Source organism: Theropithecus gelada, chromosome 16 (assembly GCF_003255815.1).
Source record: "Theropithecus gelada isolate Dixy chromosome 16, Tgel_1.0, whole genome shotgun sequence".
In the NCBI taxonomy this organism is placed as follows: Eukaryota; Metazoa; Chordata; class Mammalia; order Primates; family Cercopithecidae; genus Theropithecus; species Theropithecus gelada.
The window spans coordinates 70,332,401-70,620,758 of NC_037684.1; the positions used below are offsets into that span (position 1 = coordinate 70,332,401).

Below are 288,358 nucleotides of genomic sequence, written 5' to 3' on the forward strand. Positions count from 1 at the left end.
AACAATACAAAAGATGTTGTCAACCAACTAGGTGTCAGAGGAGGATCTCATTTTATGAGAAGATTGGTCATTCGCTTTGAAATGAACTCAGTGTTTACAACTGCTTCTAGGAGCTGGTTCAGAGCTAGAAGATTTGTTTTGTCTGCCAAGAAAAGGTTTCTGTTCATCTGAGATTTTAGAGAAGTACAAGAGAAGAAACAAAAAATCAGGAATGTGGTGAGACTAAAAAGGAACTCTGGTCTTGATCTCTCTATACAGTAAGAGACTTGTCATCAGCTTAAGGGGTGGGTGTGGCACTTAAATCAGAGGAGAAATCTGAAAAAACTGCCATGGGAAAATGACTTGGGGAAATTCATGAATGATGAGCAATAGGACTGCCAAGGAGAGGCCATATCCAAGCTAGGAGAGTAGATGAAACCAGGCCAGGTGTACCTGGATCTGGGACTCTCTTTATTCCTTCTCTGCCACATGGAAAAACATGACAAGCCCAGGGCTGATATCAGACAGGGCCATTGCAGAGGAAAAAGGGGAAGTTTATATCAGACGGCAAGAGGCCTGAATGAAGCTGGGCATGGTGGCTCACACCTGTAATCCCAGCACTTTGGGAGACCGAAGCAGGCAGATCACAAGGTCACGAGTTCGAGACCAGCCTGGCCAACATGGTGAAACCCCGTCTCTACTAAAAATACAAAAAATATCCGGGTGTGGTAGTGCGCACCTGTAATCCCAGTTACTCGGGAGGCTGAGGCAGGTGAATCACTTGAACCTGGGAGGCAGGGGTTGCAGTGAGCTAGATCATACCATTGCACTCCAGCCTGGGCAATAGAGTGAGACTACATCTCAAAAAAAAAAAAAGGAAAGACCTGAATGAAGTAGCTGACTGTGCAGTTTAGCATGAAAAGAACCATGAGGTTTTCTCTGCATCTGATCATCTGAGTGAAGTCACAAAGTCATCAACTGAAAGCCAATGATTAAAGAGCTGATTAAAGGTGTATGAAATTAAGTGAATGAGAGTCAACTCCACACTTATTTATTGATCACTCGCTGAGTGTTGACATTTTGCCAGATGGTGATGACGTGTGCTCCTTGATCTTGGGAAGTATAACATCTTCTTGAGGCACGTCCAGTGAGGACAAGGAAGCAAACAATGAACTAATCCACCAGGGAAAATAAAATAAAGACGAAAAACAGGGATCCCAGCTAACGTATTCTTCAAGAACAGAGGAAAGAGGAACTAAGTGTCGGGGAGAAGAATTTTGGAAGAGAAGCCTTCCAACCTGAGGAAATAGCCTGAGAGTACAGGCCTTGGGCAGGAAACATCAAACTGAGTGCAGGTAGCTCACTGCTGGTTTGCACCCGGGTGTTGGGAGAAGGGGTAATAAGAAGACTTGTTTGTTCCACCCAGTGCCTTTTTCTTAAAAACTTAAAACATGTGAATGCCTTTAAAATAGGATCTTACTCTCTAATTTTTCATTGGCCCCACTGATCTCTGTAATATTAAAGCTCATCAGCCGTCCTTGTGCATGTCATTTGTTTGACCATCGAAGTCATCTGAGTGTGTGGCCTCTACAGCAGGCCACTGGTTCTGAGTTTAGAGTCCATGGAGGTTTGAGGTCAGAGTGACCCAAATGCTATGCCAAAAAAACAAAAACAAAAACGAAAAAAGCTCATGTTTTATTTAGCGTGAGGAGTGGCCACATGGGGTGTACAGTTAGTTGGGCTGCATTTTATGAAGACAAGTCATAGTGATCTAAAAAAGTAAGGAAGTCTACAGGCAGGGAAACACCACAAAGCCATTGTTTCCATTGAGGCAAGCCACAGGGAGGGCCAGGAATGGGGAATAAGCAGAGAATGAAAACACAGGAAGGAACATGGAATTCCTTGCAGTTGTAGAATTAGCAACTGTGGGTAAATACTTGCAAGGAGAGAAAGAGGAACTGAAGTGGGGATCACTTGGAGGTTTCATCTGAAGCCTTGGAAATGGTATCATCACAAACTCAAATGGAATGTGGCACATTTAGGCAGGATTGTCTGGTAAGGAAGCATCACGTGTGTGTCCTAGAGTCTACCGCCATGTTCGTCAGTTAATCATCCTATGTAACACTGATTTCATCTTCACATTTCCCACTCCCCCAGTCTTCCTTATTTCTGCTGAGGATGCTATTCTTTCTATTCTCTAGAATTGTAACTCCAGAATCCTGTTAACACTTTCTTTTTGTTATCTTTTTACAACGTCAGTTATCAAATTTTCTTGAATTCCTTTTTTTCTTGGTGTTTGGTATTATTCCTTCCTTCCTTCCTTCCTTCCTTCCTTCCTTCCTTCCTCCCTCCCTCCCTCCCTCCCTCCCTCCCTCCCTCCTTCCTTCCTTCCTTCCTTCCTTCCTTCCTTCCTTCCTTCCTTCCTTCCTTCCTTCCTTCCTTCCTTCCTTTCTTTCTTTCTTTCTTTCTTTCTTTCTTTCTTTCTTTCTTTCTTTCTTTCTTTCTTTCTTTCTTTCTTTCTTTCTTTCCTTCCTTCCTTCTTTCTTTCTTTTGAGACACAGTCTTGCTCTGTCACCCAGGCTGGAGTGTAGTGGTGCTATCTTGGCTCACTGCAACCTCCACCTCCCAGGTTCAAGCAATTCTCGTGCCTCAGCCTCCTGAGTAGCTGGGACTACAGGTGTGCACCACCACACCCGGCTAATGTTTGTATTTTTAGTAGAGATGGGGTTTCACTATGTTGGCCAGGATGGTCTCAATCTCCTGACCTCGTGATCTGCCCACCTCGGCCTCCCAAACTGCTAGGATTATAGGCGTGAGCCACCGCGCCCGGCCTGTGCATTTCTTTTTAATCATTCTCTCTACTACCTGATGATTCTAGATCCTCAGTGTGTCATCCTCAGTTTACCACAATAGCCACCCAGCTAGTTTCCCTGCAACAAGTCCCTTACTCCCTTCAGTATTTCCTCCAGATTCATCTTCCAAACTCTCATATTTATCTCATTATTATTCTCTCCAATAAATGTTTCATGACAACACAGCAACTCCACATCACCCAAGGAAATTTTCTAAACTCGCTCTAGGTTCTCTCCAATCCAGCTCTACATTTCCAGTTTCATCTTTTACTACTACTTCCACTTGAATCAGATTAATTTCCTAATTTTTTTTGCTCAGTCTGTAAATTTGCTTATGTGTCTCCTCTCTATGCAAAGCCCTTTTTTTCCATTTCAACCCAAACTTTCAGACCCAGGTAAATCTCTGTTTTATTGAAAAGGCTGCCGTTCAGTAAAATTATCTCTTCCATCTTGAATTTCAGCTTTTTGACCCCACCATTTAAACAGGCATTTATAGATTCCCTGCAGGATTGATTGATTGATTGATTGATTGATTTGAGACAGGGTCTCACTTTGTCCCCAGTCTGGAGTGTGGTGGTACAATCACAGCACACTGCAACCTCCACCTCTCAAGTGATCTTCCTGGCTCAGTCTCCCGAGTAGCTGGGACCACAGGCACACACTACCACACCTGGCTAATTTTTGTATTTTTTTGTAAAGATAGGACTTTGCCATGTTGCCCAGGCCAACCTGGAATTCCTGGACTCCTCCCACCTCGGCCTCCCAAGTGCTGAGATTACAGGTATGAATCACCGTGCCCAGCTTAGTACTTCATATATTGTTGCCTTTATTTGATATTAATTCATATTAGTCTTATTTCCTCAACTGGATTATTTGTTCACTCAGATTTTATGTTACATTCCTTTAAATTTCTCAAAGAACTCAAAGTGATTATAAAATCAATGTTAGACACTCAATGTATATTTATAGAATGAATAAATGGTATTATGTTTAGAACACTCTTAGAGGTGCCATTCATTCTTGCCTGAATGGAGATCAGGCAAAACAAGTAGAGAATTACAAGGGTAGGTTGCATGATGAATTATTAATATGGATGTGGCCTTGTCGATGTAGAGTGGTTTATGATTCAAGATAGGACAGGTTATACTGTGGTAACACACAATTCTAAAATCCCAGCGGCTCATCTTAACAAAGGCTATTTTCCCACTCACTTTATATGCCCAATCTGTGCAAAGGGAGGAGAAGCAGAGAGTTTCGCTCATGAGAATCCCTCAGGGATTGAGGCTGATGGAGGCTCTTATTACATTTATCCATAGCCACCATGCCAGGAGCAAGAGAAGGAGATCTACCTTGCACTGCCTCTTAAAACTCCTGCCTGAAAGTGACACTTCCACCCAGTTTTCATGAGCCACACCAATCTTGAAAGATGGCAGGAAGGTACCTTTTGACCACATGCTCAGGTGGAGTGGAGGACCAGATTACTTTTGATTACCACAGGGGCTAGTGTTGGCTAAGAAAAGTATGCTACTCCATGTTCTTTAGTTTCAGCCAACAAAACTCAACTCTGGTTAATGTTAACAAAAAAGGAATTAATTGGGAGGGTATAGAGTAGCTTACAGAATTAAAGGAGATCTAGCTTGAAGAGAACAAGACCAAAGTCAACCCTGGGCATACAGATAAAGAACCAGATTGACGGGCTCTTCAGACCACTTCCAGTTGTGTGAATCAGCCACAACCATATATTCTGTCTTTGTATTATTTGTTTAGCTTTCAAATTCCTAGGTGAGAGCATCTAGTTGGCTGAGCTCGGACTATGTGCTAACCTTTCCCAGAAATGGAAGGCACCTGGAACTATAGCTCCACTAAGACTGTCTGCAACTGAAGGAGGATCATAACACAAAGGAAAAACAGGACACTGTTAGAAAAAGAAGGAATAATGGAAGACAGAAAAACACTACTCATGTTTAGTGTGCATAGATAATTTCATAGTAATTTAAAAGGCTAATGGAATCATGACATGCCTATGCAGCAAGAAATTATACAAAGGCTGAATTTCTTTATGTCTTATCTAGAAGCCTGTAAGGTTGTACCTTTCTTTTGGTTCATTTCTTCCAAAAATAAGTCTAACTCCCACTTCCTCCTCAAGTGCAAATCCTGTCTTAGGGCATTAGCAGCAGCGTGATATGATTGTGGAGATAATTTCTAGAATGTAAAGACAAAAGGCCTCCCTTTAGTGAGCAAAGCCAAATGTCTGCTCTTTTAAAATTGCTTACAACAAATCTACAGCTGATTTCCTCCTGTTTTTCCCAGTGGAAACTGACGCTAAACTGAAATGCCTAGATGTGTGGCACTTTGGAGGACAAAAGAATAACTAGGGGACAGATTAGTCATCCCTAAAAGCTCTTTCCAAATTTCCAAACTACAAAGCCATATGCAGCAGTTTCAGAACTGGTGACTCAGGCTCATTTGCCAGCAACAAGAATGTTCTAGGATGCTGTAGACTGAGCCAGAGAAAGACTCCCCCTACCACCAATACCCCCAAAACACTCCATTCAAACAACAACTTAAATGAAAGAGTAAATAAATCAGAGATGCTCTATGTGAAAACAAATTTGGAACTTTCTCCTTTAGTTCTTTTCTTCCTAAAGGTGCTTTCTTGCCTTTTCTGCCTGAAGTTTTTGCTACATAACACCAATGCTTCAAACTATTGACTTAAGACAATAGCCATTTGTTTAGTTTATAATTCTGGGAGTCAGCAATTTGGGCTGGGCTCAGCTAGCCAGTTCTTCTGCAGATCTCAGGGGTAATTCCTGCATCTGCCGTCAGTCCATCACCTACTTACAGGGTGTGGCTGGCTGAGATGATAGGGACACCTGGGCCCCTGTCTCTCATCATTCTGTAGATGAGCCTGGGATTCTTTCATGAGGGGTAGGCAGGGGTTTCTAAGAACATCCAAAGGGCAATGCACAAATGCTTTTTAAGCTTTTGCTTTCCTTGTGATTGTTCATGTCCCACTGGCCAAGGCAAGTCACATGCCCAGGAAAGATTCAGAGAGTAGAGAAACAATTTCACCCACCAATGAGGGGAGCTGCAACAGCACAATGCAAGATTGTGAACAAAAGAGTGGGTAGAATCTGTGGCTACTCTTCAATCTTTACAGATGGTAAACCCTGACAGGACTCCATGGATCAGAATTTAGAAGCCATGGGCTAAGCTAACCTGATTTATCCATCCTTAGTCCGGAGGGAAGACTTCTTGCCCACCCGATATGTGGAGAGCCAGTCGTGTCTAAATATCTTATTTTCTGCAGACTGCTAGGTGAATAGGTTAGCAAAAGCGACTCTATTGCTCAACTAAATAGACATTTATCTTGCCTCCCCAGCCTTGGCCATCTGCCCTCACACTGCCTGTTCCTTTAACATGTAGCATTAACAGATAGAGACCACCGTGCCATCCACAGACCTTGGAAAGGCAGGCTGCATTTCAGTGTAGCACATTCTGCTGATGGTTGAAGCAGTTCAAAGTGGGATAATTTAAAGCTTTTATTTAACTCAGAGTTCATTTGTCTTTTGATCCACCTTCCACTCTGACAAATGCTCCCTTCCCTATCACATTCAAACACACACCCCTTTCAGAAGGCAGTAAACTCATCCCCTGCCAAGGAATGGATTTTCCCCATATTGCTCTATCTGAGTGATAAAAGGGTTTAATGTCCCAAGTTCATTTTTCAGTAGCTAACTCAGAGATACCCGACACAGCGAAGCGCCTAAGCTCTTTCTAGAGTTATTAAACTGTTATCCCTAATTCCTTTGGAGCCTTCACCTAGCAGCAGTGATTCTGAGGGCACTTCCTATTAAATCTGCATTTTGTACAGAGAGATAAAGCAGGCCAGTGCGACCCTGTTTACAGGGATGACAGAGGAGCCCCTGCAGGCTCTGGTGCTGTCAGAAGTTTTGCTCTATCAAGAAGCCTATGTGAGAAGGTGTCTCGCAGCTCTCGGCCTGGGCACATTTGCCAACTTTGCACACTTTTCTGAAATGCAGCCACTTTCAGGTTGGGAGCTCCAAGTCACCTGGCAGCTCTGTGGGGCAGCTTTTTAGCAGGCAGAATGTGAGCATGTAACAAGCCCAGCCAACCTGCCAGGCATAAGAGACATTTCCAGGCACATCTCCATGAAGCCAAAAAGCAGTCTGGAAGAAAACAAACCTGCGTGGTTTAACATGTAAAAGGAGTCTTCAAATTGTGTGTACATCTCCCAAGAGGGATATAAGGCAATGCACCGACATACAGGGATAACATGTTAGAATTACTTTTATTTTTGTTTTTAAAAAAAGAGGAAATGAAACTCTTCTAATTCTCAATATACAGCTTTACACAAGCATCCTCACTCTGTCCCTGTGTCAGGTGGCACATGTCACGTGCAATACACACATCCACAACATGAAGTTGGAGGGGCAGATTAAAGAGGTATCCTCCCTTGTCTAATAACTTTAAGCAGACTGTGATGTGTCACAGTTTATGTGGGACCAATACAATTAATTTAATGACTGCAAAATCTATTCCAACCTAAATCAACCCCTACCAAATACACCAGTGGCTTAAAAGGCTTCTTGCAAAGATACTAAAGATCGAAGATCAGACTCTTAGTGTAGACAAAAAGCAACAATAGCTCATCTGTCCATTCTCCCATTGCCATTTGATCTTGCTGTCAGCCACATTATGAAAGGGATAAAAAGAGAAAGGAAAAGAATGGGACTAACTAAATTTGACCAAAAAAAAGTCCAAAGCTTCATATTTTTTGCTGTTTTTTTTTTTTTTTAGCAATTCTTATTCCAACACTGAATTATATTTGCAATATGAATGTATACCCACCATTGTCAATGACATACTTCATCAAAAGTACCTTGAAATATGAGCTAATGATAGTTTGAAGCCTTCAGGGTTAGAAAGACACCAAAATGTTGCTTCTTTCTTATTTATCTCAACCTTTCGCCATTTCTACTCTGCACATGTTTAATAATATAAAGACGTACACATTGAAAGTACATGATGAGACATTTTTAACCAATGAGGTGTGTAATCAAAAATAAAAGTGACAGCCAACATTTGTTGTCTGTCTATAAATTCATAGCCCCTCAAACTCTAAACCCTGTGCATTTATCAGTCACCATGCAATCCCTAACTGAGAGAAAATAAAATTAAGTAAAAACTGTTATTGGAATTATTTCATTTGTTAGCTATTGCAGGTATTTGCTTAAATTCAAGCTTATGATCCCAGGTCCCCTAAAGACTGGTAGAAAACTTATCAAGACCAAGTCTACCTTAGGATCATGTTCTCCGGATGGTAATAATAACACCATCTCCACTGCAACTAACAGTTACTGTGCTTCCTGAGTGAAAGTCTTCTGCTGAGAGCTCTAAAGATATTAACTCATTTGCTCCTCACAATAGCCCTATAAGGAAGGGGTCCTCAAGCCCTGGGCCACAAACCAGTACCAGTTTGTGGCCTGTGGGGAACCAGGCAACACAGAAGGAGGGGAACATTACAATCTGAGCTCTACCTCCTGTCAGATCGGTGGTGGCATTAGATTCTGATAAGAGTGCAAATCTTACTGTGAACTGCGCATGTCAGAGATCTAGGTTGTACATTCCACATGAGAATCCAATGCCTGATGATCTGAGGTAGAACAGTTTCATCCCAAAACCACCTCCTCCACTGCCTCCCATAAAAATCGTCTTCCGGGCCAGGCACGGTGGTTCACACCTATAATCCCAACACTCTGGGAGGCTGAGGTGGGCGGATCACGAGGTCAGCAGATCGAGACCATCCTGGCTAACATGGTGAAACCCTGTCTCTACTAAAAATACAAAAATTTAGCCAGGCATGGTGGTGGGTGCCTGTAGTCCCAGCTACTAGGGAGGCTGAGGCAGGAGAATGGCGTGAACCTGGGAGGTGGAACTTGCAGTGAGCCGAGATCATGCCACTGCACTCCAGCCTGGGCGACAGAGCAAGACTCCGTCTCAAAAAAATAAAATAATAAAATAATATAATATAAAATAAAATAATATAAAATAAAATAAAATACATTTCTTCCAGCCCAGACGGGCACAGTAGCTCACCCCTGTAATCCCAGCACTTTGGGAGGCCGAGGTGAGCAGATCACCTAGAGTCAGGAGTTCGAGACCAGCCTGACCAACATGGCAAAATCCTGTTTCTACTAAAAATACAAAAAATTAGTTGGGCATGGTGGTAGGCACCTATATAATCCCAGCTACTTGGGAGGCTGAGGCAGGAGAATCACTTGAACCTAGGAGGCGGAGGTTGCAGTGAGCCGAGATGGTGCCACTGCACTACAGCCTAGGCGACAACAGCGAAACTCCGTCTCAAAAAAAAAAAAGAAAAAATTGTCTTCCATGAAATGGGTCCCTGGTGCCAAAAAGGTTGGGGACCACTGCTATAAGGCATTTTGGTGGACAGACATTCAAGGCAGTTCCCATGATCCCAACTCCTGGTATCCATACCTTTGTATTAATAATTGCACCCCCCTCCAAGTGTGGGCAGAACCTGTGATTTGCTTCTAATAAACAGAAACATTAAAGGTGACATAATTATATGTGAGTGATTATGTGATTACGTTACGTAAGATTCTGGTGTCCAACTTGCTGGAGTTTCTCTCTCCCTGGCTGGTTTTGAGTAAGCAAGCAGCCACATTGGGGACCCACGTGGCAAAAAACTGAGGTTGGCTTTCAGCCAATAGTCAACAAGGAAATGAAGCCCTCCAGAAATACATTCAACTAACAACCTGAGTGAACTTGAAAGGGGATCTTTCGCCAGTCAAGGCTCAGATGAGACCCCAACCCTGGCAGACACCTTGACTTCAGCCTTGCAGAAGACCCAGCTGAGCCATGCCAGCCTCCTGACCCACAGAAACTGTGAGATAATGAATATGCATTGTTTTAAGTCTCCGTGTTTGTAGTAATATTGTTACAAAGCAATAGATAACCAATATAGGTATGTATATTTTTATGTCTGCTTCACGGAGGAAAAGTTAAATAAATTGACCAGTTCACACAGCTAGTCCAAGGTAGGGCTGGAATAGAAAATCTGGGTAACCTGCTTCTGGAGAGTTCGCCTTAACCACTACACTTCCCGGCCTCTGCAGACAATTTCCCTTCTAGCTCACCAGTCACTGCTATTGTCTCACTACTTCTCCTTAGGGCGGGACTTCTATCCCGAGACCCTGGCCCCCTTTAGGGTACCAAACCCAATCCCGTGCAATCCCAGTGCCAAGGCTGTGGCATGGCATTTGTGCTGGCACAAAGGAAAGAGTGGAGACGAATGAGTCACGGGCGTTTCTTCCACAGTCCAGGCGTCTGGGAAGGAGCAACGCTTCATAGCCGACCAAAGGCTCCGGCTGTCCGTGACTCTGAATAAGCTCTGCCAATAACTCAAGTTTCCCCACAAATAAAGGAGAAAAATAAGTCTGTGGGTGTCACCGAGAGAGTCTTGGCATGAAAGTCAGGAGACTTAGGCTCTAACCTTGGGTCTGCCAACCAGGAGGCCATGGGAACCTGGAGAAGTCACTTCGTTCTTCTAGCCCTTTGCTTTCTCGTCTCTGAAAAGAGGGCTTTGGATTGGATGACTTTTAACGTCTCCAAAAAATTTACATCATTCTAAGGTACTGTCATGGTTTGAATATATTTAATGCCTTCCTCTTCCCCTAACTCCAGAATTGAAACAGCCTTCATTTCAGCTGCCTAATTTTGAAACCCAGGGGACACATTTCTAATGGAGAGTGAGCTAGGGAAAATAAAGAAGAGGAAACCTCATGGGGTCGGAGACACAAGGAAGGGTAAAATTAATAGCCGAAAAGAAGACATTCTCATCCAGAGCCATTGAAACCCTGAGCCTCCAGCCCGGGCATTTTCTGCCCATGGCCCATGCTCAGCTGCCAGCATTCCTCTGTCCCTACTTTCCCTTGTAGATTGAGTTCCAGCCGGCATGACAGTCTCATTTTTCACTGAATGCTTGCGGTGAATGCTAAACTGTAATCTCTTTTTGCATGCTTCGGTTCCAAATTCATAACTGGAGGAGCAGACCCCGTTGTCTGCAAGCATTTGCTGTTAGCCGCTCTGCCGAGCAGAGCCAAACGGTCCTGCAATCCGGCGGCTTTTTCCCTGCTTCACACTTTGTCAAAATGCATCACGGGTGACACAAAGAAATGGCCACTGGAAACTCCCCATTTTCCAATCCTTTTACTATCTAATTGTTCCTCTTCTTCATGGCTTGGCCATCCTCAAAATAGACCAGGGTCCCTGCTTGGGTTGTTTTCATTTTAAAGCAGAACGCACTACAAAAGAAAGGCTCTTCCCACAGCTCTAAGCTTGGCGCTGTCTGTTGTCATTGTTTCAGACTCTGCTTTCTACGCCCTGCGCTGTCCCTGAGATGCCACCCCCAACTCACCGTTACTCCAAATGGCCATTTCCTTCCTGCAACTCTAAATACATGATCCAACGAAGTGATCCAGTGAAAAGTAGAGCAGGTCTACCCCCGAAGAATCTCCTGTCTCCCATTGCACATACAATGGGGTCAACTCCTTGCAAAGGGCTGCAAATCCTGCCTGCTTCACCCACTTCACCCAGCGGGTCTTGCAGGATTGGTGCCCTCCAGCCACATGGGCCTTCATGTCCTTTCTCAGGTACCCCAAAGGGCCTTGGCACATGCTGTTCCCTTTGCTGCAAATGCTCTTTCTAGATCTCTCCATGGCTACCTCCTGCTCACCCTTAGTCTCAGGTCTGAGGAATTGGGGTGCCCAGCGACGTTGTGCTTGGTAGGACGAGCACTGCTGTTTCCGCCACATCCAGTCGGCACCAGCCATGCAATCTCCTGACTCTGGACATCAACCTCTGTGACTCCACCTGAGGCTTTCTCTGACCACTTTCCCACGCCTCTGCTGGTATTTTCATCATCACCTCTTCTCTAAATGGCTTGCGCTCAAATCTTTGTCTCAGAGCCTGGTTCGGCCATTTGTCTAAGCTAGTCTGTGCTACCAATTTTCTCTCCCTGGTGCCTTTTTCTATTTTTTTTTTTTTTTTTTTTTTTTGTGGCTCCTTTGAAAAATTTCTGACTATTTTCTCCTGTTTATGTATTTACTTGTTCTTTTTTATTTACTGTCTTCTTCTCTGCCTAGAGAGTGTAAGCTCCAGAAGAGGAGAGAGTATTTTATCTATCCGCTCCATTCAGCCTGAGCCTGGCACATAGTAGGTGCTCAATAAATGTTTTCCAAAAAATGAATGAGCTCCTCCTCATTTAGAGCATCCTATGATTTTAAGTGACTGTTTTGTCTTTCAATGGTATTTCCAATTTGAGGCTCAAGGCATCCTGCAAAGCTTCCCCATACCTCTGGCACTCCCCCAACCCCACTAAAGGAATCTCAAGCCCCTGGAGACGGGGAAGAAAGGAAAATTGTTTCCAGTGCCTCTGATATCATACTGCAGTCAAGGAGGCACCCAGAGTCTACCAGCCCTGGTCACCCAGTCTTGCAGGTGAGACCTAAACAGAAAGGGCCCTTAGACTTTATGATAAGGATAGAATTTTGGATAAATGTAACTATTGGAACTTTGGACTCTTGACCAAAATGTAGCATGTTCATTTCTTCAAAAAAAAAAAAAAAAAAAGTTTGTCTCGGGGGCCATCTTTTGCCCTGCAGGATTTTCTCTGGGTTAATTAGATCTGGGGTCTCATTTCTCAGTCAAAGAATGAAGGTGTTGATTAGGTGACTGCCAGCAGACATTTGAAGAAAGCCAGTGTTCCCAGGCAGCCTTCTGCTCTAAATGCAGGGATCTCACCATACATGCACTTGTATGTGCGTGTGCATTGCCCATGGGTTTGGAGTGCATGTGCAGTGTTGTGTGCCACCCGCTCTCACTCCTTGTCAACACTCCCTATGCTTGGTCCATCTCTCTATTCTCCCTGGATCCAGGGCACCAGAAACTATGCCTGTTCATCATGGTGCCTGCAGTGTTTGTCATAGTTAACTGTACACATTGGACACCATAAATACACAATGGGGGGAATACATGTATGCATGAATTTCACTTCTTCCAGGGGAAGAGCCATGAAAACTCTTTAAAAGGGTCCTGAAGCTCATTAGGACTCAGCAGAGTCTTCAGGAGCCCTCTATGAAGAAACAGCGACAATGAATAGCCAACTAAGAAAAAATTATAGTGTCAAAGGCCAAAGGACCAACGGCATTTAAAGAGAAACATGGGATGGCTCCTGGGTGATTTCTGCAGAGGCACCCATGGCTTAGCTATAAACGGATGGACTAATTTCAAGAAAACTCCAAAATCAGTACATTATTGCCAGAGCTGTGTTCTCCGCCAAAGATGTCCAAACCACTTTGTGATCACGAGGCACACCCAGGCTCCTCTCATAGCATGCCAAACCACCAATGGGGGCCAGTCCTAGGAGACGGCTCGGAACAGGCATCCACCAAAGAGACTGGAGGCTGCAGGAACTGCCTCAAGAATTGAGTGAGATGATGTATGTGGAGGCATTTTGTAACCTGTAAATCTTTTTACCCGCACTGTGTGTTTTTATGATGATGATAAATATTATTGCTAAGTGTGTTCAGTGGATAATTAGTCCCAGATGATGCCACACTGGGAAAAAAAAATCTGTGTGGTCAGAAAGCCAGAGTGAAATCCTTTGAAAACCTAAGTCAGATCCTGCTATGCCCCTGCTCAAAACCCTCTGGGGGTTGCCGTCTCACCCAGAATCAAACTCAAGCTCCTTACCGTGGCCCAAAAGTCCAACGCGACCACTCTGGCTTCCTCCTCAGCCCTTACCCTGCCACTCTCACTACACTCTGTTGCCACGCAGCTGGTTTTCCTGCTGAGTGGGCCACGTCAATCTTACAGTTCCTTCTTAGAACATCCTTCATGTGAAATCCAGATGAGCCGCACCAAAAATCATGCTCAACCTCACCAACCATGAAGGAAATGCAGATCGAAACTGCAATAAGGTACACACATCAGGGTGTATCACACCCATTAGGATGGCTAAAGCCCAAGCAAATAGAAAATAACCAGTGTATCAAGGATGTGGAGAAATTGAGAGCCTCATGCACCATTGGTGAGAATGTAAAATTGTGCAGCTGCTGTGGAAGACAGTATGGTGGTTCCTCGAAAAATGAAACACAGAACTACCTTATATCTGGCAATTCGGCTTCTGAGTATATATCCAAAAAGAGTTGAAAGCAGACCCTTGAACAGATATTTGTACATCCATGTTTACAGCAGCATTATTCATAGTAACCAGTGGGTGAAAGCAACCCAAGACTCCATTGGCAGAAGAATGGATAAACAAAATGGGGCATGTCCATACAATGGAATATTATTCAGCCTTAAATAGAAGGAGATTCTGACACACATGCTACAACATGATTTAACCTTGAAGACATTATCCTAAGTGAAATAAGCCAGTCAAGGCCTGAGGATGGTGGTTCATGGCTGTCATTTCAGCACTTTGTGAGGATGAGGCCGGCAGATCACAAGGTCAGGAGTTCGAGACCAGCCTGACCAACACAGTGAAATGCCGTCTCTACTAAAACTACAAAAATTAGTCAGGCATGGTGGTGCACGCCTGTAATCCCAGCTACTCGGGAGGCTGAGGCAGGAGAATTGTTTGAGCCCAGGAGACAGAGGTTGCAGTGAACCAAGATCCTTCTTGGAAAAAAAAAAAAAAAAAAAGCCACTCAAGAAAAGGACAAATACTCTGATTTCACTTATATGAGGTATTTAGAGGAGTCAATTAATAGAGACAAAAAGTAGAATGGTGGGTGCCAGGGGCTAAGGGGTGGGAGGAATGGGGAGTTAGCGTTTAATGGGCATAGGGTTTAAGTTTTGCACAATGAAAAGAGTTCTACAGATGGAGGGTGGCGATAGTGGCACAACACTGTGAATACACTTAATGCACTTAAAATGGTTAAAACGGTAAATTTTATGTTGCATTTATTTTCTACAATTAAAAAAAAGAAAGCATGGTGGGAGTCAAGGATCCGGTCCAGTCTTCTGGCTCGTGGGCAGTAAAAGAGAGCAGTGTTCTTGGTGGGTCTGAGCCACCGATGACAGCTGTGTGGAGGTGCTGCCACTGCTGTGACCACAGTCACCAGACTGCCCTGTCCCGACAGACACCAGTTCTAACAACCTCTCATCTAACTTTCAGGTAATGTGACTGAATGAACTCCACTGGCAGATAGTTTGCTGGTGTTTAGACGAAGCTAACACTGCTAGAAATAACAACAGTGGCCTGGCAGGAAGTGTCAGATCATGAATCACTAAAGTCCAAGTTCTCTTCAGTCTGTGACCAAAAACACTGCCCACTGGATTAAAGGGAAGAAACTATTGATGAAAGCAGCAACATGGATGAGTCTTAGAAGGGCTGTGTTGTGTGAAAGACACTGGAGTACTGGACTCAATGACCCCATTCATATGACACGCTGGAAGAGCCGTGGAAAAAAAATGAGAACAATGGCTGCTAGAAATGAGGGAACGGGCCGGGCACGGTGGCTCACGCCTGTAATCCCAGCACTTTGGGAGGCCGAGGCAGGTGGATCATGAGGTCAGAAGATCGAGACCATCCTGGTTAACACGGTGAAACCCCGTCTCTACTAAAAATACAAAAAAAATTATCTGGGCGTGGTGGTGGGCGCCTGCAGTCCCAGCTACTCGGGAGGCTGAGGCAGGAGAATGGCGTGAACCTGGGAGGCGGAGCTTGCAGTGAGCCGAGATCGCACCACTGCACTCCAGCCTGGGCGACAGAGCCAGACTCCGTCTCAAAAAAAAAAAAAAGAAAAGAAATGAGGGAACGGACGGACCATGGGTGTGGGCCTGGCGGGAAGGGCCGTAAGAGAAAAATTCAGAGGTAATGGAAATATTTTGCATTTTGATGAGGGCTTGGGCTACATGACTGTATTTTTAAAACTCATCAAATTGTACGGGAGTTCTATTCTGGTGGGCTTCACTGTATGTAAATTTGACCTCTAAAATAGAGCTATAGACAAATATTGAGCTCTAGCTAATGCTTGACGTGCATGCTGAAGTATTGGGGATGAAATCTACTGATATCTGCAGCTTACTTTGCAAAGCATCCAAAAATAAGGTGAACTGATGCATATGGAGAGATATGTGATGAGGAAAACACTGGCAATTGTGGAATCTAGTGGGTACGCATCTAGCGGGTATGTATCTGGATGTTAACAATTCTTTCAACTTTTCTGTGTGTTTAAAAACTTCCCTATAAAATGTTGAGAGGAATGAAATTATAGAAATCACAGTTTAAGAAAAATTGAACAGGCTGGGTGCAGTGGCTCACGCCTGTAATCCCAGCACTTTGGGAGGCCAAGGTGGGTGGATCATGAAATCAGGAGATCGAGACCTTCCTGGCTAACATGGTGAAACTATCTCTACTAAAAATACAAAAAAATTAGCTGAGTGTGGTGGCATGGGCCTGTAATCCAAGCTACTCCGGAAGCTGAGGTAGGAGAATCGCTTGAACTTGGGAGGTGGAGGTTGCAGTGAGCCAAGGTCATGCTACTGCGCTCTAGCCTGGGCAACAGAGTGAGACTCCATATCAAAAAAAAAAAAAAGACAGAAAGAAAAAGAAAAAGAAAAGATAAACTACTTAGTCCTTATAACATAGTAGAACCAGATAGAATATTAAAGGTCTACGGCCATTTGGTATCAGCTAAAATAGTGGTTCTCAAACTATGTAACCTAGAAGTATTTCAGGGACCTCCTCTCCATCAGGCAAAGTAACTCTTCTTTCACGAGTTTTATATATTGGGGTCCTGTGTAAGATTTTTGTTTCAAAAAAAGTGTCCATTATTTGAAAAAGTCAGTGCTTCTCAATACCGTGTTATATGAGCATTTGAAACAGGTAATTCGAGTAAGACTGTCCCTCGAACCCTCGAACTGCTGTGCCTCTGGCATTGTTGGTCTTCAGGCACCAAAAATCAGTGGCATCTCTCCCATCATCGGAACAATTCTGAACGCCCCCATGCATTTCCCCACCCCCACTGATCTGCCGGTAGTCACTTTGGAGTTAATACCAAATCTAACAAATCCAGGTCAACAGGTCTGCATTTAAGTGGAGAAAGTTTTCCCACGACAGTACATTGCCTGAAATTGTTCTTGAGTGTTAAAAATGGTAAAAGAAACACTTAGAGGGTGTTTTTTATTTTTTATTTTTATTTTTTGCCATCGGAGTACAATTCTCTTTAAAAGAAACAATCATTATGGGGGACCTTCCCTCTTTCTTGCTGGAGAAGATGCTCTCTCCTGGTAAATGAATAGCTTCTGGATATTTCTTGGATACTCGTACAACTTACCTCCAGGAAGAGAAAGGCTGCCGCGATTATGCCAACATTTGTGCATCTCATCTACTTGACAATTCCACTTACCTTTGTAAAGGAATAAGTTGGCGTCCTGGTATCTCAAAAATAAAAGCGTAAAAAGATCACAGTGCTTAAAATCCTTGATGAAGCCCAAACAGACTGCCACATGGTAAGGGACATCATTGGCTTATACCTTTGGGATTTACCACCCTCTACTGGGGCAATCGCTTGAGAAAAGGCAGGGGTCAGGTGGCACCCCCACTTCCCACAGAAAAACTGGTATCACATGGTTTTCTTATAAGAATGTGCAAGTGGAAAATGAGTGGAAAGCAAGGCGGAACAGATGTCTAATATCATTAAAGCTGGTTCCAAAAGAATCCAGATCTCAGTTTGGTATATTAATGCTCTATTTATCTTTAAGCACAGATGGATATTTTTATTGGTATTACTTTGTTTATCTGGTTTTAAGAAAGGTTAGTCCAGGGGGCAGATGCCTCTGTTATGAGAGTGCATTCCTGTGAGGGAGTCAGAGGCGAGGGGGCAACTTTTTTCAGTAGAACTTTAATTAGCAAAGCCAAAGTTGTATATGTTGGCAGCTCTTGCCCGATTTAATGAGGCCAGTTGCAACAACAAACAGAAAGACAAATAGGACATTGGCAAGCCCAGGGTTTCCCACCTCTTCTCCTCACCAGCTGAAGAGAAAAACAACACACCACCACGTCCCCAAGTGCAAAATAGACCATGACGGAATCTAAATTCTCCAGAAAGAGATGCTTCACAAACAGCTATCACCTAAGATAATCAAGAGCAACAGGTCTGTTACCAGCGTCCTAGTTATGAACACGTGGACCTTCCAGAAGCTTCTGAGTAAAGCGATTTCCATGTGGCTTACGGACTGGTATGGCTTTTATTAGATGATAGCCTGGGACCCCAGCAGGGGGGATACCCAGGCTCTGTTTGCAATCGTTACCTCTAAGTTTGCTTTTTACTGGAGTTGATCTCTAATTTAGTCTCTCTTTCTGGAGGAGTTAAACAGGATTATGGACCCACATGTCCAGGAAATTCCTTCCTGAATTGGATTAGGAGATTTCATTTGCCTGATGGCTCTCCCAGAAATAATTGCTAACATGAATGCAATGTGTGTGCTTTCTTCATCAACAGCATAACTCCTTATTCCTCATCTTTTTCTTTAATCTTCCTTCTGCCGTCCTCTTCAGGCATGTACATATGCAAGTGTGTGTGTATCAAGAGAAGAGAAAATGTTTTAACATCCAAAAATTGGGGTTTGAGAGTCACGTCTGCCACACGCCCTGTGACCATGGATACACACTTGCCTGCTCCCTGTAATAACTCTCCTGCCTTTAAAATAAGAATGAGGCTGAGCATGGTGGCTCACACCTGTAATCTCAGCACTTTGGGAGACTGAGGCATGTGGATCACTTGAGGTCAGGAGTTCAAGACCAGCCTGGCCAACATAGTGAAACCCCATCTCTAATAAAAATATAAAAAAATTAGCTGGTGTTACGTGCCTGTAATCCCAGCCACTCGGGAGGCTGAGGCAGGAGAATCGCTTGAACCCGTGAAGCAGAGGTTGCAATGAGCCAAGATCGTGCCACTGCACTCCAGCCTGGGCGATGGAGCAAGACTCCATCTCAAAGAAAAAAAATAAAAATGAATAAATAAATAATTTTTAAAAAAATAAGAACAACGTTCCTATCCCACTCACCTTACAAAGTTGTTTTGAATGTGTGAACTCATTCTGTTCCCTCCAAAAATTCACTCTGCCTCTTGGACATCGTATTTCTCCTTCCTCATGTGGGGTTCTTCTTAGTTTCCTATTTTCCCTCACTCCAGGTATCCATCTGTCTCTCTCTCCAAAGCTCATCATCTTTCTACTCTGAATTTCTTCTGTCTCAATCTTAGTACCCATGTCCTCTGTTTCAACCTTAGTACCCATGTCTTCTGTCTCAATCTTAGCACCCATGTCTTCTGTCTCAGTCTTAGCACCCATGTCTTCTGCTGTTGCAGAGACCTCCCCGCTGATCTGCCTGCCAAGATCTCTTCTTCTGTTCATCTGACACACACTGATGTAGGTGCACCTACCTGATCCAGGTGAACGTGACTGATTCAGAAACACACTCCTCTGTGCAATGGCTTTTAATGGCTCTAAATAGTATATTATCTTAGTTCGACATATTTTGCTACATAAAAAATAAGATATAGGCCAGGCATGGTGGCTCACAACTATAATGCCAGCACTTTGGCAGGTCAAGGAGGGTGAATCATGAGGTCAGGAGATCGAGACCATCCTGGTCAACATGGCGAAAGCCCGTCTCTACTAAAAATACAGAAATTAGCTGGGCGTTGTGGCGCGTGCCTGTAGTCCCAGCTACTCAGGAAGCTGAGGCAGAAGAATAGCTTGAGCCAGGGAGTTGGAGGTTGCAGTGAGCTGAGAGTACGCCACTGCACTCCAGCCTAGCGACAGAACGAGACACCATCTAAATAATAATAATAATAATAATAATAATAATAATAATAATAATAATCATCTCAGCCAGGTCAAACATCCCCTGGAGGTCTCACTCTCCATTTCTACTATGATTTCTCCAACCGTTCCCCTTCAAACAAGGTATGCTTTAGCCAATTTGAAACCCTGTTAATCCACTCATACTGCTGGTAACACTCACCCTTTGCTTCTGCTCCTAACACTCGTTCTTGCTGAAATACCTTTTGGATTCCGCTCCTCTACATGTTCACGTCCTCTCAAGGCTCAGCTCTAATGTGTCCTCCATGAAGCCATTCCATTTTCAAGGCTACAGGAAGTAGCTCTCTTCTTTCCTACATTATCTATACATCTCTTGTTGCACTTATTTTTATTTTTACTTTCCCAACCATTTATGTAGTTATAATGGTTATTTACTGCATGACTGTTAGTATAATAAAGTCGTGGAGGATGGGTCCTGTGTCTGATTCATGTTTCAGCACCTGGAGCAGCTAGCACACTGTGGACCCTGCGTAAGTACACCGTGGTTATCAAGATGTGCCATTTTGAGCCTGAACAAGTGTCCACTACTGTGAAGCTGGCATGTCTGGACGTGTCTGGCCTTTCCAATGCCAATTTGCATTTTTTAAATGAGGTGCCTTCTGGAAAATAACCCATTGTAAAAGAGAGAAGGTGAGGCAGAAAAGCTTGGCTCCATAACAAAGCCTTAGTCATGGCAGTCATGGCAGCAAATGCTTGGATTTTTGAGTAGAGTATTATAATGTTTGCCTTTCAGCTTTGTCTGCTCGCCCAAAAGCTGTTTACTAAAAAAATCTAGAAGGCACTGGAACATAGCTGCGCAATTTTAAAGTCCCTATGAAAACGCTGGGAGTGGAGAGAAAGCATTCTTATGACTGTACAGAATGTGAAAAGCTCTTGACCCTCAGAGGTCTCCAGAGGACAGGGGGCTGTCGCTTTGGTGCCCTGAGGATGTAGCTCATCAAAACTCTGACGGGAGCAGGAGAAAGGAAGAAAAATAATGCAGATGCTACATGAGACCTAACAATTTATTCGTGAACCCATCTGAGATACCTCTGGAGACTCCCCAGAAATTTGTGGAGAGCAGGAAATTTGAGAGCCTAGAAACCCTGCACTAGCAGGTAGAGATGAGAGCAAAGGAAACACAGATAACATACTGCAGGAATGAGGAGATAAGAGAATTAAGTGATGTATACAAAGGAATTTGTCAAGGCACATACAGTCTGCAGGTTTAGGTTGTTATGATGAATTGGTTCTGTGGGTTTCTCTTGGTTATATAAACACAGTCTCACAATCTTGGATCTTGTCACTCTAGAATTAACTTGTCTCCCAGGACCTCCGTTCCCTCTTACATTAAATTTTCCACTTTTTTTTCTGTCTTTTTCTCTTTACGTGTTACATCTATTTGCATCATCTCCTCTAAGGTGGCTATAAATATGTCTGCTGAGCCATGGGGACCCGTGTCACCAGTCACAAGGACCTTTTGTTTGTCATTGCAAATATTGCCTATCAGATATGAGCAAAGAGAGAAAAAAAAAAAAACGTGATGTATGTCCCTGGAGTTTGGGAACTGGTTGAAATGGTGGTAGGGGAGAAGGAGAGGAATTGGAAAGATAGACTATCCTGCTTAACTGCTCCTCGTTTCTCATGCCTGATGATTATTAATTACATTTGTGCATTGATACAATTTGCTAGTTTTCTGAGCAGGCGAATTGCGCTTAGTCATCTTGGCATTTTTAAATGTAAGTGAAAAATCACCCGGTGCTCTGAGCCAGAAGTGAGAAAGATAAATAACACCAGGAAGCTGGTCGTTGCCCGTCTGTCATAAAATTTCATTAGTTTTGACAGCCTGTACAACATAAGCAATGAATGAATGCTAACTACACTTCCTCGTCTGTCCGCTCCCATAAGTCACTGGTGCTTCACAGGCCAAAGGAGGTGGCCCTGATGGGGTGTTGGGATGAAAAGACACTGAAGCATTAGCAACTACAGAACCCGGAATGCACAGAAGAATTCCACCGAGGCTGAGAATCTGAGCAGGTTGGATTGAGTTGAGTACGGTTTAGTGAAACCACGTCTTCCATATTCATTACTGTGCCCAGAGCCTCCCTGGCCACGTGGGACAGCCTCACTCATCTGCATTCTCTTCTAGGACTCCATCATTAAGGAAATATTTCTTGGTACTTCCATGTGCCAGGCACAGCACTGACTGCTGGAAATGGAGGAATTCATGCAACAAATAGGTCAGAGGATGATAAGTGCCAGGGAGGAAAACACATCACAGAAAGGGGAGATGGGTCCCCGGCCAGGACTGACTAAAGGAAGCGGCAATTGCTTCCTTGACTCTGCAGCCAGGTGGGCATTCGAGTCCCAGAAATCAAGGACAGCTTCAGGTCCAGAGTCTCTTGTGATGATAGACACAAATGAAGATAGAAGGTGCTTCTGCTTCCTCTTCCCTTCTCCTCTCTTCCTGAGCAACTCAGCCTCGAAGCTATTCATTGGGACAGCACAAGGTCACATCTATGCAGGAAAGGGAGGAAAACATGGTGGCCTACGAGTATCAGAGTCCGAGCAGGGTGAAAAGGGCATCCCCGTGTTGGAGTGGCCTCACCTGTGTTGTCTGAGCCTGAGGTTGGGTGTTAAGAACCTAGCAGGATGAGGAGGCACTTGTGCATGCCTGTGGGTGACAAGTCGTGGGGACTCAGAGTGTGAGCAGGAAAGGAGAGAGTCCCCTAGAGAGACAGTGAGGCACGGGGTGTCAGCCCCAGCCGGGTGAGGAGAGCACTCAGAGTGGCTTAGCATGGGGGTGGTCAGAGCCCCAGAGGCAAGAAGAGAACTTCTACAAAGGCATGCCCTGGCCTGTGGTGTCAGAGCCCAAGTAGGGTAAGAAGGCGTCGCACATGGGAGGGTATGGTGCAGAGTGCCCAGACCTGAGCAGGAATGAAGAGGATGCCTCTACACAGGAACAGACTGAGTTAGCTGCCTGTGACCAAGCAGTGTGAGAAGGGTGTCCATCTAGGGAAGGGTCAGCAGCAAAGATGGGTGTGGGGATTGATCACATAAGGAAGGATCAATCAGGTCAGTAAATAAGGAGTGGGGACCTAGTTTTTCACTGTCAGAGAAGGGAGATATTCACAGGAGAAAGAAAGAAATAAATAAAAAAATAAAACCTGTATGGTTGAATTGCAATGGGAGGAATCAGAGTGAACACACAGCTTTCAATTTTAGACATAGACATAAATACGGATGTGTGCACACTCCCTTATTGTGCCCTTTGAGAGAGACCCAGAGCAAGGACAACCAATAGAGATAAGTGTACCTTTCTTTCTCATGGAGTGAGTGAGCTGGTCACACATAAGCTTAGAGATGCCTGCAGCATTTTTACCATCACAAAGGGAGAGGCTGCCTGAGAATGAGGGGATGACACAGAAGAAGGAGAGTAAGCAGACTGGATCCCAAAGACATCATTTGACCCCCTGGATTCAGCCACGCCTGAAACCCATTCTGTAAGTGAACAAATTTCTTTTCTTTTCTTTTCTTTTCATTTGAGACAGAGTCTCCCTCTGTCACCAGGCTGGAGTGCAGTGGTGCGATCACAGCTCACTGCAATCTCCGCCTCCTGGGTTCAAGTGATTCTCTGGCCTCAGTCTCCCAAGTAGCTGGGACTACAGGCACACACCACCACACCCAGATAATTTTTTTTTTGTATTTTAGTAGAGACGGGGTTTCACCACGTTGACCAGGATGGTCTCTATCTCCTGACTTTGTGATCTGCCTGCCTCAGCCTCCCAAAGTGCTGGGATTACAGTCCTGAGCCATCACGCCTGGTCAACAAATTTTTTTTGGTTTGTTTTCTTTTCTGGTTAAGCCAAGGTGAACTGAATCTTTGTCACTTGCATTGGAAGGAGATTCCGTTATTAATACCCTCAATTCCTCATGATTGATTTTAATTAGTAACAACCTCATATACTAGGGATGATTCCAAGTCACCCTAGTGTTTCTTCAGGCATTCCACCCAGCCATTCATTTAACAAATATTTATTATATGTCTACAACATGCTTGACACTGTTCTAAGTTCTTGTGTTATGTAGAGAAAAATTGCTGACAAGAATTCTTGACCTGTGGGATTTACTCTAGGGGAGCCAGACAAGAGTCAAGAGACATAAATGAAATAAGTAGGAGGGTTTCCATGTCTGATGGGGGTGAGAAAGAATTATTTTTTAAAGTATAGAATGGTAAGGGGGTGACAAGCATTCTGGTGTGGGAGGTGGGACTTGCACTTTTAAGTAGAGTTGTCAGAGTAGAATGCAGTGAGAAGCTTCCTATCTGAACAAATACTGAAAATAATGGGGTTTGAATATATAAGGGGGAAGAGCATTCCAGATGGCAGGACGAGCTTGGGTAAAGGCCCCGAGGCAGAAGCATGTCTAGTGTGCCCAGAGGACAGTAAGAAGCCCACTGTGGCTGGAGCAGTGTGGGGGCGGGGCAGGGAGCCACGGGCTTATAGAGAGACAGGTTGAGATGGAGCAGGTAAGGTCTTAAGGGCGTTTTAAGATGTCAACTTTGACTGGTTGAAAGGAGTTTTGAGCAGAGAAGTGCATGGTCTTAGGCATTGAAAGGATCATTCTGGCTGTTAACCAAAAATGGATAATAGGGGATTTGGTCAGGGAGGGTAGGAGCGGAGAGAACAGGCAAGAGTAACCCAGGTGAGAATGACGGTTTCCAACCATCGTTCTCAGCAAACTATCGCAAGGACCAAAAAACCAAACACCGCATGTTCTCACTCATAGGTGGGAATTGAACAATGAGAACACTTAGACACAGGAAGGGGAACATCATACACTGGGGCCTGTTGTGAGGTGGGGGGAGGGGAGAGGGATAGCATTAGGAGATATACCTAATGTAAGCGACGAGTTACTGGGTGCAGCACACCAACAAGGCACATGTATACATACGTAACAAACCTGCACATTGTGCACATGTACCCTAGAACTTAAAGTATAATAAAAAATAAACAAATAAATAAATAAACAAAAACAAAGAGTAACCCAGGTGAGAGATGCTGGTGGCTCAGACCAGAATGATTCCAGGGAGGGGTCAACAATAATTTTAGGGTGTTGTGTCTGAGAAACTATAATGATGAAATCGCCATTAACTAAGTGGGTGATGCCACAGCAGAAGAAACTTAAGGGTAGAAGGTCAGGAGATGAGTTCTGAACAAGTTGAATTTGAAATGTCTATTAGACATCCAAATAGAGATGTTGGGTAGCAGTTATATGTAGGAATTTGGAGTTCTGAAAATAAATCAGAATGATTTTATTAAACTTGTGTAAATGTTTACAAAATTAGCTGATATTTAACAGTTCGTTGGAGATCAGTTTCTAAGAACAAAATTAGAAAGATCAAGCTGTTTACTTGTTCACAAAACAATGAAGTCGTAATTCCCAGGGTTCCAGCCTCCACTACACCTTCCTCCACCGATGGTTCTCAGAGTATGGTCTCAGCACCCCTGAGGGAACCTGAAACTTTTTCAGGAGATCTATAATATCAACATTATTTTCATGATAATATGAAGGCATTATTTCTCTTGTTTTCATTCACATTCTCTCATGGGTCCATGGTGAAGTGCTCCAGTGGCCACATGACGTGTAATATCCATAGATGGAATACAGGAGCAAACATGAGAATATTGCTGTGTTTTACTAGACAGGCATTTCCTAAGATTTGCAAAATGAAAAAACAATGCCCCTCTTGCTAACAATGTTTATTTTGGTAAACATGGTATTTTTAAAGTAATTCATGTTAATATGCAGTAGGTTTATTATTGTTACTTTAATTTTTTTTTTTTTTTTTTTGAGATGGAGTGTCACTCTGTCACCCAGGCAGGACTGCAGTGGTGTGACTTTGGCTCACTGCAACCTCCACCTCCCAGGTCCCAGGTTCAAGTGATTCTCCTGCCTCAGCTTCCCGAGTAGCTGGGATTACAGGAGCCTGCCACCACACTCAGCTAATTTTTTTGTGTGTGTTTTTAGTAGAGATGGGGTTTCACCATGTTGGCCAGGCTGGTTTTGAGCTCCTGACCTCAGGTGATCCACCAGCCTCGGTCTCCCAAAGTGCTGGGATTACAGGCGTGAGCCACCACGCCCTTGTTACTTTTAAACAAATCTTTCAAAATTTTAATATCTAATATAATCAGTCCCAATAGATTTAAGGCACCTAGACAAAAGGTTTTTGAGGTCCTCAGTAATTTTTAAGAGTATAAGTGGATCCTGAGACCAAGACATTTGAGAACCATACTATTCTGTACCCTGCCTGCGGGATTCTCAATGAGACAGCAGCCTTCGGTCGCTGGTGGTGACCACAATCCCCGCAACCCCTCCTTAGGCTGTCTCTGCTCCAGTAAATTCATATTTGTGTACATGCATGATTGTCTACAAGCTAAAAGAGGTTTAAAAATACAACTGATATCCTTACTGTGTAATGAGCTTCAGGTTTGGGTGAAATGGAAAATTAGTCTTCACAAAAAACTTTCCTTCAGAAAAGGAAATGGAGAAAAATTAGCCCAGTTTACTCACAGCTGGCCTCCCAGATGATCTAGAGCAAACTGCCCCACTTCCCCTCAAAGCCTCCTCTGTAAAAATTAGTAACGGGATGGAAATGATCGTCTCGCAAACATCAACATCCAAAACATAAGGATTAGTTATAATTTTGGCAAGGAAAATCCCAAAATGAATCAAGCATGTTAATTTTTAAGCTATGTATAAAATAATAACGACTTAAGACAAATACAAATTTTTACCATGAGCAATTCTTCAGTACCAGGCAGCATCTTTAGTCTTTTCCTGTTGGTTTGGGAATATGTATCTGTGGCTCTTTTTAACTACATCTTGTATTCTTACAACTTTCTAACACATTATGACTTTAATAACCCCAGAATGACATGGAACAGGATCTACAGCCTACATAAATAGTTCTCTCCAAAATAAAGTTTTCACATTTCTTTCCAAGAAACTAGTAAAGTGATGAAATGATTTAAAAATCCCCTACCTCCCCACAATAAAATACATACAAGCATATTAGTTTATTTCTTGAAGTGATATGTCTTATAAATAACATTAAGTTTACTTTCAATACAAGGGATTTCTGATTCAAAAAATCACATTCCGGCCAGGCATGGGGGTTCATACCTGTAATCCTAGCACTTTGGGAGGCTGAGATGGGCGTATCACTTGAGGTCAGGAGTTCAAGACCAGATTGGCCAACATGGTGAAACCCCGTCTCTACTAAAAATGCAAAACTTAGTTGGACATGGTGGTGAATGCCTGTAGTTCCAGCTACTTGGGAGGCTGAGGCAGGGGAATTTCTTTTTTTTTTTTTTTTTTTTTTTTGAGACGGAGTCTCGCTGTGTTGCCCAGGCTGGAGTGCAGTGGCGTGATCTCGGCTCACTGCAAGCTCCACCTCCCGGGTCCACGCCATTCTCCTGCCTCAGCCTCTGAGTAGCTGGGACTACAGGCGCCCAGGAGGTGGAGGTTGTAGTGAGCTGAGATACTGCTGCTGCACTCCAGCCTGAGGGACAAAGCAAGACTCTGTCAAAAAAAAAAAAAAAATCACATTCCATTAACAGCATACAATGCAGACTCTTGCCATTTTTAGCTAAAATAGAAACAAGGAAAGAAATCATCAAAAGGAATATCCACACATTCCTGAGTAAGAGAGATGGGCACACAGCCTAATGTCAGAATCTGGTAGGAGTCACCACTTGCTGCAAAATAGACCGACAAGAGCAAGGATTTTGCCTCACACTTTGCCTCCTGAGGCAGAGTATAAACTACAAGGTAAGATATAAGTTAAAACTTTAAATATAAATTGGCTTAAAATATGAAATCCAATTATATATTGCTTGAAAGAAATACAAATAGGCCAGGTGCGGTGGCTCACCCCTGTAATCCCAGCACTTTGGGAAGCCGAGATGGGAGGATCACCTGAGGTCAGGAGTTCAAGACCAGCCTGGCCAACATGGTGAAACCCCATCTTTACTAAAAATACAAAAATTAGCTGGGCATGGTCATGGGCGCCTGTAATCCCAGCTACTCTGGAGGCTGAGGCAAGAGAATCGCTTGAACCTGGGAAGCGGAGGTTGCAGTGTGCCAACACCGTGCCATTGTACTCCAGCCTGGGCAATAAGAGTGAAACTCCATCTCAAAAACAGAAAAACAAACAAACAAACAAACAAACAAAATATATAATAGTAGCACACAGAAGAAGTAAAGGATAAGTAGAGGAAAAAAAGAAAAGTTGTCCCGATACAAATATTGATCAAAGAATTCTAGACTAAATATATACCACTTCTAGAGCCATAAGTTGATATAGTCTTTTGGGTGCTCAATTTAGCAATATGCATTAGTATTTAGCTTTAAAATTGGATATACATACTGACCCAGCAATTTCATTTTAGGATGTTTTTCTATTTTCATAATTTATAACAAAGTGTCTACATTTATAAGATAAATGTGGGAAAAGACTGCCCTGTGTGGGATTGTCCATCATAGTCTTCTCTCAAAAGACCTGTCTGGAGGTCAGCGATGTGGCCCACTAAGTTGATGGGGTTCCCCTAAGGAGCTCCACAGGCTGGCACCTGAGTCCCAGTACCCCGTTCAGACCAGCCCAGCCCTGACACAAAGAACGTCTTCTTTACTCTCCACTTATTCATGGTGAGATGATCTGGACCTTCTACATTAACCCCCAAACACTTTCCCATACCAGAGGGGCCTGTCACTATTAAAGCATTGTCTTGCTTCCCTTCTAGAACTTTCCACTTGTACAGTGATCATTGTGTAAATTATCAAGTATATCCAACACACAGACATGCACATCTGTACACATGTATGCAATCACACACAGAGTAAAAAGCTGGAAATAAAAGAGATCCAAAAGATAATGGCAAAGAATGTATGAAATATAGCAATGCTACATTTGAATTTGAAATATCAATATGAGGCCGGGCGCGGTGGCTCAAGCCTGTAATCCCAGCTCTTTGGGAGGCCGAGACGGGCGGATCACGAGGTCCGGAGATCGAGACCATCCTGGCCTACACGGTGAAACCCCGTCTCTACTGAAAATACAAAAAAATTATCCAGGCATGGTGGCCGGCGCCTGTAGTTCCAGCTACTCGGGAGGCTGAGGCAGGAGAATGGCGGGAACCCGAGAGGCGGAGCTTGCAGTGAGCTGAGATCCGGCCACTGCACTCCAGCCTGGGCGAGAGAGTAAGACTCCGTCTCAAAAAAAAAAACAAAAAGAAAAAAAGAAAGAAATATCAAAAATATGTATGTGTGTTTATTTCCTAGTTCTGTCCTCTGAAGGAACCAGAAACACTGACAGCTCGATAGCAAGGTGCGTGGAGCTCCCAGATCTCCATTCCTAAATGACCCCTAACAGAAACCAGGAGTCATTAGAGAAAGAGTCAGGGCAGGAAGCTCACCATGTGAGCCTGAAAAGTCTTGCTGGATTAGAAAGCAAAGGAGTGTTTCGGCTGGTGGGCTTGTGCCAGAACATCCCAGGAACTGGTTGATGAAGCTCCCACTGGCCATATTTTAAAGACAATTAGAGTGTTAGAAAGAATAATAATTACACTTAGATAAATAAAAATCCATGATCTCATAGCGATCATAGTAGAGAAGAAAAGGAAAATTACTTTTGACTTAGACGATAAAACTATGAAGAAAAACAACAGCAACAACAATAAAACCCTGAGTACTATAAAAATCAAGGTAGTTGGTTTCCTATAAGGAAAGGAAGAAAGAGCTGACTAAAGGTTAATGCAATTCACTCTACTTGTTTGATGGAAGTTCCTGTTTGTATCTATTTTTTTAAATAGACAAACAAGAACACTAATGAATTAAACCTGCCACAAAATAATCTATTAAAAAAGACTAGAAAGATGAAAGATCAAAATTCCATAGTTGATAGAGTTACAGATGATTTTAAATTCTCTTCCTTTTGTTTCTCTTTTTTCTAATTTTCTACAGTAAGTATGTACTACTTTAGTAACCCGAAAGTAGTAAAACTATGATGTAACCTACACACATCATGTACACAAGGCTGGCAGAGGCTACACAGAGTAGAATACCCCACATATCCATCACTCTTTCATGATTTAATTATACCCACTTCTATTTTTTCTCAATCTGTCTTTTCACTTTCTTTCTTTTTTCAGAGATACTATAGAGACAGAAATTTAGTTATAGATGGCTGGATTAAGCACAACTCTTTGGTTAATGTGCTTGAAATACTTTATACAGATCTGAGTTTCCTCTTCAAAGCAATATAAAAGAAGAAGATATGAAAATGTATGAGATTGCAAAATAATGAGACGTAAATTTTTTTCAATACCAAAATATATCTGGAACTCCTCTTCAGTTCTTCAGAGTTGCAATAGCATAAATCTTTAAGTTTTCAGGTTGAATTTCATTTCTGGAAACAACCAAAAATCATCCAGATGAATAAGGTGGTTGATGAAGCAGGAAATGATTTTTTGGTTAAAAATGAGATGCAATTGCAGAGTCACGAAATAGAAAATATAAACTAGTTGGGAAGTAATTCCAAAGTGGAATTCTTTAAGCATTTTGAGGCACTTTAGTGAGGAAAAAAAAAATGGAGAGCCTCCCTTAGTGAGTACTTGGAAAGAAGACTCATTCTTCATTATTATCCCCTATCCATTTCTCTCGTCCAATGTGAATATAACAGCCTCTGGCCCCATACATCCTGAGGCCACCACCAATCTTGCCTGGGGAAATCTCCTCACTTGGTACAATTGTGTGCCTTCACTTGTTCTAGGAAATAGTTTGAAATTCTCTGTCTTCTTCTCAAGGAATTGAGACCATTCATTCATGATGGTCAGTTCCTCTACATTAAATTTTAATAGGGGATGGGCTTCCTAATTTCCCTGGCCAGAATTGTTAGCAATTGTTCCAACATCTTCCATGTTCCCGTTAACTAAAATCAACCAAATGATGTGTAAGAAGTCTCTGGTTGGGTGATCTCTTCCTAAGATGAAGTCATCTTTTACCCATAATCTTCTCTGTGGATCTGCAATCTGGGGGCCAGAAGAGCCAGTATCATTCATGACAGAACGTGTCTCTTGCAGCTTTTGCCTCTGAGCAGTTTTTTCTAGATCAGAGATCCAGTCCACCAACGTGTCAGGGTAGCCTTTCCAGCAGGGTGCTCAGAGGCAGAGATGGGAGAACACCAGCAGACCAGTCCCACAGTCTTTGGACTCTCTCAGGAATAAGAGACCAGGGCCCTGCAGTGTGGCTGGCCTGGATAGGAAAACAAATCACACTAGGTCTTGAAATCCATCTCCTCCAGTCTGTAAACTTTTAAAAGCAGAATATCACAACAATAACAAATGAACACTAAATAGGTAAATTTCAGCCTAAAGATCCAGTCGTGCAGGAAAAACATTAAGTAAAGTTTCAAAAACAATATACAAAGGAGTGGGTGAGGAGCATAAGATCGTAAAAGTCACATGGGCTGGAAATTCACTTACCTGGGCTCAGTATGCACTATTGCTTGAACTTGGTGCTAGTTTCAGCAAACAGAATTAATTTCAAAGGCTCCCTTTTTTGACAAACTAAATTTATAAACATAGCTATTTGCTAATAAATGTGACCTTTAAATCACATTACTCTAAATACAGACTTACTCTGTGTATAGGCTAGGGGCAGAGAGCCTGGAGAAAATTCTCGAAGGAACCAAATAAGCTCTCCTCAACCACTCAGACCTTTAACAGACCTCAAATGGCCCATTTCTGCTCAAGACTTCACCCATGTTTCCATTTATTCAAAAAACTTGCTTTTAATCTCCTAGTATGCATCAGGTGCTAAGTGAATGCTGTAGATACAGAAATTGATAGAACACATTGTCTTCAAAGAGTTTGCATTTGTAGCCACAAACAGCCACGCTTACACAAATCGCATCAGTTCTGTAACATTTGAGACACACAGTGTATACATTTTCTGGATAAAGTCATACTTTGAGGGGGAAGAGGGTCATCTCACCTGTGACAAGACAGACAGGAAGGCTTTGAAGAGTTGACTTCTGATTTGGTCCTGCAAGGATGGTTATTATTTTGGCAAGCAAAGAAAAGTTGGAGATCATTCCCAAAACAGCAAGAAACATGAGTACAGCCAACGAACGAGAGAGTGGATTAATATTTATTAAGCACCTACTGTGTACAAGGTACTCTGCTATCTCTAAAGGCAAAAAGAAAAAAAGTAAAGCAAGTTTAATCAGAGTGTGTTATTAGATTGTCTGGAAAGGAAAATGTTTATAACCTCAAATAGCTGTGGTATTGAAACCGCATAAAGCAGAAAGTAGTAAAACAGTAGATTATACTACAACCAAACAACCTTTAAAAGACTGTCAGGCCATTCAAAAGCTTTCTGTGATCTGTGACCCAAAATGTAGGAGGTGGGTGAAAACTAAGGGTGAAAAGGTAGTTAAAAGTAATTTTATAAGTATCTTTAATGCCCAAATTAGACATGTATAGTTTGGGTTGAAGGCATGGGAAGTTGTTAAGTTTTTGAGGGTGGCCATAACTGTTACCGGATGTTTGAGAAATTAATATGGCAGCAAGGTAAATATACTGATAGACCGAAATGAGAGAAGATTGGAGAAAGGGAAACCAAGTATGTTTGGACATGGGCTTTCGTTTAACGTTTATGTACTAAGTAGTGTTTTCTTTGCTGTTTCTGATTCCATTGCAGATTATATTATGGCATTCCCTGTTTCCTTTCCTTGTTCCGTTGACACTGCCAACAGCCTGTTCATTTCTGTCTATTGTACTTTTCATCCTCTTTCCTATCTAAAATTTATTTCTGCGTCTCATGACGATAGTAGCGTTCTCAGGTCTTTACATTTATGGATTAATTTAGTAACAGCCCTCTAAGGAAAGAAACTGCTAGCTAGTGCCTAGGGCAATGCCTGAGTACCTAAGACCGAGTGTGGTACATTATAGGTGCCCAGAAATTATCCGTTAAGTGAGCCTTCATTCCACAGATAAGGCAGTGAAAGCACGCAGAGGTTTAATAAGTTGCTCAAGGTCATATTATAGTTAATTTCTGGAGCTGAGCTTCCACCTCAAACAGGAACGTCTTAATCACAATTCTGCATCAATTGTTTATCTGTTTCAAAGATGTTCTTGTTCTCCTTCTGTGGTGCTACCACTCTTTCCCTTCTTATTTATTGAGCCTTTTTATTGACCTAGCTTGGCGTTGACCAATCCTTATCTATGAGCCACATAATCCAAACATTCCTTAAATGTTTCCAGAGCTCAGTGATGTGAAGTATCTTCTCTGATTGGGAGCATTCAATGTTTTTGCATTTTCTGTGTGCTTAAAAACGTTTGGGGTTGGGTATCTTCTTTTTTCTGAACCTTTATCTCCTAACTGGTTTCTGGGTTATTAAACCTGAAGTTATGAGAACTAGAAAATTACTCACTGAGATACAAATAACAGATGGATTAGATCATTAAAAGGTGAGTGAGAGGAAACTGGCTAGAATTCCAGCTCCAGTGTGTCTGACATACATCAGAACACACACACACACACACACACACATACACACACACACCCCCCCCCACACCAATCTCTGTCTACAAGTAGTCTTCTGCCACTGCCTGTATGGGAAGCCATCTGTTTCTTTATTCCTAGCTGTATACTTAGCACTCTTGGGCCCTTAAGTATAAGACTGATTACATTATTGCATATGTTATTTAAGTTTCTAGAGGTTCCTAGCAATTTCCTGAGTTCTAGGTACTCAGCATTTATCTGTCTTCAATAGAGTATATGATTTTTGAAGATGATAACCATATTTTTTCATATAATAATTTCCCTTCCATTGACACTTCCCAGCATATACCAAAGCACCTATGGGACACTAAATAAACACTCCATGCACATACACACACACACACACACATAAACACACACTTGCACAGAAATGGTAGTAACCTGCTCCCTTTCAAACACTAGTTATTGAAATTGTACTTTGGGCCTAGACTTTTTCTTCTGTTGATTCACTTTCTTGTAAAGGTTTCATCAAGAAGAAAGTAAATGCCTTAGCTTTTTAATTTAATTTCATGTTCTGTAATAAACAGCTTCCCTTTTTTCTAGCCTATTTGAACCAAAGACCTCATATGCCATGGCTCTTTCCCAAGCTTTCAAAGACAAACCTACAGCAAGCACCCAAGATTATAATTTTATATATTACTCAGAAATATAACTATGAGCATCTAATATACATCAGATAAGTTTGTCTTCACTAATAAATATAAGATATAGTACTTTAACTCTAAGAAATTCTTAGACTCATTTGAGAAAGACAATACAGGTTGAGTATGTTTTATCCAAAATACTTGGTACCAGAAGTGTTTTAAATTTCAGATTTTTTTTGGATGTTGGAATCTTTACATATACATAGTGAAATATCTTGGGGTTGGGCCCAAGTCTAAACACAAGATTCATTTATGTTTTATATACACCTTATATACATGGCCTGAAGGTAATTTCATATGATAGTTTTAATAATTTTGTGCATGAAATAAAGTTTGTATACATTAAACCTTTAGAAAGCAAAGGTGTCAGGTGTGAAATTTTCTACTTGTGATGTCATGTCAGTATTCAAAAAGTTTCAGATTTTGGAGCATTTTGCTTTTTGGAGTTTTGGATTTGGGATGCTGAACCTGTATAATAAACCTAAGATGAATTATTATATGAGTCTATAAATTTTAAATGCCAGATAAGTAGTTCAGACAATGAAAATTATATGACATTAAAACAGTGTTTGCTGTTGATGCAGGATTTTTTACTCCTTAGCTCAGCTAGATCCAGGTTCTTGTCTCATGACCAGGAAAACTTAGGCATGCGTACACGGAAGAGTAAGTGGAGTAGAATTTATTAAGCGAAAAGGAAAGCTCTCAGCAAAAAGAAGGGTCCTGAAAGCAGGTTGCCAGTTGCCCCCCTGCACTGTTGAATATGAGGGCTTCCATATCTGCTGATGGGCTGGGTTCCCTATTTGTACAAGGCACGAATTCCTGCCAGTTCCATCCCACCCTTCCAGGGCCTATGTGGGCCCTTACTCTGAGCCACTCCACATTGGATTTATTTCCCTTACTGCATATGTGTTAAGCGATGGAGGTTTTTACCACATGTTCAGACAAGTCATCTGTGCACAATGACCTTGGCAGGTGAGAGATTCTCCGGGGACCCTCCCCTATCTGCCCAGGAGAGTTCTCTGCCTCCTGCCTCTATTCCTGTGGGCCAAAAGGGTTCAAAAAAGCTTCATAGGACTGGGAATTTACCTTTAAAAAGTTATATTTCAAATTGGCAGGAGATGGAGCTTTATGTACACTCTTTCTTCCTCCTGGAATGCTGTACTAGATAGCTGTCTTCCTTGTGTCACTAAGATCTAGAGCATCCTAGAGTGTCACCTGCTCAGAGACCTCTTCCTCAACTGCTCAATCTAAAGGATTTGCCTTACCATTCCCTAGCATGGTACCTAGTGTTAAGCCTCTCTGCAACACTTACAATCTGATATTTTTGTTTTTGCTTACTTGTTTATGATGTCTCCTTTTTCTGAAATGTAAGTTCCATAACAGCGATGACATCGTCTTGTCTATAGTGTTCACAATTCCTTGAAAACTGTAATAGGTGCTCAATAAATACTAGATAGACGTGTGAACAGATGAATGGTTAAGCAAATTATGAAAACAGCATGGGAAAAGAGACAAAGAACTAGAACACAAAAAATAGGTCTGGCAAAGCAATGATTACAAACTAAAATGGAGAGGTTTTATTAAGAAGCAGCAGGGAATAAAATGAATGAGGGATATAAACAGGCAATTCACAAAATTTAGAGCCAAAATATCAAATCAGCTTACAAAAACATACACAATCTCATGAGTTATTAAATAAATGGTAATTAAAATAATTAGCTTTAAGACTGACTAAATGTTTAAGATGACAAAGCCCAGAATTGGCAATATTTCTCAAATTCAACACTATTGCTGGAGGAAGGTCTGTGTCAAATCCTGAATAATCTACATATCATTTGACCTAGCAATTCAATGCTTAGAATTTATCTTAGGAAATAATTAGGCAAAACTGAGCCTTCAGGAGTCTGAGACTCAGGGTCGTTTATAAAAGTGAAAAATTGAACACTGTGTAAATGTGTCACAATGGACAATTAGTTTAATGGATTATGGTATGCTCAGGCAAGAGAATACTATGCATCCGTTAAATAGGTTGTTTTAAGCATGAAAGATGTTCATGATGCGTTGCTTGGTGAAAAATTCACTTACAATACAGTGCAAGTGTATATAGTAGAATCCCAATTTCATAAAAACAAAACAAAAAATTAGATTTATGCATTGAAAATAAACTGGACTTCCAGGACCAAGATGGTCAAGAAAGAATTAACTGCTGTACTTGTCAATAATGAAGCTGTACTGTCCGGTTAGAAAGTTTGGGTCTGAATTATTGATAGGTGAAAAAAGACTAAGCAAACAACACAAAATCATTATTAACCCTAGGGAAAACAGAATTCTATGATAAGAGAACAATTGCTTTAGTGCACAACATAGTTCAGCTGTGAATAACATTTGCAAGCCCTCAGAAGTGCAAACACTGAACACTGACATCAATTAAAAGGTTTTGTGATACAACTATTCTATGAGAAAATGAGAGGGGAAGTGTGTGGGGGTGATTTAAGAAAGCTGAATTCCCTTTGCCCATAGAAAAAGCCAAATGAAGAGGCTGAGATGAGAAGATCGCTTGAGTCCAGGAGTTCAAAACCAGCCTTGGCAACATGGCAAAACCCTGTCTTGACGAAAAATAAAAGCCTGGTATGGTGGCATGTGGTTGCGGTCCCAGCTACTCAGGAGGCTGAGGGGAGAGGATCACTTGAGCCCAATTGGCTGAGGCTGCAATGAGCCATGATTATGCCACTGTACTCCAGCCTGGACAATAGAGCCAGACTCTGTCTAAGGAAAACACACACACACACACACACACTAGATAACATCTAAAATAAAAGTTAAGAAATAACACTATAAAGATACTATTTAGAGATATATACCAGAAGAAATACAGTGATTAAAGGGTTAAATACAAGTAGTGGGACTTAGAGATGTAAAGTGGCAGTTTTCATCATAAGTGCTACTAAAATTTTGAATAAACATATGCCCATATTGATTTGATAAAAAATTAAACTTGAGGCTAGGCACAGTGGTTCATGCCTGGAATCCCAGCACTTTAGGAGGCTGAGGCAGGAGGATCACTTGAGCCCAGGAGTTTTAGACTAATCCGGGCAGCATAGTGAGACCTTATCCCTACAAAAAAAAAAAAAAAAAAAAAAAAAACAAAAAAAAAAAACTTTAAAAATTAGCAGGGCATGGCAGCACGCTTGTAGTCTCAGCTACTCAAGAGGCTGAGTTGGGAGAATCAATGGAGCCCAGGAGGTCAAGGCTACAGTGAACAGTAATTGCACACTGCACTCTAGCCTGGGTGACAGAGCAAGACCCTGTCTCAAATCAATCAATAAATAAATAAATTCAAATTGAAACAAAAATTAGGATTTTGACAAAAATTATTTTGATTTTCTACTTTATCTGGATTCTATAACACATCAAGGTCACTTTACATTATTAGAAAAAAAAACCCAGCAGATTCCAAATGAATAGCACTCAGTTAAACAAAGGCTGAGTGAGGTCTTTCTTGTTCATTCTACTGTCTATTCATTTTTGAATTGATGTTCTATGGCAGTGTTGATGAAGACATAATGCCTTCAGAAGCAAAGTACTTCCCCACTCTTGGGAATCCAAATGAGTCCTGATGAATCAGACCAGAATCAAATGGCACTTGCCTCAACAGCAGATTTGAATCTGGACATTTTCTAACTGCCCCTAATTCCCAACTTGACACTACCATTCCTCATCAAGTTCATGTGCTTCTCAGCTTCTCCAGCTGTGGGACTTACGGAGGCCACCAGTGGTGATAAAAGAGTAAATAGATAGCAACAGAAAAAAAAAGTTCAACAAACATTTCTTTTTTTTTTTTTTTTTTTGAGACGGAGTCTTACTCTGTCACCCAGGCCGGAGTGCAGTGGTGTGATCTCGGCTCACTGCAACCTCTGCCTCCCAGGTTCAAGCGATTCTCCTGCCTCAGCCTACCAAGTAGCTGGGACTACAGGTGCGTGCCACCATGCCCCGCTAATGTTCTGTATTTTTGGTAGAGACAGGGTTTCATCGTGTTAGCCAGGATGGTCTTGATCTCCTGACCTTGTGATCCACCCGCCTCAGCCTCCCAAAGTGCTGGGATTACAGGTGTGAGCCACCATGCCCGACCTTAAACATTTCTAATGTATACCAGGCACTGTGCTGGGTCCTGGAGGTACAGAGGTTGGATCTGATTAAAACATCGTTAAACAATTTCATACATTGTGGCATGTACTAAGATAAAAATATTACAGGACATGGTAGAAGCCCAAAAAGAGACTAGAAATGTCTAGTTTAAAGGAAGTAAGATTTAGGAGTAAGAGATGAAAAGTAAGAATAAGCATTTAAGGCAGGTTTGGAACACGAGGGCCTAAGCCAGACAGACTTTGACCCTGATCTCAGCTCTATCTTCTATGGAACCATAGTAAATCACTTATTTTTTTCCAAGCTTTAGTTTTCCCCTCTGTCAAATGGGGATGGTAACGATAGCTCTGAAGGTTAAAAGTAATGTATGCCACCTGTCTAGTGATTAATAGGCACCCAAAAATGCTTCCCATAGCTGGGTGTGATGACATGCACCTGTAGTCTCAGCTACTTAGGAGGCTGAGGTGGGGAATTGGCATCACTGACTCCAGCCTGGGCAACTGTGAGACGCTGCCTCCAAAAAAAAAAAAAACACAATGCTTTTCATTCTGCTCATTATTTTCGTATTTGAATATTCCTGTCAGGTAGAAAGGGTGGAAGTCGTCTTGTTCTTCCAGAGGGAAAAGACGGGTGGGCTTCAGAGAAAAGGATGTTAATTTTCCTCTGGAGACAAAGTCCTAGGGAGAGAGGAAAAGATAAAAAAAAATAAATAAATAATTTGTAGAATCTTTTGCTAGAAAAGGATATACACCTTATTTTTTGGATGGAGTGTGGGGTATGGTACGTCCACGAAGAGCTTTAGACCTTTCCACAGCATGTCTGTCTGTTTCTTCATGAACCAACATATCATACAGCAGTGAATGAATTTCTTGACCCTGAAGAAGGGCAATGAAGCAGTGGAGGGATTATTAGGTGAATAGAGGTTGTGGAAACAGAAATGAGCAAAATATTTTTAGTTATCCAGGACAACCAGTAACCAAAAAGAAAGTGGGGGTGATGGGTTTCCGTGAGGATCAACAGTGTTGGAATAAGAGGCCCCTGCCCTTGATAGGCTTCCTCAGTCCATCAGAACGTATAAATAGAAAAGTCTTTGGGAAAAAGGGTTTTGACTGAAGTAAAGCACTCATTAAAAAGAATATAATAATTTTAGGCCAGGTGCTGTGGCTCATGCCTGTAATCCCAGCACTTCGGGAGGCCAAGGCAGGTGGATCACGAGGTCAGGAGTTCAAGACCAGCCTTGCCAAGATGGTGAAACCCTGTCTCTACTAAAAATACAAAAATGAGCTGGACGTGGTAGTGGGTGCCTGTAATTCCAGCTGCTCGGGATGGTGAGGCAGAGAACTGCTTGAACCTAGGAGGCAGAGGCACCACTGCACTCCAGCCTGGGCAAAAAGAGCAAGACTCCATCTCAAAAAATATAAGTATTTTTTTTAGGCCGGGCGCGGTGGCTCAAGCCTGCAATCCCAGCACTTTGGGAGGCCGAGACGGGCGGATCACGAGGTCAGGAGATCGAGACCATCCTGGCTAACATGGTGAAACCCCGTCTCTACTAAAAATACAAAAAACTAGCCGGGCGAGGTGGCGGGCGCCTGTAGTCCCAGCTACTCCGGAGGCTGAGGCAGGAGAATGGCGTAAACCAGGGAGGCGGAGCTTGCAGTGAGCTGAGATCCGGCCACTGCACTCCAGCCCGGGCTACAGAGCAAGACTCCGTCTCAAAAAAAAAAAAAAAAAAAAAATATATATATATATATATATATATATATATAAAATATGTACTTTTTATTTTCTTCAATAACTAGAAATTGAATAAACGAATACTGTCTTTAAAGTTTTTTTTTTAAATTAGCTTAAAATGACTTTCTCCACCTCTTGCTCACCCTTTTCTGTAGAAAATAAAGAAGTTTTAAAGCAAGGTAGTAGTAAGTTCAGGGAAAAAATGGAGAGCAAAGGAACTTATAAAAGAATTTAGCATGTTCAGAGAAACTTAGCGAAGTTTAAAAACCTCTGGAAAAAGAACTGGAATGTCATTTCACTTAAGTCATTAAATATCACCCCATATTAAAGCCTGGTTATTTTTTAATAAAGAAGGCTTAACAAACTCGTGGCTATGAAATACACTTGGAATGGACACATAATTTAAGTGGAAAAATCATCCCAGAGTTTTGTCATCAAATATTTTCTTACATGGTGAGAACCCAATGACCTTAAAGTGAGAGTAAGCCCATTCATAGCAGTGAATTCCCTCTAAGAGCTCTATTTTTCAACCTTACAAAAGAGTACCCCGGTTTCATCCAGTCCCACCTGCCACACCCATTCTTTGGAACTCATGGAGAAAGGAGTAAGACAGCAAAGGTATATACATGTTGGATGGAACCTGTGGTCGCTTAGCTCTTTTGGAATGGCGACCCAGGAGCTGGAATAGCCACAGAAAGACCTTGAGTAAGAAAAAGGAAGGGGCAGTATTAACACAATTCCCATCTGCTAAAGGAGGCAGGACTTCTAGTTCTGCAAGACAGCAGAGTAGGCTACGACGCAGAGCCACCCACTAATAACATTTAGAAATGCAGGATAAGACACTACCGCTTTAAAAAATCTGTGGCTGTGCTCAAGTAAAGAACATCTATGGCGTGCCCAGGGCAGAAGCTAGGAGAAAGCTGAGGGCCACTGAGGGAGTTACATGAGAGAACGCTCGCCATTAGGAGGAGTTATCCAACCCGGTTACCTAGAATTTGACCCTTGGTGAGTTGCTAACTCACTTACTAAAACCTGGGACTACTAAACTGCCCAATAGTTCAGAGAGACCAAAAGGAAGTTGTCTCAGCCATGATGCTAGCTGGAAAAATAGACGAAACCAGTAAATGATTCTCCCATGAGAGCTCAGCATCCCAGGCCTGGGCATCTGGAGTTTGTTTTCTACCACATTCATGGTGTGGGAAAGCTTTGAGCTGAAAAGGTAATGTAAAGTTGGTCTTAGGCTGATAGTGGCTCTGGGATACTCAAACGAAGCTAAGCAAAAACGCACTGGAGGGATTCCTTAATTCTTCAGGGTTCCCAGATTCTTAAATAAAAAGAGAGTTTCTGTTATACTTCCAAATTATAAAATGCACAAGGAAATTACTCTTGTGAATGAAAATCAACAGAAATAGCAAACATAAAAACTACAGCTCAGAATACAAAATAATTGAAAAATAACCTGAAAGGGAATACGATGTGCATATTTAGGACAATTAAAGGTATTAGAGATACACAAACAATAAGGTGAACAAAGAATTAATCAATGGAAGCTAACCCTGAGTACATGACCCAGTACATGAATGAAAGATACTAGAAATGAGAAATGTTAAAGAGATGCTAAAAGACAGAGTATGGATTGAGAAAATCTGACAAGCATCTAGTAAGAATTTCAGAAAGACAAAATAAAGATAATGGGAAAGTAACGCTCTTCAAAGTGATAACAGTTGAGAATTATCCAGATTTCATTTTTACAACCATGAATTTTTAGATTGAAGAAGCACAGTAAGTCTAAACAAGATAAATAAAAACAGACTGACACTTGGATTAGTTGCAGTGAAGTCATATGAAATCTAAGGAAATCAAAATATCCAGGAAGAAAAACTAGATTACTTAAAATAGGACAATAACTCGAACAGCAACAGAATTTCTAATAGCAACATTAGAGGGTAGAAGATACTGGAAAAATATCTTCAAAGTACTGAGGGAAAATGACCAGCAACTTAGAATGCTATTATCAACTAAACCATAACTAAAAACTGAGAGTAAAATGAAGACATTTTCATAAAAAGCTATTACAGTTTGCCACTAGCAGAAAATATTGTTTTTTAATGCTCACCGTTAGGCAAACAATATAGCTGGTAAGTCTACAGGTAAATCTAGACAGGCATTGACTCAAACTATCAAAAAAAGAGATAACTAATAGTTTAAAGGATGTTTTAAATAAAACACTAGAAAGCTATTATAAGCCGAATAAATGATGAGATTGGAATAAAAGCACTTGAAGTTTCTTGTCCTGGGTCAAGTCACGGATGCATGTTTAAAAGCTAATGGCTACCACTAAAACAAACAGGGGCAGAATCTGTGATTTCCAAACACAGGATGAAAAATAATTTGATAAAGCTGTGTTCTGCGTATGTGGAGTTCATTTTACCTATACTGGTCTCAATTCTTATCTTCATGAATGGAATATTTCATATAAATAAGCACACAAAAACTTCATAATCAAGACAGTACAAGGCAGGAAGTTAAAGAGAATGACTATTTTTAAAAGCTGATCAAGCACAATAAATGTGAAGAGATTGTCTTAATTAAAAAGTGAAAACGTATAATAGGAGAAGTTTTAGCTATATGCTGTTTATAAGAGGCATATCTAAAATAGAAAAGTGAATGATAAAGGATAGAAAGATATACCAGGCAAATATTAACCAAAAAAAAAAGGCACTGGTGAAAAAAAAGTATCAGATGAAAGAATAATTAAGACAAAAGACATGTTAAGAATAAGAAGGACATTACATATTCATTAAATAAAAAATTTATCAGAAACATGGAATAATCACATATGTACCTAATGTGAACATACATCTGAAAGAGCCAGTCTTTCAACATGGATCCCAAGTGGCTAACCAGTCCTAAATTTAAAATAGAGTCAAGTGACCATTGGCTGACTACAGGTCACACACCTACTCTGAATTCTGCCAAAACCAATACCTCTGTTCCACCTTGATACTTCCAGAGCTCACCTGAACCAACCAATGTTGATGCAAGCTCAGTTGTATCAACAAACAGGGCTCGGCTGTATCAACCAATCAGAGCTCAGCTCTGTTAACCAGTCAGAACTAAGCAAATTTGACTCTTTCATTTGCAGAAACAGACCTTATTAGGAACCTGGACAGGAGCTTTCACTGTGAAACCCAAAGCCTCCCTTTGTTCTCTGGAATGCATCTTCATTTTACACTGAAGGCTGTGTCCCCCCAGTTTGTAAACTGTTCACTGCAATAAAGTCTCTTTATTTCAGATTCCTTTTCAGATAACTTTTGTTCACACTAACAGTGTAGCCTCAAAATCTATAGAAAACTGATACAAAAGGAAAAGAAATTTAGATAGCAACATAGTGGAGATTTTGAGATTCCTTTCACAGATTTGATAGATCCATAGTTGATAGATTAAGCAGGAATCAGTAGTTATATAGACAAAAAATCGTAATTACATAGACAATTGAGACAACATAATTAACAAGCTTGAACAAAGAGACATATATAGAATGCTGAGAATTAAAGAATACACATGTTCTCAAGCATAAATAGATTTTTAAAAAGAAATAATGAGATGCAGTTGTCATGCACCTGTAGTTCTAGCTACTTGGAAAGCTGAAGCAGGAGGACTGCTTGAGCCCAGGAGTTAAAGGGCCATCGTGTGCTATGCTTTTGCCTCTGAATAGTGACTGCACTCCAGCCTGGGAAACATAGCGAGATCCTGTCTCTAAAAACTTTCTTAATTAAAAAATTACAAATTAATAAATTGACCACATAGTGTGCTCCCAACCATGTCCTAACAAATGCCAAAGAATTAACATTCTATAGACCACATCACAGTAAAATTAAAAGCCAGAAGCAACAACAACAACACATTTAATATATCTGGAAATTTTAACAAATACTTCTAAACAACCGAAGAGTAAAGAAGAAATAAGATTTTAGAACAAAATCATAATGCAAACACTAAATACCAAATCTGGGAGTCAACCAATGATGTGTTGGTAAATGTATTCCAATAGGTTCCTCAGGCTGGTGTGTATATTTGGAGGGAAAGGAGGATGGGAAAGAACTATTGTAATTGCAGCCTTTGTCAATATCCAGTGTAAATATCCCACATAGTCTATTTCAAGCTACCAATGTGAAGTGTGGAGTTGGGAAGGCTACACACAATAGATTCCCACAAGCCAATATGAACTGCAGTTGGCTCCAGCACACCACTGCAAATAATTAAAATATATCTTTAAATGCAAACATTAGACAAAGAAGGAAAGTTGAAAATGACAATACTCAGTATCTAAATCAAAGGTTAACAAAAGAATAGCAGAGTAAACCCTAAGGAATTAGAAGAAATGAAATAATAAAGATAAGAGCAAAAATTAATAGCATTAAACCAAAGACTCAGTCATGAAAATAAACAAAAGAAAAATGGTTCTTTTAGAAGACAAATTTGATGGACCAATATCTGCTCACTTGAACAAAACAAGAGTAATTTAAATAAAAATAAATAATATTCTTAATAGAAAGGACAAGACATACTAGGAATGTAGTAGAAAATTAACAGATAAATGTCATAAACAATTTAATGCCAATAAATTTAAAAGCTTACATTATAAAGGTAATTTTCTGGAAAAATATAACACAACTGGCTCAAAAAGAAATATAAAATGTGAACATACATATTACCATCAAAGAAAATAATCCAGGCCACCTCCCCGCTGCTGCTGTGTTTTCTAAATACACACACAAAAACAATCTCCAAGCCTGGTTGGTTTTACAGGTAACTTCTGCCTTCAAGAAATGGATCATTTCAATATTGTAAAATTGCTTCAGGAAAATAGAAAAAGGAAGAAAGCTATCCAGCTCATTTTATGAGGCCATTAACTCTTGAAACAAAATGAAAAAGAAAGTCTGTAGGCTAATTTCATACCTGAACAAAGTGACAAACATACAAATATTTTATTTTATTTATTTTTAATTTTAACTTTTAACATGCAGGGGTACACGTGCAGATTTGTTACATGGGTATATTGTGTGGTGCTGAGACTTGGGTACAACTGAGCCCATCACCCAGGTGGTGAGCATAGTACTCAATAGGGAGTTTTTCAAGCCTTGCCCTCCTCCTTTCTTCTCCCCTCTTGTAGTACCATTGTGTATTGTTTCCATTTTTATACCCATAAGTAACATATTTTTAAAATCTAGCTATATAATTTCTTAAACCATTACTAATTAAGATTTATCCAAGAATGTAAAACTGCCTTGGAAGATCTATCAATATAAATTATTGCTTTACCAGATTAAAGGAGAAAAACTGGCTTCTTTAGAAAATGCAGAAAAGGTATTTAATGGAATTTAACAAACACTCTTCATGAAACCAAAATATCCCCCCAAATAAACAAAGTATTTTAAACAAACTAGGAATAAATGGGAACTTCCTTAACTTAATAAAGGATTATTTCAAAAACCTATTGCAGATGAGGTGTGATGGCTCACGCCTGTAATCCCAGTACTTTAAGGGGGCCAAGGCGGGAGGATTACTTGAAGCCAGGAGTTTGAGACCAGCCTGGACAACATAAAGAGAGACACCTCGTCTCTTAAAAAAAATTAAATAAATAAATACAAATAAATATTTTAAAACTATTACAAATATCAAACTAATTATGTCAAAAACATAAGAACACCCCTCATTCTACTTTCAACGTTATACTGTGGGTTCTAATCATCATAACACAAAAATAAAAGAAAAAGTTAAAATAGTTAAATGTTTATAGCAGCCTTATTCATAATAGCTCAAAACCTCTAAACAACCCAAATGTGTATCAACAAGCGAATCAGTAAACACACAGAGTTATTCCACACCATGGAATACTATTAAGTCATAAAAGAAAGAATGGGTCTACTCAGGAGGCTGAGGCAGGAGAATTGTGTGAACCTGGAAAGCAAAGGTTACAGTGAGCCGAGATCGCGCCACTGCACTCCAGCCTGGGCGACAGAACAAGACTCCGTCTCAAAAAAAAAAAAAAAAAAAAAAAGAATGGGTTGCTAATACAGGCAACAATATAAATGAATCTTAAAAGGGCATTACGGCATGCAAAAGCAACCAGTCTCAAAATAATATATACTTTATTATTCTATTTATATAAAGAGCAAGGACAGGAAAAACCAGTTGATCGGTAACAAAAAAATGTTGTTGGTTGCTTAGAGTTGGGAGATGGGAAGGGATGGCAAGGAAGCACAAGGTGACTGAAGTATACTATATTTTGATTGTGGGTGTTAATTACATAAGGGTATATAATTATCAAAGCTAACTAAAATAAATAATTAACATCTGTGTATTTTATTGTATGGCAATTATATTGAATCTTTAGAAAGCACAATAGACACAAAAGGCAAAAGATTAAGAAAAAGCGGAAACATAATTAATAGATTACATGTGTATACATAGAATATGCAAGAGAATTAATGATTAAATACTAATACTAATAAATTTCAGTAGGCTTGCTAGAAATCAATATGCAAAAATCAAATTATTTTTTAAATGTATTTTTAAAGGACATCATTAACCACAGCATTAAAAGCTCTAAGATACCCATAAATAAATCTAACACGTGATATGTAAGATTGTTATTGAGAAAGCAACAAAACTTTATTGAAGAAAGAGAGAAAGAATTTACTATATTCATGGATGGGGGGGTTCAGTACTTTAAAGATGACAATTTTGGGCTGGGCGCGGTGGCTCACGCCTGTAATCAGAGCACTTTGGGATGCCGAGGCGGGCGGATCACGAGGTCAGGAGACTGAGACCATCCTGGCTAACATGGTGAAACCCCGTCTCTACTAAAAATACAGAAAATTAGCCGGGCGTGGTGGTGGGCGCCTGTAGTCCCAGCTATTCGGGGTGCTGAGGCAGGAGAACGGCGTGAATCAGGGAGGCGGAGTTTGGGGTGAGCCAAGATTGCACCACTGCACTCCAGCCTGGGCGACAGAGAGAGGCTCCGTCTAAAAAAAACCAAAAAAATAATTTTTCCCAAATTTACCTATAAATCCAATAAAATTTCAATAAAAATTTCAGTAGGGTTTTTCAAAGAACTTGACAAGATGATTCTTAAATGCATATGAAAGAATAAAAATTCAAGAATAGGCTAGACAATTGTGGAGGAGAAGGAGGCAGAGAAGTAGGAAAAGAAAAAAAGCGAGGTGGTTATCCTTTTGAATATCGATACTACATTATCATGTAAAACTACACTAAACAATGTGATATTGCCACAGGGAATAGACAGCGTAGGAATAAAACCACTTAGATATTTAAATTTGGAATATGACAGAGATAACATCACAAATCACTGGGCAAAGAATGAGACTATTTATTAAATGATGCTGAGACATCACCTTATAGAAAAAGATAGGTCCAACTATTTATATGAAAGAGGGTAAAACTGGGTACTACTTCATAGCATACACAAAGTCGCCTAAATGTGAAAAGCTAAATTAAAAAAAAAATGTATAGAAGAATACCTTGATGACATCTGAGTACTGCCATATTACTTATAATGCTAAAAGCATAAACCATATTGAGAAAAGAAACTATTGAGAATGTAACTACATTAAACTAAATACTTCCATGTATCAAGATGACAACAAAAAGAAGGTCAATAGCTACCCTGGGAAGGTGTTTACAACCTATGTAACTGACTATATTGGCAGAATGTCATAGAATTCTTTTAAAATCGGACAACATGAAAATCCAAGAAAAAAATAAGCATAGATAATAAACATATTAAAAGATGCTCTTACCTCTCTAGTAATCAAAGAAAAGTCCAAATGAGAATAATAATGAAATACCACCTCATACCAAGAAGATTGGCAAAAATCAGTGAACCCAATGATATGAAGAATGGATGGAGTTAGTGAGAAATGGAAAACCTTATACAGTGCTGGCAGGACTGCAAGTTGGTACAATTACTTTAAAGAGCAATTTTGGAATAACTAAAAACAAAATGTTAATATGAGTAACCTATCAAGCAGAAATTGGACTTCTAGATGTTTACCAGAGAGTAAGTGCACAAGGAGGTACATTCAAGACGATTCATTGAAACATTGTTCATAATAGCAAAATAACTGGAAAAAGACCCCACAAATGTTATAAAATTATGTACTTTTTAAAAAAAAGACAAATCCTTTTTATGGATGCATACACGTTTTGAGAAAGTATATAATGATACACAGCAATATCCATACAGCAGTGGGATATGGCAAAGGGCTCCAGGGCCAGATTGCCTGGCACACCAGCTGTGTGGCCTTGGACAGGCTGCTTAACCAATTTTTTCTCAACCTCTCATCTATAAAATGAGGGATAATAATAGTATCTATGTCATATGTCTGCAGTGGGCATTTAAGGAGTTAATGTATGTAAAGTGCTTAGAATACTGCCTGGCATATAGTAAATTTGCGGTTTTTATTACCATCATTATCATCATCATTGCTGCTGTCATCAACATCATCATCAAGACAATGGTTACCTCTGGGAAGTAAGGGGGAAGGATAGAGAGACATCTACAGCTTTATGTATAAGTAAATATGCCTACATATTAACATATATTAAATTCGACTTTAATATGAATACATTGTCGGGTGTATTTTAGTATATGGCTGTTGATGTCATATAACTTGGTTTTTGCTGTGTGTTTCAGATTGTTCATATATTGAAAGTGTTTTTTATGTAAAAACATGACTATTCTGTGAAATATTACGGGAAAATGTTTAAACTCTATTGTGGATTGAGTGACCATAAGATGAAGGTATTCTAGGAACATGTTTTTGGGCAAATGCTTGACAGCTAGCTAGCAACAAGCACGTTACAATTGCAAGTTACAAGTTAATATTTGAAAAAAGAAAAACCAGAGAAGTTAAAAGTATTTCTTTTTAGGCACATCTGAGATCCAAAGTAGCAGGAAAAAAGGAGAGAAATACAGTTTCTAGGGAGGACTTAAACACACAGGACCTGGAGATGCCACAGAAATACTGTTGGTTGATGTAAGTATTAGAAAAATATATTCACTGAGAAAACTATTATAGTATCCTGTAGAACATTTGTTCATTTTTAAATGAATATTTATTGTTCTTGAATTATATATACATTTATGTTTTCTGTTTGTCTTTTTGCCTGAGGCAGACTTCAGCTATATTTTAAAGAGGAACATAAAGAAAACTTTTATATTCTTTATGTGCATATACCATAATAAAGGCTTTTATGGCTATATTCCTAGAAAGACGATTCTCTGTCTTGGTGCTTCCAGTGGCAAGTGACAATAACCATCGACACCTCTCTTAAACAATAGAGCTTCATTATTTGCAAACCTAAGGAGTCTGGGGGGAAGCCGTGCTAGGGTTGGTTCGGCTGCTCAACAACACCCACAAGACTCAGGCTTTTTCTGGCTGCTTATTTTGCCCTCCTCTGTGTTGGGATGTTTTGCCCAAGGTCATGAGATCGCTGCAGCAACGCTAAGCATCATGTCTTTCCACAGCCAAGTTCAAAGGCAGAAAGCAAATGGGGTAGCAGAACCCTTGCTCACCTCCTGTTTTCTCAGGCAGGAAAATCTTTCCCAGATGCCCCTCGAGAGAATTTCTCTTCCACCACCTTGGTGACCAGAACTGAGTCACAAGGACATCCCTAAATTGTTCACTGGCAAATGGAATTGGGATTGTCATGACTGTGTGAGGCTCATCATGAATTTGTCTCCTAGGACTGGAATCATACCCTTCTGGCCTATTGCCACCTGTATCTGAACAAAACCAGGGTTGTATTACCAAGGAGGAAGAGCCACAAAGAGCAACATGGGCGAGTCTTACGGAATGGAAAAGGCAAAGGCGGAAAACAGAGAAAACTCAGAATCGTGTAGTACCTACTCAGTTTTCTCTAATGAGATATTTCACTTGTGGCAGACACTGTTGGCTGTTGGGAATTACCCAGCTCTTTCTTGACAGGAGTACCAGATTTGTTTATATACTGGGGGGCCAAGTGTTTTCCAAAGGACTCACCTAGTGGTGAATCTTAATTGCTCTGTACCCATTGTGGTAAGCCCATCCCTGTTGCCAGAAACTGCGTTTACGAATGAGAAACAGAATGTGAAGGGAATTGGTGGAGCCTCTAGAAAGGGGCAGGAGAGAGGAGACCCTCTCCGTGGTCATGGAGCATTGTGGTACAAGGGTGTCTTTACTGTCACTGCTGCTGCCATGGTGCAAGCCTGAGGGGTGCAGGGCTTTAGCCACCATAGTGAAAATAGGCCCTGGATGATACTGTTGAGCTCTAGATTAATTAACCATTTAACCACTCAACTCCCAAACTTCTTGAAGAAATAACCATTTCTCTTCTTGGCTTAGGCCATTTTTGTTTGATTTTTCTGTTGCTTGCAGTCGAATCATCCTGATACCATACTCACACTGAAATGTATAAAGCAAGTAATTTAGTGAGAGATTTTGAAAATCTAGGTAGATAAGGAGCTAACAGAAACACATCTGGCTGCTTTAAACTGGTTTGAATCCACATGTTCAGAATAATCAAGTCCCACAATATTTAAAGGAAACCTTTTATTAAAGGTTTCCTATGTATAGTACTTTTCTGGATCCCACGATGAGGCAGAGACTGAGAGGGCATAGGGATACAAAAAAGTACAAAATGCATGATCCTTAAATACAAGAAGTTTATAATGCAGTTGAGGAGAACATTGACAGTAAAAATCCTAAATCAGATATCAGTTTTAAGGTGGTCCCATTATTTTCAAGGACGGCACCTATTATCAATCAAGCAATAAATTGTACTATCATATCATAATGTATCAAATATTAGAATCCCTCACCACACAAAAATCACTGGGTCCTAAAGTATATAAGACAAATCTTTAAATTCATAAGATCGGTCCTTCTTTTGAAATAGCTGCTGACATCTGAACAGATTTACTTTACCCCTAAGCAAACTGAAAATTCATAAAGACACAAGTCCAATTTTTCACCGAAGCATTTTACCATTTATGAACCATCATAGACTCATTAATTTAGTAGAGTCTAAATTAATGAGACTTCACTGTATTTGCATTTGAGTATGGTGATTTCCAGTTGGATGGTTTATCTTTAAATTTGTGGATGAAAATAAAGCTAACAGAGATGGCAGAGAGCAGGTTGACCTGCTCACACTTGATGTATACATTTTGGTATTTGTGGAGAAAGTGCCCAAGGCAAGAAAGACTCTAAGTAGTGATGGGTGCATTCTGCCTTCCTGGATACCCTGAGGTAGATGAAGAGTGCTGAGCCTTGGCAGGAAGGCAGCAACCCAGATATGAAATACTTTGGTTCTGAATGTGTCTACCAGAGCATATATTTATTAAAATTCCATTCTAGACCATAAAGCAAATGAATCGATAAATAAAGCAGTAGCTCCCACTAGCTAAGTCAGGTTTGTTTTGTATTTTGTTGTAGTGACTTCTAAATAGACTTTTGTTGTAATGTGAGTGATTTAGCAGCCCTGGCTTTATTTTTATTTTACAATATTTAATTGCCAAGATATCGTATATATTCAAGGTGTACAATGTGATGATTTGATATGCATATACATTGTGTGCTGACTACCACAAATTAATTAACACATCCAGTACCACTGATAGTTACGTGTGTGTGTATGAGACAGAGAAAGAGACAGAGATGAGGACACTTAAAATCTGCTCACTTATCAATCTTCATGTAAACAATACAGTATTATTAACTATAATCACCATGCTATACATTAGATCCCCAGAGCTTACTCATCTTATAACTGAAAGTTTGTATTCTTTGAGCATCTCCCCATTTCTCCTACTCTCCAGCATCAAGGGATGAGTGGGTGTTTCAATTTCTAAAACATTCTCTTCATCAGAATGATTGCTGTCTGTATTAGTCCATTCTTGCATTGCTATATGGAAATACATGAGACTGGGCTGGGCGCGGTGGCTCATGCCTATAATCCCAGCACTTTGGGAGGTCAAGGTGGGCAGATCACGAGGTCAAGAGATCGAGATCTTCCTGGCCAACATGGTGAAATCCCATCTCTACTAAAAATACAAAAATTAGCTGGGCGTGGTGGCATGTGCCCGTAGTCCCAGCTGCTCAGAAGGCTGAGGCAGGAGAATCGTTTGAACTTGAGAGGTGGAGGTTGCAGTGAGCCAAGATGGCACCATTGCACTCCAGCCAAAAAAAGAGAAATACCTGAGACTGGGTAATTTATAAAGAAAAGAGGTTTCGCTGGCTCACGGTTCTTCAAGTTGTACAGGAAGCATAGCAGCTTCTGCTTCTGGGGAGGGGGCGCTCAGGAAGTTTCTAATCATGGCAGAAGGCAAAGTGGGAGCGAGGCACTTCACAGGGCTGGAGAGGGAGGAAGAGAAAGAGTGGGAAGATGCCACACACTTTTCAACAACCAGATCTCAGGATAACTCACTCACTCACTGTCAGTGAGAACTGTACCGAGCAGCCAGTGCTAAACCATTCATGAGAAACTGCCCCCATGATCCAGCCACCTCCCATCAGGCTCCACCTCCAACGCTGAGCTTACAATTGAACATGAGATTTGGGTGGGGACAGGGATCCAAACCATATCACTGTAAGGGGTATCTGCCCTCCACTTCTCATGGAATCCTGCAATCTTGGAGGAGAGCATTACTCCGTTGATTGTTAAAGGAGCCTGTTTTAGCGTCAAGGTCATGAAAGACAAGAAAGGAAGCTCTCCCATACTGGAGGTGACTGAAGAGGTGTGACAACTTAGTACAATGTGGTGTATCCTGGATTGAATCCTAGAGTAGAAAAAGGACAGTAATGGAAAAACTGAGAAACCCCAAATAAACTCTACAGTTCAGTTCATAGTATTACACCATGTTAATTTCTTAGTTTGGATTAATGTATCAAGGCTACATAATACGCAACCGTAGGATGCAGAGCCTACAAAAACACTCTGAATAGCTTTACAGTACATTTTTATTTTTTCTGGGCGTTTAAATTTACCGCATCAGCCTAAATTAAACTTTTTAAAAGTAAAACACTTTTAATAAATTATCTTCTGTGTGACAGAAGAGACAACATGTTTTTCTCCAGAGAAACTGATGATGTTTGCAGAGTGATTATTGGGTATAGAACCTACTTTGAGGAAATTCAGGCAAGTTGCTTGACTTTATTTCAAGGTAAATATAATGACCACTATATAGGCTATATGGACATAGCTCATTTTCTCAGGTGAAATTTATGGAAGTGAGGAAAAAGTTAAAGTATACACTGGCAAGGCTGCTACTCATTACCTGCTCGTCAGTTTGTTTACCAGCTGTGTTCTGAGAAAGAACTAGGGTTCTGGGAAGTTAAGAGGCAGGCCAAGGAGGTTATTGGGAAGTGAGAGTGTGGACCTTGGGTTTCCAGCCTTGCGTGTATAACAGCTGTCCTTCAACCTGTACTTTGGAGATATTTTCTGCGTAAGATTTCATTTGGTCAAAATGTTGCATTGCATGGATTTGTCCATGGAGGGGTTCAGAGGTTCTCTTTTGTATTTTTAAACTATTCTTCTGGAAAATGTCAAATATCAACAAAAAATAGAGAAATTAGTTGAGTGAATCCTCATGTACTGATCAACCAGCTTCAACAACGATCAACTCGTGGCCATTCTAGTTTCGTCTATACCATAATCACTCCCCCAGCAACAGCTCTCATGTAATTATTTTGCAGTAAATCCCAGACATTACATCATTTTATCTGTAAATATTTCTTTATGTATCTTTAAGTGATATCATTTTTGTAAAAAACATAACCACAATATCCTTATCATACCTTAAAAAATGAAAAATAGTGCCTCATCAAATTTAAATTTCCTTAGTTACTCATAAGATTTTTTTTTATAGTTTGTTTAAACAAGATCCATGCCTTGCTTTTGGTTTTTATGTCTCTTAATTGTCATATAATCTAAAGATCCTGCCTTTTGCAATGGTTTGTTCATTCTGCAGAGCTTTCCAGTTTCTGGGTTTTGCTGATTAGGTCCTTGTGGTATCATTTAACACATTCTTCTGTCTCTAGGCTTTTCTTCTGCTGACTGTTCTGTAAACATTCTTTTCCATGCTGGTCTCTGTTCTGGCACCAGTGGTGATCTCATTCACTGCCACGGCTTTATTCCAGCCCACTTGAGATATGAACACCCAACTGCTGGGTAGAAACCACCACTTAAGTAGCCCACGGTCACCTCCAATTTCAAAAAGTCTGTCTAAAACAGACGGCAGTCTTCTCTCCCTTCATCTACCAGACTTCATCCCTGCAGTGTTCCTTCTCCTCAGTGAATGGAACCACATTCTGCACCAAGGCCATGCCAGGAACATGGGCTCCTTCTACGACTCCTTTCTCTTCTGCACCCCCTACATCCAATCCATTCCAGTCCCTGTTAATTCTCCCAGAACCATCTAACCCGTCCACTTCTCTCCATGTCCAAGGCCAGCAATCTTGTTGATGCCACTAGTATCTCTAATCCTGGATTGTTTTAGCAGCATCCTAACTAGTTTTCCTGTCACAATTCCTGCCTTATTTTAAATTATTTTTCCATTCTGCATGTAGAATGGTCTCTTGAAAATAAACCTGATTGGGTTGGGCATGGTGCTTCATGCCTGTAATCCCAGCACTTTGGGAGGGCAAGGCGAGTGGGTCACCTGAGGTCAGGAGTTCGAGACCAGTCTGGCCAACATGGTGAAACCCCATGTCTACTAAAAATACCAAAACTAGCCAGGAGTGGTGGTGGGCACTGGTAATCCAGCTACTCGCGAGGCTGAGGCAGGAGAATCGCTTGAACCTGGGAGGTGGAGGTTGCAGTGAGCCGAGATTCTGCCATTGCACTCCAGCCAGGGCAACAAAGTGAGACTCCCATCTCAAAAAAAAAAAAAAAAAAAAAAAAAAAAAGAAATCTGATCATGTTGCTCTCCTATTTAGAACCCTTCAATGGCTCTCTATTGCTCTGAGAATAAAAGCTAAATTGTTAAACACAGAAAGCCCTTTAGAATCTGAACCCTGCTTACTTTTCCAAATTTATTTCTCCCCTCCTTTTCCCCTACCTTCTATCCTGCACTCCAGTCATGAGAGACTCCTCCTGTATCTCCAGATGTGCCTCCAAGCTCTCATGCCTTTCTCCATTACCCTCATTCCTTTCCCCCCTCACTTGCTTACACCCTACTTGAGTGTGGACTTCTTCTGTTATGTGCCTTCGGATCCCCTCAGTGTAACCACCCAAGGACTGTTTTAGTTATTCCTCCAGTATGTTCTCACACACCTGGATTTAGCCCTAATCATAGCACTGCTGGTATCCCACTGCTTGTATGTGTATGTGGCAGTGCTTACTATGTGCCAGGTTTTGGTTAGGACCTGGGTATAGGCAAAGAACATAACATGCTTCCAACCCTTAAGGAGATTACTGTGTAGCATTTAATTAATGAATTGGCTGAATTGATGAAGAAATGTGATGGTTGATTTTACGTGTCAACTTGACTGGGTTAGGGATACCTAGATAACTAGTAAAAATATTATTCTTGGGTGTGTCTGTGAGGTTGCTTCTAGAAGACATGAGCATTTGAATCCTCGGAGTGAGTAAAGAAGACTGCCCTCACCAATGTGGGTGGGCATCATTCAATCCATTGAGGGGCTGGATAGAACAATACAGTGGAGGAGTAAAGCATTCGCTTTCTCCTGTAGAGAAAAGCGATGTCTTTCGTAGAGCTGGGACGTCTATCTTCTCCTGCCCGTGGACATCAGAGCTCCAAGTTCTTGGAACTTTGAACTCTGGAACTTACACCAGTGCCCCTCACCTCCTTCTCAGGCCTTTGATCTCAGACTGAAAATTACAGAATTGGCTTCCCTGGTTCTCTGGGCTTTGAACTCAAGACTAATTTACATAATTGGCTTTCCTGGTTCTCCAACTTGCAGATGATATACCATGGGACTTCGTGGCTTCCATAATCTTATGAGCCAATTTCCCTAATAAAGCTATTCTTATATATCTCTCTACATAGGTATCCTATTGGTTCTGTTTCTCTGGAGAAACCAGACTAATACAAAGAGTAAATGAATAAATGAATGGTTCAATCAATCAACAAGTGAAAATGCTCATGTAAATGCAACCTAGGTCTGAATAGATTAAAGGTAAACAAGATAATCCTGATTTTCAAAAACTTCTATCAGGACAGGCATAGTGGTTCAGCCTGTAATGCCAGCACTTTGGCAGGCCGAGGTGGGCAGATCACCTGAGATCAGGAGTTCAAGACCAGCCTGGCCAACATGGTAAATCCCGTCTCTACTAAAAATACAAAAATTAGCTGGGTGTGGTGGTGTGTGCCTGTAATTCCAGCTACTCGGGAGGCTGAGGCAGGAGAATTGCTTGAACCTGGGACGCAGAAGTTGCAGTGAGCCAAGATCACACCATTGCAGTCCAGCCTGGGGGACAAAGGTGAAACTCTATCTCAAAAAAAAATAAAAAAAGCTTTTATCAGCAGAAGTCCTTTTGTCTTTTAATTGAAATTACTCAGGTTCATTCAATAACAAATCCATTATTCACTTAATTTTGCTTGACAGGCTTTCTTAAATGTGGCAAAACAAATTTATATTTGAAGCATTTCCCACATAAAAGTAAAGTTATAATACAGCACATAAAACTTTGTGATAAAGCTATTGGTTAACAGGCTTCTAATGTTTAATACCTCCTTTGTAAGTACAGGAGATAAAGATTTTTGAAGACATTCTGGAAACAATTTCAGTAAAAAGTTAGATACAATATTATATATTTTTTCTTTCAAAATACTAAAGTGTATAATAGTCCCCCTTCTTTGTAAGATATACTATTAATATGAAGCTTCCATGACTATTTATGACATATATCTCTGTATCAAAGAAAGCCTGCTGTGACTCTTTTTGAAACTATTAGTTGGTACACATTTAAAAAAATATAGGCCAGGCATGATGGCTCAAACCTGTAATCCCAGCACTTTGGGAGGCCAGGGTGGGCAGGCCTCTTTCTTTTTTTTTTTTAAATGGAGTTTCGCTCTTGTTGCCCAGACAGGACTGCAATCGCACAATCTCGGCTCACTGTAACCTCCACCTCCTGGTTGAAGTGATCCTCCTGCCTCAGCCTCCTGAGTAGCTGGGATTACAGGCGCATGCCACCACGCCCAGCTAATTTTGTATTTTTAGTAGAGCTGGAGTTTCTCCATGTTGGTTAGGCTGGTCTCGAACTCCTTGCCTCAGGTGATCCACCCACCTCGGCCCCTCAAAGTGCTGGGATTACAGGCATAAACCACCGCACCCGGCCGGGCAGAATTCTTGAGTCCTGGAGTTCCAGACCAAATTGGTCAACATGGCAAAACTCCGTCTCTACAAAAAAATTCCCTAATAAATCTCTTCCTGTATCTCTCTCTGTATATATATCCTATTGGCTCTGTTTCTCTGGAGAACCCAGACTAATACAAGGAGTAAATGAATAAAAGAAAAAATAAATGAATCAATCAATGTAAATGCAACCTAAGTTTGAATAGACTAGGTTGCATTTAACCAGGCATGGTGGCACACACCTGTCATCCCAACTTCTTGGGAGGCTGAGATGGGAGGATCAGTTGAGCATGAGAGGTCAAGGTTGCAGTGAGCTATGATCATGCCGTTGCACTCCAGCCTGGGTGACACTGCAAGATCCTGTCTCAAAAAAAAAAAACAAAAAAGAAAATTTAGTTCCTAAAACAAGTCCATACTGCTAATATTTATACTGTTCTCTTTTAACAGATGGGCTTGGGTCCTCTTTTGATTTGTCAATAATGCAATAAAGAAATTCTGGTTGCCTTTATTGACATCCCTAAAGTAAGAGTCATCCCACCAGCCCCTACCACGACCCCTCCCCTGCATTGTGGCCTCTCTGTGGCTCAATGTAATATAAGGGAGAGACCAGCATGGGCTGCAGACCTTAGAAAACAGCATTACATCATCATGATACAAGAAAGTGAGATGATGGTGTGATTTTTCAAACTCAGTTCCAAGGAATAAACATCAAAGAATTATGTAGGTTATTAAGTCTCATCAAGAAAAAGCATCCTTCGCTAGCTCCCTCCCAGGTCATCCCCGTTTCCTTACCTAAAATGCATATTCCATAAAATTACTATCGGGAGAACTAGGAGAAGCAAAGCTGCAAACTCTCCACGAAGCCCCACTTTCTGATGGCGTATCCATAAGAAATTCGATTAAGGATGTCAGAGGCCCTCAATGTGTACTGGCGGGTCAGCACTTGAAAATCAACATCTAAGCAAAGTTCTTCCAGATTCTCAGCTTGAGCAATAACAAGAATAGCTATAAGCAACCAAGCAAAGTTTAGCATCACTGGGAAAAACCTACACAACAAATAAGAAAAGGTAAAGCAAGCTTGTTCTCATTAATTAGTCATAGCCAAATAAAGAGTAGAGGATTCTAAAATATGAGTTGGGTTGAAATCTTAATTCAGTGATTCTCATTGTACCTGAGGTAATAAATTTACCTTGGAGTACAGCTTAATCCACATCCTATTAATTATGATATGTAATTTTGAAATTGCCATTACTTTCTAATCCTTGCCCTGGGTTATTTAGGAAAATTTTGAATTGCCAAGTACTCTTAATTTTTATATTTGCATACTTGTGTCAAAACTTTCAAGTTTTATTGCATCTTTTGCTGGCATAATTTCTTAGTTTAGAATTTTATTGAAATTTTTGTAAATTCTAATATGAATATGTGTAAATGTTTTATTATATGTAGTCTCTTACAAGAATTAGTTTATGTTGTTTCTTGACCATGGTAACAATGACTATTTAAATCTTAGGTATTTTTTCCTGCTTACAAGATCCTTCACCATTTCTTTTATGCAGTGTTTTTATATTCTTGAATTCTTAGCTGTATTTCTAGTGAGCAGGAAGTTTTCAGATAATTTTTTTTTTTTTCAGAACTGACATATATGGGCATATTTTCTGAATCCCAGAGTGAATCTATGAATGTCTCTGGTTACATTTTTACATAAAACAATACTGGCATAATATAAAATACTTGGGTCATATTCTTTCCAGCAAAATTATATTGAAATTGTTTCCTTTTTCAGGCATTTATTTTTGTGGTGGAAAAAAAAGCCTATCTATTTTTTTCATTATCTTCAAATTCAGTTATTTTTATTAAGTTTTTTAATGCTAATTTTTCTTTTATTTAAATATGTAAGTCCTTCTCCTGTTAAAAGAAAATTATGTGTTAAGTTCTTCCATTATTGCTTCTCTTTGCCCTCTTGGTTTTTCCACCTGGAAATGCTTTTTTTGTGTATATGAAGTCTCCTGATTTTCTCTTCAGGCAATCCCTTTTCCATATATACATACGTGTGTGTGTGTGTGTACATGTATATACACATATATATACACAAATATGTATACATGTATTTAAACTAATAGACTTTTCTTTTCATTTTTAGCCATTTTAGATATACAAGAAAAAAAGGAGTGAAAAGTGCAGAGAGTTCTCATATGTCCCCCTTTTTCTCCTTTCAATTTTCCCTAATATTAACATCTGGTGTTAGTATGGCACATTTGTTACAATCAATAAACCAATATCAATACATTAATATTATCAACTACAGTTTATAGTTTACCTTAGGGTTCACTCTGTGTTATATTTTCTGTGAGTCTTAAATGTATAAGGACATATCCATCATTACAGTAACCTACAGAATAAGAGTTTCAATGTCTTAAAGATTCTCTATGCTCTACTTCTTCATTCCTCTCTTCTACCTCAAACCCCAAGCAACCACTGATCTTGCTGTCTCCATAATTTTACTTTTTCTAGAATGTCATATACTTGGATTCATGTTGGTGACTTTGTCAGGCTCACTTCTTTCACTTAGCAATATGGATTTATTTCCTCTATGCCTTTTCATAGCTCTATTAATTATGTCTTTTTGTTGCTAATTCCATTTTATGCATATATCACAGTTTGTTTATCCATTCATCTATTTAAGGACATCTTGGTTGCTCCCAGATTATGGCAATTGTGGATAAAGTCGCTATAAACATTTGTGTGCAGGTTTTTGTGTGGACGTAAGTTTTTAACTCATTTGGGTAACTATTAAGGAGCGTGATTGCTGGATCATATGGTAAAAAGTATGGTTAGTTTTGTTGGAAACTGTCCAATTTTCTTCCAAAGTGATTGTACCATTTTGGCTTTCCCACCAGCAATGAATGAGAGTTCCTGTTGCTCCACATTCTTGCCAGCATTTGGTGGCGTCAGTGTTTTGGATTTGGTCATTCTAATAGGCGTGTAGTGGTGTTGCATTGTTGTTTTAATTTGCAATTCCACAGTGACATATAATGTAGAACTTTTTATATGCTCTTTTGCCATCTGTATATTTTCTTTGGTGAGGTGTTTGTTCAGACCTTTTGTCCACTTTTTAAATTGGATTATTTGTTTTCTGATTGTTGAGCTTGAAGAGTTCTTTATATATATCCAATACCAGTCTTTCTATGATTTGTGTTTTGCAAAGATTTTCTCCTGTTGTGTGGCTTATCTTTCCATCCTTTTAACTGTCTTTTGCAGAGAAGAAGTCTTTAATTTTAATGAGGTCCAACTTACCTTTGTTTTCTTTTATGAATCATGTTTCTGGTGTTGTATCTAAAAAGTCATTCTCAAACTTAAGGTCACCTGCTTTTTCTCCTGTATTTTATTCTCAGAGTTTTGTAATTTTGTATTTTACACTCAAGTCTATGATCCTTTTTGAGTCAATTTTGTGAAAAGTGTAAGATCTGTGTCTAGGTTCACTTTTTTGCATGTTGATGTCCAGCTGTTCTAGCACCATTTCTTATATTTTTAGAATAATTTTCTCCAGTTATCCTGTCTCTGAGATCTGAAAGAACTTGTTGAACTTTTCCTCCCGCTCACTGATTTGACTTTCTGTATTCTCTAGTCCTATGTTCCCTAATTCCATTGACATTTTATTGATAGTTTCTAATTCACTATTAGCTTTACCTGATTGTTTCCTTAGCTCAGATTGTTTTGATGAATAAGCAATGACCTCTCCAATATGTTTTGAAAAAATGAACCAAAGCGTTTTGAATTTAAACATTTATATATAAATTCAATGGACATTCATTCTGGTGAAAGAATCTGTTTACCTCTGTTGTTCTGCCACACATGTTAATAGCAAAATATATGATATTTACTGTTCAAAGGTATTCCAGTTTGGAGAAGAAATTATATAATTAATCTCTATAAAATGATAAAACTGAATTATTTTTCTGTATGGTTCAGCTGGGCCTTGTTCATATATGTGTCCCTACAGAGTTTTTATAGAGAAAAGAAAGTGATAATTATTCTTTATTGTTGTACTCTGTGCCCTACACACACAGCTCAATTCATTACAAACATGCTGTTTATTTAACCCTCCCAACAACTCTACGAGTGATAATTATCATTATCCGCATTTCACTGATGCAAACACTGATGCCCAGAGTTTGAGAATGGGGTTGGGGAGAGTTCTGTGCTTTTCCTCTTTCTTTACTCTGCGTGAGCCTGGAGGTAGGAAATCGTTGTTTCTTTCTCTTTGCTTCTTTGTTTTATTGGGTGGGTGGGATGTGGGGAGGTCAAAGGGAAAGTCCTTTGGCCCAGGCTGGCATCTGGCTCCCCATCCGTGGAATATCTGGGGTGGCAGTGGGGATAGAAAATGAGTGAGAGCAGAGGCAGATTCCCCTTTTTAAGAGGCTGAGGGCCAGGTACAGTGGTTCACGCGTGTAATCCCAGCACTTTGGGAGGCCAAGGCGGGTGGATTGCTTGAGCCCAGGGGTTTGAGACTAGCCTGGGCACATGGCGAAACCCTGTCTCTACAAAAAATTAAAAAAAAAAAAAAAAAAAGGCAGGCATGATGGCGCACACCTGTGGTCTCAGCTACCTGGGAGGCTGAGGTGGGAGGATCACTTAACCTGGGAGGTCAAGTCTGCAGTGAGCCATGATTGTGCCATAGCACTCCAGTCTGGGGAACAGAGAGAGAGACCTCTCTCTCTCTCTCCGCCCCCACCCCACCCCCCACACACACACGAGGCTGAGGGTGACTCCTTCTATAGACAGAGTAGCCAGGCTAGAGACCTACCAGCCTAGTAAAGCTACCAGCAAGCATACCTATTGGCTGAAATCCTGACTTTTTGAGAGCTGCCGACATTTTTAGGATTATGACATGGTGCAGGAAAAATGCAAAGCCCAAAACCTCGACCAAGCTGGAGAGATGGAACACACTGGACACATTGATCGCCTGGACTTGTTAAACACTCAGTAGACTGAGAGACTGGATACAATGGCCACACCCCAGATACATGAACTTAACCAGAGACTGGCCCAGCCTGTACATATTTTAGACCCAGTGTTGAGCAAAATTAAGCCCTGAACACAGAGTCTCCCAGACACACAACAGGCCTGACACAGGATCAGAGCAGTGTTGACACACCACCATCCCAGACCTGCTAGCCATTTAGTTCATGTCGACAACCCCAGACCCAGACTGCTTCCTGGCACCATAAGAGATCTTGCTCACTGGAACTAGAGTGGGGGAGATTGGAAAGGAGGCCAATTTGAGATTAGCTGGAGTCTCCAGCACAGTACCTTTGTCCCTTTTCCAGCCATATAAAACCCTGCTACTACAAATGTGGTCCATGGACCAAGAGACTTGGCATCACCCAGAAGTTTGTTAGAAATACAAAAACTTAGGCCCCACCTCTGACCTACAGAGTTAAAATTTGCATTTAATACGTTCCCCAAGGACTCGTACACACTTTAAAGAATGAGAAACACTAATACAAATTCTTAAATATGTTACCGGAAGTTTGAGCTGGGCATGATTTTTACAGGATCATGCAGGATTGTAGCCAAATAACAGGCAAGCATCCATTGTCTGTGTAAAAACATGCTTGTTAACACATAAATGTCATGATGAACAGGTACTGTAACAAGTAGGGAGTGATAATTTATAGGTAGTGGTTTGAAAGCTTTATTTTCTTAATCTTCTAAACTACAAAACATTATATTATATATAAAAGATAAGGATATCTACATACTCCTTTGAACCTAATCCAGTGCCAACCAGAATTTATAAAAAGCCATATATGCTACTGAGTTAGTTACAGGGATAAACGTTTGGCAGAATCTGCCTAGTCTCCCTCAAAATCTGGTATAATCACAGCCAGGTACTCACTCCTCACTCACTGGAGCTAATTGTAATTCCTGAGAAGATCGAGATTGTTAATTATGTTTACAATAAAATATATGAAAAACAAACGAAATACGCTACAACTTTATATACAATTCCTAGAAGCTGCTAGAATGGTTAAGGTTTCCAGGTGTGTCTCATTTCTCGCAGCTACCCATCTCCATGAGGACCCTTCTATGCCAATTGCTTAATCTGGTCCCCTCATTTTGAACTATTGACTGCATGAGTGCTGATTTGTCTTGTTTGCTCCTCCTGTCACAGGGAGAATCTGTGTTTGTCCGGCATTGAAAGTTGAGATGGGTTCTGCCAAGATTGTTTGCATTCCCTTTCAAACTGTTCAGACCCAGATGAAGAGAAAAGGGAAAAGTTTATATTTGTGTACTTTTTCTTTGCCAGATTAGAATTCCAACTGCCTCTAAGGCCTAGGATGTGAGCAGTGATCACCCCTTCCCCCTACAACACACACACATTAAGGCAACAGCCAGGTGACTCTGGGCTGTTGGCCTCAGAGAAGTGACGTATTAGCAAAAAAGAAAGAAAAAAAGGCCTCTCTTTCTAGGTATTGGGCTTCTAATGCCTATCTTCCCCAAACATAGATTTTGGAAAAAATGTTCTTCCTTGTGATTAGACAAGCAATGAGATTTTTAGGTGAGGGATGGCAATTCCCACCCCCGAGGCTCCAACTCTCAACTTTCCAGCAACCACCACCACCAGCAAAAAAAGGAAGCCTTTCTCTAGGCACAAGGTCCCTCTGCTCACCAAGCAGCCTGCATCGCCATATGCATCCACAGGGGGCATTATTTTCTGCTGGGACCATCCAGCTCTAGTGTCCTTTTCTTTCTTTCTTTCCTTTCTCTTTCTTTTTTTTTTCTTTTCTTTTTCTTTTGAGACGGAGTCTTGCTCTGTCACCAGGCTGGAGTGCAGTGATGTGATCTTGGCTCACTGCAGCTTCCGCCTCCTGGGTTCAAGCGATTCTCCTGCCTCAGCCTCCCAAGTAGCTGGGATTACAGGTATGCACCACCATGCCCAGCTAATTTCTGTATTTTTAGTAGAGATGGCCAGGATGGTCTCGATCTCTTGACCTCGTGATCCGCCTGCCTTGGCCTCCCAAAGTGCTGGGATTACAGGCATGAGTCAATGTACCCAGCCCTGGTGCTTTTTCTAATTGCCACAAAGGCACCATATGTGTTTGCGGAGATCTATGCAGGATTCCTAAGAAAGGGCTCTGTTTCTTGACCTCAATTTAGGCCAAGGGAAGTTAGGAGAGGAGGTAGATTTATATGACATGATCTGCATTCCCCACACAGAGTTCTGGGAAGCCATGAAGATCTTTCAGAAGCAACTCTACGGGGCACTTCTAGGCAAAAGGAGCCTCTGCCTCATGCAGTTTCCTGTGCTCAAGAAGGAAGCAGGAGTAGCAGAGAAACCACTGCATCTGAGGGGCCTTACAGAAGGACAGAGGAACAACTCAGCAGGGACCTTTAGGGTCATGGAGGAAACATGAAGAGAATAGCTAGGGGTGGGGTGGGGCAGGGGGGAAGAGAATCATAACCCACATCCAAACAATCAACACTATTGCCCCTTGACCTGACTTCCATTCCTCTCTCCTGACAAATGCACATCTTCCTAGCATATAAGCGCACCCGGACTGACAGGGGCAAAGACCAATGGAAAGAGTGGTGGACCTGGAGTTGATGAAGTTTGTTTCCTCCAATATGGTAGATTGGAAGCTTGGAACAGAATATAAGCTGCCACAGCGGGGAAATAAGACACTTTTCTTGCTTCCTTGCATTTCCAGCCTGAGAATCGTAACCAATTAACACTTCCTTCTTCTGCCCTGGTTGTACCACTGTTTATTTTTGAGAAAGAGATTTCTAATACCACTTAACATCGCACCGTTAATCAGCACTATGTTTTTTTTTTTTTTCCTTTGTTTAACTTGGCAAATGGTGTGTTCATTTGAAAAAAGGTTGTTTTCTTTTTGTTTATTTCTTGTTTATTTCTTTACTTTTAGTGGCATGATTCTCAAAATCGGCCTTTAAGGAATTCATAAGCAAATTCAAATTTTTCTGATAATAATGGAGATACCACTAAGGCTTACATTTTGGGCAAAGAAAGTTTTCTAATGGGACAAATATTCTATAACTCGTTGGTAAAATAATCATCAGTATTTAGTGCTGATTATTCTTTGAGTGTTTAAAATACCTTAAGTTATCTAAACTTGATGTGTTTGCTTTCCCATTTTTAAGGAACACATTATTTTGGGGTTCAAATGAGAAGATAAGGTGAAATTGTATGAAAAAATGTTAAAACAAAATAAGATATCTTGACCCACCCATTTTAAAAGCATCAGCCCAGTAAATAAATACAGGCACAGTAAATAAAGATCTCTGGTTATCTTCTCTATGAAGCAATGGCCAGGAGATGTGAATGAAAAAAAAATGAGGCAGTAATTTTCCTATTTGATTCCCTTTCTAGACTCTCTTTGGCTCACCAGTATTTACTCCAAATTTTCCCTGGTTATTACTTGAAGAGGATGGTGATGAAGACATGCTGGGACATGTTATAAAGTTTATTTTCTAATTAAGGTGTACTTTTGGCCAGGTGCGGTGGCTCACACCTGTAATCCTAGCACTTTAGGAGGCTGAGGCGGAAGGATCACTTGATGTCAGGAGTTCAAGACCAGCCTGGCCAACAAGGTGAAATTCCGTCTCTACTAAAAATACAAAAAATTAGCTGGGCGTGGTGGTGGGCGCCTGTAATCCCAGCTATTCAGGAGGCTGAGGCGGGAGAATCAGTGCAACCCAGGAGGCAGAGGTTGCAGTGAGCGGAGATAGCGCCATTGCACTGTAGCCTGGGTGACAGAGCAAGACTCCATTTGTTCCTAATATAGACTTACATAGAAAGCTTTCAGACCATGATGCTGATCTGACACTCATGAAAAAAGGGAGGGAAAGAAGCAGGATTTAGCGGGGAGAGCCTCTGATTTTGATGCTGGGCTGTCAAAGTTCAGGCTAGTCTGATCGGGAGCCTTAGACCAAAGAGGATCCATTAGAGGAGGCTCATGCTGGGCAGAAACGGCCAGGCCCTAGAATTCGTGTCATGCTCAGTCACTGACTGGTGCCTTTCTTCAAAGAGCATGGCCTCAGCTCAAAAGCTGAATTGGATCCCAAGGTGCAGGAGCTGGAGGCTGTTAGCTAACTGCTCTCCTTGCAGATGAGACAGAGGCAGGTTCTCCCGTGAAGAACTGAGCAGCACACTTCACTGTGCTTTAGTGACTGAGGCAAGCACAGTTACTAAGGGGTATAACCGTTTAGAAATTAATTAGAAAGGCTCATTGAGAAAGTAATTGGCGGTGGGGGGGATTGGGAAGATGCTGGCCAAAGGATACAACATTTCAGTTACACGGGAGGAATAAGTTTGAAGATCTACTATACAACATGGTGACTACAATGAATAACAATGCATTGTGTACTTGAAAATTGCTAAAAGAGTAGATTTTAAATGTTCTCACCACAAATATAAATATGTGAGCTAATGCCTATGTTGTTAGCTTGGTTTAGCCATTCCACAATGTATGTATATTTCAAAACATCATGCCGTAGTGTACATCATCAATATATACAATTTTATTCATCAACTTAAAAAATAAGAAATAAAGGCTGGGCACAGTGGCTCATGCCTGTAATCCCAGCAGTTTGGGAGGCTCAGGCGGACAGATCACTTGAGATTAGTAGTTCGAGACCAGCCTGGCCAACATGGTGAAACTCTGTCTCTAGTAAAAATACAAAAAATTAGCCTAGCATGGTGGTGGGTACCTGTAATCCCAGCTACTCAGGAAGCTGAGGCAGGAGAATCACTTGAACCCGGGAGATAGAGGTTGTAGTAAGCTGAGATCGCACCACTGCACTCCAGCCTGGGTGACAAAGCGAGACTCCATCTCAATAAAATAAAATAAAATAAAATAAGAAAAAAAGAAATTAATTAACCTCTTTAAAAATATATAACTCTTTTGTTTCTGAGCTGGAAGGTATCTCTGAGTTCACACAGACCCCGAACCAGACAGGATCACATGTTGACATTTATCCACAGTGTTCCTTGATCTCAGGCTCTGTGACATTTTCTATTCCGCACACACCATCCAGGAGAATCACATTTCCAAATGGCTACCCAGAGCCTCGCCCTCTTGGCACCCCTACCGCACCTCATGCACTCTGTAGGTCAAAGCACCCTGAGAAGCAGCTGCTCAGTCTCCCTATCTTTCCTAGCATCCTTGCTTCCCATCTGTTTTCTATTTCTTTGATAGATGGATGACTACTTAGGCTGAAACGCTAAATGACACCCACTGATAAGAGCTAAATGATCACCTGATTTGTGTCTACAGAATTTAACCCAAATAAATGGCTGGTTAGTAGGGGAATTAAAAAAAAAAAAAACACATCTGTACAGGCCAAGGTTGGCGAAATTTGGGGCAGAGAGGTATGTTCACCCTTTATACTGAGAAAACAATCACTTCACACTAAAAATAATGACCAGGTGCAGCTTTTACTCTCAAAAGGCACTCATTTGCTGACTATTGACCTCAGCCAATAGGTAACTCATATTTATCAGCTGATCAGGAAATTTTAATATTCTGGTTGACTTTGTCTTTCTATACTTTGATTTTCTACTCTAGACAAAGAAGCAGTAACAGTAATAAAATAACAGTGACCAACTACCTACTAGATTCAAAGAGTGGTATTTGTTTGTACTTTATACCATAGGTTTAACTTAGTTGTTCTATAAATTACATTCTATAATTCTATTTTACAGATGAAGCTCAGAAAAGTTAAGTGGCCTAAAATCAATGAACTAGAAAATAGTAATTGTAGAGCCTGATTTAGTTTAGGTCTACCTGACTCCCTAATCTTTTGCTTAATTCTTTCTCATTCCACAATTTACAATAAGATGTCAGGGTCTAAGGCTTTCAACTTGAACTCAACATCTGCTGCCATTAGTACTATCTAATAGTTGCCATTGGAGAGCGTAGGGATTATAAAGAAAATAAGATTGGTCATGAGTTGGTCATTGCTGAGGCAATTATGCCTGTCCATTGCACCTACTCAAATTAGGACAGTGAGGGGGGAGTCATTTTATACTAATCTCTCTGCCTCTGTATTTGAAATTTTCCATAATAAACAGAGGCTGGTAGAAACTTTTATATGTTCCATAAAGACATTCAATAGTTACAAATGGCTCAGCACCTAGCCAGGACATTAGGAATGTCCCGCCTCAACCCAACTGGCCACAAACACAAACACACACATAGAGTTACACAGTTTGAGACACCTTGTAACATAAACAATGCAGATATCAATTTGTCATGAAGACGCAAAACAGAACTCTACAGATTTCAGCATTTCCAACATGTCAGCATGTGTGAATCACAGCATTCAGCTCCATTCACTGTCTTATGTTCCTTTTCATTTGCTCAAGCCCAGCCAAGCCAAACCAGGGATCACCAGTGGGGAGAACTGCAAATGTTTGCAAACGGTGAGCAAATGAGGAGAAAATCCTAGATTTACAGAGACATGAATTATTTTGTGCAGATATAAATAAACATTGTTCTCAGCTTAGGTTCTGTCAACACCTCAGTGCTCCGTGCAAATTCATCCAAAGATAAATGAGTTAGTGTTACTCATACCTGATGAGCTCCAAAAACCACCTGAAGGGGCACACGCTGTACTTTGCTCAGTTTGTTTGCAAAACTCAGCCCTTGGAATACAAAGCTACCACAAAATATGCGGCCAACTCTGAAATATGTGTGTGTTTTCAGGCAGCCATAAGGGCAAAACAGCCATTTGCTTTTGTTGATCCATGCCTTAGATCTTGGCAGTGGTTATTCCGGGAATCCCACACGTTTTTCCTCTACCCGCTCCAGTTTTTAATCAAGTAAGACACGCTGATGGTGTAACATTTGTAAAAATACAATTAAAAAGATTCAAAATTGTCTTATTTCTACTATGTAGAGGTAACTACTGTGAATTTTAAATAGATGCTTCTAGAATTTTTCATGCATATATAAACTCTTCAAAATCAAAATAGAATCATACTGTATGTAACTTGCTTTGTTTATTCAAATATAGCCCATGTACATTTTAATGCCTATAAACTACATCTACAACAATATTTACAATGTTTCCACATATGGATATAAAACAATTTATTCAATCAAAACATACGATGTTATTGAATATTTACTAAGAATGATTGTTGAACATTTAGTTTTTCAAATTTTTGCTTCTGAAACTGAGCTTGGATGAGTATTTCTACAGATAATTATTTCTACAAATCTATTATTATTTCCTTAGGATAAATTTCACAAGTAGAATGCATGGAGATGAACATTTTGAGATCTCTAATACAAACGACCTTTCAGAAAGAGTATACAGATTTACACGCCTCATCATCCTGCACCCTAACAGTGCTGAGTGATTATTTCTTTTTTATCTTTGCCAATTCAGCAGGTAGAAGACTGTATCATTTTATTGGAATTTGTACTACTTTTATTACTAACGATATTTAAGTTTTTATTGTGTTTATTGAAAGTATAACCACATTTCTGTTCATGTAATGTTATGAGTTTATTATTTATCTCTAAGACTGTTTACATTTTGATGGTGGTATCCACTTGTTTGTCATACAGGATACAATTTCTTTCCTCAATTTTTTTTTTTTTTAAGAGATAGGGTCTCAATATTTTGCCCAGGCTTTCTCAAACCCCTGGGCTCAAGCGATCCTGCCTCCTCAGCCTTTTCTGTAGCTGGGACTACAGGCACACACCACCATGCCCAGCTCTTTCCTCATTTTTTATTGCTTTTTAATTTGATTTGCTATTTGGGACATGGAATTTTTAGGTTAAAAAATGCATGTATTCTTATCTTCATGGATTCTCTGATTTAAATCACACTTAGACTGTCTTTCCAAAACCTATATTTTTTTCCTATTAACTCATTTAAAAATTTTAATCGACCTGAAATAAATTTTGGAGTAGGGCATAAGGTATGGATGTAACATTTTTCCTCGTAAGCAATGGTTCTGAGGTCCCTCCGTTGTTTTTCATGTAAGCACTCTTTTCCATACTGATTTAACATGCCAGTATTATATGCACCATACTTATATATTTGTTGGTCTGTTCTTACACTTTTCATTCTGTTCCAATGATCTTGTTATCCATTCTTGGGCAAGTACTACCAAGTTATTTTAGCTACTGAAGCATTGCAGTAAATTCAATATATTAGTGGAGAACCTTGCCTTATCCCATTTTATTTCCTAACTTTTCTTGACTATACTCGTTCATTTATTCTTCCTAGAAAACTCTGGAATCATTTTATTATGTACTGTTTCTCGGATTATGTCACAGCCATAGATTATATTGGAGATAATGGACATCATTACAATATTACCTCTCCCAATAAACATAGTATACACTTCATTTTATTCAAATATGTTATGTTCCTGGAGCAGAGGTGCACTCACTGTATATTCCATGGCTCACCTACATATATGCCCTTGCATTGTGGTTACATTGGGGCTACGTGATTAGTTCTAACCAATGGGCTGTGATAATAAAGGGCATTTGCCACTTATGGTCAGAAGGAATCGAGAGTGAGTCCCTCACACTATTCTCCAAGGGTGGTAACCACCAAGACCACATATTAAGAATGGTGAAGCTGCAAACTGAAAGCCTCTTGGATCTTCGAGTTTCCACTTGAAGGATGGCAATCTTGAAGAGTCACTCAGCCTGCATCAGGCTTGAAGTGAGTGGGAAATAAACCTTTAATTTGTGTTAAGACATTGAGATTTGGAGACTTATTTGTTACCATAGAATAGTTCCTTAGTAAAGGTTGCAAATTGCTTATTCAGTTTATTTCCAAATATGCATATTTCTGTTGTTATTGTGACAGGGAAATTTTTCAATAGTTCTAAGTAACTATTGCTAATATGAGAAGAGCACTTTTGGATATAGAAATGATATATCTCCGCACTTACTTCCTTCCATTTATGGTAGAAATTCTGTGACAAATAAAGAATATGTCGATTCCTCAGATTGGTCCTCTTCTTTTGAACTATTGAATTTTTTGTTTTTGCCTATCTTGCCTGCATGGAGAAAAGGGGGAGGATCTATGTTTATCACACCGGGAGTGTTGGGACAAGTTCTTTCAAAGATTAAGTCTTATCTTTCTAGCTCAGATGGAGGGATAGGGAGATTTAAATAATATAGTGGCATGGCTTTGTGGTAGACAGAATAATGGCCCCTCAAAGATGTCCACATCCTAATCCCAGGAGCCAGTGAATGTGTTAGGCTAAATGGCAAAGGGTAATTAAGCTTGCAGATGGAACTAATATTGCTAATCATCTGACCTTAAAATAGAGAGATTATCCTGGATTATCCAGCTGGGCCCAGTGTAATCAGAAGGGTCCTTAAATGTAAAAGAAGAAGACAGAAGATGAGTCAGTGTCAGGGTGATGCAGAAGGAGATGGATTTGATCAGCCATTACTGGCTTTGAAGAGGGAAGGGGCTGCAAACCAAGGAATGCACGTGACAGCCTTCAAAACTGGAAAAGACAAGCAAATGAGTCCTTAGAGCCTCCAGAAGGAAAAAAGCCCTGCCACTGCCTTGATTTTTAGCTCAGTGAGACTCATTTAGGACTTCTGACCTCCAGAACTGTAAGATAATATTTGTGTTGTTTCAAGCACCAAGTTTATGGTGCTTGTTATAGCAGCAATAGGAACCAAATACTAGCCTTGAGTCAGATCTAGATTCAATGCTCAAACCCATCAATCATTAATTATTTGAAATCAAACACCTTTTGAAAAACCATTCTAAACCTTTGTTTCAATGCATATAAAGTGTGTATAATAATATCTACTTCAGAGTAGATATTGGTGATGCTGATAATAATAATAGTGGTAATATCATCAATAATAGTGGCTGCATTTGCTGAATGCTAAATTCTGGTTACAGAGCCAAGTAATCTACATACTGGGGATAACATTCTTAGCTCATAACTTTTCCATTAACTCACCAACACTCAAAAAGAAACCCTTGATCTAGGTACTATTATTGTCTCCATTTAAAGATGAGTTGAGGCACAGAAGTTAAATATCTTGCCAATAGTTAAAGACCTAGTACATAGAGGAGCTTGTATTTAAATGTAGGCAGAGTTCAGAGCCCATGCTCTTAAATGGAGGCTACCATGCTTTGATTTACCATAGTGTTATCCTATACCAGATAGGAGGCCCATTTGCCTAGGAGGTCAGGGAGGGAGCAGATACATGGGGTAGGAATGTCACTCCTCTGCCTGGGATCTTCTATTCCTGTTTGTAGTTCTAGCTCAGTTAGCGAAGCTCTAGGGCAATGTTTCAGAGCAATTCTCCCCAACAACCACCCCCTTCCTTAGTTTTAAGGCAGTTTTGCCCTGCTTTATTCAGCCTGGGAATTCATTCCAAGTGTAAACTGCAATTGAATGCTTCAAGGAGCTTCTGTGTTGGTTCCAGATGCCCTCACTCCCAGATTCTAACTGTCCTCTTGTTCCAAGTTTGGGGAGGGAGGTATTGGTTAAATTTTGCTTATTGGCTCTTCTTTCTCCCTAGATGAATCTCACCTTATATATGTCATGAATCACCAATCGATGGGCCATTTTCCCAATCTAACCTCATCTATACTCTAATTTGCAGAAATTCTTAGAAATTATAGCCAAGTGGACACTACCTGGTTTCAAATGTAGAGGTTTTTTGTTTTGTTTTGTTTTTTTGTTTGTTTTTAAATATAGAGACTTTGGGAGGGAGAACTAATTAAATGTGTGGGTTCAAACCATTATTTTAAATGAGTGGTCCTCTCATAGATATTTCCAAGATAATTTGGAAAACACTAAGTGGAAACCCAGATGTCTGTTGAGGGAAAGGGTTATCTTCTCTGGACCTTCCACTTCCCTCTGTATGTGGAAGGGTATAGTACTGCAAGGATTGATTTTCCCACTGAAACTTTCCTTAGAAAATGGAAATGATTACAGTCTGTTTCAAATAACATTTTTCCCTCAGTTGCATAAATCAGAGTGCTAGCCAGAGCTCATTTTCAGATCATGTTCTTTTTGTGTTCCTGTCAGTTCCTGGTTTTCAAACACCCATTCATGGAAGAGATCTTATCTATGGAAAAAGTTATTCACTGCTCTGGGGCAAAATATTAAAGGATTTTTTTCATAAAGCTAAATTATTCTATTTAAATAGCCATCAGTTTATGTACCTTTTAAATTTTTTGGCATTAAAATAATCTGTCTTTTATGAAATGATTCTAACACTAGATGGTAGTTTGACATGTTTTAAACACCCTTACAATGTTAAAAGTTGGCAATACTATGTTGGTTTCAAAATTATTTTTGACTTTTTTCTGGTCTATATAATTCCAAACCCTGCGAACCACTGGAATGTATCTTTGAATAGTTTTTCAACAAGTGGCATATTTTCTGAGCCCTTGCATTTTTGAGAATGCCTGCCTGTCCTACTGAAAGACAAATTGCTGGTTATAACATTCTTAGCTCATAACTGTTCCCTCCTCAAAAACGGTGGAGCCATTTGGCATCTAACTGTTGCAGAGGAAACATCTGAAACCAACCCAAAGTTTTGTTCTCCTGTAAATACATTTTTACTGAATAGTTGAAAGATTTCTTTCATTTATTACACTTTCTCCCTTTCTCAAGGCATTGTACACATTTTCACCAACTACATGCCACCGAGATGGAATATGTGGTGGCTGACGGCCAAGTGGCTAGATTCTAGCATCTCCTAAGTTCAGATCTAGTTTCCATACTTTACTAGCCACTGTATCCTTGCGCAAAGTTATCGGTTGAGTTGTATCTACCCAAAAGATATGTTGATATTCTAATCCCCCATATCTGTCTTTTTTTTTTTTTTTTTTTCCGAGACAGGGTCTCACTCTGTCACCTAGGCTGGAGCACAGTGATGGGATCATGGCTCACTGCAGCCTCTATCTCCTTGGCTCAAGGGATGCTCCAGCCCCAACCTCCCAAGTAGCAGGGACTACAGGCACTCACAATCATGCCCAGCTAATTAAAAAAATTTTTTGTAGAGATAAGAGTCTCACTATGTTACCCATGCTGGTCTCAAACCCCTGAGCTCAGGGAATCCTCCCACCTTGGCCTCTCAAAGTGCTGAGATTACAGGTGTAAGCCACCCCATACCCGGCCTGAATGTGATCTTAGTTGGAAATAAGGTGTAGTCAAATTAAGGTGAGGTTATTAGGGTGGACCCTAATCTAATAAGACTGGTGTCCTTTTAAGAAAAGAGAAATCTGGACACAGACACCTAGGGAGGAGAATGCCATGGGAAGAGACACAAGGAAAGACAGCCATGTGAAGATGGAGTCAGAGACTTGAGTTTTGCTGCCACAAGTCAAAGAATGCCAGGGGCTACCAGAAGCTGGAATAGGTAAGAAAGGATCCTTGTTGGAGGTTTCTGAGGAAGCATGGCCCCTCGGATATGTCTAGCCTGGTAACAGTGAGACAATAGGCATCTGTTGTTTACAGTTACCCAGTACATTACAGCAGCCCAGGAAACTAAGGCAACTGATTCCTCAAACACTTTGGGCTTCAATGACTTCATGAAATGTGGATGATAATTTGTTTAAAGTTGTAAGATTATAAGATTGTTGAGATTAAATGTGATTAAATGAGACAAGATACACAAATTCTGGCACATTCTAGCTAATAAATAAAATGGGTTGTTTGTTGTCGTCATCCTCAACACCAACACTACCATCACCACCACCCACTTCCTTGGATAGTCCTCTCTCCTGGAAACACTTTTTTTTCTATACTCTTGAAATTTTTATACAAAGCTTGTATGATTTTTATAACTCAATAAAGTCATTTTTTTTTAAACTGTGGATTCTCAGGCCTACCACCAAAAATCTTTGATTCAGTGGGTCTTGGTGGAATGGGTATTGTTTGAAGGTATCCAGATATGAACTCTCATTAAGTATCAAAAGTGCAATGTCATTTAAGTGTAGGCCTCGCATTAGTATTCCTGTTCTATAAATATGGAAGCTGAAATAAAAGAAAATTGAACCAAGTCAGAAAATGTAAACTTGAGTAACTTTTTCAAGGTTGAACTTCAATAACTACATCAGTTTGATGAAGTGAATCTAGACCCAAAACTTCCAGATAATGAGGCATTGTAATACCTCAACAATACCTCCATGATACAAAAAATATGGGAGATGGTACAATAGGAGGATTAAGAACATGTTTTGGAATCAGAAAGGTTTAAATTCTAGCTGCAGCACTTACTTTCTAGCTATGGGAATGTGGGAAAGTTATTTAACCTTTAAGGTCTTAGCTTTTCTTTTCTTTTATTTTTTTTTCTTTTTTTGAGACAGAGTCTTGCCTTGTCACCCAGGCTGGAGTGCAGTGGCACTATCTCAGCTCACTGCAAGCTCCGCTTCCCAGGTTCACACCATTCTCCTGCCTCAGCCTCCTGAGTAGCTGGGACTACAGATGCCAGTCACCACGCCCGGCTAATTTTCTGTATTTTTAGTAGAGACAGGGTTTCACCATGTTAACCAGGATGGTCTCGATCTCCTGACCTCGTGATCCACCTGCCTTGGCCTCCCAAAGTGCTGGGATTACAGGTGTGAGCCAGTGCACCCAGACCAGGTCTTAGCTTTTCATCTGAACATGGGAATACCATGTATCTGGGTTCTTGTGAAAAAGTGAATGAGATGTCACGATAAAGCATTATTAGTATTATCGTTAGCACAGTAAGTGCTAATAGTGTATTTTTGCAACATATATTGACATTTATTTCGAAAAAAGAAATCAGCATTTTCATCTGCTATTGATTGTCGTAAAGGTACAATGCCTTTGGGAGGCTAAGCTGGGCAGATCATGAGGTCAGGAGATCGAGACCATCCTGGCTAAGACAGTGAAAGCCCGTCTCTACTAAAAATACAAAAAATTAAACAGGCATGGTGGCGGGTGCCTGTAGTCACAGCTACTCGAGAGGATGAGGCAGGAGAATGGCGTGAACCTGGGAGGTGGAGATTGTAGTGAACTGAAATGAAACCACTGCACTTAAGCCTGGGCGACAGAGCGAGACTCAGTCTCAAGAAAAAAAAAAAAAAAGGTATAAATGCAGGGAGAAAGAAGGACCACAGATTAGAAATAGTGGCTGATTTTAGAAAAGAATGCTCTCCATGGTTTCCCTTCCTAGTGGCTTGTTAATGATTATTGTTCTGATAAATAACTTACCTGGGATTCTACTTATTAATATGCCCTTAGTGATTCTCCTTATACCATGTTATTCTCTATTTTTATAATATTGATTATACAAATTGACAGGTCATTTGATTGACAGGTCATATTGATTGACAAGTCATCTACCATAATACATAAGACTCATTTTTAAGAAGACCTCATAGCTAAGAGAAAATATATCTGTGAGAATGTTCTGACTGGTTATGATTTCTTCAATCAGTAGTGCCCAATAAGGTTAGTTTCCTGCTATACTTAGAACACTTCAGTGTATTCTTCACGAAGCTCTAAGATGTCAAGAAGGGAACAAGGCAAGAAATGCTTTCCTTGGTGTGGGAAATCAGACATTCTGACCTCATCAGAGGAGTTGCACGCACAGCAAATGGCAAGAAACAAGGTAGGAAACAAATCTGCACAAAATTTCTTTTATTTTTGCATTATTTAAACTATTGTGGATTTAAGTCATATTATAAACAGCCACTAATCTGTATATTAGAAACAGATATAACAAATCTGTTTTTTGTTAAATGTGATATATTTTTTGGATAGCTGACATGATTCCAGTTGTCTCTCCATGTCACCTGTCCTCAGCAAGCTTTGATGTCAGGTTGCTCACTCCTTGTGTCACTGATTGAATGCATCATCCAGGATGCAATGAACAGAAAACTAAACAGTAGCTTAAGCATCATAATATGCCCGTAGCCATCAGTCTGCAGACAGATATTCCTGACTTGGTGTAGCAGCTCAACAATTTCCTCAAGAAACTGGGGGCTATTTTTTTCTGCTTTGCCTTCCTTGGCATGTCTACTTGTCCTCATGCTTGTCACCTCATCATTGCAAGATGGCTGCCTCAGTTCCAGCAATTCCATCCACAGTCTTACATCCTGAGTATAAAAGAAAAAAGGCAGAAGGAGCCCCTCCCTTCGCATGCCCAGCTCTTTCAATGGTAAACAAAATTATCCACCAAAACCTTACCAGCCAGTCTCGCCTTATCTCTTTAGTCAGAACTGAGAAACATAGCCATCACTGGCTGTAAGAAACTGTGGAAATGTGACTGACAGTACTCTGATAAACTTAAAGCAATGATGATTCATCTCCTGGCATATTGCTTCCCTTAACAAAACCAAGGTCTGTTTATTAAAAAGGCAGAACACCATGGCAGTTAATAGAACTTGTTTATAGTGCATTTCCCTGCTGCTTTTTCCTTTTTCTGTGTCCAGTACTGCACTTTTCAGTTTTGGTATCCCAAAACTCATGTGTGGAATAAAGCCCTAGGGAGTAAAGATGGAAAAGGTTGGCTGGCAGGTTACAGCTGAGGTGTTAATGACTGATTGGAGTGATCTTGGACTAGCATCGTAGCCTGATGTTATCAGTCACTTCAGAGGAACTATTAAGAGATCTTAGGAACTGATTTAAGTTACTCAATCTCAGAGGAGACTGACTGGAAACTCTAATCTGTACACTTAGAGTAGAACATCCACTCAGAAAATTCCCATCAGTTATCTGCCCTGGCTCCAAAGCTACCCTTCCATATCATGCCTAGAGCTGGCAGAGTGCAAGCCACATTCCTGCAAACCACAATCTCTGCCAATGAGGCCTTAGTAATGCTACAAGACTGGGCCAAGGAGGACTTGCTCCTCCTATTGCTTCCCATCTGCCTGCAATTCCTATGAGCACTACTCCAAAGCTTCTAGAATCCCCAGCAACAGTTGAGCACCATTTGCAGCTTTCCCAACACATAAAGAACCAGCTCAATCAGCTCCTGCTCAGTGACAAGAGCATCAGGGGTGCAGTGCCCCTCCTTAACAGCCTGAGTTTCCACTCCTCTAAGTTTCTAAGTTGTAATAATTCCAACTTCTTCCTTTTGTTTCCCCAGTCATAGAGATGGTAGCTGCTTCTTAGTTACCCACACCTAGTTAACAACTTTATACCACATTAACCTTTCCTTAGGTTAAATTCTTTCAAATAATTGGTGTGATTTCTGTCTCCTGACTGGACCCTAGCTAATTCAGTAGTGTTACGTCATGAAGAGACAGTCAAATGAAGAAATCTTAAAATACCCTATGCTTCCCCACACTGGGGTTACTTACTGTAGTTGCAGGACCTTCACAAAGCCTCCAATGGAAGATAAGACCAGAGGGAGGCCACTGTTTATTACTACATTAAGGTTCTGGCCCCATATGCTTATGTGGAAGCCCTAACTTTGGTGAGCAGGGACAGATCTGGTGGGTCTGACAAGGAGGGGCCTGAGCACCCTCCTTTTCCCTGGGTCTCTTTCAAAGCAGAAGACCCTTTTCAAGCAAGAGACATATTCAGACTCATCTTGTCATCACCTTCCCAACATCATGGGACCAGGGGAAGAACCATCAAGGATGATGGGTAGGGGTGGGGGTTTATTTTGAGAAAGAAGAACTGAAAGGCCAGGAAAATCAAGAGACTGACTCCAAAGAGAGGATGTCAAGTGAAAACCCAGATGTTCATCCCTTTTCATCACCTCTCCAAAAGCCTGACTCTCAGCAGCATGCTCATTAATATCCTTGTTCTTAACCCATCCATATTAGCATTCCTTTCTGGGGACGAGTGGCACCCTTATCCTAGAGAACCCTAAGTAGAGTCTGGTGAACAAATTTTGAGATGCTAGTGTGGTGAATGAGAACAGGTGAGTTGGATGGTCTTTAGGAATATTTCTATGAAGTAAGTAAGTTCCCATTTTCCACCTCACAGATCTTGTGTCTGACAAACTGGGACCAATTGTCTAAGCTCATGGTGCCCTCATTCCTAAATAGCGTAAATTTTGCTTTCTCTAGATTCGTCATATTGCTTCATTTTGATGAATAAACTTCATCAAATTGCTGTATTACAATAAATTTTTGAACACTACGACTCTTAAATTTTCCTTTTGAAAACACATATTTTATTTTATTTTATTTTATTTTATTTTTTTTTTTTTGAGACAGAGTCTCGCTTAGTCGCCCAGGCTGGAGTGCAGTGGCGCGATCTCGGCTCACTGCAAGCTCCGCCTCCCGGGTTCACGCCATTCTCCTGCCTCAGCCTCCCGAGTAGCTGGGACTACAGGCGCCCGCCGCCTCGCCCGGCTAATTTTTTGCATTTTTAGTAGAGACGGAGTTTCACCGTGTTAGCCAGGATGGTCTCGATCTCCTGACCTCGGGATCCGCCCGCCTCGGCCTCCCAAAGTGCTGGGATTACAGGCGTGAGCCACCGCGCCCGGCCTGAAAACACATATTTTAAAAACTATTAACATTTTCTCATCATTGCTTATTAAAGCATATGGTGAGTCATTTAATAGCAACAGCTATCGCTTTTGACTTGACTATGAGCTAGGGACATGAGCTCACTAACTTTACTATTAATCACATTAATGGTATATTGTTTGGATTAAGCAGTACCAGAGGGGGCAGAAAACCCAAACACCGTGTTAAACAAGTTAGAAGTTTATTTGTCCCTCAGGAAACCAGTCCAGGACTGATACAGCAGTTTCACAAGCAGTAGAGACCCAAGCTCTGCCTATTTTATTGACTCACTGTCTTCAATATGTGGCTGGTATCTCATTATTAAGGACGCTTGGAACTTAAACACATTACCTATGCTTGCATCCCACTGTTGAGAATTACTTGCAAAGTCATATCAAGCTGCAAGAGAGGCTGGGAAATGCGTCTATTCTGGACAGTTACATCTTCCACTCTACATGAGGAGGGAAGAGCTATTGGTAGATGTCTGTCCAACACCAGGACCTTTGATCTCCTTGAGTAGCTCTTCCTGTCTAATTTAAAAACAGGTTTATTGGTAGATAATCCATATTCTATACAATGTGCCTATTTAAAGTGTACAATTCAATGATTTTTAACATATTCAGAGTTTTTCAACTATCACTAAAATCAATTTTAGAACATTTTCATCCTCCTCCATCCTAAATAAACCTTGTACCCATTAGCAGCCACTTCTCTTTTACCTCTACCCACCTTCCCAGCCATAGGCAACCACTAACCTACTTTCTGTCTCTATGGATTTAACTACTTTGGACATTTCATATAAATGAAACCATCCAATATGTGGTCTTTGGTGACACTTCTTATACTTGGTATGTTTTTTGGTTCATACATATCATGGCATGTATTGGTACTCCATTTTCATTTTATGGCCAAACATTCCACTGTATGGATATACAACATTTATACATTAATCAGTTGATGGACACTTGGGTTGTAGCCACTTTTTGGCAATTATGAATAATACTGCTATAAATATTCATATATACATTTTTGTGTGGATGTATGTTTCTATTTGTCTTGAGTCTATGCCTGGGACAGGAACTGCTGGGTCATACAGTTCCATGTTTAACTTATTAAGGAACAGCTAAACTGTTTTCTAAAGTGACTACATAATTTTATGTCCCCGTCAGCAATCTTTGAGGGTTCCAGTTTCTCCATATCCTTGTCAACACTTGTTATTATTTGACTTTCTGATTACAGCCATCCAAGTGGATGTGAAATGATATCTCATTGTAGGTTTGCTTTGCATTTCCCTAATGACTACTGATGCTAAGGTTTTTTTTTCCCTCGTGCTTCTTGGCATTTGTAAGTCTGCTTGGAAGAAAATCTACTCAAATCATTTGCCTCCCCTTAGGTTTTGAAATCTATTTTGTTTTCAAATACATAGTTCTGTGTCAACTGGTTACATCCTGCATACTAGGTTGGGAATTTTTTCTCCCTTCAGCTCCTAGGGAAAGCTGGGTCTTTATCTATTGTGGGAAATTCAGCGAGGCTCTGAAAAAGTTAGGATTTACTTTCAAGTCATGTGATATTGTATAAACTGCAGATTTTATTCAGTACATGTAGACTTTCTGAGAAGAAATCTTATTTGAAAGCAAAGGAGCAGCCAACCTACAGGACAAAATGGGACGAGAGTATAGGTTAGTTTCCATTTTCTAGGTTCTCAGGCTTTTGAAATATTAATTTTAAGAGACAAGTTACAAAGCTTTACGAATACTACTTAAAAATATATAAGCAGGCTGAGCACAGTGGCTCACGCCTATAATCACAGCACTTTGAAAGGCTGAGGCAGAAGAATTGCTTAAGCCCAGGAGTTCAAGATCAGCCTGGGCAACACAGTGAGACCCCTGTCTCTGCAAAAAATTTAAAACTTAGCCAGGCATGCTGGCATGTGCCTGTAGTCCCAGTTACTTCAGAGGCTGAAACAGGAGGGTTAATTGAGACTGGAAGGTTGAGACTGCAGTGAGCTATGATCACACCACTGCACTCCCACATGGGTGACAGAGTGAGACCCTGTCTCAAAAAAAAAAAAAAAAAAAAAGGAAAAAACATAAGTGGTAATGATCATATTAACACACAATTGAATGATATAACTCAACTTTCTGTAATTATGCAATAATATATATAATGCTGTTAGCTAAAAATAATGCTTTCAATTATTTACATCTATTTAATATTTTGGTTAAAAAATAATGCTTTTGATTACTTATATCTCTTTCCACAAGTGATACTGAACATAGCCTATGAAACATATTTTGCTTGAAATGTGAAATGCAAAGTCAAATAAATACTATATCTAATTGTGGAGTCCTACACTATTTCATTAACGAAGATGCTACAGGGAGACTGAGGGACAAAAAAAAAAGACAATATAATGAAATGGAAAAAATGCTGACTTGGATGTCTAGAGTCAATGTTCTGTTACAGAGTAAATCACTTAACCGCTCTGGACCTGGGTTTACAAATCTAGAAATGAAAAGGTAGGGAGCTATATAGATTTCTGAGGCCTATCTCTGAAAGTACTATTTCCTGTTTTAATGGTATTTTATAAAATGGGTTGTGTTCAAAATGTTTGGAAAACTGTGGGTCAAATAGTTGTGATACTCTTTCAGTTACTTATCCAAAATCTATTCCCCACTTCTTCCTTGGTTTAATGTTAATTTGATTTGAGATAGCAATATGGCTAGGTCCACAGTGATGAATTGTGACTGGCCTAAGGTAATCATTGCAACTCTATTTTCAGCTTTCCTTGCTTTCCTTGCCACTACTCACGGCCAAGTCAATGTATATGGTCATGGAACCCTCTTCATTCCAGAAGTATCTCCACAGGATTACTTTTTTGGAGAGTACGATGGCCTAGGCTAACTATATCACAAATAGTAGATAGGTAAGTGCATTTCTTGGCCAGTAAAGCCAGAATGTATTATCTCTCAGACATTTCTCTATAAAACATTTACTCTAATTTCTTTTTTTTTTTTTTTGAGACGGAGTCTTGCTTTGTCTCCCAGGCTGGAGTGCAGGGGCGCAATCTCAGCTCACTGCAACCTCTGCCTCCCAGGTTCAAGCAATTCTCAGCCTCTAGAATAGCTGGGATTACAGGGACCCACCACCACAGCCGGCTAAGTTTTGTATTTTTAGTAGACACGGGGTTTCACCATGTTGGCCAGGATGGTCTCGAACCCTTGATCTCAGGTGATCCGCCCACCTTGGCCTCCCAAAGTGCTGGGATTACAGGCATAAGCCACCGCACCCAGCCTCTAATTTCTACAAATAAATAAAAACCTAAGCATTCATTTGTGTACTTGGTCTTACCTTGCCCCCATTTTTGGAAAAAAATTTAAAACAAAGGAAAAATCTGTTGGTCAAGAAGGTGCATGTCTATTAAACCCCTTGTCTATCATAAGCCTAGAGGACTTGAGAGTTAGTGAAATATAACATTTATGTTAATCAACTTTTTAGACATGGTTGTGTTGTGAAGTAAAAGCTGGAATCCAGTATTCTCAGTTCTGTGTATCACTATCACCAGCGGTGCTTTAAAGAGAAAATTACAGGTCTCTCTACATCTATCATACACCTCTTCAGATTCAATAGGTCTAGAGGTGGCTTAGACATCTATAATTTTTTAAAGTCCTACATTTGATTCTGATAGGCAGCCAAGGTGAAAACACTGTTTTATAAATCACAGAAGCTATGACTCTTCCAGATGCTTAGGTGAGTAAGGCCTTATGGCATGGTGAAAATATAACATTCTCACAGGTTTCAGGGACTCAGGTCTTTGTTCCGGCACTCGACAGCTAGGTGACTTTGAGCAGATTACTTAAAACTCTTGGGCCTTAATGTGCCAGACTTAGGATAACTTTTGCTCTAGGTTTAAACAACAAGTGTTTATAAAAGCACATGGAAAATTATAAAGAGTTCAAAAACTGTTAACACAGTACTTAATGCTATTTTCCTCTTTACGGAGTGTCCTTTCCCTTCTTGTACGCTGTAAAAATCTTACCGTTCATTCCAGAGCACCAAGTTTAAATCTCTGAAGCCTTCCTTAAACCAACCCCACAGAAATGTTACCTCATCAGTGTTTCTGCAGCACTTTGTATACTACCCCTATCACACTGGTAGTAACAATCGACAACGTCTTGTCCCCTCATTGGTCTAGTGTAAGCTCCTACAGAATCGGGGAGGGGTCGGGGGGTGTCTTAATCTCTTCAGCGTTCCCTGTGCCTAGCAATGTTAGTTGAGGTGAACCAAAACCGCTATCCTCTCATTATTGAAAACACAGAAAGAAATTGCCTTTTTAGAACCCAATTACCTATTTTTCTCTTCTTTTTCAAAAGTGGAATCTTTTCTTCAATCTACCTGTACTTGTGGAACCCCAATCTGAAAAGAAGATTGAGGGGTTGGGGGATGCTGAGATCTGCCCCGGCAATCACAACACTTATGATAACACAGGTAATAATCTATTAGTGCCTGTACCTAGTAGGTGCCTGACTACCCATGACACACATTTATCTAATTATCTCAACTGTTTATAAAAGATGTGCTATTATTACCCCATCGTATTGCTAGATAACTGAGGTCCAGAGGACTTGGGTAACTCGCTCAAGCAAGGTCACAAGGGCAGAACTGAAATACGGATTTCACTCCAGAGCACCAAATATGAACCTCTACATGCACCTTCTTCATCTGGAAACATCTGGATGATTCAGTTCCTTTAGTGTGGCTCAGAAACAAGTAATCCGGAGTTCATCTGGGCTCCCATTTGATAGACTATGGTAAAGTGTAACTGATCAGACGTGGAGGTGGAAGCATCGCCACGAGAACCATTTCCTCATGATGCTCCTGTCACCTGGAAGTGTCCTAACTGTAACTTTATTTTTGTTTTAAAATTTATTGTTAGAGACAGGGTCTCACTGTGTCGCCGAGGCTGCAGTGCAGTGGCGCAATCACTGCAGCCTCGACATTCCTGGCTCAAGCGATCCTCCCGCCTCAGCCTCCTGAGTAGCTGAGACCACAGGCTCGCGCCACCACACTCGGCTAATTTTTACATTTTTTCTAGAGGTGGGGTCTCGCTTTGTTGCCCAGGCTGGTCTCGAGGTCCCAGGCTCAAGTGATCCTCCCGCCTCGGCCTCCCTAAGCACTGGGATTGCAGGCGTAAGCCACAGCGCTCGGCCGCTGTAACTTTAAATTGCCCGCAAGGACTCTGCAGCCCAGCCCTGCCCACCTCACCCGGTCACCCGAGGATGCCTGTCAACGTCTGGGAGCTGCGAGCGCGGGCCGGCCAGTCGTCTGCGCGCGGCTTTTTCTTCAGGACAACGGAGGCACACCGTGCTTTGCGGTTCCCGGGTCCTTCAGGTCTCAGACCTGTCAGCCCGCCACACTCCAGCGTGTACGTTGCGATCACCTACAGCCACCACGCCCTCCTCCCGGAGCCCGCCGGCCGGAAGTGACGGCCCGGAACTACTCCCACAGGGGGGCGGGGAAGGAAGATGGCGGCGCCCGGCAGCCCGTGAGGAGAGAGGACACGGGCATCCCGGGGAGCGGCCAGACTCGTGAATTATGGCCGCATCTCCTCACACTCTCTCCTCACGCCTCCTGGCAGGTACTGTACCTGCCTTGGGCACGACCTTGGGGGAAATTCTTCTCTTATTGCCACGTGCGAGGCCGTGGTTCCGGCTGGCTGCAACCTTGGGGAGCCCTTGGCGAGGTTGGCCGGCCACCGGTGTGGTGGGGGAACTGACCTCTGGAGTAGCTTGGAGCGAAGAGGCTACGGAACTAGGGTCCAGTCTTGCACTGTGACTTTGGTGGTCCACACCGCCTCTTCCATCCGGCTTCTGCGGAAGAGCGGCGTCTTAGTGCTGCTTTCGGTTTTCAGATAGCGGAAGCTGGAGGAGAGGGCAGAGTAGAACCTTGGGGTTCTCCTCCTTATCAGATCCTCAGCTTCTAGCCACTGGCTTGCAATGACAAGGAAGTACTTTGCTTTCCACTCAGAAGCCTTGTTCCAATATAAAGGGTCATGATGACAACGGTGATGATAATGACAGTTGCAGACAGCGGGCTGTAGTCCCCCTGAGACTTTTGTCTTTGTACCCCCAGAGTGGTCTTGAATATCCTTTCACTCGAAGGAACTAGTGACAAATGTATATTGGAGCTGGAATGTTCTTCCTTGACTCTTGGTAATGTCTCATCTCAAATGTCACCTTTTCAGAGAGGCCTTTATAGGGACCACCCTATATAAACTAGGGCCCCCTACCTCTTTCTGTTCACATCATTCCATTTATTTCTTTCATTTTGGTTAGCACAGTCTATACTTGTTTATTTATATACTAGTTTATTATTTGTTTTTCCTAACTAGAATATAAACCTTGTGATGGCAGGGACAGTGTCCATCTCTGGTTTACCTCTGTTTCCAGTGCCCAGAACATTACTTAATGTACATTGTTTGCTCCTAATAGTTATTTGTGGATGGATGCAATTTGTCCCCATGGAGATATGAAAGAGGACGTTGGGAATTATCTTGCCCCCAGTATCTTGGATGATTAACTAATGGTTGTGTGAGGAATGCGATGCTGGTAGTGCATATTAGAGGCCAGATAAGAGAAGCCAGGGACTGCCTTTTGATCACATCCTGGAAACTTTTTTCAGTTGTCACCAACCACACACAAACTCTCTGTACCATCTGGTGATGTTGACACTGTGACTCCATGAAATTGCATTCTTCTTTTTCATAATGTTATTTTATGGCTCTCTTCTGGTCTGTGTGATCCCAGGGCAATTCATTTGACTTTTCTGGAATTGAGTTTACTCATCTGTAAAATGATGTAATTGAAGTAGGTGATCTCAAAGGTCCTGATTGGTTTGTAAAGTGGAGAGGTAGAATAGATGAAACGAGATTGGCTAGGGTTTGGTAATTGATGAAGCTTAGGGATAAGTAATGGGGGCTCATGGTACTCTTCTGCTTTTACACATGGCTGTGATTTTCTATAATGAAAAGTTGTTGTTTCTTAAAGTCCCGTGATTCTTTTTTGAATCACTTCTTTGTTACCTTCTACCATCCCTGACTGTGAATGTTCTTTGATCCTGATCCTGGGCACTCATTCTCAGAGAACTCATCCTTTTCTAGTGCTTGAAATATTTCCTCTGTATGTAGGTTTTTCCAGCATGCATCCTTCAGATTAGCTGTTTTTCTGCCTTTCCATTCTATATTGTCAGCTGTAGGTCAATTCTGCTTGACTACTATGAATTCCCCAGTTCCAATGGTGGGCTGTATATGGCCCACATGGTTTGTTGCTGCATCAGTCTTTGCAGTGGTGGTATGGAAGGAATTAATGAACAGCTTACTCCCTGAAGCTGTGAACGTAATTACCAAAAACTCTGCTAGTAAGTGGCCTGTATAACTTCCTATGATCCACTTGGAAGATTACTAAGAGAGCTTGATGGGGAAGCAGCATGGTGGGACGAGGTGGCAGAGAAGGTAACCTGGGACAGTGTTAGTGATCGAGTAGTATCATGCCTGATTTTGCTTCTAAAAGTTCTAAGTATTTTATAGCCATTTAAAAACTAGGCACAGTAGCTCACGCCTGTAATCCCAGAACTCTGGGAGGCCAAGGTCGGTGGACCACTTGAGGTCAGGAGTTCAAGACCAGCCTGGCCAACATGGTGAAATTCCCTCTCTACTAAAAATAAAAAAAAAAAAAAAAAAAGAGAAAAAAAGAAAAATAAAATTCGCCAAGTGCAATGGTGTGCGCCTGTAATCCCAGTTACTTGGGAGGCTGAGGCAGGGGAATAGCTTGAACCCAGGAGGCAGAGATTGTAGTGAGCCCAGATCGTGCCACTGCACTCCAGCCTGGGTGAAAGAGTAAGACTCTATCTCAAAAAATAAAAAAGTAAAAATAAAAAATGTCAGCATTTTTTAGTTACTTGTCTCCTTACCTAATTTTAAACGTCCTTAAAATCAGGAGCCAGTGTTGATGGTGAATAATAGATATGGTGTTATGCTTCCAGAATTTTAGTGTATAATCTTTGTGTATCTTCAAACTTAAATTTGTTTACACAAGGTTGAAATGTCTTTCAGTTTCTGGGCACTGATTCATAGAAATGTGACGTGTTTCAACTAAATGAAATGTCAGTTTCCTAACTGTTTTTTCTTCTTACTACCATTCTGTAAAATCTCAGTTTGACCCACTTAATCTTTTTTTTTTTTTTTTTTGAGATGGAGTTTTACTCTTGTTGTCCAGACTGGAGTGCAATGGGACAATCTTGGCTCACTGCAACCTCCGCCTCCCGGGTTCAAGCAATTCTCCTGCCTCAGCCTCCTGAATAGCTGGGATTACAGGCGCCCACCACCACGGCTGGCTAAGTTTTATATTTTTAGTAGAGATGGGGTTTCACCATGTTGGCCAGGATGGTCTCGAACTCCTGACCTCAGGTGATCCGCCCACTTTGGCCTCCCAAATAGCTGGGATTACAGGCATGCACCACCATGCCTGGCTAATTTTTTGTATTTAGTAGAGATGGGGTTTCACCAGGTTGGTCAGGCTGGTCTCAAACTCTTGACCTCAGGTAATCCACCCACTTCATCATGAAAGTTATTTTCCAAGGTGGTTCCAAGGCAAACACATTTTCATGTTTATGGAAAACAAGCATGTCAGTTAACTCAGGTTTGAGACTGTAATTTCAATGAAGAAGTGATTTATCTCCAGTCTAAGAAAATTGTGATGTATTTCTTGGGGTTGTGATAGTTCTCCTTCCCATAGTCCAGGTGTGCTGTTTGGGCTATCTAGTCATCAAACATTATTTCCTTATTATATAAAAGTGCTCTGCTAGCTGTTGTACAAAGGTGGTGAGTAAAGGGGAATTCTTGCCATCAAGGAACTAAAATATTAGATGATGGGAACAATTTGCATGAAGAAGTGTCATACAACATGGCATAAAGTGATAGAGTAGTTCAAAAAGACAGAAAATTTGACAGAGAGTGGCATGCAAACAAGGAAACAATAGAAACATGAGCAAATTGTGAAATGTGTGGTGTTTTTAGTGGAGGGTCATGGGCAATGTTGCTTTGGTGGGTTGTGTGAGTAATATGTATTCAGGGCCGCAGGAAGAAAACTGTTGCCTCTGGGAACGTGGATTAGAGAGGAAAGGAAGTATTGAAGGCAGGAGGACTGGCTTGAATGCTGCTGTCATTACCATAGTCCAAATATAAGATGGTAAATGTAAGATGATCAGTAAAAATGGAAAGAAGTGGGCAGATCTGACCTATACTTCAGAGTAGATTGGACTTGATGGTTGTTAGGTAATAACAGGAGAGTTCAAGATGTTCCTGAAGTCTTAAATAAGTAATGGTTTTATGTGCAATAGGGAACAGAGTAGAGATTGATTGAGCATAAAACGCTCTTACAGACATTTTGCAATCCATCCATGTAGAGACACCAAGAGAGGAGATGGAAATAGGCCCAATGACTCTAGAAATGGTTTGAAGATCAGAAATTATCCTATAATTACATTTGCTCAGGGACAATATTTAGTGTTCAGAAAGAGGGAACATGACTACCTTAAGGTGGCATACATAGCAAGAATAGACACCATCTGCAACTGAGAAATAGAATGCAGAGAACCAGGAACACTTAGTGTCATGGAAGCCATCGGGAGAATCTAGTGTTGTATGGCTTGTCGGAGGCTTCAGTAGGATGAGGACCAAGGCAGAGAAGCATTGAATTTGTTGATACTTGAGAGAAGTTTCAGTAGAATCTAAAAGCCAAATTTAGATACAACAAAAATAGCTTATTCCTAACTAGACTGATAGAGTCATACTTTATCGGGAACTGTTTCTTCTTCCTTTTTGTTGTCTTACCCTGCATAGTTAAAATGTTAACCTGAAATCTATCTATTTCAATTTATTGTCATTTATTAAGAAAAATTAATGCTTTTTATTTTCTACTTTTGAAAAATTGACTGAACGGATCATTTTATATTTTCTTGAAAAGATCTGTAGCGTGGTCATTTCAGCATTAAGTGTAATAAAGCATAGTGACCCTGAAATGAAAATTTTCCCTGGCCCTTCCGAAGGCTTACACTGACTTGAACAATGAGTAGGGCTGGTAAATTGCATTTATTCACAAATCTGGATTAGATTATTTCAAAGCTCAGAGCCATCACACAGTGTAGCACTGCATTAGTGGCTGGCTTTGCTTCTGGGGAGGTGTAGTCATCATTTGATAAGAAGTACGAATCATTTAACCTTTCTTCCACTTCTCTCTCTTTTATAGGTTGGGTAGGAGGCTGTGTCTGGTATCTTGAAAGAAGAACTATACAGGAATCCCCTCACAAGTTCTTACATCTTTTCAGGAATGTCAATAAGCGGTGGATTACATTTCAGCACTTTAGCTTCCTCAAACGTATGGTATGTTTAGAAGACCATTCTTACTCTGTTACTTTCTGCCTTTGTTTTTCTCTGTTGAGGGAATTTCAGAAATTCCTATTTAATAAAAGTTTTAAGAAATACTGTTTGAAAACAACTTTTATTTAGTGTCCTTAAATTTATCCAAATCTCTTGTTTTGATTATTCTTAACCGAAACCAGAATAATTCTGGTGTTTGAGGTTAAAAGTATGATCCTGAACTTACTGATTATGTTTAGAGAAAGACTGAAAACTTGTGGCATATTTCGACCTGGCCAAAATTGGGAAAAGCTGAACTGTTGTGATACATCTTTTAAAATTCTTTGGAGTTCTGTGACTACATCAGTAATAGAGAAATAATTGCTTTAAAAGTGTGACCTTCTCATTTTCTTTCTTTTTTTTGAGACAGTCTCGCTCTGTCGCCCAGGCTGTAGTGCAGTGGCGCAGTCTCGGCTTACTGCAAACTCCGCCTCCCAGGTTCATGCCATTCTCCTGCCTCAGCCTCCCGAGTAGCTGGGACTACAGGCACCAGTCACTACACCCGGTTAATTTTTTGTATTTTTATTAGAAACGGGGTTTCACCGTGTTAGCCAGGATGGTCTCGATCTCCTGACCTTGTGATCCGCCTCAGCCTCCCAAAGTGCTGGGCTTACAGGCATGAGCCACCACGCCCGGCCAACCCTCTCATTTTCTTAAATCAGCAGTACATTTAAAAGTCTTTTTTAACAATTGCACTTCTGAGTAAATTCAAACAATTCGACAGTTTTTATCATTTTCTCGGCATTTTATAATAGGTATTGATAACATACATCAATCCAGGTTGACTCTGTGAATTTGTGGGCAATATGGAACTTACTGTTAATTGCCAGCGAGGCCATTTGCATTTTCTCAGATAGAAAAAGGGTCGTAGAATGGCAGAATGGTAGCTGAAAACTCATAGTGCCAGCCTGAAAGAACAGCAAACTTATAATTTAAAGTCCTATTCTACATTTCTCTCATCTTTAACTTAAAACTTAAAATTAAATTAAAATCTTAATAAAACTCGATACGTTGATAAGAAATTTAAATTTCCAGAAATGTTCAGGCTTTTTAAGTTGGGGGGTCAAGGATAATGGTGGCTATTCAGAGGAGAAATTCAAATATGTGTAATGCCCTTTTTTATGTAAATAGAACTCTTCATTCATGAGTCTGTAATTCTTTATTAAGACTAATGTATGTAATTTCACATCTTTGCGATGTAATGGAAAAGGCTCTTAAATAGTTATCAGCATAGGTGGCTCCACTCCCAGGCCTGCCTATAGCTGGTTGTTAGCTGTTGATATGCCAATTTATTTCTGAGGCTTAGTTTCCTTATCTGTAAGTTAAAGAGAGAGAAAGAGAGAGAGATACTAATAATGATGTATCTTCTTTGACAACTGTTTAGAAGATTAAATGAGATATATATTATATAAAACTGTGAAGTACTTCACAAATAGTAGTAGTAGTTATTAATTTTGCTAGTAAGTGGTAGAGACTATCTGACTCTGCAGCCCACGTTCTGTCTTCATCCTGCCCTGCTAGAAAATCATTCAGCCCTGGATTATGCCCTACCACTGAGCCCCTCCCTATGCTGTTTGCCTGAGAACATGGAAGGTCAACAGGTTGACTTGGGCTCTTTCTTTTTTTGTGTGTGAGACAAGGTCTCACTGTGTCGTTCAGGCTGGGGTACAATGGTGCCATCACAGCTCAATCTCCTAGACTCAAACAATCCTTCTGCCTCAGCCTCCAAGTGGCTGGGACTGTGGGCATATGCCACCATGACCCACTAATTTTTTTTTTTTTTTTGTAGAGACATTCCCTGTGTTGCTCAGTCTGGTCTCATACTCCTGGGCTCAAGGATCCTCGGATTACAGTCATGAGCCACTGTGCCCGGCTGGGCTCTTAATTATTGAAAACTTTTTTATTGTATTTGGAATGTTAAGCCTCCAGGGCAAATTCTAGAGGAGATGGATAACAAGTAAATGTATTTTTCTTTCAAGGAACATATATTTCTATGCTTTTCTAAACTACAGAAATTGAAAACCATTACTGAGGCCCAAATTTTATTCTCCATATCTCTTAGTATAGTGATTTCCATAATTAACAGATATTAAAGCTGTGGGAAAAGCTTTCAAATAATGTAAAAGCTGAACTGATTAAAGAGATTGCTAAACAATCGTTTGAGAGCATTTGGGCCTTGGTTTTATAGTAACTTGTGCTTTTTTGTTTAGTATGTCACACAGCTGAACAGAAGCCACAACCAGCAAGTAAAACCCAAGCCAGAACCAGTAGCATCTCCTTTCCTTGAAAAAACATCTTCAGGTCAAGCCAAAGCAGAAATGTATGAGATGAGACCTCTTTCACCGCCCAGCCTATCTTTGTCCAGAAAGCCAAACGAAAAGGAATTGATAGAACTAGAGCCAGCCTCAGTAATTGAAGACTCAATAGATGTACGGAAAGAGACAAAAGAGGAAAAGCGGTGGAAAGAGATGAAGCTGCAAGTGTATGATTTGCCAGGAATTTTGGCTCGACTATCCAAAATCAAACTCACAGGTACTTTGTTTTTCTGATATACTTACTTATTTGAAACTTTATTTTTAGTTAAACAAAAAGCTCATTTTATTTACCACCCGAAAAGAATAATTTGGAACTGCAGGTCCTGTCTTAGTATTTTTCCTCTCTTCAATTTAACGGGGATTTGAAATTAAATTTTCTGAATTCTATTTACACAGAATTTTAAATAGTTTTGCATTGTAAGTATTGTACTAAAAATAGTCACCCTTTCCTTTGCAATTAAAGTTGAATGTTTATCCTGCTTATTTCCTTGTCGTTAGTGTTTTTACACTTACTGTAAAGATGCATAAGATAGTAAGTTTTGTCGACTTGAGTTCTGGAATGGGAAGAATTGCACTGCTGGGCTTGATATGAATCCACAGTGGCTACTGAGTCTCCCAGTTCACTTCTGTGGTTTGCTTCTTGTAGAGCCTCTGGGGTTGTCACAGGTCTGTGGGGATGTAGGGTGCATTTTTCCTGAAAGGAGATTTGAACCAGATTTTGTTTTTTAACCTAATTCTAGCATCTTATGCCAAATTGTATTACCATAATTAAGTTAAGTTATTATTACAGGTTGTTACAATCACCCTGGAAGTCAGGTAGAGCATCATTATTATCCCATCGTATAGCCAGACTTTGACTTAGCTTATTCTGGGCTAACCTTGTTTAGAAGGTATGTTCTGGGTCATGCTGCAACTTGGGGGAAACCTGGTTGATTCCTCTTAAATGAGAATAAAGAGACTGAATATAATGTGTGAATAGTAAGAGTAAGCCAGGCCTCTTTGAGGACAGAAAGTGGTAAATAATGTTGGAGTCAGATGAAAAGATGAGACAGGGAGGCTTGTGAGAGCAGAGAAGGATCAGGGAAAGAGTGATTTTTTTTTTTTTTTTTTTTTTTTTTTTTAAGAGACTTGAGCCTGAAATCCAGGGCAAAAGCAGGCAACTAGACAACTTCTCTCCTTAGCGACCAGCCTTACTTAAAGAAAGTTGTTTTTAAAGAAATGATGAATAGACACAGAGGGGTTGGTGAAGGAGCTAAAACGTCTTAGTAAGACTTACGTAATGTAACTCTAAGACGGTGAGATGAATTCTGTGTGATAACCTTGAAAACATGTCTCAGTGGTTTATGATCACTAAGCAAGGAATCAGCATGTTTCTAAAGAAATTCTCTTTTATCATTTACACAAGTGGCCTGAGTGTCATGCTGCTGACATGTTAAGAATGACTATAGATAAGTTATGCTTATAAGGATACCACCCCAAAAAAGAGGCCTCTCAGCCCGTAGGCATCAGATGTGGCCTGTCAACAGCAGGAGCTTCTTTGTGTGTGCCATCACTTAGCACGTCCACCCGGCAGATTAGCTCTTGTCTCTTATCGTCCCATTTCTGTCAGTTACAGCATTCTTCACTTCCTTCAGAGGGGAAACCTTAGAACCAGTCATCTTCACTTTTTGCTCTCTGCTCTCCCCTTCATCTTTAGTCTAATTTCTGTCACCAACAGAATCTTTCGTAAGGCCTATGAGATTTGCTTTCCCATCCTCATTTCTGAAGCTGCCATCCCAGTTTAGGTTAGAAACACGGGAGGCTGTTGGTTTTTGCAGCAGCTCCTCACTGTTCTTTTCTTTTGTCCTCTGCCCTGCTTACCCTGCAGTTCATGCAGCCCAGGGTTGCCGAACTAACTTTCCCATAATATTGCTTTCGATTTTCCTAGCTTATATGAGTCTATAGTTTCTCCGTGTTGTCTTCTGTTTCAACCCTGCTTAGTGTTAAAGGAACACTGTAACCTGGAATGATCAAACTGTTCCTCAGAATCAACCTTTTTTCCCTTTTCCCTGTCCCTCCACCCTACCATTTAGGCCAGTCCTTCCACCCCACCATACTTGTTCCCCCACCTCCGTGGGAAACTGGTCTGCCTGTCTTATATCCAGTCAGATCCTTTCAAGGCCTCTGTTAATCCTGCTCTTGGTCCCAGTCTCCCTTCTCAAAACTCGGAATTGACAAGCACACTTGAGTTCAGATCTTGGCTCTCACATTTACTAGCCGGTGAGACTTTGGGCAGTTCCTTAACTTTACTGAGATGATTTCCACGTCTGTAAAGTAGGAATAATAATAGATCATTTAAGAATTAAATCAAATAATGCATAGAAAGCATCCAACAGCATGCTCGACACATGGGAGACACTGCAAATTTCCAAATAAGTATAGGTAAACATTTGATTGTCTGCTTAATGTGTATTATATTTCCCCTAAGGTTGTTTTTGCCTATGGAGGGACTTGAGGTGAATGAATATTTACTCAGCAGGGAAGATGAGGAGGAGAATTTTAAGTAGAGGGAAGAGTCTTTGCAAAAGCAAAGAAGTCTGAGTTATCCTGGCACATTCAAAAAGCTGCAGGGTGACTATGAGTAGCATAGTATGACCTGAGTATCATATAGGAGAGGTGCTTATTAAGATTGAAGAGTTAGGCAGTGGTCATGTTGTCATATTGGTATGTATATCAGGCTAAAGAGTTAGACCATAGCCATGGAAAGTCCTGGAAGCTTCTATGGAGGGATATGATGACTTTATGTTTTGTCTTATTTACCTTTTAAATATTTTAAAATTTCTATTGAATTAGTATAGGCTTATTATAAAAAAGAATTCAAATAATACAGAAGCATATATTTTAAACTGAGAAAGTATCCTTTCCCACCATTCTAGATTAAAAACCCCTGTGTGAAATGTCGCCTTCTGTATATAGACACATATGCAGATAGAGCTATGGTTGTAAGTTTTCTTCCACAGAAATAGGATCATTTTAAATATATATATATACACACACACACACACACACAGTTTTGCAACTTGCCATTTTCTTATGACGTATAGTTTTCACTCACAGTATTCACAGCATACTATTCCATTGTATGGATCTGCCATTATTAACTAGTCTTCTGCAGGTAAACATTTGTGATATTTCCAGGTTTTTTGCTATTAAAAGCAATTCTGTGATTAACTTTTATGTATGTCTTTGTATACTCATGTGAGTCTGCCTTTAGGATCAGTATTTAGAAATGTAATAGCTAGCTTTGAACATTTAAATCTTTGGTGGAACAACAGATTTGTTTCTAAAAACATAGTATAATTTGCCCTTCCCCTCAACAGCATTTGGGAATTAGACTTTCTTTTCTTTTTTTTTTTTCTTTTGAGACGGAGTCTCCCTCTGTCGCCCAGGCTGGAGTCCAGTGGCATGATCTCGGCTCACTGCAACCTCTGCCCCCCAGGTTCAAATGATTCTCCTGCCTCAGCCTCCCGAGTAGCTGGGACCACAGGCGCCCGCCACCACACCCGGCTAATTTTTTGTATTTTTACTAGAGATGGGGTTTCACCGTGTTAGCCAGGATGGTCTCGATCTCCTGACCTTGTGATCTGCCCGCCTCGGCCTCCCAAAGTGCTGGGATTACAGGCGTGAGCCACCGCACCCGGCCAGCATTTGGGAATTAGACTTTCTCTGTAGAGTCCACTCCTGCATAAGCAGTGTTTCCCAGTTTTGCCAGTTTGATCATTGAAAAAGATTTTGTGTGAGTTTTCATTATTTCCATTTTGGTAAGGTTTAGCATCTTTTTTCTATTTTGATCATTTGTGTTTTTTCTTCTGTTATTTAGCTCTTATATCCTTGGTCATTCCTTATTGACTTTTTAGAATTCTTTGTAAATAAAGAAAATTAGCATTTTATACATCATATTCATTACAAATATTTTTTCTCATTTTGTCCTTTTCTTTTTTTGTGGTATTTTGTTGTTTTGTTTTGTTTTATTTTGCCCCATGGAGATTTTTGACTTTTATGTATCTGTTTTTCTCATGCTTAGAAGGGTTTCATCACCCTGTGGTTACAAAAGCATTCACTCATGTTTTCTTCTGATGTTTTCATATTTTTGCATATTCTCTAATGCTTTGAAACCATCTGGATTATATTTCAGTGGAAGGAATAGGCTTGATTAAGAAAACTGCTGTGGGTAGTACTATAGAGCAAGGATCACCTGTTTTTGTAGATGCAGTTTTAGTGGGACACAACCACGCCCACTTGTTCTGAGCATAGATCATGCTGCAGTGACGGAGTTAATTGCAACAGAAACCTTGTGGCCTGGGAAGCCTGAAATGTTTACTATCTGGCCTTTACAGAAAAAGTTTGCTGACCTTCTATCGGAGAGCACAGACTAGTGAGAGGCAAGAATGATGGCAGACAAATAGTGGTGGTTAACTGAGAAACAACTTGGGCCTGAACTGAGGCTGTGGTGGGGAAAGAGAACAAGGGAGAGAGAGAGAGAAAGATAGATATAGAGAGAGAAACATTAAGGGAACTGAATGAGTAGGACCTTAGCTTGATGAAGTGGATTGCTAAGGAGACATGAAATAAGAGCTGAGAGCATGGAGCTGCAGAGAGTTTGAATACCTTGAGGTGAAGCAGGTATTTTCCAGCTTCATGGGCCCTTTTGTCATTTATTATTCTAGGCTCTATCCTGCTCTCTGAGAGAGAGCAGAGTGAGCCGTCTTCTGGAGTGAAGATTCCCTGCATTCAAATCCTGGCTTTGGCTAGCTGACTGACCTTGTGCAAGTTTTAGAATCTCACCGGCCTCAGTTTACCCATCTGTAAACTAGGGATAATAATAGTACTTCCTTCATAGGGTTGTTCTGAGTAATAAGTGAGTTAACATTTGCAAATGACATGCAAGTGCCTAGTACATGTCAAGAACTATACACATATTTCTTAAAAAATAAATTTAATACCTGGCTACCCCCATTGGCCTTTGGATTTACCGCCCCTGCTCTAGACACGATTACGGGGTTTTAGGATGAAAAACTAGATGAATGGTGGTATTGAGACTTAAGAGTGTAAATATGGAAGAAAGAAAAGATTTAAAGAAAACATGATGAGTTCAATTTTGGACAAGTGGAATTTGAGTTGCTACTGGCATATCCAGTGGGGCAGGGGGCTGTGAAAGGCAGGAGCTCCGAGAGAACATGAGGCTGGAAGAACCAGGGGTCTTCAGCCTGGAGCTGGCAGTGAGGTCATAGTAGTAAATGGTGTTACCGAGGATCAGTGTGTGGAGTGACCATGCTGATGGTCACCAGAACTTTGGAGCATATCCCCTTTTAAGGATCGGATAAGGTATATAATGGACCCGGCAAGGAAATAAATGGTCAGAGGGAGGAAGACCGGAAAAGACCCTGTCACAGAAGCCGAAAGACTAGATCCAGTTCATAAAGGGCAGTGATCTGGACTGGATGTCAAATGCTGGAGGTCTCCTGAGAAGCCTGGCCGGTGAGAGTTATTTTATTTGCCAATTAGGAAGTCAGTGTTGGCTGGTTGCTAAATCAGAGAATAATGATTGCTGTGTCTTCTTAGAGTCTTAAATGAGCTGCTTTAAATAATTCATTTTAAAATAATTTTAAGTTTATTATCATAATGCTTGTTTCATTAGAAACACAGGAAAATAGGATAACTTGTTTAAGATCAACTTTTCTCTTGGCCACATCTTCCTTTCCTTCATACTGGCTATTGTATTATTTCTCCTTTTATGTAGCTTATATGGTTATAAATCTGAATTGTCATTCCAGATGCAGGGTTTGATATCTAAAACATACTATCTGAAATCTCAAGAAATTAATAAATTATCTAATAGTACATACTGTGATGTGTAGTGTACATCAACTCATTGGCTTCCAAATGTCAGCATGGTGATGTACCCTCATGGTGGGCTTCTTAAAACAGTGATTCCTGGCCACTGTTTCCACTGATTCAGATCCCCTAGGGCTGGGACAGGACCCAGAGATATGCATGTCTGACGAGGACACCAGATGATTCTGATGCAGGTGGTCCTAGACCACACTTCGAGAAAGCGAAGTAGGTGTTAGGCAGACAGCGAGTACCAGTCCCAGACCGAGTGGTCTGATTGAATGTGGAGTCAACTCACCTAGTGAGAGCCAGCAGAGCCGGTCGCTACCACTGGCAGCAGGAAAAGCCAACTGGGCAAAATCTGGACCACACAAGAGAGGCATGCAAAGCAAGACAGATGCACCACAGAAAAGGGGAGCAGCCTCACCTACACACACAGATGGAAAGGTCCCAGGGCAGTAAATTTCCCTTGTATTATTTTATATATTCCACGCCCCAGGTTTCTGGATGAACTAATTGAATTAAAGTCATTTCCTTCTGCTTGTTCCATTTAAAGAAGCAGCACCCTTTGAGTGACCCCTACCCTCTTATCTGACCTTTTACCTCTCTATTTAGTTTATTACTAGAAGTCACGTGTGTCTTAGAGTCAGCAGGATTTTTTATTTAAGAAAATACCTGATATCTGTCAATTGATTTCTTTTGGACTCTTAACATCTCGCAGAATTCATTTATAGCTAATGATAGCCGAGGCAGAAATATCTGGGAGTCAGCGATCCCTTTCCTAGAACTAGCCTTTCTTTCTTTGCCTTCTTTTGTTTATAGCTGCAATATACAGAGGATAATTAACTGTAGAATAAGTGAAGGGCCATATAGTACTCATTTCATCTGTGGGATAGAAGGTAGCAGCAGCCTGATGCCTTGGCATTTAGGCCAGGATAGGAGCCAAACATTTGCTAGTGCTAATGCCATTTAAAGATTTTTTTTTTTTTTTTAAATGAAGGGAAGTAAGACTGAGATTATAAAGAAGGAATAATATGTCTCCCTTGAGTTTCTCTTGCCAACTGAGCTATTTACAATATGTTTTTGGAGTTCATTGCATGGACCACACTGGGGTAAAGAAATTTTATTTGGATTAGGATCATAAGAGGCTTTGGTGACTCAACTGAGTTTATACTTAATATAGGTCAGTAAAAAGCAGAACTTTTTTCCAGAGGAACATCTGTGCTGAAACGCTGCAACACGTTTTTTGAGACCAGGACACTGAAATAGATTATTTATTGGAACCAATAGATGATGCTGTTGATGGAACTGATATGAAATATGGTCTATCAATTTATAAATTTTTTTCTCCTAGAGCCTAGAATGCTGTTTTTTATTAAAAGAGAAAAGCAGAAATGGAGGATACACATTCATTTTAATCACTTGTATAGTTTAAGAAGTCAACTTACTGTAATCTTCAGTTATTAAATATTTGTATTAAGGGGTTATTAGCATTCACTCAGTATGAAATGACTGAATTACTATGATTTCTTGAACTTTATTTTTTGAAATAAGTACCTTAATAATGATATACTTACTAAATGTTATAGTATTATTTTTATTTATACGACTAATAAGTATTTATTTTTAGAAAAAATAGAAAATACAGATAAGCAAAAAGAAAAGATTGAAATCCTCCTATAATTTCACTATCTCAAAATAAAACCATTTTGAATATTTTGGTATATTCTCTTCCAGAAATTTTTTCTATGCATCTCGTATGTTTTTGCTTTATAAACAAATATACGATCATAGTGTAAATGCCTTCTGTGATTGAAAAAAATTAATATTCTGCTCATGTCTTTTTGTGTATCAACATGTTTACCCTGTTTTTAGTGACTTTTAAAATTTAAAAGTAGCGTTTTCTTAAAACACAATCACATAATATACAGAAAGTCCCTTCAGGCCATGCAATAACCAGGGTTTTTATTCTTTTTGAGAAAAAGTTTCGCTCTTGTCGCCCAGTCTAAAGTGCAATGGTGTGATCTTGGCTCACTGCAACCTCCGCCTCCCGGGTTCAAGCCATTCTCTTGTCTCAGCCTCCTGAGTAGCTGGGATTATAGGTGCCTGCCACCATGCCCAGTTAATTTTTGTATTTTTAGTAGAGATGGAGTTTCGCCATGTTGGCCAGGCTGGTCTTGAACTCCTGACCTCAGGTGGTCCACCTGCCTCAGCCTCCCAAAGTGCTGGGATTACAGGCGTGAGTTACCATGTCCAGCCAATAACCAGGCTTTTTGCATGCAGTTTTTTAGCCTTTATCTGTGCATAGTGTGTGTTTTAATATTAGCAGTACAGCCTCTGGAGTCAGACTGGCTGGGTTGGAATCTCTGGTCTACAATTTATTGGCTTTGTGGTTACAGGCACATTTTTTTTCAAGTCTCTAAGCCTTGGTTTACTTGTCTGTACAATGGAGATAATCCTCCCAGAAAGGATTATTGTGATGATTATAAGCAATAATGTAAGCAAATGATTCACTGCCATATCCAGTAAATGTTCAAGAAAGGTTATTATTACATTAGTGCATAGATGGTTTCTATTTTGTTTGTTTTATAAAAATGGGGTTATATTACATGTTTTGTTTAGTTATTTGCTTTCTTCACTAATTGGTATATCTTCCTCATACTTCCTCATCAATACAATTAAATCTGCCTTCTCTTTTTAAAGATTGAGAGTATTCCATACTATAGATATATTTAGTTTATTGAACCATTTCCTTATTAATGGACATTTAAGTAGTCTCTTACTTCTTGTTATTAAAAATAAAGACTTGTAATATCATTTTACATATATCCTTTTATGTATTTTTTTCTCAAAGTTAGCTGTATGGAAGTATACCTTTATTTTTGATGGGTATATAGCATGCCATTGCATAGTTATACCATAATGTATTTATTTATTTCTCCTGTTTTAGATGTTTTTTATTTTATTATCCTTATTATTATAAATAGTACTATAATAAATAAGCTAAATCTATAATGATTTTCTTAGGACAAGTGTATATAAGTGGCCTTGTTAGGTCAAAGGGTATGCATGGTTTTAAAGCTTTCAGTTTTCATGAACAGATTCCCCTCAAGAAAAGTTGCACCAATTCATGCTAGCCACCTCACCATATCTTCACCAATGAATGCTTGACGATAATGTATTTTTCTGAATAACTCTGTCAATTCAGTGTGTGAAAGTACACTTAGGTTTTTAATTTTGTACTTAATTCTGATGAGGTTTTATATTTGTCATATGCTGAGTGGTGATTTGTATTGCTTTGTTAATGGCCTGTTTGCCTCCCAGCCTTCTCTTCTGTGCTCGTCTTTGTTTATTGTTTGTAAGGATTCTTTATATATTAAAGATTTGATCTCATTATATATATCTGTCACAAAAGTCTTATGTTGTTTGTGTCTTGTTTTCATTTATCTTTGTTATTTGATGTAACCAAAGCTATTTTCTTACAAGTTTCTGGTTTTTATACCATGCTTAGGCTTTCCCATATGAAGATTTTGTAAATACAGTATTTATCTGCATTTTTAATATATTTTTATGATTTTATATTTTATAATAAAATTGATTATTGATAAGAAATGTAGTTTGGTCAGTGGTATAAGATAGAGATATTGCCAGTTTTTAATAAATCATTAACCAGTGTTTGAATGTTCTATTCACAAAGAATTTATGAAGCTGTATACCTGGAATAATACCTCAATTCTGCTAATATTTTAATTGGGATTTCAATGTTTATTCGGGGATGAATTGAGAACTTTACCGTTACGTCAGCTTCATTTATACAAGTCTTCTTTTATGCCTCTTGAGTTTCATAGTTTTACTTAAATAGATCAGTACATGTATTGATAAATGATTTTGGAAGTATTTAAACATTTTTTTTCAGTTGATTATTTCTTGAGTTTTTCAGGAATACGGTGAAATAATGATCAAGTTATCTCCTTTTTCATGTTTATGCTAATTATTTCATTTTCTGGTAATTGCCTCTTTGTTGTACTTTCTCTGCTTGCTTTCTTCATTATAATTTTCTGCTTCATTCCGAAGGGTCTTCTGAAATGTGTTATGTAGAGTGCTGACTTGATTTTGTGCCATCTACTTTTTATTACATCTCGTGACTTTTAACATTCTGCTATGGCAGTTTTTGTTTCTTGTACTACTTTTCTTAACCTACTTTGTTTCATGAGCTTTACTTTTTTCTAGAGTGTACAAATTTACTTGTTCTGTTCATTCAGCTGATGTTTGTTGAGCATCTATTATATTCCAAATATCCGCTTCTGAGTGTTGTGGACAGAATAAGGTGCAGGTGACTGACACAGTCTCTGCCCTGATAGGTCTTACTCTTCAGGAGTTTATAGTCTAGTGGGTCTGTGGTACATCTTTTTAAAAATATGTTCAGCCTCTTCTTCCATGCTACTTTTTTTTTCTTTTATACTGTAGAATCTTTTTTAATGAGTCACACTGATTCGTTTTACCTCTCTTTATCTTTCTCTATTCTGGCAAGAAGACAACACTATCCAGACAGTAGTTACACCCCAAATGAATGTAAGCTTCATGGGGTGGGGCATTTTGTCTGTTTGCGCTGTTCTGTCTTCTGTACCTACAGCAGTGCCTGGCACATAGTAAGCGCTCATTATGTGTCGATTGAACGGATGCAGGGTTGGGTTTGTATTCATCACCTAACAGTTTCACTTGTTGTTGGAGTTCTCTCTCATTTTAAGTGAGAGGAACCAAGGCCATCAGTTTGCATTCACTGGTTTAGCAGTCCTGTGGCCTGATGGAAACGAGGAGGGCACAAGCAGTGAGGGAACTTTTTCTCCAAAAGGTTTTTTTTATTTACCATGTTTCTGAAACAACAGTGCCAATGTCCTGTTTCCCAAATCTGGGTTTTAGTGTCATCTGTTTCTCCTCTCTGCATATGGTATGTCTGTGTCCAGCCTCTTCTCTGGTGCTGTGGCCTGCTGAGTTGGAAGAATACCACAGTGTGCCAAAGTATGGTGGCAGTGGGTGGCTTGCTACACTGTGTGAAGCCATCAGAAAAGTGTTCTCCCTTGTCTCAGTGAGAATTATATCAAGGTGAGGCCCTGCTTTCATTTTTTCATGACCCTCTACTGCTTTCTAGCCCTCTAGCTATGATGTAGCTGCCTCTCAGCTCTCCTACACTGTGGTGACAAAGGGGCTTTCTGAGGAGTGGGCTCATCTGGCCATGGTTCACCCTGGCTTCTGTCCTTGCTCCTCACCAGGAAGGAATAATGAGTATGGTTAGAAGAGCCTTGATTGCCCATATTTATTTCCCATATTTATCCATTCCTTATTGGTAGCTATTTATGTAGTATATTCTTTTGCTATTTAAATAATGAATGTAGTGACTCAGCCCTCAGTAACTGTCTTCAATTTAGTCTCATCTGTCCTTTATTTAACAAATGCTTCTTGAGGTTTTTAGTATCCTGTCTTTACCTAATTTATTGCTGATGCAGATTTTTCTTCGATTTTCATTTTTATTCCATCATTTCAGTTGGTTTCTGTGGGGCTGGGGCTCTACAGATACTTTAGCCAATGTTCCAATTTAGACAAAAAAAAAAAAAAAAAAAAAATTTAGCTAGGCTACTCTGTTTTCTGATGATTTAGTTGTTAAGATGGGATTTAACTGCCTTAAGTTCAATATGATTTTAATTGAACTGGTTGTAAGTATAAGATGTTGTGGTAGATGCTAGGGGAAGGTAAAGATAAATTTTGTAAGAATAATAATCACTCTCAAAATATATTGAGAACTTTAAAGAGGAAGAAAAAAAACTAAGTTGAGAATTGATTCAACATCACATAAGTGAAAATTTGAAAATAAATGACTTAAGTAAAGGGTTTATTATTTCATGTGTCAAGGATTCTGAGGTTCCGAGTCTGGAGCTGGTGCTTAAGGATGTTGCCAACATACCTGGTACCTTCTTTGTCTGTTATCATTAGCTTGTGGTTTTTGTCCTCAGGACCACAAGATGACTTCCATACCCTCATCATCATGTTGTATTCTGAGCAGAAAGAAGAAATGAGGGGAAAATGTGGAAAGGCAGAAACCTCCTTATAAGACTTTGCCTCTTAATTTGGGAGGCAAAGTTCTTCATAGGAACTTATTATATCTTATTGGCCAGGAGTGTGCAACATGGCTACCTCCAGCTGCGAGGGAGGTTTGAAAGTAAGGCATAATTCTTACATCTATCATTTTAAAAGCCCAAATATCTTAAATTCAGCCTAGTCAACTCTGACAGTAGCCAACTTCTCTGTCTTGATAGCCCTCACTGGGCTCTCTCATTATGCAGTACATCCCCTTCTTGGAGGAGGACATGAAACTGCCTGCCTCTTCCCTACCCAGTTTTTCCAAAGAAAAATACAATACCACTCTGTAGTCTGCTCTGCGACTACCACCACACATGTGTGCTTCAAATGCAGTATATTTAAATGAAGACTGACTTGCCAGCTTGGCATTTACTTTTCCATTAGCGGTTGTGAATGTGTACTAATCTGGCAGCAGTTTCTCCCTATCATCTTGATAATCAAATACACATTTGGAGACTCCTGGTTTGGGTTGGGTTGTATGTAGTCAGTACTGGACTGTACAACAGAGGAAAGCCAGCTAGCCCAAGTGTACGTCTTCATGAAAAAGTGTTGGTGGATGATGGAATTTCAGCCAAACCAGAAAGCAAGCCAGGTGGCAAAGCTGTTAGTGAATGTTGAAGGAGTTGAAGATCACCGTAAACTTTCCTGTCTTTCACTTCTTGTTGCATTCCAGTAGTTGTTGAGGGTTTTGCCTTCTTGCTCAGTTTTCTTCTTTATCCAAGATTCTACCATCAACCTAGAAAACTTCACTATTCCTAGGAGTTCTCAAACTTCATATGCCATCTGAGATGCTTGTTATAATGCAAATGTTTAGCCGTCACCTCCATAAATTCCTTCACTCTGGGTCTGGGGTAGGGTCTAGAATTGTATGTTTTAATGGTCCCCATAACATACTTTGAGACACACTCTTCTAATCTGTAGAACTGATTCAACACTGTCTCTCCTAGCTCTTCTTTACTCTCAGCACACTGCCTTGCTTCCCATTACTCACAAGAATGTTTATTTCCCATTAAGAGAGACCTCTGCAACTTACAGCTAACGTAGTTTATCTGAATTCTTACTTTTTTTTGTTTTTTCTCTCCTCTGCCTGTTCTCCCCTTGTCCCCTTCAGTGGATGGCACTTTTAGCCTGACACCTGGGGTCCTCTAGATTCTGCACGTCCAAGCAGATCTCCCTCTATCTACTATGTGGAGAGAATGTTATCTGAATCACTCGAGGGAAGCAAATGATTGCCTCTCAACCTGCAGGTCAGACTTGCCTGGGTACTTAATCATCATTTTGGGTTTTATGAAGGGCTTGGTTTTTACTTCAAAGCAAAACATTGTAGCATCTTATTTATTAAGATTAAGGAATGAAACACTTAAGATAAATGAATTTTAGAAGAATGTTGCAAGATTGTCTCAAGTTTTTGCTCAACTGTTTATTTGTTTATTTTGGAAAATAAACAAAAAATAAACAAATAAACAAATAACAAAACAAATAAATTAAAAAACTGTTTATTTTGGAAAACCTTTCCAAAACGTATATAAAGTTTTAAATTTACTGGTAGCTTTAAAAAATATATTAAATAAGAAGGAAGAATGGTAAACTTGACAATTAAGAAAGAAAAGAAGAATGCTGCATGTCAGTGAGCTTTTACAAGGATGCAGAGATGCATTTTTGTTCATAGTTACTTTGCGATATTTTATCTGTAGATGGAGAGTGACTCTTTGGAGCACTCTCTCAGCCTGTGGATTTTGTGCTTTCTGTAGCCTCTGTCTCAAACGCGTATACCTCACCATCTTCCGTGTTTGCCAGATTAACTCCTTTTTTTCCTTCAGTCTTCAACTTTGACATCACTTTTGGGAAGCCTTCTGAGTTTGGAGGTCCTTCTATGTTCAGAGTTCCTCACCTGCTGAATCACTGTCACCTTGTGTTGTAATTCATGCCTGTTGACTTTTCTGAATCTTTATCAGGGTGAAAGCCCCAAGATGGCCGGGACCACATCTATCTTGTTGACTATTACATTCCCATTGCCCAGCACAGTGCCTTGCAAATAATAGGTGCTCAAAAAATAGTAGCTCAATGGAGAAAAGAAGTGTAGCGATCTAGCTTGCCACCATTTGTAGAATTTTGAACAGCTTAGCCTTTTAATTACAAATAATTATTTTACTGTACTGTAGTACTTTAGTGGTTAGTGATGACTGAAAAGCATTGTATCTAAACTGTTAGGCAGCTGTGCATTTATAGTTACTTGATCTGCTTTTCCCAGTGTCTCTTTCAACTGCTGTGTTTGTGTCTTGAAGTTTTTAGTCGGTTACGTGATTTTTGTATTCAGGATAATTGTGGAGGATTGGAGATAGCCCCACTGTGTTTGTCATAAAGTTCATCAAATTCGTGAAAACTACCGATGGAAGCTCAGAGGGATCCGCAGAGACTTTGCTTCATTCTGTTATCAGTGAATTGCTATTAGGTTTGACAAACTATTGATTTTCAGTTTCGTTTAAAGGAACAGCAACACCAATAAGGGAATTCTTTTAGTTGTTCATCATCTCAAAAATATTTCTAAAAGATTCTTGCTAGAAAGCTCCTTTGAATGCTTAGAATGACATAAGCATCATTCTTGCCTAAACAATTAATAAGAATAAATGAAAATTCCCAAAGAAAAAGAAAACAATGATACATTAATATATATGTATGCAGTTAGGTCCAGATGTAAATCACAAGTGAGTAATTGCACAGAAATTGCATCCTAAGTAGGTATTTCAAGGAAGTTGATTCTTCTGCAGTATTTTCGAGATTTAAATAAATGTAAAAGCATTATGGCATTTTACTGATTTGTTACATGTGTTCTGCAAAATAAGCACAGGTAGCTAAACACTAAATACCATCAAAATCAGAATGATACTCGAAATGGAGACTTAATTCTTTATTTTAAGTGTTTATCTTGTACAATATGCTCTCTGGATAATCACAATGGTAATTTTGATATGAAACTGAGATAAAGCTTTATTTTTGTGAAAACTGTCCAACTAACAATTTCTTTTCACCAAACTCAGTTTTGAAACTACATATTTCTGCTTCTTAAAAGTTTCCGTTTTATTCATCAGTTTTAGTTTACAGGCACCAGCTTTATGGAATTTTTTTTAGTTAATTAAAAAGGTTATAAATTCTTGGTTATTGAGTATATGAAGTAAATTGAGTTTATTGAGAAGAACAAACTAAAAGCAGGATGATAAGGTAAGAAAGCTCTTTGGTTCAAGGAAAAGCTATAATTGAAAGAACAAGATTAGGATGTCACTCAGTGTTGCAAAATTAGCTTAATATAAACAGCTTTTTTTATTTGTCAAGCCTGATAGATACTTCATTTTCCTTTTTCTGAATGCTAACTGTAAGTGTAAACCAAATGCTTCCTGGTGAACTGCCTTGGTGACCATACTTAAATGCTTCATTTCGGTGTCATTGTTACTTAGTAAATTTGAAGGTATGCGATTTAATTTGGTCCTAGGACTTTCAGTGTAACTTTCATCATTAATCGTATGAAAAATAAGAAAGGAAAACAGGAAGCCCTAATAAATTCTTACCTTTGCAGCTGTGATGTTAAAAACCTGTATTAAAAGTTTTATCTTTTGAACCAGAAGTGGTTATAGTTTGTAATCAGTTAGGCCCCTGATTGATATCTTTTAACGTGGCTGAGAAAAAAAAAATACCATGTCTCATGTCAATTGACTTTTCATCTGAACTTAACAATAAGCATGAGAATTACCACCTTCTGTGATATGTCTGTTGGGAAGACAACTATATTATGTGGTTCACAGAATGCTGCCTAGCTGTGAAGCCTAAAAAACTCACTTAAGTTAGAAATTCAACTATTCAAAGTTTAAGGTGCCAATAAAAAAGAGATGAAAATCATTAAGTACAGCTGTTTAGTAAAAAGTACACTCTCATTTAAAAATCAAAAAAGACTTAACTCCTTCCTCTGAATTAAGTTACACGATTTTGAACTTTGAGATCTACTAACAAAAGCTTAACTCCATTGCTTCAATGCACACATAAACAAAACCACATACAAATTCATTAACTGCCTACTCTTGGTCAGCTTTCCACGTTAAACAGCTTTAAAGAGATTACATCTCAAGTTTATGGGACTTGGATTACAATGTTCCATAGTATCTGCTATCAAGGATAATGAGATATAATAGATTACAAGGGTAATTTGAAATCTATAGAGAATCTCAGTCTCATTTAGCCAGTGGCTTTACTCTTGCTACCAAATCTTTCATCAGAATTGATAGTTATCCAAATTGACTTTTTGGACTTTTGTTTTTTCTCTTAGTTCTTTTGTGGCCAGTGCTAACAAATAGTGAGGCGTTAAGAGACAGAGAAAGAAGAAAAGGAAGATATAGCTGACCCATTTTTTAATGTAACCTTTACAGTTATTTTTAGTTGATGATTTTAGAAAATTAAGTATAGTCATTATGCTTATGCACAAAGACCAATAGTCTCAAAGTACTGAGACTTAAAAAAAAAAAAAAAATTCTTGATAAAGCTGCTTCTCCAAAAAAACCTCTTACGTGTTGGAAAAGGCAAAACATTTCAAGTGGTTTACTGCTGCCCTGCAAAGTATGCTGTGAGGTTAGAACTAGGGGCCTGGCTAAATTTGTACTGCAAGTCCTGTAAAAGCCTCCATTTATGGGTGACAGATAAAGCCCCCTCTGTTGCAGAAGTAACAGCATGCATAGCAGGGCTGCGTCTGCCCACCCCCAGTATGGGGCTCCCTCTGTGACTCCTTCCAATTCCCCCTTAAAATCTGTAGACGAAGAAGTGTTATCATGGATCCTATGCTAAGGATACAGTGTTAAAGCCTGTCTTGCCTGCTTTGTGATTTTGTGATCAACTAGGTGATTGTGTGTTTGTATGTGCTTCATTCCTTTAGTTAGTGGAATTTTCTTTTTCTGAAAATGAGTCTCTGTAGTACTTCACTAAAGAATATTCTGGCTGGGCATGGTGGCCCATGCCTGTAATCCCAGTGCTTTGGGAAGCCGAGTCAGAGGTGGAGGAATCACTTGAGGCCAGGAGTTGAAGGCTGCTGTGAGCTCTGATTGTGCCACTGCACTGCAGTCTGGGTGACAGAGCAAAACCCTGCCTCTGAAAAAAAGAGAAAGCCAAATATTACACATAAACCATATGATTCTCTTGATTAGACCTTGGTAGATTTTACTACCAGTAATTTGCATATGGTCCTGCATATAGAAAATCAGACTTTGTACCTACAATTGCTTGCTTTGCTTTTTTTTTTAGAGCCAGGTCCTCCAGTTTGTTAGTCCTGTACTTTATCAGTAAAAAGAACTTTAAGTGTATTTAGGTATAATATTTATGCTATATATAAATATATATAATATAAATGAATATATATAAATAAAATTCATGTATTCTTACTCTGATATATTCATTTTAAGATATGCAAACTGTGGGTTTAAAAAGAAAGGGTTAAAAAATTAAACATAAGTGAAAGTTCTCCTGTTTTCTTACCGTGTCCCTGAGGTATCCACACCTTTCTTTGAAGTGCAGTATTTTTGAGATTTAAATAAACGTAAAAGCATTTTGGCACACTAAAGTGCTTTGCAAATGTAAATTTTGTTTTTATCATTATTATTTGTAATGGTTAAGGGTTACTATCTGCTCACTCCCCTGAAGGAGACAGAGAGATAACTTAGATTATAATACAGTAGCATAAGGAGTATGGTGTGAAGTGTTTTGTTGTTTCTCTAAATTCTTTTAGGCATTACTTTGAAATATAGAGTCCAAGTGTAGTGGCCAGAGAAATATTTGATCTAGAATTTTATGAACCACATTTTAATAATTTCCAAGAGCACTGCTTATTAAGCCCTTATTATTTACCAGACACTGTACTCAGTGCATTTGATATAGTCACAAACTGTTGTGTCTGTAGAAGATGCCCTCGGCATGGACAGGAGCCTGGAAGTCAAGCATGGTTGGTTACTAGCGACATTTAGCTTGGAGGGACAGAAACTGTAGGAATAGTTGGGTTTGCATGATTGAAGGGTTGTGCTAAGAAAGAAAAAGTTAATTCACTGCTGCTCCAGAACACAGAAATTGCATCTTAAGTAGGTATTTCAAGGAAGTTGATTCTGACTTGATTGGAGAGGGAACTGTTGAGCAACTAGAGCTCTTCTGTAGCAGAAGGGGTTGCCCAGGGAGAAATAATTTCCTGTCACCAGATTTGGAGAGAATATACACTGAGATGTTGGAGAAGGGATTTACATTAGGAGAGAAATTAGACTAGTTGACCCTAAATCCTCTTTGACCTTTTTGGATTTGATTACTTGAAGTACTGGATTTTGTTTAGCTCCTTCTACAACTGCTTAAATTTATTCAGTAACGAAGCCCTTTGTCACCACTTTTAAAATACTTACAGCGAACTGTTTGCGCTGTTGCCATCCTACCCAGGCCCTCATCGCCTCCCACCTAGCGCCCTGCAGTAACCTTTAAGTGGTTCCCTGGGTAAATTTTCCTCCACTCCAATCAGTCCTCTGTGTTGCTGGTAGACTAGTCCTTCTTAAGTGCTACCCTCATTACAGTACATATTAATTTTCTATTGCAGTGAAGCATATTACCACAAATTTAGCAGCTTAAAGCAACACAAAGTTATTGTTGCACTATTTCAACAGGTAGAAGTCCAGGCATGATGTGGCTAGACACCCTGCTCAGGGTCTAACCGGGCTGAATTCAAGGTGTTGGTTGAGACTGTTCTCATCTGGGGCTTAGAGTCTTCTTCCAGGCTCACTGGTTGTTGGCAGAATTCATTTCTTTGCAACTCTAGGACTGAAGTGCCTGTTTTCCTTCTAGCTGCTGGCATGGCCGGCTCTTAGCTCTTGGAAGCAGCCTGTAGTGCTTGCTTTGCCCTTAAGTACATGGCCCTCATAAGCAGTTCTCATTGTGTATGTTTGCTTTCTTCCCGCCCAGTCAAGGATGTTTTAGTCTGTTTTCTGTTGCTTATGGAACTAGGTAATTTATAAAGAAAAGGCGTTTATTTCTTACAGTTATGGAGGCTGAGAAGTCCAGGGTCCAGGGACGCCTCTGGTGAGGGTCTTCTTGACGGTGAGGACTCTGTAGAGTCCCCGGCAGCACAAGGCATGGCATGTTGAGAGGGTTGAGTGTGCTAGCCCAGGTCTCTCTTCCTCTTCTTATAAAGCCACCAGTCGCACTCCTATGATAGTCTATTAACCCATTAATACATTAATCCATTCATGAGGGCTGGGCCCTCCCTTCCCAATCACCGCCTATAGGCCCAACTTCTCAGTCCTGCCACACTGGGGATTAAGTTTCAACATGAATTTCAGAGGGGACCAACTTTCAGACTGGGGCATATCTCACTGCGATTGTTTCAGAATTTTAAAATGCAGGCTTTTTTTTTTTTTGAGACGTCCTTGTTCTGTTGCCCAGGCTGGAGTGCAGTGGCATCATCATAGCTCACTGCAGCCTTGAACTCGCAGGCTCAAGTCATCCTCCCACCTCAGTCTCAAGTAGCTATGACTAAAGGCACATGCCACTGAGCTGGGATAGTTTATTTTTTTGTAGAACAGGGTCTCACTTTGTTGTCCAGGCTGGTCTTGAACTCCTGACTTCAACGGATCCTCCCACCTCAGCCTCCCAAAGTGTTAGGATTACCGGCATGCGCCATGGCATCTGGCAAAAAATGTGCTTTTGTTTTTTGTTTTTTTTTTAATTTTGGGAAACATGGTAGGAACTTATTCCTGGAGAAGGCAGAGGCAGATAAGAGAGCATCTGGAGCAAATGAATCCTGGACAACAGATGGGACCTAGTAGGCAGGACTGTCTTTAGTGAGGGCTGCTACTGGATCTCTTCATGGAGAAGCTTGAGGTTCTCTACCTGGCCTTCTACCCAGGAGTGGGGATGAGTCAAGCTCTGTTGGTTTGGGAATATTACTCTCCCATGGGCTCCCAGAGCTATTTCTGGGCCTGCAGTGCAGTGCCTCTGGGCCTGTGTTAGATGGGCCATGCTTCATTGACAACATTGATTTTATATTTATTTGTGAAAGGGCAGAATATGAGATTACCAAATAAAATATAATTTCAGGTGTTATTAATGAGGGAGTATATTGCATTCACTTTTAATGAGATTCTGGTGTTACAAAATGATTCCGTGTAATGAACCCCAGGAAATCAATGAAAAGTTTAATTACAGTTATGGCAGTGTTGTATGAGAAAATCGCTTCGGTCAATTTTACTTGTACAATTTATCAGTCCTCCCTGCCTTTCTTTTTCAAATTAATTGCTTTGATGAAATAAGTATAAATACATTCTTTGTTAGCTTTTGGATTTTTTTTAGAAATGTGTTACAAAATTCAAATTTCCTTCTCTCTAGTAATAGTTGTTATTCTTTTTACATGTATTACCATTTACAATTCGTACATTTTAAAATTAGGTAGTATTTCCATTTTGTAAATTTCATCATTGTTATGTCTTACTAAAACACTGTTCTTTTCCCTTTGTTAGCTTTTTATAAATCACTTTTTGTCTCCTCAATTTATCAGTAGATGCAGTCAAACATTTGATGTACTTTCTCGATGCTTTATCACCCCATCAAGCTCTGGGGTGAATAAAAAGAATAACAAGATACTTCCTCCTCTGATTAGCAGTTTTCCTTTCATTTAACTACATACCCTTTTCAATTTTAGACAAAATGAACTTTCTTTTTAGAACATTTCTATTGTTGACAGTTCAATGATTATGAGGCTTTCTTGTCCACTATAATGGTAATTGACTTAAAAAAATTTGTTAAGCGCAATACAAAATGATGATCTGGATATTTAGAGATCTCTAAGGTATAATACATCATCCTTTGGAGTATCCCTGGGGGCTTGGCTCCAGTATCCCATCTCTAGTTTACTTATAATACCTAATACAATGTAAATGCTACATAAATAATTGTCATACTGTATTGTTTACAGAATAATGACAGGAAAAAAAAGCCTGTACATGCTCATTACAGACGTAACTATTTTCTTTCCGAATATTTTTGATGCAAGGTTGATTGAATCCACAGATGTGGGACCCATGGATACAGAAGGTTGACTATAGTCTTCTATTTTTGTGACTGTGGATTTTACTAACTATATATTGAGAAGGTTATAGTAGATTTTCTTTTAACTATTACAGTTGTTTATGAGTAGTAAACAACTCTACTTTTGTATTCAAGGCTTTAAAATATAGTCAAATTATTTTGGCTGATTTACTCTGGAGAGAAGCAGTTTACTTAGTTTGATTTTAAGAGAGAAACCTCTGCAGTCTCTTTTTCCTCAAATTCTCCCATTGATACCATCAGCCTTTCTTCTTCATGGTATAATTCTTATACAAATGAGAGGCAGGCTGGATGTTAAGGACTTTTCTTCTAGTCCTGGTTGTCACTGATGGACTGTGCAATATGTGAAGAGTCGCCTAACCCATCTGGAGAGCTCTTGAGTCTTGCAAAACAAGATGAATCTTGTTCTTTCACACTGGCCTGTCCAGGAGGTTTTGCAATTTATGGTGTGATAGCTACAAAGAACGAAAAAGCTTCCTCAAAGATGGGTGCTATTTGAATATTCTAAATGGAGCTTTGTTGTTTGCTTTCAAAAATAGTGCCTTTCTTGATGGTCATTAAATGTGTGCAGGTAAAACTAAATGGCCTATTACAGGAGAGACTGTTTGTTCTCCGTTGGCACAAGGGTAAAATGTACCTGTGACTACTGTTTTCAGAGTCCGTAATCACCATGGCATTTTCCTTTAGGCATAAGTTGTTACAGAATTAGATAGCTAAAACTTTTTCCAGAATGTTTACTTTGAAATTGAGTATTCTACCTTTGATTGCTGCCTTCTGCTCCATGTGATTCTTTGCTACTGTTAGGTACCTTGTGTGCACTTGTTGTGTTATGACTTGTAGTACCATATAAGGGCCAGAAGAGGCTGTACCCCTAAGCGGAGGAGATGTGAGAGGGGACAGCACATGCTTTCTGGCCTAGACTCCCCACCTCAGCCATGCTACCTTTGTCCTAAATGTGTGTGTCTTCGTGACTTCTGATTAGCCTCATTTGCCTTCAGCTCCTAATCTGCTCATCTTCCTGTAATCTTTATCCAAACCCGCACCCTCATTCCTGAACCTTGCCCTCTACTTATATCTGTGCATGTCTCTCATTTCCTGGAGGTAAATCTTCCCCCAGGATATTCGGATGCACGCCATATTTGGTTGGGAACGACTGACTTGAAGGAAGGACCCCTTGCCGAAATACTTGTGCTTAGGTACTTTGAATTGAGATAGTTATACTTAAGGCACCTTACAAACTACCATTGAACCCAGCCAAAGTATTTATTTGATTTAGCAATATCAAGAAATCCCTATAGATACTAGGGAAGGGGCTTGTTCATATGGTAGAACTATAAAGGATTATTGTAAGTTGCTGATAAGACTAGATTGAAGAACATGCCAGCCAATTCATGATGATTATGAGGAACTACCAGTTTCTCCAGCATGTACCTGCTGATGCCGATAGTGGTGGCTTCCTGTCCTGCTTCCTGTAGCCCCTCACATGGCTACTGGACACCTATGCCCCCTTATCGTCTTGATGCATATCTCCAAATATTCTTTATGTCTTTCATTCTTTTCCTTCCTCACATCTGTAAAGGTCTGACTTTTTCACGTACTTCTCTGCATTGTACCTGTTGCCCCTTGATCTCATCCATTCCCTCAGGCTCAGCCATGGCCTCTGGGCGACTCCAGAGCTTCATGCCTCTCCAGTCTCTCAAGTCTCCCTCCTGAGCTTTAGTTTCATATTTCATCTGTGTTCTTTCTATTTCTACCCGGATGTCCCACAGTTTCTCAAAACAGCACATGTTCCTAAAGCCACTAGCTTCATCACCTCTTTCCCTATTTCCTTACTTCTATTAATGTTATCATTCCTTTCCATGTCACCCAAGTGCATGGCAAATGGTAAAGAGCACTTTTCCATTCATTCTTTTTTGTTGTTTTATCTTCCTACCTCTCCCAATTACCAGATCCTAACAATTCTCTAATCAAAATATCCCATTTTTACAACCCTTATTCACAATGAATTAATGGCATGGCCTCCTAAAATGTTTCTCTGTAAAACTCTCTGCCTCTCTTAAGTCATAGTGCACAGATACTTCCACTTATAGATTGCCTTCTTGCATTAGACTTTCAGTGACTCTCCACTGCCAACCAACCAAACCACAAACTCCTCAGCTTGCTATTCTGCAATCTGACAGTTGCCACCTTTTCTCCTGTTTTTCCAGTAAATACTGCTCTATGCCTAGCATAGTGATGGCCCCCCAAATACAGCAGTGAACTACACAGACCGGGGTCCTGCCTTCATGGAGCTTATATTCCAGTGAGGAGTCAGAGTGTAGTAAGTGTCGTGAAGGAAATAAAAGGAGGATGTGAGCGAGGAAGTCACAGGGGAGGCTTACGTTAGATGAGGTGATCAGGAAGGTTTCCCTTAACAAGTAGTATTTCAGATGGGATCTGAAGGATGAAAAGGAGCCAGCCATGGAAAGAGGCAGATGAAACAAAAGTACAAGAACCCAGGGACAAGAAAGAGCTTGGAATGCTCAAAGAATAGAAGAATTCTCATGATCGGAGAACAGTGAGTGAGCTAAAGAGAGGTGTGAGACGCACTGACTGGCAGAGAAAGAGTTTACATTTTATGTCAGGTATAGCATCAAAGAATTTTCAGTGTTCAAAGCAGCGATGTGATTTGATCTGTTTTCATTTTAAAAACACCACTCTGAAGAGAAGCAAGATGGAAGCAAGGAGACCAGTTGGGGGTGAGCTCTTATGGTAATTGCTTGGACTAGGTCAGGGTTTCTCAAGCTCAGCACGATTGGCATTTTAGGCTAGAAAATTATTTGTCGTTGGGGAGTATCCTATGCACCATAAGATGTTAAGAAGCATCCTCAGCCCCTGTCCACTAGAAGACAAGTAGCACCGTCCCCTCCAATCAAAAATGTTTCCAGACAATGCTAAATGTCCCCTGGGGGGCAAAACTCCCCCTGGTTAAGAACTGCTGGACTAGATGCTGGCAGTGTGATGGGTTTCTATCTCTACAGTAGGTACTATCTCTACCTCTACCTACTATAGAGATAGAGCAAACACTACTTTGTAATGAATGAGATGCAGCGAGTGACAAAGGAGGTAATCAAATATGCTTCCTAGGTTTTTGGTTGGAGAATCTAGGTAGATGGTATCACGCATACTTTAGATTCTTGACATTGGTCTTCCCTTCTCTTGTGCCTGTTCTTGGAATTATCCTTGTACCTGTAATGTTGCTCACCCCACCATTCTCTTCCTTTTCTCTGCATGCCCTCTAGAAGATCCAACTTAAATGCCATCTTCTTGAAGCTTTCCCAGATTTGCCCACCAATGGGGATCCTTTTTCCAGCGCATTTCTACAGCTCCATATCAGCACCACTCTTGGACACTTTCTGGGCCTGTCAGCTTCTATAAACCCCAGGAAAGAAGCAGCAGGGCCTACTGAAAAGGAGCAGGCTTGGTGGATGCTTGAATTGTCTGGCTTTGCTTCTGTACCTCGCCTCTTCACTTGGTTCCTGTTGATGGCTTGTAGGATTATCATCTCCCACTACACATTCTCTGACCCCTGGGACCATCATCTCTTATAGGCAAGCCCACCCCTAGGCTTGTCTGGAGTTTGTCACATAATTGGGATCCTTGTTATTTGTTATTTGCTATTTTGTGTTACAATTATTAAGGTATATCTGCCATCTCCCTTTCAAATTACCCAAGAGCAAGAATAAGACCGTATACATCTTTATCCCTGACAGTACATGCTGATTACAAATTTGGTGTTCAGTAAACGTCTGTTGAATGAATAAGTGAATGATTGAATCTGGAAGACTGACCTTATTTTTTTCTCTTGAGTATGGAATTAGAAGAAAATTAACAGTTTTAGTACATGTAGTTTTTATAATCAGGAATATGTGGATCCTTTTTAAACCAAAGATGAGCCTGTACTTTGTATTATTAATATAATCAATTAGTTTATATGAAAGATGGCTTGTTTTTTGTCTTTTTGGCCTTTACAGTTGGGACTCTGGTTGGTAACAGTGCGTCTGCTCTGTTTCTGTATCACAGGTCTAGTCGTAAGTACCACTGCAGCTGGATTTGCATTGGCTCCGGGCCCTTTTGACTGGCCCTGTTTCCTGCTTACTTCTGTTGGGACAGGCCTCGCATCCTGTGCTGCCAACTCCATCAATCAGGTCAGTTTCACACTTTCACCTTAATTATGATACTGTCACTTTTTCCTAGATGGCTGTATTGTCATATTTTTAAAAACCTTCCAAACTCATATATATTGATGAAGAAGCATTTGTAACACTATATATCCTACAGGAGCCTGTGGGTTTCATAACCAATTTGTCTTTTCTTTTGAGATGAATGGTTTTCAGATATGTTCAGGTGAGAGAGCAGTAGAGTAGATGCTTCAGATGACTAGGATTCCTCGGGTTAAAACATGTTTTTGAGCTGTCATAACTTTCTACTCTTAGCGGTATCTTTGTTTATCCGTTTCAGATACATTTCCCTGAGCTTGTCATTTTTATGCACTATTCTTTCTTGGTTTCATTTTTTTGCATTTTAAACCACCACTATAAGGAACAGAATATATTTTAAATACACATATTCAGCTATTTTTTTTAAAATCGGTAATTTAGTACTCAGTTAACTTGGTGTATGGAATAAGATTATACCCCAAAATTAGCACATTATTTTTAATACATGGCCCCCCCCGCCATTATTTTAAACATCAAAATAATTCTCCCAAATAGTTTTTTTTTCCCCATCTGGTCATTGTGGTCTGCCCTAACGTTGTGGCTTTCTCATAAGATACTATAGTGAAAAATGTTGGCTAGAACTTAAGGAAAATCGTTTTCATTACCAGAACACCCAAGAGGAGTTGGCACAGTTTTAAAACAGGAATTCAAGTTACCAGCAGGAAAACAGCTTGGCTGAGTGGATATATAAGTTGCTAGTCTGCAAAATATGTGAATTTAATGTGATAATGCCTCTAGCCATTATGGTTCTGCAATATCTTGTCAGCTATTTGGAGAAGGATCAATCTATTTCAAGTAAGTGTTTGGTCGTTGTTGTTATTGTGGATGTCAAAACAGTCTTCCAGTAAGGTTCACATAGTGCTACCACTTTACCAAAAGGATCATCCCCTTCTATAAAGCAAGACACCATCTCTTCCAAGTAGTTTCTTCCTTTTGCTACCTTCCCATGTTTTCTGGTAAAGAGAATAAACATGATTCTGCCATGAACATATTTTTAATGAAAATGCAAGTAAAAAGCAATGTAAGCCAAATTGATTTATTTGTCCACTTGGGTCTATTTTTTATTTTTTAAAGTTATTACCTCTATTTGGTTATACATCTGGGACCCGAGATTAAGCCCGGAGCACATTCTAGTTTTCAGCCTCCTTTTCTTAAATTGAAAAGCCCCATTTATCCTTGAGATACTGATTATCTCAAGGATTTAAATTATGTAGATTCAAAGAAAATGTTTAAAATAAAGTATGGACATTCGGAGAAAAAAATAACTAGAAAGCATCAAATGGTTCAGAAACTCCTAAATATTATAAAAAAGAGGAGTTGTTTGAGTTGGAGCTGCTCCTCCTCCCCTCTCATCCCACCCCTTTTCTTTTTAAAAATAGGTAGCTCAAGAATTTATCATGGAAAAAACCTCTCAGTTGTAGCAAGAAAGTATTTGGAGGAATAAAAATGGAATGATTTACATTTAGGCAGAAATTGACAGAAATTGAACATAAGCCAAGGTTTTGGAAATTTTAAAAGGATGTGTTTAGGTGGCTGCTTGATTTTTAGTCTGTAGAACTATTTTTGCTATAGGGGGCGAGTTGGATTCTGTAAATTTTAAAAATACAGAGGAAAGCCACAGAATGCATGATGGGATTCTTTCTGGTACTGAAAAAGTGCAGTGTCTGCCTCTTTCCTCCTTCGGCTGGTTTTCCAACCCTGCTCCGTATCCCACTTACACAGCGCTCTTGATCTTCCGTTGGAACTCGGTGTCATGTTCCTCCATGTGTCACTCATCCCACACAGGCCTCTGCAGTGTCCTGAGTGATGTCAGTTCTTCATCAGTGCTTGTGGTACAAATGAATTTCTCCATCTTTTTGTACCCCTCATATTGCTTCCTTCCACTTGTCTCAGGCTCTGATTTCATTTGGGAGCATCACAACACTTTAAAAATCTCAACAATTCCCGGTATAGTAGAATCCTAGTGTTATCATTGTGGTATCAGTCTGCTTCCCAAATTATAATATTTCCCATTAATGTTAGAGATATTTTAGTTCCAGTGTTAGGCAATCTTATAAATTTAAAATAAAGGAATGCAAACCATTTTGATTAGTGTTTTTAAATAGTGTAAGCCGAACAAAGAGCACTGAGCAATAAGGGTTCACCAGAGTTTTTGAGTAGCATATAAATAAAGCAGTAGTCCTTAGCAAAAAGGAAGAGTTTACGATACTTTTTTTAGAGAGCTAGTGTTCAAATTAAAAATACATATATGTGGTTGATCTGTATAAAAGTTCTTCACTTTTAATAGAATTCTATGGGAGGAAAACTTTCCTTCTGTTCCTATTTATAAAAAGATTCACATTTTATTTATATTTTTAATTTATTAATCTTTTAGCAGTTATTCATTTAGTTCTTAGCATTCTTTGTACTCTATTTCTGTGATCTCTGTGAAAGTAGAAAAAATAAAACTTTGGAAAGCAATTTTTACATTTGTTTTAAGGAGAGAAAATGAGATTCAGCTTCTGAATTATGAAGAAGTGACTAGTGCATAAAGAGATATGTATAAGAAACCACTAACATTAAAATGTTAAAGTAAATTGCATACATATTTTGTAATATATACACATGCTTCATTCGAAACTGTAGTGTGGCTTTAAAGTGCATACGCCTTCAAAGGATGGAAAAATCCATAAAATGTTTTGAATTTTGCAACTGAAAGATAAAATGTTATGGATGGTTTAACTGATCAAGTCTTGAGAAACAAGTGACAAACTGAATAGTTGAATTAACAAATTTAAAAAGATAAGAATTATCAAAAAACTATAACAATTATTTTGAGGATTTGACATAATAGTGTTATAATAAGCTGTAATTGGGATTGTTTTACCTAGATTACATATACATGATGTTTTAGAGTGGTTATATCAGTCAATGTGTATGTCAATAAATACATTTCTACAAGATAACATTTTAGTGGTGAGATGGTATTTCATTTTATGGATGTGCCTCAACTTTCTCAACCAGTTCTCCATTGTTGCAGCTTTTTGCTTCTATAAGTAACACTGCACATGTCTCTAATTGTTTTTAAAGGACAAATTATTGGAAATGAATTGCTGGGAGGAGGGCTGCCAGTGACAGCACACATGAAACCGCTTTAACTTCAGAATATATGATCTTAACAAAATAATTAATTTTCTACATTTATACAGTGCTGTAGAATTTACGGAGCATATTTACATAAATTATTCTTAAAGGCTTATAATCCTTAAAGTAGGTGGCATTCCTTTTGTTTCTATGTGTAAAACATTTTGTTTTGCTATTGAATTAGTCTTTTAGAAGGCAACATTTAAAACATGTGTTATGCAAATAATGTTTTCACTGCATATCAGTGAGAAAATATAGATAAACAAAAATAACAATAACAAATTTTATTTTACTTTTCCTTTATGCCAGACATTGTTCTGTGTTAGAGATACAGCTGGAAACAAACAAATATCTTGCTTTTGTGGTGCCTATATCTCACCACCCAAATAGATCCATTTGTTAATATTTTGGTTTATGTTATTATAGACTTCTTCACATACACACATATCTTCACATATATAACATATATGAAACATATTTAACATATGGATATCTTCACATATATATCATATATATCTGTAGTTTGGGTATATTTTTTCATTTTAATAGTATGTCATGGACATCTCTCCATGTCAATATTTGGTATAGCATGATTTTTTTTTTTTTTTTGAGATAGGGTCTCACTCTGTCGCTCAGGCTGGAGTGCAGTGGCGCAATCTTGGCTCACTGCAACCTCCTCCACCTGCTGGGTTCAAGCAGTTCTCCTGCTGCAACCTCCCAAGTAGCTGGGATTATAGGCGCCTGCCACCATGCCCAGCTAATTTTTGTAGTTTCAGTTGAGATATGGTTTCACCAAGTTGGCCATGCTGGTCTTGAATTCCTGACCTCAAGTAATCCACCCACCTCGGCCTCCTAAAATGCTGGAATTAGAGGTGTGAGCCAGTGCACCCAGCCGGCATAGCATGATTTTAAGAGTTGTATATTGATTCGTTTAATCAGTTTCTCCTTATTTGACATTTTAGGAATTTCTAGTTTTTGTCCATGTAAACAATGCTGAGCTGAAATTCTTGTAGCTAAATCTTTGCATATATCCTTATTGATTTTGATAGTTTTCTAAAAATATGTGGTCATGTCAAGAGATTCTGAGGTTTTCAAAATACAAAGTTAAAATTAAGAAAAACTACTTTAAGTAAAACTAAATGTCTTCCCAGTCTTTTGTTTGTTTGAAATCAACTTACGTTTCTGTTTATCAGTATGTTAAAGTGCTCATTACTAACGCTGTGAATTAGAAAATCTTGGCTGGCTTTATAGGTTACCCATCAGAAGTGTTCTTTTAGTTCAAGTTGTTTTGATGACTTACGAGGTGGAGTGTGTTTATTTTTTAGTGGTTATTGGCCACTGATGCGTTTTTTTGGTCAGTTGTTTGCTAGTGAGTTTTGCCTGTTTTGTTGTTGGGATGCTTGCCTTTGTCTAAGGGCTATTGCTGTGTATAGATTGCATTGACATGTAAGGTGCAAGTATTTTCTTCAGTTTTTGTCTTTAATGTTTTACAGTGCAGATGTTTCATACGTTTTTGCAGTGAGGTCTTTTTATTTTTAACACAAATGTAATACAGAAATTTTAATAATTTCTCGTCTTAGCACTATTAGCAGTTTGGACAAGATGACTGTTGTGTGGACTGTCCTGTGCATTGCAGAGTGGTTCCAGCACCCCTATCTCTACCCACTGGACACTGATGGCACTCCCCCACCCCCACTTGTGACAGCTGAAAATGTCTTCAGACATCGCCAAATAGTCCCTGGGGCCTCAAATCACTCCCAATTAGGAACCACTGCTTTAATAGTTTCTACTTTTGATTTTTTTTCTGAGATGTTTACCCAAGATCCTGGCTATAATTTTTGTCTCAGGCAAACCCTGGCCCACATTTCTTTTTGTTTAATTACTCGTGGATAGCTAGGGTGATCATATGTACTTCTTTATGCCTGTGTTCATGGCATAATTACTAAGAATGCCTCTTTTACTTTCAAGTGTCCTAGTTTGGACAAGTAATTATATGATCTTGCTATTCATAGCCCACCTCTGCCTTCAATCTTTTATCGTAAATAAGATGTAAAAATATCTTTGTATCGAAACAAATCTCATCTTGAGTTCTTTTTTTTTTTTTTTTTCCTTTTTTTCCGGCAAGTGTTCCCATGAGACAAGTAGAGAGTTCCTGACCACAGCCAAGGTCACCTGGCTGGCCTCAGCTTTCACCCTCTTTGTAGCTACATCTTGTTCTACTGTCAGCCTAATTGTAGTGTTTTACACACACACACACACCCCCCACACACGACCGTAGAAAACATTTTATATCCATTATTACTCTGCTCTTAGTAAGTTGTTCTAGAATCTTGATGACTGATCTCCTTAGTTTTTACAATATTCCTGGCAGATTGTCTTCTCATTACTATGGCTCTGTAAGTGGACAACCTTGATGACTAGAATGCTCTTTCTCATCCTGAGCCAAAGTCAGCCTCCTTATAACTTCAATCTGTTGGTCATAGTTCTGCTATGTGGAAAAACTCAGTGTTCTTTTTTCTTTCATGTGATAATACTTCCAGTGTATCACTTTCTGACTATGGTTAGTAGCCACTTGTGGTATTGCTGTATAATTATTCATTTATATCTCTTCCCTAGAGAACTCTTGACTTCTGGAAACCAATGATTATGACTTACATATTTTGTACATCCATCACTTCTGCCTACAAGCATATAGAGCAAGACAACAGAGTACAGCTTTGAAGGAATATGTATGAGGGAGGGGAAAAAGTAGCAATAAGTGTTCATGATAACAATAATTGCAGCAAACACTTGTGCTATATGCCAAATAATGTTCTAAGCATTGTACATACATTAGATCATTTGTTTGAGTCTAGGTTCATCAGGTTTCAAAAAAAGAGAGTTCTTTTGAAAGATCAAATAAATGGTGAATGAATTGATAACTTAGTCTTACCTTTAAGGAAAACCATTGATGTTCTCAGCGACTTTACTTTGGAGAAAATTAGAAGAAAGGCACAAAACATAAGTAGAGTTTCAGATCTGAGAAGCAGGTTATAATTAGAAAGGTAAGTGTGACAAGGGGATATTATCTTTGGGATCTAGTGTATCTGTGAATGTTGAATAATTTTTGTGAAAGCAAATGAAAGATCAAGAGGTGTGAGTAAAATAGGGTCAAGAAGAGACATGTTTTTTGTTTAATACTGACAATACTTGAGAGACATTCATGGCTGAAATAAGGTAAAAAAGAAGGGCTTTGGATAAAGAGCTCTGAGGTGTAGAGTAGGTAGGGCAAAAGAAAATTTACATCTTTTTAAACTCTGAAAGGAAAAACAGGTAAAGATTTTTTTGTTTTCCCAGTGAATACGAGATTAATATCTAATGCATTTTTCTCCATTTTCCTTTTCTCTGATGTTTCTTGTGTTTTGACTATACAGTCTGCCTAGAGCAATAGAAATTGACTTTCATCTTCTATGTTGAACAAAAGTGGTTATTAAATTTGGTGTTGTATTCCAGGAGAATAAGACTTACGTTAGTGAATACCAGTGATGTGATTTATTGAACATCATACATATAAGAAAAAAATCAATATGGGAAATATATTTTTCTTCTGAATGTTGTGATTTGTTTGACTTTGATGTTTTAGCTGCTGGGCAACTAGCATTCATTCAGTGGTCTCTGAAGTTCATAACTCGTGGCTTATTCAGATGATTCAAATTAGCTACTGCACTAGATCAGGTTTGCATAGAGAGTTCTTGAATACCATGTTGGAAAGAGTATCTAACTAAATATGGTTTTTATATATAAGGGAAATGATGAGCATTACTGAACAATGACAGAAAGAAAATGCATTTTGAATGCAAACTCTCTTTTCCTGAATTTAAATAACCTCAAATAATTTCTAAATTACATTTGATTCCCCTTTCCAGAATGATCCATCTCAGTGGAGTGAGTTTGGCATTGATATTTATAACCAAAATAACTCCAGGTGAGGTTTTGCCAACAAATGCAGAAATTATGATAATTCGAACATGTATTTGTAAATAGTTTTTCAATAATTTACATGCCACTGGTCATTATTCGCTTCTTACAACGACTCTGTGAGGTGGCATTATTCCAGTATTGTAGAAGAAGAAAATGAAGCTTAATGGTACGATTGATCACACATGTCTGAAAGTGGTCAAATTGGGAGCAGAACCTGTGGACCCAGTTCACTACTATTTCCTCTCAAATGAGATGTCTTATTCCAGTTGCTACCTTGGAATCAGGCTATTCTTTATTAATACGAGTCTTTCTGCCACCAGGTTAACTGCTGACATCCTTGCCACGGTGTAGTAGACGTGGAGTTAACATAGTGGGTGTGGTGATGTATCTACCTCTGATGACATCGAGAGGATCTAGAGCACTTACGTCTTAGTCAAACGAAGTGTTCCATTAATGTTAGCTATGATTATTGTTATTAACATAAAAGTTTGGTCTGGTTTTGGCCCACATCTTTCACATGTTCAGAATCTGAATATCTTGCAGTTATCTCCAGTCTTGGTTGAGTCTAGATTCCTGGGATTTCAGGAAAAAAAAAAAAAATAGCTCTTTTGTAAGATGAAATAAATGGTGAATGAATTTATAACTTAGCTTTAAGGAGAACCATTGACGTTCTTAGAGACTTTATTTTGGAGAAAATTACAAGAAAGGCACAAAACATAAGTAGTTTCAGATCTGAGAAGCAGGGTCTTAATAGAGAATGAGAAGGAGACGTGTTTATTTTTCTCAGGGCACTAAGACTTGGGTTATACTGGCAAACTTTAATATGTGTATGTTACGAATATATGTATATATTTATGTCAAGTGTGTATATACTTGTTTATGAATTCTTCATATTTGAATATGTGGCGATGACTTGGGTTCCGCAGACATCGACTTTCTACTCTTCGGTAAGCGTTGTGGAATTATGTATGAGGTTCTGGTAAATCAAAGAAATATTGGTGGAAAAGAGTGATTCAAAAGCAGATAATTAATTGAGACATAAGGGAAGTGATACAATGTGGACTTGGGGAGTTATAATTCTTGGTGTGTATCTCTGGGTAGCATGTTGTAATTAAACCTGATTTGGGTGGCTTGGGGACTTGCTTCCTTCATCTCCCCACCACCCCCACCTAGCAGAGGTCAAAGTAGCGTTCTTTTCTAATTATCTCTTTCTTTTCTTTTCTTTTTTGAATCTTCAGTTACATTTTGCCATTCCTGATGGTTTTTGTTCTTCTGAATCCCATTAGCCTCCTAGTTCTCTGCTCTGAACCACAGACTCCCCTCCCTGTTATCTGGCTTAGATTGACTCTTGGTTGACTGATGACTGATGGCACTGATGTAAAAACTGACTGTGTGGCTGATCCCTGAGAGACTGTATCATTTCTTTGTCTCATACTCTCTTTGCCTTAGTGACAAACTGCTTTTAAGATTTAATTTGTGAACATCTTGATGCCTTCATATATATTTTTTACTTTAAAATTGGAATCGTTATATGATTCTGAATTCTAAACTGAGCCCCCAGACACTGAAAGGAATAGAAATTGGGGTGTCAGAGGGTGGTGGGGATGGACAGTAGAGCAGATGTTGTTATACCTATGCTTCTTTAACCCAGACTACCTTTTGAGACTTCTTTGTCTGTTGCTGTTTCTAACTAGTAATAGAGCTCCGGACTGCTTTAGGCAAGCTATTAGACCTTTAAAATTTGTGTGTAAGTGATTAAGTAAATCCTAAAATTCACATTTTCATGACCACCCATTTCTGTCTTACCAATTTTCTAAGAAGTTTTAGAAAATATTGTTGGGCAAGAAAGGGAAATTACTTACCTGTGTGATTAATCTTAAGGAAAATTTCACTGTGGCATTTCCTTCAGATCCTATGCCAGATTTCTTCCGGAAGCAACAATCACAGGGGGAACAAAGAAATTCTAAAGGATTTGAATGATGGAATGTAGAGATAGGATGAAACAAAAGAGAAATTTTGGTAGTTAATCAGATTTATGTATACTTGTAATCTAGAATATCTTTATGCTTTAAAATATACCATGTAACCTTAAAATACTAAGTTAAAGTGCAGCTTTAGCTTTCATTCTGACTGGGCTTTCCTTAGTACTAAAAGATATTTACCTGCTAGCTTACAAGAAAGAAAACTGCCACTTACAAGAAAGAAAATTTTTATTTCAAGAAAGAACTACAAGTCTAATTTAATATTCCAACATTTTCATTGATATGTCTGAATAAAATTATGATCTGTTATTGCTTTTAGCAAAAGTATGATTGGTAATCTAGAAAATGCCATTGTGTTGTATTGCTGTCATTAGATGAAGTAAGTAAAAAGGATTAAATAGTTCTGTGTATAATTCCCTTAAACAGCTAGCTGAAGATATGTGGATAAAGGTTCTTCCCCTAATGTTACTGATGTAATCTACTAACTTAAAATAATTGGGATTAAATACAGCTTCTGACCTTAAGAACATATTGTTAAGACCACATTCTCAGTTCTTATAAACATGTTCAGGGATTTATAAATTAGGATATCAATAAAAGACAAAATTTACTGAGGCTGAATTCCTTTCATGATTTTCACTTACTCTGAGTGAGTGAGTGAGTGAGTGAGTGAAGAGTGTATTTGAGTGAGTAAGTGAAGAGTGTATTTGAGTGAGCATGCACAAAGTGTAATGTATTTTTCCACAAGAGGAAAAATAGTTTATAAGTTTTCCAGCAGAACATACTCAGCCATCCTAAGTACCTAGGACTTAAGTAAAGTCAGGTTACATCAGAAATGACCCTTTTTGTAAACACTCAGTGAACCTTCAGGCTTTAAGACTTTAATACCTTTGAAAAGCAGTTCACACTTCCACAGAATTTTGTTTATTCTACTTAGTTCAAATTCAAATTATTGAGGTTGGGGAAGGCAGTTGAAATCCTCTTGACATTCACCCACCTATTAGAAAGTAATTCTGATTTGGCCGGACCAGAAAGCAGAATGCCATTACATAGTAGAAAGTGCTGATATTCTTTGCTGTTATTTTCTTGAAAGCTGTTTTCTGGAAGGATCCGTGTATATGTATTGATTACTTTTGCTGGAGATAAAAAGATTGGTCCCTACTCTGAAGCAGCTTACAGTCTGGTACAGGAAGACAGATGAATAAATAAGTACAATAAAACAATAACATTTGTTGGCTTTGTAACAGAATATAGGCAGTGCCTTAGGCATATAAACGAAGGTGTAGGGAGTGGCCATTTCTACCTGTGAAGGTCACGAAAGCTTCTCAGAGAAGTGACCAGAGCATCAAAAGGTTAGATGGGTTTTTTACTAGGTATATGCATGTGATAGGAGAACTTTCCAGACAGAGGGAGCATCATGAGTAAAGACCCAGAGTTGTGAAATTTTATAACATGAGGGGCCATTTGGGGAACTACAAACACTGCAGTGTAGCCGAAGCACAAGGTTGGGAGGATACTGTGAGATATTTGGCTAAAGAAGCAGGAGGGCAGGCCAAGAAGGGCATCATGTGCTTTGCTAAAGCAACCAGGCTTACCCTGTAGGTGTCCAGCAGCCATTGGTAGGTTTTGGTAACATAGTTAATGGCTTTCTGTTAATGTTAGGCTAGAGAAGGAAGACCTGACTTTGACCTGTAGACTGTGCATGATCTGATTCTTCTCAAGCCCCTTCTCCTTTCACTGTCCATGTCTGAACTATAGGATCTTCTAGATTTCAGCTAAAATGTCATTCATTCAACAGACATTTCAGTTGACCTAGTCATGCTCCTCTGGCATAACTTTAATTCTGTTTGTCCAATATCTTCATTTTCTCATCACAGAAAGCACCAAAAGTCAGCCCATGCATTTCAACCTCTCTTATGTCCTCTGTTCTTGTGTACTCTGTCCCCTTGCGCCTTCCTCCCTTCACTCCCTTCATACCCAACAAAACCTGTCATTGGGTTGAACTTGTCTTGACTCCTCCACAACAATTCTTGTCTTTGAAGGAGGACATATAATTTCTATATTATCATTTACCAAAAATGGATGATGATGAAAAAGAGCTTTTTTTCTGAAAACGGAATTTTTTGCAAGTAAGTAATAGAATGTAGTTTTGTCTCCTTATTTTCATGTTGAGAAAGTGAAGCATGAAATATCTGAGCAGCTTATATAGCATCAAGCCATAGGTACTGAATTTTAACTCATAGTTTCAGCTGCTAGCCATGGACAATTGTGTCTTCTTGAATTATACCCTAAAAGAGCTCATTGTTTTTAAATTTTGAAAGAGGAGGAGTGTGTTACTGCTTTAGCATTCAAAAGGTAAAGTCACAGAGACTCAAAATTGCTTCAAGAAACACCTGGAAATTGCAAATGTGTTTACAATTATTTCTTTACTGATGGCATTATGTTTCAGAAAGTGCCATTAATTGTGATAGAGTAACACACAGCCCTTTGTGAAATTTAAGTCTATTGAATATCAGCACCTTCAAAGACAATAAAAATTCCAGCCTGCATTTATCTATTCCCATGTGAGGCGTTACTACAATGTATATTGTATCTTTCCATGTGAAATTCTTTGGCCTAATCGCCTCTCATTTATACTCAGTTGTCTGAGGTCAGTTTTCCATTTTGCAGTTGTCAAACAGCTGTCAAATTAAAACAGCAGATCATAAAGTTAATTTACTTTTTGTGTCATTCCATATTAGTATACTTTTTGACTTCAGTATTTAAAGAGTTATCCACATTTCTTAAGCATCCTTTCCCTCAGTTATCCCATTTTTTCCTGCAACTGTTCACACATACATTAACTATGATACTCTAGATACCATTATTTTCCAAGCATAGTGTTTAAAAATTCACATGAACTTTAAAAATAAACACTTGAATTAGGCATTCAGCCAATTAACTCCAGTGTTCTTTCTACAAGAAGAGAAAATCAAATCACTTTAAACATGTCATCCTTATTTTCATTGTCATGCTTATTTTCATCCTCATTTTCATCATCATTTCTATCAAGTTGAAATCTCAATAGTAATTGTACATAGAATTCATAATTGCATTCTAAATGTCAGTATAGGTTAGTATAATAGTAAAAAATTCAGCATTCATTTTTAATAATTCATTGATCAAAGAAATATTTCTGATTATGCTATTGATGTTTTACTACAAAGTACCTCAAGTTGCCAGCGGGTGACATTAACACCATAATCCTCTGTAAAAGAAGTCCAGCCCTTAGGTGTTTGATGAATACTTTAGAGTTAAATAATTTGGTGAAAGACCTATAGTCATATCCATGTAGAACTCTTAGTTGTTAGATAGAAAATACCTAAAATGAATATTCTTAAGTTATGATAATTAGGGATTACATGTAGTTGCATAAAAATGTCCGTATATTAGTTTATTTAACCTTTTCCACTAAGGTCATTTTAATCAGTAGTTGTTTGCTAATTACTTTCCATAAACTTGCAAGTTAGATAGGGTTTAATGTAATCTTTTCTAGAATTTTGACACATTCTCCTCTGAGATCTCCTAACTCCTTGTATATGGCTCTGTTACATCATTTATTAAATTGCACTTCAATATATTTTTATGCATCTGAATGTTCCACTAGCCTATGAGTCCCTCTCTTGCTATAAGGGCATATTTTATTCATCTTGATTCTTGGTACCTGACAGGCACTCAGTGAATGGCTGCTAAATAAATGAAGGAGAACATGGGTCAACAAATGAGAACATAAACTCAACAATTAAAAGGGGCTAAACACACAGTGTTACTTAGTTTCTTTATTACTCCAAATTCATCAGAGCTGTCATTTAAAAATGAAATTACATTTTAGGATGTACAGAGGAAGATAGTCCTATTGTTCGTACACATTTTCTTGGAAATGTATTAGTCAGTGAGCTTATAATAAAACAAGTTGAATTAAAATTTGGTTAACAGTCACCAGTCAGAGTGGCTATTATTAAAAAGACGAGAAATAACAGATGTTGGAGAGGATGCAGAGAAAAGGGAACTCATACCCTGTTGGTAGGAATGTAAATTAGCACAACCTTTGTGGAAAATAATATGGAGATCTCTCAAAACTAAAAATAAAACAATCATTTGATCCAGCAATCCCACTACTGGGTATCTACTTAAAGGAAAAGAAATCAATGTATCAAAAAGATACCCGCACTTATACATTTATCACTGCACTACCACCATAGGAAAGATATGCAGTCAACCTAAGTGTCCATCAATGGTTGATTACATAAGGAAAAAGTGGATAAGAAAATGGAATACTATTCACCCATTAAAAGGAATGAAATCATGTCTTGTGCAGCAACATGGAACCAGAGTACATTATCTTAAGTGAAACAAGTCAGACACAGAAAGATAAATGCTGCGTGTTTTCACTTGTAAGTGGAAGCTAAATAATGTGTACACATGGCCATAGAATATGAAATGATTGACAGTGGAGACTCAGAAGGGTGACAGGGTTTGGAAGGGGTGGATGATGAGAAACTGGTACAATGTAAGTTACTCAGTTGGTGAATACTCTAAAAGCTCTAACTTCACCACTGTGCAATCTATACATGTAATAAAATTACATTTCTACCCCATACATTTGTTTTTAAGAACATGGTATACTAAGGGAAGAGATAAAATTAAGCTAAAGTTAGTGGCAATGTAAAAGTTATTTATAACAGCAAAGCAGTTTTTTTCATATAACGCTAAATGAAATTGTGTATTTATTTCATCTTCTTTGTCATTTGAAAGCTTTTAAAAGTTACCCTTCATTAACTGGTACATCAGTCCCCCTTATCCTTTCTGGTGTTTCAGTGACCCACAGTCAACTGAGATCTGAAAATATTAAATGGAAAATTCCAGAAATAAACAGTTCCTAAGTTTAAGTTGCCAGCCATCCTGAGTAGCTATTAGTGAAAATGTATTTCAAAGATACATTTTCTCATCAGAAATTTCATTACTAGAGGAAAACACAAGCTAGGAGATACAGAAACCCAGACTCTTTCTAGATCTAACTGCCCTCTCACCAGCTCCGCGTAGACTTATGCAGGACACTACAAGTGTAACATTCCTATGGCTTCTGATCTTTCTCCTCAAACCGGCTCTGACTTCCATCTCAGCTACTGTTAATCCAATCTGTTGGTTGCTCAGGCCAGAAATGCTGGAGTCATCAGTGACTCCTGGTTTCTCTCAAACCCCACATTCATGCCATCAGGAAATTATGCTGATTGCGCACGCACGTGCGCGCGCACACACACACACATGTGTTAGCTGTGGAAGTTGTGAGGAATGATTAGAGGATGGCTGGACTTTCCAGCCAGTTCTCACAGCCTTCACGTTAGCACCACCATCATCTCTTGCCAGGGTTGTAATGACTTCTTTATTGGTATTACTACTTCTACCTTCTCCTTCTACAGCATCCTCAGTACAACATCCAGGGTGATCTTCTGGAAATATAAATGAGATCATATCCCTCTTCTCATCAGCACCTTGCAGAGGGACTCCCCTCATCCTGTGTGAACATTGTGCCACCCACGCCCAACTCCTGGTTCTTCACACACTGGTCAACACGTTCTTTTCATGTTAGTTATCTTAAATTTTGAGAAAAGTAACATGGGCTTATGTTCGTGATGCTTTAATTACAAATACTTATTCATTATTTGTATTTCCCTTTTTGTTAGTTGCCAATATTGTTGTCATATCTTTTGTCCATTTGAGCATGAAGACATTTTCTTTTTAAACAACATACAAGGGCTTTTTTTTACATTAAAAACCTTAACCCTTTGTTACAACTATTTTTCTGATCCGATCCCTTACTTAGCTCTTTATGTTTATTTTGGGTTGTACGGAGGCTTTACATTTCAAAATATCACATCTTTTTTTGTTTTGTTTTGTAGTTTCTTCCTTGGGAAAGATCATTACAAAGGCTTTACATAGTAATATGTGGGTTAAAAAAAAAAATGTGTGAGGTGGTGATTTAACTTAATTCGGTCCTAAACTGTTAGCTGGTTTTTCTGGTCTTATTTTTAAATGCCGCTCTTACAATGTGCTACATTATGCTGTATTTTGAATTTGTTACTGACTCGTTATTCTGTTTTCAAAATCACAACCTATGTCTCTGAAACGAGAGAAGTTCCCTTATCCCCCTTGCAGGGCGTGTGACAGGGGTGTGGCTCGCTCCTTCGGTGCCCCGCTGCTCAAACCCCAAGGGGGAACATGCAGACAGGCAGGTGCAGAGGTCGTGGGGAGCGTTTTTAGGCCCTGACCCAAAATCTGACCCAGCGTCTAGGGGTGAGTGTTTGCAGCTCCCAAAACCCAAGTGGGCATATATTCTTTCCACTTTGCTGTCTGCTGGCGGCTTGTGTTAATCAGCTCAATTAGACCTTCTGCCTTATCCCAAGAACAGAGGGCTCTCTGTATCCCACGTTCTTGCCCTGTATTATACCAGAAAAATCGGATCACATGTGGGCTTGGAGGATGAGTGCAATATTTTATTGGGTGGTGGACGTAGCTCTCAGCGAGATGGATGGGGAGCCAGAAGAGGAATGGAAAGGGAAGGTGGTCTTCTCCTGGAATCAGGCCACCCAGCTAGCTGGACTCTCCTCTGACCTTCCCGGCTGAATTCCCCTCGGCATCTGCGTTATTCCGCCGTTGATGGCCTGCCAGTGTCTGCTGATGTCTCTCAGTGTGTTTTTCTGCTTCTCTTGAAGTCCAGCTGCTCGTGTCTGTGCTCGCTAGGATCTCGAGTTTTTATGGGCATAGGATAGGTGGGCATTGCAGGCCAAAAGGCAACTTTCGGGGTGCGAAAATGTAAATGCTTGTCCTCATTCAGGTCCATGGACACAGACCTGGGGGTGGAGCACTCACCAGGGACCCCGCCCTTCTCTACCCAGCATTTCCCTGCCGCCCCCCACTCATGTAATCTGTTATTTACTTTAATATCTGAGAGAGCAAGTCTTCCCACAGTGCACTTCTTTTCCAAGACGTATTTAGTTCTTTTTATTAGTTTATTGTTTCAGATGAGGTTGAGAATTACTTTTTGAAGTTCTTTTTAAAAAGTAGGATATAATTAGAACTACATCGTATCTGCCTATGTATTTGTATAGAGTATACATCTTTGCACTATTTTAATCTTCCTAACCAAATGTATTTCTTAGACTAAGACCATTTACTAACACATGATGGCAGGAGGGTGGCTAACATTAGACAATATTAAATGTGCAAATCAATGTGAAGATGAATCCATTTTAGAAGTACTGGAGAAAAGACTTAAAATTTTTTTTAAATGCTACTTTTTTCCTGATTTCTCATGTTTTATATTTCATGGTAAAGTATATTTCAAAAATTTAGATCTGTATCTGTTTTTGAACGTTCCTTTCTAGGTTTTCTTTGCTCTTAGATTTTTTAGTTTCTTTAAAATAGTTCCATTTCTCACCCTTTTTCTTTTTATTTCTATAATACATGTAGTCAGGAAGCTTTTTTTTTCATACAAATATGTTGTCATATCTTCTCTTAGTTCTTTTAGGTATTGAGAGTAAAGGACAAATGCTTTTCAAAATTTGTTTTTCTCTAGTAGGATTGTTTTTTTCAAATAAACTTTCCCTCACCTCTCAGTATTGTTTTCCCTTTTTTATGTCAGGGAGTTTTGACAGTTTCAATTACTGTTATTTCCCTCTGTTTATTCATCATTGAACTCAGTGAGGTACATTCAGTTGCAGTATTTGCTCATATGCGGAGTGTGTGATAGTGTGATATTTACTGGAATCTGTAGTGTCTACAGACTTGGTGTTACAGGCCTCCTCTCTGCTCTTGTGATTGCCAATCATTGACAGGTATGTATCTCCTACCTAATGTTTATGGAGAGTTCATCTGCTCTGAGGTTACATTTCCTGGTCCTATTTCAGATATTTTGTGAAAATTTGTAATTTATGCCTTTATTAAAGCAATTTATTCATGTGTTCAACTTGTGTTCAACTGTTATTTATGTCTTCAACTGAGCGTCTGTCACTCAGCTCTGGGGATACAATGGTAGGCAAAAAAAAACCCTGCCATGATCTTTGTTGTCAGTGGACCTATTGCCTAGTGAAGAATGAGGATAAAGATAATAATTAAATAATTATACATTTTATTTTAAAATTATAAAATTGGTTTAGTGGGAGCTGCAAATTGAGTGATACCTGGTACTACTTGAATTTGTAAAAGGGATTGAAGTGATGCTTGAGCTGAAATCCTAAAGATGAATAGGAGTTTTCTGGGCAATAGGACAAGGAAGAGGGTTCTGGGCAGAGTGAATAAGATGTGCACAAGCCCATTGACAAGAGGAAGCGTGGTTTAGAAAAACTGAGAGCCTTGTGATGAGACAGAGACAGAAAGGGGAATGTCGAGTGAGATGAGGGTGGAGATCAGACCATGAATAGTCTTATAGACTATGTTAAGATTTTCTTTGATTTTAGTTTTGGAGCATTAGGAAACCATTGTCAGGCTTTAGAGAGAGAGACCTGATCAGATTTGTTATTTGAACCAGACTGGATACAGAGAGAATGTCCAAAAGGCCTTCTGCCATACTCTAGACAAAAGGTGATGATGCTTTACACTAGGGTGATGGTTGGGGGGATAAATTTAAAAGATATTTAAGAGATAAATAATATTTAGAGATTGATTAGCAGTGGTGGAAAGAGAGAAAGAAGTTTATGAGGATGACTCCTAGGGTGTAGCTTACAAAATTAGGTGGATAGTGATATCATTGACCACCCAGAGAGGACCTAGGTTTGGTGGAAGGATCATAATTTCGGTTTTGGACATGTTGACTTTGAGGTTGCCTTCAGTGTAGCCAAGAGGAGACATCAAGTGGATAGATGAATATGTAGGTCTAGAGGTCAGAATAGAGGAGCATGTTGCAGATAGAAACTTAAGAATCATCGGCACAGAGATGGTAATTGTAGCCATGGATACTAATGAGATTAAATGACCTAGGATTAGCCTTGAAGAGCTACATAATTGAACAGCATATGGAAGAGGATGATGTTGCAGAGGACATAAAGAAGAAAACCAAGGTATCACAAAAGCAGAGGGCATATTTCAAGGAGGAAGGAAGATTAATAGAATGCTGTCATAAGGTGATGTGAGCTGAAGACTAGAAGAGTCCATTGGATATAGTGATGAAGACACCAGTGATGACCTTAGGAAAAGCTGCTTTGTTGGTCTGTTGGGTGGGGAAGCCATAGACCCACAGTGAGACAGAATTCCAGAAGATGTCATTCAGATGGGATAAAAATGAATGGTAGTTCCAGGACTTATGCAGCACGGTAGCCATGAGAAGCCAAATTAGAGACAGAAATAAGTGATGAAACATAGACCGTGAGTACAGATAATTTTACACAAAAATGATGAGTGAAAACTGTATCCTCTGGAATATAATGTCCCACAATTTGTGAAAGCTTGGCCTCTCTAATCAATGGCTTTATATCCTAAAGCTTAGATCCCTAGAAATACGGGAATTATGATGTGGAGAACCTACATCTTTGTAACACTTCCCATACAGGCACTGGTTATGTTTTCCTTCTCCATTTTCTCTCCTGACATTTTCATCTCTTTGTCCTTTGCTTCTGTAACCTGGGTGAATGTGTCATGCTCACTCTGCCTGTGACTAACTGGCTTAACTTCCTTGGGGATGGATTTTGTTCTTTAGCATTTGTAGTGCTGATTTCAATTCCGAAAATGTATTTTTAAATTTATTTGTTCATAACTTCCAGTTCTCTTTTTATATCTTGTCTGCCTCAGCCAGATGTATTTCATCTCACCCTTGATATCAGGCTTTATGATCTGAATTTTGTGAGTAGGAAGTAATGATTTTTAAAATTGTGTATTTATTCCCAGGCACTTTCTAAAAACCATGGCAAGGAAAAGAGAATAATAAATTGAAAAACTTAAGTCAGAAGCAAGGTTAATGCTGAGGGATGCATATGTTAATATCCTGCACTGTTGCTATCATGGTTGCAACTTAGTCACTTGGGCTTCCAGCAACCTAATAATTAAAGTAACAATGAAAATATCGTGAGTTCTAACAGTTGCAGTATGCTGATAGGCTGCATACCACAATGGCTAGGAACACAGATGTGAGCCCTGGCTGTCACTACTTGTAGTTGTGTGACATGGGGCAAATTACTTTTCTATGTTTTGATTTCTTCATCTGCACAATGGAGATAGTAATAATAGTATCTATCTGCATCATTTGCTCTCGTTGGAGACGGGTAAGACAGACATTACTTCTACTCCCAAAACCTAGTGGGAAATATAAGATATGTACACAAATAAATGCAGTTTAATTTAGAACATAAATAAAATAAAGTGATAGAGAATATCACAGAAAAAAGATTATCTCTGGCTTGTGTGGTGGAAAGTGGTAGTGAATGCTTCCAAAGGAAGTGGTGCATTTTAGCTGGAGTACACAGGTTGTACATGATTTGCAGATGAGGAGAGGAGGATTTTAGTCAGAAGAAATAACCTGAGCCCAGAGAGAGAAGCTGCGAAGCATACTCATGTGCATGTGTGTAGTGTGGGGAGGCCTAGAATGTCAGATGGCAAAAAGGAAGTAGTTGGCCATACTGCTTGGGTCATGTTGTTGAGTATCAGAATTGCCCAGCTCTAAAGAGTTGAGATTTGATTCTGTAGGCAATAGGGAGCCATTGAAGTGGGCAAAGCCTAGAGGCATGTTGACCAGTTCAGGTATTATTGCCATCACCCCAGCAACTACAGGAAACAGGAACTTGGAAATGATGGAGATAATGCAGAAGAGGAAATGGATTTGAGGCCAAAAAGGGCCTTCATTCTGAGAAAGTTGATTTAATTTGAGCTGTAACTTTATTAGTAAACAAAGAGGCACTTGTTTGCCTGGGTGTCAGGCACCCCTTTGTGATCAGGGTCCTTATACTTATAAAACACACGAGGCTGCAAAATCTTCAGTGTGCTCTGGCAATCCCCATCAACCAACTAAATGAGTTGATACTCACCGTCTGTAATCTTACCAAATCCTTGCTTATCCACTTACAGTTTATCATCATTTGTTCAGTTAAATTTTTAAAAATAGAGGAAACCAAGAGACATTTAATATGATCATATATGATTCTGGTGAGAGAAAATTTTTTTTTCTGTGCTTTTATTTGCTATTAAATGATTTTCTGTACAGGGCTGCCTGAAGCCTTGGTTAGTGGCAGTGACTCTTGGGATTATCTGAGGGAGAAAAATGCCCTTGTCCACCTATAAGGAGTCCTGGCAGTTGGCGATTGGTGCCAGGATCTCTGAGACTTGGCCTGTTCATTGCCACAGAATACATTCATTGTACCATCTCTTAGTTATCTTAAACACAAGGTTACTGGCCAGCCCATTGGCCAAAGTACTGTTGCTTCAATAAACCACATTAAATTAATATCTTTTATAATTATACATTAGCCAGAAACCAACTAAATCCTACCTGTACCCAAAGAAACCAAGATAATATTTCTCTAGTGTTTGCCTTTGGAGGAGCTGCTTCTACATGGCATCTGCGCAGTTCAAAAATGGTTTGAGAACAGCAGCCAAGCCAGGTCAGCACTGGAAAGAGAATAGCACCAAAGCGGATATGTCAGTTGGATGTGGAGAGGGAGCTAGGAGTGACAATGATAGTATAATGCCTTAGATTTTTAGAGCACTTTACAGTGCTATTTCATGTACCCTGTCTTTGATCTTCCCACAGTTCTCTGAGGCATATGGAACAGGTTTCACCACATGAGTAAAGATTAGGAAACTGAGGCCCAGAGTTAAAATTCCTTGCCTCAGCACCAGAGCTTAAACTCCAAATTCCAATTTCTTCTATCATTAAACTTACTTTTTCTACCAGCTCATGCAGTAAACTCTTGATTTGGGGAAGTTATTGCTTCAGAATTTTAAGTTGCATATTCACAATCTATCATAGTGAATCTGAAATCCAAAATGCTAAATCTCTTCTCAGCAGCATTAATTACTCAGTAATTTTCTCAAGATCATTTGGATAGAATGGACTCACAGGCCATATTATTGATGTGTGAGCCGTGAACATTAAAACTTCTTTAAGAATTCAGAATTTTTTTCCAGTGTAGATAAAGTAGCCTAGAGCATGATGGAAACACATGAAACTAGTTTGTCTGATTAAAAAGAAAAATTTATACAAATCATAAAATTAGGAAGGCGGTTTGTAATGAAAGCCATTAAATAGAGAATGTAAATGTTATTTCTGTAGTCTATTTAGTATTACGTTTTAAGGTAAATAATGTATCCCAAAGAAACTGTGAAATCGATTAATAAATTCACTCTCCTCCAGTGTTAGGCAACGTGAGATGGAGTTAACCAGGGCTTTCTGTGGATGGAGAAGCATTCTTGTGCTCACATGGGGTGTGGAAGGGCTAACACTATGAGAACAACAGGTGCATGCAATTTCTGTTCAAGAGTAGTTTAAGTATCTTTAATCATTCCATTTTAAGTCAAACCATATGATCTTGAGACATAGACATTTTTTCCTTTCAGTATCAAGTACTTTTTTTTTCCTCAATGCTCCATATTAGTAGTACCCAGCTGTGAAACTAGGCTTGCCTTTTGTTACTTAAAAGCAGATAAAATGTTTACAACAGTTACAGTTGATTGCATGGTGGTTAGTTTCACATTTCTCACTCCTGTCAAGGTGACTGTGGGTCTCTAAAGAATAAATCAGGTTGCCTGACTCTTGTTTTCTGCTCAGTTCAGCTATAAATAGGTTAGTTGTTGCATCGAATATTGCAGGGTGACCACTCCGTTAGACTTGACAACTCTTTTTTAATGATAGAAAGAATTGCTTCGTCTCTGTAACTTGGCACAAAATTTGTGAATTGCAAGCCAAGTAGAGAGATTTGTATTTAGAGTTTATTATACTTTATTACCATTTTATCAAAATAGGGAAGTAGAATATTTTTAGGGAAGCAGAGCCATACCCTAAGCATATTACACAGTAAGTTTTTTCCTAATTTCCATTCGCATAAAGTTAAGGGGTGAAAATCAAATTCCCTAGGACAACTCAGGGTAGATTATTTTTTCTTATTCTGTTCAGAATATTAGAGTTTGGGAATGCTGTTGCCAGTCCCACTGTGCTTTTTTGGTCAATGTTTCTTCTCACAGTTCATGTTGCACGTGTAATTTGTTAATGGGCTTCTTGATAATTAAGATGGTATATTCATTTCATAACAGTAGGTTGTTAGGATTACATAAGACAGGAAAAAAGTGACTTTCCATGTTCTTGCCCTCGATGGTCCGGTGCAGATACCTCTGTGGAGTGTTTTGGGGTGAAGTTCAGCTAACTGTGCTTTCCTCTTTCGTTTCTTTATCTATCATAATGTGACATCTTCCTTCCCCTGTAGGATGGGCTTGTGCGGACTGAGTGTTTTGATGTTATGAGAATGTTCACATTTTAGATCTTACTTGTTTAATGTTGAGTCACAACCAGGTTATGAGCTATACTTGAAACAAATGTGCTCCAATTTTAGAAACCTTCCCTTTTGTGTAAAACTTACTTCAATCTCGTTATTTTTTCTGTTGCTTTACTAGTTTTCACTTTGAATTGAAATCCACTAAAAAATGGTCAGTAAAAGCAAGTGACAAATTGATTTATGAGATGCTGGTTGGGTTTCCCCCACTAAAATGTGAACAGTGAAATGTGAACTTCATCTTTAAACGTATTTACACAGGTTGTCACTGACGAATGCACACTGGTAAAATAGCTACAGGAATGTTTTTATCCTGCCACATCTAGTTGAAACGTTTCATGGAGGCTGTAGTTTTCAATATACACTGAAAATAGAAGGCTGTACTCCTACAGCTGATAGGAAGCGACAGCATGCCTGTTTTGCACAACATTGTCAGCCTATTAATAAAACTGTAAGAAAATCTTACGACTCTCTAAAATGGAATTTTAGGTTGTTATTTGTAATGTTTACAGTGTCAAATTTGTTGAATTAGCCTTGTGTTAAGGGGATTGCAATTAACAGGGAAAGAAATTGGCTATTGAAAAGTAAATTTTTACTTTAATACTGAAAAGCACATTGTAAAAATTTAAAACATATTCAGAGCCCAATATTCAGAGCCAGACGATGAAATGCAGCTCTTTTGGGAGGCAAATACATTTGAGAGAGGATTACAAAGGGAAATGCCTATGAGTTTAAAGAACTAAACCAGGGCTCCTACCAGTGTTAGTAGTTGAGGCATGTGTGTATTCATCTTTATTGTATGTTCTCAGAGAGGACTTCACGGCTAATGTTCTGGGTAGTAGATGGCATCCAATTCACTTTCGGTTTTTCAAATACATGTCAATACTTAAGTAGGGTAGACAGCAGCACTAATCATATTAAGCACAGTGTCTGAACTCACAGTGAATGCATAATTAATGTATTGTTTTAGAGGACCTAATATATTAGTCAAGGGCAAGAGCTTCATGCATAACTTGTTCTGTGGGTGAGGAGGAGAACTATTCCACGGTGCTGTTTGTACCACCGCAGCTAACTCTGCTCACTAAATCTATTTTGTTACACCTCTATTAGGAGCCAAAGCCATCAGACAACCTCCATTACAGTGTTTGCCACGGAGAACTCTCTCTGGGATAGTAAATGCTAATTCGGTGTCAATTAGAAAAATGCTTCTAACAAAACACTGCGATTAATAAGGGGTACTTGTGTTGATTCATTGCTGGGTTCTTTTTTTTCTGATTCCTTATAAGGATGCATCTTTCATTACTTTCTATTTATTATTTTAAATATGTTTAGCTTGAAGGCACTTTGCCATTTCATCTTTATTTTAAAATGTATCCAAATGTTTACTTCTCCATCAATATCCATTTAAAGTTAAGCCATTTGGGTCTCACTAATTTAAATTCCTTTAGCCAATCCATTGAATAAAAGGTTCAGTATAAACTCTTGAATTACTGCATTCAAACACACTTTTAAAAGTTTCTGATTTCTATAATCCTCTTAGTTTTGAAGATGTATAATGTATATTTTAAAAATAAATTCACTTTTAATAAACATCCTGTTACCACAGCTAATTAACAACTGAAAACCAAAACTCTTTTCTCTTTGCAGTATTCTGACTTTATATAGTAGATGTGTTCAAATTTTAGTATGTTATTCTGTGCTTTTATGCATATACATTTTTTAAGCTGCCTAATTGAACTGTGTGTGTTTTATGGTGACAGTGGTCACAGTTTTGTTGCTGTTATTATTTTGATGAAATTCATCTTTTGTTCAGCTCATCGATATTAGGGTGTTGGTGACAAGGGATGTCTGTTGGATGGGAGGATGCAATGGAGTACAGCATGAGGGGGAGAACTTGCTAAATGTTCCTTTGATAACTTGGTGTTTTATTTAATTCTTTCAAGCTCCTAAAGTATTGACGTCTCTCTTTTTTTGCTTTATATAATGTTTTATTAGTATTTAAAATTTATGGGGAGATGTTTACTTTAAATATTAATCAGTATGAGCATTACTGAAATATGCTAAATCTTATTGATTTGGTCTCTGATTTGTTTTTAACTTTAGAAAAAAATAGATTGTTAGTGACTCGAATTCATGTTTCCTTGAGTAATAAATAGAATCACGAATTTGGTGCAAATGACTGAATTTCCTAATTTTCATATTTTAATCTTTGAACTATAAACTTGAAAGAAAATAGTTTAATTTGACCAAAACTGTGTTATAACTTTTGAATTACTTTTGGCTTTTTAAAAAAGAATTAATTTTAAGGAAAGTTATAAAGAAACTTGTTTTAGCTATTTGTCATCTTCACTAAACCAAACTTTCTACTATAGATGTATATTTTTTAAAAATTGATGTTTTGAATAGATTATTGTTTGAAGAATACTTTTCCTCTGTCTCTTTTCCTGGTGTGCTACCAGTCAGTAAAGTTATAACATTGAGACATTCTGATAGAGTTCAAGACAGCTCAACTGTAAGCATATTTTAGCTGTTTATCATTCTTACCTCAGTTACCTCAGTTTTTACATATATTTATGTACTGAGTGCAGGGAAAGAGAGAGAAAGTATATTCTGTTGTAAAATCTTCTTAATGATTATAAATAAAAATAAGCCAGTCAGTTTAAATATTTTGTACCTATAGGAATTTTTTAAATCACATACAAAAATTCAAGTGCAATTAATGCATTCTATTTATAATATTCATGCAGATCAAAGCGAAGAAATAATATTGCACTAGTGATTTCTGTTAACAATTATATATGTGTGTGAATGTGCTGCACTGAGAATGTATGCATTGGCTTTGTGTTTAAAATATTAACATTGTTACTCTTTTTGTATTTAAAAATTAAAAGTAATATTTTTTGTCCACTTAGATGTCCTTTTATTAATTACATACTACTGAGAAGCTATTATTTTGCCCTCAAATACCAAAATAGTATTTGACCACATCAAAGTTAGCACCACCTTTAGAAGTGTTTTAAATTTTTTTCAAAAGTTGCATTTTTAATAGTAATTTGAATCTTTATGTGTGTGTGTGTGTGTGTGTGTGTGTGTGCGTGTGTGGTTTTTAAATTACAGCATTGAACTTAGAAGGCCTGCCTAGCCAGTACCTCAAATTTGTTGCAGATGCTGTATATAAATCTGATTTATCTTTTTTTTTTTCTTTAAGTCTAGACGTTTTCTGTTTAATTTTACTCTTTTTGGTACCTCTAATACTAATAAGAACATTTCACTGAACTGAACTCTTAGTAAAAGAAAAAGATGTGAAAAATGAACCTCCAAATGCTTATAAATGAAAGGATTATGTAATTATTTCATTTGTATCGACTTTAATGTATTATTTCATATTAATCTATTTTAATGATGCAATTTTGAGCATTTGCATTTTCAGCAGCAGTTTTCTTTTAGTTTGTCATGTATTTATGAGATTAAAATGTTAGCTGTGAACATTAGAAACAATGCTTATTTGACAAGAAAGCTCTCCCTGAAGCCATCAATTAAAAATACTAAATATCAGATATGTATTTCATTCAGTTATAACTTAATTATATTACCTGTGTTCTTTTTATTCTATTGTATATTTCCAGACAGAAAGTAACTATTCTCAAATATTCATTTAGTCATAATAAACAATTAATGTTTAGTAGCTTAGGGTGCAAATTATCCAGAATTCTCCTGATAGGGTGTTCATATAGTAGGGATTCTGTAGGTTTTTTACACACATGAATCCTCATAAAAATGCTTTCACCAAAAATATTTAGATAATTAAATAAAAAGGACATTGGAAGAAGGGAGCAGGGTGCTTCAAGAAGGAGAACTTAAGTACATTATGGATGGATTTATGATTGTACAGCTGGACTGAGTTACAGCAGGACTATAGAACCTAAACAAAAGTGGTCAACTTTAAGAAGAGCGTATCTCCAGGCACATTTCAAAAATCTGTATTTCTACATTTATTTTATTTTATTTTTTATTTCTTTTTTTTTTTTGAGACAGAGTCTCGCTCTGTTACGCCCAGGCTGGAGTGCAGTGGCGTGATCTCAGCCCAGTGCAATTTCTTCCTCCTGGGTTCAAGTGATTCTCATGCCTCAGCCACCCAAGTACCTGGTATTACAGGGAAGTGCCAGACACTGGGCTAATTTTTGTATTTTTAGTAGAGACGACGGTTTCACCATATTGGCCAGGCTGGTCTTGAACTTCCGACCTGAGGCGATTGGCCCACCTTGGCCTCCCAAATAGCTGGGATTACAGGCATGAGCCATCGTGCCTGGCCTTTTTTTTTTTTTTTTTAAACACTGGTTTTGCATTAGTTAAAAAAAAATCTTCCTTTTTAGATTTCGGGTACTGCTAGATATATTGTGTTTAAATTTTAGTTCACGGAAATGAAATTTATTCTCTTTACTGAAATAACACTTTATATTTCAAAATATATGTAAATATGTCAGTGTATAAATAATGTAACCTTTCCTCAGCCGATGAGTCCCTTGCCACTAAAAACTATTTACTCAAGTTCTCAGTTTGTCCTACCTAAATTCCCTTGTTTGATTTCTAGTTATACACATTCTGGCTGAATCAGTTAAAACTTCCTATAGTATTTATGTCTTTTGTAATCTTTACCAGGATCTGATTCTTCTGTAGCAGAGCTATTTTTATTTAGGCTTATATGGATAAATCAACTCTTTCAGCCTTCTGTATTTTTCTTTGCTTTGACTGTTTCGTTAAGGCCCCTTGAGAAAACTCCCCATAATTATTTTTTTCATTGTGCTGAAAGCATTGTAAACCATGTGTTCCTTTAGCAAAAGACATGAAGATGCAGGCTGTTTGTGCTCAACAAAAACAGACCTCTTTACCTTGAAAAACCAACTTTAGCAGAGCTATGCTAGCAAAAGGATAGGAGGACTCTGGGTAATATAGGGTTATATAGGGTTGGTGGTCTTGTTTTTACCTATTGAAGAATCAGATTGCAAGCCCATTTCTTTTCTTCAGCCTGTGTATCAGCCTGTCTGGGAAACTCTACAGTCACATACTAAGAAGTCCACATAAATTAGTTCGTGAGGCTTCTTAATCCTAGGTGGGTATACCTATGAGCCCTGTGTATATTCTTTCCTCTCTTCTCTTCCTGGGAGAATGTAGTGAAGGTGCTGAAGCCACCCAGTGCCAGCCTGGAGTTTCAACAAAAAATTGAGAAAGTAAAAATTCTTTGGACATAAGTGAGGAGTTTCTACTCCCAATTACATTACACTGGAGAAGTGATTATCTTACAGGTGATTGTATTCTGCCTCCCTCAGAATAATTCCTCCCTTTCTAGGAAAATATTCCTCCCATTTTTGTGCATATTTTTACAACCAAAGGCACTAGGTATAGTGTTGTTCTTAGGGAATTTCACCTCTTTAAGATAAAATCCGAGTAATGTCTACCAATGATTAGAAGATTTGAGACCCATCACTGCCTCTACAGTGCAGCTTCATAGGAAATTAAAAATTCCCCGGGACTTCTGATAGAGCTAATTGTAACAGGTACTACAAATAATACATATAGTAATGTATTGCTTAAGGTCAAAGTTTGAAACAGGCCTAGAATCAAATTCTAGCTCTCCTTATTAGGTGTTTGGCTTAAGTAATTCCTTCCTGTCATTTACATTCAGCTCTTTCATATGTAAACTGAGGCCTGTACCATCTACCCTTATAGGATTTTTTTCTAAGAGTTAAAGTAAATCCGTTAATTTTTAAATTTTCTTTTTTGTTATCTTCTTCACCACTGTCTTTGTTTCTTGGCTGTTTTCTTTGCCAGCCTCATTGTCTTCATCATATGCATTTCCATGGCCATCTTCTTCATTGTCATCTTCATCTTTGTTGTTTGCTGTCTCTCCTTTGCTTTCTTTTCTTTCCTCCTCATTTTTCTGTTCCCCAACTTTTTCTTCTCCTTTGCTCCTCTTCGCTAAATAGTCTCTCAATAATCTCCTATAGAGCCCTTTCAAGAACCTTCTAGGACCTGTGATTCTTCAAACACTGTTTGAAAACCCCTGATTTAGTCTGTGTGTGAAAAACCATCACAAAATAGGTCTTTGGTTGTACCTTCACTAAATATTAGCTTCCCAGGATAAAGAACCTAGTTCACCACTATTCCTGGTAGCACGTCATAGTGGCTTAGTAAAATTCTTCGCAAGTAAAAGATTGAATTTTTATTGCGAAGTGTAATTTGGGTATATTTAAGTCATTTAAATGAATGACCAGCTCATTGATTTGTAGACATCTTAAAAGGGCAGTTTATTAAAGAGGGAGTCAAAGGGCATTCCTAAGTAGTTACTGTAATTTATAAGAATAATCAGAAAGCAGGTTAAGAGAAACCAAAAGGAGATTGTTTAAATACATCTGGATGCATTCATTGAAGACAATATGCTACAACAGATGATAAGGTAGCTCTATCTGTATATAAACATATTTTTTAATACACATGATGTTTACAAAGTGAAAAAGCATGCTGGAAGGCAGTATATATGAAAATATAGATCAAAATACTGACTCTTCATATATGAGTATCAGTACTCTGGCTTATTTTTTTATTTTTCTATAAGAAATGAATTTTCTCTCATTTGTTCCGGCCCTGGCTTTTTGTAGTGAAATACTTTTAGATAACTGAATGTGACTGAATGGTCACATTATGCCATAAAATACACTGGATGAAGCAAGTAAAGCAGGTCAAGAAATAAAACATTTCATTTTAAATGCCCTGATGACAATAATTTAGAAAACAGTATTTGGAAATATTACAGGACAGATTTTCCCCTTAAAATAAATCATTCTCTTACAGCCTGTATTGTTCCCGTGTAATAATAGCAAATACAAAGGAGTTTCATGAGACTGAGACAGTCACTGTAAGAAAGAATGTTGCAATACTGACATACATCATGCCTGGAAAGTAATTATGTAGGAGATTCTGAAGCCTAAATCAGTAGCTTTGTACAAAGTCCTTTTCACTTAGATCTTCTGACGAAAAAAATTGGGAAATTAAATTATAAAGTGATGCAAAAGTAGGTTGTTTATGGGATGATTTCTTCCTTACTAGAAGTTTCTTTAGCTATTACATTGTCATCGTTTATATCTTCCTTTAAAAACACCTACGTTTGCTTTTGTTGGGTTTATTTTTCATAATATTCCTACATCCTATGTTAGAGTTTAATCATGAACCAAATGCCACCTCATTCTTCATCCAAACATCATGAAATCATTGCAGATGAGGTGAGGAGATAAAGTAATTGGATTAGAAATGGATGGTTTAAGTTTACACCATTTTATTATATCAGGAATTTTTGATATTTGAGATGTAGCTTTCCACAGCTGTGTGATCACTTGTGCCTAACATACGTATACGATACCAGGTTCTGTAATTTTGTTGTTTTAAATTCTGAAGGAGGATCTGTGTAGATGGTCAAATCTATCACTTAGAAAAGTTTTATCTGAAGTAAAACTACTGATACCTCAATTGAGACAGCACAGAGGTACGATCCTTGTATTACTAAATATTTCTTCCCTTGATTTTCTGCTTTCTGTCACTTTGCATTTATAAGCACTTTACTGAATGGTGGTGGCTGTGTGTGAGCATAATAGTTTGTATTTTAAAATTTTTTAGCCATAATATTTTCCTAATCTTAAACAATTAAATTTTATATATTTTATTCAGTCTTACAAATACATTTTCCTATCTTAGAATATTTTTATGAACTGTTAAATTTTCCAGAGGATATATTCGTAGTTTAACCTCTAACCTGTTAAATAATTTGAGAAGAAGAAAAAAGACATGTTTGTAGCATTATGAAACGTCTATATCAAAGAATACTCCTGGTTATTTTTTACTTTTCCATTGTTTATTCTGATGCAAAATTATAGCTTCAAATATTTATTTTCTATTTTAAAATGATTAAATATTAAGGAAATTAAATATTAAGGAAAAATATGCAATGTGACTATAGAAATATTAATAGTAATCTAATAATGTTGAAAGTACTGTGTAATTAGAACTTTAACCATTCTTATTTTCATTTCATTTTAGATTTATTTTCTAAAAGAAATAGTACAACTCAATCACTTTGGAAATTGTGTTGAGATTTTTAACTTAAAAGCTTATAACATGGTAACACTTACAGCTTGTTTAGAAATGTGGGGTGTTTGTGAAGTTCTTTACAAAGGAACCAGGTAAATCTTGGGTTAATGTTGATTTGATAAAATTCCCTAAAACTTCCCTCAAATGTATTAAAAATAAGCCAAGTTTATTAAAATAAGTCAACTGTGATTGTATTTTGTTTAATAATCAAATGTATTTTAGAAGTACGTATTTACATCTAAACATGAAAATTATTAGAAAATGTTTTCATGTTTTCATGAAAGCTTCCTCATAAAGGAAGCTTTGAGAGAACCTGGTTATCCGTTAATCTTTATTACACTAATTTGGACTAACCGGATTTGTGAAAAGTTCAAATTGTGAAATAGTTTTGAAGAAATATAATATTATTATTTTTAAAATTAAATTAGAATAATTAAGTCCTTGAAGAGTTTCTTATTGTTAAAAGTAATCTGAGTGGTGGGTATTTATGTCTATTTTTGCATGACCCATAGTAGCTAATAATGTTATAAGTGAATTAACGAACATGAGTTGTAATTATACTCAATGTAATATAAAACACTTAATAAATATACTTAAAGGTACTTAAACAGTTGGGTATCAGTCATTTAAAATGCCTGCCATCACTACCAACACCACATATTATTAAAACTATGAAATGGCGCTACATGGAATAAAAGAGTTTGCTAGATGTTAATTGCTTTCATCCAGATTTCAGTCTGAATGATGAAAAAAAACGGTAATATCTAAATTCATGAGATGGTATCATAATTGCAGATAAGGAATTTTCTTTAAAATAGTGTTTAATTCAGATTTTTATGAGTTTCAGTGTAGTCTTAATTAGTGAGATTTTAGTCGGCTTGACTTACTTTATAGGGCATAAGTGAGACTATATGTTTTCATATAGAAGTCTTTTCTTTTTTAAAAATGTGTTTAATATAGTAGATGATGGATGACTTTTACTAAGAGGAACCCTGGTATTCATAATGGTTGAGTCAGTGTTTCTGAACTCTTTTGGTTCTTCTTTGCTTTGGTGTTAAATAATTCCTTTTTATACTATAAATATTAGTAATACTTTTTAGTTACTTGTACTTTAAAGGCTTCATAATGTAGACTCCATGATGCCCTCAAATTCAACAAATGTTAATGCCTAAAGGAAAAACGGATGATTCTTTATAATTGATTATATATAGATCTTTACAGAATATTTTTAGGTTTTATCTAGTTGTCTTGTACTCATGACCTTTAGGAATATTATTAATCATATGCATACATGCTTGTTAAAGTATTCTTAAAGAATGTGACGAGATAAAAAATGCAAAGTTATCTTTTGTATCAGCTTTTTTTTCAACCATCAAGAACTCCAGTAAACAACATACGTATTAGAAAATGTTTTCTGGAAAAAATTAACTGAGTTCTTACAAGTATTTTAATGGTTGTTCACATTGGAAGATGAAAAGCATCCGCCTTTGTCAGATAGTGTTTCAGAGCACAGAATAACTCTGTTAGATGCCTAATTTTGCTTTGTATGTGGGACACAGATGTTTTCACCTCCAAAAAGGGACAGCAAGCACATAAAAGGAGATCAAACTCGTTCCCAAAGAATATGTGTGGTGTGACACACTCTTGGAGAGGAGTTCGAAAGTAATTAGCTGAGTAAGCTAAAAAACAGCAATGCTATTTAACTTTAATAGCAGAAAGTGTGCCTTTTAAGGTAGTAGTTTTTTGACTAGACATGGGTAAATTAAATGTCCTTGGTGTTTTTTTTGTTTTTTAAGTTAAGCTGTTTATTTAGAGATCGTCATAGATTCACATGCAGTTGTGAGAAATAATATAGAGAGATTGCATGTAGCCTTTACCTATTTTCCCACACTGGTAATGTTGCAGAACTATATAGTACAATATTACAAGCAGGATGTTGACTTTTTGTTTTAAAAATGTTTTTTGAGTCTGTCTAAATGGCCAAAGCATAACACTGTTTTATTTTATTCTGAATAAAAGGCAACAGTATATAAGATGCATATAAAAATTATCTTAAAAATTAGCCTAATAAATATATGATGAGATGTCTGTTCCAGTGTGGGCATGAAGATTCATACTATATAGAGCTGTTCATATTTGAATAGGTAAAACATTTCGAAATTGTATGTAGTATTCTCTTTGCTTCCTATGCAGTTTGTTTGTTCTAACGAAATATTTTATTTTAATCTTTTTCTTTATCTGTGTAGTATACAGATTTTATTAAGTTGAAATCTTTGAATAATTTTGGTAACCAATATTTTAATTATAAAATTTCTTTGGAACTAATGTAGCTATTTTGTTATGAATGAAAATGTGTTTATTATTAGTTTAGCAAACATATTACCAATTTTAGATATTAGGTTGGTAGTTCTCAAATTTTACCGTGTATAAGGAATCACCTGGGGACCTGACTGAAAATGCAGATACTTGTCTCCACTCCTAGATATTCTACTTTAGGTCAGAAGTGAGACCTAGGGATCTGCATTTATAATTAAGGACTGCAGAAGATTTTGATGCAGATGAACCCTGAACTGCACTTTGAGAAACACTTAATATTGAGCTTTTTACATTGTATTGTAGAAGCAATAGCGTGTTGATTTTGTACTCTAAATGTGTATAAAAAACATCATTTTGTTTTCCAAAAATAGATTTTTATTCAAATATGTAATTACTGTTTTTTCATAGTCTTACTACGTAACCTATTGGAATTTTTAGATTTCAACATTACAGTTCGGTAATACCTGTGCTCTGCAATTAAAATCTTTTTCAAACTCATGGCCAGCAACTCAGGAAAAGTAAAGGCATTTGAGTAGCAAAGAAAAGAGCTTGGAATACGGATTGAGAGCCACCAAAAAGTGCTCTGTCAATAGTTGTGTTTCATCAAATAAGTTGTTTGGATTTTGTTTTCTTCAGGCATTTTTAATTTTCTTTTTAAGTAATGACAAAAGAAATTAAAAATAGCAAGTTGGGGATTAGAGATGGAGATAGAGAGAAGAAAACATTGGCATCAAACAAAGCAAAATGTAAAGGTGATTGATTTTAAGAAGCTAAGGAGTTTGAGCAATCTGATGTGACAGCAAGTACACTGAGTCATTCATTGGGAAAGAGATGAAATGATATTCAGTAAATTGTTTTGAAGGCTCAGAAATATGAGATATTTTAGAAATACTTCCATCAAAACTGGTTTCAATTTCATTAATATTTGGATATGCATACAAGAAAATTACTTCATTAATCTAGAAAATTCATTTATATGCAACATCTTATTTCCCAGAGATGCCATAAAAACGAAGTGTGACTTACTCATTTGAGTTTTGAGTAACATCTTCCTTCTAAGAAAAAGCTAGGTAATTATACATACCTTTTTTTAGACTTTTTTCTTTCTGTTAGCAAAACAAAGCCTAGATGTGCTTTCCATTCACTTCCAGTTTGCTCAAAACTTGACATTTGGCTCGTGTGGGACATACTGATGTTTTAGGAAATGTCTTGCTATAAAGCACGGCTGAGACTTTGGCCGTTTGAATCCTGTACTTACTTGTTTCCTTGGTATGTACATTTCAAAACTTTCAGTGAATCTCTGACCTCAAAATACATTTTTATGGTAGCTTTTTAAAAATCATTATAAAGTTAGCAGAACAAGAACTTCAGCTTGTCTCCCAATGTTAGAAATTAATTATAGTGAAAGATGACAAAGATGGACATGTGTGGTTCTAGTCTGTTCATAAAGATATTTGCATGTGATAATTGCCTCATCTAAAAAATCACTTTATTAAATCTTTGGATTTTTTCATAAAGTAAAAGCTATAGTGTTTAGTATCCATTTGACATTGAAATCTTTTTGGTTATTTGTTTGTCAGTTTCTATTTTTCATTGAAACTTCAAGTTTACTTAGACTGTCCTAATGATTTTTGTGTGTGTGTTTCTGTTTGAAAATCAGTAAGAAGGCTGTCTAAGTCTGTGTGAGGTGGCGAGCAAGTAAATGAGTAAAGATGGTTTTAGGTGGTGTTTTTTTTTAAATTGTTTTACCAAGAGTTGGTGAGGATGCTAGAAGGCAGGCCTTCTCACTGTTGGTGAAACTAAATTGGTAATGCCTTTCTGAAGGGAAATTTTAGAAGTATAGTTTAAAATTCTTAAAAACATATATTTTCTTCAACCCAGTAATTCCATTACTGCAAGTTTTTTTCTAAATTATCAAAATATGTGCAAACATATTTATATATTATAAACGTATTAAATATTTCAGTATAGAAAAAGTGATCTCAGTAAATTATGTTTTATTCATGTAATGTAATACTATACAATATCATAGAAATTGCATTTCCAGATGATATTTAATGACATGGAAAGTTTCTGAGTCCTAAATGAGAAACTATTAGAATATAATAGTGTGCACAGTATGTATATGTCTGAGTGATTGGATCAGAAAATATTTATACTTTTTAACTCATTCTTCTTTTAGAAATTAATATATTCTAAGTGAAAGTAAATATTTACATCTCTTTTTAAACTGCTGAACAGAGGTAGGAGAATAAAAATAATTCTTCCCGTGTGGGTTATTATATATTTAATGCTTTCATACACAAAATTTTAAGAATAGTATTGTTAAAAGAGTGTGATTAGGGTTTCCGACTCATATATAGGCTTTAACACTATCTAATACAAATCCCTTTAAAATAGTAAACGAATAAATGAAAGAAAAATAAATAGTATTAAGGTAGACTGGAAAGGGTATCAGTTACTGAATGCATTTTCTATGTCTAGATTAATCTTCGTGTCCTTCAACAATTTGCCTGTGTTCCTGGTTTTTCTTTCCATGCAGATTAGGTCATTATTCAGACAGAGTTTTGTGATTCTGTCAGAGCTCTTAATTCCAAGATGTTCTTAAGTGGCAGACACAATTCAGTTGTTTTTTTGTTTGTTTGTTTTGTTTTGTTTTTTTTACCATATTTCTACAACCTAGCAATCTTACTACACTAAAATCAACCAGATTTCTTACTCTGATTCTGATTCTTTGAAATATTTCATAATGTGGTGGTCATTAAAGGGACACAAATGAATAAAATTTCCTTACAAAGGGAATAGCGTGACTCAGCTATAATATATTGGCTTACAGCTCTTGATCAGTTCTTTTCAATAACACACACATGCACAAATAGACATCATACTGTATATGACATGTCAAAATCTGATATTTTCTCTTAATATCAAATCATGGACTTTCCAGGTCACTAAATATTATTTGTTTTTAAGGGGCTTTTAGAATATTGCGTATTGTGCCATTTTACAGATAAGCCAAACTTTACATTAACGTAGCCCACATTGTCAGACATTGAAATTATATCTAGTACATTATAAGCAACTCCACTAAAGATAAACATGCTGATTGTCCTTGTTGAAAAGAACAAAATCATTTAAAATGTTTTCTCCATAGTATCCTCCTAATGGCAACCACTGTATTGGTAGCAAGAGTAATTTTTTTTAAGTTTACATTTTATATTGTGAAGGGTTAGCCCTACCGGTTCTTGAGTGCTAGCTATATAAGTAAACATAGATTTTTGTGGAAAGTGCTCAGGTGTTCTGTACCCCAGTGCCTGGTGGGCCACATTTTGGATGTACAGTATTGAGACTCATAATCGGTCCTTTCTCTAAACTTATTATTAGCAGTTATCATTTGCATTTCTGTAGATCTTATTGTACTGCTTCCTATTATTTTATAAACAAGTGTCTTATCTCCTAAGCTGGACCCTGAGCTGAAGCCAGGATCTTTGTCTTACACTGCCTGATTGTCTCCTCATCCCAGCATTGTCTCTTGCTCAAGTATAGTGTGCTGTGTGGTGTATTCGGTAGTAAGGAAGCAACAGAGACTCAAGACAGACTGCCTGGGATCATATCCAAGCAGTACGACCTCAATCATTTACTTTATTTGTCTGGGCCTCAGTTTCCTCATCTTTAAAATGATGATAATGATAATGCCTCCTGAATAGGGTTACAGTGAGAATTACATGAAGTAATACACAAAAGAACTTAGCCCAGACTTGGTAATAGTAAGCCCTTAGTAAATAGTCACTAATGGTAGTAAATTGTTCTTGATTTTTGTAAAAAGTAAGTTGGGGCATTGCTGTAGTCTTTTTTTATCAGTATAAAAAAAGGCACTGGTGTTCAATATTTTGCATGTCTGTTATAGTCATCCAGTTACTAAACTCGCTATAGATTTTCACCTGCTTTAATAAAATTATGAATGATTATCATGAGAGGCTAACACATTAATTAACCCTCATAATATTAGCCAGTATTGGTCTAATGAATTGTTTATAGCAAATTTGCTGGTTGACTCATAGCAAATGTACTGCCTTAATCACTAAACTAAACTCACAGCTGAGAATATATACTACTTTTCAAGTAGAAAGTTGACAAAAATAAAAGGTTTTATAATTTTATTATTGAAATTTTCATAAGAAAGTTTCACATGAAATAACCTAGCTACACCTTTCCTATACCTAAATAAGTAAATGAGATTTCTTAGCAATAAAATAAATAGGTATAAAAGTTGCATAGTGATTGCAAGCTTAGGTATTTCATTCATAACCATCACTGTTTTAAGAGGAAAAAATACAGGTGGGCACATTTGAAGCCTTATACTTGGAAGGATCCCTGTGTTGACTCCAGTATTTAGTATCCAAAACTTTTTCAGCTTGCAGTGTTTGTTGATTGCCTGTCTTGCTGTACTAGATGTCTGTAACTTCTTGGAAAAAATTAGAATGTGCTAGGCCAGGCGCAGTGGCTCACGCCTGTGATCCCAGCACTTTGGGAGGCCGAGTAGGTGGATCACCTGAAGTCAGGAGTTCGAGACCAGCCTCAACATGGAAAAACTCCATCTCTACTAAAAATACAAAATTAGCTGGGCATGGTGGTGCATGCCTGTAATCCCAGCTACTCGGGAGGCTGAGGCAGGAGAATCGCTTGAACCTGGGAGGCGGAGGTTGTGGTGAGCCTAGATCACGCCATTGCATTCCAGCCTGGGCAAGAAGAGCGAAACTCCGTCTCAGAAAAAATATACAAAAATTAGCCAGGTGTGGTGGCAGATGCCTGTAGTCCCAGCTAAACTGAGGCAGGAGAATCGCTTGAACCCGGGAGGCGGAGGTTGCAGAGAGCCGAGATAGTGCCACTGCATTCCAGCCTGCGTGACAGAGGGAGACCCTGTCTCAAAACAAAAACAAACAAAAGAAAAAGAAAAATTAGATTGTGCTATAATAGTAGTAAAAATAAAACAAAAGTTCTGAGCAATGTAGGCATGGAGAACTGCAGCTATCCATAAACAAATAAAGAAAATGTCATTCTGAAAAGCACTCAACAGTAAAGAAACCTTTTCTGATAGGGCTTCTCTTGTAAGTCTATTTGAATTGCCATCTTTTTACAAGGAACTTTCTTCCTCAAACTAACCTTCAAAAGAGTTTCTGATGAAAATTTTACATTTCCAATGTGTTTTGGAAAGCCTGAAAGATTTAATGTGGTTTGGAAAATGTAATGTAACATTCAATTTTAAAAAATATTTCCCAACCATGTGCAAATCTTTTTGAAAGCATGTAGCCACATCGATCTGTACTTATTCTTTGTTTATGATTCGTCTCCTTTTTATTTTAATAAGATTTTTTTGACAAGAGAACAAAAAACTATAGACCTACCAGTCTGAAACAAATAACAAACTGTAAATTATATTAGTATTTTAGGCATTCTTCCAGATTATTTCAGAGTAATCTTAGTTAACATTTTTAATGACTGCCTGATATTCTATCAAGTTGTTTACCATGTTTTAATCATTCTATTAGTGTTTCTTCTAATCATACCTGTTAACAACCACAGTAGACACTTTTTATGGTAGATAGATAGTTTTCTCCTCTATTTCTGTATGTATTTCCTTAATATGTAGTTTCAGAAGTGGAATTTATTAGAGATAAACTAAATTCATTAAATTTAGAGTTTCTTATGTCTTTCATGAGAACATTTTTCCTTTTCATTCATAAATGATTTTGAAACACTGTATTCTTACTTTCATATTCCTGTTTATGTTTTTGTTTTTAATGTTAAACATTTTCGGCCGGGCGCGGTGGCTCAAGCCTGTAATCCCAGCACTTTGGGAGGCCGAGACGGGCGGATCATGAGGTCAGGAGATCGAGACCATCCTGGTTAACACGGTGAAACCCCGTCTCTACTAAAAAATACAAAAAAAACCTAGCCGGGCGAGGTGGCAGGCGCCTGTAGTCCCAGCTACTCGGGAGGCTGAGGCAGGAGAATGGCGTAAACCCGGCAGGCGGAGCTTGCAGTGAGCTGAGATCCGGCCATTGCACTCCAGCCTGGGTGACAGAGCGAGACTCCGCCTCAAAAAACAAAAAACAAACAAACAAAAAAAACATTTTCTATTCCAATAGTAACCTCATCTACCTGTTAAGAGGCAATATAAAATTTGGATTATTAAATAGCATGTAATATATGTGATTAGTAATCGTCAGCTAGTAATCTTCAGTGAGCTTGTTCTTCATTTAATTGCAACATTACGTCTGATCTTTTTGTTGCAAAGCTTTCAGAATCTTGACGTGTGGTAATCTGCTTTTAAAAAAGCTTTTAACAGAATTAATAAGTTGTCACATTATGATAAATGATGCCTCTAATACATTGAATTATTAAAACTATCATTTTGAAAAATTATATTAGTACAAACTAGTTTCTACTTTACTGCTATTACTCATACATTTCAAAATTCATACATGGATATCGTCTAGGATTTTTTTTGCCTAATCATGAGTTATAGTGTTAATTTAAAGTTGTAGTGTTAATTCAATTATGTTATAGTGTTAATCTATGTGTTTTAGATCTCACTTTTTATCTGAAACCGTTCGAAAATATGTATTATTAAAGGCCAGTTAACAAAATTTCCACTCCCCCTCCCCAGTGTGACTTTCCTTATTTGTATTATACCTATAAAGACTGCCCCTTACATTGGCCGGGCACAGTGGCTCACGTCTGTAATCCCAGCACTTTGGGAGGACAAGGTGGGCAGATCGCCTGAGCTCAGGAGTTGGAGACCAGCCTGGGTAATATAGTGAGACCCTGTCTCTACAAAATATACAAAATTAGCCAGGCATGGTGGTGCATGCCTGTAGTCCCAGCTACTTGGGAGGCTGAGGTGGGAGGATGGCATAGAGCCCAGGAGGCAGAGGTTGCAGTGAGCTAAGATGGTGCCACTGCTCTCCAGCCTCAGTGACAGAGCCAGTCCCTGTCTCAAAAAAAAAAAAAAAAAAAAAAGACTACCTTTTATAAGAATTAGGAGTATTTCAGTCTATTCTCATAGTGGAATAAAAATCACTGTAAACTGGATAGGCTAAAATAAATTTAGTAAGTCTTAGATGATTTAGCATTACAGACTTTTTTTTTGTAAAGACATTTATTATCTAACATTGTTTTATGTAATTGCAGATTTTATTATATTTCAGGAGTCCACTTACCTTTTCATTTGCTATGAATTTTGTTGTTGTGGTAATGATTGTTGTTTAATGTTTCAACTTGCCACATATAATTTAGAATTTCATTGCCTCACATAAGAGTAGCAGTATATGATCTGGAAGATTTTTTAAATATAGAATTGTACTAAATAGAGAATTGTGGTCCATATGACATTTCTAAAGTAAAATCTCTGCTTGGAAATGTACTCACATAAGTTTTAAAATGTCTTTTCTGTCTTGAAGTGTTCAGAATTTCTCCTGGGATCAGGTTTTCATTATGATTTTAACATGGTCATTGTCAATATCAAGCCCATCCGTGCTGCTGTCACTCAAATAAGGGGTAACGGCCTCTGTATTAGAAAACCTGCCCTCCCACTAGCCAGAAACTAGTATTCAAGAGTCAAGTCTAGTTAGTAAAATTAAAACCTTTTCTTTTTGGAAGTATTTTACTAAGACATTAATGCTCTTCCTTTAACTCATATTTGTCAGAAAATTAGATGTTACTTTACACAGATAGTTGTGCAGACATGGAAAAATCACATATATTTCTGGATTTTAAGAATTATGTCGGAGACAGAAAACTGTGACATAGGCAGACAGCCAATAAATACATAACCTATTGTAATTCTCTTAATATTGGGATTTGATGACCAAATGTCATTTATCTAAAGCTGCATAATTATGCCAATTAAATCATAGTCACACATCAATTACTGTTATTTATGAGTATTTAAAAATATTTGCCTGCTTTCTGAGTTAAATTGGTATTTGGCAGAAGAGTTAGAAATAAATTCCCTTTATGCCATTTTTAACTAATTAAGTCTTTTTTTCCTTGAAAAACAAAGCACCATTGAAAGACTGAAAATGAACCATTGAACCCTATTGTATCTTTTCTTTATTAGAAACTCTTAATAATTTGAAATTTTTATCTACGTATTTTAGAAAAGCAAACATTTCTTCCCACTTTGCTATTAAAAAGAGAACTGAAAATATTTTGTGTGTATATCAAAAACTTTTCTTCCATAGATGGACCACGTTGTTATCTTTTTCATTCTTTATGGTGGTAAGTTCATACATTACTCTCTCAGGACATGGTGACTATGCTTGCAACACATTACAGCTTTTTGTTTGGCCTCTCAGGAAAGAAGCTATGTACTTCAGTTTTTCAGGGTTCTGGGGAATTACCCAATATTCTGTCCACTGTGCATGACAAATGTCTCACCCTGCTGTAAGAATTTTCAGCCTTTTTACATCTTTCAGCAAAGGACCTCTAGGCCCCCTCTATCATGTGGATGGTCCAATTCTACTATAAAGGCATTGCCAATAATCAGGTTGAAAGAAAAGCTAGGAACAGTTGTAAAAAGCTGTCAGGAGTATTCAAATTAACAACTATCTTATAGATGCATATTGCCCATGTTGTCTTCTTAAGACCTCTTTGAAAATGTCCCAATGTATTTCAAGTACTGATTTTATCCTTTAATGCAAATATTATTATTTACTATTTATTGTTGTTTTAATGGGATAGTCATTGTTTTTATTTATGATTCCAGTGTCTTCCACTGAAATGTATAAAGAAGCACATTTTGTAAGGTATTTGCTTGAAAACATACACTCCTTAAACGTGAAGATTTTTAAGTTATTTTAAAATACTTTTATGGAATTGGTAAGGAAGTCTTTCAGGATTGTGGAGAAAATGGGCAGTAGAGCAATTTTGCCTAAGATGAAATGCACTAGAATTGCTTGTACTCCCAACACAGCATCTCAGAGATGGAAGAAACAGAATCGTTAAAGAGAGGTTTCAAGTCACTTTGCTTAGGTAATATAGTAGAAAGCTGTTATCTCCTCTCTGACCAAATCACTTCCCTTGTCATTTGGGTAGGATCTGAAGTTCGAAAACAAACTGTAATCTTAGAGGAAATGTGTAAATCTTTCAAGGTGTTATTGAACATTTTGAACATCTTGAACACTATAAAAAGCATACGCAACTGTCTTTTAAAGATGTATTATATATTCTCTGATAGGCAAAATGGATGAGACCTACTTTTTCCCCATTCCCCCTGGCTTCCCCCTTTTTGTTTCCCTCCTTCCCCTTCTCTCTGTTGTATAGTGTCAGGCTTTTGCTGATGATGAAGGCAACAGGTGTCAGGAGTGCTAAAGCAAGCTGGCTTTGTGCCCACAAGCCTACAGTGCAGATACTGTGTCACCCTAGCTTTTGGTGAATTGTTGTGTCCTTCCAAGAGAAGGGATAACCCAGTTGAAATACTGCAACTCCTGAGGGATTAATGTGTTTCCTTTGCTTTATAGTTCAGAATTTTACAGTTTCTTTGTTTGGGAGTTCTCAGGTTGCTTAATGATTTCTCTGGCCTCCACCCCCACCGTGTTGTGACCAGATGTATATCATAACTGTATTTGGACCTCTGTAGATTTGCCAATTTTATTGATTAGTATGTGGTATAACCTTTTCTTTTTGAGTATATCATTTTTCTGCAGTAAATGTTCATGTTCTGTTTGTTTGTTTTTAAATGATGGCATTTTCAACTCTGTAGTATTTTCGAGAATGGATTCCAGGGTCATACTGTTGTCACATTATTTTCTCCTTGTTAATGTTGTCAGTAAGCATGCCTATTTTGTGTTATAATTGTGAGGGGATCTGCAAGGATTTATTAACTATGAAAGTCTTGTATTCATATACGATTGTGATGAAGTAGCACCAGTGGATGAAAAATTTTCTAATCTTTTAAGTCCTAGTTTGAAAGGTGTTTGGTTTTCTTTCAATTTTGCAACCTAAATAGTCTGTTAACATTAGAAGTTTTTAGTGAGCTTTAATACATTTATTTATTGTTCTTGAAAACTGGCCTTAAGAATGAACTGTTTTTAAAACAGTTTTTGCAAAGATGGAATTGTAGCCGTTGGCAGCTGTTAGAGTAGAAATTCCTTCGAGCTTATTTGGAGATTTTAGAAGGAGCTTAACCCCACCCTGGATACCCCTGTTAACTAAATATGCTGCCTACAATGTGAGCCCAAAGTTTTCTTTTCTTTTTTTTTTTTTTTTCCTTTTTCTGTCTCCCAAATGCTAACCTTGTGCTAAAATCAAATAATGATGCTGGGAGATTTGTGGGATTTGGGAGAGGGGTTAGGATGGGGCAAAACTGAGCATAGTTAGGTATAAATGGGAATAATACAGTTAAAAGACAACAAACTAAATGTGCTCTACAGAAAAGGATAATTGATGGAATAAATTTCCTAGAAGGTGGAAGTGGACAGGATTACCAGTCCAGGTTAGGAGAGAAGAGGTTACACAGTGGTAGCGATGATAGTAGGAAAAGGAGGGAGTGTCCTGTTTGAGGACCTCAGTGTTCAATAAAATAGAAGGCTGTGCCCTGTATTATAGGTGTGGGGTGGGGGGTGCTATGTAGAAACATCAGATTCTTGAGAATGGACCAGATATGAAACCCTGTGGAGAGAAGCAGATTGAGTTGACTAGAGAGCACATTTGAAGTTTGTGGTTGTGTACTTGTAATGAATCCTCTTGTCCTATAAGGTGTCTTTTTCCAGCATAGCTCCACTGCTTAGGCACATGCACAGAGAAGAGTCGAATATTAGGGTAAAAACTAATAAGCCCTAGGTAGTTGGATATGTGCTTTCAATGCTGTGATGGGTCTTGACAGCCAGGGGGTAGAGTGAGTGAAGACCTGAAAGCATGTCATCCTTGAGAAACCAAAAGGTAGCTCAGAATGCTTAGAGTATAGCATGAAATAGGTAGAGAGCAAGAAAGAAAAGAGCCTGGAGAGGTAAAAGGAGGCAAGAGCTGTTATGAAGAGCTTTATAAGCCGTGTTAGAGTATTTAACTTTATTCCTTGGTAGAAAGTAACATGATAAGATTTGCATCTGACAAGATCACTTTGACTATTCTGTGAAAAATTACTAGGGGAGGATCAATACTGGGCGTAGGGGAAGTAGTCAGGGGGCTGTTGTAATCTAGGCAAAATAAAATAACCTGAATTAAGGAAGTGGCACTGAGGATAGGATTAAAAAATGGGTGTATTTGAGAAATATTTCAGATCAACATTTTGCCTTCCCCTGACTTTCTGGAGAAAAAAAGGTTAATTGACTAAGGCTCCATTAATGTTGGTTTTATATTACCTCACTTTAGTAATACTGTATTAGTTTACCTAAAGAGGGTCTGTCCATATTTTATATCATTTTGGTAGAATTTTTTTATTATCTTTTTTTCCTGACTGGAAAATTCATGGTCTTATGACGTTCTTCATAGAAATGGAAAAAACTATCCTAAAATTTATATGGAACCACAAAAGACCCAGAATAGCCAAAGATGTCCTAAGCAAAAAGAACAAAACTGGAGGAATCATATTACCTGACCAAATTATACTACAGAGCTATAGTAACCAAACAGCATGGTACTGGCATAAAAACAGACACATAAACCAATGGAACAGAATAGAGAACCCAGAAACAAACTCACACACCTACAATGAACTTATTTTTCACAAAGGTGCCAAGAACATACACTGGGGAAAAGACAGTGTCTTCAATAAATGTGCAGGGAAAACTAGGTATTTATATGCAGAAGAATGAAACTAGACCCCTATCTCTTGCCTTACACAAAAATCAAATCAAAATGGATTAAAGACAAATCTAAGACCTCAAACTACTACAAGAAAACAGTGGGAAAACTCTCTAAAACATCAGCCTGGGCAATGATTTCTTGAGTAATACCCCACAAACACAGGCAACCAGAGCAAAAATGGACAAATAGGACCACATCAAGTTAAAAAGCTTCTTCACAGGAAAGGAAACAATCAACAAAGTGAAGAGACAACCCACAGAATGGGAGAAAATATTTGCAAACTACCCATCTGACAAGGGATTAATAACCAGAATGTATAGGGAGCTCAAACAACTCTCTATAGGAAAAATAATCTAATAATCTCATTTTTAAATGGGCAAAAGATTTGAATAGACATTTCTCAAAAGAAGACATACAGATGGCAGACAGGCATATGTAAAGGTGCTCAACATCATCAATTATCAGAGAAATGCAAATCAAAACTACAATGTGATATAATCTCACCCCAGTTAAAATGGCTTGTATCCAAAGGGAGACAATAACAGATGCTGGCAAGGATGTGGAGAAAAAGGAATCCTTGTACACTGTTAGTGGGAATGTGAATTATTAGTAGAACCACTATGGAGAACAGTTTGGAGGTTCCTCAGAAAACTAACAATAGAGCTACCATATGATCCAGCACTTCCACTGCTAGGTATATACCCAAAAGAAAGGAAATCAGTATATGGAAGAGATATCTGCACTCCCATGTTTGCTGCAGCAGCTCTGTTCACAATAGTCAAGATTTGGAAGCAACCTAAGTGTCTATCAGCAGATGAATGGATAAAGAAAATGTGGTCCTTATACACAGTAGAGTACTATTCTGCCATTAAAAAGGATGAGATTCCGTCATTTGCAGCAACATGGATGGAACTGGAAATCTTTATGTTAGGTGAAATAAGCCAGGCACAGAAAGACAAACATTGCATCTTCTCAGTTATGTGTAGGATCTAAAAATCAAAACAATTGAGTCTATGGAGATAGAGAGTAGAAGGATGGTTACCAGAGGCTGGGGAGGATAGTGGGATGGTGGGGATGGTTAAGGTACAAAAAAATAGGATGAATGAATAAGGCCTAATATTTGATAGTATAGCAGGGTGACTATACAATAATAATTTAATCGTACATTTTAATAACTAAAAGAGTATAATTGAATTGTTTGTAACACAAAAGATAAATGTTTGAGGGGATGGATATCCCATTTTCCATGATGTGACTATTATACATTGCATGATGGTATCAGAACATCTCATGTACCCCATAAATATATATACCTACTATGTACCTACAAAAATTAAAAATTAAAACAATTAAAAACAATTTTTAAAGAAAACATATGGTCTTTATAGACAGTTGAAAACTACAAAAAGGTAAAGAATAGTAAGTTAGCTTACCTGTCACTATCCAGAGACAAGGATTGTAAATATTTTGATGTTTTCTCCTTCCATCTTTTTTCAGAAAGCATTGCTTGCAAATTGAGATCTCTCTGAAAGGAAAAAGGGGTCAGTTCCATAGCAGTGATTCTTGGAGCTAGTAAAAACCAGTTTAACTTTCTGAGTGTTTTACTTGTAGGATGTGGCACTTTGCCTCTGATAAGTGCTAGGTGACCTTTTAGATCCTTTATTTTTTCCTTCATGGATGAAGCCTTAAAATCCAGCCTAATGAGAGACGGCCTGAGTAATCTGTTCAGAGGAGAACGTTGCCCCAATCACCACATGGAGTGAAAAGCCACTTCTGATGAATGCCAGAGCACACACATTCATTATTTCAAATGCCTCATAGGGGGAAAATCAATGGGGAGCAGTCTTACTTAGTTTGTTTATTCTAGGTAAGGCAACAGAGCATTGGTAACGAGAGAGTAATGGCTGACTGGGTGTCTTTACTGAGTTGTAAGCTGAAAGTAATGGCATGTGGAATCCTGCTGGATAAGGTGCCTCTCCCCGTGCTTTATTTTTTGTTTGTTTGTTTTTAACATCCCTTTTAACTTGGTCTGAGATTGATCGAGACATTATCTTGAACCCTGGAAGCTGTGAGCCATATTGGAATGACAAACACTTGTTGACAGTGTTGAGAAGATGGATGGAAAAACAAACTCCCACGAGGGTCACGTTTGTGTTCCTGTTGACTCTCTAGAAGAATGTTGCGTCCATTATTTAACGTAGGGGAAGAAAAAGTTATTATCAAATTCAGTATTTCTGAGCCTGTCTTACAAACATCTCTAGAATACATCTGTCTTTTGCATAGGATATAATTAATCAAAGTAGGACTATGAAGTACATCACTTAGGCTGTTCTATTTCTAGCCATTTTTGTTATCTATGTATTTTGGCTCACAGAGTTCAATAGTATCATAAGTATGTATTGTCTGTTAGAAGGATTAGTAAGTGTGTATTTTGTATCTGAGCATTAACTATTTGGATAATATATAATTATAATTAATATAATATATTTTAATGTATTACTCGTAGTTATATATACTATATTAAAATACAACATGTTATATTTTATAATATAAAAGGTATTATTAGATAGCCTATAACATATATAACAATATATTTATAATATATTAAAGTTAATATTCACCGACATAAAAATGTGTATAAGAAAGCACAAACATTAGAATAGGTGTCTAATAGATATTTATCCATTAGTATAACATGCCCTAGATTTTTATCACGTGACCATGAGGAGAAAAAAATGATCCATTTACTACTCTGTTAAATAGAACTGTTAATTGATTCCCAAACTGATTATGAGATGAAGACTAATATAAATACTTACTATGTTTATATCAATTAATGCCCTTCAGATATGTAAACTAGGAATACCGTTTCTACTACAGGCAAGTTATTTTGTAGGTACAATGTATGTGAAATGAAATGATTCGAGGTTGTTAGCTTTACAGTGTATTGTAAATAATTTAACTGCACCTGTCTACTGAGCATCTTCTCACTTTTTTGTAATAAAATTTTCCTTTGCTATGGAGAAAATAGTACATGTGGTTTTAGTGGCTATACTGTGTCTTTGTGTCTCTCTACCAACACCCTCCGCATGCTCGCAGGATAGTTACCTCATTCCTTGGCCATGATGATTCATGGCTGTGATGGTTCTGGACTTTTCTTGGAGCTAGGCGGAAATAAACTAGTTTTCAGGGTGGCTAGGAGTGTGGAAGGCAGGGACTACCATTGTCATTTTGCCTGTTTCATGGAAAAAGCCTGCATGCAGGAATAAACCAAGCCAATTTAAGAGATGGAAGGAGCCAGTATCATGATGGCATCATTTGAAATTCTGAATCTTGTCCTTCCTGAAAGCAGGTACAACCCTGTTATAAGCAATAATAAAGCCCCATTTTCCTTTGAGCTAGTTTGAGTTGTGTTTCTATCACTTGCAATCCCAAGAGCCTGAGTACTATAACAGATCCCAGGATTGCCAGAGGGCAGTAAATGTGGATAAATGTGGGGGAGGATATGACTGATTGGGAAGGGAGATGGTGAGGAAGTGAACCTGAAGAAAAAAAGGAAAAGTTTACAGCCAGACACAGTGACTCACACCTGTAATCCCAGCACTCTAGGAGGCTGAGGCAAGTGGATCATTTGTGGCGAAGAGTTCAAGACCAGCCTGGACAATGTGGTGAAACCCCATCTCTACCAAAAATACAAAAAATTAGCTGGGTGTGGTGCCGTGCATCTGTGGCCCCAGCTACTTGCGAGGCTGAGGTAGGAGGATCCCTTGAGCCCGGGAGGCAGAGGTTGCAGCCAGCGTGATTGTGCCACTGTACTTTAGCCTGGGCAATAGAGTAAAACCCTGTCTCTAAAAAAAAAAGAAAAAAGTTTACAATGAAAGGAGTTCTAAAAGATTGGTGGATTTTAATGACGAAAGACTGAGAGGAAAACCTCTTTTGAACATTTAACCTAGACAGAAAATAAGTTGATTTCTGAAGAAAAGGTGTTATTCCTTTCTGTGCAATATTAACGTTTGAAATGTTTAGTCTTTGTGTATTAGTATGTTGGAGGTTAAAGGAGTCAAACCCCGTTGTAGGTTTGATTTCAACTGGAAAGGGTGGAGGCCTTGGAGGTAACCTGACCATTAGAATCGATGTCCAGTCTTTCCCTCAATTCTCTTTTATCCCATTCTGTGGCCACAGACAACTAAGAGAAAGGAGGGCATGTTTTCTGGGGCTTTGGTTTGTATGGTTCCAGGGAAAGACGTTTCAGTTGGCCCAGTTTGAATCAGATAATACACTCAGTAATCACTGTGTCCAGCAGTAGTGTAAGGTACTGGATTCTTTAGCATTTGAGACCATGAACAAGAGCCTTCAACTAGAAGAAGGCAGGTGCAGTACAAGACTGGTCCCTGACAGAATTAGCTTGACCTGGACAGCTGCCCAAATTCTGTTTACTACAGCATATTACTTTCAGTGTTCTCTGAAGTAGTGAGGGCATATGAAAAAGGGGGCCAAACAGTATATTCTAGGGGTTGATATGACTGCATTTGTCTTTTGTTTTCAGCACAAGTTGCCAGAGTTTTTACTTCACTGCTTCAGAAGTAGTTGGAACCAACTGAAAATGATAACATTATGAAAAACTAGTTATTATAAAGCACAGGAAAAAAAATGAGTAGACTAAAGCCAGCTGTATATAGGTTCTGAAATAACTGTTGAAGTGTTTAAATTGCTCAGTGAAATATACAGTGCTTTATATTTAGGAAATGTGGTTTAAATATCTAAACCAATAGAGTAAGCCTAACTGAAAGCATTATAGTAAATGCATGAAGAACAGAATCAAGTAGCATCATGAGTTCTGATCCCTTGGTGCTAGGAAGAATTGCTGGGCCCTCGCTGAAATAAACCAGGAGTCTTGGTTAGCATGGTATTTTTGCCCAGATGTTGCTTGTCCTGCAAAATTTAAGCATTCATGGGAGTCAGATGCTGCTGCCAAGTTATGGCATCCTGGAGTTCAATTGCTATTTATTTCTATCCTTCCATGGATGATGTACCAGAAACATAGAAAAGATAGTATCTTTTTTCATTCATCCAGATGAAATGATACATTAGAATTCCTGAACTAAACACACACACACACACACACACACACACACACACACACACGAGAACTGCCAAGATAGTTACTTAACCACAAGTTTATTTGTTAAATTAGATAACACCTTACAAGCATTTAAATCACTTGATTTGTAATTGGAATCCTCTTTTATCCCATGAAATTCAATTAAAGTACATATATCAAGTCATGAGGAAATATTATTCCAAATACTTACAGAATGTGTTTGAATATTGGGGAAGGGAAAGAATGGGAACATTTCAGGCAGAACCTTTTAATTACATGTAATTTCAACTAATTCAGTACAGAAGATAGACTCTAACAAGCAAATAATTTTTCAACACTTATTATATAAATTATACATCAGTTTTAAATAATATAGTGCAGTCTGCAGATATGTTTATTTGCACTGATGGTTTATTAAATAAATTATTTCTTGAGTGCCTATTTGCATGGTACTACACCGTTTCCCCTTAACATCAAGAATTATGAATTCACATATCTCAGGAAGTCAGCCATTTAGATTGTTAGTTAAGAGGAATATATTGAAAAACTAAATACCTTTAAGCAGTGGCTCTGTTGAAAGTAAGAGAAATTTGTATCAAAGTTTGATCAGAATGTCAGAACCACTATGCAGGATATCAGGGCTGTGTATTAGTCCGTTTTCACGCTGCTGATAAACACATACCCGAGATTGGGCAATTTACAAAAGAAAGAGGTTTAATTGGACCTACAGTTCCACATGGCTGGGGAGGTCTCACAATCATGGTGGAAAGTGAAAGGCACATCTTGCATTGCAGCAGGTAAGATAGAGAATGAGAACCAAGCGAAACAGGTTTCCCCTTATCGAACCATCAGATCTTGTGAGGCATATTCACTACCACAAGAACAGTATGGAGGAAATCGCCACCATGATTCAATTCTCTCCCACCAGGTTCCTCCCACAACACGTAGAAATTATGGGAGTACAATTCAAGATGAGATTTGGGTGGGGACACACAGCCAAACCATATCAGGCTGATGTAGGGGTTAGACCTTATGCATTCCTTTGAGTTAAGCAGCCTGTGAGGCTGTTGCCCCAGTATCTAGTGCTGGGCCTGACAAAAGCAGAGCCGTCTGTAAGGGAAGTAGAAGAGAGCAAGAACAACCTGGAATCTGTGAAGACGACCTAAAAATCATCAGAATAAACTAGACCACATGACTGTCTCTTGCCCTTGCCACTTCTAAACATTGGACTTTGATAATGCACATGACCTACAGAAGAGCTTGTATGTTCCCCCAAGGAGCAGCGCACATACTTGGCCCAGGATAATGAGAAGCTGGAAAAGCTCGGGGATCAGCTGCAACCCAAGGATATCTGGCAGGAGCTACAGAAACTGCAGGCCCAGCACTGCTCCAGGCCAACAGTGTGAGCCAACAGATTCACAATTGTGTGTGCTCCACTGTAGTACCTGACCTTATGCCAATTTTCCAAGTGTAAGCATGGCTACTGCTTCATTTCCAACTTCCACATCTCATGTAAGCTTCTTTTGGCCAGCCCTAACCTAAAACTGTACAGAAAGGGAATTCTGGGTAATGTAGTTCTGGATTAACTAAATTGACACAGCACAGAGCCATCACGGTTCACTCTTGTCAACTTGGCAGTCAGATACATCTTTCAGCCATACTAAACTTCCAAATAAGGTGATAGCAGAATCATGTTTTATGCCAAACACAGTAAAACTTTCCCTCTTACAACCAAAAAATCACTAATTTACTCCCCAAAAGAGAATACAAGTCTCTGTTCATCTTTAGGTGCCATTCATTTCTCTTTAAGCTCCTTGATACTGCATAACTTAAATACTGAGGTATGAGTCTAAATACTGTTAACATATTTTACATTAAATGGTAGGAGGATAGGAGAGAGGAATAAAAAGTTTGATTCATATATACAAATACAGTTCTATCAAAATACGAAAAAAGCATTTATAACTGTTCTAGTCCTCATTTCTGCAACTGATCACAGGGTCATTGCTGGTATTTATAACCACTTTCTTCTGATAGCCAGTCCCTATTCTCTTTGTCCTTGGCAAACACTTTGTCCTTACCCCGTAACACAACCAAAACCTGGAAGTGGAGCTTTCATATACTGCTGTGGGAATGAAAAAGTGGCACAACCACTTCGTGAAATAGTTTGACAGTTTCCTAAGTAGTTTAAATACCTCATCTATATGATATATGTGTGTTTAGCTTTGAAAGTGAAAAGCATATGTCCTTACAAAGACTTGCACACAGATGTTCATAGCTGCTTTTCTGTAATAGTTAAAAACTATTAGAAATGTTCAAATATCCATTAACCAGATATCCATCCAAAAACCAAATATCCATCAGCAAGTAAAAGGATGCACAAACTGCGATACAATTGAATATTACTCAGCAATAAAAAGGAATGAACTATTGAAACCCTCCGCAAGATGGTGAATATCAAAAGTTGTTATTTGGAGTGCTAAAAATTCAGACAGAAAGAGTCCCTTTTATTTACATAAAACTCTAGAAAATGCAAGTAATGTACAGGAACACAGAACAATTCAGTGGCTGCCTGAGGACAAGAAACTTGTGAGTTGGGTGGAAGAGGGGGGCTACAGGGAAACATAACAAAACATTTTGGGTTGATTTGAATATATTCAGTACCTTGATTGGTGGGTGTTTCGTGGGTAAATACATAAGTTGAAACTTACCAAATTGAATAGTTTAAATATGTGTAGGTTATTGCATGTCGATTTTACCTTAATAAAGATATAACTGTTAAGAAAAAGAGATTGACTGTAACAATGGATAATCTGTATTTTTATTTACCAACTAGAGTGACATTGCTATGTTGTAAAATTATAAAAGATTTATTCACTTGACCTGCTACTTTTAAATTATGTAATTCTTGATGAGTGTTTGTTCTATTTGCATTATTTTGAATTCACATAAATTGCAACCACACATCTCTTCAGTGGTTCAGACAAGTGCCATGGGGATTGAAAGGAGAGAGGGATAACATTTAAGTCAGAAGTTTAGGCTTCAGTCTAGGTAGTTGAATTTGAACTTAGTGTTAAAAGATGGGTTGGGTTTGTTAAGTGAAGATTCAAGGAACATCAGTCTAATCAATGGATGCAGACATAGGCGAGAAATGAGCAGAAGTGCATGATGTGCTACAGTCCATCACTTACACTGTCTTTTCAGATCCTCATAGTAACTTCAATAGTTAGAGAAATTATTCCTATTTGCAGCTGAGGAAACTAAGGCTTCCAACATAATTTTCTCCAACTTCAGAGTCAGAAACTGGCTGACTCTCCAACTCCCTTGGGCAGTTTGCTCTGTTCCTGAGACAGTGACGAGTGTGACCAGGGGATAAAAATAAAGTAATTGAGAAGCTTGAAAGTAGTGTGAGGGCTGGATTAGGGATAGCCTTTGAATAACTTTCGAAGAATTTGGATTTTTCAGGGTCCGTTGAGAGTGAGCAGTGTGGGGAGTCCATTAAATATTTTTGAGCAAGTAATTTCATTAGGCTTCTATAGTAGTGGCAATAGCAGAGTGAACCAGGAAGGGTAGGTTTGAGACATATTATGAAGTCCAAATAATCAGGATGTGGTGATGAAATGGATATAGTTGGCCAATGCATGGAAGAAATCAGCCGATTCTAAAGATTCTGACATGGGTTATAGAGAAGTCGTATGTTTAACAAAAAAGAATCTGGAGAGGCACTTTGATTTTCATGGGAATGTATGTGTTGAATTCAATTTGAGACACATTGAGTCTGTGATGTTAAAACACCTAAATGAAAAAAAAAAAAAAAAAAAAACCAGCAATCAAGTGACTTTACAAAATTGGAGCCCAGGAGAAAGTCGGGGCTGCACACATAGTGGTTTTATTGAAAGATAGGAGAGTGAGGCCGGGCACCATGGCTCACGCCTGTAATCCCAGCACTTTGGGAGGCCGAGACGGGTGGATCCCAGGGTCAGGAGATCAAGACTATCCTGGCTAATACAGTGAAACCCTGTCTCTACTAAAATATAAAAAAATTAGCCGGGCATGGTAGTGGGTGCCTGTAGTCCCAGCTACTCCGGAGGCTGAGGCAAGAGAATGGCGTGAACCCAGGAGGCGGAGCTCGCAGTGAGCCGAGATCGCGCCACTGCATTCCAGCCTGGGCGATAGTGAGACTCCATCTCCAAAAAAAAAAAAACAAAAAACGATAGGAGAGTGAACACAGAAGGCAAGGGTCTGCACTTTGGGTAAGGCTCATTGTGTTGGGGGGAAAGGGAGATGTTGCTTCCTCTTCATCTCCACTGTCACAGCCCTTGTTCAGGCCCTCATCGTCTCATCTGGGCTTCTTTGCAATGTTTTCTGTCAAAATCATCCTCCAAGTGGCGGTCATAGGGATCAATCCAAAATACACCTCGTACACAGCAGAGTCTTGGCACATTAGCGTGGCACGTGAGACTCTCCGTGACCCTTGTCTACCTCTGGAGCTTCATCACCAGCCATGCAGCAACACTCATGGTAATAGCAAATAAACTAATCTTTAGTGAGCACATTCTGTGTGCCAGGCATCATGCGTATGTACATTATCTTAATCCTTACATCACCTGACAAGTTCTATATTATATGAAGAAATTAGATTTACCCAGGTTGCACAGCCACCATTCAATGGTAAATCTGAATTTTTTTTTTTTTTTTTTGAAACAGAGTCTCGCTCTGTCATCCAGGCTGAAGTGCAGTGGCGTGATCTCAGCTCACTGCAAGCTCTGCCTCCCGGGAAGGTTCACGCCATTCTCCTGCCTCAGCCTCCCAAGTTGCTGGGACTACAGGTGCCTGCCACCACGTCCAACTAATTTTTTGTATTTTTAGTAGAGACGGGGTTTCACCATGTATCCAGGATGGTCTCGATCTCCTGACCTCATGATTTGCCCCCCTCGGCCTCCCAAAGTTCTGGATAGACGTGAGCCACCGTGCCCGGCCTAAATCTGAAATTTAACCTAATTTCTCTAGCTACAAGACTAGGCTCTTAATCGGCCTGCTGTGTTGAACTTCTCCTAGGTACTCCAGCATTTCATCAAAATTCTGCCTCCTACGCATTTGTTCGTGCTTCCTCTGTCTGGAGTGCTTGTCCCTCTTACCCTATACCCTTAACCATCTAGCCCTGCTCAGCCTTTAAGCTTCCCTTAAAGAGTACTTGAGGAAAATCGTCCTTGCCCTTTTCTGTCTCCCTACCTGGGTTCAGAGCCCATTCTCTGTACTCCCATAATCCTTTGCACAACTCTGTCCTCCTACTGCACATGTGATTATAATTAACAGGTTCTCTTATCTCAGTCCTTCTAGTGGATTAGGGGTTGGCAGACATTTTCCACAGAGTGAGACAGTGAACATTCTATGCTTTGTGGGCTATGTGGTCTCTGTTGTAACTACCCAGCCCTGCTGTTCTGTAAAAGCAGCCATAGCAATACTTAGGCAAATGGGTGTAGCTGAATTCCAATAAAACTTTGTTTATAGACACTGAAATTTGACTTTCATATAATTTTCACATGCCACAAGTACTCTTCTTTTAACTTACTTTCCCAGTTATTAAGGAGATATAAAAAGATAGTGGCTTGTGGGTCTTAAAAACAGGTGCAGGCTGGATTTGGCCCATTAGCTATAGTTTGCCAACACCTGCATACTGCATAGAGTAAGAACTTCTTGAAAGCAGGTTCTGAATCTAACTGACTTTGTATCCCCATTGTATGGTGTGTAGTAAACACTAAGGAAATTGTATGGACTGAATAATGAGCCTAAAGAGGAGCATTGAGAGAATGTAGAATTAGGAGAACCCCTTTTAAGTAGTGTGTTCAAGTCAAGGCAGGACTGTTTTCAAAAGGAGGGGAACATTCTAGGCATTTATCCTGTAACAATAATTGCACACATATGCAGATACATGTTTAGGGATGTTTGTCATATAGAATGATGAACAATAACCTACCTGTTCATCTCTACGGGATTGGTTTTATGGTATATCCATTAAGTGGAATATGCTGCAGTTGATAAAAACTGCAGCTGCCACAGTTTCTTCCAACAGAAACCAATTCAAAAAAGCCACCTGTAGAGTGAACACTGCCATTTCCTAATCTGGGGTCTTCTCATGCAGCCATGGCCTCAGGCAATGCAGGTGAGGCAATGCAGACTCCTGACATTTAGTTTCTTACTCTGACTACAGCCACACACACAGGAACCCAGGTGCAGCAGTGCCCAGGAAGCTCTGAAAACTCAGGCTTGGTATACAGCTCCTTTTGCAATGCATGTAAAATGCTTAACATGTATAGCCCATTCTTTGTAAAGGTTAGCCATCAAGAGAAGAATATCTAGTATTCTTACAATTATAGATAATATATGCTCGCTTAATGCTGTGGGGATAGTGGTGGTTATCATTATTGGTATGCAGTTTTCTTTTAAAGGTCTGAGAATCACAGGTAGCTGACCATTGGTTAAATGAGCTGTAACTGGATGGTCAGTATGCCCCAAGTGTGAGGGACTAGGGCTAGTAGATACTTAATATGAATGACAGGGAATCCTCACTGTGCGTAACACTCAAGAGTGTTGTGAGTGAAGTGACTATAGTAATGTGAAAGGAATGAGAAAGAAAAAAGTAAATAATCATACTGGAAAATATCATTGTGTTTAGGAATATCAAGACATTGTAAAAAAATTAAAAGTGGACAGTCTGTAGTATAGGATACAGGGAAAGGAAATGTATGTCAAAGTTTTTTTGAAAATTAAAGGGAACACAACTTACCAGATGTCCCAAACTTACAGGGATAAATTCTACATTTCTCAAATAGTTCAGAATAAATTTTCTTTCATTTTTAACCTATACTTCTTAGCAAATCATACTAGATGACTTGTAAAAGTACAATAAAATACAATGTTACTTATTCGTCTTTTTAGCACTAGTGTTTACTTTTTTCTAACATTTATAGAACACATATCGAGTACAACACACTCTACAAAGAGCTATGATTCATACAGACATTAGTAAGACATGATTCCTGTCACTCAAATCTAGTCAGACCAGGAATTTCTGAAATCTGTTGTTTATGTTTCTCTTGAAAAAAAAATTTTGTGGTCAAATAAATTTGGGGAACACTGCCTAAAGTAAGGTTAATTAGGTTTCTTCACTTTGGGATTTCTCAGAGATTTTATTGTACTAATATGGTTTGACCATAGAGTCAGTCATTCTTCCTGGAGCAACTCCAGGGACAGTGAGGGAACATAGCTGGGGAAATACTGACTTCAGCCTTCCATTGAATTATTGTTTCATCTGTTGATTTGGTTCTAGCCCATTGAGTCAAAGATATTCTTAAATAATAACCTGATCAGCACATTTTTTGAGTATTCTGTTTTAGCAAAAAAGGAGACAAGTAAGAGACATTAATAATAAATTTAAGAACATACTGTACAGTTTGTCAAGGCTTTGGAAAATTAGTTTTGATAATCCCTTGGGCCTTGTCTTTTAATAGGTAAACAATTAAAACTGTACTTCATTATTAGGATGACCATACCAATCTATTGTCCAAGCTAGGATGCTTTCAGAATGAAAGAGGTTTCTGTTAATGATGCTGGCACCAAGATGTGAATTAGAACTATCCTGGGCAGAACAGGATGGTTACCTTCATCACAGTATATCCTCAATTTCATCTGAGATCTTAATTATGTCAGCCCTGGTTCTTGACATCAGTAGTCCATTCCCCAGGGTCAGTTGATTCTTGGTTGAGTCACAGGCTTTGGGTTGTGTGAAAGATTCTGAAATCATTTACAGCGCTAATGCTTCAAACCTGAAACTATACAAGTGACCCTTGAGTGACACGGGTTTGAACTGTGTGGGTCTACTTATACATGGATTTATTTCAATCAACGCAGACTGCAGGATGTGAAACTCGAATATAGAGAGGGGCCACCTTTTCTCATAGGCGGGCTTGGAGGGCCTACTGCGGGAGTTGAGTGTGTGTGGATTTGGTTATCCACACATGGGGGATCCTAGAGCCAATCGTCTGCATTGTATGTTTAACAAGTGATTTTCAAAGTGGATAAAAGTAGATATTCCTGGCACCTAGTGCAAATTATTTTCTTTTTTAATTTTTCTTCAAGAAGTGCCAGAGTATTGATTTATACTATCAAAATTAAAATGAAGTTTACTATAGAAAAAATGTTCAGTACTAAAGCAGAAGAAAGGAATTGTTTTATAGTTAATGTTGTCTGTCTTTTTACAGTTTTTTGAGGTGCCATTTGACTCAAACATGAATAGGACAAAGAACAGACCGCTGGTTCGTGGACAGATCAGGTAAAATCATGAACACAAGTGTCTTCCACATTATAAAGCATTCATTTGCTTGTTCATCTGAGTCATTTCCCACTATTTTGCTTTGAGCTGTGAAGTGAAAATAAAATACCCACAAAGGAACAAATTGATATGGAAATGCAGTACTTTCCACCTCTAACCAAAATGTTTTATAAAGCACTTGAGATGGATGTAAGAATGGCAGGGTTTTTTTTTATGGTAGTAACTTATGTGATAGATTTTTTTTGTTAATTCTACTTTGAGACATAGACTTTCATTTGTAGTGGCTGAAGATGAAAACGTTGCATTAACGCAAATGATTTGCAGACAAATCCATCTAGGGTCTCAGAAGAAGGATGTCTGAAATCTTACTTTTTCAGATAAACTGATAATGCTGTTGTATGCCAAGTAAAGCACTGCCTCCATCACTCTCCACCAATTTCAATTAAGTAGAACTAAAAGGCATATAAATATTTTAATATCACTAATGCTTAATAATTAAACATTTTACTTCCTGGAGACCTCTAAACTGGCATTTAAAAACTTTTTTTTTAACCTAATATATATTACAAGCCTAGAAGAATAAAAAGGGCTAAATGGTTTATACTGACTGTGATAAATCACTGGATTCTCTCTTCACGTTTCTAGGCAATGCCCTCATGGAGCTTAAAATTTATTGTGGTAACACTTGTGAATCAAATGATCACACATATTTAGGTAAAACAATAAAGGAAGCAAATGTATATGCAGTCAGATTAATCTATGCAAAAATGATCTTTAATATTATCTGGTTTTAGACATTTCTCAATGAATTTATTAAAAAGGGCAATAGAACCAGATGAAAAGATGTAAGAACAAAAAACTCACATCTACTGATATTTTATTTCCTTTTTCTGAAATATAAACAAAGGTATATGCTGTGTTTGAGGTTTAGAAACTGTCAAAAATACTTTTATTTGGGTAGATCTGTTTTAGAGGGGAAAATGCAAAGTCTGTAACCTATCTCAAGAGCTAAAAGCTGCTGTTGCCCCTGGTAATGCTTTGGAATTTCTGTTCAGTCGTTTTTCCTCAGTGAAATTATACCCTCCTTTAGAACCAAGGAAGTCTAGGAATAGGCCCAGCAAGTAGTCTTTAAGGATAATCAGATAAAGGCTCATCATTTTAAACAGCCCATCTTTACTTTGTCCAGCCCATCTTACTTTGTGGTGGAAGCACAACCTGTTAGTACTCAGGAGGGAGCACTGGGGCCTTAGCTGTTGTAATTGGCAACACTCTCCTTTTAAAGGGGGTTTGGATCATGATCCCAAAAGACACAGTCCCAAATATTGAAGTCCCAAAAGATCAAAATTCCTAAAGTCTTGAATCCCTAGTGTCCAAAGTCCCGCAAATTCCAATCACAGGATAGTAAAATCATGTTAGGTGGAACTATCACTTTATTTTTATCTTTATTTAAAGCTTAAGTATGGTTTAAGGAGATGCATATGGATGCCAGGTTGACAAGGGGTGAACTTGTGGACTTCATTATAGGTGTCAACTTGACTAGATTGAAGAATACCTAGAAACCAGGGAAAGCATTATTTTGGGTGTGTCTGTGAGGGTATTTCCGGAGGAGAATAGTGTGTGAATCTGAGTAGATAGGGAAGATTTGCCCTCAGTGTTGGTGGGTAACATCCAGTTGGCTGGAGGCTGGAAGAAAACATAAAGAGAGCCAATTGGTGTCTCTGTAAGAGCAGGGACAGACTTATCTTCCGCTGCCTTAGATATCAGAATGCCAGGCTTGCTGGCCTTTGGACTCTAGGACATACACCAGGAGCCCCCTGGGTCCTGAGGCTTTCAGCCTGAGCTGAAAAGCTCCTAGGGTCATTGATATCCTAGGGTCTTCAGTTTACAGATGGCCTGTCGTGGGACTTCTCAGCCACCATAATTGCATGAGCCAATTCCCCTTAACAAATCCCCTCTCATATATCTATATACACATCCTATTGGTTCTGTATCCCTGTAGAACTCTGACTAATACAGATTTGCCACTGGGGAAGCCAAAGATTATTCCTTCTTACTGTATTTCTTACAACACAGTGGAAGAGATCTGTGATATTGTTCCCTCTGAAAAAGACTGTGATAAGTTAAGTGTATGAGGCTACCTAATGGTGAAAGATAAACATTTTCAAGCTAATTATTATTGGTGCTTTGAAAGCAGAAAATTGCTTAATTGCAACAGCTAGCAATAACCAGACTTTCAAATGGATAGCATATACTTACAAAATTTGTAGACCACAACCACTTTCAGAATACAAGTGTAGTGAGTGTTTCGAAGATCATAGAAGTGAAAATACTGGCAAAAAATACAGGAAATCTTCCCTGTCAAATTATTCTGTCATGTACAACTTCTGCCCCTTCACACGTAACACCATGTTTGCCTTCAAAAAATGCCCTTCATCAGAGAATAAAAGGAATTCAACAAGCCCAGGGACCTTCTGAACCAAAGACACTTGCTGATATTGAAGTTCCTCTAGTGTCACAAAAAACCATTAAATGGTGACCTGTTCTTGATTAGTGATTTGACTGTCAAAGAAGACAGACTTCTTATATTTACCACTCAGTCTAATGTAGAAAAATCAGCACATGCTTCACGTTGGCTTATGGATGGCACTTTCAAAACTATCCCCACTTTTTTTTTTAATCAACTATATAGAATTTATGCCCCTGTTGGATCCACAAATTCTAGAAATTATTCCCTCCTTTATGTATTAATGACTGGAAAATGTGAAGCAGTTTATAAACACTTAAAATTTGGAAGACTTTGCAAAAGAAAATGGATTGTAATCGGATCCTCAAACACAGATACAGAGTTAGGTGCAATCAAGGCATCTAAAGTGAATTTCAAGATGTTACCAATAAAGTGTATTTTTTCCATTCAGCCCAATGCATTTGGCGGAAAATTCAGATGAGCGGGTTGGCTACACAATTTGGCAACACTGAAAACCGAAAACCTCACTTTAAAAATACATTATTTGCCTGCATTGGCATTCCTTCCAACTTATGACATTCCAGGAGCTTTTAATAAATTAAAGCTGCATTTGCCTGAAGAAACCAGTAAAGTTACTGACTGGTTTGAAAATAATTATGTGCATGTTAGGATAAGATGACACGAAATGGTGCTGCTCTTCGATCACCAGTATTGTTTCCACCAAATTTATGTTCTGTATATGGGTGCATGTGGAATGGATTTCCTTTTACCCAAAATAACATAGAAGCATGGCATAAGATGGGAAAATTTATTTATTTATTTATCTATTTAGAGACAGAGTCTCACTCTCTTGCCCAGGCTGGAGTGCAGTGGCGTGATCTTGGCTCACTGCAACCTCCACCTCCCAGGTTCAAGTGATTCCCCTCCCTCGGCCTCCCAAGTGGTTGGGACTACAGGTGTGTGCCACCACACCTGGCTAATTTTTTGGTATTTTTGTAGAGACGGGGTTTTGCCATGTTGGCCAGGCTGGTCTTGAACTCCTGACCTCAAGCGATCTGCCTGGCTTGGCCTCCCAAAGTGCTGGGATTACAGGCATGAGCCACTGTGCCCAGCCGGGAAAATTTAATAAGGAATGCTCATGTCAGTTTGTATCAAATCATAGAAGAGTTTCAAAAAGATCAGAACCACATTGAAAATGAATGTGAATGTATTCTCCAAGGAGAGCCGTGTCTTAAAAGAAAAAAAGCAGCTATTCATCGTGATGCAAGAAATCAAGATATGGGTAATGATTATGAAAGTCGGCCTGCTCTAATGGACTGTCTGTGTTCAATTGCTCATAATCTATCCCTGTAATACTCTTTCATTTGTCTAATTTTCTTTTTTAGTTTTTTTCTTTCTCTTCAGTTTTTTTCACCATTTTAAATTGTTGGCATTGTTTTTACAATTCACTATGCTGTGTATTTCATCTTCACATCATTTCCAATTCTGGAGGTGTAGATTGTGTAAGACCTTTTAGAGTTCTAATTCAATTTGTGCGTTTTTTGCAAACCTGACTCCACAAAGAGCATTATCACAAGTTTGACTTTGTGTATTAGCATTGTGCATGGATGTAAAAACACTGACAGTTCCTCAACAAATGGAAAGATGTCCTTTTTATCCATCTGTGTTTGTGAAAGATAGAAGTTCTCAAGATCTTGGCTCTGGGGACTGCGTATGTGGTGGTGGTGACCCATCATGGTTTTTGAGCAGTCTTGTGAAAAGACTTAGGTTGTTTGTCATGGCATTTCAGAGGAACACAGTTTTACTGCTGGCTGCACACCATCACCATTCATAGTGATACAGATTTATACATTTCCTTTGACCTCTTTTCTTTATGAATAAGGTTTGTCTGCTTTTAACTGTTATGCCCATGTGACTGTCATTAGTATACCTGAGTGTTTATGCTTGCACAAATGAATATGTTATTATTGCCTATTTTATTGTGTAAAGTGGCTTATAAAGTGTTCTATCATGTTTTTGTATGTTTCTCAAATTCCCTTTCAAAAATGTACAGAGATATCTTTTAAAGAATTTTTAAATTATTTTTTCCAGAATTATATTTTCAGGATTTTGATCTTTTGGGATTTTAGACTTTAAGGATTTTGATTTTTCAAGATTTCAACATTTGGGATTATGGCGTTCTGTTGAGGAAAATAAACAACGGGTTTCTAAGGTATCCCTTTGTTCAAGTCATAGACAAAATGGCAAAGAATAGATCCCAGTGAGAACCATTTAGAGTATGTGGCCTTGAAGCAAGTGAGGAACAAGAAGCCATTGGCCAGACATTATAGCCCAAAGATGTATCTCTAGCTATTCAGCTAGATCCAGAGATTAAATTGAGTCAGTGAAAGAAAGAAGAGAAGGTGTCATTTTTACGTGTATATCAGGTGATTAGGATCAAAGAGATCACGTAGGGAAAGTGTTCTCCCACATAGCATGATTGTAAAATGGGCTGAAGGTCAAATGGGTTTGCCCAGGACAGTCCTGGTTTGCCCCCACAGAATTATTGATAACGTCCCGTTTCCCTTTCAACAATGCCCAGTTTGGATGATAACAATAATGCCACACTGTACAGAGGGAAATATGATTCTGATGCTCACAGAATTTCCTTATTTCTGAGGCTGTTTCATGCAAATTGGCATTGCTTATTTTGCTTAGAAGAGAAAAACATATAAATGTAAAGTATAATGTCTCTAAATTATTATAGTTTCCAGGTATGCAGGCATACCTGATTTTATTGCACTTTGCTTTATTATGCTTCACAGATACTACATTTTTTACAAATTGAAGGTCTGTGGCAAGCCTGCAGCAGACAAGTCTGTTGGTGCCATTTCTCCAGCAGCACATGGTCACTTTGTGTCTCTGTGTCACACTTTCAGAATTCATACAATATTTCAAGCTTTTTGTTATTATTATATCTGGCATGGTGATCTGTGATCAGTGGTGTTTGATGTTACTATTGTAATTGTTTTGGGACACCACCAACTCTGCCTGTAGAAGACAGCAAACTTAATCGATAAGTGGTTGTGTGTGTTTTGACTGCTTCACCAACTGGCAGTTTCCCCATCTCTCCCCTGCTCCTTGGACCTCCTTCTTCCCTGAGAACCAACAATATTGAAATTAGCCCAATTAATAACCCTACAATAGCCTTGTGTGTAGAAGTGAAAGGAAAAATTGCATGTCTCTCACTTTAAGTCAAAAGCTAGAAACGATTAAGCTTAATGAGGAAGGTGGCATGTTGAAAGCTGAGATAGGCTGAAGGCTAGGCGTCTGGCCCCAAACAGCCAAGTTGTGAATGTAAAGGACAAGTTATTGGAGGAAATTAAAAGTGCTACTTCAGTGAATACACAAATGATAAGAAAGTGAAACAGTCTTATTGCTGATATGAAGAATGTTTTAGTGATCTGGCTAGCTCTAAGCAGCCACAGCATTACCTCACACGAAAGCCTAATCCAAAGCAAGGCCCTAACTCTCTTCAGTTTTATGAAGGCTAAGAGAGGTGAGGAAACTGCAGAAGAAACGTTTGAAACTGGCAGGGATTGGTTCATGAGGTTTAAGAAAATAAGCCATCTTCAAAACAAAAAGTGCAAGGTGAAGCAGCAAGTGCTAATGGAGAAGCTGCAGCAAGTTATCCAGAATATCTAGCTATAAGTTCATTGATGAACGTGGCCACACTAAACAATAGAGTTTTCATATCGACAAAACAACCCTCTGTTGGAAGAAGATGCCATCTAGGACTTCGATAGCTAGAGGGGAGAAGTTAATGCCTGGCTTCAAAACTTCAAAGGATAGGCTAACTCTCTCATTAGAGGCTAAGGCTGATGCTGTCTTTAGGTTGAAGCCAGTGCTCATTTACCATTCCAAAAATCCTAAGACTCTTAAGAGTTACACTAAATCTACTCTGCCTGTACTCTATAAATGGAAAAACAAAGCCTGGATACCAGTACATCTGTTTACAACATGGTTTACTGAATATTTTGAAACCTATTGCTCAGAGGAAAAGATTGCCTGCAAAGTATTACTGCTTATTGACAATGCACCTGGTCACCCAAGAGCTCTGATGGAGATATACAAGGAAACTAATGTTTTCATGCCTGCCAACATAACATCCATTCTGCAGCCCTGGATCAAAGAGTCATTTCGACTTTTTTTTTGTTTTTTGTTTTGTTTTTTTTTTTTGTTTTGAGACAGTCTCCCTCTGTCACTCAGGCTGGAGTACAGTGGTGCAATCTCTGCTCACTACAACCTCCACCTCCCGGGTTCAAGCGATTCTCCTGCCTCAGCCTCCTGAGTAGCTGGGATTACAGGCATGCGCCACCACCCCTGGCTAATTTGTGTGGGTGTGTCTGTATTTTTAGTAGAGATGGGGTTTCACCGTGTCGGTCAGGCTGGTCTCGAACTCTGGACCTTGTGATCTGCCCACCTTGGCCTCCCAAAGTGCTGGGATTACAACCATGATTGACTTTTTAGTTTTATTTAAGAAATACATTTTGTAAGGCTGTTCCCATAGATCGTGATTCCTCCGTTGGATCTGGGCAAAGCAAATTTAAAACTGTCTGGAAAGGATCCACCATTCTACATGCCACGAAAAACATTCATGATTCAGGGAGGAGGTTAAAATGTCAACATTAACAGGGGTTTGAAAAAAGTTGCTTCCAACTCTAATGTATGACATTGGGGAGTTTAATACTTCAGTGGAGGCAGATATGAAAGAAATAGCAAGAGAATGAGAATTAGAAGTAGACCCTAAAGGTGTGACTGGATTGCTGCAATCTCATGATAAAACTTGAACACATGAAGAATTGCTTCTTATGGATGAGTAAAGAAAGTGGTTTCTTGAGACCTAATGTATTTCTGACGAAGATGCTGTGAACATTGTTGAAATGAAAACAAAGGATTTAAAATTTTTTATTAACTTGATAGATAAAGCAGTGTCAGAGTTTGAGAGGACTAATTCCAATTTTGAAAGAAGTTCTACTGTGGGTAAATTGCTATCAAATAGCATTGCACTCTGTAGAAAAATCTTTCATGAAATGGAGAGTCAATCAGTTGGGCAGTGTATTAGTTCATTTTCACACTGATATAAAGAACTACTGAGACTGGGTCATTTATAAAGAAAAGAGATTTAATTGACTCACAATTCCACATGGCTGGGGAGGCCTCAGGAAATTTACAGTCATAGTAGAAGGTGAAGCAGAAGCAAGCACCTTCCTACATGGTAGCAGGAGACAGAAAAGCAAAGGGAGAACTGCCACAAACTTTTAAACCATCAGATCTTGTGAGAACTCCCTATCATGAGAACAGCATAGGGGAAACCACACCCATGATCCAACCACCACCTCCCAGCAGGTCCCTCCCTCGACATGTGAGAATTACAATTTCAGATGAGATTTGGCAGGGACACAGAGCCAAACCGTATCATTCCACCCCTGGCTCCTCCCAAATCTCATGTCCTTCTCACATTGCAATACACATTCATGCCTTCCCAATAGTCCCTCAAAGTCTTAACTCATTCCAGCATTAACTCAAAAGTCCAAGTCCAAAGTCCCATCTGAGACAAGGGAAATCCCTTTCACCTATGAGCCTATAAAATCAAAAACAAGTTAGTTACCCACAAGATACAATGAGGGTACAGGCATTGGCTAAACGCTCCCATTCCAAGTGGGAGAAATTGGCCAAAACAAAGGGGCTGCAGGCCCCATGCATGTCCGAAACCCAAAAGGACAATCATTAAATCTTGAAGCTCCAAAATAATTTCCTTTGACTCCATGTCTCACATCTAGGGCACACTGTTGCAAGAATTGGGCTCCCAAGGCCTTGGGCAGTTCTGCTTCTGTGGCTTTTCAGGGTACAGCCCTCATGACTGCTTTCACGGGCTACCCTTGAGTGCCTGTGGCTTTTCCAGGCACACGGTGCAAGCTGTCAGTGGATCTACCATTCTGAGGTCTGGAGGATAGTAGCTGTCTTCTCACAGCTCCACTAGGCAGTGCTCCAGTGAGGACTCTGTATGGAGGCTCTGCCCTGGCAGAGGTTCTCCATGAGGGCTCAGCCCTTGCATGCAGCAGACTTCTGCCTGGACATCCAGGCATTTCCATACTCTGAAATCTAGGCAGAGGCTCCCGAAGCCCAACTGTTGTCTTCTGTGCACCTGCAGGCCCAACACCATGTGGAAGCAACCAAGGCTTGGGGCTTGCACCTTCTGAAGGCATAGCTTGAGCTGTACCTTCGCTCTTTTTAGCCACAGCTAGAGCTGGAACGGCTGGGACACAGGGCTGTACAGAAGCTGTACAGAGCAGCAGGGCCCTGGCCTCAGCCCATGAAGCCATTTTTCACTCCTATGCCTCTGGGCCTGTGATGGGAGGGGCTGCAGCAAAGATCTCTGGAATACTCTGGAGAGATTTTTCCCATTCTCTTGGCAATTAACATTCTGCTCTTCATTCTTATGCAAATTTCTACAGGCAGCTTGAATTTCTCTGCAGAAAATGAGTTTTTCTTTTCTACCACATGGTCAGGCTGTAAATCTTTCAAACTTTTACATTCTGCCTACCTTTTAAACGTAAGTTCTAACTTCAGACCATCTATTTGTGAATGCATATGACTGTACACCTTCAGAAAAAATCAGGTCACCTCTTGAATGCTTTGCTGCTTAGAAATTTCTTCTGCCAGGTATCCTAAATCATCTCTCTCAAGTTCAAAGTTCCACAGATCTCTAGGGCAGGGGCATAATATCTCTTTGCTAAAGCATAGCAAGAGTTACCTTTACTCCAATTCCCAATAATTTCCCTGTCACCATCTGAGACCACCTTAGCCTGGACTTCATTGTCCATATCACTGTCAGCATTTTGGTTAAAACCATTCAACAAGTCTCCAGGAAGTTCCAAACATTCCTACATCTTCCTGTCTTTTTCTGAGCCCTTCAAACTTTTCCAACCTCTGCCCACTACCCAGCTCCAAAGTCGCTTCCACATTTTCAGGTATCTTCATAACAGCACCCCACTCCTGGTACCAATTTTCTGTATTAGTCCATTTTCACACTGCTATAAAGAACTACCTGAGACTGGGTCATTTATAAAGAAAAGACATTTAATTGACTCACAGTTCCACATGGCTGGGGAGGCCATATGGACAAACAAACTGACTTGTTTGAACATTTCTGGCAAATCGTTCTGGCTATAATGATTGTTGTAATGGGGGAATTAGATTTAGAGCCTCCTTTTATTCTCTGGCAAAGAACACACCTTAGAGTTCATATGTCACATATTAGGGACTCACATTGAAGGGTGAATCCTTTGGTTTGGATGTGGTTTGTTTGTCCTCACCAAAACTTGTGTTGAAAGTTGATCCCTGATGTGTTGGTGTTGGGAGGTAGGGCCTAGTGGGAGGTGTTTGGGTTATGGGATCAGATTCTTCATGAATGGCTTGGTGCTATTGTCATGGTGAATCCGTTCTTGCTCTCAGGAGACTGGATTAGTTCTCATAGGAATGGATTAGTCTCTGAGAGAGTGGGTTGCCATAAAGCAGGATGCCCTCAGGTTTTCCCATTTGTACATGTCTGCTTCCCTGTTGACCTTCTTTGCTGTATTTTGATGCTGTGTGAAAGCTCTCACCAGAAGCCAGAGCCATGCCCTTGAACTTCACAGCCTACAGAACAGTGAGCTAAGTAACTTCTTTTTTTTTATAAATTACCCAGTCTCAGGTATTGTTTTATAGCAACATGAAATGGACTAATATAGTGAGTAAACCCACTTTACAAGTTGAGTCTGCAAACTCAGTCATGCAATTAAGGAAAATGTCAGAGAAGTTTAACCTCTTAATAGAAAGATTAAATATTATCCAGTTTTAACTTGGTGACTGGAAAAAGCCAATTAGCAATTTTACAAATTTTTATGTAATAAATAACATGTGAGTCTTCGGGCATTCTTCATATGATGATCATGGTCTAATGAAAAGTGTTACTTAACTGACTCTAAGCATGACAAGTCATTTAATTAATCTCTCCACATTACTGCTTCCTCATGTGTAAAGAACAATCATAATGGCTAACCTAGGCCAGGTGCATGGTTCACTCCTGTAATTTCAACACTTTGGGAGGCAAAGGTGGGCAGACCACGTGAGGCCAGGAGTTTGAGACCAGCCTGAGCAACATAGTGGGACCCTGTTTTTACAAAAAAAAAAAAAAATTAAAATTAGCTGTGCATGGTGGCACGCTCCTGTCATCACAGCTACTTGGAGACTGAGGCGGGAGAATTGCTTGAGCTCTGGATTTGGAGGTTGCAGTGAGCTATGATTGCACCACTGCACTCCAGCCTGGGGAACAGAATGAGACCCTGTCTCAGGGAAAAGAAAAATCCTAACCTGTTCATCTCATAACATTATTATGGATATAATAATAAGATCACTAAAATCATGTAAATAAAAGTACGTTGTTAGGGAAGAGGTTTAAAGCTGTAGAGAAATGTTGAGTTGTTTACAGAATTTGAATGTCTTTTTAAAATTTGCTTTAAAATATACTTGTCAGCTAATAACATAAAAAAGAAATTCAAGTTATTTTCAAAGGATGGGGAGGAGTAAGCAAAAACACTTGCTGAATAAGTGAACTCAGAGTGAAAACTGTATGTTTCCATTATGATTAAGTTGGTAGGCAAAAACACTCAGTGGGAAGTAGAGTGGCGGGTTATTGAAACTTTCCCTCATACTATCATCATCAGAACACTTTTGTGGAGAGTGTTGTCTCTGTAGAAAAGGGTGCTAGTTCCTAAGGTTGCAGAGAGGTGAATAACATGGTCTTCATTCTCTTGGAATCACGTCGAGGAGATGGCAACACACGTGCATTAAAAGGACACTAAGTGTTGTCAAAGGTGCATTTCACTCAACAAATGTGTTTTTTTAATGCACACGCCAGCCGGGCATGGTGCTCGACCCTAGAGGCGCAGTGGTGATGAAGACACACTTCTGTGTCTTGTGGGATTCTGAGTCATGAAGCATCTCATGTGTGTAACGTGCTAAATACCACAGACAGGCCCACTGTGACGTGGGAGCACAAAGAGGAGTATCTGCCTCAAACTGAGGAGGACAAGGATTACTTCTCAGGGAATGAGTCTCGAAGCTGAGAACCAGAGGATGAGTAAGAAATAAGCCATTCTGCCTGTTCCCTGCTGAGCTCTTGTTTCTGTTCCTTCCTCCTCCACCTACTCTAGTTTGGTGGTCCTTAACCTCCTTCTCATCTCACTTCCCTGCATTTACTACACTCCACACTGTCTGCACCTCCAGCCCAGATTGCTTTTCTGAGCCTAGTTCCTTTGAAAATCTATTGGGCTGCCCTGCAGGCAGCTCACATTTTGTATGTTTTACCCCAATTCACTTTCGTTCCCAAATCTTTTTCCTTAATACCTTAATTTATGTTCCAAAGTCAGGCACCTATAAAGCCATCCTAGACACTCTTTTTGTTACCCCTTCATCTGATTACTCAACAAATTGTGTCTTTTCAACCCCCTGGTTTCCCTGGAATCTATGCCCTCTCACCTCAGTGCTTTAGCTTCAGACCATCATCAGTTTTGCGTGGGTTATTACAGCACATCCCAGCTGATATCTCCGCCTTCTTCCTAACCCTCCTTCCATCTGTCTTCCACTCAGCTGGCAGATAGGTCTCCTGTGAGTGATCACTCTCTCTTTCACCAAACATATTCAAGACAAAATACATATCTTTCCTGTGGTGAAAAGTACTGCAATAAACATGAGTACAGGTATCTTTTTGATTTATATTGATTTCTTTCCTTTTGGGTAGATAGTAGTGGGATTGCTGGATCAAATGGTAGTTCTATTTTTAGTTCTTTGGGAGATCGCCATACTATTTTCCATAGAGGCTATACTAATTTACATGCCCATCAACAGTGTGTAAGAGTTCCCTTTTCTCTGCATCCTCATCAACATCTTCATTTTTTGTCTTTTTATAATAACAATAGCTATTCTGACTGGGGTAAAATGATATCTCATTGTGGTTTTAATTTGCATTCCTCTGATGATTAGTGATGTTGAGCATTTTTTTGTGTACATTTTGGCTATTCGTATGTCTTCTTTTTTTCTTTTTCTTTTTTTTTTTTTTTTTTTTTTTTTTGAGACAGGTCCTGCTCTGTTACCCAGGCTGGAGTGCAGTGGCAGGACTATGGCTCACTGCACCCTCAACCTCCGGAACTCATGATCCTCCCACCTCAGCCTCCCAAGTAGCTGGAATTACAGGTGCCAGTCGCTGGGCCTAGGTAATTTTTTTTACTTTCTGTGGCTGGTCTCGAACTCCTGGGCTCAAACGTTTCTCCTCCCTCAGCCTCCTGAAGTGCTGGGATTACAAGTGCGAGCCAGCACACCCAGCTAATTTTTTTTAAAACTTTTTGTAGACACAGGGTCTCATTATGTCGCCCAGGCTGGTCTCAAACTCCTGGCCTCAAGTGATCTTTCCATCTTGGCCTCCCAAAGTGCTGGGATTACAGGCATGAACTACCATGTATGTCTTCTTTCGAAAAATGTCATGTCATTTGCCCACATTTCCATGGCATTATTTGTTTGTTTTTACTATTGAGCTGTCTGAATTCCTTGTACATTCTGGGTATTAACACTGTCGCATGAACACTTTTAGGCACCATTGTCAATACTGTATTACAGAGGGGAACAAAACGGACAAAATTCTCGCTGTCGTGGAGCTTGCATGCTAGCCATTATATCTGGCAGGTAGCTAATGCTTAATAACGGATGGATGGACAGGTGGATGGATGATAGAGAAAGAAATGACCTCCCAGGTGGGAGAAATACAGAAGTAAAGATACCAAAGAAGGAATACATGGCATCTGCTGTCAAGGCGATGAGAAGGTTATTAGGACAGGAGTGGAGAATGAGTAAAGAGACAAAATGAACATCAAGATAGAGAGACAGGCTGTAGACCTTGATGGACAAATACACTTTGGATAGGTAGAGAATGAAGCAAAGACCATATCAGGCAAGATGAACATGGTGAGCAAAGGTGCAAAGACGGGAGTGCAAAATATATGTGTAAGGATAAAAACAGGCAACCCGGCCAGCGGTGGAGGGAAGAATGTGTATAGGAGAATTGTGAGGAAGTTAAACTGGGAAGAGGTTAAGGAAAATGTACGGACCAGACTACACTGTGAGGGCTGTTCTGTGGGAATTGGACCTTGGTCCATGTTGTTCTGGAGCTCCTAACTAGTACATAATAAGGCAAGAGAGAGAAAGAAAAGGCACATACATGGGAAAGAAATGAAATTCTTTTCACAAAGTGATTGTTTATATGGAAAATTCAAAGGAATCTACAGAAAAGCTACCAGCAGTAATTAGTAAATCTAGCACGGGTAAAGGATACAAGGTCAGTATACCAAAATCAGCTGTGGAATTCCACTTCCAGCATGGCAACATGGGCTGCTCCCCAGTGAAACTGGGCTCGGCAAAGGACTCTTCGATAAAACACAAAAGCCACAAACCATGCAAGAAAAGTAGATAAACTGTACTTCATCAAAATTAAAAACTTCTGCTCTTCAGAAGACACTTAAAATGAAAATATAAGCCACAGAGTAGGAGATGACATTTGTAAAATACAGACATGGTAAAGAACTCATGTCCAGAATACAGAAAGAAGTCTTAAACTCATTAAGAAAACCACCTTAAAAGTAGACAAAAGGGGCTGGGCACAGTGACTCACACCTGTAATCCTAGCCCTTTAGGAGGCCGAAGCAGGAGGATTGCTTGAGCCCAGGAGTTTGAGACCAGTCTGTGCAATATAGTGAGACCTCATCTTTACAAAATTTTTTTTAAAAATTAGACAGGTATGGTGGCATGTGCCTGTAGTCCCAACTACTTGGGAGGCTGAGGAGGGAGGATCACTCAAGCCCAGGAAGCAGACATTGCAGTCAGCTAAGATCACACTGGTGCACTCTAGTCTGGGTGACAGAGCAAGACCTTGTCTCAAAAAAAAAAAAAAAAAAAAAAAGTGCGTAAAAGATTTAGATAGGCCCTACTCCAAAGATGAAATACAGATGTTAAATAAGCAAAAGATTTTCAGCGTCAGTAATCATTAGGGGAAATGCAAATTAAAAACACAATGAGATACCACTACACACCGATTAGCATAATTAACATTTATTAAAAGCAACAATACAGTGCTGACAAGGGTGTGGAATACCTGAAGCTCTCATATATTGCTAGTGTGAATGCAGAATGGTACAATCAATTCAGAGAACAGTTTGGCAGATTTCAATAAATTTAAACAAAATTTACCATACAATCCCACTCCTGTGTATGTGTGGACACATGTCCATACAAAGATCTGTACATGAATATTAGCTTAAATATCACTAAAGACAACCTAAACATCCCTCAGCTGGTGAATGGATAAACAAATTACGGCTGAAATACTACTTAGAAATAAAAAGGAACAAACCACTGGTACATGCAGTGACACGGGTGTGTTTCAAAAGCACTATGTTAAGTGAAAGAAGACAGAGACAAAAGACGACGTGCCGTATGATGCTATTTATGTGACATTTCAGAAAGCCAAAACTAGGCACAGAAGTAAGGTCAGTGGTTACCAGGAACTGGGGGGTGACAGGAGGGAACTGGCTACAGAGGGGCATAAGAAACTGTTTGAAAAGATAAATTTATATGTTCTATATCTTGATTGTGGTAGTGGTTATGCTGTGTTTACCTTTTTTTTTTTTTTTAACTCAGAACTAACGGTACACTTGAAATTGGTAAATTTGTATATGAAAAATTAGAGTCTGTTTTAGACTAGATTTTTCAGAGCACTTGGTTTTTCCTTGGGGAATAGAATGCTATAGTTTGTAGAACATAAGATTTTGGGGTCCGACTGCCTGGAATCAAAGCCTAGCTCCTCTGCCTGCTTCACCATGCAACCCTGACCATATTACTTAACTTCTCTGAGGCTCTATTTCCTCACCTATAAAATGAGGATCGTGCCTTCCACCTCACAGAGTTATGTGAGAAAACGACTGTTCTCATAAAGCCATCAGTAAATGATACTGTTGTCATCATTGTTACTACTTTTTTCAGAACTGTGTCCTGAGCATCTCTGGATGTAACGCTCTGTGCTAAATGCTGGAATATGACCAGCGTGACCTGATCCCTGCCTTCATTCCAGTCCAGTGGGGAAGGTAGAACATGAGCCAGTGAACAGATGAACTCTAAAACATCATTCTAGGTGGGCATCAATGGTACCAAGGAAAGAGACAGAATGATAATACAGAACAACTGGGAGAGAGCACTCCAGAGCAGGAAGGCACTGGGAGGGAGTGGATTGGAGTTGAGATCTGAAGGAGAGTGATGCGGAGATCTGGGGGAACACACGGTGGCTAGAGTGGGCTTGTACCTGACACTATAAATAGAAAGGCCAGTGTGGTGAGAACATAATGAACAAGGGGCAGGGTGGCACAAGATGAAGTCAGAAGGGCTGGAACGCCGTGCGCAGTGGGAGAAGCCAGAAATGAGTTGTACAAATGGGGCTGGTGTGACCAGATTTAGGTTAAAAGAACCCTTTAGCTGCCTGGGTAAAATAGACCATAGAATACCAGGAGAGAGACTTGGGACAGCTCCTGGCATGACTTGGTGATAGCTTGGACCAGGGTGGTCACAGCAGAAGTTCTGCTGTTACTCAGCTCAGAATTCAGGCTGGCTACCACTGGCTATCTTCTCTGAAATGTTCCCATCTCTATTACCTATGTGTATCTTCACCTTTATTACAGTGCTATAGCTCTGTCTACCTGTAATTCATTACAAGGGAGAGGAGCAAAGGAGACACTAGAACATAATCCCAGAGAAGGTGCCACTGCTTTGTTCAGTCAAATCCTCACAGCCATCACCAACAGAAATACATTTCTGTTTAGCCAGGCTGCCAATGCTTGTATTGTGAAGACAGAACAGAGTAAACCCCGCAGGGAAACTGAACCCCATAGAATTCTCCACCTCTCCTCTACTGAGAGTCTTCTTAAAGGCAGAATGGTTTGAATGCCCAGCCATCTAAATATAGTCTTTTCTTTGTTCCCTCTTTTAATTTAACTCAAATCCTAGTGAGCACAGTCATTATTTTCCAGAATTGCACATACATAACCTTCCGTGTACTTTATGGATGAGTTCAGGGGATTTTAAAGGATAATTTTGAATATAATATAGTTTCACCTTAGGGCTGACCTAAATAAATGGAATAAACTGCAGCTCTACTGTTTCAAGAAACTGAAAATGCATCTGGTCCTATTACAGCTTTGAGTGCCCGTCTTGGTGCTGCTTGCCTGCTTGTTACTGGGCTCCCTTTTGTCTATGTTGTTTCAAACGATGGAGAAAGTGACCTTGAATATATTTAATAAACAAGGAACAGTAAGATAATTGACTGTTTTTTGAAATAGTTACAGTAAAAACCCTTTACATTTTAAGCAATATAGAAATTTTCTATAAATTTCTTTTTTTTTTTGCAAATCAAAGGGGAAAATGTTTATAGCTAAAATACCATTAAAATACCATTTAATGAGAATAAAATCAATGCAATGACATTATCATTTGTTTCATCTTCCCAAGGAGAATAGAGGGGACAGTAGTTAAGTTTTAGTTATGTTGATTGCTTATGTAAAATGCTGATTCCTGCCAGCAGTCGCCAGGTGTCTCTCACACTGCTGGGAGAGGAATGTCTTGTCTTCTTCATCTGGTCGCCCACGTCACTGTTCCAGGGGCTTCTGGCACTGGTGCAAGGCAGAGCTGTGCTTCCTTGAGAGTGTGCCAGGCATTTACTTTGGTTGCTTCATTCTAGTCTGGGAGCAGACACAAAAGGGAAAAGAAAGGAAATACCATTTCCATATATCTGAGGTATCACTTATAATTAAAAAAAAAAAAAATGGTTGTCTTATCATGTTCGGGAAAATTCTGGTCTTCCTGTTTTCCTCCTATTTAAATTCATCCAAAAACTTCCAGGGACACAAGAAATTATGAGCTATTTTGACCATCCGTTCCAGAAAAGACTGTGGCCTTACAATAATTGCAAGTGGTTAATAGAAACATCCTTTTGCAGCTTCTATTTACCAAATGTAGTTCCTGTAGAAACACTTGACCCCGTGGCTTTCTGCTTTTTATGTCAGCTCTGGGGCCTTTATGATAGAATTATTTATCAGAGTCTTTAATGGCTCGGGGCCACTTGATGAACTTGAGTACGCCGTACATCACATCACTTAGGAAGCATCCCAGATGCTCATGGATAAATCTAGAGTCATGGTGCATTTGGCTAAAGAGCTGCACATGAGGAAGTCTGGAGAGAAGTGCTCCAGAGGGGTCACAATGGAGCTGTCTTAACCTCTGCTGTCAGCTTCTCACCACAGAGTTTATCCCTATTAACTTGGAGCCAGACAACTGCATCTGTTCCCCTTAGGCTGTGTCAGCACAGCCACCTCACAGCCTCAGGGACCCATGGCTTCCATTCTGGATACCCACACTGGTAAGTGGGACTTGGCAGAGGCAAAATCAAGTAGTTTGTTTCTGACACTTCTGAGCCCGTTTCTTCGCCACTTTTATATCGTCACTAGTAACTCCCTTCCCTGTACCTCTTACATATCACACAGGCAGCCGGTGTCCTTGAACGCCTTCCACTTAACAAAGCTCCATATCTGCTTGCAACACTGGCCCTAATAGGATAAATGGATTTAGTAGTTTTAGAGTGGCCAAGAGGAGGGGACGGCAGAAGAGACAAGTGGTTAAAAGTGAATGTTCCCAATATTTCTTCTAAAATATACCTCAGTTCTTCTCAGGAGGATATAAAACCAAGTGTTTTGCCCCAGCAGATTATATAGCTGCAGAGTCTAACACCTATTTTGGAATGTTTCTGGGGGTCCTTGGGACCCCTTTTCTATCTTATGGTCTTCCGTGCTGTGAGACCTGGAGACCAGCTGGCCTGAATGGAGGTTGTGGGGCCTGAGGGCTCTCCCAGCACCTCTGCCAGCCCTGCTGCCTCATTGGTTCCTTCTCTTCCGACTTCATATTTGACAGGTTGTCCTGTCTTAGACAAAAATCTATTAAATTCGCCGCTCCATCCAGTTACTCTTCTGTTTATCCTCTCTGTAGCCAGACTTCTGGAAAGAGCGGCCTGCTCACCACTTCACTAGTTACAGTTCAGCTTCCAGCCTTACTATTCATCTCTGCTTTTCTCTGTACTTTCACTGCATTTTTCTCTCTGCGTGTGGGCCCTTCCAATCCCGATCACTCTTCACTTAAATGGACTCATATCAAAATGGCAACCTCAGCCTTAACCCTTAGGTCCTCCAGCTGAGTTCCCTATCCCAACTCCAAATCTTTATGAGAGAAAATTTGATGGCTCCAGCTTGGGCCTGATAGTTCCTCCCTGGGCCATTTCCCTGGGACAAAAGAAAGGATTATGAGGACAATTAAGCATTAGGGATGGGAATGGGAGGACAAAAGTACCTAAGGCAAAGGGAGGGATCCAGGGCAGCTTCCACAGGACTTTATGTGGCACTTGGCCAGATGTGTATCTCAAGCTATGATTCTGCTTTGTAACTTTCTAGCTGTAATCCACCTCCCCAACTTTCAACACGCACGTTACGTCAAATTCTTTCTGTGTGTTATAATTAAAGCCAAAAAGATTCTTAGTATTTACCAAGTCTTATATTTTGCTTCAGAGATGTGTTTCCTAGTTCCATTAAAATTGGAGTTTCTGTTCACGTTCTCCTTGTTTTCAGAGAAGACAGAGAGATAGACACCTTTAATCTACCATCTCTTATCAAACCTGAGGTCCTTCAGACTTACATTTTTAAGGTATCTTACACATTTTTTTAGTGATATCCTTTTTGCTGGTCTATCCTAATTTAATCTTTCTTAAGGTTGTCAAGACCTACTGTTTCTTTTAAATATTTTGGAATCATATAATTATTTTCTTCAATTCATCAAGAATGTATTGATCACCTGTAATGTACAAGCACTGTCAGTTTTATTTTTATAATGCTCAAAGCTTTATAATCTGGGTGAAAAACCTAGCCACATGTATAAAATGCTTAACAGACAGCATAAGACAGCCCAGAAATATGTGTTGAATGGAATGAATAGAATGGTACAAACAAGAATTTCTCTGGAAAGTCAGACAAAGAAGAAGGACAGAGTGGACAGTGAAAGCTTCCTGCAGGCGGGGCCAGGACCGGGCCTTTCTTCTTGTTATTTCAGAGACATCTGTATTTTGATTATGTCTCTTTTGAATTATCTGTTTTCCAGCTTGGTGACGCTGACAGGGAAATAATACATGTCAGCATTAGTTTTTCCAACTTAATGGGTCAGATGACAGTGATCCATAACATGTAAGCTTTAGGTGTGGGCTGTAAGCAGGAGAGATTGCACGATAAGAGCAGAGCAAAGGGTTATTTAGAGAGGATAAATTAAAACACTTGGAATCGGGGTCAGTCAATACCTGGTTTTGAAATGAATGATGAAAATGGAGTTTTAGAAATGAAATGAATGGATTGTTTAGTTGGCATTATTAACTTAAAGAACAGGGTTTAGCTTAAGTATTATAGGGCTTTCCAGGAGACATTTTTCAAATTTACTGAGGGTTTTACCAGTAAGCACTTAAGCAAATGTAAACATTTTGTGGGCTGCAGGGGAGCTGTGGATATTATTCATCACCCAGGCACGCTAGTCTAGTAGACGGGTACCCAGCCAGGCTAAAGCTCTGCAGAGTTTCTAAGGATTGTTATGATTACTCTCTTGGTGTGTATATATTGCTAATGTAATAAGAACATAAACATTTTACAAGTATAGAAATTTCTTTTTTTTTTTTTTTTTTTTTAGTGTTAACCAGTAAAGTGGCAGGAAGAACAAATTTGGCCTCAACTTAATAATAGTGGTGTTAATGTAGAGAACTTACCCTTAAAATAAAACTACTCTCTATTAACCATGCTATGAAGAGTTCACAAAAATTTTTTGTACATACTGTGATGCTTAGTCGTTACAAAGGTTGAACAAGAGGAACGCTGCTGGGATTTTCTGAAAGTTACACTCCTCTCATCATGAGAAAAAAGAAAGCATTTGTGACTATTTTGAAGCATTGTGAGTTGTGGCAGTATTCCTAGGGATGAAGGATTCTTCTGTTCTCATCTCCCTTTTTATAACCAGAAAATACCCAGATATTCTAATAAATATGAATATGAAGAGTTAACTGTCATAGTAACTTAGTCTGTCACTTGTAGCCAATTAAAACATATGTTTTAGGAGCAAATATCTTTTACTAATAATCTAGGATCATTTTGCCTAATGTCCCTTGACTTTGATTCCTCTCTTCTCACATAAGATGATGTGAAAAGATGGGACACAATCAAATGCTGTTTTCATTGGTTGGTGTTACATGAGTGGAAGTCTCACGATAGTGTTCTCTCTTTTGCATGGTTTGTAAAGGTTCATTTGGGCACCATTCTTAAGTACAGAGAATATAAGGGCCGGGCGCGGTGGCTCAAGCCTGTAATCCCAGCACTTTGGGAGGCCGAGACGGGCGGATCACGAGGTCAGGAGATCGAGACCATCCTGGCGAACACAGTGAAACCCCATCTCTACTAAGAAATACAAAAAATAGCCGGGCGAGATGGCGGGCGCCTGTAGTCCCAGCTACTCGGGAGGCTGAGGCCGGAGAATGGCGTAAACCCGGGAGGCGGAGCTTGCAGTGAGCTGAGATCCGGCCACTGCACTCCAGCCTGGGCGACAGAGCGAGACTCCGTCTCAAAAAAAAAAAAAAAAAAAAAAAAAAGTACAGAGAATATAAAGATGAATAGTGCAGAGTCACTGCACTAAAAAAAATATGGCATAATGGGATGGGCAGGCACAGCAGCAGCTCATGTTAGTATAAGGACTAAGAAGTGCTGTGAGAACTCAGGGACAGACATGGAGACCAACCATGGGGAGGGGCTCAGGAAGGTGAGAACAGAGATAGAAAATGTCCTTGGAGGAGTTTTTTGATGTCTAAGCTGAGTCTTAGAGGATGAGTAAGAGATGCCCATACAAAAGATAGAGAGAAGTGTTTCGGGGGCAAGGGGGTCAATTCTAGGGCAAAGGAGCTAGATAGATGCACAGTTAATTAGATACCTTCACAGAACAGATCAGAGATGGCAAAATGATGGCCAACAGACCAAATCCCAAAGAGGCAATTTTTTGTTTGGCCTGCTGTGCCAACCTGGTCCTTGTAGATGTCTGCGTTTGTAAACACGGTCCCTGGCCAAAGGTCCTGGTCCCAAGGGGCAGGTAAGGAGATGGAGTCAGAGGTCAGCACCTATACCTTCAGGTAGCTGCACGTGCATGCCGCTCCCGGTCTCCAAAGCAGCAGAGATGGATAGTTTTATTTCCCAGCTTCATTCTTTATAAATTTCAAAGACTCTTTAAAATTTGTTGACCCTATTTTGTGCAGGTGAACAAAGGTATTTTTTTGATAGAGTCCTATAAATTAAAAATAAGGAGGCAGATCAGAGAATTCAACTATCTGGCTCAGTCAGGAGAAAAGAAAAGTATGTGTCTCTCACGTGGCAGGCATTGGATGTTTTGGAATCCAGGAGCAATGGAGGGATTCGGTAGGTGGTCCCTGCCCTCAAGGAATTGGAAAAACAAACTAAGAGATTGGACTACTATGCTGGAAACTCTGATTTTCATGGCTGGGACAGTAGGAATCACTTCTCCTTTAAAATCCCAGAGTCTTTGTACAAATTACCCTTAATTTAAGCTGAGTTGGTATAGCATAATTCAGGGGTCACCACGTGCCCCCCTGTGAATTCGAAGGCTGAATCTCAGTGGTCAGCAATGGGGAAGATTCATTTTGGTCTTTTTTTTTTCTTTTTTTTTTTTTATAGGCAATCTGTCTTCTCTTCCTTCTAGATTAATAAGATTCTTTCAGTCCACTTTCAAAACTCATACAGCGTAGATCTGGTTTGTTTTCTTCCTTGAAAAAAAATTGTTAATATAATACCACAATCTCTGAGCCAAACATCATGTTGCATGCCTATAATCGCAGCTACTCAGGAGGCTGAGGTGGGAGAATCACTTGTCGCCAAGAGTTTGAGCATTTTTTAGAAATGGGACCCCATTTCTTAAATAAATAAATAAATAAAAAGGTGTCCATGTGTGTGAAACCACAGTCTCCATGTTCTGAATCTAATTATGCCAAATGTATTTTCTTATATTCCTCGCATTTCTTTTAAACATGTTTTAAAATTTACTTTTCTCTTAAAATAGATTTTGTTTTCTCATTTTCTTCACAATTTCCTTAAGTTCTGAATTTGCATCAGTCGTCTGCCAGTCTACAGTATCTATAACTTGAGACATGTTCAGAAATAGAAAACTCCTAAATAAGATTCTGGGGAGACATTTTCAAAACAGTTTTCGGTAGAGACTTTCTCCAGAAACTCATTTCCAAGCTCCAGTGTGGGATTTATGCAGGAAATTAAAGTTAAATTGTCTTGGTTTGATTAAGGTTCTGCATTCTCTTTTGTTTTTGAAGAAAGGATATTTTATTTTGTAATTTCAAAATCATTTATTCTGGAGGAATGACCAAGAAGTATGAAATTAATTTTTGTCTAAACTAATTACCTGCAGAGCTGCTCAAAATATAAAGCTTTCTTGACTGAACATTTCATAGGCTTCCCTGAGACATTGCTTAACAGAAAGGCCGCGTTTCTCCAGGAAGTTATTTAAAAGTCAGGTAATTTAAATTACATTTATTAAGTGCAATACATAGGCACCAAATTAAAGCTTCTTTCTCTCTTATTTGTTCTTAATTTCTGTAGAAAATTATACTTTCGTAGAGCTATGTAAGGGCTGATGTTTAGTAAACAAAACAGTGTTATATTTAAATAGGAGAAAAAAATAATTCACAGAAATGTGTGGACCAATTTTCCCCCACTCTCAATCCATCGGTTTGTTTTCTACAGTAGCCTTGGGCGGGAAAGGCAGAAGTAGAAAAATCCCAAGCATTGATGTTCAGTAGAAAGACATCTTAATGTAAAATGTAATTCAGTTTTGTATATAAGTTTTGAAACAAATCATCATTCAACCCTCAGCATGAACCACGAACCTATTTGCATGCATGAGTGAATGAATATAAAAGAATTTTTTTGTTCAAGAAAATTACTCTTTTTCTGCCCACCCCCTATCAAATAGTGCTGTTTTTCTTATTCATACATTTATTCTGTGTTGTTGAACATTAAAACTTTTTTGCAATATTATCACACCCTGTTCAACTCTATTTCAGATTGTTCTTATATAAATTCAGTCCAGCAAGAATCACTCACAGAGATATTAATTCCTGTGTTCTTAATAAAAGGCCATTATAGCTACCAGTGCAGTGGTGCAAGAGCACCAACATTTAAAAAACATGTTTTGTATGTGATCGATCTAGCTTTTCAATATACCACTTTTTGTAATTTGGTATAATAAAATTAAATTCTAAATAAAATTAAAATTGAAGATAAAAATAGTGGTATATTCATAAGTCTTTATAAGTCTGACAAAATACATCGGGGAAACAATTTATGGCAAGTTTATCAGCCCCTCCCTCCAGGTCCATTTACATAGGTCCTTCCTATTTAAATTATTCTGTCTCATTTCATCTGTTCTTTCTTGTAGCTGACTTTACAATTGGAGAGTTCATAGTACTTACATGTATTTGTTTAAGGTCTGTCTTCCTTTCTAGACTAAACTCTTCTTGCTTTGTTCACTGCGGTACAGCCACACTTAGCATAGTGACTGACTCTCTAGGCAATGAGAAATTTTAATGAATGAATGAATGAATGAACAAGTCAACACTATATGCTCATTTAACAAGCACTTTTTAAGTGCTTTATTTACATCATTGTATTTAATTCTTAAGACAACTCTATAAAATACCTCCCATCTTACAGATGAAGAATCTAAGGCCAACAGATGAAATAATTTGCTCAAGATCACATGACTAAACAAGTCAAAACCCACCTTCCCTATTGTCTTTTTATTGAGCCTTTTTACCTAAGCAAGTTTGCCTTGAGTTTCAGTCTTGCCACTGAAAGAGCCCTACTACACCCTTTCAGGTGAGGAAACCAAGGACCAGAGAGGTTAAATAAGTTGCCCACTTTTAAATAACTAGCTAACATCAGAGTCAGAACTAGAATGCAGGCCACCTGATCCTACTCAGCATGCTTAGTTATGCCAACATGAGGAAACCAGAATATAACACTAATAATAAAAAGTATTAAGGTATTTTTAAAGCATGTTTCCTATGAAAAATCCCAACAGTTGGAATAGTAGAGTGAGTACAGTGGACCCTCGACATACTCATGGCCCAAAATCAACAATTATCAAGACTTTTACTACACTTGCTTCATCTTGCCCTTTAAGTACTTTTAATGATCAAAACACTTGTAGCTGTATGATTAAATTAAAACAAAGTAGATAGTGCAGGCAAGTCAGAAGTCTAAGGATATATCCAACGTTCCTCTGCTAATTGATAACAGAGCTAGTTCACAGCCCTCTGTTCTTCCACTGCAACATGCCAAGAGGCATATAATGAAAGACAACTGAAAGTGGGTGACCTAACCAGGCCTGCCACAGTCGGCACTGGAGTGGAGCGGTTTATGTTGACTCAGCATATGTAGCTTGGCCAGATGGGGACCAGCATCACATTTGTAATGGTATAGTAGTTATCAAATCTCAGAGAGCTTCCAGACCACAGGGATTCCTAACAAGTTCCCAGGTGATGCTGATGGTCCAGGAGCCACACTTAGAATCATGATGTGGAGGATCTACCTGGAAATTCCAATGAGGCCTTCTTTCCTAAGGTAACTGAGTCCAGAGATGCCAAAGGAGGCCAGCTTAGCCTTTCTCCTCCTTATCTTGCTTCTAGAAACCAGATGTCAGGGTAACACTTGAACTGGAAGCAAACTGCTAAGGAATTTAAATGATAAAAAGGAGTAAAAGGACTAATAAAAAAGAAACATATTTCACAAAAAATTTAAATATTGAATAAATTATGAAAGGAGAAAACTCAGGTGTGTGTGTGTATATGTGTGTGTCTCCAGGCTTGGGGTGCTTTCGAAAATCCGTCTAGGAATGGGAAGAGCAGATGGTTTTTGTTTGTTTGTTTTATCAAAGGCTAAATGGTATGATTAGGAGAAAACGTATATAGAGTAATTGACCTAAAATAACAAGAAATCAGTCCTTGACATAATAGTGTTTGAGATCGCTGAGATTTAGCTCTGACCACATTTTGTGAGCACTAAGGCAGAAAATCATAGTTGTGTTTAACTGAGATGAAAAATGAACACTCTTTTCTAACCCTTTTCTATCTAAAAGATAGATCTCTTGATTAAAACAGCTAAACTTCAACAACCTGAATATAACCATGATATTTAAAGATTTCATGGTAAATCAAACTTAATAACCCACATATCATTTGCTGTGTTCTCTCTTTATTCCAAACCCATTATTATTGCTTGTCCTCTTTCTACATACAGTTCCAAAGAGAATCCTTTACTCTTTTTTTACTGAGGTCTCATTATATACAAATATTCTAAAGAAAATCCTGTCGTTACCCCTTTATTTACCTTTTTTCTTCTGCCTTATTTCAAATAAGAGGTCAAGTAATTTGCAAAGATATGTAAAATGTGACAAAATAGTCCAGAAAAAGAAGACTAAGGAGAGGCAAAGTGGAGCCAAGAATAATAGAACTAAAAGTGGAAACCACGATCACCCTCGTGTCATTAGACCAAAGAGCCATTCAGTGGGAGAGGAGGGCCCGCTCTCTGCTGGTCTAATGTGCTCCACCAATGCATTTTAGGAAATCTGGAAGATAGATTAAAGATATAAGCTAGCTGAAGGCTGTTTCTCTCAACGAAGCATTTGATAAAAATTATGTGGTGGTGTGCCCATGATTCTTCTTCCTTTAAAATGCCTAACTTGAGCCTCTCTTGGGAGGTGAATTAAACAAATGCTTGTCTCTCTTTGCTGACTTTCACATGGCAGGCAGAGTAATCCTTCTAAAAAGCAGATCTGATCATTTTCTTCCCCTTTTTAAAAACTAGAAGACTTCACTGAGTCTGCATTTGCCCAGAGATCTCTGTATGTGGCCTTCCTAATTTCTGTGTTCCCTTGATACCTCCTACCCTCATTCTGCTCTCCAGATAGGTGGAACATAAACTTGCCATTCTTCTCCCCTTTGGCCCTCTCACATGCCGTTCCCACTGCCTGCAACTCCCCTCTCCACCCTTTCCGCCCATCTCCCACCCATCCATCAGGTCTCAGTTTAAACATCACTTCTTCCTAGAAACACACCCTGTCCACCACCCAGCATAAACTAGGTTAGGTGTCCCTGACTGCCCTGTGTTCCACTTGCTGTGCCACACGTGCTTGCCTTTGCCCACTAAACTGACCACCACTACAGCATCAGTCCCCCAGGACAAGGACCACACCTGTCTTGCTTACCATATTATATCCAGTTGTTTTGATTTCAGGGAATGCAGTATCAGGCTATGTGCATAATGGAGTAAACTGAAGGTGCTCTTAAGCCCACAGGAGGCTACTCCCAGGTGTTGGCATCCCAACTCAAGACTCTGGCCACCCCAGGCCCTCAGCAGACCCAGGAAAGAAGAGGCTCAGCAAGTTATATTACACCAGTGTGCCCCACATACAGTTGGGAGACTCTGGGTTACACCGAAAAGCCAACAAATGAGCCTGAGTATAGATCCTGTTTCCAAGTTATTTTACTTGCCTTGAGTCTCAGTTTCTCATTGCTGAAATGAGGTAACGCTATCTCAGTAAACTTGTCTTATTTGTTAATTTTAAGGTTTTTTTTTTTTTTTTTTTTTTTTTTTTTTAAGAAACTCAATACTGTTTTTTAATCCTATGGGCAAATTTTATTTTTTGTTTTGGTTTGTTTTTAATGCCACACCTAGTGTTGATACAGGTTCTAGGAGATGGTGCTCTCACATAGTGCTGGTGGGAGTGTCAACTTGTGTGCAGACTCCCTGGAGTACAGCCTGGCAGTACATGTCAAAATCCCTACAACATGTGCATATCATCTGACTTCGCAGTTTCACATCTAGGAATTTGTCTTCAGAATTTCTCCTAACCAGAGCTGTGAACAAAAGTCTACCCATAAGATATTTATCCCAGCATCCTTTTTGATTTTTAAAAATGGAAAAAGACTGAACATCTAAAAAAAAAAAAAGTATATTGGTTGAATTAATTGTGGTGTATCCAAAGAATAAGCCACTATGTGTTATAAATATTAATGATGATGATTAAAATATATATTTAATAGCCTGGGGAAATTATTAAGATATATTGAAATGAATCAGGGAATAAAACCGCAATTTAGCATATTCTCAATTTTTTTAAGTAGTTATATCATTGGAAAAAGGCTGGGAAGATATCAACTAGTATGTTTCTCTGAATAACTCATTAAGAATTTCTTCTTTGTGATTTTCTGGAGTTGCCAATTTTCTGAATTGGATGTATATCACTTTTGTTATAAATGTTTTAGGAAAAATGAAACATAAGAGGAAAAATAAATTTCACACAGTTTGCAATTGGAATACCTTTGCCCATAACACAAGAAAGCTCTGAAGTGCACCGATTCAGGGCTCCTCATGCCAGGAGGGGATGGGTTCCTTCAGGTACCTGGATGCTGAGAGTACTCATGGCATCCTGGGTAAAGAGCTTCATTTTCGTTTGCATGGCCTGTCAACCTACCCAGTTCTCATTCATGGCCTTGTGCACACTGATATAAATACCAAAATTGAGCCACGTCATTTTCTCTGATTTTAACAAAGGTCAGAAACTAAACTTTACACAAAATGGCCTATCTCAATAAATTAAATTCATGTGTGCTTTTCTAAAAGGGCTTTTCATAACACTAATACCTTTGAATCCAACTGGCCTCCACAGAACTTGGAGAAGGAATAAACAACCTTCTTCAATTTTTTTTTTTTAAACACAAGGGCCAATTCAGGGAAAAATAAAATGTTTATCAGCCACCACATTTTTCTCTCTCCCAAAATAAAGCTAGTTTTTTAGAGTCTCATAGGAAAAAAAAAAAAAAAATCTGTTCTTATAAGCTATAAATTACCTTATTGGAAGAACAACATTATAATATGTGTACTGCTTTTTAGCCATTTCAGTTTCCTTTCTGGGTATATGGGAGACGTAACAATACACAGGTATCTTTGTAATCTTTCATCTGGAAATTAATATTGTGTGCCATGTTGGGAAGGTAGATGATCCCAGGTAATATGATATATGAGGGAACTTCAAAAAGTTTATGGAAAAAAAATAGAATTAAAAGATTAACATTTAAAAGAAAAAAAAAAACTTATTTCTCAACCTAATCTCCATCAAGGTCAAGACACTTTCGTAAGCAATGATACCAGCCATTTAGTCTATCTGTAAAGAACTCACAGAGTCCTGGGAATTTAACCATATCAAAGCTTTCTTTTTTACGTTATTAACTGAAGAGAAATGGATTCCCTTTAAAGACTTTTTAAGATTAGGAAACAAAAAGAAGGCAGAAGGAGCCAAACCAGGATGGTGAAGTGGATGCTTAATGATTTCCCATCCAAATGCTCACAAGGTTGCCCGTGTTTGATGAGAGGAATGAGCAGGAACATTGTTGTGGTGGAGAAGGACTCTCTGGGGAAGCCTTCCCAGTCATTTTTCTGCTAAAGCCTTGCTAATTTTTTTCGAAACACTCTCATAATAAGTAGATGTTATTGCTCTTTAGCCCTCTGGAAAGGAATCAAGCAAAATGCTTTCAGCATCCCAAAACACTATGGCCATGAGCTTTGCTCTTGATCTCTCTGCTTTTTCTTTGACTGGACCACTGGCACCTCTTGGTAGCCATTGCTTTGATTGTCTTTGTGTTCATGATTGTAGTGGTAAAGCCATGTTTCACCTCCTGTTATATATTCTTTTTTTTTTTTTTTTTTGAGACAGAGTCTTGCTCAATTGCCCAGGCTGGAGTGCAGTGGTGCGATCTCGGCTCACTGCAAGCTCCGCCTCCCGGGCTCATGCCATTCTCCTGCCTCAGTCTCCCAAGTAGCTGGGACTACAGGCACCCACCGCCACGCCTGGCTAATTTTTTGTATTTTTAGTAGAGACAGGGTTTCACCGTGTTAGCCAGGATGATCTCGATCTCCTGACTTCGTGATCCGCCCGCCTCGGCCTCCCAAAATGCTGGGATTACAGGCGTGAGCCACCGCGCCCGGCTCTTCTTTTTTTTTTTTTTTTCCTGAAGAAATGCTTCAGGATCTTGATCTCATTTGTTTAAAATTTCCATTGAAAGCCCTGCTCTTGTCTGCAGCCAATCTGGGTGCAACGGTTTTGGCACCCACTGAGTGGAAAGTTAGCTCAACTTTAATTTTTCCATCAGAATTGTGTGAGCTATACCAATTGAGATGTCTATGGTATTGGTTGTTGTTTCTACTGTTAACCGTTGGTCCACTTAAATTAGGGCATGACAAAGATTCATTTTTTCCTCACAAATTAATGTGGATGGTTTGCAGCTGTGGACTTTAATCTTCAGCATCATCTGTTCTTAAACAAGTTATCCATTTGTAAACTGCTGATCTGCGGGGGCATTGTCCCCATAAACTTCTTATAAAGAATCAATGATTTCACTGTTCTTCCATCCAAACGTTAGCATAAATTTGATATTTGTTCTTGCTTCTGTTTTAGCAGAATTCATGTTGCTTTGATAAGGGCTCTTTTCAAACTGATGTCTTATCCTTCTTAGTGCCTCAAACTAGATCCTGTTCAGTCATGTTATAACAAGTTAGTATGAGTTTGTTTTGGTGCAAAAAATTTTTGAAATCCATGCATAGTCTTTTCATAATATGCATTTTCCATGAACTTTTTGAAGTCCCCTTATTTATCTCCACCTTAGAAAATGTGTTTCAGCAGTTGGTGAGGGATACAGTTGAGGAACAAATAGGAAACTGAGGGATGGAAGAGATAGAGACAAGGAATGCATGTGGTCTACTCCATCAGGATGCTTGGCTTTGAAGAGTGTTGAGGCAAGAGGGGTATTACCTTGGGGGAAATATGAAGAAAGTAATTTATTTGATGCTGGAGGTTAATAGACAGTAGATATAAAAGATAAAAGATAGATTAGGGAGGAGATTAAATAAAAACAGTTTAATCTTTAAAAGGAGTGAAGACAGCCTCTTCTGAAATGGGAGAAAGGAAGTAAATCTGAGGGCATTTGTCACTGTTGTATAAGAGGGAAGGGCATCTGTTAAGGCGTCTTGGGAGCTAGAGTGAACCTGGAGCCTTGAGAAGGCAGGAGAGGGTTAAAATTGCCACTATAAGGAACGAAAATGGAAATCAGCCCTGGCTAAGCACCCGCACTGTTAAGCCATCCCTTGAAATGGGGCCAGTTAGTATGAGTGTAGGGCTTTCCCAGCAGGAGCAGAGACAGTAGGTTATTGAGCAGATCCAGGGTAGGAATGTTGGATGGAAAAGGCAGAGTGGATTATTGAGGGTACCTGAGTGAGTGTTGTGGAAGTAACTGACCACAGGGTTCAGAAGAGATGGCCCAGGAACAGGTGGATGGAAATGCCCCCTCAGGGCAGAACATGCACTCGGAAGTCTCTCAGCTGTAATTTGTGGTTCTTCTGTCACAAGCACCTTGACAGCAACATAGCCCTTGTATTTTCTCACTTTTCCATAAAATTCCCATTCTGTTGGTTCACTCTTTGCGCACAGTGGTTGCAGGCCTGATAGGAAAGAGTCAGGCCTGGCCCCCATAGCAGAGTGGTAGAGTGGTAGCCAGAATTCTCCAGCAAGTCACTACTCGCTTTCATATTCTGTTGCCCTGACTTCATTCAGTACTGTAGTTCCAGCTGCTGGGCTCTCCCCTGACTCCCTCCCAGCTGAATTCTAACTCGTCATAATTCTACAAGTTAGTCTTTTTCCTGGAGGGGCCGTCTCATAGATACAGACCTTCTCTCCTGCCATGGGAACACTGCAGCCCTGTGCATAGAAGGGTATCATCTCACATGTGTGCACGTAGGGTAAAGACTGCCTCTTTAGGGAATTGGCTGTTTTTAAAACCAGAGCACCCTAGAAGCTGCACACTGGTGACTCTTGCTTGCCAAGAAGCGCGTTGTGGAATCTGTAATCCAGCAGGGTCACTGAACACTACACAAACATACCTTATTCAGAAGTGGAATCATGGCTTCTGCTAGGAGAAGGCAGGCTTGAGAAACCTCCTTAGGTTTCTCAAGAAAGAATAAATAAACATGCATATAAGCAGGAACTAGTAGATCCAATTTATCTAGACTCTCAAAAAGCCTTTCACAAGATTCCATACAAAGTCTACTTTTAGAAGTTGGCTCTTTTGAGCAACAGGCTTATAATAATCATTATCGTTGTAGAGTTTTAGATGATGGGTTTCATTTACATAAATAACATTGTGCGACCTCCCCTTGAAAATCCCGTGTCCATAAGTCACATTACGGCACCAGTACTACACAACGGCCACCTGGTGTTTACTGTTATTGGGAACCGGTAATGCTGAGCCTGTAATTCATTACAGACATTGTAATGATGGCAGTCAGAGGCACACCGTTGTTACTCATGATCACTAATTAAGTGATGTTATAATGAAGTATAAATACAGGGGGAGAACTGCTTCCAGAATTCAGGTTCTATTTTCTGCTCAAATCTTCCAATATTGTGTTTGAAGTGGTTTGCTCATGACTAAATATAAAATGGAACACTGTGCAGAGGAGGCATTGTCTCAGTCAGGCTTCACTTCAACCCTAGGAGGAAGAGAGGATCATTTCTCTTGTAGAGAGGAGTCAGTGAAACCTAGCTGTCTTATAGCCAGGAAGGGACACAACCTATATGCATCCAGAACTCTCTAACCCTGACTCTCTTAACCACTTTACTCTTAGCCAGCAAAATCAAGAAGAGCAGCCAGAGCTCCCACAAACATATTCTGTCTTATTGTAAGTTTGTTTCATAAAGAGGATTCCCCATATCCAGGAATAAGCCAGATCAGTACTGCCTCTACTGGATGAGTGGATTATTTGCACTTTGTCAGTGCCGATTCTAGGTAGTGTGATTGAGTTGCGTCGGAGATGATCACTCCATGTTCTCTGCTCTTTTCCAGCCCGTTGCTAGCTGTGTCCTTTGCCACTTGTTGTGCTGTTCCGGGAGTTGCCATTCTGACCTGGGGGGTGAATCCACTCACAGGAGCCCTGGGGCTCTTCAATATTTTTCTGTATACCTGCTGCTACACACCACTGAAGAGGATCAGCATTGTCAACACATGGGTCGGAGCCGTGGTTGGGGCCATCCCGCCTGTCATGGGCTGGACAGCGGCCACGGGCAGCCTCGGTGCTGGTAAGTATTCCGCGGTGTGGAGTCTCACATGAGCACACTCTGGTCAAGGAGGCATTTCCTCCCCGAGCTGTCGTACTTGGTTCGGTTCCACTTCATCCCACACTAATTCTTTTGGCAAATGTGCTGATGCCGCAGACTGAAATTCTGTGGACGCAGAGTCAAGGGAGACCATGTCATCGTGGCTGGTGGGTGGACATGACATACACTTTCCCTTGTAGGGAATGACTAGGAGAAAACAAACGAAAGAGTGCTGCCTGCCTGTGACTACAGGTGGATAAAGAAAGTACCTGAAGCCACGATGAAAATCACAAACCAAGCTAGGACTAACCAATTCATGGGGCGGGGAGAAGGTATCTGGATCCGACCTCCAGTCGCCCATCAAAGGGGTGTCATCTCACGAGCCAGCCTCTTGTGTTCTCCTCTTATGAAAGGGTAGATTATTTTCATTAGTTTCTAATTTATTTTTATATGATTTGCTTAAATTGTTCATACTGTCTACAATAAAACCATTGAAAGATTTCTACATTTTTTTTGATGGTATGTCACAACTAAATTTGTGGGGTGAAAATAGCTCATTTTTACCATCTGTAAGGGAAGTTTCACAGTCTAATTAGTCAAGTAATTAGTATTTTTGACCGACACTTAGGAAGGAAGTGGTGAGGTTTCCTGCAATATATGTAAGTACATATTTTTCACATGAGAGATCAAAAGGCAGTTGACCATAAACCGTTACCCTGTAAGCCACATTTCTGAAACTTTTCATAAAAGCTCTTACACTCCAATTTGGCAGGCTTACAAATGTGATTACACCTTTACCATGATTGTCTCTTAGAATGGTTTTAATATCCTGTAAAGGTCGGATTTTAATGAATCTACAAATATCATATTCTAAAGCGTATGTGCTTGTGTGTTCTCTGATAAACCTAAAACCAGAGCCCCACCCACGTGGGAGGCAGTGTCAGCAAAGCAGTGGTGAGCAAGGAAGCCAGCAGCGCTGCCTGGATTGGGAGCCCGACCCCACCACTCATGAGCTGTGTGCATCCTTCACGGCTGAACTCAGCCTCCTTCTGCCACTGTCTCCTCATCTCCCATGTGGGGCTAATAGTCTTCTCCCCTCCTGGAGTCACTGTGAGGATGAAACGAGTTGTTATTTGTAAAGTGCTGGACCATGGCGAGGGCTCAATTTGGGACCCGTATGCTGTTGTTATCAATCAGGAGTCCTCCTTCATACAGTGGAGGGACTGGCACAGATCAGGAACTGGAAGATTTTGTTTGGTTTGTAAACTGAGCAATGCAGCTTTGTCCTCTGGCTGTTATTTTGAAGACTGAGGCGCCTGCAGGCCTGGTGGGAAAGAGTGCTGGGGTCCTTTTGTGAGGTTTGGATTGGGAAAGAGAAGCGAGGGTTTAAAGCCCGGGCTTGGCATCCCTAGGCTAGACGACATCTGCATGTTCACCCTGGTTTATAGTTGACCTTCACAGAGCACACCTGCACACCACCAGCCCTCCCGCTCCCAGTCATGTTCCTCTTCCTTAGTTCCACCTGGAGCTCATCTGACTTGACCCCAACTCCCTCTCCCCCTTAACGCAAGTGTCCTCTTCCCTCTTATTCCCCTCAAGCCTTTGTAGTGATTGTGCAGACATTTGAGGTGGAGACCATGACAGACAGTGCGGAACTGCCTAAGCTGTGCATGGGGAGTATCCCCGTCCTCAAGGGTGTAGCCCCACTTCAGCACTTGGGTTCCTGCATCGAGTCACCTGCCTATCTGATGTAGACGCCCCATCCCTGGCAGGAGTGCCTGAACCCTATTCAACTTCCTCAAACCAGGCACAAAGCAACTAGAACCTTCTGTATCTGGGAAGACCCAGACAGGGCCAGAGTCAGAGCCAAGGATTACAGCCTTAGGGACGGGTAGCACAGGAGACTGATATGGGCAGTTCAGTCCCCGGCCATGGAGAAATTGGTCACCACTGTTGTGCAGTGTTGTCCTAGGGCCCAGGTTCTTGCCAAGGGCTAGAGGCCCTTGTCACACTTCCAGGCAGTTTTCTCTCCTGAAGAGAGCCTCAGCATGTGCAGGCTGGAGTTGCCTCCCCGGAGGCTAGAGAAAAAGAACTTTTCAAAAGTCCTCACTTAGGAGTGCACATTCAGGCAAGAGCCCTCATTTGTTTAGGGATAGTCTGGATTTGGCTAAACTGCTAATAGTCATATTTAAAATAAATGTTTTTAATGTTGATTATAGTCTTTCTATAATACAGATTGAATCATTTGTATACAAACTCATTAATGATGGACAGCTAAGGGCAGCTCATCCCTTGTTTAGGTAGCAGAATGAAAGTACATATTTGCCTTGGAAAGCTAGACCCCTTATCTACCTCAGTAGAACCTGGTATAAAACAGAGCAGCCTGAAAGACGTGTATAACTACAAAGAGAAGTTCCCTGGGCAGTTTTTGAGATTGGCGTCTATTACAGTATATCCTTTTACTTTAAATCTTAAAGATACATTGTGGGGCACACAGTAACAACATGACTTACTGCCCCCAGAATCCTAATTAATTGCAGATCAAACCATACGCTTAAAGCCTTGTCAAGATTATACAGAAAGAATACTGCTACTTTACATAATGCTTTAAGCTACTTCAAAAAAGTTTCCAAACATTAATTTGATAGAACCAACTTGAGATAAGCAGCAAATACTTAATTGAATGAACAAATCAGTGAATATAGGTACCTTCCATTTTACAGGTGACAGAATCTAAGAGAATGTATTTTTTAAAAGATTTTTATTGCTGGGATTTTAGGAACTGGGTTGAATATGGTTTTATATTGCTTAGTCATCTTCTAGAGCTGTACTGTCTTATATGGTAGCCACGAGACTCAAATGGCTATTTAAATTTAAATTTATACTAAACTTTAAAATTCAGTTACCCAGTCCCATTAGCCATATTTCAAATGCCCAAAGGCGCATGTACCTAGTAGCTACACTATCCACAGCACAGATGTAAAACATTTCCATTATTGCAGAATGCTCACTTAGACCGTACTGCCTAGGTGGAAAGATTGATGTCCTTATGAATCTATATTTCATCATCCTCACCTGAATATGTACTTCAAATAATGAGACTGTACCTGTGGTCTCACTGAAGTCTAAAACAGTGGTTCGCAAACTTCAGTGCACACGATAATTACCTGGAGAGCTTGCTAACACAGAAATTTCCGGGCCCTACCCCTGGAACTTCTGAATTCAGTGGGCTGGTATGGGGTCTGAGAATTTTTATTTCTAACAAGTTTCTAGTTGTTGCTGATGCCCGTGGTCCAGGGACCACATGTTAAGAACCACCAGTTTGCAAAGATAGAACCAGAGAGAGCTCTAGCCATTAGAATATCTTAAAAATACCTAGAGATTAGGGCATGGGCAGATAGTATTATTTGAGATGTACTAATGATATCAACAGGGGGGATATCTCTCATCTGGGTTCTTGTCTTAGGGGACATGTATAGTTATAAAGAGCCCTTCTGAGGAAAAAATGGCCAAAAAGGCTTCCCTTCTTCTGTGGTATTGCCAAGCACTTAATCTTTGAGCCCCTAAAGATGGATCACTTTGGATAGCCACCTTTATAAACTGGTCCCCATCATCGCTTCATCATGCAAGTGTCAACTGGGGGCCTACTGTTTGCCAGGCATTGAGAGACACAAACATTACTAAAATCCAGTGAGTGTCCTCAGGAAATCATTATCTCAGGGTCTTTGGGGAGAGGCAGGCAGGTAATCAAATGACTGAGTGATCTAAGAGCTTTTGCAGGGTATCTTCAGAGGGCTGTAGGCTCTCTTAACTTACTCCAAACTGGTCCCAGATGACTTTGGTGAAGAAAGACTACAGAATTAAGTCATGACCAGTTTACTTGAGGAGGAAGTATGCTTTCCAGGAAGAGGGAAGAGCCTGTACAAAGCCTTACAGGCCTGAAAGCCAGTGCACAGTGGGGTGGGGACACGCGCAAGGATGAGCCACCTATAGAGGAACTCATACTTCATTCAGTGGTGAGAAAGACCCACTGGAGCTTGAGGCAGCCTAACAGCAGGGCCATACTTTTAGGATCATTTAACAGTGTGCTGCAGGTTCTCCGAGGTATTGGAAAGTCAGTAAATTGCAGAAGCCTGCCTTTATTGTCCTTCCAAGCCTGTGTACCTCCTCTCACCTCCTACTTCCTCTCCTCCACTTCCTTCTCTCTGCACTAGAGCTCCACCTACCCTAGACCTGCCCCCCTCCCACACTCTCTTTGCCCTATCTAGTTAATTTAACATTTTGCCTCTTAAGTAGTGAAGCGTCAATCTGATCATCCTTTGAAGAAACAGCTTGTTACCACCAGTGACCCTCCAAGTGGGGAAATGGATGAAGGATACATGTTTGAAGGGAGGCAGGTTGCGCTGAACATATTCCCTTATGAGTCAGGACATCAAACACCCAGCACCAACCTTTAGTCACCCAGTCACCTTGACTGTGGATACTTTTGCAAAAGCCCTTCCTGGGGCTCAGTAGATGGTAGTCAAGATGGAGAGGAAGCAGCTGGGCCAAGATTTGAAATGGAAATCCTGCAGCCTCATGTATTGAAGGCCCAGCTAACCATCTAGTTTGGAGGGGAGATATTTACAGATTGGTAGATACAGAAAACAGTGTGCATTCGAGGCAGCCCCTGGGTCACAGTGCTCCACCAAGCAAGGAAATGCAGCATGTCGGGAAGTACCTTTTCCCCTTTGTGGTGTCTGGATCATTTTGTGGTTTTTGTGGTGGCTACGAGGTCACATTAAGAATTCCAAGGGGCCTTGAGCACCGAAGAAATTGTGATGCCTTCTCTCTTCCTGCAAAGACATAAAATATAAAATAACTAAGGATGTTCCGCGGGATTCTGATTTATTTTTTTTTCCCCACAACTACTTTGACTTTTTAAAAAATCAAACAGTGTAAAGGAACTTTGTTCTAGATGCCCGGTGAAAGGTGTGGGTCCCACACAGGTGTTTGACCTGCCTGCTTCGGGAATCCAGCATGGGGTGAGTGAGGTAAGATGGCGGGGTGAAGAAAATGACACAGATGAGAAGACAGCCGTTGTAAAAGCTAAGCAAATGTGAATTGTTCTTAATGTTTGCTATTTTATAACTGCACAATGAACTGTAAGCAGCTCAGCTTTTGTCCCCATCACAGTGCCAACAGCTTTCAGTCCAGTGCTTGCTACAGAGAGTGCTGTACTGCAAAGCGCGGGTCCAGCCCAGAGAACACTCCTTGTGGTCATTCTGTCAGGAAAGTCAGGTCTCTGCAGTCCCGCTGCTTCTGTGCACAGGAAATAACTTCATTTTACAAAGCCCTTCTGTCTATAAAGGTAATCATTACAATGGGATTTTACTTGTGTCCATTTTCCTCTGAGCCTCAGAATTAGGCCTTTTCCTCTCACCTGCCTAATTACCTTGTCTTAATTCTTTTTTAGTATTCTGCTAACAGCAGAAAACATTAAAAATGCTTCCTAGCTAAAATTCAGGAAAGGCAGAATGAGAGGGTTGCTTTCTGACCCCTGGTCTAGCCAGCTTGTTGTCATAGGAACTGCAGTACTGGGTTTGATTCTGCACACAGGGAATGGCAATGACAGAAGAGACCTGCTGGAGCCCCGGTGAAGGAGTCCACTCTGAGGAGGTAGCGGAGGGAGGGGACTGCAGATAAGTGCCCAGCCGACATTCCAGCTGCAAGCAGGCCTGGAGCCACACGCATTAGGCCTCTCAGCAGTGTTTATCTCCAGAGACTATTAGTGTATCTCAGAGGCTTTGAGTTAAATCCCCTCCCCCTCTTTCTTGCCAAGGCCCCCTCTTTTCATCACTCCCATGTCTTAGAAAGGTTCAGATTCTTTTTCCTCATTTTCCTAAATTTGAATAAATCCCATGTTTTGGGAGTGTATGGATTGGGCCTCCGTAATGACCATCTTGTAGAGTGGATTTGCAGTTGCCTGTGGCTTGTAATTCAAATGTGTGTTAAGCATTAATTATGTCACCCAACATTTAGTTACAAATGAGGACTTAGAAATGGTCTCTTATCAGGAAGTGACACTGGGCAGATGGATGGTTTTAGTAACAAAAAGAGAATGAAATTTTTACCCTCAGCTGGTAAACTACAAAATGTTCAGTGCTGTTTCACTTTATTTACCTCTCTTATTCCTGGATGAGAAAGTAGAGTCAGAGTGAATTTATTCACTCACTCATTCAACAAATATTTATGGAAGGCTTACTAAGTACCAGGTACTGTTTAACCCACGCACTTAACGATTTCCTTTATAATGCTGCCTCAGTTTGAAACCAAGCTTGTAAATGAGTATCTGTGTCTGTGTTCACTTTGTATAAGATTTTACCATAACTAGCCTTAGCACTCCAGATTAAGTTATAGTAGCCTTGGAGCTCCAGATTAAGCTAAATGATGTTTTTAAAGACGAAATAAGGAACATTTTCATGGGAATATTAGCAAACAAACAATATTTAGAACACTATATTCTCTTGAAAGACCAAAAAAAAAAAAAAAGAGCTACGAAAGAACGTGCTAGAAATTATGTTGCAAGCCCCCAGATTGGTGGTATAATTGGAGGCAAACTGGTACCAAGGGCGCTGAGATCTTGTCAGTTGTGCTGTGTTGACCATAACTGATCACAAGCTTTGAGGGAGCTGGGCCAGTGCCTTCCTGAATGAATGATAGATGATGGTGTGGTAGGCCAGCCTCTGGTAGACATGTGCCTGGAGCAGAATGCACATGTAACTAGTATTCTTCAATGAATTAATATTTAAGTGATAAGGATGGAAAGACCTTCCCATATGAGCTAAGGGAGTAGGAAGCATTTGAATTTCAGAGAGGATTCACAGGTGCTTGAAATGTCCTTCCAAGGAAATGGCAAGAAGAGAAAAAGGGGAGCACTGTTTTCAGAGTCAGAGCTTTTTGCTTCCTTTACTCCCGTCTTCCTCTCTAAGTGAAACCTCCCATGACTCTGCCTGGAGGGAGGCAGCACACAATGAGGTGAGGGAGAGGAGCGAATCCAGCTCCCTCCCGCCCCCTGAGCCTCTGCATTATTCCTAAGCTACTAGCAAAGAATTCTTCAAGGGCAAGCAGTTATTGCCCACTCTATTTCCTATTTTCAGGGGACTTTTAATCTTCCCTTTTGTCGCCTGTGCAGTTGATAAACTGGCCCCACATCCTCTTCCCTTTATCTGCAGCACCATAGAAGTCTATCGCACTGTTGAGGCTGATCTGTTTCACAAGCTCCTTTGTGTTGCCCCTCAAAAGAAAGGCTTTGAAATCTGTGACCATGAAGCTCTGGGTTTGGCTTTGCTTCCCCAGCTAGCCCCCAGTCTACATAACCACATAACCCTGAAAGCACAAATAGAGCCGGCCATGGAGCAGACGCGCTACCGTGGGCCCCATCAGAGAGGAGCCTATTGTACTGGCGAGGGAAGACCTCCCAAACCCAGCACCAAGGTTCACTGGAGCTAGGGCTCTTTATCCTTTGCAAGGCCATGCGTGGATGGTGAGTGACAATGGGTTTGGGGGGTGGGGTGGGAAGGTGCCCACTGGGCAGTCAGAGAAAGCAAGCCGAAACCGATGAACTCCATTCCACAGGGAATTTCCTGACAGAGTCAGCTCCAGCTTGAGGATTTTTGTCTCCATTCCATTCCGATACCATTTAGCTGGAATTGCCTTAGTTTTGTCAGCAAAGTGATGGAGGTGTGCCGTGGACAAGAGCATTTCTGAACAATGGACAGAGGTGGAAATAATTGCGATTCTCCTCCTGTCTGTATGTCGTAGGATATTTGATAGAAGTTTCAAGAGAATGTAAAAATACATACATTTTCAACGAGTCATCAGGAAGACGTTAATGAACCTTGCCCCACCTAATACAGCCCTCTAATCAGAGCCAGGTGCCACTGGATGAGGGTTCCCTCCAGCTGTTCTCACACACAGTACTGCACATGTGCCCTTCTCCATTTTCTGAGTAAAGAGGGAAGTAATGATGCCCTGCACACCTGGACATTCTGTGGAGTTGCCTTTGCAATGGGATTTCAGCCCCATGTTCTCAGGAAGCTGCCGTGCTCTGGAGAGCCGTGTCTACAGATATGCCACCTAGATTTTCAGAATTTTCTATGTTCATAGACTAGCAAGTAATCGATTAACAGAAAAGAAGTGGACGTTTCTTTCCAATGTGATTAAACCGAATATGTACAGAGATTGTGCAGGGTTAGGCAGGAAAATGGGAAGATACGGTTAAAAGAAGTCAAAAACACATGGTTTGTGTGAATGGATTGAAACTCAGAGACCAATTTTAGATCTCAGTTTACAAATTCTTCCAGGAGGCCTTCCCTGACCTCTCAAGGCTGAATTAAGTGTTCTCCTGCCCTGCACTAAGTAACATTCACCGTGGACTGTAATCCCTTTGTGTTGTCTTTCTCCCTGGCCAGACACCAGCAGAGGACTTTGAAAACAGACTGTCCTATATCTAGGGGCACACAGGCCAGATTTGTTGTCATAGATGACAGACCCAATAAAAATGGACTGCTTTAGGAGCTTGAGGCAGAGGAGATGAGTGGAATACTTATCTTGAAGGAAGGTGAGGTCTTTGAATTAGTCCACTGAGTGCTTTATGTTTACTCCACAAGGAAGGTGGGTTCCACCACAGCCCCGGCACTAATTCAAGTCTTCCTGTTCTAGTTCACCTTATCTTGATGAAGAGAGTAATTAGTTTTCATCTTTTATAGGAGGAGAGGCAGTTGAAGCATATCAAGTAAAGCTGTGTGTGGGTGGTGGTTTTCTGATTACAATCCATTAAGGCTAGGCTGTGATTTCCAAACCTCCTTCATTTGCGACATGAGCCAAACCCACACCCAATTTCCTCTTACAGAAAGCAGCATGCTACTCTCAGGAAAATGATTTCTTTAATTATGTTTATTTTAAGCAGAAGCATTACTGAAAAAGTGTATTGAGCAAAACAAAATACTTCGGTTGACACACACAAGAAAAGGAGGGCTTTTGAGAAAGACAAGGAAAATCCCACATTTGGAGCTGGTGTTTTAGCCATTTTCCAGCTGAGGTTGCTCCTTCTGAGCCATTTCTAGAGCAAAGCAGACACTGAGCCCTGAATGATCCAATCCCTCCCCCCATTTCTGAGTTATCACTGATGTTGTTTTTCTTGAAAGACACTTCCCCCTGTGCTTGTGGCTGTCATAACTGCAAACTCTTTGAATCTGAGACAGCTTGTGAGCTGGGGCTGGGCTTCTCTGTACATCGTGTTCAAAGTCTCAGCATGACCCTGTGCCCCAAGACAACACTTCCTCTTACCAGTCACTTTAAAATCCAGAGGTCACTTTATTTTCCATCAAAATATAAAGAAGTCTACTTGCATCACCCTGTTTACTCCATCAGTTGCACCTGAGCGTTCCAACCTTTCCTCTGTCCTTTTGAATTCCCTAGCAGTACTCACTGCCAAGTGAATGCCATCTGGTTGGTGGTTTTGTTGTTAAAACAGATCTCTCTCTTTTTTTTTTAAGGTACTAGAAAATGCTTCTGCAATTTTTTCTTTCAGCAAGCCTTCCTCTGCCCACAGCATCCAACAGTCCATTGATGTAGGAATGTCACTAATTTGAGTCTCTGTGTGGCAACAACTTTCTTTTTTTTTTTTAAGAATTGGTGTCTTGCTCTGTCACCCAGGCTGGAGTACAGTGGTGCAGTCATAGTTCACTGCAGCCTACAACTCCCAGGCTCAAGCAATCCTCCCTCTTCAGACTCCCAAGTAGGTCGGACTATAGGCATGTGGCCCCTTGCCTAATTTTTTTTTTTTTTTTTTAGAGGTGGGGTCTTGCTATGTTGCCCCAGATAACCAATCACATTCTAACAGAAGGTGCTAATATCTTGTGCCATTAGTGCTGAATATCATCAGGCAAATTAATCTTTCTCATCTATAAGATGATGATAATGGTACCTATAGGCGGAGTTGTTGTAAAGATTAGAAAGCATATGTGTAACTGCCTGGCACATGACAGCCACAGGCATTTCAACTGAGATGTCTATCATGTACCTCAAAGTTAAAATAGTCAAAAATAAAACTGGTCGTGTCTGTACCATGAGCACCCTCACCAGTGTCTGTCCTAGGGTTCCCCACCTGAATAACCCCCCTCTGCCATCCCCTCTGTGTCTCAACCCCCAGCCTGTTCTCCCCCTGCGCTGGGGGAAGATCCCACTCCTTATCTTGATTTCCAGATGCCTTCCCAGCCCCTTCTTGTAACTCTCCCTTCCTCATTCCAGCCTCCATGCTGTCCCAGAGGCCTCCTGGGACTTTTCCCAGCATCTGATAGAGTTCTGCTTGCCATTAGTTGAGTCATGGCTTAAATATCACCTATGGAAAGGCTTTCCCCGAGCACTCAGTCTCAAGTCACCCCCATTGCATTACCCTGTTTTGAGTCTAGTCTCAAAATAGCGATCAGCACTGTTACTTATGTTTATGTCCATCTCCCTCTAGACTTTAAGCAGGACTTTGTCTTGATTGCCACTGCCTTTCTAGCACCCAGAATTGTGCCTACGTGTGAGACACCTGTCAACTGTTTACCAGGTTAATGGATTCAATAAATAGTAGCTGCTCCTATTATCAGCGTTAAAATTAAATTTTTATACATATATATACACGTATGTATCTTAGTTCATGCAAACACACTCAACTATATATACACATATATATGTATGTATAAATACATAATTTAAGGTTAAAAATGAATTTGGGGGATTTGACAGTAACCCTACTGAAATAGGGACCCTAAAATCAGGTCTTTGTTGTATTTCCTCCCATACTGGAAGACTGAAAAGGGGTTGACTGACTTATGGAAGCCACAGAAAACTATTCATGGATATAAAAGGAAGCCCTCATCCCTCTTAAATCATCTGTACCCACACAAATTCCACTCGGTAAACTACAACTGCCCTGCCTGATAAACGTAACTCAGAAATGATTAAGTTTCTCTCCAGAACAATGTGCATTAAAAATCCTCCTCCTTTCTTTTAGATGACTTGCAAAGCCTGCCCCTAGTGTCACTCTGCATTCTCCGCTGTTGAGAAATACAGATCAGAGATTAAAGGAGGAGCTGGTTCCTTCTCATGCTCATTGGCATTTGCACAAACAGGGGCCCCTCAGTGGCTTATAGCCTCAGACTTATTTTCTGAAGTATTCTGCATTATGTAAAGTGCTCTGTCTCCTGGTGAGTTCTGCCTAGCAATAGCCCCCAGCTCCCTTTTTCTGAACATTCCCACAGACCAGAGGCTTAAAAGATCCTCATTACCTGAAATAGGACTGTGGTTACAAATCCTCAACCTCTTCTCCCTCTGGTCAGGATGGCGCTTTCCAGGGTAGATGACACAGTGGGTTGGTGAACTCTCAATTCTCTGCCAGGGACCCCATGGGAAGGCGGTTCCAAAGGAGGGGAAGGAGAAGGTAGACAGAATCCTACAGTTTGCCTGACTGGTTCCCAAGCCAGTGTTGGGAAACAGTGATCTTGGGGATAACTTAGAGTAAATCCACTTTTTTTCCACATTGGCTCCCATGATGAGTTTGGGCGCACTTTACCACAATATTATTACTTGCTTTCTATGTTCTAATGCCTGGAGATTCACAGGTAAGTGAACATACCCTAAGAAGTTCACCTCAGGTAGGAAATGCAGATACATAAATGTCTGCCTGGATTACTCAGGAAAAGACGCTTACAGTTGCTTATCAGAGACCATACCCACACTCTGGCTGCCAGACCCTCTTTGTGACTTTCCCCTTAGATATCCCAAAGGCATCTCAGACTGAACACACCCAAGGTCACACTTACGACCTCCTCTCCTCTTCTTCCCTGCTTGTCTCAATGAGTGGTGTCTCCATGGACCCATAAGCCCAGGACTTGCTATTGATACCTCCTCCCTGTCTCCTCCCCTCCTTACTTACACTGCATGCACATCCTGTCCCTTTGCCTCCCAAATTCCTTCCAAATTCACCTTCTTGGCATCTCTACTGTCACCATCCTGATCCTAACTACTGTCATCCTTCATCCCCTCACTCCTCATCTCCTGATTGATCCTTCCATACCTGCTTTAGGCCCCTCCAGTGTGTCCTTCACAAATAGGATCACTTAGCACTGGTGCCCCTCCCCTCACCCCCTACACACATAGGTGCACACACTCACACACGCAGGCACACATGCTCAGCACTTATACACGTTAAGATCCTTCCGTGGCTTTCTGTTGCTTTTAGAATAGCAAAGTCAAGGCCGAGTGCAGTGGCTCATGCCTGTAATCTCTGTACTTTGAGAGGCTGAGGCAGGAGGATTGCTTGGGGCCAGGAGTTCAAGGCCAGCCTGGGCAACATGGTGAGACCCCATCTCTACAAAAAATTGTTTTAAAAAGTTTTCTGAGTTTGGTGGCGTGCACCTATCGTGCCAGCTATTCACGAGGCTGAGCCCAAGAGATCAAGGCTGCAGTGAGCTGAGACCATGCCATCGCACTCCAGCCAGTCTTGTCCTGAAGAACTTTCCCTGTTATTCTCAGCACTCCAGCCAAGCCACACCACCTTCCTTTTTTTCCTCATGCGGTAAACTTGACTTTTTTCACATACATAGTTCTGTGACTCCTAACACGTGTTAATCTTTTTTTTTACACCACCCACACCTCAAACCTTCCAGCCCCAAGGCCTTTATGAATACTGTCCCCTCCACTAGCCCTGACTTGACAAGATCACCACTCTGTCCAGCTCAGCTCAGACATCCCTTCCTCAGAGAAGCCTCCTCTGGTCCCCCAGACTCAGTCAGCTCCTGTTGTGTGTCTTCACTGCACCATGCTCTTTTCCTCACTGCATTTGGAGTGGTGACTTTAGAGTGACTAGTGTGGCTCTTGATGTCTACCTCCTTGACCGAAGGGTATGCTCAGTGCAGGCAGGAGCACGTGTGGATTGTTGCTCGCCGTGGTATCCCCAGCGCCTAGCACGGTGCTTACCCCATGGTAGGCGCCCAGGGAGCATGTTTGGCGTGAGTACTCAATCACCTGCACAGGAATAGCCAAACCCTTGCCTTCCAGCCCCCACCCTGCTGCCTGTCCTTAGGTGGCTTCGTGCATGTCGTAGAAGGACGCTGGCCTAAAAATCAAGCAGCCTTGTTTTGAATTGCCCTTCCACCTCTTTTTGGAGAACTTGACATTGTCTGATTTTTTTTTTCAATGAAGATTATGAATCTACCTCAAAATCCAATGGTCAGGATTAAATGGGGCAAACTATGAGAGTAGGGTCTGTCATATAATAGGAGCTCAGTGAACAGCAGCCTTCATTCCACCCATGTGGGTGCTGGGGAGACTGTTCCAGAGAAAGGGGCAAAATGGTGCTCAGGGTATTATGTCCTTGTTGAAAACTTGCAAAGCCATGGACGAGTTATCATTGTACTCTGGGACCGTTTTGCCTTTATGACTCATTTTATTTAGCACATGTGGTTTTTCACACCTCCTGCTTGTGCCATTGTGCCAGGCTCTGGGGGATGGTGAGAGGAATGTGGCAGGCATGTGCCCTGGAAGCCCTGGTGAAACAGGTAAACAGATCAGAGCCAGGGTGTGACAAACCCGCCTGCAGGTACATCCAGCTCTGTGTCAGTGCTGAGCCGGGAGCGCTAACAGCCCTGGGAAGGGAGCCAGGGTTCACGGAACAGGCAGAGCTGACTCGCAGCATCCTCCAGGTTACAGCACTGCTTCCACCTGCCTGAAGCCATACACCCAGGTCCCAGCGGGTGGAAATGGAGCTCAGCGCTCTAGCACAGAGGTTGCACCCGGAGGTGGTACTGAAGTAGATACTGAATTCCCTACAAGTGTTTGCCCGTGTGTAGGGGCTTCTTTCCTCCCCACAATGTGGGAAGGCATGAGGAGCACCAGGTGGGCAGGAGCCACTGATGCTAACGGTTCTGCAGCACAGGCAGCGTCCCTGTGAAGCAGGGTCTGAGCCAGACCCCACAGCCTCCTGCCCCCAGGCACGCAGGCACCCCCAGGTGAGAAAGGAGGCATCTTAGCTCATCGGCTGCCCCACCAGCCTGATGTAGGCACCTGTCTCCCAGCCACCCTGTGATATAGGCAGGCAGTGATGAGAGCACAGGGTGGCAGAGCTTCTGAGCTGCCAGGCAGGCTGTCCCAGGAGAGGAAACCATTCTTTGGAAATCTCTGGTGATGACTGCCTCTGTCTCCCTCTCCTGCCCTGACCCCAACACAGGTGCATTTCTCCTGGGAGGAATCCTCTACTCCTGGCAGTTTCCTCATTTCAACGCCCTCAGCTGGGGCCTCCGTGAAGACTACTCCCGGGGCGGCTACTGCATGATGTCGGTCACCCATCCGGGCCTGTGTCGGCGCGTGGCGCTGCGCCACTGCCTGGCCCTGCTGGTGCTGTCCGCAGCAGCCCCTGTCCTGGACATCACCACGTGGACCTTCCCCTTCGTGGCCCTTCCCATCAACGCCTACATCTCCTACCTCGGCTTCCGCTTCTACATGGACGCAGACCGCAGGAGCTCGCGGAGACTGTTCTTCTGCAGCCTGTGGCACCTGCCGCTGCTGCTGCTGCTCATGCTCACCTGCAAGCGGCCGCGCGGGGACGGGGACGCGGCGCCCCCTCCCAGCTGAGCGCATGGGGACGCCCACCGCTCCTTTCCCTCCGCGGCCAGGCGAGCATGTTGTGGTAATTCTGCATCACAAGAAGAGAAAATGCTGGGTTTAGAACAAGATTATAAATGAATTTGGTGCTCAGTGATCACTTGACGGTTTTTTTTTTAAGAAGAATACCCAAAATGTTCCCCAAATAAGAAATGCATCAGCTCAGTCAGTGAACACAAAAAAGGAGTATTTTTCCCTTTGAGGGTCTTTATATATAATCTCTCCTCCATCCCCACCCTCCATTCTGTTTCTTCTTCCTCACATGGGTATACACATACACAGCTTCCTCCTGACCCCACACCACACACACACTCCACCTGCCCAGCGGAGTGGCACTTTGTGGCCAGACAGCGTGAACCTCATGATCTGCTGTCTGTAGTTCTGTGAGCTCAGGTTCCTCAAGGGCCTCGTGGCATCCCCTTCGTGGTGACTGAGCCAGGGCCTGCATTTTTTATTTTCCCCACCCCACACATTCTCAGCCATAGTCCTTCTAACAATGCCAATAGCTAGGACCCGGCTGCTGTGCGCTGGGACTGGGGATTCCACATGCTTGCCTAGGGAGTCTCAGGCTGGACTGCCAGCCCCTGTCCTCCCTTCACCCCCATTGCGTATGAGCATTTCAGAAGTCCAAGAAGTCACAGGCATCTTTATAGTTCACATTAACATACACTATTGGAAGTATTTCCTTCAGAAAGGGTAGCCCTGGACTTAATACCAACCGGATACCTCTGGTCCCCACCCCATTACTGTACCTCGGTAGTCACTACTGTGGGTCGCCGCTGCTCTGCTACACAGCACAGCTTTTTCAAGGCTGTATTGAGAAGGGAAGTTAGGAATAAGGGTGTGCTGGGCTAACCAGCCCACAGAGCTCACATTCCTGTCCCTTGGGTGAAAAATACATGTCGATCCTGATATCTCCTGAATTCAGAAGTTGGCCTCCACATGTGCAATGGCTTTAAGAGCCAGAAGACGGGTTCTGGGAATTTTGCGAGTTATCCTGTGGCCAGGTGTGGCCTCAGGTACCAAACAGGGTTACCTGTAGCTCTTTGGTCCTTTGTACTCCCACGGGTCTGCAGAGTCCCATCTGCCCAAAGGTCTTGAAGCTTGACAGGACGTTTTCATTACTCAGTCTCCCGGGGCACTGCTGGTCTGTAGGGATTCACTGGCCGGAGTGGGAGAGTTGAACAGCATTTAAACAGAGTTCTCTCGAAAATGTCTAAAGGGATTGTAGGTAGATAACATCCATCACTGTTTCCACTTATCTGAAATCTTCCCTCTTGGCTGCCCCCAGGTTGTTTACTGTGGAGAACAATGCATAGGAATGTCCGGAAAGCGCCTCTACAACTTGTTACAGCCTTCACGCTTGTACAATTCATGGATTCTCTTTTCCTTCCACAATAAAACGGTATACAAGAACAGGAGTGCGTGTGACGTCATTGGAAGTAATCATCCTGTGCCGAGTTCACACCGTTTCTGGTAGAGCTGGCAACACTTGATCACGCCTTCAAGAGCTGGCAGAGGGTGCATGGGGAGGTTGGTTTTGTTTTGTAAATTTACAAATTATAGTTGTGTATATTTATGAGGTAAAAAAGTGATGTTATGATTTATGAAGACAGTTGGAATAATGAAATCGAGCTGATGAATGTATTCATTACCTCAGACACTTATTTTTGTGGTAAGAATATTTTTAATGTACTCAGTAATTTTGAAATTATAATACATTATTTACTGCATTCATACAGCGTGTGATGTATGTCAAAGGGAGGAGACATAATCGTCCTAAACTGACTTGGTACCCTTTCACCATCTTGTCCCCGTTCCGTTCAACTCCTGGCCTCTCTAACCACCATTCTATTGTCGTCTTCAAGTCTGATTATTCTGGATTCCACATATAAGTATGAACCAATGCAATATTTGTCTTTCTGTGCCTTATTAAGTTGAGAACTTTCACCTTTTCACTTAAGAGCAGCACTTTCTGGCTCCTCTGACATCTCTGGATTGCCAGCATCACTACTCTTGCACTGTGAGGCCATGATTAAGCAAAATAAAGGTTACTGAGTACAAGCTCTGCAATGCCACCACAGTCGGATTTGATCACCGAGTTGGCTGCTAAGTAACTCATGGGTGGGACGGTATCCAGCATGGATCTGCTGGACAAAGAGAGAATTCAGGTCCCGAGCAGGTGATGCTAGATTGCATCACACTACTAAGTATAACACACAATCTCAAACTTATGGAATGTTTATTTCTGTAATTTTCTATTTACTATTTTTGGACCTTGGTTGACCATGGGTAACTGAAACAGTGGAAAGAGAAACCACGGATAAGGGAGAACTGCTGTACCTATCTGCCCGCCTGGAGAAAAATAAAGCAATATACCTGCTTCTTGTTCGTTGGAAACCCAAACATAATTGACCTGCTGGACAGATTACACTTTTTAGCATCTTTTGGCCACTATTTCCTAACTGCAAGGTGTGAAGATATGCTCTGGATCAAAGAGGCTCTCATGTTCACTTCCTAATTCAGAGTCCATCACTCAGTGGCTGGACTCCACCACGCGCGTCACAGCGCGTCTGAGAGGCAAGGTATCCAGCAGCGTGGAACAACTCTGTGCTTGCATTCTGATCATGCCTCATGCCTCACACTTCAGCTTGCATGACGCCACCAACTTGAGCCCTCTGAAAATCCCGTCTGACCACTGCTCACCTCCTCGACCACCACCAGGTTGCTTGAACCACCCATCTCTCCGAGACACATGCCTGCAAGACATGCCTGCAATTTATTTTCCTCTTTGCCCCAGCCTTGTCTGTTTTTCACACGGCAGCCAGCATGATCCCTCTAAGCTACCAGGCAGATCCTGCTATTCCCATTCTCCACCCTGTCATTGCTTCCCTACTTGGTCCCATGCCATCTGGTCCCATGCCATCTGGTCCTGCTCCCCTCTCTGATCTTGGAAATATCTTCTTGCTCCACCTACTGTGCTGCCTACAGATCTCCATGCTTTTCCTCAATACTCAAGCACACCGCTGTGGTGTATTCATATTGATAACTCCTGTTCCCTCTGCGTGGGCTCCTCTCATTTCATTGAGATGGCACCTCTTTAGGCCTTTTTTGGCCACCTTACCAAATAGCACTCCTGTCCCCACCCCCAGTGCTTATTACCTCCTTGCTGTGCTTTGCTTTTTGTTTTTTTGTTTTTTTTTTTTTTTTTTTTTGCTTTTTTTTTTTTTGAGATGGAGTCTTATTCTGTTGCCCAGGCTGGAGTGCAATGGTGCAATCTTGGCTTACTTCAACCTTCGCCTCCTGGGTTCAAGCGATTCTCCTGCCTTAGCCTTCCGAGTAGCTGGGATTACAGGCACCATCTTGCCCGGGTAATTTTGTATTTTAGTAGAGATGGGGTTTCACCATGTTGGTCAGGCTGGTCTCGAACTCCTGACCTCAGTTAACACTACTTCATGTTCTATGTCTGTTTACATATCTCATTATTTAATGACTGTCTTCCCTGGAATATAAGTTCCGTGAAGGCAAGGACTGTATCTTTGCATCACTTTATATCCAGTTTCTAGAACAATGCTTAGCACAGAGTAGGTGCTCAATAAATGCCTTTTCCTGAATAAATAAAGAATAACCCCATCTGGGTTGTATGAGGTCCCTGTGGTCAGAGGGAAACGGCCTGTTAGCCTGGGATAAAGAATGAATGGACTTGGAAAGGTATTGAAGACATGTGGTTCCATGAGAAAAGATGGCTTCCACATAGTCCTTATCTGGCTGGTGCAATCACTCTTCCCACTCCTGACCTCAGGACTCTGTCCCCAGGCTGCACCAACCAGAATGCACTCCACTGTCCCCAGGCCACCACCCCACAGCTTCTACTTGTTTCTGGAATTGCCTTTTCTAACTTCAAACTTCCACCCCACCCTGCCACGGCCATTCCTGACGTATTCATTTCCCATAGCACCTATTAATATGTGACATACACTTTTCACTTGTTACTGACTACCGACCACCACCCCTGAACTGTTAACTCAGTAAGGCAGAAATGTCTGTTTCTCACTGCTATGTCCACAGGCACCTAGAATAGAAGACAATCCATAAGTGATCATGTGATGGGTGCTTCATCAATGATGAAAGGAATGAACGAGTACCTTTTATGGCATGGTGGGAGGCGGAGGTGGTGGGAGCACTTGAAGGTGGAGGAGATTGGTACATGCCTGCCCCTTGTGACTGAATCTGGAACAGGTGCACCCTTGTGCCTGCTTTGTTAAGAAAACTGCCAAAGTCGAACCAAGGCAAGTGACTATTTCTTCCTAGTTTGACTCATTCATCAATTTTCATCATTTTCTGTATCTTCAGGGGTACTTTGACTTAACTACTGAAGGGGTGGCCTGCCTCTCCACACCTGTGGGTGTTTCTCGTTAGGTGGAACAAGAGACTTGAGAAAAGAAATGAGACAGAGACAAAGTATAGAGAAAGAAAAAGCGGGCCCAGGGGACCGGTGCTCAGCATACAGAGGACCCTCAGTATTTATTGATCATTATCTTTACCATCAAAGAAAAAGGGAAGTGGCAGGATAATAGGATCATCGTAGGGAGAAGGTCAGCAGTAAGACATATGAATAAAGATCTCTGTGACATAAGTTTAAGGAAAAGTGCTGTGCCTTGATATGCATATGTAAACATCTCCATAAACCTTTTTAGTGCATAAAGAGCAGCATTGCTAGCAAGTCCCACCTTTCGCCCTAAGGCAGTTTTCTCCTTTCTCAGTAAATAGAACATACAATCGGGTTTTACACCGAGATGTTCCATTGCCCAGGGACGGGCAGGAGACAGATGCTTTTCTCTATCTCAACTGCCAAGAGGCCTTCTTTCCTCTTATACTAGTCCTCCTCAGCACAGACCCTTCACAGCTGTCAGGCTGGGGGACCATCAGGTCTTTCCCTTCCCACGAGGCCATATTTCAGGCTATCACATGGGGAGAAACCTTGGACAATATCTAGCTTTCCTAGGCAGAGGTCCCTGTGACCTTTGGCAGTGTACATGTCCCTGGGTACTTGAGATTAAGAGAATGGTGATGACTTTTCACAAGCGTACTGCCTTCAGGCACTTGTTTAACAAAGCACACCCTGCATACCCAAAATCCGTTAAACCTTGAGTCACCACAGCACACGTCTCTTGCAAGGACAAGGTTGGGGGTAGGGTCACAGATTAACAGCATCTCAAATACAGAACAAAATGGAGTCTCTTATGTCTACTTCTTTCTATATAGACACAGTAACACTCTGATCTCTCTTTCTTTTCCCCACAACTACTTAGTAACAAAGAGTTTTCAGCCCAGTAAATTAAGTTGGATTCTTGACCAACATTTTTACTTTTTAAATGCATTAGCAGAGAATCTAGTGTCTGTCTCCATCTTCATCCCTCATCATCTGCCACTAAAGGCTTTGCTTTAACTCACTTCCACCAGATAGGAGCTCAGGCGTCACCTCCTATATAAATGAGGGGATTTATAAATTGGGGACCTGCCTGTGAAGTAGAAGCCAAGACAATGAGGACTCCCAGATGCAGAGAAGGTCAAGAGGGCAGGTGGACCCCATTCAGGGAAAGAGGGTGCGGTTCCAGGGTCGTGGGAAAAGCCTGTCTTTCCTCACCAGCCGGCAGCCAGGGGGCGCTGCAGGCTGGGGCGCTGTGAAGCTGCTGTTGGCTGAGGACACCCCACTCAGCAAAACGGGACCAGAGCCGGAGATTCAGGAGAGGGCGGGGCGAGGACCGCACAGGGCACAGTGGGCGAGGCAAAGCAAAGTTCTTGGTTGAGTAACCCCACTCCGCCCCATCCCAGACGTCCAAAGAGAGGTAAGGTGACCAAGACAATCTGAAGATGAGCCAGACACACCAAACAAGGTCCTCAGCCCTCCCCAGCTTCAACAAACACAGAAAGCAAGAAGCCAGGAATCAAAACAGAGACCCACGGAGAGGACAGCCACCTTCCGCCCACCAGCCAGCTATCCTGTGCCCACTGAGCACGAGGCTGTGAGTGAGGCCTCGTGTCGGGGAGTGAGATGCACCCGAATATTCCCAGCCCCCAGGAGCACACTCCGGAGGTTTCCGGGAGAGGCAGTGCAGCCATGAGGTGAGAGTAAAAGGAGCCTTCCCCTCCCTCCCACCCCCAACCCCCGTTCCTAACCTAGAATCCTCCAGCCTCGCCCGTGCCACTCTCAGGACCCGCCACCTGACTTAGGGCTGCCTTTGTGCAGCCTGGCTGGGGGCTTCTCAACACCCGCTTCTCCATGATCCTGACTCTTGTGTCCCTTGATCTGGCTCTCAGGGTCCTTCCTTCCGGGCTCCATCTCTGTCACAGGGCTGGTCTGGCCTTAGGCCCTGACTCTTAAGGGGACTTGAGCCAAACCGAGCACTCAGTCCAGCCCATGGCTTTTTTTTTTTTTATGGGATATTCTAGCGTCTACGCATCACCGCAGTTGTGTTTCTGTGTCTCAAAGGAAATAGTTCAGCATAGGTGATTGGTCATTAGGTCAAACACTAGTAGGGGGAGTGGGGAGGAGAGAAGGCACTTCAAGCAGAGAGCAGGGTGAGCAAAGGCCCAGGGTGAAGGGGCATCAAGTGTTTGGGGAGCGTTACCAGTTCTGCATGGCTGGAGTGTAGGGGCCAGGAGGAGCTGGAGGATGAGGTTAAAGAGAGAAGTGGAGGGACCAGATCTGGCCAACTTTATGTTTGCCCAACTAAGTTGTCTAGACTTTACCCTAAGGGCACTAGGGAGCCATTGAAGAGTAAAGCTAGAAAGTAGCATGATCATGTTTGTGCTTTAGAAAGAAAATCCAGGCCACAGAGCAGAAGGTGGGTGGGAAGAACTGGAAAGACCAGGGGAGCAATCATGGGTCTGAATCTGGGCAGACGAGGGAGAGGGAGAGCAGAGGAAACTCCACAGGGTTGATTGGGGTGAGAGAAGATCCTGGGATATTCCCGGGGTCCCAGCTTGAGGACAAGGTGGTGCCTTCGCTCAAGGGGAGTACCCCTTGCATTTCTCATGTCCCCTTTTCTCCCTTTGCCTGTGGTCACCAGTATCTCAATTGCTGGTCTCAGCTCTAGTGGAAGACCCAGGCTGCCTCAGCCTAGCCCCCAGCCCCTCACGCTCACATAATCCTGCCTCCCCTGACACTGCAGACTCCAGGCCACCCAAGCCTCTGCCTGGAATCTCCCCACTGCCTGGCACTTGGGAAATAGCTTCCCTGGCCAGTCCCAGCTGCAGTCTCCTGCTGTGGTGTGGTGTGGTGTGCTGAACGACCAGCTCATTGAAGACAAGGTGCGTTGCCTTTGCTCTAACAGAGTGGCCCCACGGTTCCCCTCAGTCAACTGCCTCTGCCTGGAAGATGCTCAAAGCAGGAACTCCTCTGATTTTTCTCTCCATCCAAGTCTCCCCAACCTGAATAACCCACCAACCTATTCAGTCAGAGGGTCTGAATTCATTTGACAAAAAGGAAGAATGGGATTGCTTGCCTTAAAACCGACCCAAACTATGGCTGATGTCCAGACCCCTCACACAGCCATTTGACACTTAGTCACGTCAAAAATAGAAATGATCTCCCCAGAACCAGACAAGCAGAAAAAACTCTTCCCTACTAAGCGCGTTGTCTATTTGTAGACAGCCATTCCCATAGGGCTGCGTCCTCATGAGCTGACCATTAACCAGCCTTCCTGTATCCATCTGGACACATAATTGCAAGTGACAGGAATTCCAACTAAAACTGAATTGACCAAAAATAGGAATGTGTTGGTTCATATAGTTGGAAGTTGAGAAGCACACTGGCTTCCGGCAAGACTTGCTCCTGGCCAGAGCTCTTGGGAAGCTCTCTCCCTTTAAGATACTGAGACCCCTTAAACAATTATTCATTCCTTTATTTCTCTATATTTAGCTACCTTGGGCCAGGTACTGTTTCAGGTACTGGGAATGCAGCAGTGAACAGAAGAGTCAAAAATCCCTGCCCTCGTGCCTATAATATATCTCTAGAAAAAATGCAAAAAACCTAGTAACTGGGGTTGCCTCTGGGGTGAGGAACTGTCGGGCTGGGAAAAGCTTCTACTCAAACCCAGTAAGAAAGAGGAAGTCTTGGAATTGAGATGCAAGTCCTAATTGGTCTGATTCAGGGTTGGTGCCCATTTTTGATTCACTGAGCCTGGCTCGAATCAATCAGAGGCTGCGTGTAGAACAGTCTTCCCTTCCCATCACTAAAGGTTTGGGAAATGTGGTAGGAAGAGGGCGGAGGAAGGGGAAATTCCTTCCAGTTTGGTCATCAGAGACTTTGGGGTCAGGAGCTCTAAGGAAGTGGGCCCCAGGGCCTTGGAAAGGAGTGCCAGTCAAGGCTGGGCCCAGCTCCTCTGCAGATTCTCAGACTCTCCCACCCACAGCCAAGAGGCAAGGCTGTCCCGAACATTTTACACCTGTGGTCTCAGTTTATTGTAAGGAAAGACCACATTTATATATAGTCCCAGATTAAGGTCAGCCTATTACAAGGCCATTAACACGAAGACAACCCAGGACATTTTATTACCTGCTCTTTAAACCAAATCCACCCCTACCGCCTGGGATTTCCCAAGACAGCGCCATGTTCAGGGAAGACAGAGCCACAGTCAGGGCTAACGCCAGATCCCGTCAAAAGCACCTGAATCAGCACCTTTAAACTTCAGCAGCTTTCTTCTCGAAATAAAATGTGGCCTGGAAGCCACTTTCACTCTCTTAGGAATCCCTTAAGGAAAACCCTTCGGGGTTGAAGAGCCAGAAATGAGCTAGCAATGTTTATTTTTCACAGTAGCCCTATGCTCTGAATTTATGTGGGGAGTGGAAAGCGAGGCCACTAAATTCTCCTTGGCCCCAAGCCTGCTGGGGGAACAGCTCATGCCCAGATACTTCAGGAAAGAGGACAGCATCTGCCTCAAGCACGGCTGCTGCTGCCCGGGAAGTGGTCCTCTTCCCCAGAATTGTCCCTGCTCCCTCATCTAGAAAGGGACACTTGGCATTCTCCACGAGGCATTTTCATGCTAATGCGTTTAGTCAAAAAGAGGAGCCCAAACAGATGTGGGCCATTTGGCAGGGATGTAGTTCATTTGTTAGCAAGTGCAAAAGGCTCGTTGGCAGGATATTAAATATTACCTTGGCTATTCACAAACACTTCATATTTCAAGAATGGAAGGGAGGCGAGGGCTGCATCCAATAAATCAGCCTTTGTCAAAGAGGCAGAAAGAGGCAAACATTTGATAAATCTATGTCATTGTGCTCAGAGATCAAAGGCCCTAACATATGTATTTGTGCAACTGGCATTCCAGCAGACAACTATAACAAACCGAGGTTGGGACAGCTGGAGAAAAAGAATTAGCCAGTTCTAATTCGTAATTAGCCTGGCCTCGGGAGAGGTGAGCGGGTGTCCTGGCTGGGCTCTCAGAGGGGTAGAGGAAAGAGACGGGGCAGGAAGGGGGCTCCTTCTAGGCCCTGGGTTGTGCCGATGGCACCATCTGGTCTCTGAACCTGCTCCAACATGAAGGCCACTTCGAGACGAACATAATTAGTGACAGCCTCACAGTCCCCAAAGTCAAAAGACAAAATGCATTGGCTGTTGGGCACAGCTGGAAACCAGAGTAGTCAACATGGTTTGTGGAAGATCCCAGGCTGGCCCAGGACCTCCTCGGTCTCTGCTGCCCCTTGCACTGGTCTGACATTTTCCTATTCTCCCATGACCTCCTCCTTTCTCTCTCCTGCCTTCACTCTGCTTTCTCTCCAGCCTATGCTGTGGATATATCTATGGTTCTAAGTTGGAACCACCTGTGTCTCTGGAAAGACCTTGACAGCCCCATCCACTAGCTCCTGTCACCGTGCCTGACGTGTCCACCAGTGCAGGCTGTGCTTCAGCGTGACCTTGCCCTCTGCAGGCAGCCTCTGGTGAAGGGCTCGTGTGCTGTTGGGCAGAGCGGTCCCTACGGTTTCAACAGGATGGCTCAGTTCACTGAGAACCAAGAGTCAGGTGATACCTGGAACCGGGCGGGTGGGAAAGACTCAGTTCCAATCCAAGCAGACTCTTCACAGTGGGTGGGTACCAGGGGTGATCTGGGATTCTTTGTTTCAAAGAAAAGGCCATGTGCTCTCTCCTTACCTGGCTCCCACTCCAGCTGCCCCCAGCCCTGTAGCCACCCCTCAGCCTGCTCCTGACATCTTGCCGCTTCATTTGGTCATGCTTACTTGGCAAAATCTTCAACCGCCAGGGAGAACCGACTTTGCCTACTCACACCTGCCCTTGACCAGCTGCTGGCATCAGGGAAACATGGACCGGCCTCATGGCCACTCAGAGCCCAGCCCTGATGCCCCAGGACCGCAGTCCTCTCACATCTTACATCCCACACACTCTTCTCTGCTCAGACCCTGCCCCTCCTCCCCATCCTTGGCTCTCTGTTCCCACGGTGATCTGTCCCTGCTCCTGTCTGAAGCCGGTCCCTCTCCTTGTGCGTTTAATTTCATCTCCTCATCCACTCAGACATTGCTCCAGAAACCCTCCTCTTCCCTCTCCTACAAAGCCAGTTTATTTTCTATTGGATCTTTCTCACAAACTTAAAAAATGCTATTTTGCCCATTTTAAGAGAAAACAAGACAGACACCCTCTTGATTCCTCTTCCCCTGCTGGCCACCACCTCATTTCTTTGCTCACATGTGCAGCAGAATTTGCAAGGATCGTCTACGCTTGCTGTGTTCAGTTACCCTCTGTGTCAGCCTGCTCAGGCTGCCATAACAAAATACCATTGATTGGGTGACCTAAGCCACAGAAATGTATTTTCTCACAGTTCCAGAGGCTTTTCAGAAAAGACTCTTCTGGATTTTCAGAAAATCTCACTGACTATATCTTCAGAGTATATCCAGTACCCACAACCACTCTTGGAAGTCCAAGATCAAGCTTTCGACCTATTCACTTTCTGCCAAGAGCCCACCTCCTGGCTTACAGACAATTAAGGCACGCTGTCCTCCCTGGCCTTTTCTCCGAGCATGCTCCTAGAGTGAGCCAGAGCAAGCCCTCTGGTGTCTCTTTCTTTTGTTTTTTGATATAGGGGCTCACTCTATTGCCCAGGCAGGAGTGCAGTGGCACGATCACAGCTCACTGCAGCCTCAAACTCCCCAGACTCAGATGATCCTCCGGCCACAGCTTCCAAGTAGCTGGGACTACAGGCACATGCACCATGCCTACCCAGCTGATTTCTTTGTATTTTTAGTAGAGACAGGGCTTCACCATGTCCCTCAGGTTGGTCTCAAACACCAGGCTCAAGCGATCCATCTGCCTCAGCCTCCCAAAGTGCTGGGAATACAGGCAGAAGCTACCACACCTGGCCTCTGCTGTCTCTTTATAAGGACGCTAATCCTCTTAGGTCAAGGCCCCACCCTCATGACCTCATTTAACCCTAATTACTTCCTCACTCCAAATGCAGCCATACTGAGGATTCGGGCTTTCATGGATGAATTTGGGGGGGACATAAACATTTAGTCCCCAACACCCTGCTCCCATGATCCCTTCAACCCACCAAACAGGCTCCTGCACCCACCAGTCAACTGTAATCGCTCTTGTCAACGTCACGCCTGGCCACCACACTGCTAAATCCACAGGGTGAGTCTTCACCCTCATCTTGCTTGACCTCTCAGCAGCACTTCACCCAGCTGAGTACTCTCTCCTCCTTGATTCACTTTCTTCTCTTGGCTTCTGGTACACCATGCTCCTTGCTTTTCTTCCTACTTCACGGTTTGCTCCTTGTCTGCCTGTTTTCCTGGTTCTTCTCTCTCAATCTCTTAATGTTGGAGCACTCCAGGGCTCAGTCCTCAATCTTCTTCTTTCTTTTTTCTGTTTTTGAAACAGAGTCTCACTCTTGCTGCCCAGGCTGGAGTGCAATGGCGTGATGTCGGCTCACTGCAACTGACAGTAAGTGGGACTCACTGAACCCTCCAGGGTTCAAGCAATTCTCCTGCCTTAGCCTCCCAGTAGCTGATATTACAGGTGCCCACCACCAAACCCGGCTAATTTTTGTATTTTTAGTAGAGATGGGGTTTCACCATGTTAGCCAGGCTGGTCTTGAACTCCTGACTTCAGGTGATTCGCCCACCTCGGCCCCTCAAAGTGCTGGGATTGCAGGCGTGAGCCACTTCACCCAGACTGGTGATGCAATCCAGTCTCAAGACTGTAAATACCACCTAGATGCTTAGCAACTCCCAAATGTGCCTTTCCAGCTTAGGTTTTTACAGCCATCTCCAGACTTATCGATCCAATTGCCCCTTCATTTCTGCTGGAATGCCTAAAAGACATTGCAAACTCGGCATGCCCCAGATGGACTCCTGATCTTCCCCCCAGATATTCACAACCTTCCACATCTTTGTTGACAGCAACTCCGTTCTTTCATTTGTTCAGCTCAATTCTTTACACCCTCCTCTCTTTCTCTCATATCCCAATTTTTCAGGAAATCCTGCTGACTGTATCTTCAGGGTGTATCCAGTATCCAGCTACTTCTCACTTCTCATTATCTGCACAACTCTCATCATCTTTTGCCTGCATTGCTCGAAAAGCTCTCTTTCCTTCCAATCTTGCCCTCTTTTTTTTTTTTTTTTGAGATGGAGTCTAGTTCTGTCGCCCAGGCTGGAGTGCAGTGGCATGATCTTGGCTCACTGCAACCTCCGCCTCCTGGATTCAATCAATTCTCCTGCCTCAGCCTCCCAAGTACTACGCCCAGCTAATTTTTGTATTTTTAGTAGAGATGGTGCCCACCACAGCTGAGGTGAGGGTTCTGCTATATCTCCCCAGCTTCTGGGACCCAGACTGATAGAGTAGCCATCATCTTAAATGTTGGTGGTCTCTGCAGTGAAGAGAAAGGCCCAGAAAGTCTCACACTGGCAGTGAAATGCTCCAGCTTACAGATGATGCCCATCGTTTCCACTTAAAATGTCCCTCCACCCCAACAAGAGGCCATGATGTGCAACCTACTATTCATAAAGATACAGGGGCTGAGACAGAACAGCACTCGACTCCCATAGGAAGCGTCTTCTCTGAGACAAGGCAAACACGGAATTTGTCAATAAAAAAGTTCAAAGGAGAAAATTACCTGGAGGAGACTTAATGTCAAGCAGATAAGAGTTTTGTGTAGCTGTAGAGAAAGTCTGTAATGGTCCGTCTCCAAGGTAAAATATTCAAAAGTAGGGAGAAGAGATGAAGTGATCAGTAATAATAAATTAGTGAAGGATGGCTAATCGCTCCTAAATGTGCTTGCTTCTTCTTTAGGGTTATTGTTTTTCATCTATGTTTGCACTTTTTTTTTTTTTTCCCCGAGATGGAGTCTAGCTCTATCACCAGTCTGAGTGCAGTGGTGCGATCTGGGCTCACTGCTACCTCCACCTCCCGAGTTCACGGGATTCTCCTACCTCAGCCTCCAGAGTAGCTGGGATTACAGGCACGTGCTGCCACGCCCGACTAATTTTTATATTTTTAGTAGAGATGGGGTTTCACCATGTTGGTCAGGATAGTCTCAATCTCCCGACCTCGTGATGCGCCCACCTTGGCCTCCCAAAGTGTTGGGATTACAGGCGTGAGCCACTGCGCCTGGCCCGCACATTTTTGCATGTACCAAATACGTTAAAACTTTTAGCTTCCAAAGATTTTGCCACCATTGTTTCATTAATGAACTCTCATTGCTCATGAAGAAGGTAGTTTGTACCTGGAATGGAATATTACAAATGACTGTCCCTAAATTGTAGACTTGTCTCACTCAGAGTGAGCCAGTGGCATTAGAGGTCCTTCCATCTATGGTTTGGAGATTTGAGGTCTTTGTCACATTGTAATGTAGTGGTTGGTTAAATGTCATCCTTGGTATCTTGGAACTTAGTCCATTGCATTATTGAGACCGAGAGCCTTGGGCTATTTTTCCAAAGACTTGCTGACAGATAAAGGCATACATCAGAGACAAAAAATAAAGTTTCTTTCAACTCTGATATTCTTCACTGTTCTAATTATGCCCATTCTTGAGGAACTGTTTCAAACATCACCACCAAGAGAAATGCCTGTTTACTCCTAGCCTTGTGAATTGCAACTTTGGTTTGCCAGGGGCCAGCATCTCCCTTCTACTAAGTGGAGAGAGTGCTCAGTATGTGAATACGTAGCACCCATTTCGTTCCAAGTGATTAGGTTCCTAACCCGACCATTATAATCCCATTTCATTTGTAATGAATTGGTTTAGGACAGGCATGTGACTCAATCCTGGCCAATGAGACATGAGGGGACTGTGCTACACAGCTTCTGGGAAAGGCCTTATTTGTAAGATACGAGGCCCCTCCTCTTGCTCTGTGTGTGTGGTACTTGGGTGGGATCCCTGTAACTATTTCAGGGAAGAACAAACCTAGGAGATCTGTAGCCAAACAAAATCAGGACCTCTGGACTTACTGTTATTTGTGATAATACATTGCCCTTCTGTGTAAAACAACTTGAGCAGGGCCTTCAGTCACTGGCAGCCAAAAGCATCCTAATTGACAACGTAAAGAAGACTTGCAAGGTTCTTCACCTACCTTCCCATGACACACATCATTTCTATAGGATACCATTGGAGGCCCCAAGGAATGTGCTACCGAGGCCCTCATCCTGGTGCTATTTTTACCAGCCAATAGGAACAAAAGTAAAATAAGTGCAGATGGGTAGGCAGCTTCCTCCAAGCCCTGCCTGGTGGAATACACGGAGCCATTTGGCTGATCTTCACGGAGGAGATCACAGGCGAGTGCCCACCATCTGTTGTATTAACTCTTGCCCATAATCTTGATTTATAAAAGGCCCTCTAGGATTTTCCCACCTAATTGCTTTGGATCTGAAACGGTCACTTCAATGATTACAATTCCTGATATATAGATGGATGGGGCTGGAAGTTTAACTCACGAGTTAAGGGAAGCAGAGAAAGATCCGAAGCCTCTTTCTCATTGTGACGGGCCAACAGGTATTTGCAAACTGCAAGGACATGAATATTCACAACATATCTGTACAGAAATCTTTTGTTATCTAATGACATGGACCACAGCATCCTTGGCAGCATTTTTGGTCATAGGCCAGGGTTTCTCATCTTCAGCACTATTGACATTTGGGGCCATGTAATTCTTTGTTGTGGGAGGCTGTCCTGTGCATCATAGGATTTTAGCAGCATTCCTGGCCTCTACCCCACAGATGCCAGTAGCATCACCCAGTTGTGAAAAACAAAGACGTTTTCATGCATAGCCAAATGTCCCCTGCCAACAAAATCTCCCCCAGTGAGAACCACTGTCTTAGAACTACACTCAAATATCTTCAGATTAAAAAAAAAAAAAATGTAGTGAGCATTCTGTTATTTTCACCACCAACCTATCCATTTATGTTTATTCTGGTAAGGGCACCCTGACTTGCCTCTGCTACTCTGTCCATGGGGTTTGGATGGGGCTGACTCTAACCAGGTACCGTAAGTGGCATGTTACACGGGCTTGATCAGTGGGAGTACAGCATCCTCTTGACCACAGTGATCTGTTCAACGACTGATGCTGGGTCCAATTCATGATCTGTACAGTCATGTTGAGGACTTTGACATGAACTCTTGGACTTGCGTTTGTGAGAATATAAGCCTGGAATTGCCAGCTGCCATCCTGCCACCCCAAAAAGAGCCTCTCTGGAAAAGCAGCCAATAGAGATGAAAGTAGAACAAAGAGAAGGGGAGAGACCAGTTCATGATGACATTATCTAAGCCTCTGAATCCAGCGATGTCTAATGCCTGGTTTCTCTCTTGGATTTTTCATAGTCATGAGCCCATCAATTTATTTTGGGCATAAGCCATTTTGTGTTAAATTTCCTCTTATATGCAAAGGATCCTTATGGTAACATTTAATTAGATTTTTAAAAATATTTTTAAATTGATGCAAAATAGATGTGTATAATTTCAGGATGCATGTGACAACTTCATAAATTTATATCAGGTGTAAAGATCTAATCAGTGTACTGTGGATAGTCATCACCTTAAATATTTGTCTTTTGTTAATGCTAGACACATTCATGTTATTCTCTTCTAGCTATTTTGGAATGTAAAATAAATTATTGTGAACTATAACCATCCTACTGATCTAACACTGGGTCTTAACTTTTTCTACCAAAACATGTATTTGCTGATCTGCTTGCAATCTATAAACTTGCTTTCCCTTTACAATATCCATAGCCTTTTCTGCACTAGAGTTACAGGTTACCTGGAAGATTACACTTTTCCTCTTTGCTGGTTTCTCTATGTTTAGGCAATTCTCAAGAATGCTTTGGGGTTGAACAATGAGGCTGAGGACAGGTAGAGAAATTCACTTTGGAAGAAGTAGGACCCTCTTCCTCTGGGCTTAGATAGCAGGGTAAACAGGTGGTGCAATGGTCAATTTTATGTGTCAATCTGACTGAACCATGGGGTACCCAGATATTGTTCTGGGTATATCTGCAAGGATGTTTCTGGATGAGATTAACATCAGAACCAGGAGTAAAGCAAATTGCCCTCCCTAATATGGGATGGCCTCATCCAATCCATTGAAGGCCTGAATAGAACAAAAAGGTCAAGTAAGGAGAAACTTTGCCTGTCTAAGTGCTTGAACTGGATATCAGTCTTCTCCTGCCTTTGGACTTGGATTTGGACTGGAAATTACACCATCGGCTCTCCTATTTCTCAGCCTTTCAGACTCAGACTGGAACTACGTCATCAGCTCTCCTGGGTCCTCATCTTGCCGAATGCAGATCTTGGAACTCCTCAGCTACTATAACCACATAAGCCAATTTCTTATAATAAATCTCTCTCTCAAAGAGAATGCTTATACACTGTTGGTGGAGATGTAAACTAGTACAATCTCTATGGAAAATGATATAGAGATTTCTCAAAGAGTTAAAAATAGAACTACCATTTGATCCAGCAATTCTATTGCTGGGTATCTACTCAAAGGAAAAGAAATCATTATATCAAAACACACCTGCACTCATGTGTTTACCACAGCACTCTTCACAATAACAAAGTCATGGAATCAACCTAAGGGCCATTAATGGACGACCAGATAAAGAAAATGTGGCACATATGCCGTGGAATACTGCTCAGCTATGAAAAAGAATAAAATCGTGTCTTTCACAGCAAAATGGATACAACTGGAGTCCATTATTCTAAATGAAATAACTCAGAAACAGAAAGTCAAATACCACATGTTCTCACAAATAAATAGGAGCTAAACAATGTGTGCCTATGGACACGTGGAGTGTAATAATAGACATTGAAGATTTCAAAAGGAGGGAAGCAGGTGAGGGATGAGAAATTACATCTTGAGTACAATGTACACTATTCAGGTGAAGGTTACACTAAATGCTCAGACTTCACCACTGCAATATACCAACATAACAAAACTGTACTTATATGCACTTATACCCCCTAAATCTATATAAATTAAAAATCTCTTTCTGTCCATATATACGTGTGTGTGTATGTGTGGCATACACACACACACACATATATATTATCCTGTTGGTTCTGTTTCTCTGAAGAACTCAGACGAACACGAATGGGTTTTGGCAGAACAAGTGTGTAAGGGGGAAATCTATGCCTTCCCTTGATTCAAGCTTTCTCGCCCCTACCTTTTTATACTTCTCCAATGTGGATGAGGCTGCCCTGTTAAATTAACCTTTGCCACTTCACTGAGAAAGGATCCCAGAGCTTTAGAAAGTTTCAGAGGAAGGAGTAGGGCATGGGGGGCACAAGGCTATAAAAAACTTTAATAAAATCTTTATGTAATTCGGAATGACTTGGTAATTTCTGAGAACTACACTCAACTGTCCACAAATTGACAAAACTTTATATAGTGGACACTTTGTTATTTTCACCATCAAGCTATCCATTCATGTTCATTCTGCTATGGGTACCCTGATTTCCATGGTAGGGGGACACCTTTATATCTTTATTTCATACCTGGTTGGGACCAGAACTGCCTGGACAGAAGTTGCCTAAACTGGAAAAAAAAAAAAAAAAAAAAAAAAAAAAGCATATTTATATGCAAATGTTATAGATTCCTCCCAAAGCACTGTTTTTATTTGTGGGCTATAGGCAGGTGGCATTAGAAAAATTGATGCTTATTCATAAAACCTGGCATGGTTTCCTATGTTTAGAGTAGGAAGATGAACACACCTTGAGACTGTGGTAAGAAGTAAGGTCTTTGTCACCCAGAAAATGAACATATGCCAATTCTGCAAACACATTTAGAGCATGTATGGCTCCCCTGATGCTTATCCATGGATTTCCTGAAGAAATCAGGCTGTGGGGAGAAATCAGGCTGTCTCTAGTATGGTGGGGTGGTTTCTTAACAGATCTTTGCCCTACTCCTTTCAGATGTCTTAGTTCCCTGACTAAGCCAGACTGCTTCTGAAGATCCAATGAGCATCTGGATTCATTCCGTCTGCATACTGCTGGAACAACCATGCATTTGAAAGTCATACAGACGCAGATTCAAATTCTGGTCTGCTATTCAGTTGTGTGATACGGGCATGCATTGCCACTCCTGCAAACTCTGGCTTGTCCCCTCATCTGTAATAATCTGGTACAATAAGCTGGGAGGAGGTATTGGAGTAAATAATCCATATTCTTTCCTCTTCTATAGGAAAAAAAAGAAAGAAAGAAAGAAAGAAAACAACTGTCTCTTCTTCTACTACCCACAAACAGAACTTCTGGATCCCAAATGTGTGATTGTTTTTCCCACACCAAGCAATTCTCTGCAGGCACCAACTGGGTGTCCTGCAATTTAATTCAATTCTGACACTGGCTACCTGGAGTTAGTGCAGACCCCTCAGGTTAAGGGCTTGGTCCCATGAGAGTGTCCCCACATCAGACACCCAGTAGCATGTCAAGGCTGTCACCTGTACTTATGACCAATGGCTACAAATCTGAGGTTTTCACAAACCCCTCCTTGGGTTAGATAATTGGCTAAAACAGCTCACTCAGGAAAATAGTTTACTTACCCCATTCCTGATTTATTATAAAAGGATACAACTTAGGAACAGCCAGATGGAAGAGATGCTAAGAGCAAGGTATGGGAGGGACATGGAGCTTCCATGCCCTCTCTGGGCGTGACAGCCTCCCAGCACCTCCATGTGTTCAATCTGGAAGCTCTCTGAGCCCTGTCTTTTTGGGTTTCTATGGTGACTTTGTTATGTAAGCATGGTTGATTAAATCATTGGCCATTGGTGATTAGAATCAATCTCCAGCCCCTCTCCCCTCCCCAGAAAATTTCCCCTGAAAATTCCAATCTTCTAATTATAGATTAGTTCCCCTGGCAGCCAACCCCCTATTCTTTGGGGCTTTCCAAAAGTTACCTCATCAACATAAACTCAAGTGTGTTTGAAAGGGCCCTGTATGAGCAATAAAAGATGCTCCTTTCACCTTTAGGGCTTTCGTCACTTAAGAAATTATGAGGGTTTCAGGAGTTCTGTCCTAGGAACTTGGATGAAGACCAAATATATATTTATTATAAATCACCATATCACACCTCTATGGCGTGCTGCCTCACTGAACTTTTAGTTTGACTAATGGTTCAATTGAATTGCCCAATTGTTTTGGCCTCATGTAGACACAGCCAGAGGCTATGAAGTAGAACAAGATTTTTTTTTTTAGTCATAATGCCTCAAAGTGTAGGGTGTAGGCGTGTGTATATGTTTGCATGTCAAAGCGTCTGGCTGAGTTTCCTTGTTTGCTTTACCCACTCATTCGAGGCAACTGGTGCTTTCTATTTCTGTTTAGGTGCTAAGCTCATGATCTCCCCACTACTCCTACCCTTAAACATCAAGGCTTCCTTTTTTTTTTTTTTTTTTTTTTTTTTTTTTGAGACGGAGTCTGGCTCTGTTGCCCGGGCTGGAGTGTAGTGGCCGGATCTCAGCTCACTGCAAGCTCCGCCTCCTGGGTTCACGCCATTCTCCTGCCTCAGCCTCCCGAGTGGCTGGGACTACAGGTGCCCGCCACCTCGCCCAGGTAGGTTTTTGTATTTTTTAGTAGAGACGGGGTTTCACCATGTTAGCCAGGATGGTCTCGATCTCCTGACCTCGTGATCCACCCGTCTCGGCCTCCCAAAGTGCTGGAATTACAGGCTTGAGCCACTGCCCCCGGCCCCATACATCAAGGCTTCCTAAAGAAGACCTAAATTTTCTACTCATGCTGTTTCCTCTTAATATCTCTATAGCAGCATTTGGTACCTCGTATTTCTGTTCTTGTGTTTCAAGGGTAAGCGTTTGCATTTCATAGGCATCGAACAGTGCCTGCTGCAGAACATGTTAATGGAATCATACCCTCCATCTCTCCAGCCTTCATTTCCTCCATGTGTACCCCTAGATTCTCTAGGAGCCATGGTTTAGGATGCCTGACCAGCCCTTCCTTCCTCCTCATATGCATTAGTTTCCTGGGGCGGCTGTAACAAGTTGCCACAAACTGAGAGGCTTAAACCAACAGAAATGTGCTTTCTCACAGTTATGAAGGACAGAGGTCCATAATCTGTATCACTGGGCAAAAATCAAGGTGTCCATAGGTGTGACTTTCCTCCGGAGGCTCTAGGGGAGAATCCTTCCTTGCTTATTTCAGCTTCTCATGGCCCCTGGCATTCCTTGGGTTCTAATGCTATCACTCCAATCTCTGCCTCCTTTGTCAGTTTGCCTTGTCGTGTGTGTGTGTGTGTGGGTATGCGTGCATGTGTGCATCAATTCTCCCTCTACCTGTCTCATATAAAGACATATATCCGGCTGGGCGCTGTGACTCCTGCCTGTAATCCCAGCACTTTGGGAGACCAAGGTGGGTGGATCATGAGATCAGGAGTTTGAGACTATCCTGGCCAATATGGAGAAAACCCCGACTCTACTGAAAATACCAAAATTAGCCAGGCATGGTGGTACACATCTGTAATCCCAGCTACTCGGGAGGCTGAGGCAGGAGAATCACTTGAACCCGGGAGGCAGAGTTTGCAGTGAGCTGAGATCACACCATTGCACTCCAGCCTGGGCAACATAGAGAGAATCTGTCCCCTAACCCCTGCCCCCCACCCACACACACAAAAGACATATATCCTCACTTAGAACCCTGGGGATAACCCAGTATAACCTACCCATGGCAAGATCCTTGATATGGCCTGGATGTTTGTCCCATCCAAATCCAATGTTGAAACATTATCCCCAGTGTTGGAGGTAGGGCCTACCGGGAGGTATTTGGGTCATGAGTATGGATCCCTCATGAATGGCTTGGTGCCCTCCCTGCAGTAATAAGCTAAGGCAAGAGCTGGCTGTTGAAAAGACATAGCATCTCACTTGCTCCTTCTCTCAATCATGTGACATGCCTGCTCCCTCTTTGCCTCCTGCCATGATTGGAAGCTTCCTGAGGCCCTCACCAGAAGCAGATGCCAGCACAATACCTACTGTAACTTACTGGTACAGTCTGCAGAACCATGAGCCAAATAAACCTCTTTTTAAAAATAAATTACCTAGGTCCGGTCCGGTATTCCTTTATATATTTAGCTAATCTTTAGATCTGGTTCTTCCCTCTTCCCAGTTCTGGAGGAGGACACAAAGAGACTAATACAGTCCTTCACTTAATCTTATCTTTTGTCACATAATATAATATCACAGTTTCTGATGGTTAGAGCCTGATATCTTCGTGGGACATTTTTCAACCTACTGCCCTATAGACAGCCCAAGGAAAGGAGCATGTGTTTGCTCCAGGCAAATGTATCTACCTGACCACAGCTGAAGGCTTTAATAATGGGCTCCTAACTCAGAAGAACCAGTCCACAGGCTGGATAGAACCAGTCAGATAGTGTATGGGGGCTAATTTCACATTGCTAAGAGAGCCCATTAGCAGTTAGAAGCCGCAGAGTAACATGATAGCTATAAGGTCAGGAGGAGGCATGGCAAGCCTTATCCACATGGGTACAAGGTAAAGGTGAGGGACAGCCCAGGAGCCCTCAGGGGCTGGTCTGCAGAAGATTGGAGAAAATAACAGAGAGGTTTTCATAGGGGACACCCTTCAGACCTCTTAGAGAGGGAAGGCTCCTTCTCAGTTATGAGATTTATGGTTCCAATTTCCCTGCTGATCAGCCCACTTTATCCTGGATATCCATTAAGTTAACTTTTGCATCCTTAAAAAAAAACAAAAAACAAAAAAACAACAAAAAAAAACCTTACTATATTTAAAGTAGTTTAAGTTAGTTGCTATCCTTTGCACCCTAAGATCCCAACCCAAACACTCCTGTCCCTCTTTTGCAAGACCTCAGTGGAGCCCTGTATTCCACTAAGGGTAGATTCTCTTTTACCTTAAAATTCCTTCTATTTCTTCTAATCTCTCACCCTAACTGAAGCATCCCCAATGGCAGCTACCTTGCACAATGGCGCTAAGACTGTCTCCCTGCACCCTCACAGGGGTCGGCAGAAGACACAGACACCACGTCTACATCCCATCTAGACCCATCCCTCTCACCAGTTTCTCATTAGTATCACCTAAAATTCAAGCCATTTGTCTGTTCAATTCTTGCCAAATAATCACTGCTTTCATTCCCTTCCTACCAGAACTCATCTCCATCTCTTAGATAATTTCAACCCTGTATTTATCCTTCTTGTTCTCTTTATATCCCCTGCCATAATCCTCATTGACAACAACATCCATTTTTAATGACCCAGTGGTTCCCTTTGATCTCATAGCTTTCAGCCTCCCAGCCTTGTTTGATTTCCAGCTCCACTTCCCATCTGCCACCCACAGGCAGGGCTGCATCTTTAGATCTGGTTCTTCCCTCCTCCCAGTTCTGGGGGAGGAGTTACACTGGACACAATGTTGCTCACCTGAAATTTCTTCTACTTCCCTTTTCTTTTTCCTCTGTAGGCAGCCCCAGCTGTGCCCAGTCATCCTTTGTTTTAGTTCTCTGGGGCGGCTATAACAAATGACCACAAACTGGTGGCTTAAAACAACAGAATGTATTCTCTTGCAGTTCTGGACACCAGACATTTGAAATCAAGGTATGGGCAGTCATGTTCCTCCTGCAGGCTCCAGACGAGAATCCGTTCCTTGCCACCTCCCGCTTCTGGTGACTTCAGGCATTCCTTGGTTTTGGATGACGTCACTCTAATCTCTGCCTCTGCCTTTACGTGGACTTCTCCTGTGTGACTCCCTTTGATCTCATAGTTTTCAGCCTCCCAGCTAAGAGAAAACCCTCCTTTTCTCTGTAAGGACACTTGTCACTAGATTGAGCGTCCACCCTGATCCAGGATGATCTCATCTCAACATCCTTCACTTAATTACATCCGTAAAGACTTCTTTACCAAATAAGGTCCGAGTCACAGATTGCTGGTGGTCATACCTTTTGAGGGGCCTTCCATTTGAACCACTGCACCTCTCTACTTTTTGAACATGAAAGTCACACCACACCACAGTGTGTGGGATTTGGCTTCCAGAGCAGCCAACAAGGAATTGATGATGCAATCTGGAAGTGTGACAAAGTAACCAGACTGATGAACACTGACCATTGAGAGGCAAGAGAAGGAGGAGACTGGGTAGATAAATGCCTCCACCCTCTCCTGTGAACCTCCTTCCACACTACCGGGGACGGCATGTGTGCTAAGAGAACAAGCCTGCTAGGCCGGGCTACCATCCAAGCTCTTAATGAAGTGAATGCCCACAAGGTAACAACCTCACTCCCTCCCTTCACTACTCATCCACACCTTGTTCTTCTCAAACTTTTGAGCCTTATCTCTTGTCTCAGGCTTTGTTTCCTAGAGGAATCTGGGCTATGGCTCATGCCCTGTGTTTCCATTGAACAGAAAGTGGTGCAAGTCATTTCCCCAGCATAAGTTGCTCAGTTCTTGTACCACTTGACTTGTTCTGCAGATCACAGATGATTGCAGGAGAGATCTGTAGGCTGCCTAGTGCCCTACAGGGGTCTTGAAACTGCAGCCCTGCCCGGCAGGGGCTTGCCAAACCAGAGACAGAATAACTGGAACAACCGGAATTGCTGTCAGAAGCTGTGTAGATGGAGCGTACCCCATGGGGAGAGGGACAGCAGAAGAAGGAGAAGCTGAAAGACAAGGAAAAGAGGCAGGTGCAGAAACAGAGAGCAACTGGGCTATAGTAAGGGGATAGACCAGAGGTGCTCCCTGCTGGAGGGTGGAAGAGAAGCAGGGTGATCGATCTCTCTGAGATCTGATTGAGCAGCTTTGGTAAGGTGTCTAGAGGGATTAGGGTGGCTGTGGAGAGTGTGTTCTGTGCTTCCTCTGCCCTAGGCATCCTTACAATGAACTCCTATCACCAATAGGTAAGAGGTCACCCTGACTCCTTGCAGCCTAAAAATGCTTAATGAACACAAGTAGAGGGTGTTGGTGCCTAACTTCCCTGGAGCTCCCACTAAACGTGCTCTTGGCATCACTAGACATTTAATCATTGCACCATTGTCCCCTCCCACAAATAGGCCACTTCCTCATTTTACCCAGTTGACCACTGAGTATGACGATTATGTCATCAATGTAATCATCCTAGGCTTTCATGTCTCAATCTTTTCCTCTGTCATGCCTCACAGATTTATAAATATCTTCTTCCCTCTACTTTTTTTATTGTAGTAAAATATATCTAAGATTTACTATTTTCACCATTTTTAAGTGTACTATTCAGTGGCATTGAGTACACTCACAATGTTGTATAATCATCACCACTATTTATTTCCAAAGCTTTTAAATCATCCCAAACAGAAAATCTGTATCCATTAAATAATAACTCTCCATTCCTTCCTACCCAATCCCTGGTAACCGCTATTCTATTTTCTGTCTCTATGAATTTGCCTATTTTAAGTACCTCATATAAAAGGAATCATACAATCTTTGTCCTTTTGGGTCTGGCTTATTGTACTTAGCATGATGTTGTCAAGGTTCATCCATGTTATAGCATGCATAAGGGTTCATATATATTTGCATACATATGCATATATACACATACATATTTATATATATATGATTGTATGTATAGACTATATTTTGTTTATTCGTCTGTTGATAGACGTTTGAGTTGTTTCCACCTTTTAGTTATTGTGAATAATGTTGCTGTAAACATTAATCTACAAGTATCTGTTTGAGTCCCTGCTTTCACTTTGAGGTATATAACTAGGTGTAGAATTACTAAATTATGTGGTAATTCTATGTTTAGCTTTGTGAACAAATGCCAAAGTGTTTTCTCCAGCAGCAGCACAATTTTAATTCCCACCAGCAATGTGTGAGGGTTCTAATTTCTCCACATCTTTGCCAACAATTGATATTTTCCATTTTTAAAAAAATTGGCTGGGCACAGTGGCTCATGCCTGTAATCCCAGCACTTTGGGAGGCCGAGGCGGGTCAATCATCTGAGGTGAGGAGTTCAAGACCAGCTTGGTCAACGTGGTGAAACCTCGTCTCTGCTAAAAATACACAAAATTAGACTGGTGTGGTGGCAGGTGCCTGTAATCCCAGCTAGTTGGGAAGCTGAGACAGGAGAATCCCTTGAACCTGGGAGGCGGAGTTTGCAGTGAGCTGAGAGCATGCCATTGCATTTCAGCCTGGTGAAAAAAGTGAAACTCTGTCTCAAAAAAAAATTTAAAAATCATAGTCATTATAATGTGTGGGAAGTGGTGTCTAATTGTGGTTCTGATTTTCATTTCCCCCAGTGGCTACTGATGTTCACATCTTTTCATAAACTTATTGGCCATATGTATACTTCTTTGGAGGATTGCCTATTCAAGTTCTTTGCCCATTTTTGAATTGGGTTGTTTGCATTTTTGTTCTTGAGCTGTAGACATTATTTACATATTCTAGATATTAATTCCTTATTAGACATATGATTTGCAAATATTTTTCCCACTCTGTGAATTGTCTTTTCATTTTCTTGATAGTATTCTTTGATACACAAAAGTTTTTAATTTTGATCATATCTATTTATCTATTTTTTCCTTTTGTTGTCTGTGCTTTTGATGTCACATTGAAGAAATCACTGCCAAATCCAATGCCATGATTTTCTGCTAAGTTTTCTTGTAAAACTTTTATAGTTTTAGCTCTTGGGTTTAGGTCTTTGATCTACTTTGAGTAAATTTTTGTATATTATGTAAGGTAAAGGTCCAATACTCTTTTGCTTAGAAATATTCAGTTTTCTCAGAACTATTTGTTGAAAAGGCTGTCTTTTCATATTGATTGATGTGGCACCCACATTGAAAATCAATTGACCATAGACAAAGTGTTTTGTTTTTTGTTTTTTTCCTCTCTGTTCTATTCCATTGGTCTATATGTCTGTCTGTATGCCAGTATCACATTGTTTTCATTACTGTAGCGTTTAGTAAGTTTTTAAATCAGAAAATGTGAGCCTCTAAGTTTGTTCTTCTTTTTCAAGATTGTTTTGGCTATTCAGGGTCTCTTGAGAGTCCATTATGAATTTTAAAATGGGTTTTTCTATTTCACAAAAATGCCAATGGGATTTTGATAAGGATTGAATCGAATCTGTAGAATATTTTGTGTAGTGTTATCATTTTAACAAAATGAATTCTTCCAAACTGTGAATAGATGCTGTCTGTTCATTTTTGTATGTATTCATTAATTACTTTTAGCAAAGTTATATAGTTTTCAGTGTACAAATCCTTCACCTTCCTGGTGAAGTTTATTCCTAAGTGTTGAATTCCTTTTTATAGTAATGTAAATGAAATTACTTTCTTGATTTCCTATTTGGGTTGCTTATTGTTACAGAATAGAAATGAAACTGCTTTTTGAAAGTTGATTTTGTATCCTGCAATGTTGCTAAATATATTTATTAGCTTTAGAAGTTTGCACATGTATATGTGGATTCTTTAAGTTTTTTTATATATAAGATGGCATCATCTGCAGATTATTTCACTTCTTCCTTTTTGTCCCAATTTTAATTTTTTAATTTATTTTTTCTTGTCTAGTTGCTCTGCCTGGAATTTTCAATACTATGTTAAATAGGAGCAGTAAAAGCTGACATTATTATCTTTTGCCTGATTATAGGGGAAAAGCTTTCAGTCTTTCACCATTGTATGTAATGATAACTGTGGGCTTTTCATAATGGCCTTTATCATGTTGAGGAAGCTCCTTTCTTTTATTCCTAGTTTACTGAGTATTTTTATAATGAAAGAGTGTTGAATTTTGTCAAATGTTTGTTCTACATCAATTAAAATGAACATTTAGGTTTTTTCTTCATTACATTAATGTGGACTATCACATTGATTGATTTTCATATATTGAACCATTCTTCCATTCCAGGAAAAATCCTACTTGATTGTGATGTATAATCTTTTTAATATACTGCTGAATTCACTTTACTATTATTTTATTGAGTAGTTCTGCATCAATATAGAATAATTTTGCTGTTTTCTATAAGTTTTAGCATGTCGTTTTTTCATTTTCATTTTTCTCAAGTTATCTTTAAATTTCTTTTCTGATTTCTCTTTGACCCATTGGTTTTTTAAGAATGTGTTTAATGTGCTAAGAATTGTTTGATTTCCACATACTTGTGAATTTTTCTGTTTTCACTCTGTAATTGATTTCTAGTTTCATTCTATTGTGATTTGAAAAGATACTTGGAATTGGCCAGGCGTGGTGGCTCATGCCTTTAATCTCAGCACTTTGGGAGGCTGAGGCGGGCAGATCACGAGGTCAGGAGATCGAGACCATCCTGGCTAACGTGGTGAAACCCTGTCTCTACTAAAAATACAAAAAATTAGCCAGGCATGGTGGTGGGCGCCTGTAGTCCCAGCTGCTTGGGAGGCTGAGGCAGGAGCAGGAGAATGATGTGAACCCGGGAGGCGGAGCTTGCAGTGAGCCGAGATCATGCCACTGCACTCCAGCCTGGGAGATAGAGCGAGACTCCATCTCAAAAAAAAAAAAAAAGAAAAGAAAAAAGAAACAATAATCTGTGGTAATGGTAAATACATGAGCAAATACAAAAGCCAGTATTATTTTAATTTTGGTTTATGGCTGCAGTTATTTTTTTCTGCATAATTTAAGACAAAGGCATAAAAATAGTTAAAATATGTTTTTGGACATACAATGTATAAAAATGTAATATCAATAACATAAAGAGGTAAAGAAAGAGTTGTATAGGAGCAAGATTTTTATATGATATTGAATGGGTATCAATTCAAATTAGATTGTTATAACTTTAGAGCATTAAATGTAGGTGTCATGGTAACCACAAAGAAAGTATATATAAGTATATGTAGAATATACAGAAAAAGAAATGAGAAGGGAATCAAAACATGTCACTAAAAAAAAATCAACTAAACACAAAAGAAGGTAGTAGTAGAGACAATGAGGGACAAGAAAAGCTATAAGACACACAGAAATCAAATAGAAAAATGGCAGATGTCCTTTCTTGTTAGTAATTACTTTAAATGTAAATGAATTAAACTCTCCAATAAAAAGGCAGTGACTGGCAAAATGAAAAGAAAGTCACCCAACTATATGCTGTCTAAAAGAGATCTAAAGTCACAAATAGATTAAAAGTGAAAGGATGGACTAAGATACATCATACAAATAGGAACCAAAAGAGAGTTATATGGGCTATACTGTTGTCAGACAAAATCAATTTTAAGTCAAAAACTGTTACTTGGAATGTTTTAATTTCTTTCTCATTCTCGAAAGATAGTTTTGCCAGATACGGAATTCTTGGTTGATATTATTTCCCAGCACTTTAAATATACCATCCCCCTGCTCTTAATTTGTGTTGATATAAGTCTCTTTGAGTTTATCCTACTTGGAGCTTGTTGAGATTCTTGGATTTATAGGTTCATGTATTTCATCAAATGTAGGCCGTTTTTGGCCATTATTTCTTCAACCTTATCGTCCCTTTATCTCTCTATTCTCATTGTTGGGAGCCCCTAACGTAACGTTGGTCTACTTTATTATGTCCCACAGGTCCCTTAGGCTCTATTCGCATCTTTTTATTCTTTTTTATATCTGCTTCATACTCAGTAATTTCAATTGTCCTATCTTTAAGTTTGGCAGTTCTTTCTTCTGCCTGTTTGAATCTGCTTTGGAACCCCTCTTCTGAATTTTTTTTAAATTTAAGTTATTGTGCTTTTCTTCTCCAGATTTTCTGTTTCCTCTTTATAATTTCTTTCTCTTTAATGATACTCTCATTTTTTTCATATATTGTTTTCCTGATTTCATTTTCTGTATTCTCCTTTAGCCCTTTGGACATACTTAATGCAGTTGTCTTAAAGTCTTTGTCAAAAGAGTCTAAATGTCTGGGATTCCTTAGGACAGCTTTTGTCAGTTTATTTTGTTCCTCTGAAAAGTGGGTCATGTTTTCCTGTTTCTTTTTATGCTTTGTGATTTTTTTGTTTAAAACTGGATATTTGACTATTATTATGTTGTAACCGAAGATCAGATTTTCTTCCCAGTTTTCTGAAGGTTTCTACTTGATTAGTTTTGTTTGGGTTTTCTGTTTGTTTTGATTGTTGAAGGCTACAATAGTCCAATTATTTTGAGACTTTTCCAAACCATTTTTGTGACAACAATTGCTTGTCATTCGTGGTCATTTAAGTCTTAAATTTTTTTTGGCTTGTGTTCAGCTAGAGATTGAGAGAGATTTCCTTGAATGCTGGGAGGTAAAACAAACAAGCAAACAAAAAATATGCACACAAAACATACTCATAGATAAAAGAGGAAAAAACACCTCTCCAGTGTTTACATATTGGCTTTGTGCTAAGGCACTCCAACACTCAGCTAGGCTTTCACTAAGCCTATGGCAAAATCTTAAGGTCTTTTTAGGTCTTTTCCAAGCATGCATCTTGACCTGGGCGTGTGCATGGCTCTCTCAATTCCTCCATATATATGGAGCAGTTTTTTTGTTTGTTCGTTTGTTTGTTTTTGAGACAGAGTCTCACTCTGTTGCCCAGGCTGGAGCGCAGAGGCGCCATCTCTGCTCACTGCAAGCTCCGCCCCCCAGGTTCATGCCATTCTCCCACCTCAGCCTCGCGAGTAGCTGGGACTACAGGCGCCCACCACCACACCCGGCTAATTTTTTGTATTTTTAGTAGAGACGGGATTTCACCATGTTAGCCAAGATGGTCTTGATCTTCTGACCTGGTGATCCGCCTGCCTCGGCCTCCTAAAGCGCTGGGATTACAGGCGTGAGCCACCATGCCCGGCAATATGGGGCAGTTTTTAAAGCCCAATTTCCCAAAGAATCTCACCCCAGGCACCTGTGGGTCTTTAGTCCACCTTGCAGCTTTATGAGCAGTGCCTACTGTTCTTCTCATCTGAGTTCCAAGTTAGGTGAAGCAGAGGTGAGTGCCTGGCATGTGTCCTTCAAGTATCCCACAGACAGGTTAAAACAGACACACAATAATTTGTAAATGAGGTCTACTCTGTTTCCTCTGGTTTGTAGAACCAGGGTCCCAATATCGGAACATGAGCTGCTACCACCTACTTCAAGGCCAAGACAACCACTGTGCCAGGAAAGAGCTGGGGTGAGGGTAAGAGAAAATGCCAGAGATTTGTCCCACTATTTTGAATCTGATGTGTGTATTCATTTTAATTTGTCATTCTCAGGAGTTGTGTAAACTCTTGACATTTTCTCAGAGTTCTCACAAGGTTGATTCTGTCTGTTTCTACTTGTTTTTTCAACATTTCTGTAAAGGGGTGAGAGCTTCTAGCTTCCTAGTCTGCCATTTTTCTCTGCTCTTTCCTCCAGTTTTGCCACCACTTTATGTGAAAAAGACAAATAGCATTTTCTAAGTATCTTCTATGTGACTATAAGCACTAGGCATATTGCAGCAAATGAAATATATGCAATTCCTTTCCTCATACAGCTTCTCTTCTAGTGGGAGAGACCGATAAATAACAGAGATAATCGTAAGTTCTAATGTGTGATATGAAGGGGCGGGGGGAAAGACTAATGTAGTATCTAATATAATATCAGGAATGACTGGATTGGTGGGGGCTGAGGGTGGGATTTTTCTGGGATTCCAGGGAAAGTCCCTCTGAACCGGGGATATCTGAGTGAGATCTGAAGACTGGAAAGCAGAAAACCATGTAAAGAGTGTGGACAAAGAACACCAGGCAAATGGATGGCATTGGCAATCCCATGCGGTATGAACCTGCTTGCAGGACTGAAGGGCAACTGCTGAATCTGCAGGGCTGTGAGTAGGAGAGAACCCATGAGGAGGCAGGGACTGGACAGCGGTTGAAGGTCACTTGAAGTTCAGTGGGAAGCTGTATGTTAAGCAGGAGAGTGACATGCTCAGATTGATCTTTTTTTTTTTTTTTTTTTTTTTTTTTGAGATGGAGTCTCACTCTGTCACCCAGGCTGGAGTGCAGTGGCGCGATCTCGGCTCACTGCAAGCTCCACCTCCCAGGTTCACGCCTTTCTCCTGCCTCAGCCTCCCGAGTAGCTGGGACTAGAGGCACCCACCACCACGCCTAGCTAAATTTTTTGTATTTTTAGTATTTCACCATGTTAGCCAGGATGATCTCGAACTCCTGACCTCATGATCCACCTGCCTCGGCCTCCCAGAGTGCTGGGATTACAGGTGTGAGCCACTGTTCCCAGCCTCTGATTGATCTTTTAACCTTACTTGTTGCTGAGTGGAGAACTGATTGGAGGGTGGTATTATGGGAGTAGGGAGGCTACCTGGAAGGATGTTTGTAATAGTGCAGAGAGATGGAGTGGTAGTTCGGACTAAGGTAGAGATAGAAATGCAGAGAAGGGGGATATGTGGCTATATCATGGTGGAGGATGTGGCAGGGCTTTCTGATAGAATGGACAGGATAGATGAGAGGAAGAGCAAGAAACTTAAGAATAACTCCTGGTTTTGTATACATGATGAATAGATGATGATGCACTTTACTGTACTGGGGGAAATTTGAAGGAAGAAAGATTTCTCTTGATTTATCTTGAAATATCTATAAAAGCTCTAGTGGAAATGTTGGTTAGGGAGAACATATGAGGCTGTGGTTTAGACATGAGAAGACCAGGCTGGAGATGTCAGTGTGGAAGCCCTCAAAACATAGAATTTATCAAAACAGAAGAATGGATGAGATCACCTAGGGAGAGTGTATATGAAGAAAAGAAGAGGAAAACCTAGAAACCACCATTCAGAGGCCAAGTGGATGCCGGGGGGAAGCAGCAAAAGAATGGCCTAACATTAGCTAGGCCCTAAAACATATCCAGATCAGACCGCCTGAGTGCCAGGATTTACTGAAATAAACTTTCTCCAGAATTACTCAATGGAGTCTAATGGCTGAAATCATGACTTAGATAGTATCTGTGTTTATACTCAGCAGTCACTGACGCCAAAGGCAGATGGAAGGTCATGGAATGCTGCTCTAAAAGGTTGGTAAATGCTTTCTGTAGGGGCAAATAGATCCCCCAAGCCTCTTCCAGAACTATGCTCCTATGATGCCAACTTGCTGTGCAGGAATTAGTGAGGCTTCCTCAGTTGCTTGAGGAAATATTTATTTGTTTCTGAGCCACCGAAAGGATATAGGACAGATGGAGGGAGAGAGAGTCCTTGTATACAGCTGCCTCAGTTTCTACCTGCATTCACTTTTTATGTTCATGAATGAAATCGGTATGTCTTTTTCCATTTTGTAATGAATGTATATCTTTCTAATATCTATACTTAATTATATCAAGAGTGTTCTATAGACTGTGTATGAAAGCGTGCCCTCGGGCATTCTCATTTCCAACCGTGTCTCTGTTGCCAGCACAGTACCCAGACCAAGGAGTAAATAAAGGCCAAATGGGCGAGTAAACGAATAAGTGAATGGAGGCTTTGAGCTAGTGGAGGATCCAGAAACTCATTTCCTTTAGCATCTCAGGGGTCTGAAGCAGACCATAGACTGATATTATCCATATAAGTCTTTAAATGGACATTCAAAGTTCTTACTGTAATGAAATAATCCAAGGCACTTAATTGCTTCTGTGACTTTCAGAAACAACAATACGTTGGTCGTTTACTGTAGGTCTAGGATTGTACCAGGCACTGGGCCGGGGGGCAGGATTGGAGGAGGGTTTACAAAGAAGTGGAAGAAAACTGATCTTCAGCTTGCAAACTAAGACATAGGGAAGAAAATGAACAGCGCAGGAGAGGAAAGGAATGGCTGTGTCAGTGGTGGTCTGCGGTCTACACATCTCCCTACAAGGAGACTTAAGGAGCAAGAGGCTCTCGTGTGGAGGAATAGTGACAGTGTTACAGTCTAGATGACCTGCAGCAGGAGGTCACTTCACTTTGTGGAAAGTTGGTGTTCTCTTTTATAAAAAGGGATGTTTTGGCCAGGTGCGGTGGCTCACACCTGTAATTCCAGCACTTAGGGAAGCTGAGGCAGGCAGATCACGAGGTCAGGAGATCGAGAACATCCTGGCCAACATGGTGAAACCCCATCTCTACTAAAAATACAAAAATTAGCTGAGCATGGTGGCGGGCGCCTGTAATCCCAGCTACTCGGGAGGCTGAGGCGGGAGAATCGCTTGAACCAGGGAGTCAGAGGTTGCAGTGAGCGGAGATCGCACCACTGCACTCCAGCCTGGTGACAGAGCAAGACTCCGTCTAAAAAAAAGGAGGGGAGGGAATGTTTAGATTCTGTGCACACAGAAGTCCTTTCCACTCTAACACTGTCATTCCTCTTTGTCTTCAGTAACTATCTAAAGGAGGGAACAGGGGCCAGAGGTTACAAGCTGGAGTTCTACCATCTGAATCGATGGTGCAGGCTTGTGTTTGGCTCATCAATGAATGGCTCCACAGCTCTTTTCAAATTTTATTTCAAATTTGTAACCCTTAAAATCAACTCATGTTTAAAATTCAGGTGATTTCAGTAACTCCAGTTTTCCAGCTTTGCCGGAAAGATCAGATCTGACAACACCAGGCAAATACCAGTCTGGAGGTGGCCACGCTGCTTTCCTGTTGACCTTGGGCCTCATCTTTGTTTCTTACCCGGCCTATCTGTGTCTGTAGACCAAGTTTCAAAGCAGGTGTAAGGATCAGAAGGAATTCAAAATGTAACCCGCAGGCAAGTGATTCTCGGGGAGCATGTGGATGTTGGTGTAGGTGGGAGAGGGCTCCCCAGTGGGATAGGAACCTAGCAAGGTTTTCCAAGCCTGGAGATTCTGACGGTACCCTCCCTTCATATCCTTAGCTGAGAATCACAGGGTGTCATAAGCAACAGCAAGGAGCATCCCGTCAGGGCAGGTGAGGGGCGTGCACTGATCATTTCAGTGATGATAGCAAGATCCAGTGTTCACTGAATGCCTGCTTGGGCCTGTCACTGCTCTAAGCCCCTTACGAGCATGATTGACCCCATTTTACAGAGGAAAGGAGGGCATGAAGAGATTAGTAGCTTTCCAAAGAGCTCCAGGTGGCAAGAACAGAGCTAGACAGTCTTACTTCACATGAAACCAAGGTGAAGCAAGGTAACACAAGAACAAAGCTAGGGCCGGGTGCGGTGGCTCATGCCTGTAATCCCAACACTTTGGGAGACCAAGGCGGGTGAATCACCTGCGGTCAGGAGTTCGAGATGAGCCGGGCCAACAGGGCGAAACCCCGTCTCTACTAAAAATACAAAAATTAGCTGGGCGCGGTGGAGTTCTCCTGCAATCCTAGCTACTCGGGAGGCTGAGGCAGGAGACTTGATTAAACACGGGAGATGGAGGTTTCAGTGAGCTGAGATCGTGCCACTGCACTCCAGCCTGGGCAACAGAGCGAGACACCGTCTCAAAAAAAAAAAAAAAAAAAAAAGAACAGAGCTAGATAGTCTCTCTGAAACCAAGGTTGAGGGCCACAGATGTGCACAACCAAGGAGCCCCACAGGTCTTTGAGTGGGACGGTGACAGGCAGAAATTGGTGTTGGTGAGGATTGATCTGGATGGCCGGAACAGAGCCTGGGTACTACATACTAATTGAATTGTTGATAATGGCTGGAAAAGCAATTTCCTGCCAAGCACTTTTACCATTAACCTCCTCAGGATGAATTGTGAAGGAAACCAAATAAGAGGCAACTCTGGGTTTTGTAAGTCAGCCTCTTTTTTCGATAGATTCACATTTGTGCTTTTGTGCCTCCCAGATAGAAACAAGGGTTAAAAGTGTGATTGTGGGCCGGGCGCGGTGGCTGAAGCCTGTAATCCCAGCACTTTGGGAGACCAAGATGGGAGGATCACGAGGTCAGGAGATCGAGACCATCCTGGCTAACACGGTGAAACCCCGTTTCTACTAAAAAAAAATACAAAAAACTAGCCGGGTGAGGTGGCGGGCGCCTGTAGTCCCAGCTACTCGGGAAGCTAAGGCAGGAGAATGGTATGAACCCGGGAGGCGGAGCTTGCAGTGAGCTGAGATCCGGCCACTGCACTCCAGACTGGGCGGCAGAGCGAGACTCCGTCTCAAAAAAAACCAAAAAACCTGTGATTATGGCCTCCGGAAGTTTAAAAACTGGGCAGAGCACTGTGGAGACAAAGCCTGCCATTCAGTTACATAACTGATTTTCATGGATGGCTTATGAAAGTCAACATCATTGTTTTATACTCACACGCTTACCTCACGAAAAGTACCAGGCGTTCCTATTTCAAGCGGGTTTCCCAAAAGCTCAAAGTTTGGGGAATCATAAACTGCTAATGGAAGTCAATGGGAAAATCATATTCCTTGCGTGGCCAATTTTTCCATAATGCACTTAGCAAAGTGAAGGAGACGAGTCTAGCATTTATGACGACAGGAGACTCACTTATCTATTGCTTCAGCCTGTTTGGAGACTGCTGGGAATTGAAAATGAGGAATAGGTTACAAAGGTGATTTCCAGAGGGAGAGAGAGTGGAAAATGGAAAAGAATGGTCAGAAATGAAAGGAGAGAATGCATCAGCAGTGAGGTGAGTGTGGATGACGTTTCCAGTGGAAATAAAGGGACAGTGACACTCAGCATGGAAACCTCTGGAATCAGCAGCCCTTCAGATGAGAAATGGAGCAAGGGGTAGTGAGCGTTTGCATTTATTCAAACCAGGTTGGCAAATCTGGTAACTATTCACAAAACAGGGTAGCAAACATCTACCTGGCTGCAGGGAACATTCCAGGGTGAACAAATCTCAAGATTTAGAAGGAATCCCACATTATATTTCCACGGGTTTGGTTTGGGAAAACTCCCTGTATGACTTCGGCAAGTCTATGGCTGTTGGTGGATCAAATACAAGGGCCAATAACTTCTTGCCACTTTAAGAGGAATCGGATTGAAATGTATGCAGGCCTTTGGGAGGTAGGTTATCAGAATCACTGATGCCTCCACATACCTCTGAGGATTTTCTCTTCGATTAAAATGACAAGATTCCGTTTTAGCCAATATGTAAGTAGAATCTGGTTCAAAGGCTCTCAAACTGCCACCTGCTACTTCAAAAGCTCTTTCAATTCCCTGAGCAATTTACTTCAGGGCAATTGAACTCCTGGGTGTGGTTCATACCATTTTCTAACCAGGCCGTCTCTATGTGAGGGAAGAGTCAGTTTCTGCAGGCAGATTTTCAGCACAGACCTGTTCATGTAAGTGTGTGTTAGCCTTTCTAGCTGTGATGGTGGAGGTGGAAAAAAGGTCACATTTCGATGGCTGAAAAATACACATAGGCCAAAATTTTAAGAGCCTTGATAGGGAATTTGGATTTTCATCCAATTTAAAAAATTAAATGTTGCAGTGATTGAAAATTCCCCATCCCCAGCAGTACTATAAGTTTGTTATCCTATAAACTGGGCTCAAGTATTAGTAAAAACACGTTAAAGCACACTTATTAGGAAAACACAAATCAAAAATACAATGAGATACCACCCCACTTCCATTAGCATCATTACTAGTAAAAAAAAAAAAAAAACACAAAAAAAATCACAGGTGTCAGTGAGGCTATAGAGAAAGTGGAATGTTGGTGCTCTGTGGGTAGGAGTGGAAAATGGTGTAGCCACTGTAGAAGACAGCATGTTAGTTTTTCAAAAAATTAAACATAGAATTACCATATGATACAGTAATTCCAGCTCTGGGCATCTGCTCCAAAAAAGTAAAAGCAGGGTCCCAAAGAGATATTTGTACGTCTGTGTTTGTAGCAGCGTTCTTAACAATAGCTAAAAGGTGGAAACAATCTAGTGTCCATCAATGGACGAATAGTTAAGAAAAATGTGGTATATACACAAAATGGAATATTATTCAGCCTTGAAAAGGAAGGAAGTTCGGACAACGTGGATAAATCTTGAGGACATTACGCTAAGTGAAATAAGCCAGTTACGAAAAGACAGGTATGGTGTGATTTCTACTTGCATGAGGTACCCAGAGTCGTCAGATTCCTAGAGACAGAGAGTAGAATGGGGGTTGCCAGTGGTTAGGGGAGGGAGGAATGGAGAGTTGTTGCTTAACGAGTTTTGCAAGATGAAAAGAGTCTGGAGACCGTGAGTGTGAACAATGTCAATGTACTTAACACTATGAACTGTAAACTTAAAGAGGGCTACCACAACTGAAAATAAAAAGTAAAAATAAAAAAATAAGAAAGAAAGAAAAGCAAAATGCTAAGGGAGTAATTCTCAAACTTGAGCACACAGCAGAAGCCACCTGGAGGTCTTGTTACAGTAACACAGAGTTCTATAACACTGCTTCTGAACCAGTTCCCAGGTGATGCTAATACTGCTGGTCCAAGGAGCACACTTTGAGAACCACTGCTCCTAGGGTTCCACAAAGGACATCTTTTCTCTTTCAAAAACAAAGGGAACCTGCTGGATTGTTTGCAAACAACCCATGGTACCTTTGTAGAAATAGCCACATTCTACAAAGTGAAATTTAAATATTGCTGAACTCGTACAATGTGTCAGGTATATTATTAGGCACCTTACACATACACTTTAATTTAATCCGCCCAAACTAATCTATTTATTCAACGAATATACATGGAAAGCCTGTAAGCAGGTATTTTCCTAGTGGAGGAGAAAGATGATCCAATGAGTGGGCAAACAAATTACCAATAGTACTGGGAAGGAAAAAAATGGAGTTGAGCTGGAGAAGACCTACCTTTAATAAAATGATCAGAAAAGGACTCTGAAGAGTGGCATTTAAACTGAAACTAAAGGTTGAGAAGGAGGCAATCAGTCAAGATTGAGGTAAAGGGCAGTTACAAGGAGAGGAACTAGCAGTGCAAAGTTCCAGTGAGGAGGAAAACACTTGGAATATTTAAGGGGTTGAAATAAGGCCAGTGTAACTGGATTGCAGTGATCAACTAGAGTGTTGACGGGATGAGTTGAGAAGGTTGGCAGGAGCTGGGGCATGCAGAGGCTTACAACCTGTGACACAGTGTGAGGACCTGAAGTATTTGGGGAAGATACTGGTAACTTACGAGCAGCAAAGGGGATATGGTGAGTGTTTTAAAGCTCCTACTGGCTGTAATTGGAAAGTGGGATTGGAGGTGGGCCAAGGATGGAAAGAGGGAGGTGGGTTAGAAGACTGTTGCGCAAGACCGGGGAAGAGAAGACGGACACTTGGATCAGACCAGTAGCAATGATGGTGAAGAGAAGAGTGGAGACTCAAGCTTTGCGTCTCAGTGGAACTGACAAGACATGCTGATAGATTGGATATGGAAGGTGGAGGGAAGAAGGAAATCAAGGATTCATCTCAGGTTTCTAGCTTGAAAAATCATGAGAGAGAAGGATGAGGGGAGCAAAACTGGGGTGAAATCAAGATTCCTATCCTAAGTAAAATTTGATGTTCCTGGGAGACATCCAAGTGGAACTGTTAATAAATCATTGGGTGTTATGAGTCTAGACCTCAGAAAAAAATCTGGGCTGGGCGTGTACTTTTGGAGTCATCGTAAAATGGAAAATATTTTAAGCCGTTGGACTCGGCAAAATCATCTAGGACAGGACTTCTCAACCTAGGAACTTTTGACTTTTGGAGCCAGATAATTCTTGGTGGGGTCAGGGAGGGAGACTGTCCTGTGCATTTTGGATGTTTAGTGGCATCTCTGACCTTTACCCTCTAGATGTCAGTAGCACTTTTCCCAGTTGTGACAACCAAAAATGTCTCCAGGCATTGTCAAATATCCTTTGAGAAAGGGAATGAAGACAAAATCGCCCTTGCTCGAGAGCCACTGAGCTAGGGAGTGAGTACGGAATACGCAAAGGAAATGAAGATGAAATATAGTGAACAGTTAGGTGTGTCAACTTAAAAGAAAACATAGAATCTGTACATTTGGAAAAGGAGACTATTTCTTGTCAGGGGTTACAGCCTACAAGGTAGTCATCCCACAGGCTGGGAAACACAAAGCCTGAAAGACAGACACTTTGAAGGAGGAGGGGTTGAAGCAGGAGCTTTATACTGGTCAGGTTGACTAAACATACATATTCAACAGATGACAGGAGGAGCTATGAATATTCACAAAGGTGGTCCTGACACATACAGCCCGAACAAACATGCGTGTCACATATAACCCATGTTCACTTTGGGTGGAGACTGAACATATAAATGTGTTACAATTAGCCCCTATATGTCAAAAGGCCTTTTCAGGACACAAAGATTACTCAAGTGTGCAATCTCTGTCAACTGGCCAGAACCAGTCCATGATCACTGGTCTCATCAGGAGAAAGCTCCTGAAATCAGTCTCTTGTCCAGTCCAAGCTGTAGTCGTAGCTTGGACTGGACAAGAGACTGATTGCAGTAGCTTTCCGTGGAACACGGATTCAGTTAAGTCAGCATCAGTGAGCTGGATGAGTTTTAATTGTTTTAATATTGTTTAACTCGAGGCCAATGCTTGTTTAGCTGCTAGAGAAAAAGAACAACCTTGTGGTAGTTAGAACGTAGTTTCTTCTTGAAATGTAGGGTACATGAATTAACCCTTGCCTGGCATGGCCTTCTGTCCTGTTTATAATTTGTTTGTTGTGGTGGTGGTTGTTTTTGAGACAGGGTCTCACTACAGTTGCCTAGGCTATAGTACAGTGGCATGATCTCAGCTCACTGCAGCCTCGAAGTGAACCTCAACCTCCTGAGTTTAGGTGATCCTCCCACCTAAGCCTCCCAAGTGTTGGGACTACAGGCCTGTGCCATCATGCCTGACTTATTTTTTGTATTTGTAGCAGAGACAAGGTTTTGCCATGTTGCTCAGGCTGGTTTCGAACTCCTGGACTCAAGCAATCGGCCTGTCTTGGCCTCCCAAAGTGCTGGGATTACAGGCATGAGCCACCGCGCCTGGCCTATAATTTGATATCTTATTGCCATAAAGAGTTCATATGTCAGTCTTATAATCTCTATTTTAACATTAATATTGGCTGGTTGTGATGGCTCACACCTATAATCCTAGCGCTTTGGGAGGCCAAGGTGGGGAACTGCTTGAGTCCAGGAGTTCAAGACGAGCCTGGGCAAAATAGCGAAACCTCATCTCTATAAAAAATACATAAATTAGCCAGGCATGGTAGTGCATGCCTGTAAGTCCCAGCTATTTGGGAAGTCATGGTGGGAGAACTGCTTGGCCTATAAGTCTCAGCTATTTGGGAGGCTGAGGTGGGAGGACTGCTTGGCCTGTAAGTCTCAGCTATTTGGGAGGCTGAGATGGGAGGACTGCTTGAGCCCAGGAGGTCCAGGCTGCAGTGAGCTGTGATGGTGCCACTTCACTCCAGCCTGGGTGACAGAGTGAGACTCTGTCTCAAAAAATAATAATAATAAAATAATAACATTACTGCTGGTCAGTTCTGTCTAAACCACAGACAGGAGAGGGGGCATAATGAGGCATGTCTGACCTGCCATCCCATCATGACTGGGAACTCAGTTTTAAGTTTTTTCTGTGGTACCCTTGGCCAACAGGGAGTTCTTTTGGTTGGTGAGGGTGGGGTTAGGATTTTATTTTGAATTTACAGTGAAGAAAAAAAAAAAAAAAAAAACAGAAGAATGTGAAGTATCAGGAGCCAAAAGAGATGAATATCAAGCAGGACACAATGGTCAACAGTATCTAATGCTGCTGAGATCCTATGCAAGATAAGGACAGAAAAGTGTGCACTGGCTGCCTAGGGAAATCAGGGGACTCTGGGAAGATGGCATCATCCCAACTGTGCACAGCTTCCTCTTCCCTCCCAACCTCAATGCCAAATTCCTTCCAAGAGACAAGCAGCAGCCAAAAGCAAGTGTCTGAATTTTGCTACTACAGACTCATGGACAGTTGGGAGAGAAAGTGCTCTCCATTCCCATGAGGGTTCCGGTTCCTGGCCTTCCTGGCTCCAGAAAGTGTAAAGAGGTGGCCCAAGTCGTCTCTTTCCATTCCGATGGGAGTTCAAAGACATGGAGTCTTCCTTGTATGTTTCTGTAGGGAGTTGACAACCTTGCCTCACTGGCTGTAGGCTCTTGGGGACAGGCTGCTGACCCTGTCACCACTCAAGGCGGCACCATCTATTGTCCTACAGCAGCAGGAACGGAGCCCCATTGAAAGGACTTGGGGAACAGAGTAACACACCAAGGGGACCCAGCAGGCGGAGAGAGAAGGAGCAAGCAGAACCTTCACAAGAGATCCTTAAAAAATAAAGCTCTTGGGGGAAGACAAGACAAAGGAGCACAGTTTAGGACATTTAAGTATAACACAAACAAAACATTGTGAATTTTTTGTCTGTTTGTTTTTAAGACGGAGTTTCACTCTTGTTGCCCAGGCTAGAGTGCAATGGCACAATCTCCGCTCACCACAACCTCCACCTCCCAGGTTCAAGTGATTCTCCTACCTCAGCCTCCTGAGTAGCAGGGATTATAGGCACCCGCCACCTCGCACGGCTAATTTTGAATTTTTAGTAGAGATGGGGTTTCTCCGTGTTGTTCAGACTGGTCTCGAACTCCTGACATCAGGTGATCCGCCCGCCTCGGCCTCCCAAAGTGCTGGAATTACAGGCATGAGCCACTGTGCCTGGCTGAACATGGTGAATTTTTTAAACCCATAATTTGGAACAAAACATTCAGTAGATGGACCATGTAGACCCTGGTGAGTTCCAAACAAGTTGCTTGGAAGATCAAGTGAAAGAAATATTTCCAAGACCAGAGCAAAAATACCACAGGAAAAGAAAATAGGAAGGAAAAGATGGAATACTTGGCGTTAAGTCAAGGAGTTATAACAAGTAAAAAATAAAGATGCCAATGGGAGTAAACTGAATGGAAGGGGAGGCAATAGTTCAACCAACAAGAAGGAATTTACCTTGAGAGGAAGATTTGACTCTCTGGGTTGAAGAGTTTTACTAAATTCCTAAAAGGATTGTCAGGAACTTTACCTATCATAAGAAATCTGACAACTCCAAGAACAAAGAGAAATACTTACAAGTTTCTAGATAATGCAGTTACATAGAGGCAAAAAACCAATCAGACTGACACATAACCAAAAGTTTATAAAAATACATTTACAGACAACCAACATTTTGAAAAATTTATTAATTTCTTGCATATGTCTATAACAAACTTAAAGATACCCACTGTTTCCATTATCAATTGCTGCATAAGAAACGACCTCAAAACTTAGTGACTTAAGATGACAGTGTATTGTTTCTTGTGATCCTGTTGGCTAGCTGGGTAGTTCTTTTATGCATCCCACTTAGGTGGCAATGTTCATCTGGAGGAGCAGTTGGGAACTGACCTCAGTTGAGTGTCGGAGGCAGATGAGCTGGTTGGGCTTCTGTCTCCAAGAGATCCTTCATCATGAAGAAGGTGGTGGCAATGTTCCAATATGCCCCAATGCACAAGGGCTTCTTACAACTCCACTTGAGTCATGTTTGCTGATGTGTCATTGGACAAATCAAGGTGCATGGTCAAATCTGTGTCAAATGAAATCAGTGTGGGAGATGAAAATGTAAGGGTATAAATGCCAAGTGGTGTGGATTAATGAGGTCCGTTAATGTAACCATCTACCACAACCACCAGAAGAATAAAAATACCGTCTATAGCTTCCAAATCAGGAAAAGAACAAGGGGTGGAAATGCAGAAAACACAGTTCAACACAAGGTAGAAAATTAGGGGAAAAGAAGCAAAGATAAAGGGTGGCAAATAACATCTCAAATAAAATGGTAGAAATAAGTGCAACTACTTCATTATTTGCAATATAAAAAGGGAGTCAATTGTCTCTGTAATACTTTATTTAAAAATAAGTTATGAAGGCTAGTTGCAGTGGCTCACACCTTTAATCCCAGTACTTTGGGAGGCTGAGGCAGGTGAACTGCTTGAGCCCAAGAGTTAGAGACCAGCCTGGGCAACATAGTGAGACTCTATCTCTACAAAAAATAAAAAACAAAATTAGGTGTGGTGGTGTGCCTGTAGTCCCAGGTACTCAGGAGGCTGAAATGAGAAGATTGGTAGAGTCCAGGAGGTTGAGGCTGCAGTGAGCTGAGACAATACCACTGCACTCTAGCCTGGGCAACAGAGCAAGACCCTATCTCAAATAATAAATAAATACATAAATACATAAATAAATGTAAAATATTTGGATACTCGAATCACAGATGTTTGTTATATCACTTTCTGTGTTTTTAAAAACTATTCTTTAAATATTTCTGAATACATTGTTTAAAATGTATTGTTTAAAACTGAGTAAAAGAAAAAGGCATAGTTCGCAGAGGAATTGTATTTTAAATCTTATTAAAAAGTGAGGAGTAGACAATACAAAATGCTAGCAAGGATGTGGAGCAACGGGAACTCCCGTTTGTTGTTCATGGGAATGTAAAATGGTACAGCCACTTCCAAAGACAGTTTGGCAGTTTTTTACATATTCTTACCATAGGACCCAGAAATTGCTCTCTTTTATCTTTACCCAAATGAGTTGAAAACTTACATCAATGCTGAAAACTAACCGTAGATGCTTATAGCAGCTTTATTCATGATTACCAAAACTTGGAAGCAACTAAGATATCCTTCGATAGGCAAATGGATAAACAAACTGTGGCATCTCCATACAATGCAGTAAAATAAATGCACTATCAAGCCCTGAAAAGAGGACATAGAGTAACCTTAAATGCACACTACTGAGTGAAAGAAACCCATCTGAAAAGGCTACATCTTGCATGATTCCAGCCGTATGACTGTCTTAGTTCATTTGTGCTGCTACAACAAAGTGCCTGAGACTTGAGTAATTTACAAGGAATGGAAATTTATTTCTTACTGTCCTGGAGGCTGGTAGTCTAAAATCAAGGTGCTGATGGGTTCGGTGTCTGGCAAGGGCTGCTCTCCACTTCCATGACATTGCATTTGTTGTTGCATCCTCTGATGGGAGGTACACAGTGTCCCCTGTGGGAGGGACAGAAGGAGTGAAAAAGGACAAGCTCCCTGTTGAGCCTTTTCATAAGAGCACCAAGTACCATTCATGAGGGTAAAGCCCTCACAGCTCCATCCCCTCTTAAAGGCCACACTTCTTAACACCATCACATTGGCCATTAAGTTTCAATATATGAATCTGGGGACACATTCAGATCATAGCAATGTCATTCTGGAACAGGCAAAAATATGGAGACAGTGGTTGCCAGGGGTTAGTGGGGAGGGAGGGATGAACAGTGAGGGCACAGACAATTTTTAGGGCAGTGAAACTGTTCTGTATGGTGGATTCATGTCAGTATACATTTGTCCAAACCCCTAGAATATACAACACCAAAAGTGAACCCTAATGTAAACTGTGAACTTCCATTAATAATAGTTTATTAATATTGGTTCATCAATTGTAACAAATGTACCACGCTAATGCAAAAAGTTAACAGCAGGGGAAACTCTGTGTGTGTGTGTCTGTATGTGTCTGTGTGTGTGTGTCTGTGTGTGTCTGTGTGTGTGTGTCTGTGTGTGTCTGTATGTGTCTGTGTGTATGTCTGTGTGTGTCTGTGTGTGTATGTCTGTGTGTGTTTCTGTGTGTGTATGTCTGTGTGTGTGTGTCTGTGTGTGTGTGTCTGTGTGTGTATGTCTGTGTGTGTGTTTCTGTGTGTTTCTGTGTGTGTATGTCTGTGTGTGTGTCTGTGTGTCTGTGTCTGTATGTGTCTGTGTGTGTGTATGTCTGTGTGTGTCTGTGTATGTCTGTGTGTGTGTTTGTGTGTGTTTCTGTGTGTGTCTGTGTGTCTGTGTGTGTCTGTGTGTATGTGTGTCTGTCTGTGTGCCTGTGTGTGTGTCTGTGTGTGTCTGTGCATGTCTGTGTGTCTCTGTGTCTGTCTGTCTGTGTGTGACTCTGTGTGTGTCTGTGTGTGTGTCTGTGTGTGTGTCTGTGTGTGCCTGTGTGTGTCTGTGTGTCTGTGTCTGTGCATGTGTGTGTCTGTGTGTGTGTGTGCGTGTGTGTCTCTGTGTGTGTGTCTGTGTGTGTGTCTGTGTCTGTGTTAAGGGAGATATATGGGAACTCTCTGTACTTTCCACTCAATTTTTATGTAAACTGCTCTAAAAAATAAAACTTACTACAAAAAAAATTGCTGAGGAAGAATAATAATTCCCTAACTCTCAAAGAATTACAAATAACATGACCCTTCTGAAAAACAAGTAAGATTAAAGAATGGACATGTTCATATAAAATGCTAAAAAAAAAAAAAAAAAAAAAAAGAAAAAGAAAAAAGCAAGCTGCTGACAGATGGCAGAAAAGAGTGAAAGAGAAGAACAAAATGAAGACGTAAACAAATGAAAATAATTGAATTGTTCAGAGATCAACTAGACAGGCTAAAGGAAATGATACACACATTAAACATTGGAGAATATCTAAGATTTGAAACTATTGTACTGAAAAGTATAAGCATGAAAGACAAAGGAGATGTATTGAGTTCATAATTAGTATAGTCACATATTGCTTAATAACAGGAATATGTCTGAGAAGTGTGTGCTTGGTCATTTGGTGGTTGTACAAACATCACAGAGTGTATTTACATGAACCTAGATGGCATAGCCTACTACACACCTAGGCTGTATGGTACAGCCTATTGCTTCTAGGTTACAAACCTGTAGAGCATGTTACTGTACTGAGTACTGTAGGCAATCATAGCATGAGGGTAACTGTTTGTGTATCTAAGATACAGTAAAAACACAGTATTATAATCTTACGGGACCACTATCTTCTATGTGGTCCTTTTGTTGACCAAAAGGTTGTTTTGCAGCACACGACCGTATTCTGACAAATAGAATAAAACAAGCAAAATAGAAAAAAAAAGCCTAAAAATATACTCCTTAAGCAGTGAGTAAACCATGAAGGTGGAAACATATTATGTTTCAATTAAAATAGATACAGAAAAGTCAACCTCAAAATAGCTGCTAGTGAAGCTATTCAGCTTTAAAAGTAGCAGATAATTTGAGTCAAAGTTTTGGAAAAGCATGTTTTGCAAAGTTCTTCCCTTGAATTCAACTGTAAAGATGCCACCGAAGCGAGAGATCCCAGACTTTAGGGTGGGGAAAACACCAGAAGCCTTAGGAAGGTAGAAGGTTTTTGTATTTCATTGTGGGGAAGAAAAATGGTACCTAAAGTAGAAGGGGGCCAGTTGTCACCATAGGAAATAGGTGAAGGAGGAGCTTTGTTTCCCCACCACCTCCCCTACACGTAATTACAATGTAAGGATGCAGCAATTAGAAATTACAGTGCTAGCTGGGGTGTGGTGGCTCATGCCTATAATCCCAGCACTTTGAGAGGCCAAGGCAGGAGGATTGCTTGAGTTCAAGAATTAAAGATCAGCCTGGGCAACATAGTGAGACTCTGTCTCCACAAAATAATAAGCAAAATTAGCTGGGTGTGGTAGCACACACCAGAAGTCTCAGCTACTCTGGAGGCTGAGGTGGGAGGATTGCTTAAACCCAGAGTTCAAGGCTATAATGAGCCATGATGGCACCACTGCACTCCAGCCTGGGTGACAGAGTGAGACCCTGTCTCAAAAAAGAAAATAAAAGAAATAATGGTACCCTGAGCTCAGGTACTTGAAGTTTCCCTGACAGTGGGAGTCATCTGAAGTTAGTAGGAAGAAGGTTCCATAGGTAGTAGTTGAACTCCATTGACAACACCAGAGTTCCCCTTACCCTAAAAAAACAAGTGGAGCGGGCACAGGCTATGGCCTGGGATTTTTGTCCTTCCCAACTAAATATTATCTACTAAGCGGCTGATAGCCCCCAGGAACATGAGCTCACTGAGAAAAAAAATAGACAATTGAGGCATGCAAACTAACAGTTAAAAAATAGACACGCTGGATATAACACATATAGTGGTTGAAATAAAATATTCAGGCCGGGCGCGGTGGCTCAAGCCTGTAATCCCAGCACTTTGGGAGGCCGAGACGGGCGGATCATGAGGTCAGGAGATCGAGACCATTCTGGCTAACACAGTGAAACCCCGTCTCTACTAAAAATACAAAAACTTAGCCGGGCGAGGTGGCAGGCGCCTGTAGTCCCAGCTACTCGGGAGGCTGAGGCAGGAGAATGGCGTAAACCCGGGAGGCGGAGCTTGCAGTGAGCTGAGATCCGGCCACTGCACTCCAGCCTGGGTGACAGAGCGAGACTCCGTCTCAAAAAAAAAAAAAAAAAAAAAAAGAAATAAAATATTCAATGGGCCAGGCGCGGTGGCACACGCCTGTAATCCCAGCACTTTGGGAGGCCGAGGTGGGCGGATCATGAGGTCAGGAGATCCAGACTGTCTTGGCTAACACGGTGAAACCCCATCTCTACTAAAAATACAAAAAATTAGCCGGACGTGGTGGCGGGTGCCTGTAGTCCCAGCTTCTGGGGAGGCTGAGGCAGGAGAATGGCGTGAACCCGGGAGGCGGAGCTTGCAGTGAGCTGAGATCCGGCCACCGCACTCCAGCCTGGGCGACAGAGTGAGACTCCGTCTCAAAAAAAAAAAAAAAAATTCAATGAATGTGAGAAATTGCAGAATGAATACAAAGAATGAACTAGCAACATCCTTTGCCAGTAGAGAACAAAACAAGTTTCATTCAATTCTAAGTGGAAAGAAATAGTACATTTTAACCAAAGATTCTCTACTCCGTCAAATTTTTCATCAAGTATTAAAGGCAACAGACAGATGTTCTCAAGCAGGTAAGACAACAAAAAATACAGCATCAATGAATACTTCTCAAACAACAAACAATAACCAATCATTCCATGATCGCCAGCCAACTATAATGTAGCAAAAATGAAGTTCTCAGATTTCTTGGCTCCTGTGAGTCACATAAACATAAAACTGAAAGTAGAGTACTCCAGGAATTGTAGTTAAGACTACAAATATTATCAATCGTGATAGAGTAAAATAAAATGTACACTGCTTCATTTTTTTAAGTTGGAAGGATGAAAGCAAGTATGTATGCTTATTTACCTACTTTTTAAGATTAAGGAGTGAATAAATGCTGTCAACAGGGAAAATGTGTAGTTTTAAAAATGAGTCCAGACACAACCATTGTACTTTTTTTTTTTTTCTTTTGAGACGGAGTCTCACTCTGTCACCCAAGCTGGAGTGCAGTGGTGCGATCTCAGTTCACTGCAACCTCCGCTTCCCAGATTTAAGTGATTCTCCTGCCTCAGCCTCCCAAGTAGCTGGGACTATAGATGCACACCACCATGCCCAGCTAAGTTTTGTATTTTTAGTAGAGACACGGTTTCACCGTGTTGGCCAAGATGGTCTCAATCTCTTGACTTCGTAATCCGCCCGCCTCGGCCTCCCAAAGTGCTGGGATTACAAGTGTGAGCCACCGTGCCTAGCCTGTACTTTCTTCTTAACTTTAGAGGTACCATTTAGGAAACCATACTCCCATAGCATTAGAGCGGCTCTGATGCCCGCCCGGAAGGGAGGGCTCTGGTCCCGGCCTCGCAGCAGCAAGACAGCCTGGAGGAGTGGAGCAGGGGGCAGTCGCGGAAAGGAAAATGTGTTTGGAGGTAAGGAAAGCATAAAGAGACATTTATAACTTCGATCATTTTTAAGTTGTCGTTACTTATAGTCAATGTTTCTAAGAAACATACACTGATAGACAGCAATCACCCACACCACAGAACATTGCTCTTTAATGCTGCCATTTGGGAAAGGAAAAGAGGGGAGGAGAGGAATGTATACTTTTTTGCTTATATTCGCAAACAATGTTTGGCAGTTTGGGGTCAGAGTCATATTCTGTATTTCTTACACATTCGATCCTTTTCAGGGCATGTATAAATTTTTCATCACTGAAGAAAAAAACTAGCTTAATAAAAAGAAAATGACAGGTGAAAGGTAAAAACTGTTCATACATTTTGCTATGAAGAGAAGCAAAAAAAAAAAAGAGTATGTTTGGATACTGATGGGAACCATACTATAGAGGAGAGGTGCAGGTTGAGTTCCTTGGGAAGTGTACAGGAAGCATATAAACCAATGCATATAGCACCCGCACCTGTAGAAGGGAGGAGGAGGAAGCAGGCGTGGGCAAGGGGAGAAGATCAGCTATGATGGAGCCCAACATCCTTTGCCCGACTCACAAGAAGCTCTAGAGATTGAACAGCCCTTCGGAGATGTCCGAAGTTGGGTTGAGAAGAGGAAGCCTTTAGCTTCTACATCAGTCACTGGCTAGGGGTCACCTGGGAAGCAGCATACCTGCCCTTCAGCCTAGCTGCTCTCTGCAATGGTGGAGAGGCGGGCTGCAGGAGGCCACGTTGACAGCATGCCAGTGGCTAGGGCAGCAAGTCCTTCACTGATGCAGTGCTGGTGGCCCATCAGTGTCCACCACAGGGAGATGGCTCAGGGACAAGGAGATGGCAAAGGCTGAGAAGCAAAGCACTATTGAGGTTCACTGTCTGTTGGAATTAGCCTGCAACTTCCTCCCCTATGACAAGTGTGGAGTGCCAACTGGTGTGGAGGTTTGGTGGTGGAAGGGATAGATCATCCCCTGTCAGCATCTACATGCTCAAAGACACTTTGAGAAATGTTATCTCTTGCAGGACAGAAGGCTAAGAAATGTTTGTCTCAAAGACTGGGAAAGCAGGCCTCCTGGGGACACTTAGGAGAGTGGCAGAGCACCTTTATGTGCTTGTAGGAGTGAGAAAATTAAAGCAGGACCAGTCATCTCTATCACGTTTCCCTCCATCAACTCCGTGGCTCAGGCCAGGAAAGTTGAAGGCAGAATTGTCCTGGAGGATTTCCAATGCTAGAAGCATCATGGAGGAAGAGAGGGGCTGGAGGTATTTGTAGGAGAAGAGGACAAATGGAGGACCACAGGTGGCTGGGGGTACTGAGGCTCAGAAGTATTCTACAGCTTGACTAGACTCGGAAAAGCAAGGCAGCTCTGGCGTATCATATGCCGGTAAATAGAGGAGCATGTGACTTACAAAGGGGCTGGAGGAGAAGAGGGCACCCAGGAACGGCATAGTGCCTTGGCTCTGGTGAGTGGGAGCTGTCCTTGCCGTCCTAGGCCTGAAGAGGGAGGAGAACAATTGTAACAGAACCAGGTGATTGTCAGGCTGTGCGGAGAGGACTTCCTGACAGGGGCCTGGACTTCCAGGTGAGGGAAGCAGCCAGCCCTTCAGGAGACAGCCTGCGGAATAGGGGCCTGCCCCTCAGTCTCCCCATCCTTCCATTCCCTGCCCCATTCTCTGGGAGACAAGGGAGGCTCCGGCCCAGACAAGGATGCCGCGTGGAAGAAGAATTTGAAATCAGCCCACACCTCTACTCCTCATGACACAAGTCATCAAACCAACCTGAGTGTCAAAATCTTATTGATAGGCCAAGAGCAGTCATCCTTCGCCTGTAGTTTGCAGAGGGCTCCTCATACATGGCAGCGCTTCCTGTGACAATGTCAGAGGGTCCAACTGGGACTGGAGAGTGCACCATTCCCAAGGCGCAGTGGGAGCTCGCTCTGGGAAGCGTTCATTCCCTCTCCGCAGAGCCTTCCAGCCACTCTTGCAAGGAATTTCTCATCCCTGTCGTCGGCTTGCCCAGCGGCATTCGCGGGGCTGCGCTAGTGCCGGTCTCTGGCCAGGGATTCCTGAGACATCGAGGAGCTCTGACGACCGCAGCCTCCCCACTAACCCCCAACAAAGGTACAGCGGGAGTCCAGGCCGAGATAAAGTTCCCTTCCCAGTCCACTGGGGAGACAACTGGCCGCGGCTGCCCCTTGCTCCGCTCGCGGCTGTCCCGCAGCTGCGAGACCGGGGCCAGAGCGCTCCCTTCCGGGCGGGCATCGGAGCCGCTGCGGCGCCGACCGCCCTTCACGCCCGGGCCGCCGAAGAAGGCGGAGCGAGCTGGCAGCTGCTAACCCCCGAGGCGCCGCCTCGCTGGCTAGGGGCGCGGGAGGAGGGTCCGGATTCCGGTGGCAGGAACGGGGGCTCTGGGCCACCGGTTCAGGCGGCCCCAGGAAATGCCTGCTTTGCGGTCCGGCAGAGGGTGTGGGGGAGCTCGGCCCCGGCGGGCGGCTGTTGGGGAGGCGGAGCTGGCCGCAGGGCCGGAGCAGCTGCGGAGCCTCGCATCACGAGCCTAGAATCTGAGAAACTTCAGGCGGAAAATACTGCGGGGATCTTTTGGCTCAAGTCTCCCATTCTACAGATGTGAAATTTTAGAGTGACCCTATTGGGGTCGCACAGAGGGTTGTTGGCAGCAGTACCTGGGGAAAGAGGGAGAGGAGAGAGCCCCTGTGGCGGCCCTGCCCGGTCCTAAAGAAGAGGGGCTGCCTCCCAGATGCCCTCAGAGGCCCTAGCTGCGCACCCCATTAGGTAATACCAAACAAATCCACCAAAATAAAACACAAACCATATAGGCGTGCTGAAATAGAATTCTCTCCTTTCTCCATTTCCAACTGCAAACATTTTGAATGAGTTTATCAGAGGTAAACCTTTCCCTCGGTTTTAGTGGTGGCAGTTTGATGATGCCCAGGGTCCAAGCGTGGGGACCCCCGCACTGCTGAGCTAAAGGTTAAGGGCAGAAGCTCAAACTGGGTTCACGGTTAATTTGGCTACCAATTCTGTCCAGGTTTGAGCCTTGGGTTCTGCATCTGCGGAATGGGAATATGGTTGGGAGAGGTAGCGCTTGCCAAGGTTGAACCAAGAGCGACCGCTGAGCGTGGGAATTTCACGGCGCAGCCTGCGGCTCTCTAGAGCAATGGGAGGATCAGCTGGATGAGCCAAAGGGCCAAAGCGTGAGTTCGCCGCCCAGGTCGTCCTCTGGCGCCGCTTCCCAGCCCGCCCGGGAGCTGTCCAGGCCCCAGACGACCCTCCAGCGTTGTGCCGGGAAGGCCCCGCGGCACGGTGAGCACCGCGAACTCCCTTATCGTTCTCAATAGTGAGAATTGAATGGACGCCAGGTGGGCCCCGCCCGAGACTCAGCTGTGGGAGCTCAGCTCTGCTCTGCAGTCAGAACAATTTCCGACGCCCACATCTTTACCTCTACTCCCTCCTTCCCTCAATCCACCCCCGGAAAAAAGAAATGTCAAATGTATTCAGCTGCCTCGATTTGTAATTGCTCACTTATTAGACTGTACTAATCCTCAGAACAGGGACCTTTTTTATTGGGATTATCAAAATCCTTAAAACACGGGAAGACTCACACCCAGGCAGGCCTGAAGTTAGCCACATGGGAGCTACAATTCGCCTCACACACACCTATACAACATGAATTTTCCACCTAAATAACATAAAATTTGAAGACACTCCCTACGGAGACACTATTTTCTCCTCACATTTCCAAGTAGAGTCGGGTTAGTGCTCAGAAATATATTTGTTCTCATGTTTTAGAAGTTTAAAATAAATGAATTAGATTAAAAAATTAAGAGCGAATAAGTCATTTCGAAGAACAAACACAACCTCCCAGTGAGAGAGGGAAAGAAAAGCTAGAAAGAAGTTATTGCTGAGAATATAAAAGCGGAAGGGAAATACTCTGCCTCATTTATTTCTCCCTCAACAGTTTTGTAAGAAAACGTCTTGGGCTCAAAGTAGTTGCAAAGAAGTGTCCCGTAGCACAGCCGGGGCGCACCGGTCCGGTGCTGGCGGCTGTGCTATCTGAATCCTCTCTGACCATTACCGCTGCTCAGGCACATTTTCAAACCAGAGGTGCTAACGTCAATCTGGATTTCTCAGTCTGCTTCCGAAGGTGGGGGACCGGGACCCAGGGTGGGGCTGCGTAAACTCGGGGACACTTGGGAACATTTACTCAGGAAGTGAGAGGAGCCGGCTGCTGGCGGCTGGTCCTGGACAGCGTGGTCGAGGGACCAGGGCTCAGGTTGGTTCCGCTGCGCCAGCCTTCGCCGACAGTGATGTAAGTACAGTGCGGGCGGCGGCTCCCGGTGAGTCACTTCGTGAGTGACAGTCAGTCCCGGGGGTCGCGCTGGGGTCAGAATCAGAAGGAATGTTCTGTCCCCGGAACCGCTTGCAACCGGGAGTTGGAGGTCCTCTGGCCCCGCAGAGGCTGGGTTGCAGGCATCGAAAACTTCCTGAACACGACCAGTACGAACTTGATCTTGAGCTTCCGAACTCCAAACGCCTGGGCAAGAATTCAGCAAAGCGTAGCACCGCTCACCCGCACTTCCCCCAGCTAGCGGTTGCTGTTTCTTGGAAGACGCGCTTATCCGCCCCGTCCTGGGTGAGTGGGTCATTTTGCCAAAGAAAATGTGGTTGGGGGTGCCTTCGAGTAGACTTTCACTATTAAATAAGTGCACCTCAGTCATGGATTTGTTCCAAATTGATGTCTGACTTTTAAAATAGCGGTGGCGAGTGACAACACGAAATAATCAGTGTCACGGGTTAGCAAATCAAACTGTCTCCTAAATTATGGCAAATGTTGGCTTTATATCTATTCAGGGAAAAGGGGGAGATGGAAAATTTTCTCAAACCTAAAGTCTCCAACAAACTCATATCCAGATAAAACTTCCTACACGTGACTCCCACACACACGTTTCGACCAGGAAACTTTCATTTACCAGACTCTCTCTTCCTGTTAATTTCTCCTGTCTCTTTTCCCCTCCCCAACCTACTTTCGGCAGTTTGGAAGGCTGGAGATTTTTGTTAAGGACACTTTACACTGATCTCAGTTAACTGGCAGGCCAAGCTAACCAGGCAAAGAAGGAAAGACACACACACACACACACACACACACACACACACACGACAGCGATTTCCAAACACTCTTTCTGCTTTAACTTCCTAATCCCGTGCCTGTTCAGGAAGGGCCTCCGAATAAGTCTCCGGCGTGGGTTGGGGAGGGGGGTTCGAGTGCCTAGTGCATCTCCGGCCCTGCTCTCCCTCCTCCAACCGCCTCCCTACTCTGCAACACGTAAGCATCACGAAACCTCCTGCGAAACATCTGGATGGGGACTCGTGTCCCAACATCTGGGCAACTACCGCCAAGGCTGACTTCTAGGGAACGAGTGCGGAAATGCATGCGGGTGCCGGAACGCACCACTCAGTAGGGTAGGACCTCTCCCAGCGCTCGGTCACTGCAGTATTCTTCCCACCGTCTGCTCCTGTCACCAGCCCCTAACTCCGCCCCTCTGGGACCGCCCCTTGTTCCGCAGCCAATGGCAATCCCCGACCGCCCTACACCGCCCAGAAGCCTTTCCACACCCCCACGTCTTGGGAGAGGGTTGGCTGCTGAGAGCTCGGCGAAGTGCCTGTATTTGCATGGCGTTCGGGATTTTTTGGTAGGTAGAGCAGCCCGTCACTCTGGAAGGCTGGGACCGCCCACTCCACCTCGGTCCCCAGCTCTCTTCCTGCGCAGTTCGCCTCCGCAGCCTCTGCGGGGAAGTGCCGGGGCTGCTCCAGGCTCAGTTCTTAGGACTGCAAGGAGGCAGCCCCGGCGTGCGGCGGGGCGCACCGTCTAGAGTGGCCAGGGCGCGGGAGTGCAACGTCCTCCAGGCCCCGAGCGCGTCGTCGCGCCCCAGGAGCAGACCCTCGGCCAGCAGTTACCGCCGTCCCGACTTTCCGTTGCAGTTGCAGCTCCTGCCGGGCAATATGTCAAGAGCCGCCGCCGCTACAGCTGCCGCCGCCACCTGGGGAAGAGCAGCAGCAGCAGCGGCGGCCGCGGGCACGCGGGGGCAATAAACCCAGCCACACAGGCGTCCAGCGGGCCGGGAAACCCTCTCTGCGCTCACTGCCTGGCGGGACCCACGCCATGTGCTGAGCCATGCCCCTGGTCGCGCCCGCGGGCAGCGCATGGGGCAGCGCCTGAGTGGCGGCAGATCTTGCCTCGATGTCCCCGGCCGGCTCCTACCGCAGCCGCCGCCGCCCCCGCCGCCGGTGAGGAGGAAGCTCGCGCTGCTCTTCGCCATGCTCTGCGTCTGGCTCTATATGTTCCTGTACTCTTGCGCCGGCTCCTGCGCTGCCGCGCGGGGGCTGCTGCTGCTGGGCTCCGGGTCCCGCGCCGCACACGTCCCGCCAGCCCTGGCCACAGCTCCGGACGGGACGCCCCCCAGGCTGCCGTTCCGGGCGCAGCCAGCCACCCCACTGGCTTCAGGCAAGGAGATGGTCGAGGGCGCTGCGAGCCCTGAGGAGCAGAGTCCCGAGGTGCCGGACTCCCCAAGCCCCATCTCCAGCTTCTTCAGTGGGTCTGGGAGCAAGCAGCTGCCGCAGGCCATCATCATCGGCGTGAAGAAGGGCGGCACGCGGGCGCTGCTGGAGTTTCTGCGCGTGCACCCCGACGTGCGCGCCGTGGGTGCGGAGCCCCATTTCTTCGATCGCAGCTACGACAAGGGCCTCGCTTGGTACCGGTGAGTTTCCCTGCCAGGGGCAGGGTCTCCATCGTCGATTCAGACCCTGAGCGAAGGGAGACATGGCGTATGATAGGGAAGTGGCAGTGTTACCGCTTCGGACCACCCGGGGCGGGGCAGGGAAACCACCGCAGATTGCGCCGCGCATCCTGTCTGGGTGCGGTGAGGGTTGCGCTCCGCTCGGTTCTCGTCACAACACCAGAAAGTTCTCGCGGAGCACTGGCGGCTCAGTGGTCTATGGTGCCCTTGAATTAATCAGGCGACCTCGCCGCAAAGAAGAAGGGCAGCGTCTGAGACCGCGCTCAGCAAAGCGAGCCACCCTCCAACTATGGCGGTATCCGACTCGAATAGTATTTTATGACCCGTCTTAAATTTTTCCTCCCGGAGCCCGAGACGCTGGGAATGTTCTGCGCCCCTTTGGTTGGTCTCCGCCCTCAAAGAACTTCTAGAGCAGCTTCTGCTTCCCAGATGGGGAGAGGGGGTGGGGGCCGTGGCGTCCCGCCGAGGCTGCAGAGTCTGTTAACTTTTTGTTACAGTCCGCCTGGTTACCGGAACCCCAAGGGGGTCAGACCCGCCTAGCTCGCGAGCTGCCTGGGCTCGGGAGGGTGAGCTGGGCGGGTGGCCCGGTACCTCCGCCTGGCGGGCGGGCGGGCGGCGCGCAGAGCGTGGAGTTGTGCTGGTCCCTGTCGGGCAAAGGCGCGCACTGCAACCGGCTGGAGCGGCGCGCGGCTTTGAAGGCGTCCGGGCCCCCGGGCACCGCCGCCCGTTTCCGCCTCCCTGGCCTCGGTGCTGGGATAGCGAAAGCAAGGACGCGTGTCTCCGCGGGGCTTTTACAGGTCCGGGGCAAAGAATATTCGGGGGCCCATTGATTGAGAAATGAGGGTTGCTTTGAGGTCGCGGTTTCCGGAAATTCTGTTCTCGACTCGGGTTGCGGGTCAGGTTCCAAAGGGACAGCGGCCCCCGGGTCATAATCACTACCTCTGCCCACTGCTTTCCGCAGCTGCTGGTCTTTGGGGTGAGCTGTTGGGATTCCCGAGCTTCGGGTAAGGCGCGAGTGGGCAGGAGATCTAGATTTCGACCTCCAGTAACTGTCTTCAACCAGGGGCCCAGGTACCGACCTTTTTGTTGGGGTCTCCACCCGCAACCCCAGCCAACACGACGTTCAGGCACCCCTCCAGGCCCAATTAGCTTCACAGAGGCTCGAGACTTGGGAAAACAAAAGAGGAGAAGAGAACTGAACCCCTCTCCTTGTGCCCACCCCACTCTCGGGACCTGGGTGGGATGGAGAATAAAAGAGGGCTGACCCCGCGGATTAAAACCACTCCCTTCCCAGCCTCGTCCTACCCCTTCCCCTTTGTCCTTAATGTTTTTTATTATTGTCAGGAGTTGCCCAAGTCTCGAGCTTTAGCCAGCTGTGACAGTCACCCTTCCCACCGTTCCCGGGCTGTGACCCATTCTCGGGATACTGGTGGACAAGAATGGGGGCTCTGGAGTCCGACGCCTGGATTCACGTCCCGGTTAGTCGCGTGAACCTCAGTGCTCTCATCTGTGCAGTGGGAATAATGCAAGTTCTGGGCAGGGATGGGAAGAGTGAATGAGCTGGTACGGTAAGGTGCCTCGCAGGCACGTGAGGACCTCTCTAATTGTTAGCTATTGTCATCGATTGTATTGTTATTACTTCTACCACCACCACTCCCCCTCCTCCTGGGATGGTGATTCCAGGGCCGGGCGGCAGGCTATAACTAGCGCCCTTCCAGGTGGAACCCGCCAGAGCCTCGAGGCAGCCTAGGATTTTCTGAGATCAGACACACTTGGGGCCGGGTTGGGAGGAACTGGCAGGAAAAGGACTGAACCCTTAATGTCAGGCGGTTTTGAAGCACCTGGGGCAAGCTATGGAAATCCCCACAGGAGGGCTCACGCAGTCTCTTAGGCGGCTGCCCTCCACCTGCCACGTTCTTTTTGATTGACTCAAAAACGCTGAATGAAGAACGAAGTCGCATGGAAACCCTCGCCGCGCGCCAGCAGCGGAGAGCGCAGCCCGGGAGGTTCGGGTGGGTACTTGCGCCCGGGGGGCTGCTCTGCGAGCGGCCACGCACGGCGGCTGGACCTAGGGGGTCGCAAGGGCTTAGCTGGGCCGCCGGAGGCGGGAGGTTCTTCGTCCTCCCGAGCCATCTCTCTGAACTGACAAGCAGGACTCCCGGGTCCAGGAGGCACAGGGCCCGGGGCGGTGACCCAGCGGACCGGGCGGCCGGAGGAGCCCACTGTAAATGCCGCAACTGGCCCCAAACACTGCGTTCCTGGACTGCACCAGCAGCGCCTGGCGCGGCCGCAGGGTTGGTGGATATTTTCTAAGGGGGAAAAAAATATTTTAAATGCTATCTGTTTACTTTAAAATTTTTAATTACTTAAGAATAATGAATGGATGTCTGGGCAAAGATATGGACGTCACAATTATTTTGAAGGCGACCTTTTTAACTTTAAACAGACCACGCCGCCAGGAGGAGACTCCTGACCCAGAGCGCTTTACCTGAAATCTGGTGCGCAGAGTGCACCCTTCGCCCGCGTTGGAGTTCTCTCCTGTCTGCCAAGCTTTGCTCCTTGCCAGAGGTGTGCGCCATTGTACCTCCGCTCTGTCCCTGCAGTCAGGCAGCCAATTGGAGAAGAGTATAAATAGTAATTAACCAGGGAGAGTTGTAATTCAGAAACCTGGTTAAAACAAGTCCTCAAAAACTAGAGAATATGAGAGTGGGGAGACATTTTGAAGGCATTAAGAACAAAAAACGATGGGCACGGATGGTTGAGTCTGAGGATCAGCATCGTAATCTGTTAGAGAACGAGGTCGTGGCTGTGTCTGGGAGTCGTTAACGGGTTTAATCGGTTGATACACAGCCTGCTAGTGGCCTAACCAGTAGCCCAGGGCCTGGCAGATTTGCATGACATCTCGGAATTTGATTGCTCTTCCTTCCACTTGGCAAAAGGAGACACCATCAGCAGGATCAGGAGGGGTCACGGAGAGATGGAACCCACCGAGGTGGTGCCCAGAGCTGACCGTGCCACTGGCCAGAGAGTGGGAGCCTTTCTACCTCCTTGACCCCGCAAAAATCAAACGTGCTAGTACGGAGTGTCCATCCACACTGGAACTGCAGTTGGTTTTAGTCTGCGATGATGACTCTTCTCGGTTGACTTTTCCAATTCGTTATGCAACCCTCTTGAATCAGGCCTCCCAAACTCAGCAGGCACCACAGAGAGGTTCATCAAGCAGGCTGGTGAAACTGGGTGTTATCTCCTGTTCCATGGGTACCCCATAGTGTTTGGGAAACATGGGGCTGTGTTTCAGGACAATTTCACATATGCCAAGGTGGAGAAAGCACCTGCCCTGTACATTTACACTTGGGATGTTAATTTAAACTTTGAATGGTCAAAAAAATAAATCTGTAACTTTTAAAGTTTCACTTTGTGATTTTACTGAAGTGTTGGTAAATATTCTGAAATTTTAATGACCTCCGTTTGGGAATTAAGTTAGCGAAATATTGCGTAATTATCGTTTGTTATACAAAAATATGCCTTAGACTGTACAGCGGCAGAAACTCCCTTTACCACCTCTGCCTCCCTTTCCCATTCTGGGTTATACAAAATAAGCTGACACTTTAATGCTCTGGCCAACATTAAACAAAGTATATTGTGTGTGTGTGTGTGTGTGTGTGTGTGTGTGTGTGTGTGTGTGTGGCATAATAATGGTGGTAGCTAACACTTACCGAATGTTTTCCCTATGTGCCAGGCACTGTTTCAAGTTTTACAGGATTAGCAAATTTAATCCTCATTGCAGTTCTGTGAAGTAGGTACTTTTACAGATGAGGAAACACAGGCACAGAGAGGTTAAGCAATCTGCCCAAGATCTCACAGCTGGGAAGAACCAAAGCTGATATATCAACCCAGGCAGTTCTGCTTCAGAGATCATTCTGGATCATTCTGGATCACGCTTCCTCGCTTAAGTGATCGAAGCGGGATATTTATCATATAGCATGGGTCCAAAACTGAGTTTGCCTTAGAAGAGTTTGACAGCTTTCTGACATGCCTTTAGTGGTCTCAGTGCAGACTGCAGATTTTGTCATTCACTTGAAAACAATATCAGCCCCCAAACAGGCTAGTTACTACATCTAACATTGGTTAATAACTAGAGTGAGGATAATCACACCACTGTGTCAGTTTCATTTTTCTGCAAAGGACAGTTAGAATCAAGGGAGTCACTAAAATGACAAAAAATCCCTCAAGCATCCGGACAGAGAAAACATAGTGAGTGTCCCTCTTGAGATTTATCTTCTGCCATTTGCCCTTTTTAAGGCTGGGAAGTTGTGGGGTTAAATGACATGTTCCAGAACTTCGTGGAATTAATTTACTCATAAAAAAGAGTGCCCTCAAATCAAGTCCATAATTAACTTGTACTGATTAATCAGCAGACAATTACAGCTAACACTTTCAGCAGATTTTTTTAGAATGAAAATAGAAAACTCTGTAACTTCAGAAATCTCTCTCTTGAAGGCTAATAGCTGAAAATAGCAATATTCCCTACATTTTCAATGTAACAAATGCTGAGAAAACAAAACTGCCCCCTATTTTTCTAGTCTACTTCAGAAAACCTGGTAGCAAAGAATGTTTCTGTCTTCACCGAGGGAAATTTAAGATAAGATCTGATTGGGGATAATCCATTTTGAAGTAATTGCACTCTCTCAGTCCCAGAGTTTAAACCAAGTATGTAACTCACTTCCAAGATGCTGGGTGAAGATTAAAAAAAAAAAAAAATCTACATTTGTATGCAACAATTTGAAATACAAACCATCATGTTACAAAGCTGTCAAGATTTATTAGCAAGACAGTGGAGCATGTGTTGAACTCTGTTTTTAATTAGGCACCTAAATTAGACCATAAAATGGTTGATTAATCTTCTACAAGTTGAAGGGAAAATATAACATAAATTAACCTAATCATAAGTGTTTTCCCAGATGCTCTGAGTTAATAAAATAGTCAAAATTTAATAGCAACCCATTTGTTTTAGATAAATATGATGCTAAAATATATGAATTAGATTACACTTATTATCTTCCAAATGATATGTTATTATTGAACAGGTCTCTAAAAATTAGGTTGCAGTACATGTCTTCAAAAATATTTATCAAAATAGAATACTACAAGTAGGAATTACATGTTGGCTAAACTAGATTATGTTTTTTAATGGAATCTGATAATTGAAAATTTATAATTTAGCACAGACTAGTATTTGTGAAAGATAGTTTTCCAGCTCAAGTTGTATTGCTTGAAACTTTAGAATGACCTGTCACAGCTTCTGAGTTTCTAGTTTGATGTTTTAGTCTGAAAAAAAAAAAAAAAAAACTTTTTAATATTTTGAAAAGTCAATGTCACATAACCTCATCCCACATATGTATGCTAATTTATCTTTTGGTTTATAATATGTTGTAGGAATAAGGTTTTCTGGTTATACGAAATGACTCCTTGAATCACTAAAATTATTTATAATTAAAAGCATACCAGGAATTTTTAAAAAGACAAACTCACCAGTCAGCTAGTTTTATGAATCAGGGAGGTGGCATTTATTTAAAGCTTCAGAACTGAAATACGTGACTCAGGCTGCTTGCCGACTGGTTTCTATGTCAGTAGTTTTTTGAATACTTTATGTTCTCACTCTATGAACATGGAAATTAAGTTGATTGACAGAAACACAAAATGCCTACTCTAAAGGCAGGGCATAATGAGCATTTCTTTTGCTGTGAATAGAGTTAGTTTCCAAATAGGGCGCTACCTCTCTCATTTAACAGTCGATGATTTCAGACAGTAAGAGAAATTTCAATCCTAGGCTGTTGGGACAGTCAGGAATTCCAGCAAAATGAGTCCCCCAAGTATGTGGCATATTTTAAAGGGTAATGAAAACAATATGCTGCCTACCTCGAATGAAAACATTTACCATGACCGAAAAGAAATGAGATACTGATATCTTTGAAAACTAATTGTAAGTAGAGCATGAAACTTTTTATATATTTAAAACATTACCTTGTTGGAACTCTCGGGTTTCTCTCAAACTATGCCAAAATAAAACTAACATCAAATAAAACTGATGTTCGTGCATGCTGATTTTTATTTCTGATTTTTTCTTGTCAAGAGATTTGGGGAAAAGTTTAGGATGTGAGAAGCAATTACCATCTTAATAAAATGATAATAAATAATTTTTATGGCAACCAAGAGGCTATGTGTTAAAATACTGCTAATGCTAATAAAACCCACCATTAATTTTATTTGTACATAGATAAAAGTGGTATAAATTTCCTTTATAAGTTCTTTTAAATACAAATTTCACACAATTTCTGTAACCTGAAAAATATCAAAAATATATTTTTACTGGCTCATTCAGAAAATGTACTTCACTGTGTCGTGGATGAAACATGTTTAAATAGCAAAGTTGTACTGCACAGGTTTTGCCTCCCAAAGATTGCTGTTTGTAAAAATTATGAGTGCGTATCTTTAGATTTAGAGCTGGTTGAAGAGTACTGTCCGAGCGGAGTTTATATTTTCCGGACAGCAAAAAAAAGTACACCCACCATACAGTGTTGGAATAAGATATTTTTGTTCTAAATATGGCAAATGTGAACAAATAAGACTCTGGTTTAACATCAAGTTGATTGTGTTTCGGCCCAGACTCTCTCGCCAAGGGGTCACTGTTTTAAACACCATTGCCTAGAATGTGAACGATTCCATGTGTGTCCGTGAAGCACCTTACACGTAGGATTCAGAATCCCTGTTTTCTCCCAAGTCTTTTGCCCCACACTACTTAACACTGTCACCCTTGCTTAGAAACCCATAAAATGCTGAAAGATAGTTCTGGGCAACTTGAGGTTTGAGAAGCAAATGGAGAGTGAAAGAAACATTGGGAAGAGCAGTGAGAATCCCACTCGTGATTTAATGAATGGAGCGGGGGGAGAGAGCCGCCCCCCATTTTCAGGTCTGGGGACGGAAGTGTCCAGCAGGGCCCCAGCGGCCCACGACGTTGCCACGTGTCCGCTCCTTTCGGGAGCAAGGGGGGCGTCGGCTTGGACATTGCGTTGTGGAAGGGTAGCCGGGGGCGCTGCCACGGGCTGGGAAAATGGCTCCGAGTCGCCTGGCCTCGGGCATCAATCGGCGAGGCCCTGGTGTCGCGCGGGATCGCCGCCTCTGGCCCGGGGGCCGCTGAGCCGGAGACAGATGGCTGAGCTTCCCAGTGCGGGGGCAGGGCTGGCAGCCGAGACTGGGGCCGCCTCCCCCGCCCCTCTGCCGGCCGGGTCGTCGGCCGTGGCCACGTGACCAGCCCCGCCGTCCGGCCTCACCTGTTGGGCTGAGCCTGGCTCAGCGGCCCGCACCCGAGGTGGGCGGTGCCGGCGGGACCCGTCTTCTTGCTGATTGGGTGGAGGGGTGCGGAGAGACCAATGGGGTTCCGCCTGAGAGGAGAACCCCGCCCAGAGAGGCGGGCTGAGCGGGTGCGCCCCGCCCCCGCCGGTGCTGGCCTGGCTGTTACCCTGCTCAGCTTCGACTCCGTGCTGCTGATTTGGTCCTGAGCTGCCTTCGCTTTCCAAGTCGAGCCTATCAGCTGATCTATTGTACTCTCTTCCTTTGGTTCCTCTCTCTTTGTCCTGTCTGCACCCTCCTGCACAAATTCTCCTGTTTTCTGGAGCGGAGATGTGTGTTCCCCGAATGTTCGGCTCCCGAGTCCTGCAGGGAGACCGCCTCGCCTTAGGCAGCCCTCGCCGGCAGGACGTGGGCCCTAGTGGATTCTTTACAGCCAGAGAGGACACTTCGGCTTTTTCCGACCTTATTTTGGATCTGGGAAGCGGGCGGGGTCGCTGGCAAGAAAGTGAATTTAGTTGAGTCAGTTTGCAAAGAGCACGCTTTTCGTTTCTCCCTTTCCCCGCCCCCTTTTCTCTTTGGGGGAAAGAAATGGATAATCCTTTTTCCACCCACTTCTATAATGGGTGCCTGTAAGGCGATTCCGCAGATTCGGGAGATAACATAGAATACCTTGATTTCCATAATTTGGCCCATTAAGTGACTGGTTGAAGAGAAAGTGAGAAGGACTGGGATGGAGGGGAGAGGAGAGGAAGAAAAGGCCAGTAAGTCTCAAGCCCCCTCCCGATTCCTGAATCTCACCTGGACTCAGACCGAGTGGTCCGCCCTCTCCCCAGCACCTTCCCCGCTGCTCACTCCTGTAAGGCTAGTCCTCCTAACCCTAAGCCGTGTGCACAGGGCCCTGCAGCCGCTCCTACCCGGAGGAGGGGAAGGAAGGCTCTCCTGGACAGCCTCAGAGGGGAGAGGGGATCTCTGCTCGTGGGCACTGATAAGCCCACCCATTTCTAGTGCTGCCCAAGGTGGACTCAGCCCACAAACGCCCCAGCCCCAGCCTTTGCGGATAGGCTTCCTCCGTGGTGCCAAGAACTCTTGTGGATTTGAAAAAGGCAACCTTTTTCCTCGCGTTTCTAAAGGCCTATGAAAAGGGCACGTCGGGAAGTGCACATAAGACGTTGAACATTGTTGCATGAGATGTTGAAGAAATACAAAATTTCGTGATTACTTCCATTAAAAAAGTACAATTTCCCTGGGGAGAGACACACACAGAGCACACAATTAGAGACCAGTAACTCTCTTCCAGGTAGCTCCTGGTGCCGTTTCCTAGCTGAGCAGCCTCTCCCTGCCCGTCCTGGCCTTGTGCACAGGAAACTCTCCTGGCTGGGTCCAGCCCTTCCTCTTGATGTGCTATGGGGCTGGTCCCTGGTGCCCTCTTCTCTGATTGTTCCAGTCTGCCTCCGGGCACTTAGCATATGCTAGTGCTGCCAGTTGACACAGATACACAAAG

The 288,358-nt window shown here is 40.9% G+C and overlaps 2 protein-coding genes and 1 long non-coding RNA gene across 3 annotated transcripts in view; 2 read left to right on the forward strand and 1 right to left on the reverse strand.

Annotated features, from left to right (window-relative positions):
- Positions 1-49,814: 49,814 nt before the first annotated feature.
- Positions 49,815-85,235, reverse strand: LOC112609846. Its single transcript, XR_003116245.1, has 2 exons — positions 85,030-85,235; positions 49,815-50,373 (listed from the first exon to the last, which is right to left on the reverse strand). It is a non-coding gene; the product is annotated as an uncharacterized LOC112609846 (long non-coding RNA).
- Positions 84,741-225,230, forward strand: LOC112609845 (protoheme IX farnesyltransferase, mitochondrial). The gene is made up of 7 exons (XM_025363005.1): positions 84,741-85,402; positions 90,069-90,202; positions 92,449-92,770; positions 117,727-117,851; positions 176,122-176,192; positions 208,871-209,103; positions 223,379-225,230. The coding sequence occupies exons 1-7, from the start codon at positions 85,360-85,362 to the stop codon at positions 223,780-223,782; spliced, it is 1,332 nt and encodes a 443-aa protein (XP_025218790.1). The 5' UTR covers positions 84,741-85,359; the 3' UTR covers positions 223,783-225,230.
- A 53,215-nt stretch (positions 225,231-278,445) lies between these two features.
- The window catches only part of HS3ST3B1 (heparan sulfate-glucosamine 3-sulfotransferase 3B1), a 50,329-nt gene continuing 40,416 nt past the window's right edge, over positions 278,446-288,358 (forward strand). Inside the window, exon 1 of the mRNA XM_025363685.1 lies at positions 278,446-279,468. Within this exon, the coding sequence (XP_025219470.1) occupies positions 278,915-279,468 (554 nt within the window). The 5' untranslated portion in view covers positions 278,446-278,914. The remainder of the gene's footprint in view (positions 279,469-288,358) is intronic.

Excerpts from the sequence above, each read along its gene's own strand:
- LOC112609845 (XM_025363005.1), top strand. The coding sequence starts at position 85,360 with ATGGCCGCATCTCCTCACACTCTCTCCTCACGCCTCCTGGCAG. Across the intron at positions 90,203-92,448 it reads TTAGCTTCCTCAAACGTATG|TATGTCACACAGCTGAACAG; the intron begins GTATGTTTAGAA and ends TTTTTTGTTTAG. Across the intron at positions 176,193-208,870 it reads CTGGTTCGTGGACAGATCAG|CCCGTTGCTAGCTGTGTCCT; the intron begins GTAAAATCATGA and ends GCTCTTTTCCAG.